At 43.5% G+C, this 288358-nt stretch overlaps 4 protein-coding genes across 15 annotated transcripts; 2 read left to right on the top strand and 2 right to left on the bottom strand.

Moving 5' to 3' along the window:
* Positions 1 to 59600: 59600 nt before the first annotated feature.
* MTSS1 (MTSS I-BAR domain containing 1) lies at positions 59601 to 219920 on the top strand. 9 transcript variants are annotated; one of them, XM_058564914.1, is made up of 17 exons: positions 59687 to 60256; positions 82765 to 82826; positions 86443 to 86516; positions 182340 to 182424; positions 184596 to 184687; positions 185872 to 185946; positions 189958 to 189969; positions 202292 to 202449; positions 203640 to 203747; positions 205289 to 205386; positions 207753 to 207963; positions 212018 to 212137; positions 212962 to 213156; positions 214444 to 214617; positions 215243 to 215405; positions 216999 to 217349; positions 217458 to 219920. In XM_058564914.1, the coding sequence occupies exons 1-17, from the start codon at positions 60185 to 60187 to the stop codon at positions 217694 to 217696; spliced, it is 2289 nt and encodes a 762-aa protein (XP_058420897.1). In that variant the 5' UTR covers positions 59687 to 60184; the 3' UTR covers positions 217697 to 219920. The 9 variants fall into 9 exon arrangements, with proteins under 9 accessions (XP_058420904.1, XP_058420897.1, XP_058420895.1 ...); XM_058564921.1 differs by lacking the exon at positions 212018 to 212137 and having other exon boundaries at positions 59601 to 59763; positions 60023 to 60256; positions 216999 to 219920; XM_058564912.1 differs by having other exon boundaries at positions 216999 to 219920.
* An 817-nt stretch (positions 219921 to 220737) lies between these two features.
* NDUFB9 (NADH:ubiquinone oxidoreductase subunit B9) lies at positions 220738 to 227778 on the bottom strand. The gene is made up of 4 exons (XM_058564911.1): positions 227647 to 227778; positions 224585 to 224777; positions 223841 to 223954; positions 220738 to 220960 (listed from the first exon to the last, which is right to left on the bottom strand). The coding sequence occupies exons 1-4, from the start codon at positions 227745 to 227747 to the stop codon at positions 220829 to 220831; spliced, it is 540 nt and encodes a 179-aa protein (XP_058420894.1). The 5' UTR covers positions 227748 to 227778; the 3' UTR covers positions 220738 to 220828.
* A 79-nt stretch (positions 227779 to 227857) lies between these two features.
* Positions 227858 to 268899, top strand: TATDN1 (TatD DNase domain containing 1). 4 transcript variants are annotated; one of them, XM_058564904.1, is made up of 12 exons: positions 227858 to 227909; positions 240223 to 240288; positions 242257 to 242306; positions 245084 to 245147; positions 246823 to 246966; positions 247067 to 247109; positions 254327 to 254412; positions 254503 to 254543; positions 256838 to 256914; positions 263934 to 264004; positions 265033 to 265159; positions 268713 to 268899. In XM_058564904.1, the coding sequence occupies exons 1-12, from the start codon at positions 227888 to 227890 to the stop codon at positions 268813 to 268815; spliced, it is 894 nt and encodes a 297-aa protein (XP_058420887.1). In that variant the 5' UTR covers positions 227858 to 227887; the 3' UTR covers positions 268816 to 268899. The 4 variants fall into 4 exon arrangements, with proteins under 4 accessions (XP_058420887.1, XP_058420890.1, XP_058420888.1 ...); XM_058564907.1 differs by lacking the exon at positions 227858 to 227909 and adding an exon at positions 234733 to 234802; XM_058564905.1 differs by lacking the exon at positions 227858 to 227909 and adding an exon at positions 238090 to 238162.
* Positions 268900 to 269583: 684 nt separating this feature from the next.
* RNF139 (ring finger protein 139) lies at positions 269584 to 285754 on the bottom strand. Its single transcript, XM_058564901.1, has 2 exons — positions 285400 to 285754; positions 269584 to 271572 (listed from the first exon to the last, which is right to left on the bottom strand). The coding sequence occupies exons 1-2, from the start codon at positions 285578 to 285580 to the stop codon at positions 269756 to 269758; spliced, it is 1998 nt and encodes a 665-aa protein (XP_058420884.1). The 5' UTR covers positions 285581 to 285754; the 3' UTR covers positions 269584 to 269755.
* Between the last annotated feature and the right edge of the window lie 2604 nt (positions 285755 to 288358).

Below are 288358 nucleotides of genomic sequence, written 5' to 3'. Positions count from 1 at the left end.
AAGCCCCAGTAGATAGTTGTATGTCATAGTTGCCCATCCTTCTAGTTGCTATATGTGGGACGCAGCCTCAGCATGGCCGGAGAAGCGGTGCGTCGGTGCGCACCCGGGACCGAAGCAGGGCCGCCAGTAGCGGAGCGCGCGCACTTAATCGCTAAGCCACTGGGCCGGCCCCATCACATATATTTAGAAACTGTTAATCACCATGAAGGAAAAGAACTGGGTTCTAAGAAGATCAGAATACCAGAGGGCACTTATTTTATAATGGGATCATCCTGATCAGGGAGGGCCTTCCTGAGGAGGGGTGATTAAAATGAGACTTGAAGAACAGGAATGAACATCTATGAAAAGAGTTGGGGGAGAAGCATTTCAGGCCCAGAGAACAGAACATGCTAAGTGTATGTATAGATAGAAGGTGAGGAAGAAAGAGGTGTATAGATTTCTTTCTGTTTCTTTAAAAAAAAAAAAAATGGATTCCATAGGGTTTTATGACTTCATTTTACCTCAGTATACCAAAAGCATCTCTTCACATCAGTCATTTCCAGTTTTTGTTTTGTTTTGTTCACTCTTATGAATAATGTTGCATTAAACATTATTTTAAAAGATGCATCCACTAGAACGGTTAAAATTAAAAAGACAATACCAACTGTTGGTGACAATATAGAGCAACCAGAACACTCATACACAGCTGGTGAAAGTGAAAATTGATACAATTACTTTGAAAGACTTTGGCATTACCTACCACAGGTGAACATACACTTACCCTGTGATTCAATAATTCTGCTCCTAGGTGCACACTTCTGTGCACCTAGGTCCACCAAAAGACATGTACAAGAATATTAACAGCAACATTTATAGTAGCAAAAAACAAAAGAGAGACAACCCAAATATCCACTAATAGTAAATTGTGGAACAGTCATATAATGGAATCTATAGAGCAATTAGAATTGAACAAACTACTGCAACACACAACATGGATGAATCTCACGAATATAACGTTAGTGAAAGAAACCAGACACAAAAACGTAGATTCTGCATGATTCATATGTATTAAGTTCAAAGGTAGGCAAACTGCATCTATGGTATTGGAGGTGAGGATCAAGGCAGGGGACACTAGGGAGATTTCTGCAGGAAAGGTCACGTTCTGCTTCCTGGTCTAGGTGCTGATTATATGGGTGTGTCACTTTGTGACAATTCATGGAGCTGAACACATGATTTTTTCACTTCCCTGTGTTATATTATACTTCAATTAGAAGTTTTAGGGCCGGCCCCGTGGCTTAGTGGTTAAGTGAGCGCACTCAGCTGCTGGCGGCCCGGGTTCGGATCCCGGGCGCGCACCGACGCACGGCTTCTCCGGCCATGCTGAGACTGCGTCCCACGTACAGCAACTAGAAGGATGTGCATCTATGACATACAACTATCTACTGGGGCTTTGGGGGAAAACAAATAAATAAATAAAATTTTGAAAAAACAAAAAATAAGTTTTAAAATATTCTCAATTATTTCATCAGGAAAATTCCTAAGTATTAATTTCCTCTGTTAAGGCAAATTATAAGTTTTGGGCCAAGGGTACTATTGTGGGTTGGGTTGAATTGTGTCCCCCAAAAAGACGTGTTGAAGTCCTAATCCTGGGTACCTGTAAATGTGACCTTATTTGGAAATATGATCTTTGCAGATGTAACCAAGTTAAATGAGGTCATACTGGATTAGGGCAAACCTGACGGGTGGCCTTATAAGGAGAGGGAGATTTGGAGACACACAGACACACAGCAAAGAAGGCCGTGTGACAAAGAAGCAGAAAGATTAGAATGATGCAGCAACAAGCCAAGGAATACCAAGGATTGCTAGCCACCACCAGAAGCTGGGAGAAAGGCATGGAACAGCTTCTCCCTCAGAGCCTCCAGAAGGAAACAACTCTGCCAACACCTTGATTTCTGACTTCTTGCCTCCTGAACTGTGAGACAATAAATTTTTATTGTTTTAAGTCTCCTAGTTTGTGGTAATTTGTTATGGGAGCCCTAGGAAGTTAATGTAAGTACCAAATTCCAAGGATTACTTTTTGATCCTCACTCAGCCTCTTGGTAGAAGGTAGAGAATGTTCTCAAGTGGTGGTTATAACTTAATCATTTTGATAGCCCTCTTGTTTTCAGCCAAGCCCAGGTCATCTCCCTGACTTTCCACTGCAAATGACTGAATCAATCAAGTCCCCTGAGCAGGTAAATCGTGTATAGAACCCGGAGGCAGAGGAGGGAGGAGAAGGTGAGCAGAGGGAAGAAATGTGGCAAAAGGTTTAGATATCACCAATCTCAATTCTTCTCAGCTATTAGTGTTGTGCAAAGATATTATCACCCTTCTTACTTAACTCTTTTCTCATTACATAGTGATTCAGGTTTACTTTATGAAAATTAGAAAACACAGGAGAGCAAATAAAATAAATAAAAACTACTCATAATCCACGACCAAAGACAACCACCATTCACATTTTGGTGTATTGCTTGTCAGACATTTTTCTTCACACATATATATTTTTTCTTGTTTACGAGAAAAATATCACCCTTCCTAATTGCCTACATGTCTTCTCTTCCTCTTTCTTGATAAACACAGATTTTTTAAAATACTCCTGAGACTCATTCTACTGCCCACACACACATTTCTGCTTTTGTTTTTCATTACACGGTCCTCGCCCCGGGCCCGGTCCTGTGACCAACCCATACTTTCACACAAGGAGTCAGTTCTCTCTCTAGCTCTGAGCTCACATGGGAAGGCCTGGATTACAACATGAACAGTAAAAGGGGAAAAAGGTGTATTCCAAAGACTTCTTTAGTGTGGTTGCTGTTTTTCCAGCAAATATTGGATTTTCTTTCTCTTTTAGACCTCAGGTACTGAGAATTGAGTTAATTACACATCTTCGCTCAAGACATGTTGATCCTCAACATCGGAGCAAAGAACTTCTTGTTTTAGTATGTTCCTTTACACTCGAAGTCCACATCCTTTTCCGCTTACCCCATCAACATCCATCCTAATATGTTTGATTTATGTCCTAGAATATTGTGCTGGATGGCTTCCACTTGTGCCTCCGGATCCACTCTCCATTTCCCTCAGCCCAGCTCTGGGTCCCTGGAGGCTGATCTGTAGGGCGAACAGCAACAGCTTGCTTGTCCGCTGGCTTCTGAGTGGGTTTGGCCAATGGGAAGCACAGTCATGAGATCCAGAAGGTGATGGAAAGAGGAGCCAGGATATTTATCCCCCCCTTCTCCCTCACTGCCAGGGAGTAAGGTCCTGTGCTGGGGGCAGGCATTGGCGGCATCCCCACAGCTCCTGTGAGGCGGCCCTCCCAGGACAGCTCTCTCAACTGATCTGGCCCCTCAGGTCTAGGGCGCGGTGAGGTCACATGGCTGTTCCTTACTCCAGGGCACTTCACCGTCACCTGTTGCTTTTCCTAACCCTGCTCACACCTTTGTAAATTGTCCTTTTATTAATTCTCCAATTATGCAATGTATGTATGCCCATCTTTTTCCTGCCTAGGGTATGACAGATACAAATATGTACGTATCTTTGTAAAATATGGGACGTTCCCCTGTGCACACACACAGGTGTGCATGTGTGTTTAATGAATAGAACATGACTGTCCTCCAGATCTCATCCTATTTCTTATTTATCTAGTGAAATGTTGTTTCTACAGTCTGCATTACTGTAAATGCGCCAGGTTGTTGCTTCTAACAGCAGCACGGAATTGTTCCCCGTGCCTCCCTCCTCTTCACTCTCCAGGCCCTAGTGAGGAGCTGCCTTCAACTGTCTGCTGCAAATATAATGCCACAATAAAGCCAGATTTGTATAAACTTTTTAACCCAACATTTTTCAGATCTTTTCCTGGTCTCAGTTTTGCATTTATGCCAAGTGCAGTAATTTTATGAGTAAATCACACTGCGTAAACCTCAAGTCTATGTTGCTCAGCTAAACAAAGTGACTCTAATTTCGTAAAAGGTGCTTTTAAAATGTGTTTTTTCCTGATTTTCCCAATATAATCATAAATGGTGTAATAAAATAAATGGCAAGATTCACTTAGGCTTCCATTTATGGAGCACTTCACGTGTGCTGGATCTCTCCTAAGCCTGGCATGAACTTGAGCTCATCAACAGCATGAGGATTCAGCTCAGACTGGCTCTCAAGAGCCGATTGTTAAATTTTCAAGAATTTTGCAAGCCAGTTACGAAACACAACAGTTATTAAAAATTAAATTATGTAAACTCACAATTAAAAAATTACATTAAAAATAAATGTACCAAAAACACAACACTCATCAGTTCCCAATTATTTTACTACCCTTAACTATTATCTAGGCTCAAATTATGTCTACAGTGGAACTGTTATCTGCTGGGGCACATCTCTTTCCAATTCCATATTCAAAGATGTTGCATTGGTATCTTGAAACCAGCTGTGGTGGGCGTATTTGTACCATAGAAATTAGCAAACAAATCAGGAGTTGTCCGTCCCCAGAGCTAGTTGTTAAGCATTTACCAGCACGGTGCTGCACTTGATGCTCACAACAGCCCTATGGGGTTGGTACTTTTTTCACTTTACAAATGAAAAAGTGAGGTTTAAAGGAGATAAATAACTATCCCAAATCCTCAAGCTGGTGAAATGTAGAGCCGGGATTGAAACAATAACTCATATAACTCCAGGCTACGCCCACTCACGGGTATCATAGAACAATAGGGGGCAGAGATGGTAATCAAAAGGTAGGATTCTGTTGTGTAACACCCTAGTGCAGACAGGGAAACTAGGCGCAGAGAGGTTATTTGTCCAAGATTATATAGTTAATAAAGAGAAAGTGGGTGGGTTCAAGCCAGAGTCCTGGACCTAAAGCTCACCCCCTTACCCACCACCCTCAGATCCTCTTAGGCACCAAAAAGGGTGGGGCCAAGGTAGCCATTTTCTCTGTGCCGCCCTCTCTGCCTCTCCCTCTCTCTTGCCACATGATGTCTTCCTTTTGTTTCTTCCTGTGCTTACTTTATTTTCCTCTCTCTGCTTTGTGCACCCATTTCTGCCTCTCAGTCCCCAAGCTCTTGATTTAAGGACGTGCCCAGGCTGACTAGAATGACTGTTCTAGAAAATACCAACTTCCCAGGCAACAGGATCTGATTGGCCCAGCCTGGGTCATAGCGTTGCCCCTGGTTCAGTCTACAAGACCAGCAGGGCTGCTTGGTCTGCACCCCACCCCCAGGGTAAGAGAAGCTGTGCTGGGAGGGGGTGGGCTAGCAGACACTCGGAGTGTGTCTACAGCCTTCTCCCTGGGTACCCGGCCAGTGGGACCACTGGGGCGTTCACTTGGGGAAGCAGAATAATAGTGATAATATTAATCACTCCTAATTCTTAGAATGTGCTTCATATATCACGACTCATTTCATACAACGACCCTGTAAGGTCCATGCTATTATTGTCATCATCACTCACATTTTACAGATGAGATAACCGAGGCACAGAGAGGTTGAGAACTTTCCCCAAGATCCATAGCGAGTGAGGGGCAAGGCCAGGATCCCAGCCCGGGTGTCTGTCTTCGGCGCCAGCCCTCTTACTTCTCCACCACCCTGCCTGCCCCTTTCTGCTCAGGTCGGCCAGACCTGCCTTTCAGTGCTGTGGGGAGGACCGAATTAGATAACAATGCCTTGGAGGGCCTTCTAAGCTTGATGAAAGCGAGAGTCCCTCCTCGGTTTCTGTGTCGTCCTTTATCCTGGAACCAAGGCAGGGACACAAAAGCAGATGTGGGGCACATTACAGGTCAGCCTGCCCTAGCTAGCTCTTCTCCAACATTCCCACCAGGAGAGTCACCCCATGGCCTTAAGCCGTGTCTGCAGAAGGACTCCAGTAAACCTTAAACATGTAACTTAGAAGGGGCAATAAAGCTTTCATTAGACCAATAGTCGTAGCTGTGTTTTCTCCAGTGAGGGCTTCGAGGCAGTGGGGGAGTGGGTGCGTAAATCCTGCGTTGTCTATGAAGGATGGCGGCAGGCAGGATTCAGGTGGAGAGGAAGCAGGACTGAGAGAGGAGCCTGGTGCAAAGGCAGGTGGGCTAGAGAGCAGAGGGAGGGCTCTGCAGTGTGGAGAGGGCACTCAAGGGGAAGTGGCAGCCAGCACCAGCCATGTCTGGTCAGAATCTTAGCCATCAGAATCACCGTGAGCTGGAAGGAGCTCCCCTTGTCCAGATGAGGAAACTGAGGCTCAGATCTGCTCAGGCTGTTGCAGTCTCTTTTCTGGTTCACCAGGTAACCTCTGTTGACCCTTCAATGATCCCCTAAAAGTGTTCTTCCAGGAAGATTTCTCTCCCTGTGACAGACACCAGGGAGTCACCACCAGGGATGCAGGGATGCAAAACAGGACACAGGCAGAGAGACACACAGGACTCCCAACCTGAGCTTCCTCAAGGGCCTTCCCTTGCATCGCTGTTCTTGCTCCGTTGGAAGTTGTGCCAGTGTGGGAAGAACTTTCATCCCCCCACGTCACTTTACAAAACAAACTCCAAGCCCCTCTGCCTGTCAGTCAAGACCTCCTTCCTCCTCTGCTTGTCAGCCTTTCTGTCCTCTCCTTGCCTACAAGAGCAACACCTCCTTCCCCAGCGCCCAGAGCTGCATTTGCTGTGGTTGACGTCCCGTGTTTTATGTCCTGTCTTCACAACTAGCTTGTAAGCCCAAGGAGGGCTCTCAGGTAAGTCTTTTCAGAGCTGCTCAGTGAGGTTTTTATTTATCCACTGTCAAATTCTTCTGCCCTCCTCTTCAAAGTCTCTTCCAAATCTTTTCTATTCCTTTCACCCTGTTGATAACAGGGAGAGCCACCCTATATGGAGCCTCTAGCACACCAGGTAATTTACACACTGTTTCTTATGGAATCCCCAGCAGAAGGGGGCGTTGTCTCCATATTGCAGATGGGGAACCTGAGACGCAAGGCCACCAAGTGGCAGCCAGCAGGGGGTGAGCAGCAGATCAAGGTTTAAGATCATGTCTGCCTGCCTCCAAATCCCTGCTATTTCCCTGTCAGTGCAACCTCCACCCGCTCAGTTTTGGTGGATTTTACCTCCTACTTAGACAAGAAAATTGAGACCACCAGGTACAAACTATCTCAACTTCCTGCCACCCACCCCTAAAAGCATCGATCTCCACATTCATCCTCTCCTCCCTTCCTCTCTCAGATGAACGTCCCAGCGCCTCATTGAGTCCAACCTTTCCGCCTGTGGTCTTGCTCAATCCCATTCCACTTGCTCCAAGATCCTGCTCCATAAATGAGCTCCCCTCTCTTCTGTCCTCAGCCTCTTCCTCTCCAGTGGATTTCCCCCCTCAGCCCATTATCATGCTCACGTCTCTTCTATTATTCTTAAAAACAAACAAAAAACTTGATCCTGGAGGCCAGCCGTGTGGTGTAGTGGTTGGGTTCATGTGCTCCACTTTGGCAGCCCAGGGTTCGTGGGTTTGGATCCCAGGCACAGACCTACATGCCACTCATCAAGCCATGCTGTGGCAGCATCCCACATACAAAAAAATAGAGGAAGATTGGCACAGATGTTAGCTCAAGGACAGTCTTCCTCACCAAAAAAAGAAAAAAAAACTTGATCCTGGTTCCTCAAAAAGTTAAAAATAGAATTGCCATATGACCCAGTGATTCCACTGCTAGGTATATACCTAAAAGAAATGAAAACAGTTAAACAAACACTTGTACACAAATGTTCATAGCAGCACCATTCACAATTGCGAAAAGGTGGAAAAAACTCAAATGTTTTGGAACTAGAAAGAGGTGATGGTTGCACAGCATTGTGAAAGTACTAAATACCAATGAACTGTGTACTTGAAAATAGTTAATTTTAAGTTATGTGAATTTCATCTAGATGAAAAAAAGAGGGAAAAAAATCTTGATCCTGTGTGAGCCCGTCTAGCTATCACCCATCTCTCTCCTTCTGAACCACCAACTGTCTTGAACATCGGTCCATATTCACCATCTGTGCTTCCCTGTTCCTGGTTCACTCCTGAACCTACTTCAGTCTGGCTTCTCTGCCTCCATCACTTTTCTGAGGCTGTCCTGTCAAAAGCTACTAATAACTTCATGATTATCAAATCTAATGACTATTTTTCAACTCTTATCATAATAGTCCCTGACTATCACACTAATACACCCAACCATGCTTTGGGCATTTCCACTTGGGTGTCTGGTGGATAAATCACACTTAATATGTTTACACCTGAACACCACCATCCACTCAAACAACCTGTTTGTGCAGTCACTGCATCTGTCGGCATCAAGAAAAGAACATCTACTAAATGGTTTAACCAGAGGAGTGTATTGTCTCACATATCTGGAAATATAGAGAAAAGCATTTACAGATGCCCGAGTGTCAGGCAGGTAATTTCCATTATTTGATTCTGTCACCTGCAGAATATTGACTTGATCCTTTGGTGTCACCCCCTCCCCTACCTGCTTCATGTTTGCAAGATGACTGCCACAGTTCCGGGCATCACATTGTGGACATGGCAGCAGCCAGCAGAAGGAGAGGCACATTTCCCAGCAGTCTTTCACTCAGGTCCATTGGCCAGGATCACTGATCCAGGACCTAGCTGCAAAGAAGACTGATCAAGCAAGTATTTGACACTTTTTATCTCCACTATGGGGAGGAAATCTGTGCCATTTACAGCAAAAGTTTGGAGACCCTAGTCTAATCTATCACCAAATCCTGCAGATTTTATCTTCTAAGTAATTTTCCAGTCTGACTTCAGTGCCCTAATTGAGGGCTTCTCCATCATCTCTTAGACTAATGAGACAGACTCCTCTTAAATGGTTTCCCCATTTCCAGTCTTGCCCCCCTCAATCCCATCCCCAACACAGCTAGTAGAATGCAAATGTGATCATGGTCACGCTCCTTAAAGTCTCCTTTGTCTTCAAAACCAAGAGCAAGCATTTTGGCAGTGCATACGAAGTTCTTCATGACTTGGTGCCTACCTCCCTATTGATGCCCACACCGTTCTTAAAGCTTTGGAATATCAAGGTGTGCTCTGCTCACCCCATGGCCATCTCACCTCCGGGCATCTGCATGAAATGCCCTCCTCCATCACTCCCCACCCCTCTCATCTGGCAAACTCTGCTCATCTTGTGAGCTTCCATTCAGGTGTCATGTCCTCCAGGAAGTCTTCTCAGAACTCACCACCTTCTGTGCATCTGGATTTTCCTCTGACAAACTTTATCTTTGCACTTCGTGCATTATATGTAAATTACTGCCCCACTCCCACTCTACCCCCTTAGACTAAGCAACAGGAGGGCAAAGATAGTTTCTCATTTGGCTTGGTATCTCCAGCATCTAGAACAAAGTTTGGCGCATAGTAAAAGTTCATTGAACTGAACAGAGATTGTCTTTTAGTCACCTCTGTGTCCTTACAGGTCTCCTAGCTCAAGCTCTGCAACTTACAAATGCAGCAGGTAGTTGTCAACGTTGCCTCATCCCTTTCGGGACAAGGACCATGTTTTCTACACTGTGCATCCTCCACAGCAAATGGTCCAGCACCTTAGACATAGTAGGTACCCCATAAGTATTAGTAAAGGATTTAGGAATATTTTGTAAAATCGTATATATTATTTTTCAGGTGAGTTTTATTTTATTATTATTATTTTTTATTTATGTTTTAATAGTTTATAACATTGTGAAATTTTTGGTTGTACATTTTTGTTTGTCCATCACCATATACATGTCTCCCTTCATCCCTTGTGCCCACCCCCTACCCCCATTGCCCCTGGTAACCACACTACAGTTTTCTCTGTCCATGTGTTGGTTTACATCCCACATATGAGTGAGATCATATGGTGTTTGTCTTTCTTTTTCTGGCTTATTTCACTTAACATAATACCCTCCAGGTCCATCCGAGTTGTTGCAAATGGGACAATTTTGTCTTTTCTATGGCTGAGTAGTATTCCATTGTATATATATACCACATCTTCTTTATCCATTCATCAGTCAAGGGACACTTGGGTTGCTTCCACTTCTTGGCTATAGTGAATAATGCTGCAATGAACATAGGGGTGCATAAGCCTCTTTGGATTGTGGATTTCAGGTTCATTGGATAGATTCCCAGCAGTAGGATAGCTGGATCATAGGGTATTTCCATTTTTAATTTTTCGAGGAATCTCCATACCGTTTTCCATAGAGGCTGCACCAGTTTGCATTCCCACCAGCTGTGTATGAGGGTTCCTGTTTCTCCACATCCTCTCCAACATTTGTTGTTTTTTGTCTTGGTGATTACAGCCATTCTAACGAGCGTGAGGTGATGTCTTAGTGTTGTTTTGATTTGCATTTCCCTGATGATTAGTGATGTTGAACATCTTTTCATGTGCCTATTGGCCATCTGTATGTCTTCTTTGGAGAAGTGTCTGCTCATTTCCTCTGCCCATTTTTTGACCGGGTTGTTTGTTTTTTTTGTTGTTCAGTTGTGTGAGTTCTTTATATATTATGGAGATTAACCCCTTGTCAGATACGTGTTTTGCAAATATTTTCTCCCAGCTGGTGGGTTGTCTGTCAGGTGAGTTTTATTTTTAATCACTTTTGATTTTAAAATTAAAACATGCTCATGGCAGAAAATGTATAAAAAACGGAAGAGTCCTAGGAAAAAGGTAAAAGTCATTTATAATCCCTCAACCTACATTTAACGTGGGAATGGATTTCCTCCCTGTCTTTTTTTATGTATAAGATGTAGGGGAGTGGCGGGAGGGGGAGAGCAGGTGCACACACGTGTGTTTAAATCCCACTGTTCCATGGTTCTCCTGCTGGTTAATTGACCATTAGGATGACTGCTGTGGCTGGATCTCACTTTTTACACAGTGGGCAAACAGCGGACCCCAGCAGTGAACGCCCTTGATTTCTCAAAATTAACCCTTCTATCCCTCCATGTTCTTACATTAGCAGGAAAGCAAACAGATCACCTAATATATGCATCAGAGATCCTCCACTTTAGAACAAGGAGCTGAGGCTCTACCATGAGAAGCCTCCAGCAAAGGGGACGTGTATCTTCCCTCTTGGAAAGGGAAGTTTACTCATCTGGGGCAGGGCTCAAGGAAGCACCCAGCAAGGCGGGGCCCTAGTGGGCTGAGCTCAGGCCATGTCACTAGGAAAAGTCCCGGGGTGAACTGGGGGGTGAGGAAGCTGGCTAGGAGAAGACACAGAAGGGGCAGAGTTGGCACTAGGAGTGTGAGAAGCTCCCGTTTATTGAACACCTGATATGGAACGTGTTGACAGGCTTCTGAATGACACCTACCGCTGCCCTCATCTACTCCCCACCCACCATTCAAAATAATAGAAGGTCTGACAGGCGGAGATCAAAATGACAGCCAGTATTGGAGAGCCCAGCTTAGGCTTACCTGGCCCCAGCAGTGGTGGAAAAGCACTGGCCTTCCCCTGTAGGGAGCCTCCCCCCCAAAATTTAAGGTGTGGAGAAGCAAGGCAGAATGTGCACTTCCCATGGCAGCTGGATCCCAAAGGAAAAGAGGATGGGGGGAGAGGTGCAGATGCCCATTTCCTACTCCTAAATTTGCCAACCAGGTAATTCACTCCTCCTCCTGGAGGACGGCTGAGTAAGGGGCCAGAGAGAAGCCAGAAGTGTTACACCCATTAATGTCCCTCCACACAGAAACATAAAGCAAGGGGGAAAGGTAGTTCCGCAAAAGAGGCACTGTGCTAGGGGCTTTAAGTATTTTAGCCCTACACTGAACAAACCTGTAAGCAGGATGTTAATATCTCCATTTTAAGACGAGGAAACAGAGAGGAGTTAAGTAAGTAAGAGCACCATGTCATACAGCCCGCCGGTGGTAGAGCTGGGATTTGAACGCAGGTTTCTCTGAATCGAGGTCCCATGCTTTTTCCTCCATGGTACACTGCCCATCCACTTTCCCTTATGGACCCCATCCATTTCCGAGCAGCCCTCTCCTATCTGAGAACCTCTGCTAGTCAGGCACGCAGTTCCTCAGGATGGAGGGGCCATTAGCATAGCAAAAATGACAATAAAAAAAAAACTTGGTCAAAGGTTCAGAATCGGGAGAAGATGTTCTGATTATTGTGATCAAGCAGGTAGAGACCACAGTTAAGCTGGACTTTGAAAAATACATAGGATTCCTGTGTGTGGTTTGTTTTTCGCTTCTCATTATTCTGGTTTGTTGGGTCATAAGAAACAGCCCAGATACCCGTTTCATTTTTCTTGCACGTTTTGATTTCTGGGTCTTGGTTTAAGTTTTAGTTCCACCAACAATTATCTGGGGCAGATTTCTTGCCCTTTCTGAATTTAGGTGTCTTCATCTGTAAAATGTGATTGTGGTAGAGGCAAAATTAAATGAAGTCTATGAAAGTGTTCAGGTCACAGCCTCGCTCAACTCCTTTCCCTCCATCTCTCTTGATTTTGAGTCTTTTCATTGCTGCTTTTAGAAAACCCACTGCACGTTCATTTTCAGAGGACTGACTTTGATGCTGCCTGATTTTGATGCTGGCAGCTGTGTCTCCGGTCTTTACACAAACATTATCTCACCTCTTACAAGGGTGGAGACAAGACGTTGTCTTGATCTGATTCTTCCATGGACATCTGCTGCTCTGCACGACAAAGCACATTCTTGTTTGGAAAAGAAGAGCTGGTGACAGTGTGGAACTGAGTCCCAGGAATAGGATGGTCCTGGGTTCCCTGAATTCCCACACAGGACCATTTGGGTCTGCCAGTCTCTGGGTTGTAGGATCAAGTAGACTGGCTGAGGCTTCCTGCCATCAGAGCTAGCGTGTGTGCACGTGTGAAGTTTTGCCTTGGTTTGGGGGTTTTGTGGCAATCCCAGGAGATCTGGACTGGCTCAGATCTACCCAGGTTTCCAAAGTTTCCTCCATCTCCAAAAATGACTTCCAAAATTAATTCCACCTTCTAAGGTTGTTTGCCTCTCAAACATAACGAATAGCTCCTCTCCCCTCTTTTCCTCCCACTTCTAAACCCCCCAAGGTGTACTCACCTTGACGGCAGAGACTGTTTGTTTCATTTTTATACCTCCTGCTTATCACCTGCCCACTACCACCCCCCCACACACACATACACATACACTCTGCAACTAGTATTTTGATTAACACATAAAAGGTGTTCATTCAATAGGTGACAAACAAATGAAACCAGGGTAAGCTTAGACAGTCTGATATCTTGCTGAACTCAAGGAGTCTAGTGACTATAGAAGATAGAATGGGAGTCAGGAGGTCTTTTATCCCAGCCCCAGCTCTGCCAATATGTAATAATAATAATGATGATGGTGATGATGATGATGATGGTGTCATAATAGCTAACACATTGATCGCCTTCTGCATTCCAGGGACATGTAAAGCTCTCCAGCCTTTGTTACCTTACTCAATCCTTACAATAACCCTTAAAATAATGATCATTATCCCCATTTTACAGATGAAGAATCTGATGCTTAGAGAAATTAATGCACTTGCCCAGGCTCCCCCACCCCCCGCCCCACTAGTAACTGGTAAAGCTGAGGTTTGACTCAGCATGGCTATCCTGGCACCCAAGCTTCTTACCAGTGTGCCACCTCTCCTGCATCTCCTTGCCTGCTGGATGACGTTGGCCAAGTCGCTTCCCCTCTCTGGGCTTCAGTGTCCTCATCTATGAAATGGAGGCAGGGGACAGATGATATGATTACCAAGGTCCCTACTAGAACTCTCTTTCCATGAGATTAGTGGCAATACCAAATGGTAATCCCTCCTGTTTTTCAGCCTTTTACGGTTCATAAAGCCCTTACTCACCCTTCTCATTAAGCAGATTGCCTTGGAAACAAGATTTGCCTACATGGTTAGACCAGCTCCTCAGAGTCACTGCTGCAGGGAAATCTTGGCAGGAGGGAGCAGTTCCTGGAACAGGGCTCCCCATGTTTCCCCTGAGGTCCTAGGAGGCTCTGCCTGTCCTTCCAACTCAGGTTGCCTTCTCAGAGGCCTGGCAGGGGTTCCAATTGAGAGTGGTTAGACCGGTGAAGCCACCTCCTTGCAAAATCCTAGCAAGGCGGGGCTGTGAATTGGGCAGCATAGGCCTCCAGGAAGCACCTAGTTCTGGACAGAAATGATGTAAACAGTTGTGGGAGCCCTGTGGGCTGCGCGAAGGGACCTGTCATCCATCACTTCTGCGTAGTTCAATCATTCATTCATTCAACAAACACATACTGAACATCCATGATGGGAGCTCATTGTGCTAGGCAGTTGGATAAAAGATAGTGCCTCTTTCTCTTAAGGAGCTCGTCATGGGGGAGGGGAGTGGAAAGCCAGGTACTTAAACAGATCAATCCAACACAATGCAGCACTCTTCCGCTATGGGACCCTAGAACATTGCATACCCGCTCTGAACCTCAATTTCCTTACCAACCAAATGGGGTTAATAAGATCATATCTTCTGTCTCATCTTCTGCAACTCCCCACATTCTATGGACCACTTTCTGGTTCCCTAATACACCACTTATGGTTCCATCCCTTTGCATCACTGGTCCCACTGTTTTCCCTGCCTGGGATGTCCCCTTCCCACATATGTCTCAAAAATACCTGCTTAACCCCAGCACTTAGCATAGTCTCAGGCATAGTAGAAGATGAATAAGTATTTGCTCAATGAATAAATCCCACAAGATCAAGTTTCTCCCCCTCCCTCTTCCTTCCTTTTCCCTCTCTTCCCCTCCTCTTCTCTCCCTTCCCTTCTCTCCCTCTCCCCCATCTCTTAGCCATACCTGATTTCTCTAGGCAGAATAATTACTTGTCTCCCTATTAAACTGCAAATCCTTATGTGCAGACACTGTGAATGACACAGACCATTAGTGTTTAGTAAACACTAGTAAAAGTGAAAAACAAGTTGGTCAGGAAAGGTACTATTATCTTTATTTTAATAATGAGTCTTAGGTTCTGAAAAGTCAGTCCCCAAGAACTTGGTGAATCATCCTGGAAAGTTAAGCAACTTGCCCAATCACACAGGGCCCCAGGTGGCCTCATTTTCTGACCTGAATCTGAGCTGTCAGACCACAGGTCTCCTAGGTATTTAAGAAAAGCACTTATTTCACAAATTCTAAATGTACATTTTCCAACATCTGAGAAATTGGGATCCATTTTTCTTTTTTTAATGGTACATAAAATAACGGTGATGTATCTTACAAGCAATGTGTCCTTTGATTTGATAAAATACATTATTAGTCATAATTGGGAAAATAGGAAGCAGCCTACACTTGGCAGGTATAGATTAAATAAATGAAGGCACTTTTATGCAATTGAATAATATGGAATAATGATAAATGCTGTAATCATAAATAATTATGATTAATTATAAATTATGTGTACGTACATGTATGGAGAAAAGCTATCATGACACTTTGCTTTACTAACAAACCTTGGGTTAAATCTGATTCCATTTTTGTTTGAGAAACAATTCTGGATTGATAGCCACCACAGTGTATGTGAGGGTCACCTGATGTTAATAAGATTTCAGGTGTTCTTTTTTCATAGCTGAGTTTTAATTACTCTTAAAAATAGCTAGTTCCAATGTTGTTTATTTTTTGTTCTTTTTAAAACTTATTATTTTGAAATAATTTCTAACTTGCAGAAATGTTGCAAGAGTAATACATAGAAGTCTTGTTTCCCCTTCTTGTATGTTTCTCTTTCTCTTTCTTGTTCCTGCTCTTTTTCTGTATTTGTGCTCACATAATTATTTTTTGAAACATTTGAGAGTAGGTTCCATAGCTTGCGACCCTTTACGCTTTACTATTTCAATATGCATTTCTTAAGAACAAAGATATTCTCTTACATAGCCACAGAACCATTAGCAAATTCCAGAACTATAATATTGATACAATACTTTTCTGTAAGTTACTGTTCAGATTCCAACTTAATCAATTGTCCTCATGATGTCCAATATTTGAATTTATTTCCTCCTCGTCCAGAAGCCAGTTCAGGACACTGCACTGCATTTAGTTGTCACATCTCTGTGTCTTCTTTATCGGGAACAGTTCACCAGCCTTTCTTTATCTGGCATGACATGGACAGTTTTTAAGAATACAGGCCTGTTATTTTACAGACTGCCCCTCAATTTAGGTTGTCTGATGTTTCTTCATGGTTTGGTTTGGGTGGTGCATTTTGGACTGGAGTATTACATAAGTGATGTTGTGTCCTTCTCAAGGTGTCACGTCTAGAGACACATGATGTCTGTCTGTCCTTTAGTGGTGATATTAATTATTATCCCTTACTTATCTTTTGTTCCACAGTATGGTTTCTATTTCTCCTTTCATAACTAATACGGAGATCCTCTGAGACTATGTAAGTTTCCTATTCTTTATCAGACTTCTTTCCTGCCTCCCATTTAGAATCAATTGATGAATCCTGCTTGAATCAATTTCTACTATATAGTTGCAAAATGGTGATTTTCTAATGTAATTATTTCTTCTACATTTATTAATTGTAAAAAAGAGCTTCTGCCTTATTAATTTACTTATTATCATAATGGACTATAGAGTCTTATTTTATTCAATGGGTTACAATCCATTACTGTCCATATTTATCTTGTTGCTCAAAATTATCCTATGTTTGGCCAGTAGGAGCCCATTCAAGCTGGCTCTTCTGCCCTTTTGACATCCACCATAATCTTTTCAAGAAAACTTTTTTGAGCACTTCCTGTCTTTTTTTCTGGCACAGCAAGATGTTCCAGGCTTATCTTGTACCTTCTAGGCCCCCGCCTTGGAATCAGCCATTTCTGCAGGGCACTGCTTGTTTTTAGTGGGTAAGGGCATTTAGACACCGAGATCTGAGTGCTAACGGGTGTTTTCACTCTTCTTCTCTTCAGTGATCTGTATCTTCTATTTTAAAACACAAACATACACTTCATCATAATAAGAAAAAAATGAAAGTTATTTTTATATTATTTTTAAAGAGAGGAAAAACAACCAAAAGGGAGTGGGCTGTTACAAGTCCCCTTCAAAACCAAATTCCTCGGACCTACGAGAACAATTTTCATCTGCTGACTTTGTCAAGTGCCAAAGGAAGTAGCTCCAAAACAGAGTCTGGCCGGAGAAATCATTGTGTGGTGCTGTCTTCTATCTACAGAGGGCAGGGAGGCCCACAGCAAAGCCTGTCTGCTGGGGAAGAGCTGGAGGACCAACCTGGAGAGCAGCAGTGGTGTGCCCCGCAGTGAGAGAACAAGACTCCACCCAAACCGACAGGAGAAGGAGCCATGCTCCCCCACCCAAGCCCTGAATTTCCACAGAAACCAGGCCAGTGGGTGGCACATCCACTACCCCCACCTCCCCCCGACACACACACACACTCATTTCCCAGCTCTGGGAACCAAACAGAGCTGGAAGAAGGAAGCACTTGTTGCCAAGAGGCTCTGAATGCTCATATCTTTTTAACTATTTTAATTAATTTTTGATAGGCTGTCAAAATGACCAACGCCTATGTTTTGCCAAGAACAACTGGCGGGGGCCCTTTCTACCTCCTCCTAAAGGAGCCTTGCTTGACCTGCAGCCTCCCCTCAGCCTGAAGCCCAGCCATGGCCCTGAGGGACCCACTTGGGTGGGATCCTTGGCTGAGATCATGAGAGAGTCAAGGGCCACAGCAGCAGCAGCAGCTCCTGGGGCAGCCGTGCTCAGCCTTGGGGAAGTCATGGAGGGTAGGCTGCCCGCTCTCTGGGTCGCTGCACCTCATTCTAGTTCCTTCGAGATGGAGTGCAAAATCCTGGACACTCTCTTTTTTTTCTTAGACTGTGTACTCTTACGCTTCAAGGCCCACATCTCCTACCATGAAAACTTTTGCTGCAGACTTTCTCCCACCCCCCAACTCTCCACCCCCAGACCGCTTAGCCTGGGCCCTTTATAGCACTCATCACATTGCTTTGTCATCAGCTGTCACCTTGCCTTTCCGCGAGCTCAGGAGGGCAGAGGTTGTGTTGTCTCCTTCTTATAGCCTCAGCGCCAAGCATTGTGTCTGACAGCAGACAGACTTTGAGAAATGCTGGAATGAATCAGTGAACGAGAGAAGTTGACACCGTACAATTGAGGCTGACTAAGGCAGACGGAGGCAGAACGGAATATTGGGATTCAGCCATTTGTTCTGAGACAAAGCTGAGTGGCTAACCACCCTCCTGGCTCCCTGCCCCCAGGCACTATTACACTGCCCTGTTTTGTTTTTTCTCCACAGCATTTCTCACCATCTTCTATGTTATTTATTTGTCTGCTTGCTTATTCTCTGTCTCCCCAACCTTGCCCCCTTCCCTACAGTGCTCCATAATAGCACAGAGGAACCGCCTCATTGCTCACAGCTCCACCCCAGCCCTGGCACATCGAGGGGCACGTAGTAGGCCCTCCATAGCTGTTTACTGAGTGATGAATGAATCCTTGCTCCTTTTGAAGGCCTGGGTTCTGCCCTCAAGGCCTTGCTTTTACCCATTTTACAAATGGTATATTAAACTTACGATGCATCCCTTCCTAGGGCCTCTTGGGGACAGTAATGACTTCCAGGTCTTTCTCCCCTTCTCTTCTCTCAGCTTTCCTCATTGTCTTCCTCTTTTCATCTTGTGTAGAGTAGTCCCCCGTTATCCACGGTTTCACTTTCTGTGGTTTCAGTTACTCACAATCAACCATGGTCCAAAAATATTAAATGGAAAATTCCAGAAATAAACAGTTCATAAGTTTTAAATTGTGTGCCGTTATGAGTAGCATGATGAAATCTCACACCATCTTGCTTTGTCCCACCCAGGACGTGAATCATCCCTTTGCCCAGCGTATCCACACTGTATACGCCACCTGCCTGTTAGTCACTTAGTAACCATCTTGATTATCAGATCAATTGTCATGGTATGACAGTGCTTGTGTTCAAGTCACCCTTATTTCACTTAATAGCAACCCCAAAGTGCAAGAGTAGTCATGCTGGCAATTCGGATATGCCAAAGAGAAGTCATGAGTGCTTCCTTTAAATGAAAAGGTGAAAGTTCTTGACTTAAGGAAAAAAAATCGTATGCTGAGGTTGCTAAGATCTACGGTAAGAACAAATCTTCTATCCGTGAAATTGTGAAGAAGGAAAAAGAACTCATGCCAATTTTGCTGTCGCACCTCAAATATGTGCATATAGGAGAAAACATAGTGTATATATGTTTTTTATAGGGTTTGAAACTATCTGTGGTCTCAGGCATCCACTGGGGGTCTTGGGACATATCCTCCACAGATAACAGGGGACTGCTGTACAAACATTCCCTGAGTGCTCACTGTGGGCTGCACATTGTCCCAGACACAAGGACACAAACAGGACTAAGGTACAGGGTCCTGAAGAGATCACTGATGGAGGGATGTCAGAAGAGGGCTGGAGATACGTGGACACGTGCAGACAGGCTTCCTCATAATAGAAGTCCTGTCTGCCTTAACTTGGGTGGGACCAGGCAGCTATGTTTTATGAAACTTCTTAGGAAGCTGGTGAACCAATAAGCACTATTTCTACAGTAGCATCAAGTGGGCTGACTTCTAGTTTGGAAAGTTCTATACACTGTGGAAGAACACGGTTATTTGAAATTCTTACGGCAAAGATGCTACAGCTGTTGTAGATAAAAGGCTGACAAGTCTTGGCCCCTGACTGTGAGACACATGGAGAGAAATGGTGGGAAAGGCAGGGTCCCTCCTCTTCTTGAGAATAAAGTAGAAAAATACTTCTCTGGGAGTGGATGAGAGGGGAAGGCTGGTGTTTCACAGGAAAAGGGATATTTTTGATCCATTGTACATATTTTCATAACTTTATTCTGATTGGAAAATTAATATGTGCTAAATCTGAAAAAGAAGGAAAAGTACGAAGAGGAAAAGAGCAATCTTTCTAAATCCCCTCCCAAAATAATAGACTACCAGTATTTTTGGCATATTCTCTTTTAGTCTCTTCCCTAAGCGTGAGATCGGTTGTAAATATTTGAGGTCATGCTGTTTGTATAATACCATCTCCCTTTTCTCACTTATTATGCCACAAGTATTTTCCCAAATAATTGAAAAACACATTATAAGGGAGGAAGGCAGGTTGCAGAATAACATATATATATATAGTCTGATGCCAGAAAAAACACAATCCAAAATAATAATGTATATTTTCTATGCATACATGGAAAGTATTTTTGGAAAGCTCTGAAAGGACACAATTCAAACTCAAAATAGTGGTTATCTCTGGAGAGATAGAGGGAGAAGAAAGAGAAGGAGACTGATGCAGGAAAATGGGACATTAGCTTTCCTGGCAATGTTCAATTTGAAAAGAGAGAGAGATTTAAGTTTTTAAGTATAACATATATAATCAAAATTATTTTTGAGTTAAACTTTGTTACAGTCACCATTATTGTTTGATATTATATCATATGGCTTATTTTACTTAACATGTCTTCTAAGATCGGACATCAGAGTTGTTTCAAATTTTTAACTATTTTCAATAATTTTGTAGTGCACTTCTCTGGGTATAAATCTTTACCTTGCCCATCGTCCTCTATTTTGTATATGGGACGCTGCCTCAGCATGGCTTGATGAGCGGTGCGTAGGCCCATGCCCAGGATCCGAACCAGCGAACCCCGGGCCACCATAGCAGAGCACAAGAACTTACCCACGATGCCACTGGGCTGGCCCTATAAATCTTTATCTTAATCTTAGATGATTTCTTTCGCATGAATTCCTACAAGTGGAATCCATGGACAACGTTCATTAATTTACACGGCTCTGAGCACTGTGTGGTAGTGTCTGCCTCACCACACCCTCACGAGACTGAGTATTATCAATTTTTAAAATCATTACTAATTTAGGGCTGACTCATTTAATTTTGATTAGTATTTCTCTATTAATAGTGGATCTAAAAAATTTTTATACATTCGTTAGCCATTTTCCCTGGGGAAGGACGTTTCTTCGTCGACTTTAAGGGAAGAAGAAAGGCAGAAACTCATAAGGGAGGGAGCAGTGTGGATGCGTATGAACAGTGTTTGTTTTCATCCTTGGAGGTTTCTTCCTTTCACTGCTTGGGAAAGGAGGAGCTGAGAAAAAGCAGCTTGGGGGCCAGAACGGCAGGAGTGACATCAGCTATGAGTCAGCCTGAAGCTCATATAGTTAATCTTCCTAAAAGCAGCTCTGGTTACATCACTGACCTGCCCACACCTTCATCTCCCCATCACCTGTCAAGAGAAAGGCCTCCTCTGTGGAACCCAACCCACCTTCTCAAGCATGTTCTCCTCATCGTCTGCACATATCAGATCCCCCATGCAATGGACTATGTGCCATTCTTCAAACACACAGACCAAGTCCTCCTCTTTCCTTCGCTCACGTTGTTATTCCCTCCACTCCAATGCCCTCCTACTTGATCCCCTCATCAATCTTCCCTTCCTTCAATTATGATTCCCGAGGCCACCTCTTCTCCAATCGTGCTTGTGTTCGTCCCCTATAATTCAAGTGATTTTTCATTCCTTTGAACTTCTACTTGTTCCTAAGGCAAGAATTGGGGCCCAGGTTCAAATCTTGGTGTGTTGGGTTCCCCTACTTCATACGTATGTGCCTTGGGCAAATAGTTAAGGAAGCTGAGTCTCTGAGTCCTTCTCCATAAAATCAGAAAATCAAATGAGATCATGTAAATAAAGCCTCCACAGTTCCTGGCACATAGTAGAATGTTTAACAATGTTAGCTTCTACCTTGTTTATTTTGCCTGGCATTAGAGTGCTGTATATAATTTTCATACCACCCCAGCCCCTTTCTAGAATATGAAGTCCTTACAGGAAAGACCCCAGTCCTTGTGCTTTTGTATGCCTTCTACAGTATATCATCTAGCACAATGCCTTGCCCTCAGCAGAAATTCAATAAACATGTGTTGAATTTGTGTAAGATTAAAGGCAAATCATTGAGAATTTACTTCTGACCAAAATGTAATAGGTATGTGAAAGAAATGTACACAGTTTCTGTAACAAACAAACCGAGGAAGTAAAGAGAAATGATTGAGCGTGAGCTTGGGTTCCAAGACTGGATCTTCCACTCTCTGGCTGTAAGACTCTGGGAAAGCCATTTACTTCACGTAAAAGCCTCAGTTCCTGTGTCTGTGCAGGGAGGTATTAATAGAATCTAGCTCATAGAGTTCCTGGGGAAGAGAAAATGAGATCACACAGAGAGTGGACGCACCAGGCATATAGTAAGCCCTCAAGCAAAACTAATGATCATCTTATGGATATAAAAGAAGGCAAAGTATTGTGAGAATTAAAGTTATTGAGGAGAGATTAAAATATATATCTTACTAGTTCATTTTTTTTAAGTCCCTAAGAATGCTCTTTAATTTGTTTAAAATTTGTTTGCTAAATGTTTTTTAAAAGAGAAATATTTTATAAATAAGGAATGAAATGTCTTAAATTAATATGAATTACCTGGACTTGATAAGAGTGCCATAATGCCATAATGAGAGCGCCATAATGTAAGTTTTACAGAGTATGTATCTTGCAGTTAGGATGGCAAGACCATGGCACAATTTTGTTGTCATCATTCCTTGAATGAGTATATACTATGTGCCGGGCATTTAATGAAGCATTTTCAAAGTACAAGGGCAATCAAATAAAAGAGTTTCAAATTAGTCCTTTTTGTACTGAAACTGTAAAACAACAGTCATGAGGTTTTCAGATTTATACTGCTTCCAAATTTGAAAGAAATGGAATATTTCTCAATTGTGTCAGTTCCCAGGTACTAAATAAATTCCATAGAGAAATCTGGCTCTGAATTTTTAAGGAAAGAAGAGAGTGCACACAACTTAACCAGCCAATTTGAGAAAAGAAGGAAACAAGGAAGGAAAGTAGGTAGGGAGGGGATAGAGAGAGAGAGAGAAAAGCATTAGGCCTGTCCTTACATGTAAGCATATCAGCTTCCCTTCCACCACCCCATCAATAAGCAGAAACCTGCTCAAAATCCTTCGATGGCTTTCCATTGACATTAGGAGAAATTCCAAACTCTAACATAATGTTTGTGGGCAGTGTTGGTTGTCTACATGATATTCATTCTCCCTTTCCCCTTTCCCGACTACACCTCTATTTGTTCATGTAAATACCACCACCAGTTTCAGAGGGAATTTGAGCTGTCTCACCTTCCAATGCATGGCAATCTCTAGTAATTATCACCAGCCCATTATCAGCAAGGGAGTCTATTGCTCCAGTCACTGCTGGCAGCCACCTTGTGGCCATGAGGAGAACCAGGCTGAGAATGACAGGGCAATGAGCTAAAGATTCTGGTTCCACTGAATCAACCAACCCTGAAGCCACCTACCTTTGAACCTCTTGTAATGTTAGATCAGAAATTTCTTTATGATTTAAGTCAGTTTGAGTCTAGGTTTTTAACTTGTAGCAGCCAAAAGCATTCTAACAGTTTTACATGCTTTAAGGCATGGTGCCTCCTTGTGCTGCCATGTATCTCACTACTTGATTTCAATGCTATCATGCGTATTCTTCTTTTGGTTCTTCATATGTGTCTTGCCATGTCTCTCCTCCAAGTCTTTACCCATACAAGTGTCTCTTTGGCTGACTGATTCCTACTGATCCTCAGGCCTTACCCTAAATGTTACTTTCACTGGGAAGGCTCCCCCGACCCCTATGATCTTGAGTTGAGTTAGATATCATTCTCTGGGAAATAATTACATGTTACTTAGCTAATCTATTAACAGGATTAATTTATTGAGGCAATATTGCATGGTGGGTTAATCAACAAATTCTAGAGTCAGACTGCTTGGGTTCAAATCTAGACTCCACCTCTCACTAGCTGGGTGATATTAGGCAAGTTACTCAACCCCCTGTATGTTAGTTTCCTCATATGTCAAATGGGGATAATAGCACCCTCCTCATACATTTATGGGCAGTATGAAGATTAAATGGGTTAATACACGGAAAGCACATAATGCCTAGTACACAGTAACAGTTGTCATTGTCATTGTTGCTAGAGAGGCAGCCTATGGGGAGGAAAAAGATAGAAAACCCAAGACCAAGACCTGGATCTTCAAACAATTATCCATTCGAACCTCAACATCTGCCATGCTTCTCTGTGCCTCCATTTTCTCTCCTGTGAACGGAGCATTACAAACTCTCTTCTGTCATCTCTATTCATTTATTCAATAAATATTTACTGAGCACCAACCCTTTTATCATTATGAAAGGTCCCTCTTTATTTCTAGAGACATTTTTTATTTTAAAATCTATTTAGTCTGATATTAGTATACCCATTAGAGCCCTTTTTTGATAGTTGTTTGCATGATATATCTTTTTCTACCCTTTTACTTTCAACCTATTTATATCTTTGAAACTAAAGTTTGTCTCCTGTAGACAAGATATAGTTGGATCTTGTTTTATTTTTAGTCCCATTTGACAATCTCTGCCTTTTGATTGGGTTGTTGGGGCTTGTTTTTTTTAAACATTGGTGGTATTGTAGTATATTTGAATGCTTAGAAAAAGGACCCAGCAGAAGGAAAGTTAGGAGATGTAAGAGAAAACAATGAATATTAATGTAGTAGGTCCTTGAGAAGGCAAGCAAGGAGAGAATCCATAGCTCATGTGAAAGAAGTTGCTTTTATAGGTGAAGGGGTCGTTCCTCTATGATAACAGGAGGGGCATAGGGAAGAATTGGTACAGATGCAGGTCCTCTTGTAAGTTTGACGGTAGGAAACTTAGAACATTCACTTCTGGTGGTTTCTCTATTCTCTTTTTGTGAGAATCAAAAAAATAATCTGGATGGAAATACTTCAAAACCCTAGAGAAATACAAAGCAATGTTTTCACTTCAACCCCTCATCGCCTAGCATAGAGTGGAGCTTTGCATAAATGAGGCCCCAGGACAGCTGGGTTTTTAGGGGGCTGGACTCAGGAAGTCAGAGGCAGGCAGAGAAGGTCTGGGGAATTGAGCCTGGCCTGCTCTGTGACTTGGACCAAAGCCAGGACTGAGAAGGAGAAGAGGTTACTATGGATCTGTGCCTAATTCCCTCTTTCATATGGGCCTAGCCCTGTTGGCAGCGTCCATTGGCTCTGAGAAGGGAAGACTCTGGATTTGCCCAATCATTGCACAACGTCTTGTCACGTCCACAACCAGATATTACTGATCTTCCTGGGTAGAGTGACCTATGGTGATGAGCGCTTGGAACAGAGATGCTGATAAGCCAGCCTCGACTGAGCTGCATCATCTCTTCATCCTGCCTGAACTGTGCAAACCTGTGTAATCCTCACAGGCCTGAGGGGCTTCCCGCTCGCTCACAGCCCAGCCCACATTCTGATTCACCCTGTTAGCCAATGGGGAGACAGGAGTCTGTCTGTGCGGAGTAGCAGAGCAGGGAGGAAGTGCTCCGGTTTAACGGGTCTGCATGGCAAATGTTCTTTTTCCTTTGTCTTCTTAAAAAAATTTTGGGGGGTCCAGCCTGGTGCCCTAGTGGTTAAGTTTGTGTGCTCTTCTGTGGTGGCGCGGGGTTCGCAGGTTCAGATCCCAGGTGTGGACCTACGCACCACTTATCAAGCCATGCTGTGGCAGGCGTCCCACACATAAAGTAGAGGAAGATGGGCACGGATGTTAGCCCAGGGCCAATCTTCCTCAGCACAAAGAGGAGGATTGGCAATAGACGTTAGCTCAGGGCTAATCTTTCTCACTGAAAAAAAAAAAAAAGTTTGACAAAGCACATGCTTATTATTGAAAAAGCAAAACATACAGATAAAAAATATATCATCTCTAATTTCCACTCAGAGGTAATAACCTTAATATTTTGGTATACACCCCCTCTGGGTTATATATATATATATATTTGTTTTAATAAAAAATTAAAATTTGTGTACATATATATACAATTTTTTTAATGGAATAATCTGTCAAGAACACACAGGCAGGAGGGGGAAATGGAGTTCCAGTGTTTTAAGGTGCTTGCATTCTCTGGGAAGTGGTAAAGTACTCTGTATGAAAGTGCACTTTATATTAACAGTAATAAGTCAAGGATGCATATTGAGATATCCAGGTTAACCATTAAAAGAATGGTAAAAGAATATATAACTAACAAGCTAATATAGATGGAAACTGAAGTAATAAAAAATAAAGGAGAGGAAAAAACTAAAAAAAATATGACGAATAGAAAACAAATAATAGCATGGTCGATTTAAATGTGAACACATCAGTAACTACATTAAATGAAAATAGATTAAGTAGAATTCCAATTAAAACTCAAAGATTATCAGATTGGATAAAAAGAAAAACAAAATCCAACTTTACGCTGCTACAAGTGGTACAGAAGAACACTGAAAGAATAAAAGGAAATGGATTGGAGAAGATATACCACGTGAACACTAACCAAAGGAAATCTAGTGCTGTATAAAGTAGACTTTAGACCCAAAAGTGTTATTAAAGGTAAAGAGGGAAAGGACTTCCAATAATGGTAGAGTGAAGAGGACAACAATCTCCCTCTACAAAAATAAGCAATTATAAAACCGGACAAAATTACCAAAAACAATCATTTAGGGGAACTGGAAATTGACCCAAAGCAGAAAAATTGAGAAGTATTTATTCTTGAAAAACTACTAGAGCTTCAGGTGAGAACGGCAGAAGTATATGGCCTTCTTGCTTTTGGCTACTCCTATCCAGCTCACTTCCAGCTCAGTAGGAGAGAAATACAGCTTTATCACCTGGAGCTGGCCAAGGAAACCAGCGAATATGATGCCAGAAGAGGGTAGATTTGACTGAGGAGGCAGTGGGGGCAAAAGCCTATGGCTTTCTCAACTCAAAGTGGTGGGATTGGGTGGAATGGACAGGGAAAACCCACAACTTCATGCCCTAGTTCAAGGGCAAGCAACAGAGCAGCTAGAGATTTAGTGAGGAGATCCTGGAAACGAGAGAGCTATAGAAGAGCTGAGACAAGCTCTCCACACATCCCCGACTGAATGGGAAACTACTACTAACTGAAGGTGCCAAGAGACAACCTGGCAAAAAGTGAAAGCCAAGGGAGACGTGAGAACTGGCTGCAGCCCAATGCATTCAGCAACAGAGGTGGAAGCCTTGCAGGTTTGAGGTATTTGAACACAACCTCTGCTCAAATTATTGATGGTTACTAAGCTATGCAGACACAGGGGTGACTCCTAAAGAGCCAGGCTAAAAAACACAACAGAATCCAGAGTTTCTAAAACATATTATTCACAATGATCAGTACACTACAAAATTAATTGATACAAAAAAAACAAGAAAATATGACCCTGTCTAAAGATTGTTTAAAGAGAAAAGACAATAAATAGAAATAGCCCATATGTTGGAATTAGCAAACAAGGATTTTAAGGGAGCTATTGTAACTGTGTTCGAAGACATAAAGGAAAATACAAGGATGTAAAGGAAAACTGTCAACTCAGAATTCTACATCCAGTGAAATATTCTGTAATGAAAGAAAGTGGATTTGTTGCTGGTAGACTTGCACTATAAAGAAAGTTATTCAAGTCAAGGGGAAATTATACCAAATGAAAATTTATCTTTACGAAAGTCAGATGAATATCAGAAAGGATAAATTTGTGAAGAAATATAAAAGATTATTTTTTCCTTTTAACACATATACCTATTCAAACAAAAATTATAACATTGTCTTATAGGTTTACAACTAAAATAGATGTACTACCTATGACAAGTATGGCACAAAGGATGGGGGTTGGATGGATAAAATGGATCTCTATAGCTATGAAGTTCTTATGTTTTACATAAAATAGTACAATATGAATTCTAAGTACACTATGAAAAGTTAAGGATGTATGTTTTAATCCTTAGAGCAACTGCTAAAAAATGGAAAGAGGGATAGTTAGGCCTATATATAAATTTAAATGGAGTTCTAAAAATTATTTGATTAAACCATGCATTCTCAATCAAAGCAATATTGCTCCAAAGTGGTTGAAAATTGGTTCTTGTGGGATAAGATAATCTTAACTTTTTTCATGTACAAAGCACAAATATACATAGTGTACATAAATAGATATATAGTATATTTATGGTATTAAAATTTCAGGGGGGATGTGTTCAGGAGAAAATAGTCTAAATGGCTCATTAAGGGGATTGATAATGAAAAAAAGGTTGAGAAACATGGAGTTAAACCAAAAGAAGGCAGGAAGGAAGAACATAGGAACAAAAAACAGATGAGAGAAACAAAACAAATATTAAAATGTAGAATTAACTCCAAACATATCATTAATTACATTAAATGTTAATGGACTAAACCTCATGCTAAAAGGCTCAACATACCTGCAAGGTAATATGAGGTGGACAGATTTAGAGCTTTGGAATGAGCCAGGTCCGTATTTGGACCCCAGCTCAATCACTTACATTTCCTCAAATGTGAAGTGGGGATAATATTAGTATTTCCTTCATAGGGTTAAATGAGATTTTTTGTGTAATATGTTTACTATAGTGCCTAGTATCTAGTATGTATTCAATAAATATCGATCCCTTCTCTTATAATCTAACATAACAATAGAGGACACTGTGGGCAATTTCTCTAGCTCGTGTTGGCATAGGAAAGCTGGGTTCATCTAGAACAGGGATTGGTAAACTACAGCCATAGGCCAAATCTAGACTGCCACCTGTTCTTGGAAATAAAGTTTTATTGGAACACAGCTACACCCATTTATTTATGGATTGTGTATGGCTACTTTCATGCTATGATAGAGTAGAAAATGTATGGTCCATAAAGCTAAAATATTCACTATCTGGCCTTTTACAGAAAGTTTGCCCATCCCTGATATAGAACATGATGATGGAATTTTACTTCCAAAATCCCAGCCTAGTTTTTATTTCTGAGATATCTTATGCCAACTTTTTGCTACCGATACTTTTAATTCCATTTATTTAGCATTAGATAAATCTACTTATAACAAAAAATAGTGATTATTTAGATGTTCACTTGATGAAAATTACAATCTACACTTGCTATCTGATATCCTGTCTCCAGGCCTTCTGCCTTTCTTTATAGTGTTTTACTTGTGATATCTCTAAAAATCAAAAAAAATTAAGGGTCACTTAAATTCACTATCTTGCTCCACTACTGATAATCATAATTCCTTTTATGTGTATTAGCTTTAGAACTCTTACATGTGTGTTCTTATTTAATTATTACTATTTTCCATCAATTTGGCAGATGAGTAAACAGGTTCAAAGAGGTTTGGTCACTTGCCAAACAGTGGGCAGTGGAAGAACATTCCGATACCCCGTGTAATGCTCCAACCAACATATCACTTCATGCACAATCCATTCCCTGATATTTCTAGTTTTATTGGGGGAGAATCAAAGTATCAAGTATAAAGGCAGTCCAAACTATGACAGTAGTAAGTAAACAAAGAGTATGGAAGTTCTTAGAGATAGAGGTCCCATAGCATCTAAAGGAAGGAGTTGAGACCTCTAGTTAAGTACTTAGGACTATTAGCTTTGGCTTGCAATGCTATAAAAATTTACAAAAGCAAGAAGCATGCAATGCAAATCTATTAACACAGCACAATAAACACCACCTGAACAATTTCCCTCCTCCAGAGAAAATCCTCCATGTGATACTAGTACTCAGCAAATTGAACCAATAATTCAGAAGGTCTGCAAAGTGACAAGCTCTGTGTTAAGCATGGCGAGAGTAGAATCACCTAAAGATGACACGACAGTGAATGTGCCTTCAAAGTACTGCAGTCTAGTAGGGAGATAAATATACACACACACATACATACAAACACCCACCTCAAAGAGAAAACAAGGAAATTGGTAACAAAAAGAGGTACAAGGGACATCTATTCTGGGAGTACAAAATGTTTTATTCTGACTTAAGTAGGATCCAAAAAGGCTTCCCAAAGAAAAGGAAGTTGGAGTTCACCACTTTGCTAGACATGACCCATTTCCCCCTCCAGATCTTCTTTCCGCCACTCTCCTTTCTTCTCCGTGCCCCAGGAGGCTCATCCTTATGAATTGCAACAATAGGTTCCTGTGCCTTCAGATTAAGGTTGAGTTTGGACAATGGGTGGCTTCAGCAAGAGATGGGAGGGGCGTGAGAGGACAGAGAGGTTGGAGTATTCATTCTCCAGCTTCCATCCTGCCAGGCCTTCGGTTGGCATAGTCTAGATTCCTCTACCAATGGGTACAGTCCCTATCACGTGACTCCTTCTCTCCAGTTCAGCAAAGAGCTTCTTCCTTTGGTCCTTGAGACCTAAGGGTGGCAACAGCTCCCTGCTGAGACCCTAGAACTCATCTTCCCAGCATCCTACTCCTTGCTTCCTCGCCAAGAGTCACAGCAGGCAGGCATCCTCATGCCCATCCTAAGAACCCGGTGGAGGGAAGAGCGGGGTGTGTCCAGGCAAAGGGTTGACTTCTCCTCAGGACTTCCAAGGACAAAGGCATCTAGGAGAAAAGGCAAGCCAAGGTTGGGGCCAGAAAGAACAAAGGGCAACACTACCCCTCTTCTGGTAGCTGCAGGGAAACAAAAGGGAGGGGCAGCTACAAGCCCCTGGCTTTAACTTGTCTCTCATCTTCCATTTTCTTTTTTGATCACTGAATCTGACTTTGTTAAAACTCTATAAATTAGTTGCCTACGTTTGTATATCTATTCATTTATTCATCTATTCACTTCTTCATTCACTCTTTCACTCTGTCATTCATCCTTCCAACCATATATTTATTGATCCATTTATTCATTCTCTCATTGGTTCATTCACTTATTCAAGGTCTCATCCATCTATTCATTCATTTAGTCATTCATTCATCCATCAAAATAACATTCATTGAGTGTCTTCTTCCTACCATATATCAGGCACAGTGAGGCTGTGTGTGGACAGGAATGACTTCTTTCTTTTAAATACCGTTGAATCCCCAGTACTTAGAAATATGATTAGGAGGTTGTCAAGACGATGTTCAATGTTTTTTAGGAAGACAACTAACTCTGCCAAGAGAGGAGGCACTAAAGGCCGGGAAACCAACAAGAAGGTTTAGGCTGAGGTCATGGTGATGGAGGCGAAGAGGCAGTATTTAAGGGATGTTTCTGAGAAAGGTTTGACTTGTCAAGTATCTAAATCCCATTTAAAGAAAACCCAATTTGGGGGGGGAAAACACCTTTACCTTGTGTGCTCCTTTCTCAGAGCACGTTAAAGCCATTATCCAATCCAGAACGTTAACAATTGCATGGGCCTTCAAATGCTGGCGAGCAGAGTGACTCCCTTGGGCTACAGCACAGGTTTATCTGCGGCCCTGAGAGTAATGAAGGCTTGAGCTTAAAGAGATCTTTCTCTGCTCATGCCTGATAGAATCTTCAAGATGCCCTCAGTTTATAAATGAGAGATACCAAGAGAGGTCTGTGAAGGTTAAGTACCTTCTCAAGCTCACGCAGCTTGAAAGAGCTGAGTATACAACCTATGGCCACCTACAACAGACTCCGGCCTTCCTACTACATGGGTAAATGTATATTGACAACTGTACATACAATAAGACTACAGCTTAGATAAAAATTATAGATAGGGTATACAGGAAATTATTTCTGTGTAAGAGCCATTTTTCCATATAATTCCTTTTATTGTGTTTTATAATGTATTAAACGGTTACAAACTTGTGTATATATATATATTCAACATATGAGCTATGCTGTCAGAGGAGTCAAGAAGGGGGAATCTATAGTCCTTCCTGGTGGTGGTCTCCTTCTACTCCTGGGAACTAGGAACACAATTCAGAGTAACTCTGGACAATTCTGTGTAAGGCAAGGATCTCTTGTAACTCCCTCCTCCTCGCTGGCTGTCCCTCTTCCAGGACAGTTCCCTTACTTGTCAGTCCTGATTCTGCTTCTTGCTCACCACCTCACAGCACTTCCCAGTTCTGCATATTTTCCTCCTGCTGCCTCTTTACCAGACTCCTCACCAGCCGTGGACCAGAAGTCACAAACTGGCCAACCAAGAATCTGGTATGGCCCACAACATGGTGTTTGGTCTACATCGTATTCTGAATTGGTTCTCAGCATTTAAAAATTAGAAAAATTCACATTAAAAAAAAGATCTAGATTTCTGGTTTTTCTGGAAAAATTGGAAGATCTGGCCAGACAGGGCCTGCATTCCTACGTGGCGATAATTGTCCAGAGCTGAGTAACATGTACTGTTCAGTTCGCCACATTCTTACCCTCTGCCTACTTCACTCATTTATGGAACTTGACTGACCCGGAAGGCATTTGAGTTTGAGATCTCTGAAGTAAACAGCCCTTGGTGTATGTGATTGAGCACCTGCCGCTTCTGGTATTTCTGAAGGCTCCGGGAGGTTCATGACATGTACTATTTTGTGATTTAACTGATACCCGAGTGAACTTGACTCAAGTACAGACAAAAAAACCAAAGATCATGAGTACTTCCAGATAGCATAATTATTTTTAAAAGTAGTTTTTTTAATTTTAATTTTGTACTCTGGATCATTCTGTTAGGTGTCCATGCCATATTTCTTCTACACAGCTGGTGGGAATGCAAATTGGTGCAGCCTCTATGGAAAACGGTATGGAGATTCCTCAAAGAATTAAAAATAGAGATGCCCTATGATCCAGCCATCCCACTACTGGGAATCTATCCAACGAACCTGAAATCAACAATCCAAAGAGGCTTATGCACCCCTATGTTCATTGCAGCATTATTCACCATAGCCAAGAAGTGGAAGCAACCTAAGTGTCCCTCGACTGACGATTGGATTAGGAAAATGTGGTATATATATACAATGGAATACTACTCAGCCATAAAAAAAGACAAAATCGTCCCATTTGCAACAACATGGATGGGCCTGGAGCGTAGTATGTTAAGTGAAATAAGCCAGAAAGAGAAAGACAAACACTGTATGATCTCACTCATATGTGGAATATAAACCAACACATGGACAGAGAAAACTGGACTGTGGTTACCAAGGGCAGTGGGGGTTGGGGGTAGGCACAAGGAGTGAAGGGAGTCATATATATGGTGATGGACAAACAAAAATGTACAACCCAAAATTTCACAATGTTAGAAACTATTAAAATATCAATTAAAAAAATAAATAAAATAAATAATTTCTTATAAAAGTAATATTTATAATAGAAACATACCTGAAAATACAGGTAAGACAAAAAGTTGAAAATAAAAATCAGACAGAATCCCTTCACCCGGAGGTAACCTCTGTTAATTTTGTGTACATCCTTCCAACCTTTGTTCTATGCATTTAGATGCATAGAGAAGTGCGATTGTATCACCCCAAGTGTTTTATAACTTTTTTGAACTTAAAAATATAGCATCAATGGCTTCTCACATTAATAATTATTCCTATCTAGCATGATCTTTAATAACCACATGAAATTCCATCATATGATTATTCTTTGATTTATTTAACCAAGTCCCTATTTGTGGGATATTTAGGCTCTTTGCTATTTGCTGTTATTTTTTTTAACAATGTTTCAAAGAACATGCTAGAAGTAGAATTGGCAAGCTACAAGGTATGCAAAAACCTAAGGCTTTTGATACCCATATTGATGTTGGTGCTATATTTTAGTGTGCAGAGGTGCAGCTTACACAGTGAGATTGTGCTTTCAGGATAGATGCTCTCGGGGACAGGGACCTTATGGGTAACACTTAAGTGAGTAAGAGCCTAAAATTTTACCATACCGTCTACACACTAGAGTGAATTGAATATGGATATGTAGTGGCTCCAGGACTTCAGTTCAAAAAACAAATAGTAGAAATTCAGAATCAAGAGATATGATCTAGCTCTAGCATGTGTGTGTGTGTGTGTGTGTGTGTGTGTGTGTTTTAGTGGACAGTAAGGTCAATGGGTTAACAAGGCTGTGGACAGAAGTCATTCAGGGAATCTCAGTCTGCATTAACAGAAGAGGAGGAAGACGAGAAGCAGCAGGAATTCTGCTGTACTCAATCAGATCACTGTGGAACAGCATGTTCAATTCTGGGCACCCCAATTCTGGAAAGATAGAGCAAACTAGAGTGCATTCAGAGGAAAGGGGCCTGGATGATGAGGGGCCTCTTGATTGTGCCCCATGGGTGATAGCTAAAGGAGCCAAGAATGTCTGGTTCCAGAAGGGGAGTCTTAGGGCATGTGATACAAGAATTGTCAACTACCTGAAAGGTTGTCCATGGAATCTGTTCGGTGGTTCCCAAAACTCAGAACTTGCACAAATAAATGGAAGCCACAGGCTGACAGATTCTAACTCAGTCCAAGGATGAACTATCTAACAGTAGAGCTGTTAATAAATAAAATAGAGGTTTCTGGAGGGAACACAAGAAACTATTAGCAGGGGTTATCTCCAAGGAGTGGGACCAGGGGGACACACCATTTGAAATTACCTTTGTGTACCATTGAAAATGTTTTTAAGCCGTGTGCATGAATTACATTTATGATGAAGAAAAAAATTAATAATGCAACACAACAGAAAAAAAACACAAGTAGATTTTATCAGCTATGGTATTTTGGTTGCAAGCATCAAAATCCAACTCTGGCTAATAAGCAGAACAAGCCAAAAAAGGATTGAATGGAAGGATATGATTGCTCACAGAATTGAAGGGAAGGCTGAGGAAGGTTAGGAGACCCTGAGCTTCTTGGGGCCCTCATGGGCAGTCTCTCCTTGCTGTGACTTGGTTCTATCCCTTTTCTATCCTGTGTCCCTTGGCACCAGACTCAAATTTCCATGAGAGACAATGTGACTGGCCTAACTTGGGGTCACATAACCACTCCCTCACTGACTGACAGCCCCTAGTAGAATCACTTGAAATGGGAGTAGGCAGTTGCCTAAAGGAGACTTGGGATGCCGTTACCAAAAGAAGGAGGGAGAGATGCTGGGCAGACAAAACCAAGACCTGTTACATCCCTTTATAATACATAGAATAAGCCATCTCATAAGGTGCTGAGGTCCCCATCCCTGGAGATATTCCAGACAGACCTGAGGGGCACTTGGTGACAAGGTTGTAAAGGGATTCGGCATCTAATGGGATTCAGATTACACCACATCAACATCCCTCCCAACCCAGAGACTTTATGGTTCCATGATTTTAGAAAATGCTATCTTTTCAACAGGATGGCTAGGACCACTCTTCTACAGCCAGCGTACATTTCAACTTCCCTCAGTCTAGAGCCAGCCAGAGTAAAATTATGTTCTCACCAGGCTCTTGTTTCTCATCTCTCTTTTGTCCTCTCTTTCAGCCCATTTTCCTTGCTCTTCTTATACTTCTCATTTGACGGTTTTGAGGACTCAAACAGAACATTAAAGAGGCTTGTCTCTGGGGCCAGACTTCATATCAGCCCTAGGATTCAGCCTGTATGAACTGTGTGACCTCGAGAAAAGTACTCAACTTCTCTGGACCTATATTTCCTCATCTATAAAATTAAAATAGTAATAGTACCTACCTCCTGGGTTTGTTGAGGGAATTAACACATCTAAAATGATTGTGAGAGTGCCTGCCGTGAAGACAGGGCTCAAAAAACACCATCTCCCCCTTCTCCTCCTCTTAGCATCAGTGTCCTCATAACAACATTATTATTATTAAAAGAAGTAGCTCCACAAGAATTTGTCAAAAGTGAGTTGGAAACACACTTTGCAATCCACGAGGCCAGAGGCCACATCCTATATATTTTCTAAATTCTTGTCCCTAGCACAGTCTCTGGCATATATGGGTGCTTAATAGGTGTCTGTAAATAAGTGAGTGACTGGAAGACTAAATGAGTCAGTTAATACAGGTTGAAAAGTAAGAATATTTCTGATGTGGGGTTCTACTGAGCTTCCAGAAGAAGGAAAGGAAGGCAGAAGAGGAGAAAAAACCCTCACCAAGTGTTAAGGGGACAAGAACAGCTGACAGAGTCAAAAAGTGATTCATGGACAAAATAAACCCCCAAAAGAGATGTCCCCGGGAGCACCCCATGACCTGGTGGTGGAAACTTTGATAATTAGCCATCAGGAGGACCCCAAGGGACCGTCTTGTACTGATTTGGGTTTCAGGGTTGAGAACATGATGGAAGTTTACAGAGTGAGGTGCTTGGGTGATCTAATTTCTCCAGAATTATCTGGAGAAAAGAAAATGAGAACTGCTGGTAACCTTTATGCAATAGCATTAGGCGGGGAAGAGGTGATTCTGGGACGTTCTCATAGCCTGATTTTTCAGGCCCAGTGCACTGTGGGGTCCCATGTGAGTTAACGTTGGAAATTGAACAACGTGACGATGTATAAGGTAGACCTGCAAAGGAAGCCAGGTGCTCATAGTGAGGAAACCATGTCCTATACGGGAGGCGATTTTTTTAAGTAAACTTTTCATTAACATATAATAGACATAGAGAAAAGTGATAAACCAGAAATACACAGCTCCATGAATTTTCAAACATGAACATGCCTATGTTACCAGCACCTAGACATGGAAGTGAGTTTTCAGTGTCATTGTTCATAAGAACCCCTGGGATACTTGACAGAAAAGCAGAGTTCCTGGCCCCACTGTCACAGATTCTGATTCAGGAGTGTGTGGCCCAGGAATCTGCATTTCTACCTGCAGCCCTAGATTCAGATGGGGGTGGTCCATGGACCACACTTGGAGAAATACTGGCCTTTGGGGTTGAGAACAAGCTTTAGAGTCATGTAGGCCCGGAGCTGGAATCCCACCTTCTCCTTGAGTGAGTGACTCGACCTTCTCACAAGGAAAGTGGGGGCAAAGGTGCTTACTCATAGGTTTGCTTTGAGGATGAAAAAAGAAAATGCATGTAAATCCATGAAAGCTGCTTAGCACGGTGTTGGGCACACAATAAGCACTCAATAAATGTAGCAAAACAAACAGACGCACAAAGAAGACAGGGTTGGCCCCCAGTCTTTGTGTTCAGCACCTAGTATGGTGCGCCATCAAATAAGACTAAGGGGAGCGTAGGACAAGAGTTAGCAACACAGGCTTAGAGGCCAGACACCCTGGGGTGTGAGTTTAAGTCCCGGCTTTGCCCCTTACTAGCTGTGTGACCTTGAGCAGGTTACTTAACTCCTCTGACTCTGTTTCATCATCTGTAAAATGGGCATAATGATGCTTACTTCCCAGGGTGACTGTGGGGGTGAACTGAGATGACCCAGTAACACCTTGAGCCCTGAGCCCAGGGCCTGGCCCCTGAGGAGAGCTCAATGAAAGTCGGCTACTTCTACTATTTATGACTGAAGCTGAGAGTGTTCCACCCCTGGGCGATGGAAAGGTTCTCCTCAGACGCAGCCTGAGGGGAAACTGGCCACCTCTCTCTGATCATATTAAGCAGTAATAAAAACGCTAAGAATTGGATGTTTATTACTAGGCCAGAGTGTCATCATCATGATTACGGGCCAGGCAGGGCTGCCCAGGAATCTTCTTCAGATGTTCATACCTTTCAAGGGGGTGGAGGCAGGAACAGAGCCAGGAGGTAGGATTTGCTCTGTGTCTAAAAACTCTTATTTAACTTCTGCCAAACACCGACCACAGAGGAAGGAATTTGAATTCTTGAAGTGGGTAGGGGGTATCAGGCTATTTCCAGCTACACTTCCTGGTCACTGCAAATCCAGCCTTGACTTTGAAAGTTGGTTTTCTGGAGAGCTAAATTATATGGGCCAGTTGCCCAAGAGATGGATATGGACAGCACACCAGGTTAGTTTGCTGTCTCCTGCGTAAGGCAGCCTGAGGCCATGCCTAGAATCAGAGGTTCCAGTTCTACTGCTGATCAACCAGGTAGCCTTGAGCAATTCAGTCACCTTTCTTTAACACTTATAAGCCCAGCTCTGTGCTAGACGGTGTGGAGTACAAACCAAAGTACAGGACAAGTTCCTCATCCTTGAGAGCAGAGCTGCCATGCACAGTTGTGCAGGTTGGAAACTGCTCAAGGCAATTTAACCAAGAGAGAGAGTAGGGGCTGAAGTCCAGCCTGCACTCTGGTCACATGAGACAGGCTCAATGAAAGGGTGCTTTCTACTAATTTGTACAAGGTGCTGTACAGGGTAGTGGAACCCATACTTGGGAAGGTCATGTCTGCTACTGACACAGAAATATAAATAAAAACCACATTTCCTCCTAACAGGAAAGCAAATAATTCTATTTTCTCACGTGGAGAGTGGCTGAGAAAACCAAATGGGAGAATAGAGATGAAAACACTTTATGACTACATAAATCACGTAGTCATCAGAATACAGCTCTAGTGATACCACATTGTGATCATCTTCTGTTGCAAACTAGCTGTGTGACCTTGGGAAAGTCACTTTACTTCTCTGGGCTTCATTTCCCTCATGTGTAAAATGAGTGAGATGGACAAAAGCAGGGGATATCAAATTTTGGTGTGTATAAGAATCACTTGAAGATCCCCCTGCCCTTGCTCCAGAGAACTCGGTTCAGTAGCTCAGGAGTAAGTCCAAGAATCTGTATTTTGAGCCAGTATCCCAGGTAATTCTGATGCTCTTGATCAGCAAGCCCCGTGGATAAACACTGGCCTCTTCCGGATTCAACTGTCTCTGAGCCTGCGTTCTACCATGTGACAGCAGACAGAATTTCTGGGGAGCATGAGGAAGGCCGGGGAATAACTTCATGATCCTTAACCTGAATGTATGACATTACAGAGGGACTCAGCAGCCATGGCTTTGTGCCCCTGTCCCTGAACTGAACTGGCTGGCTCTGGTCGGTCACCAATTACACACGCAAGCTCACAGAGACATGGTCATTCTGTCTGGGCTGACACTATTCATTATCCTAACTGAAAATTAGGACCAGCTGGCCCTAACAGGCTCCCCCTTGGTCTTGCTGTAAATATAAGTCAGTAAATGTCAAAACCAGCCTCTGGCCAGCCTGGAAATCCTCAGTCATCAATAGGCTGTAAACACCATTGGTCAGAATTTGCTGTTTGTGCATTGACCTATTTAATTAGTGACTTCCTCCTCCCTCCCTCATCAAACCTCTACTAAGCCCCAAATCTATGTCAGGCACTGAGCTAGGGGCTTGGGATACAGAAACGAATAATGGGATACGGTATAAACCCCCTCCCACCCCCAGATGCACACTGCTGTCTGGAAACCACAGGGTATTTCAGGCTGCGAATCTTTTCCAGGCCCATAGCTTTCTAACGTGTCAACTGCCGTGTTAAACAGTGGCCTGCGACGTAGGAAAAACAAGGTAACTGGAAGCATCCAAAGGGAAAAAAATAACTTACAAAAATGTGACAGGGTTCCCCCGCTTGGGCTAGCATTGCGTTTCACAGACGCTAAGTCGGAACGTTTCGCAGCTGCCCACGTACATTTCCCTCTCCTGTTCCAACGCAAGTTTCAGCCTTACTGTCTGCAGGTTTGTCTGAAAGCGCAGTGTGGTCAGCAGTGATTGAAACAGGAACCACAGAGGCTGGATTGCTTGGTCTGCGACTATCAGATCTCAACCATAACGTCACTCGGAGCCCGGCAGGATTTCTTAGTTCTAGATTCCTAATTATTCGTAAAACAAACCTTGAGGTTCTCAAATTCCTCTTCCACCAGTGGGAGGGGCTGGGGGGATGAAGGAAACCCTCCCTCCTAGTCCGTGTTGGATGGGCACTGTTGGGAGTGAACGGCGGCTAATATTTAGTCAACACGCCTACTGCGTGCTCCTCACACAGCCTTATAAAGTGGGGACTCTTGTTCTGGCTTCACAAATGAAGAAACTGCTGCCTAGGCAGCTTTGTCTGAATTGCCCAAACTCACACACTTAATGATAAAAAGAGCTGTCACATTAACAGGTAACATTGCTGAGCACTTCCCGTGAGTTAGGCCTTCGCGAAGCACTTTTACAGACATTACAGGCATTTCTTTTATTTTTCCAAATAACTCTATCAGGTGGGTAATACTATTATCCCCATTCTCCAGATGAGGAAACTGAGGTTCAGACAGGCTATGTAACTTGCCCAGGGTCACACAGCCAATAAGTTTAGAGAAGGGACTTGAATTTCAGTCATGGAACTACAATTCAGAGATTCTAGACTCTTTTGGCAAGCCGGGCTTGAAACTCTTTATCCTTGCTCTGTGGAGGAACAAATTTAATTGGATTAAAAAAGTAGAAACAACAACAAAACAAAATACCTCCTGTTGCATGGAAGCAGTCAGTGTGCTTATTTAATACACTTCTCCCTCATTTCAGGTCTAGGCTTTCAATATCTGGACTGAAGTTCAGAGGCAGATTATTGCAGATAGGCTAGTGGTGTGGCTGATCAAACATTTCTTCCTCACAAACAACAGGCTTCCATGACTGGCTCCACTATCGGCCGTGTCTCTGACGCAGAAGAGAGCCCCTTGGTGCCGTGAAGATCACTACTAGCGTATCCTTCATGGGACTCTCAAGTAAAAGGAAGCCCAAGTATACGGGAAAAAAAAAAGAGAGAGAGTGAGCCTCCACTGAGTATGGGGCTGTACTGAGGAAAAGAAGAGATGTTGGACTGGGTTTCTGCCCAAAGTGTTTACTAGGGAAAATAGATGTTAGACAAATATCTCTAACAACAGTGATGTAATTGCTAATATATCAACAAGCAAATCCTGAAAGAGCCCAGAAGAAGGAACGCTGATATCCGATGGAAGGAACTGAAAGGTGTCACTAAAAGGTAATGTTTTAGTTGACATTTAATATTATTTTCTTGTTTTAAAAGTGAGCATGCCTCCCAGCACCCACGTCCCTTCCCCACTGGGCAGCAGCTCTGAACTCTGGATGGCACTGATCCAACCCCCAGGTCTAGCTCCAGGCCCCAGCTGTACATCAGGGAGATCCCCTCCTCATCACCTCTGTTGAAGGCTAAGCATATGATCTGAGGTGGTCTAACCGCAGTGAAGCCCAGGACTTCTGTTTGCTGGTTTCGAGCTGAGAAGACTCTTCTTCCTCTCTCTTTCCTGGTGACACATATCCGTGAGGCCTGGAACCATTGCCACATGTGTGCCACCAGGGAAGCTAGCCTAAAGCCTAAAGCTAGCCTAAAGCTAGCCTAAGCCAACATAGTGTGTACAGCTAGGCCAAGAGAGCACCAGAGAAATGGAGCAGGATCCCACGTCTGAAGCCCACATACCTATGGGCATTTTCGAGAATGAGCCAATGAATTGCCTTTATTGCTTTAGCCATTTAGAGTTGGATTTTCTATTATTTATCACCCAAAGCATTCCCACTGATCCAAAGTCTATTTTTCAAAATGTACAAAGATACTCATGAAGTGTTTTAATATGATTAGGATCAAGTATCAGTTGGGGTGGGGGTGGGGGTCTTCTGATTTCAAGGACAGAAAAACTAGCCCAAACTAACAAGCCAAGATGGAATTTATTAGCTCTGTAACGTGAACAGTTAGTGAATAAATTGGGCTTCAGACATAGCCAAATACAGGAATTCAGATGAAATCACAGAATTCGGTTTCTCTCTATCTCTGCTCAGTTCTGCCCTCCTTCCTGTGTGAGCCTTCTTCACTGATACCACCTCCCTTCCCACTTGTAGTCTAGATCATATGACCTCATATGACCCCATCCTCAGAGTTGTCCAAGCAAACCCCTGGGGTTTTCTGATTGGGCTTGGCTTGAGCCCTGTTCCCGCTCTTGGACTAAGCACTGTGGACAGGAGAATGGACCTCCCCAGGTGACTTGGGCCTTACTCCCATGACTCACCACTGGAACCAATGTAGAAGTTAGCTTCATGCAAAGAACATGGCTGAACATGGGGGTGGGTATTTCCCCCAAAACTAAATCAGGCAATGTAGAAATAGGCAACAAAACAACAGATGTCCCTGACAGCTCACTTGAAAATGCCTCTCAGCCAACATTCCTAACATAATGCGGAGTCATGACAGGTGCGTTTAACAGGAAATTGTGTTACTCATGGCTAAGAAGTCCTTGTCTGCTTTTGCCAACCTAAAACCAGAAATAGTTTCTGTGAGATTTTTGTTCTTCCTCCATGACATGTATTCATTCTTTCAACTATTCTTTTCTTTCTTTTTTCTCACTCGAGACAAATTTTTTTCTCAACTAATATTTTCTGAGCACTAATGACAGTAATGGTAATAGTTATCACATTTACTGCTTACACATATGATATATACATTATCTCATTTAATCCTTACACCAGCTCATCGGTTCTCAAACAGGGATGATTTTGCCTCCTCAGGGGACATTTGGCAAAGTCTGGAGACAGTTTTGGTTGTCACAACTTGAAGAGTGCTACTGGCATCTCGTGTGTAGAGGTCATGGATGCTGCTAAATGCCCTATGATGCACAGGCAGTTCCTCATGGCGAGGAATTATCAAGTCCAAAATGTCAATAGCACTGAGTTGAGAAACCCTGTATGCATTCGTGATGCTATCGCCACTGTTATGGATGAAGAATGGAGGTTAGAAAAGTTAAACAACTTGTCCAGGCTTACGCAAGGTAGGAAGCGGTGGGGCTGGCTTTTAATCCAAAGACTTTGCTTTTATCTAGTGATTGCCAAACTTGGAGTTGGAACTCACTGTCCCTCCACCCCACCCTCACCCACTCTAAATTCTGGTTCAGTGGGCCAGGACCCCCAGAAATCAGTATAACAGGACCACAGATGATGCTAATGTAAGCGGCTAACTGACGAGCATTTGGAGGCTCCTGCAAGATGCATTGTGGTGCAACGCACAATGCTGGGCACTGGGGAGGCAAAGATGAGTGATATCTGGAGGAAACAGACTCCTGGGCAACTAGGACACAGTGGGATGAATGCTTAATAACCAATATGCTTTGCACATGCTTTCTCCTCTGCTTAGAAGTCCTTTCTCTCTCTTTTTTTCAAGCTTCTCATCCTTCAAGTTCATCTAGAAAGCTTGCCTGGCCTCCATCTCCACAGTCCATTTTAGATAATCTGCCTCTGTGGTCCCATAGCACCCTGAACAGAATTCTACTATTCCACTCATCACACCACATTGTAATTAGTAATTTGCTTGGCCGTGTTGTTCGCTATACTGTGAGCTGCCTGAGGGGAACCCACATCTATGTACCCTAGTGCAGACACCACTGCCTGGCTGTAGGCTGTTAGCCCACAAATTACTATTTGCTATTTGTCTATTCCAGGAGTCAGCAAACTTTTTCTATAAAGTGTCAGTAAATATTTTAGGCTTTGCAGACCATATCTCATCACAACTACCTAACTCTGCTGTTGTAGCACAAAAATAGCTATGGAAAATATATAAACAAATAAGCTCGGCTGTGTTCCAATAAAACTTTATTTACAAAACCAGGCCAGATTTGGGCCATATTTGGCTGTGGGCCATAGTTGGCTGACCCTGGGGCTATTTTAATAGCCATTCTTCCATGAGTAAATCCTCACTTTTAGCCTTGCATATTGCTGCTCAACAATCCAAAATACAGCTATACTTCCCAGCCCTCCCAAATGTGGCCAGGTGAATAGATTCTAGCCAACGAGAAGTAGGCGGAAGCATCATTTGGGATTTCTTGGAAGGCTGTTTAAAAGGAGCTGATTCATTTGGTAAGGGCCTCTTTCTGTCCCTCTGCTTTTCTTCCTTATTCCATCCTATGAAGGGCTCCAGCAGCCACCTTGGACCATGAGGTGGCTTTGAGGAAGAAGCCACAAGCTAGGAGGGAAGAGCAGAAAGATAGGAGCCTGAGTCCCCGACGACACCAAGGAGCCGCCATACTTGTCCTGCATGGACAACATGTAGACTTTTCCATGAGAGAAAAATAGACTTCTGTCTCATTTAAGCCACCACGTGTGTTTGTGTTATTATACTCAGCAGAACCTAATCTTAACTATATGCCAGCACATGGAAACACTCAAAAAATATTTGACTAGTGAAAGGGATGCCCAATGCATAAAGGAGCACCCTGGAGGAAATTAGTTCTGCAGGGGTGGATGGGAGTCATGGAAACAAACAAACACCAGGGCCTCCCCAGGCTTTTCTGTGGTTGAGCACCCAGGATGACTCAGGTCTCTGGCCAGTTCTTCCTGCTGCCCTTCTTCCTCCCCACAGGGGACTTTCTTTTTATAGCGCCTGCCGTCAACGACTTTATCTTCTAGGGCATCCTTCCCCACCAAGATTGTCTGTGGTGAAGAATTCAGTTTCCTTCAAGAGAAGACACTGTTCCTTGTTGTTTGGAAGGGGTTTTACTACTAGACACCGAGGGGACACAGCCAAGAGAATCCCCAAAATAAAAGGAACAGCTGAGGAAATGTGACAGGTCCTTATCGTCATGGTCCCTGATTTGTTCGCCTTACGTTGCTGGCACATGAGTGGCATGGAGAGAAAAGCCTGGCTTTGGCGCCAGGCAACCTTGAATTTGGATAGTGACTCAGTCACCCAGCAGTGTGGCATTGGCTGAGTCATGTAATTTCCTAGAGCATCAGTTTCCCCAACTACAAAACAAGTCAATAGTAACTTTCTCATAGCAATCTTGTGAGAATTAAATAGTAAAAAGGTGCCTGGCACAGAGGAGGGGCCCAAATTATAGTTCGGAATCTTCTCTTGGCCAGCTAGCCCGACAATCAGGATTGAAGTGTGGGATTTGGGTGGATCCCCTGCCCCTGCTTTGGAAGGGCAAAATCTTCCAGGCTTCGAATGGAACGCTTGCTTTCCTCTCTTCTTGGCCTGACCCCACACAATTGCACTTCCGTTTTATTCCTTCACCCTACTTTAGCAGAAAAATGCTTAGAATCAGTAAAAATCCATTTTTTTCTGACATTATTTCAGCCACACCGGTGTCCTGCATGAACATCCAGTGCCACAAGGACATTCACAATGCCACACTTACTGGCCACGCATTTCCACTCTCCGATGAACGTGGCCTTGACACGTCTCCAACTGAACAAGTGGTCATAGGACACTTCAAATTTGGAGGCCCTTTCCATAAAGGTGGCTTACAAATGCAAAATAGTCCACGTCCCCGGAGACGTTTGAAAAAGCTATTAGTGCCACGCTGGGGAAATGAACAACCCAAAAAAAAGCTGCCAGCAGCGAACAGGATCCCACGGCATTCAGTGTGTGTGAATTGGGTTCGCAGAGCGGCTGTTCAGGAGGCTGTAAGCTTAGCGCTGCTTCCTGTAAATGGTGTCAAGGAGAAGTGGGCGAGCTCTGGAGAGAGAATAAGTGAAGGGGACCCACGGGTGACGGCTCCTTGGAAGCGTTCATGGCAGAGCCACATAGTGGGGAATACAAACAACACACCCGCAGGGAAAGAGGAGCACATTATGGGTATAGATCTGGGTGGGAAAGAAGCAAATGATCTCTCTTTTTTTCTGGCACCTATTGAAACAAATGGTCCTTTTCATCCAACAGGGTGTCCAAATATAACAAAAGACACACTTAGACATCAGGTAAATACAAACCAAAGTCTGATGGAGGCAAGGTAAACAAATAACTATTTGCGTATAGTAAAGTCTTTCTCTTTGGTTGTTCACAATAATTAGAGAGAAAACTGAATAAATATAATCAGGGACACTGAGTAGTATTAACTTCCAGTGTGCATGGGATGTTATATTAGGCCCTGTACAGATTCAATAGAAGCCACTCGTTCATTCATTTCATAAACACTGTCAGGCATGTACAATGTACTAAGCATTGAGGTAGGTGCTGGGAAATCAGTGGGGAACCGGCAGCCGTGGCCTCTGTCCATATACAGTTGACATGGCAGGAGTAGACTTGTAGCAGTGAGCAGTCCAGGTTCTCCAGTCGAATTGCCTGTGTAGAGTCCTGGTCCCATCACATCAGCTGTGTGATCGTGAAAGAGTTACTTACCCCTGCCAAACCTCAGTTTCCCCATTTGCAAAAAGGGGACGTTGCTAGTATCCACCTGTGGGGTCGGGGTGAAGCTTAAACGAGATAATACCCATGAACTGCTCAGAACAGAGCCTGCCATTCAGTGTGTTTTAGTTGTGGTGGTGGCACTGCTGTTGTTATTATTACTGCAGGCCAGAGGGGCTGAGAAGGCCAGCCTTGAGCAGGTAGTGACAAATGCACTGAGAACTAGGAAGGAGAAGGGCAGAGCTGCATGCGTTGGAAAAACATCACAAGGGGAACTAATCGAAGACCTAGATGTGCAGTTGGTGGCAAGTTCTGGACTAGGACCCAGGTTCCTTGTTCTGATCTAGCTTCCTGCCTCAGCCTGATGGAAACCTACTCAAAACACAGCTACAATGAGACTCTAGTCCTCAAACTAAAATATAAAAGCCAGCACACCATTGTAACACAAACATTTGTATCACCTATCACATGGCCAAGTAGAACAAGGGTTTACAGAGGCAGAAGTCAACCAGATTAAAAGCCAAGCTCTAGAGTCCAATGGACCAGGGCTACACTCTCACTCCACTGCTTACTAGTTTCGTGAACTTGAACAAATGACTTCACTTCTCCTAACCTCAGTTCCTTTCCCTGTGAAGTGACGTTAATTATAAAACTCATATTGTAGGATTATTGTGAGAACTGGATGCTCAAAAAATAGCAGCCTTTGTTGTTTAAGCTCACGCCCAATTTACTGTGGGCATTTATTAATCATTCAATTCTTTATTATTACGTCTACAAATTGGGATCATAATATACATACTGTTCTGCAACTTGCTTTTACACAATATTTTTTCTCAAGCTAGTACTTATAGACACGCATCATTCTTTTTAATGTAACAAAATTTCAGAGACTGCGTATAATAGGCATTGTGCATTCTAAACAAATTTGTGTTTTGCATATCACAACAGCAGCTACAAACATTTGAAAGGAGTGATAGGTATATGAATGAGCCATATTATATCTGATTTATACTGTGGAAATAAACAAAGACCAATCAAATGAGAAAAGCAAAGCTTATTTATTTTGACCTTGCAATAGCAAGGGAATCGGCCATGGTCACTTGCATTTTGGCAGAGACTCAAAGGCAGGCAGAGTGGGAGAGCTTTATAGTGGAAGGAATGGAGGGCTCAAGTGTACCCTGATTGGAGGCTCTTGGCATGGGGAAGCTGAGACAGGCTGACTAGAAGTGGGGAATCCTATTGGTTAGGGGTGCGTATTTGGTGAGGTTGGAAGCAGGGAGAAAAATTAAGGAAGCTATCAGTTATTAATCCAGTATTGGACATTGGGGACCGATTGTTACAGAATCATTGTTTAGCTTCCTGGATTGGCACTAGACATAGCAATCTGTCTTCCTGCAAGTCTGATTACAGCAGGCTGGCTACCTGGGTTGTTATTGTAGACAAAGGGTTGGTTTCCTGGACAGGTTGCAGGTCAAAGTTCTATTTTTTTATATGATCTGGCCATTGTCCATATGCATATTCAGTCTCGATACACAAGGTTTGGTTGTTCATAAGGACGTATGGATGGACCCCTTGCAGTAAATTCCATGAAGGCTCCTCTCTTCACAGCCCACAAAAAGGAATCCATTGCTTTAGGGGCCGGCCCAGTGGCGCAAGCAGTTAAGTGCACCCGCTCCGCTGCAGCGGCCCGGGGTTCGCCGGTTCGGATTCCGGGCATGCACCGATGCACCGCTTGTCAAGCCATGCTGTGGCGGTGTCCCATATAAAGTGGAGGAAGATGGGCATGGATGTTAGCCCAGGGCCAGTCTTCCTCAGCAAAAAAACGAGAAGAATTGGCAAATGTTAGCACAGGGCTGATCTCCTCACACACACAAAAAAAGAATGAAAAAAAAAAAAGGAATCCATTGCTTTAAAACATCAGAAAATAATGCTGCCTTGTATCCTGGTACTTAGATGCTCTTTGTGGATAGCAAGCTTGCATGGACTTCTGTGCCCCTAGACCAGATATTTCGCAGGCAAGGAGCTGAGTACTCAGTCAGCATGCCCTTCTCTCCCGCGTCAGAGGAGTTTACAAGGTGGTTTTAGCTGTGATTCTCCTGGCAGATGGTGCAGTGTGCTGTTAGAAGAGACATCGAATTAGAAGTCCTGCGTTCTGGTACCATTTCTGCCACCTCCTAGCTGCATGCCTTTGGGAAGTCAACAACTCGAAGCCTGCTTCCGCTTCTGGAATGTGAGTCCAGCTTAGTCCTTTCATAGCCATTCCCCTGAGTCGACATGAGCTGCGACAGTATTTGTGAAAATGCTTCATAAGCTGTGCAGAGTTATGCAAATGTAAGTGAATATTATCAGGATTATAGGAACGTTATTGCCTGGAATGATGCTTCCAGCATTCTAAGGAATCCATTCCTGGGATTCTCTTTAAAAAAAAGTTTTTCCCCTGGCATTGTTCTCAGCCAGGCTACGATGTGCAGTCTTGCTTGATCGGCTGTTAGGTCTTTAAAGGGGCACACAATTTTCAAGTGAGTTATTCAATTAATCATTTCTGTCATAACTACAATGTCCCTTTGGATTGTCTGCTTCTGGAAAGCCGTCACAGCTGGAGGAGCGGCCCTAACTCCCTGCTCATCCTGCAAACAGATCAAATGGGCTCTGGGGAAAAGCCCAATTAATGGGCAAATGAATTAGTAGCAAGTTGGAAAAAAAGAGAGAGCCAAATGGTTACCAACACACAGTTTACTTTCCTTTACACAGTGAGGTGGTCCGGTAATGCACTAAATGGGGTTGCCACAGATTGAATCGAAACAGGGGAAATTGCAATTTAAAGACCCCCGGGGAGAATTACTTGATAAAAGATCTTTCCATTTTCATGAATGAGTCCCCTGATAGAACTACTTTTCTAAATTTGAATTTTTATAATCTAGTTTTCAAATTATTGTTATATATTATAATGTACACTAAACTATAAACAGAAATTATATTATAGAATTGAATATATAAATATATATGAATGGAGTATATTCTATATAATATATAATATAATATTACTTCTATAATAATAATAGTTATTGAGACCCAGTTGCTAAAAGGTACATGAATTGTGTGACTATTTATGTTTCTCCTCCTAGAGATAATGTTGAAAGAAAGGTGGTGCTTTGATTATAGGTTCTTAAGAAAATTCACTTCAACAAGGGAAAAACATTGCCACTCCGGAAAAAGAAAATATATCAAATAAATAGCTATGACCAGCAAGGGAATGGGTTGCCACTTGAAGCATTAAGCTTCCTGTCAGAAAAATTTAGATGATCAAGAACAACGTTGTGGAAATTTGTTTTCTTTTGAGGATTGGGCTTGAATTTGTTCTAGGAAATACAAGCCTGTAGGAGGTATGAGATGGGCAGGCCTCTCCTACTTCAACATGTTTAGGTTAAAATAGCCTTAGGGCAAAATAAATATAAGCAACAAGTTGGGGGAAAAGGAAGTACCCCAGTTGCAGTTGGGAAGAGCTGACGGGTAGTGCTTCCCCATTTGTCTAGTGATGGGAGGACGCCAGCTGTCTGTATTTACATGTACACGGAGGTAGCGGGTGGGGGGAGTATTAAGTGTCATCTGAGAAGTCCCTTTCTTTGTCTGGGAATGCCTCCTTGAGTCACTGCCTAGAGCAGACAGCATTCCTTCCCTAAACTCTTTTTCCAGCTATTTGCAAAACATGAACATACCTCTACTGGAAGAGACAGACACATACACGTATATATCTAAAGCAGACAAAGAAAGCAGAGAGAGCCTGAAATCAGGCCTGGAGGTCAGTCATGGTCATATGGAAGGCACCTTTCACATCACCTGGAAGGGACCAACCCCTTCATTTTACAAAGGAAGAAAGTGAGGCCCAGAGAGGATCTGTGAGACCCCCAAGATCACACAGCCAGTTAAGCTCAGGTGGGCAAGTCCTTTCTTCTCCCTCTGTCTCCTAATGGGCATCAGTTGGGGAGATTACTGCGCAGCATCATTCCTACCTTGGGGACGGGGAGCCACGGGGGGTTGTGCTCAATAGTTGGGTAATGCCTGCCACCACCTTTGAAGCTGCTGGATGAAATTGCAGGTGAATATCATTTCCCTCTGCAGATGAAATGTTTCCCTGCACACAATCTGTTTTCACTTGTTGCCTGTGGCCGCTGGCCACTTGCGGCTGCAAAGATTGCTACTGAGCTCCAGCTCACAAGCATCCATTTGCTCACGAACTTCAGAAAATAGGAGGGCTGGGTCTTGCTTCTTATTATTAAAAGCAAACAAACCTGTTATTAAAAGTAAACAAGGCAGAACTGCCTTGAAACAATTGATTAAATGTCTCCTGGCTCAGAGGCCTAAATTCACCCCATTACCCCAAACTTCCCTTTGGAAAATCTAAAGAGGGAATGCCAGCAGTGTCTGGTTAAGAACGCCTCCTTTCTGAGTGCCTGTTACAGGTTAGACTCGGTAACCAGATTGTCTCTAATCCTCAAGATTTAGAAGTGGGCTTCATATTTCCCATTTTGCCAATGATGGCATGAGTAGGTCAAGTAATGTGCTCATAGACACAGCTGAAATATGGAAACATGAGAATTTGAACTTGAATCTCTATGACTCCAAAACCCACAGCCATTCCTCCCTAGAACATTGCCCCCATTAAAGACAGGTCTCCCATGCCCCTGTTTTTGCTCTTGATTTCAAAGAAAAGATCAAGACATAGGAGAGGGAAGCTTGTGTCTGCCCTGGCAAAACCTCCTGAAATTGCAGGTATGCTTGTGGGGTTGCTGGGGAAAGGAAACCCTGAGCCACTCAAGCCACTTAAATGTACAAAGTGAGCAAAGTTATAGATGCTCTAGATGCTATAGCACTGTAGATGAGTCTATTGATGCTAAGACTATAGATGCTAAGTTACTGGTGCTCAGCATCTTGCCCCAGTGCCTGCCTAATTCCTGTGTCGTTCTGTATACTCTGCTACCCGAGCAAACCAGATGCAGCTTTGCAGGTCCAGAATTTTGGCCTTGCCAGTGAATCTAAGGGTTAACTAACTCTCAGTGACAGACTCCTGCTAGTCAAAGTTATAAAAGACAGATGTATAGACAGAATGTTAATTGGCTACAGTAGAATTTTGTTTACATTGGAGTCTTAGTGCTGGAAACAGCTAAATAATTGAATTGGTCTAAAAGGAAATTTGAAATGTCTAAGATCATGCTATTGGAAGATTCAATAAACAATTTGCTGTGGGTGCAATGCTAGGTAATAGAGACATTTACCACACCACCAATGACTAGTTGAGGATGATACAGCAGCCAAATCTCTTGATGCGAATGGATGGTTATCACTGCTATGAATGGATCGACGAAGACTCAATCAGAGCTACTTCATGTTGTGAAAAACCTTATGAATTATGTTGAATAAAAAACATTTACTGGAAAACAGTTTGACAGTTCCTTACAGGGCTATAAATAGATTTTCCCTATGACCCAGCAATTCCACCATAGGTGTACACCCACGAGAATTGAAAATATGTGTCCACACAAAAACTCATACACAAATGCTCATAGCACCATTATTCATAATAGCCAAAAAGTGGAAACAACTCAAATGTCCATCAGTCGATGAGTGGATGAACAAAATGTGGTACATCCATACAATGGAATATTATTCAGCCATAAAAAGGAATGAAGTACTGAAACATGCTACAACATGGATGGATCTTGAAATGATCTAAATGAAAGAAGTCAGACACGAAAGGCCGTACATTGTATGATTCCATCTAGATGAAATGTCCCAATAGGCAAATCCATAGAGACAAAAAGCAGATTTGCAGTTGCCTAGGGCTGGAGATAGGGAGGTTGGGGGGAAAGGGAAAGTGACTGCTAATGGGTAGGGAGAGGACATTGCTCTGAGAGGTGATGAAAATGTTCTAACATTCGTTGTGGTGATGGTTGCACGACTCTGTGAATATACTAAAAATCATGGAATTTTTTACATTAAAAGGGTGCATTTTATGGTAAGTGAATTATATCTCAATAAAACTGTTTTTCTTAAAAAAAAAAAAAATTTACTACTGAGTGGGAGATGCTCATCCTGAATATCTTCCATTGCTCTCCCCAACCCCACTCTACTCTCCATCCTTCTCTGCTCTGTTTTGTTCCCCAGAAAGCTGATCCTATGGATTGTACCAATAGGCCCCCTTGTGTGAGTGATCAAATAATTTATTGTTCAAACTGGGACACTTTTGAGAAAGAACAACGGGGGTGAGTGGACTCTCTTGGGCAAACCAGGGGTCCTAGTTCTGCCGGGGTTGGTCCCTGTAGTTGAGGTTGCTGACCTCCTGATCTCCCGAGGGCTACAGCTCCTGCCAGGCAGCCCTTTGCATGCAGCTGCCTCTCTGGGTTTCAGCCTCCACCCCATTCCTTGCCCTTCAGGCCCAGGGGTGGCGATGGCTTCCCGCCTTGGCCCCTGGAACTGCTCCATCCCTCTGGTTTCCCTAAACCTTGCCCATGTCCCTGTAAATAGTCTTTTTCTTAAACTTCCTCCATTTTCAGTTGCAGTAGGGCATCTGTTTCCTGCCAGTACCCCACTGACAAAAACTCCAGATAAGCAGCTGAAAGAGAAATTTGCCAAGTGTGGTCAGCCCGGTGACACTGCTAGATCTCTTCCAAAGAGCTGTTGTACCAACACTCCCTCAGTTTCTGCAGGTGTCTGTTCATCCTGATAATAAGTCCTGATAATAAGTGATTTTACTGCTCCCACAGCAACAAAGACGTGCCAGTAAACACAATTTTAATTTTTGTGTGTGTGTGAGGAAGATCAGCCCTGAGCTAACATCCAATGCCAATCCTCCTCTTTTTTGCTAAGGAAGATTGGCCTTGGGCTAACATCCATGCCCATCTTCCTCTACTTTATGTGGGACACCACCACAGCATGGCTTGACAAGTCGGTGCGCTCCCGGGATCCAAACCTAGGAACCTGGGGCGGCCGAAGCAGAGCACGTGCACTTAACTGCAGCGGCCACCGGGTCGGCCCCATACAATTTTAATTTTTTTATTATTGTGAGGCTTCTTTTTTTGTGCCACTTGGAAGGAAATGATTGTACAGTGCAAATTACAATTTTCAGTATGAGAATTCAGTATGAAAAATATATTCATTGGGTTTATCTTGTCCAGAAGGTGCTGTGCTACCTAAATCTGAGGATTTATATATTTCATCAACTCTGGAAAATTCTCAGCCATTATCTCTTGGAATATCTGCCCCTGCCCCCATTCTCTAACAATATGCTTTATTCTCATTACGTCCTTCTTGTCTCCTAACCTCTTTTTTTCTATTTTATTCTTCTTTATTTCTGTGTGCTTTCTTTTGATCTTTCTGATCAAAAATTCTCCTTTCAGCTCTGTATCTATTCAGCTCCCTAAGCTGTCCATATATAGTTCAAATATATATGGTAATTTTGTTGACTATATTTTTCATTGCTAGGAGGTCTATTTAATTCTTTTTTCGGTGCTTATCCTCTTTTCATAGTGTCTTATGTTTTTGTTTCCTTCTTTTATATTTTAATCATTTTAAATATACTTATCTCTATCAGACTGTTGGATTACCTTCAGCTCTTATGGGTTAAATCCTGTCGTTAGTTTTGTTTGCTGACCCTTGAGCGTGATGGGTAGACTGTTTCCTTGTATAATTTATAATTTTGAATTGTGAACTCATTTCAGGGGCCTTTATCTGTGGGAATCCTATGAGGACTTGATTGAGGGTGGCTCCCCTCAGAGCCATTTTTCATCTGCTTCTGCCAAGTTACCCAGGATTATTTTAGATCAGTAACAAGTTTTCACATTAATTGCCATCTTGGGCAATTTGGATCCATTCAAGGGAAGTCAATTCAGACTCCAAACACAGCTGTGGTGCAGGCCTCTGGTTACAGATTCTCAGTGTGTGCTTTTAGCCCCAATCCAGAGCCCAGCCCAAGACTATCACACTTCTGTGTCAGCTATCTGTCCTGGAGGGCACACTTCTTCCTGGTCCACCAGTCCTTGAAGCTGTGTATTGATGGGGTCCGGACTCTGCAAGGGCTCTCAGTTACACTTCCTTCCTTACATGGGCCTAGGGCCTCTTTTTCTGGTCCCACTTTGGGGGTGAACACCCAGACCCTGGATTACTGAAACTAAGGACTCCTCCCAGGGCAACGGAGGCATCGGCTTTCGTGCATTCTCTTATGGTTATCAGCTTCCTCTGTTTCTGGTCCCTGAGGATTTCCCTTCTTTCTTGCTAGCTCTGCCATGAATTTAGAAGGATTCTGATTATACCTTACCTAGCATGTCTACGTGACTGTAGCAGTAGGGGGTTTCAGGTTATAGAATCTGCCTCTCTACGAAAACTGAAAGTCCCCTTTTCATTGTGTTTACATCACAAAATGTTGGGTGTGTGATGTGTAATATTTTCCATTTTTAGATAAACTCAGACGCCTCTGATTTATTAGAGGTAACTAGATGGTTTTCAATTGCTTCACATAGTATGTTAAAGGCAAGGTGTTCTAAAATAATATGCTTTTCATGATTTTATTGCTACTCTAAGCAGAACTCATACCTTACTTATAAAATATTCCTTTTTCTCATTGTGCTTGCACGGAACAGAAGGAGCTAAGCTCCAGAAGAGGAAGAGATCAGATCCCGGACAACCTTGCTCTGTAATTTGCAATGGGGATATCTGCACCCAAATTAGTAGTCAGCAGGCAGCCTGGGAGAATATAAACAAAGAGAAGGAAATCGGATGCTCCTGGGAGAACAGTATGGCTTGGCACAGAGTAGGTGCTCAAGAAACATCCCAGGAACTGAATCCAACCATCCCTACCCTGCTACAGAGCAGACACACCGTCCTGGTGATCTAGAACCATCAGATAAGGTCTCTCTTCCTTGAGTAGTCCCAGAGAAACATAAATTCTTACGTCTTCTTTCCTCCTTTCGTATCTTCCCCGTGAACCAAGCCCCATTCTCAATTCCCAAGATCAGAAGCTGCAAACCAGCCTGCAGAGGAGTTTCTAAAAATTGGGAAATTTTAAAATATTTCAATTTTGAGAAACTTCACATCAAGATCCCAAGTTTCAGCCTCTCGGGAAGAATTAGAACATGTGGCATTTAAGGGCCCACATTCCCACTCGGCCTTGGACTGGGGAGCAGCTGGCCCTTGCAGGAGAACTTACTCTCAAGTCTCTACAGTCCCCCCACCTCCTATGAACGTACACCTGGCCTGCCTCACACAGGTACGCCGCCTGGCCCACATAGGCATGAGCTTGTGACTCTGCTGTTCCAGCATTGTTTCAGCCTGGCTACCAGTCAGTTCACCAGGGGGTACCTTCTTTCATCAGTTTCCTGCCCCCACATTCTGGGGTGACACATTCTGCACACTCAGGTTATATTTGGGTGTTTGCCAAGCCACCGTCCATAAATACACACAGACATCTCTTAGGGTGAGTCATTGTGACAGATGTTTGTTGATTCTTGCTAGTTTCATTTTCAAAAGGGGCTTCTGTTTCTAAATTTGGGACACTTATATATACTGACAACTGCCCAATTTTTCTAATTCTGCTTGGGGCTGGCCTGGTGGTGTAGTGGTTAAGTTCTCATGCTCTGCTTTGGAGGCCCAGGGTTCTCGGGTTCAGATCCTGGGTGCAGACCTATGAGCCATTCATCAAGCCATGCTGTGGCGGCATCCCACATACAAAATAGAGGAAGATTGGCAACAGATGTTAGCTCAAGGCCAATCTTCCTCATGAGAAAAAAAAAAGAATTCTGCTTATAGGTCATGAGGGCAAGCTTAAATAAATTTTATTTCATAGATGAGCCATAGTAATGATCAATACATATCAATAGCTAACCTTTATTTAATATTTACTGTGTGCCAAGTACTACACTAAGTACTAGACTAAGTAATCCCATTCAGGTCTCACAGAGCTTTAGGACTTAGCACTTATCCATTTTACAGATGAAGAAACTGAGGCACAGAAAGCTAGGAAGCAAAGGATCCAGAATTCAAACCCAGGCAGGCTTACTCTGAGCTTACCCTCTTAACCACTTCACACAGAGGCCTCTAATGCAAAGACCCCTCACAGGGGTCACGAACTTGGCTGCACATTAAAATTACCTGCGGAGCTTTGAAAGCATCCTGAGCATGAAGCAAATACCACAATGGGTTAACATTTGGGGAAATCCAATGAAGGGTAAATGAGAAATCTCTGCACTATTCTTGCAATGTTTCTGTACATCTGATATTACATCAAAATAAAAAAATTAAAAGAAAAAAAGAACGTATTAGAATAGCATTAGTTGACCAGAAGGGATTTCTACAGGAATTACTGATAGCAAGAAGTGTTAATAGCAAGAGCCACAAAAGCATATGTAAAGTGATCCTATTTTTGTAGAACAAATAATGACAAAATACACACACACACACACACACACACACACACTTGTATATCCTTATATGAGGATGGAATAAAATATGTATGATACATTAAAAAAATTTCGGAGCCCAGTCTGGAGAGATTCTACTTTAATTGTTTAGGGGTGGGACCTGGGCACCCACATCTTCTTTTAAAGTGTCTTAGATCAGGGTTTTAAATTCACAGCACACTGGAATCATTTGGGAAGCTTTAAAAAGTCTTGATGCCCAGGCCACAGCCCAAACCAATTTAAATCAGCCTCCCTGGGAGTGGAGCCCAGGCATGGGTGTTTTAAAATTCCCCCAGGGGATTGCAATTGCTGCCAAGTTTGAGGACCAGGCAGGGCCCTCAGTGCAGCCAGGGCTGAGCATCACTTCTGGGAGGGAAGGGAGCTCATGTGTGCTGCGCCACTATGTGACAGGCATTTGATATCCATTTCAATCCTGGCAACAGCCCATGAGTCAGGAACCCCCGAGGAAACAGAGGTTGGGTCCAGAGATCAAATGGCCTGCCAGAGGTCTCAGAGCTGGGAGATGGTGGTGGGCATCCTGACCCACCATCCACCAGGTGAAACAGGGTGGTGGCAGCTGCTTCAGGAAGGCTTCCTTGCCTCCCAATCGCTCCTTCCCAAGATTGCAGGAGTTGAAATTCCTCTAGTAGCGATTCATTCCTTTGAGTTCCTCCTCCTAAGAGCTATTAAAAACAAAAAAAATCAAATACTCCTGGGAGGAACTGCATGTTAATGTGATCTTGATGTCTGCCCAGTGAGTGCTGGGTGTTTTGAAGGGAGGAGAAAGCCAGAGGGATGCTCAAACATGGGGAAAGATTGTAACATAGTGGGTGTTAATCTGAGCTTGTCATTTTCCTGCTCAAAATGCCTCCAATCACCAGACTCACCCCAGGCCTTATTAAAAATGCCAAGTGTCATCCCACCTCTGGGCCTTTCCGGCCTCATGGAGCACTTTCCCAGGCTCCCTCTCAAGGTGGTTGTGGCTTCTGCACTTTCTCATGGAAGAGAAGGGCCTGCTTCTCAGTCCCGAGTCCAGTTTAGGCCCAGAGGATAAGGAGACAAGATAGGTGCGCTTTGCAAACACTGCCATGGTTGGGGGTTCAGGGCATTTAAATTCAGGCACGTGGCAGGAAAGCTGAATGCAGTGTCCTTTGGGCTAAGGCATGGGGCTCTTACCCCAGGAGGGCTGGAGGCTGGGTAGAAGGGAGACCTCAGGCATGGGACTCAGAAAACCAGAGTTGGGGTCCTGCCTGCAACTTTCCAACATAAAATGAGGGCTATTATGACAACCTCCTTCCCAAGGCCGTAATGAGGATCAGATATAATACATGTAAAATGCCTAGATGGTACACAGTAGGCCCTCAGCAGTGTCCGTGGGATAGCATGCCAACATGGTAGGCTTGCAACATGCACTCTGGGACCAGGGCTAGAAAGAGCCTTGACCTGGTCTCAACAACTTCTTTTTTAAATTTTATTTCATTGTTGTAAGAACATTTAACATGTGATCTACTCTATTAAATTTCAAAGCATACAATACAGTATTGTTAATTATAAGCACAATGTACAGCAGATCTCTAGAACTTACTTATCTTGCATAATTGAGACTTCATGACCATCGATTAGCAATTCCCCATTTCCCCCTTCCCCCAGCCCCTCACAATCTCCATTCTACTCTGATTCTGTGAGTTTGACTATTTTAGATACTTCATGTAAGTGGAATCATGTAGTATTTGTCCTGTGACTGGCTTGTTTCACTTAGCACAATGTCCTCAAGTTTCATCCATGTTGTCACATATTGCAGGATTTCCTTCTTTTGTAAGGCTGAGTAATATCCCATTCTATTTATACACCACATTTTCTTTATCCATTCATCTCTCATGGACTTTTGGGTTGTTCCCACATCTTGGCTGTTGTGAATAGTGCTGCCATCAATCTATTTCTGTTGATAGGATTTATTGAGTGCTTATTTACTATATGCCAGGAACTGCCTTAAGGGCTTTACATATATAAGTGCAGGTGAAAAGCAGAATAACCCTATGAGGTAGATGCTATCTTTGTCCCCATTTATGGTAGGTTGTAAACTGGAGTTTGAACCCAGGCAGTCTGGTTCTATAAACAGTGGTCTTGATCACTATAATACTGATAGTATTAAAATCCTAATAATGATAATGATTCAGAGCAAACTGTACTTCAAGCACTGTTATTGGCAAGGTGAGGATAAGACCTGTGCATCCAAATGACCTTGGGGACAGGATCCAGCAGGTTGCCCAAGGGATCAGTTAATTCCAGAAGTAACCCTCCTCCTTATAATTTTGGGGGAAGAGGGGTGGAGAAGGGAGGTTGGGGTTGAGTTGGGCAGAATGGCCCAGGGGAAAATTATCTTCTGCAGCTGTGGTATGCAGCTCCATGTGTCTCTGATTCATGCACTTTTCAAAGCCAGACTTTTTCTTATTGCTGAGCGAATCCAATACAAGTGCACATGTACTCCCCCCCCCCTCCCGCCAGTATTTTCCTTTTGCCGTGTTTTGTGCTTCAAATGGTCAGCTCAAGGGTCAAGGGAACAGCTCAGAGTTAGGTGCTTACGTTTTTTTTGGAAGGTGCTTATGTTTTAAGGTCATTTAAAAGCTGCTCATTTGATTCCCCTCCTCTTGCCTATTTGATGTTAATATAAACGAAGGCTCCTGGCTGTGCAATTAGGCGGTGGAGCTAGGGAAATGAACCACCAGCCCCAAATCAACCTGGGCACATTTGTGCTGTTTCCAGAAGGTTAAACCTCCCAACAGGGCTGTCTGCAGTTATACCAACACCCGACGCCCTCAGTGCGCCTGAAAAACAACCGTTCAAGTCACGGACAGTCAGCAATCTCCCCATAGTGATGAACAGTATACAGAAGATCTAATGCCATTTATTTTGCAATGGCAAATCAATCCACTTTCCCAGCTTCCTGCAACTTTATTGAACTCGGCCTCCCGCTGCAGGATACGCCCCCGGACTCTCCTTAATTACATATTTGGCTGTTTGCAATCGTGACTTGGCGTTGCAGTCCTGGTATCACAGAACGGGCCTCTTAGGAGGCTGCAGCAGCAGCAGCAGTTTTCCCGCCCTACTGAGCGCTCACTATAGCCGGGCACTGCGCTAAGCGTGCCACCGTGCAAGCCTCCGGAGAGCGGCGGGTGCACCCTCCGTTCCAGGCGCTCGCAGCCATTGTGCGGTGGGCGCTCGCCTAGCCGCGTGCTGACACGCCCTCTCCGTGCTGCGACGGGCGGCCAGGAGGGGAGGGGGTGCTCGGTGCGTGCTCGGAGGAGGCTCCCGCGGAGGTGAACGCTCCTGCACCGCCCGCCAGCCTGCTGCTCTCCACGGCCGGCGTCCCACGCGCTTCCCGGGCACGCGCTCCCAGCCCCGCCCGCGTGCGGCGGACGCCCGGCCGCGAGCGCGCGCCCCCGCTGCGGACGCACGGTCGCGAGCGCGCGTGCGCCCCTTGGAACGTCCCCGGGAGCCGAGCCAGAGCGAGCGCCGGGGCCGGGCGCGCAGGAGTGAAAAGGAGGCGGCGGCCGCGGCTGCGAGCAACAGATCCCGGCGCTGCGAGCAGACCCGCTTTGCTGGTGGGCGATTTTTTTTTTAATTTCAAAAAAATTTATTAAATTAGAAAATCTTGCATTTTTAAATGGCGCTGGCCCCGGGTCAGCGGGCGGTTTTCTCTGCCTCAAGATGGGCTTTGCTGTTCCTGTCGTGGGCACCAGTGGTGGCCTGATTGTCAGTCTTCTCCGGGCATTTTTAAGGCCAGGAGCCCAGCGCTGCATGTAGGCGAATCACCCTGCAGAGCAGTTAGGCTTTTAAAATAATTATTATTATTTTGGGCAGAGAATAGTCGATCTCGGGCACTTCGTCCTCTCTGCAGAAGACGCTGCGAGTTGGAGGTGGGTCGCTCGGAGCGTGAAATTCCTCCCGAGGTGAGCGATCCCCGGCCCCGCGCACAGTCCAGCGGCCCCGAGTGTGTGTCCTCTGCCTGCCGGCCCCGGGAAAATGGAGGCTGTGATTGAGAAGGAATGCAGCGCGCTCGGAGGCCTCTTCCAGACCATCATCAGCGACATGAAGGTAGGACGCCCGGGGCGCGGCTGCGGCGGCGGCCGCCGTGCACTGACCTCTCCGCGGAGCTTCGCCTCCGCCCCGGGCCAGCCGCCCGGCCCTTGCCTGCGCCGTGGCCGCCGGCCACCTGCGGGAGCGCTCCGGCCCGGGTGTCACCTGCTCACCCGGGGCGTCGCTCCGGGCTTTGCTGGGTCACCGGGCGGGCGGCTTCTCTGGGGGCGTCTTGTGCCCCCTGCCCTCACCCCGCTTATTGTCCTGGGGGGCGGCACCATCTCGTTTCCCTGGGGACTCAGGGCGCCGGCTCCAAGTTTTCCATTGTCTGTCGCCGGACCCGCGGAGGCTGGCTGCCTGGACGGACACCTGATTCCCCGGGGTCCGGGGTGGGGACGCCTGGCGCGGTGGTGAGGAGGGAGTGGGGGCTCTGCCTGGCCGCGGGAAGGAACCCCCCGACCATGAGAGACTGGGAGGGAGGCCGCCTCCTTCCTCTTCGGCTTTCAGGCCCACCTGAGGGGGCATCTGAGCAAATTAGCTATTAATGTTGCAAAGCTGGTGAAGGTGTGCGTGCCTTCCCTCAGCCCTCCCCGGGGGCGCGGAGCAGAAGTTCCCAGAGCAGCCTTGCAGGGGCTCTTCCTTCCCCTGGCTGAGGCTCCCAGCCTGAAGGCAAGATCGGGGCCCCTAAACAACTGTATCCCTCATCCACCCAACACACACCCAACACACACCGACTCCAGGTTTTCTCTTCGAAGGATTCTGTGTGTGTGCGCGCGCGCGCGCGCCTGTGCCTGTGTTGGGGGCGGGGAACAACACCCTGCCTTTTTCCTGCAAAGGGTGGGACTGAGGATAACCTGATCCTTGGATGTGGATTTTCTGGTGCATAGAGATAGACCAGGGCCCTGTGTTACTCATCCTAAGGAAATATAACCAGCCGCGCGAGCTGGCTGGAGGTGGGAATTGGGGGCGGTGGGGGGTTTTTTTTCGTGTGTATTTAGGGAGCTTCTCTTTGGCTCCAGCCCAGCCCCAGTTTGCCTCAACAGATCCGGGGAGGTGGTGTTTAATTAAAAGCTGGGCTTCCAAAACGAGTGGGCAGGTTTGGAAAGCTGTGCAGTGAGTGGGTGTGGACAGCCCCTCTTCAGCCGCTGCCTGGGCGCCTGGAGGAGCTTTTGTCTGATGAAGTGTGAGGTTTGGAGAGGGTTCCGCCTCCGAGATGGACTTGGGGAAGGAATGCCCAGCTGTCACGGCCTGCTTCCCCCTTTTAGAACCAACTGCCACCTCTCCCAGGGTGAACTTTTCCAAGGTGCCTCTGACTGGGTCTTGTCCATTTTGAAATCCTTCTGCAGAGCCTGTGCCTTTTGTCAGAAATCGACTTTGCATAGCATTATCTTCAGCGAGACCCTGCTTGCCCAGGAATGCCTCTGATCCAGCCACTTGGAATTAGATGGATTATTCCTTGTTCAAAGACGGCCCCTTTCATCCCTTTGCCCTCAGTCCGCATTGAATTGTTGAAGTGCTCTTTTGAGACAAAGATTGGTGTCCCCTCCTTGGACTGTGGAGTATTTCTTGTTAACCTAAATTCTACAAGCCTTATAGTCAAAACAAGATTTGGATGGAGGCACACGTGTATTCTGATCACCAGGGGAAGAATTTGAGATGCGTTGGTAAAGCTGGTTGTGTTTTGTGGAGGAGAGAAATGGATGTTTCCCGTCCCTTAGTAGTGACAAGGACCCAGTGACCTAACAGATCTGCCCACTGCAGTCCCAGAGTGTTCACCTCTTGAGTGTTTTCTCTCTCTTTGTTTTTTAATCCAGAATCCAGGCTCAGTTCTTCCCGTTTACCGGTTTGAACCCAAAGCCCTTCAGAAGGTAACCCACCACAGGCTGGGCCCTCCTGCTTTCCACCTGCCATGCCATGGCTGCCCTACAGTACTGTCTGGCCGGGGATTTGTGGGTGCTAAGGTGGCATGCTCTTCCCTCCACAAGATTCCAGTTAAGAATAAAGACTTATTTAATGCTCTTTCAGTGCTAGATCTATAGTTTGTGGTTCCTGAGTTCTTTCCCTTTGAATTTAGTAGGGTTTGTTCAACATCCTGTGGGAAGGCATTTATTTTAAAGGTTGTTTGTTTGGTTTTGGCAGTCAGAGATTTTAAAAGCAAAGTGGAGTGGAAGATTAAAATATGCCTTGGGGTCTGCAGAATTTCAGACTTTTGGGGAGTAGATAAGAAGGAAAAAGAGGGGGTGTCTAATTTCTGAGATTGTTTATGCGTAGGACAGTTGCTGAATGTTTCCGTGGAGTTTTCTTCTGAAAAGACTTTTTCGTAGATTAGATGGGAGTGGTATTTTAAAAGGGAATTTTAAAATTTGGGCATATAGGATAAGCAGTGTATGGTATGAATGTGCATGAAGTTGTCAGCAATAAAAGTCAGTTTTTAATATCTGGAATCAGCTGACTTCCAATGACCTGCTTATCCTCTTTTTCTCTTCTTTGAACTCCCATGATGGGTTTATAATGCCTCTGGATCCCTTTCTGTTTGCTTTGAAGGACAAGTGTAAATGTTGGAAACCCATTTGGAATGCTACCTTGAGAAAATTTGTAGGTTATTTTCTCAGAAGTGGTATTGGACTGGAGTGAGGAAAGAGTAAGGAAAAAGGTTTTTTTCGTAGCATTTGATTCTCTAAAATGCACAGTGGCACAGGAAGGGAGTCAATTTCCTCTTTGGAGGAAAAAAAAAGAAAACAACAAAAAATGGAGTAATTTCAAGGCCTAGCACCATCCATCTTCCAAAACCAAAGAACGTCAAGACAGAGAAAAGCTAGAGAGGATTCATTCTGCATTCTTCTAATGATCCTTCATCTGGCTGAGTCCTGGGCTGTCAGGGCATCCGTTTTATCCTTTTCAGGGGGAAGGGTGCAGAAGAAACCCTCGCTTTTCTTCCACTGGGATCCAACAGCAGCTGTTAAATAACTTATTGATTCCTTGACGAAAGGAAACCTTGTGTCTTTTCCCTTTCTTCCACCCTACTGTGGTGGCGGTCACTAATGAATGGTGGTGTGCAAAATCGCTTACTGGCTGCCTTTCCGCCCATCCACATAAATCAAGTCGTCTGGTGTGAGCAGGTCCCAAAGGAAGGGGTAGATGAGAGATTCATGTGGCTGGAGGCAAGGGCCCACTGCCTGTTTGTCTGGGCGAACAGTAGCTTGAAAGTGACTGTGTGGAAGGCCAGTTGACTGACCTCTGATGTTTAGACAATGTTGACTGCATTAAGGAGGTCCTGGAGTCTTTTTGGAATTTCTACCCCAGTCCCAGGAAAGACAGGCTAACTGTTGCAAACAGCAGATTTGTGCCATTACTTTTTTTTAAAATGAAGATATAATTGACATATAACATCATATTGGTTTCAGGTGTACTACATAATACTTCAATATTTGTATGAAAAAAAATTTTTTTTTTAAGTGGTTGAACCACCATAAAATTTGGTGATGTTTGAGGAGCTTTTAAGAGCAGGAGTCTGTGGCCAAACTTGAGGGCAGCTCACCCTGTGGATGTCTTTCTTTTAATAAGTAACTTAGTTAAAAAAAAAAAAAATTGGATGCTAAACTCAAATATTTTCCTCAGCGTTGTTGCTCACGAATCAGCATGTCAGGAGCTGAGTTGAACCCAATGCAGGGAGAACTTTGTACTAGGTGGGGGAGTGTATTTGGGGTTATATAATGTGACCTGGGATAAAAAAACACCCAACCACACCTTGAATTCCCCACCCCATTGCTCACTTTAGACAAGGTGTCCAGTTACCAGCACCTGTGCCGAGCAGAATAGGGGCCTTGTTCAGTGCCTCTTTGCCACCCCCCATCTCTGTTTGCTGCCAGTACTCTCTAGAGCTCCTAAGTTCTGCCTAAATTAGAACTGCTAAAGGGAATTCTTGAATACCATGGAAATCTTTTGTGGTTCGAAGGCACGTCGTGATATTTTCCCTTACTTATCATAAGATCAAGAATGTGGGTAGTGGGCCCATTGCTGGATAATGATTTCAGGGTTTTTCCCTCTACTGCTTTGACTTTGGGGTTCCTGTCAGATGAGAGGTTCACTTCCTCTGTGTTTATCGAGGGGCTGCCATGTGGAAGGCCTTTTGCTGGGCCACAAGGAGCCACAGATCCACAGGGCCTTTCCTTGGAGAGCTACTTGTCCTGTGGGCCGTGAGCAGATAATGTTAAATACAACATGGTGGCCACGAAGGAAGGGCGGCATTTGGTCCCTGCAGGACTTCCCTTTGACTCTTCCAAAAAATTGTTTGCTCTAGGAAGATATTGAAAACCCAGCCAAGGCCTCTGCCAGTGGCCAGGTGCTCTGAGGGAGGCCGGCTGCTCTGTAAATGATGACACACAAAGGCAGGACAAGCAAAGGCCTTGTAAAGTCCAGAGGGGCCCCATGTTGGCTTTTCTCTTAGCAAATGGCTGTGTTTGCCTAGGGTTTTACAGCTTCCTCAGTTTGGGCCTGTGGGAGAAGAAGGTGAAGTGAAGATGTCATAAAATTGGCAGCAGGGAATTGCCCGTAATGGGTGCTTGTTCAGAGATTTAGGGCCTATTCTATGTAGATCAGTCTTTTTGGTTTTTTAGGTGCAAATCAGGTTTGGAAAGGTCTTGGCTTGAGTGTTTCTGTGGGAAAATCCCTTATACATCATATTTAACCAAATTGTTTAGAACTTGTGGCTTGATGCTGTGAACTTTTGTGTTCTGAAATTCCATGGTTAGTAATGCCCCAAATGGAGAGGGAAGGTCATTCCCAGGTCACGGTTTGCATGGAAGGTAAGCTGAGTTTGAATTTTGCCTGGTTCAGCTATCACTCAGTTCTTACAAGAGTAACATGTCCTCATTCTATAGTATTTATTGAGCATTAGCTACGTTGCAAGCACCAAGCTCTTGGATTTCAGCAAGTAAAGATACAGAATTTGCAGTTTAATTTGAATTTCAGATAAACAGTGAACAATTTTTTAGTGTAAGTATATCCGTTTATATGCTCTGTCTTCTCAGCTGCTGACCTTTGACCTTTGAACTCTTGTTTTGCATCTTAGGGGCAGGGAAAAGGAAAAAGCTAAATTATGTCAATTTGGCTAGTTCATTTGAGGTTGTGAAAATGCTTGGAGGGTGAAAAGGTTGAAACTATTGATCCATTAGACGCTTTATCTATGATTTTCATCTAGGCTTTTTCCATCTTCCCTGGGATGGGTGAGAGCTGGCAAGATTCCTTCTGTAGCGAGACCATGTTCAAATTGGGTATGGAAAAATGAGATCATTTCCAGTCCGCCATTACTTCTCGGAACTGCCTTCAGGACACTTTCCCTTTAAACCCACACCTCTGCAAGAACAAATACCTCTCCTGAACCAAACAAAAGCCACAGAACAGTTTTAGCTGCCTAGGACATCAGACAAGAAGTATTTGGGGCTCCTTAAAGGGAACTGGCTGCTGCCTTAAGCAGTTTAACTCGGATTTGCAGATTGCACTGCTGATATGGCCTTATTGAGTAGCAAACCAGAGAGATAAATGGAGTAAATTAATTGGCTGAGCATCATGGAAGCCCAGTGTATTTGATTGCCGAGGTTCTCCCTTGAATTAGCTGGAGGCTGCCGAAGGTTTCTTCTGAGTGTGTGCCATACACACACACAGAAAAACCCAAAAAGCAAAACCAAAACCCACCCAGTATAGATTCCAGAGCAACCCACCCATTATCAATGTTTCCCACCTCTTAGCCCAGGGAAGGCCTTGGCGTGGAGCTGTGTCATCTCTGCTGCTTCCCAATTTAGGATGCTCTGGCCTGCCAGCTGGTACACAGTAGGTGCTCAGTATTCATTGCATGTGATGAACAGAGGGCAGGAAGGGACTTGATGAGAACCTACTATGTGCCAGGCATTGTGCTCAGTGGTTGGTGTGCATGGTTTCATGTCATCCTCACATCAACCCCACTTTACAGATGAGAAAACTGAGGCTGGGAGAGAGTCAGTAACTTGTCTAAGACCATGGTGAGGTGCACTGGTGTTCAGACCTTGGCCTATTTGATCCTAAAGCTGGAGGTTTTTAGAGCATGCCTAAGGTAGAGAGGGGGTGTGGATTTATTTCTAGAAGATGGTATTTCACTTGCCTGAGTCCTATAGAGGCTCCAGGAAGGAATCAGGGTCCTATCTCTGTGCCTGTAGCCCAGAGCCCGCCTGGAAGCGTGAGCTGAGAAGCTGTGAGGACTGTAATGGGTGGGTGGCTCCCATCTGGCTGTCACTTTTGTGGAAATCGTTTAATTGATGATATATCGACATATTGTGGTTTTCTTCCTTCTCCCACTTGCCAATCTTCTCTAACAGACAACCTGGCGTTCTCCTTTCCTCTTCTTCCCCCGGGTGTGCAGAGGCGAAAGAAGCCTTTGGGCCAGACTCTGGCTGGTCACCCTTGGCTCCTGCCCTTGTCCCCATACAAAGCACCTGCGGTCTTCTCCATGACTGCCCAGAGGGCCGCGTCTATACATCTGGGGATCCCGTCGGTCCCTAAGGTTGGTGACTATACAAGCCTGGCAGCCCCCCTAATTATGTGAATTTAATAATTTCTCCCAAAGTCCCAACGACTGCTCAAAGAGAACTCCTTACCTTGAACTCTTTTTGTGTCGAGCCCTGGACTCTCTTGCAAAAGAGCTTTCTGTGTTTAATTATGTCCCCCGTAGCCCTCTGGTTTGGGTTGAGTCTGGGTTTGCAGAAGTTGATGGGATCGCCAAAAAAAACTCCTTCCTGTGCTGATTCTTGGCATGTACGGCCTTGGTCATAGTTTCTAAGTGGTTTTGCTTTTCCTGTCTAGTTTAAGTGGGTGAAAAAAAATCAATTGAGTGCCTTTTGAGCTGTGTGTCTTTTTATTTGCTTTCTTTCCCTCGAAGAATTTGGACAGCAGTAAAAGGATTGGCTTGCTCAGCGTCAGTGGCCTCCTGAGTCCTGGAGGTAGATGGCAGGTTTGGCAAGGGACTGCCTTCCCTGCCACCTCCCTCTGTGACAGGGGTCTCCAGTGACCCGGAGGAGAAGGTTCTGGGCAGGTAGAATGGGCATCGTTACAGACCAGCCCACTGGAGTCCCTGGACCCATAAGACACTGATGCCTGGGCCCACTTCCCCAGAAGTTCTGATTCAGTGCTTCTATTGTACATCCTGGGCATTAGGGTTTTTGAAAGCCCCCCAGGTAATTGTAGCCAGGCTTGAGAACCACTGAGCTATACACAATTTCAGCACCCTCAAAGTGTTTCTCAACCTTGCTAAGTCCGAGTTAAAGCATCTTTAGATGATTGCACAGCAATGTGAATATAGTTAACACTACTGAACCGTACGCCTAAAAATGGTCAAGATGGTAAATTTGATGTTATGTGTATTTTACCACAACTAAAAATAAATTTATAGTGCAATGACATTAAAGTAAATAAATTGAAATATAAAAATAACAACAGAAAAAGCATCTTTAGAATGAATACTTGGCTGTTTTTAATTGATCTATAATAGTCCTGTCCAATATGGTTTTCCACAGTAATGGAAATTGTCAAATACATTAGCCAGTAGCATGTGTGACTGTTGAGCACTTGAAGTGTGGTTAGTGTGACCAAAGAACTGATTTTTAAATTTTATTCACTTTTAGTTTGTTTAAATTTAAATAGCCGTGTGTGGCTAGTGGCTACCAGATTGGACAGTGCAGACGTATAACATACTGTCTAAGTAAAAACAGTGTGCTTGCTTTGCAGCACTGCTTGCCACCTACCTTCTACTTCCTTCTGGCTGCATCTTTGTCCCTAAACTCCTCCTGTCGAAATTCTGGAGCTACTGTTGACATTGCAGTCAGAGAGAGCTCGTTTTAAATCCTGTGGGCAAGTTACTTCATCTCTCCGAGCCTCATTTTCCTCTTCTGTAAAATGGGTCTGATAAAGTACCCACCCTAGAGGGTTATCGTGAGGATTCTGAAATGAGATAATACTTGTGAAAGGCTTCACAGAGTTCCTGGTGGACGTGCACTCAAATACTCGCTGCCGTTATTATTCTGTCTTGTAGATTTGGGAATGAAGTATTCCAAAGCCTTCAAATCAGTGTCATAATTCTCACTGCCACTTCTTAGTGCAGACATGACCCCACCCTTTGCCCAGCTGTCTTGAGAACTGCAGTGAAGTTGCCGGAAATGGAGAAGGGGAGTTCTTTTCTTGCTAGGTAAATGACTCCTGAGTGCATTATAACCTCATCTGGCTCGACTGGGCCTATTTGCATTTCTCTATTTGCAAACTCACTCTCTGTATGAAGGGAGGGGAGGGCTGGGTGCCTGGCTGAGATCCTTAGGGCTTTTAATTTAATGCTTTTCTTAAGAAAAAAAAAAAAATGTCTTTTAGAGTTGTTTACTCCAGGGTAAGGGGAGAGGAGTTGCTTTGTAAGGGCCATGTTTTTCTGTCTACGTTGAGTCTCCCTTGTTTTTCTGGAGTGACGGCTGTGAGGCTGTGAAAGTGGCCTTATTTGCCTCTAGCTTGCCCTGTAGCAGCAGCATACTGAGCTGCTGTCCCTTCCCAAGACTTGGCCATATCTGTGTTCTTTCCACCTCTCTACCTGCTGAATGTGGCCCACCTGCCTTGGCCTGACATTCAGGGACCCCTGTAGTTTGGCCCTCGCTGAGTGGCCTGCTCTGTGCCCAGTGCTCCCCACCCTGGAGTCCCCTGCCTCTTTGAACACACCCTGTGCTCCTCCTTCCTGCTGTTTGTCCCACCTGGGGGACCCTCTCTGCCATTGTTGCTTATTGAAATCTTTCTTGTTCTTGTTCTTATTGAAAACTTTCTTGCTCCACCAGAAAGTTCCTTCATTTCTGGTCCCTCCTCTTTCAAAGCCAGATACCCTTAGGCATTTTTCACGTTGTGTGTTGATTCCACCTAGTATTTATTACATTCTACCTTTTAAGCCCACTACCCATGGCTTTGAAGCCTGTCTCTGCCACTTCTTAGCTCTGTTACTGTGGGCAAGTTACTCAACCTCTCTGAGCCTTGATTTTTCTTAACTGTAAAATGAGGGGAGTAAAACTCCCTCGTAAAGTTGTTGAGGATTGAACAAGAAAGTATATGTAAAGGGCTTAGCATGAAATAAGTGCTAAGTAAAATGCTCTTGTGTATCTGTCTGAGCCACCCTGGTAATTTCTAGCAGAGTATCATGCTGATAGCGGCACTCGGATGTTTCAGAAAATACGAGAGACCCATATCTTCACTTTGATAATGCAGTAGAGACAAGAGTGAAATGCTTTTCAGCTTTCAGCATGTACATAATTTGAGAGAACACAGTACACATATTTAACATATATGATGGTGTGCTCTGTACCAGGCACTGCTGGATGCTGGAGATACACCTGGGAACAAGACAGACAGTCCTTGCCCTAAAGTTGTTTAGTCTAGAAGAGGAACGGACAAGTAATTAGAAATCACTGTGATCAGCTGGGTTTTGTCGGGGTCCCGGGGAGGGGGCCTCTGATTCTCATTTGGAATGGGAGGACAGAGTCAGGGGAGGCTTTTGGTACAGGTGACACCCAAGCTGAGGAAGAGTTTTATTATTTAACAAGCATTTATATGGCACAACCAAGCACTATTCTAGTGCTTTACAAATAAAGACTCTTCATCTCCCCAACAACCCAGTGAGATAGTTAGTGCTATAATTCCCATTTTATAGGTGGGGAAACTGAGGTACAAAGGTTAAGGCATTTGCCCACATCATAGAGCTAGTGAGAGGTACAGCTGGGATTTGCACCCAGGCCCTCTGGCTCCAATCTGTGCTCTTATCCACCGTGCTGGGCTCTCTCTCACAGCATGGCGTTTTAAGATTTCCTTTTCAGATTCTATAAGGGGTGTATTTCGCTGATCTCTTTGATGATTGTTCTGTCAATACCTTTAGGACTCAGAGATAAACCAGATAAAGCATAAAAATCTAGGCTCTTCCCTGAGTTGCTTCAGGGAGCTCAAGGGCCCTCGCTCTATTTAAAGAGCAGTTTGACCCAGCCAACACACATGCAGTCATTGGGCAGTTGACGCACCCGGCTGGTGCCTCTAACTTGTCACCAGAGGGAAGTATGTGGGGAGTGGGTGGGGTGGGAGGTGACCTAAGGGTCTGACATGGTTGTCCAAGGTGACAACTGCAAGACATGTTTGTTTTGCTGGAGACGCCTCCTCTGTCAGGGTCGCCCCAGTAACAGCTCTGCACCCTACATAACTGAGTGCAAAACAGGAAGGGGGGATATTTGCAGTAGGAGGCGGGAAATGCTTCGAGATTAGTTCCCAGGGAGACCTCAATTTCACTTCTGAGGCCTGGCCTGCTTGCGCCTGCCTCACTCCTGCAGCTGAGCGTGCAGCCATTAAGGAAGTCTTTGAGTTTGGTCTAATGGTCCCTCTTTGTTTTGAAGTGATTGTTTACTGAACCTTCAAAGCCAGCTCTCCAGCAGGATGTGATCTCGGGCCTGAATAATTGGATGAGGCACCCCAATAGGAAGCAAGGAGCGGGGAGCAGAGCCAGGAGTAGCTTGCTGATGGCCAAGCCTTTGGCCTCTGAGTGCTTGGAGGCTCTGCAAGCCATTGCTGGAAGATCTGAGGTCATCTTGGAACCAGAAGTAGCAAGGGTCCTCTGGAACCTGGCCTCTTTGATGTTATACTGGCCTTAATTAGGGACACCCTAATTAAGTCACTGGGGAGGAAACTTTTTCCTAAAAGAAGAAAGATTAGCAAATGTTTTGAGAGCATTTCATGAGAGATTACTTCTCAAAGATTATGCAAATGATATAAAGTTAATGGAAGAAAAACTAGAAACCTCAGTTATGTAAAAAAAAAAGTCACCCATAACCACTTGATTACAAAGTGGGTTATGTATACACATTTTAGACAAAGGTTCATGTGGCCTATGCTGTGCCATAAATTTCTTTTATCCCTTAGCTGTTCACTTATGCTGCCTTTCTGTGCGTATAATTGTAAGCTGTGTCAGTTTTTTTTTTTGTGAGGAAGATTAGCCCTGAGCTAACGTCCGTTGCCAATCCTGCTCTTTTTGCTGAGGAAGACTGGCCCTGGGCTAACATCCATGCCCATCTTCCTCTTCTTTATATGGGACGCTGCCACAGCATGGCCTGACAAGCCGTGGGTCGGTCCGCGCCTGGGATCCGAACCGGCAAACCCCTGGGCCGCTGAAGCGGGGCGTGTGAACTTAACCGCTGCGCCACCGGGTTGGCCCCTGAGCCGTGTCAGTTTTAATGGCTGTGTGGTGTCCATTGTTTCGTATGTCTGTAAGTTAATTCATTTAGTCGACACAGATCTGAGGACCTATTGTGTGCCAGGTTCTGTGTGAAGTGCAGGGGATACTTCATACTTACATTCTAGTGGAGTGGGGCCAGACAAACTGAATAAGTCGATTCTCTTGTATATTAGCAGGATTATGTGCAATGGGGAAAAAAAAGCAGGGGCAGTGTTGCTGTTTTTAAATAGGATGATTAGAGAAGGCCCCACAGAGAAGGTGACATTTGAGCAACAGCTTATGAAATATGTGGGTATCAGAGGAAGAATGTTCCAGGCAAGCGAAGAGCATGTGCAGAGGCCCTGAGGTGGGAGCCAGTTCCATATGGTTCCGGCCAGTTCGTCTTTAGGCCGTGTCCAGTTTTTCATCAATCATAAACAACAATGCAATGAATATAACCTTGTAGCTAGATATTGATTTACATTGATGGTTTCCCCTGAAGGATTTATCCTGGATCAAAAGGTATGTACTTTTCAAGGCTTTTGAAACCCATTGCAAAATGCCTTCCAGAAAGCGTGTATCAGTTCACATTCCCATGTGTGAGTGCTCATCACCAGCGGTTACTTCTGGAGCTGGACTTGAACATTAGGATTGAGAAATTGCTGAGGCCACAGCTTCTAAGACCTCAGAGGGACGTGGCATCTTATCTAGTGCAGTGATTCTCGAATCTCGCTGTATGTGATTTTAGCAAGCATGAGTGTCCCCGGGCAAGTGTGTTAAAATGCAGATTCCTGGCCCCCCTCCCCGGAGATTTTGTGTAGATCTGGGGTGGGGCTCAGGCATCTGGAGTTTTAGCAAATGTTAGTGGTAGGTCGAGCTGGGGTTATACCGGGAGTAGGTGGAGGTGGGAGTGAGCCACCAAGAGCTTCCTCTGCAGCTCATGCAGTGAGTGGGAAGGATCTCCATGCTTCCCCACCCTCCATACATAATCCACCACAAATGCACCCACCTGGAATGTGTTCCAGGTGAGCAAAATGACCCCCGTACCTGAATGTAGCATGATCTTCTCTACTTCCTTTCCTTTGCTAATTCTGTTTCCTTTGCAGGGAATGTTTCCTCCCTTCCTTCTTCCTTTCCTTCCTCTTTGCCAGGAAAGTTCCCTTTTATCCTTTAAGACCTAGGTGAGGCATTACCCGCCTCTGGAATCTTGCACCAACCCCTGCTTCCAGTACTTACTATTTGGAGTATGGCGCCCTCCGAAGCCTTTGGGGTTGGTGGTTACGCATTTACTCCTCTACACTTTTACTCCTTATCTCTGTATGGCCGACACCCCACTCGGTGCCTGTGCATAGTAGGTGCTCATTAAATGTCACAGGGTGGCTGGCATTGTTTAATGAGTCATTAAAACAGCAGTTGCATTTATTGAGTTCTAAGTGCTGGTCACCCTTCTAAGCACTTGCGTTATTTCACTTCCTCTTTTTACTATCCTTGGAGGTGGGGACTACCATGGGCATCGTTTATGGATGAAGACTAGGTGGTACCTGGTGACTAAGTAACTTAGGTCACCCCGTGGGTAGATCTGAAATTGGGCAGTGGGACTCTAGAGCCATGCTCTTAACCGCTAGACCACACTGGTCCTTTCAAACTCTAGAATAGGGTTGCCCATCAGGGCCCTCTGTGCAGCCAAGGAGAACGACATTCAGTGGAAAGATGCTAAAAAAAAAAAGGGCAGTGACTATAGATGCAACAAACAGTTTTTGGTGACACTCACCTGGATGTCATTCCTAGCAGCCCAGGGTGGGATCTGGGGGTTGTGGAGGAGGCACTGTTCAGTGTAAGGGGAAAGCTGTTTAGTGGAAGGTGGGGGAGCACATGAAGTGTGCACAGTGCGGTAAAGGCCATTGTTCCCCGGGGTGGATTTGACAAGCTGATCACGCTGCCTCTTCCTTGGGAGAGTGTACAGTTTAAAAGGGAGGATAGGATGAACACAGAGGTGCTCCTGTAGGAGAGCAAAGCCCCCAGCACACACGTGATCCACTCTAGGGGCGTGGGTGCTTGTGTATCTGTTCAGGGTGTTGGAGAGATGGCCCCCAAGAGGAGCAAATCCCTAAAATGCGGAAGCACTTTTGGAGCTGGGTGGAGGCAAGTCAGAGAGGGCAGTTCCAGGGAGGAGGAGTGGGTGAGTCCAGGCGTGCAAACATGGAATAATGGTAATAATACTTAACGTTTTTTATAGGGTGTGTAGGTCACCGAGTGTTTTTCTTTGCTTCCTTATCTCATGTGGACGTTTATGTACAGGAATAAGCAAATGGAGCAGAAGCTTTGGACTCTGTATAGTGGGACAAAGGTTAGAGCGGGCAGATACATGTTTATTATCCTGGGGAGGTTTAAATGTACACAAAGGTTTCTTATCAGCGCTTGGGTAAGGGCAGCCAGCCGCTGAATGAGGTGGGTAGACCTTGAGGTCTCAAGTTTCTGGTTGTGGAGAAGTGCTAAATTTTAGGTGAACCCAGGAACAATTTCGTTTTAAAAAGAACTGGGCAAATTGAGGAGAGTTGGTGAAATAAGCTGAGTATGAGGGCAAACCCTTCCCTGACCCTAGGTAAATTACTTAAGCTTTCCGTGTCTTATTTTCCAGTGGAAAAAGGGAAGTGTTAAATGCCTGTTCTGCTAACTGCCCTCCCAGGGTTGTTATGACAGCCCTTTATACTCTCTCAAGTACTGTGTAAATGTGAGGTGGTGTTCTTAGTGATGATGGTGAAATAAATGTGGACACCTAGTTGGCTCCAGGTGACCATCTGAAATAATAAAGGAAATATCATAGCAGAGAAAAGTGGTGGAGGGCAAGATAAATTTGGGGAATGCGAAAGGAGAGGAGAGGGATTCCATTTTCAAAGAAATGTAGAGCATGGTACACACCAATTTTGCAAAAGTTCAAAAACAGAACCAGAAACCTAGTTGCAGCTGTAGAACACCCCAAGGACGCCCAAGAGTGATTCCATCACCTTATGGCTGGTGCTGTCTCATAGACCTTTCTTCAATGATGGAGATGTTCTGTATCTACCCTGTCCGGTACTGTAGCCACTAGCCACATGTGCGTGTTGAGCACTTGAGTGAGGAACTGAATTTTTAATTTTATGTCATTGTAATTAATTTAAATTTATATAAGTCCGTGTGGCTAGTGGCTCTTCTATTGGAAGGTTCAGGATAGACAAAGGAATGCTTCTTGGTAGAAAACTTAAAAAAACAATACTACTTTGAAGATACAGTTGACATATGTGTTTGTTTCTTTTTTTAAAGTGGGGACCTACCCATATGTCAGAAAACAGACATGCTGGGCATGGAACCTTGTAACACAGGAGGAAGAAAAAGCTTGATGTCCTTGATTTAATTAGGGTGTTATAGTTACAAATGGAGCAGTGTGAGGGGAGGATGGATGGAGGGGGCACCTTTTGTGGTTAAATCTTCCTTTTTATAGGCATATTTATTGCTGGTGAGCTTAGGCAAGTGGATGAGGGTGGGTGTGCAAGGAAGCAACCATTGATTATCCCCAAGGCTGTCATCCACTTGATGGACAGGGATAATTAGTAGATTAGGCAAGCCCCAATCAGAGAATAAAAGCCCAGGAATGGTTTTCATGATGGATGGGCTTACACAGTGCCTTTCATCTGAGAATCTTGGGAGCCCTTCGTCTTGCAGGGTGGGGTGGGAAGGGTGGTTTTGGAGACAGAGCTGTGACAGGCATTCAGGGGCCCTGTCCTTCATCCTGCACACCCACTTCTGGAAGCTGCAGATTTCTGCCTTGCGCTTGAAGAAGCGAGGAATCCAGAGGCGCTCCCGTGTCCGTCAGAAGGTGCCAGGCTCCTCTTGAAGCTTTGCTTTTCGTTTCCCTGAAGGTCTGAGCTCAGCAAGGTGTGGACCTAGAAGAAGCAGCGGAGGGATGCTGTGGGCTCATGCTTGCCCTGATGAGGTTCCTGCAGACCTGGGGAGGGACCTGGTGGCAGGCGTGGCGGCAGCAGCAGCAGCCTATAGAGATGCTCCAGACAGGCTCTCCGATCTCCTGGTAGAAGCAGATCGGTTCCGGTGTCCACAGACGACCTGAAGATGAGATAAAATCACCCATAATCATTCCGCTAGTGACAGCACCTGTGAACATTGCCAGCACCTGTGAACATTTCTATAGAGCCTTGTCTACACGAAGGCTTTTGTTTTATGTTTCATGTTTTCTTTCTCACGTGGTTGAGGATCCTGACTATTTCTAGGGTGACATTACAGCTCTCCCAGGGCATTTGAAGTTGTAATCGGGGGTTGTGTGTTTGGGGAGCCCTTGCTCCCCCGCTCTGCTTTGTCTGGGCTCCTGCAGGACCCAGTCTGCATGCTGAGCTGCTTTCTGCTACCCTGGGGCTGGGCTGGAGGCTGTGTCTGCTTGCACTTCCCAGAATCAGGGTACTGCTTGGGCCTCAAAGTCAGGCAGATCCTGGATCAAATTTGAGCCTAGACCGCTAGGTACAATATCTCTGGTCCTCAGTTTCCTCAGCTGTGAAATATAGCAGCACCTGCCTCATTGGGTTGTTGTGAGCATGTAATAAGAGTATGTGTAAAGCTGTGCTCCTCAGGGTGTGGTCTGTGGACCAGCAGCATCACTCAGATTAAACATCTAGGCCCCACCTCAGACCAAGGGAATCAGAACCTGCACTTTTGCAAGATCCCCAGGTGATGGATATGTAAGATAGTTTGAGAAATGCTGATCTGTGTACCAGGCACCTAGCAACTGACTAGAAAATTGTGATGCTTAACAGTGATGATGGTGACAGTGATGCTTGTCAAGGTGAAAAGAGGGAGGTTACCTGTCCAGTTTTATACCCAAGACTTGAGTTCTCATCAGCTGTAACCATGGGTGAGGCAGCCTCTGTCTGGCGTCTTTGGGCAGGACAGAGACCTTTGAGTTGGAACCCGACTCCTTGTAGCCTGCCCTCCACTGGTCCCTGTTTTATTCCCAGCTAAGCCGAATTCGTTCTCCTTGTGAGTCTTCTCCAGCTCTCTGGCACCTCTGAAACTGCCCCTCTTCCGACCACGGCTCCTCCCTGTTGCCTGTGTGGCAGCACGGGTGTCACATTCCCTCAGCTGTCCCCCAAGGTCCCAGCGTCACAGCGGCCGGGCTGGGAGAGGCGGTTGCTGCATTATTTATGGGGCACCGTGAACCAGCCGAGCAGATGAGTTACACACAGTTTACTCTTCTGCTCCGTGTGTGGGATGCCATCCTGGGCTTCTGTTTAACACAAAACAAAACAAAGCACAACAGAGCCCCAAGGCATGATGGCCACTGGCTGAGTCCTGCACTGGGTGTCAGGCAAGCGGCCTGCCCGGCCTTCTGGCTCTGGGAAAAGTGGAGGAAGGGGAGGGGAAGAGGAGAGGGACTCAGGGGTGTTCCCAGAGCTCAACTGTGTGGGTAGGAGTGGGGAAGCTAACTCGCGTATTTGTTTAGGTGGCCCCCAAACTCTTGGGGAGTTGACGGAGGTTGGCTGGGCCTTTTTCCTCAGAAATAAGAAAATGACTTCCTCCTCCCTATGCTCCAGGGGACCAGGCTACCGTCAGGTATATGACCCGTTACCCAGGTTCTCTTGTCTCCTAGCTGGTTTGGGATTTATGTCACTTGCCATCTGAAAGAAGGCCACTCCAGTCTTCCTCTGCTGCCCCATTTGTGGCTAAACTCTGGACCTTGCCTTTGAAGGCTGCTCGTGGTCGCCTTGTCCAGCCTGCCTGTCTCCTGCTTGTCCCCAGCATAAGTGTGCCACTCCAGTGTCCCTCGGAGAGAGCTTGTTTGTGTCCTCTTTGCCCCCCTGTTTCTGCACCAGCCATCTCTCTTACTGGAAATGCTTTGCCTGCCTCCCTCCATTTCTGTCCTTGAGCCCACAGTTTAGTGGAGGTACTCAGGCTCACAGATGGTGAATTGCATGATGTGAGGGAAGTGGGTGTGTCTGAGAATGCTCTGGAAGAGGTGACATTTGAGCTGGGTGGTGACAGTTGAGTAGGAGTTTTCAAGATTGTTGAATCCCCCTGGAGGTTAGAAGAGACAACAGCCATCAGGGTGGCGTGTGTGGTGTGGGGGGCGTGGTCAGCGCCCTACTTGGTGGCTGCAGAGGCGTGAGTTCAAGCCTGTCTTCAGGGAATCCCCATGTGCCTGTGTCTCCTGCTGTAAGAAGTGGGGACGGTCTTGTAACTTAAGGGAGTCCCCTACATGCTTGTAAACAAACCTGCTTTTTCTTCCCATTTCTGTAATAGGGGACTTTCCCTTTCTTTCAGAACCTGTTGTGATCTGAGTTCTATTTTCTTGCTTTTTTTTTTTCTTGTGAGGAAGATTGGCCCTGAGCTAACATCTGTGCCAATCTTCCTCTACTTTGTACGTGGGACACCACCACAGCATGGCTTGATGAGCAGTGTGTGGGTCCGTGCCCATGAACCCTGGGCTGCCGAAGTGGAGCGTGCAAACTTAACCACTATGCCACCGGCCTGGCCCCTGAGTTCTATTTTCAACAAACTGCCAAGGGTTCAAAACCTGCCTTACCCTCCTCTCCATAGAAATTCAAGTGGTTCCTGGGGGACGAGAGTCTTTTTTCCCCTGCTTATGACTTTGGCCTCGACAGAACCTGGTGCTCTGTGGGAGTCTTATTTTCTTTGACTTTGGTCTGTCTGGAAAGTTGTGAAACCTTTTTGTGTTCTCTGGTGAACTTCACAGTGGGGTCTGTGTTGGGATTTTTTCATGGCTTTGGGAATGCATTCCTAGGAATTTCCTCAAACGTGAATAGAGCCCAGTGAGAAACATGGCCTCAGGAGAGAGGTTTCTGGAACTTCCTGGTCGGTGGTGCAGATTAGAAAATATAAGGACCATATTGGAATATGGAATTCTAAAAGGGTTTCAGTGCGTACAATGTCTTGATTGGCAAATTTCTTTCTTTTCTTTGTTTTTTGCTGAGGAAGATTTGCCCTGAGCTAACATCCATTGCCAATCTTCCTCTTTTTTTTTCCTTGAGGAAGATTGTCCCTGAGCTAACGTCCCTGCCAATCTTCCTCTACTTTGTATGTGGGTCACCACACAGCATGGCTGGTGAATGGTGTAGGTCTGCGCCTGGGATCCGAACCCTAGAACCCGGGCCGCCAAAGCGGAGCGTACGAACTTAACCAATAGGCCACAGGCTGGCCCCTTGATTGGCGAATTTCTTTTGAAACTTGAGTGTGCTCTCCTTTACTAAGTCTTGTGGTCTAGAGTGACCCAGGGCTTTTTCTCTCAGTTACCTTATAATCTTTCAACAAGTCCCTTCTCCCTCCCTTCTCACTTCCTCCAAGCTTTTGAATTTTTGTAGTAAAACTACTTTCAGGTGGGTAGAAACTTTTTTTTCCTTGAAAGAAACTTAAAAAAAAAATCTGGAACAACCCAACATCACCTTGCCTTTAAATTTTAATAACATTTACACACTTAAAAAAAAATTCCTCAACAAGGAGGTTTTTGTCTTCTGTTCTTAGAAGTTCATTTTCTTTTTTTTAAAGAATCTATTAAATTATATATTGCCTCAAACAGGTGGGCCTGACACTCTTTCATAGACTGTCAAATATCATTAAATCAGGAGAGAGCTGCATGTGGCAGCCTTCTGGCTGAGTGGGTGTTCGTAGGCAGAGAGCTGTGTGCTGTACCCCTTGATAGAGAGGGGGCCCTCCTTTTGTTGCTAATTTGGTGAGGACTGAAATGAAGCTCCAAGTGGAGGCAGATAAGTGGTTTTTTAAGTGGTTTGAGCTGTCGTCGTTTTCAGGCACATTCATCTTGGGTTTTGAGTACTCTACCGCCATTTACTTAGGAGCAGGAGAGACATCCTGGGATGCTGTGCATCCAGCTGCCTCGTCTGTTTCTGCATTAACTATGGTTAACTGAGAGTGAGATGCACAGAGCATCTGTATACAGTTTGTTCTGTACTTAGGACTAAGAATGAGGGATTCCAGCCTGGGTGGACGGTCTGGCTTAGAGAGTTTCTGCCATCTCTCCCTACATCCTGAGTGAGATTACTGGGAGCCTGCAAAAGCCTGGATCGATCCCATCCGGTGAGCACTTACTGTGTGCCCCACACGGCACTGAGCACTTTTTATGTCTGACCTCATTTATCCCTCACACCACCCCTGTGAGGTAGTGACTTATCCCCGTGCAGAAGTCGAATGACTTGCCCAATGTCACATGGTAAACGGGAGAGCTACGATTCAATCCAGGAGGTGGGATTCTCAAATTTGTGCTCCGTATTCCTTCCCTACATTCTTTTAGTGTTTAGTGATGTCAGTGTTCAACAGTGGTGATGGAATGATTTGTTTTTATTTTTTATCATTGTAAGGAACAGGCCTTGAGAGGTAAAGGGACTTCCTCCAGTAATTTACTGGCAGGGCCATGGCTAGAACTCAAGACTCAGTACTCCCTGCACAGGCCTCCTGCCATTTTGGCATATTCTCAATGAATGTGCCTCACTTTTTTCTTAAGAAATATTACGGATCATCTCAGTGCCCTTCTCCAGGGGCTCTCTGGATGGAGTGGTTGGTGCTGGGGAGGGGAGGACCTAGCTCCCTTGTCCTTCTCCTGTATATATGTGAGAGATGATGGTACCTTTAGCTAGAAGTTGGTGACCATTGTGTCTGAACATCCTCAGGCTTTTCAAAAAGCTCCTCCTACTGTCATGTGGATCAGAAAGAGAAGGAGTGGCCAGATGAGGCTGTAATTGGTTGGTTGAACTCTTATGCTCTTAAGGATGCTAACTGGTGTTGGTCTGGACAGAGATCTCTAGTGGCTAGCCAGGGGACTCTGATCTCCACCCTTACCTCTTTAATTACTTGGAGGTAGATGTGTAAGGGGTGTTCATACCTGGGCTTGATAAGAAAATGGTAAATATTCTAGATGTTATCATTGGAATTCCCCACGATGTCTGGATGAGCCCGAAATGGTAGCCAGAGCTCTTGCAAGGTTTCATTCAACATATATTAATATCCAGTTCTGCTCTTGGGTTGAAGAAACTCCCAGGGCTCAAAGACGGGATGAAGGCTCTGTGGCTTAGCAACATGAGACCTGTGCGTGGGTATTAGTGTCAGTAGCTCAGGTGTAGCTGCCAAAAGGCCTCTGCCAGGAGCCCGTCAGACTGGATCTCTGACCTGGTGCAGCTTAGCATCCCATGGGAGCAAACTGCCATTTGGAGGAATAAATCTAGAGACCTGCGATTGGGCTAAGCAGGTCTCAGGTGCACAAATGCTGAACTGATGGGTATGATCTGGCGGCATGTGCGAAACAGGCTTTAGAGTTTGGGTGGATTGTAAATTCATGGTGCTGCTGTTGCCAGAACCTCTAATTTGATCTTAAATTTTTTTTATGTAATGACGTTATTGTTTTTATAAAAATGATACATGATCCTTATTTAAAAAAAAACAACTGTGGCCATAGAGGAAAGTACAAACAAGAAAGCAACACATCGGTCCAAATCTTAGCTCCTAGAAATGGCCCATTTTTGTATTTGGTAGACAGTTTTCCAGATATCTCTATGCACATTTTCAGATAGACTTGATAGCTAGAAAAATGTATACATAGGCACTTTTATAACAAGGCGTTCCTGCTATGCATGATATTTTCGAAATAAAAACATATTTACCTTTACTTTCATTTAGCAGAAGAATTGAAACTGAAGTGAAGTAATACTGAAGAAATTGCTGAACTTCGGATAATTGTTTCTTCACCAAAAGAAATTGGTTTCAGACTAATTTCCTCTAAAGCAGTGGTTCTTAACCAGGGATAATTTTGCCCCCTAGGGAACATTTGGCAATGTCTAGAGACATTTTTGGTGGTCACCACCATAGGTTGGGGGTTACTGACATCTAGTGAATAGAGGTCAAGGATGCTGCTAAATATCCTATAATGCACAGGACAGCTCCCCACAAAAAAAATATCTGGCATATAATGTCAGTAGTGGCAAGATTGAGAAACTGCACTAAGGGTAAGAAAAAAAGATTATTATAACTAGTAGGAAGGTGAAATCATATATTTTAGCTCAGTTGAAGTTTTAGACTATTTTGATTGGGCTTCTGTATTGAAAGATGAGATGATTAACCTCATTATAGTTTCTCCTTCCTCTCCTTAACACAAAATCAAGAGGTGGCCTATGTTTTGTCAAGGTTCATAACATTTCATTCTATCCTGCAACAATAACCCCCCAGGTGTTTAGTCTTAGTTCTATATTTAAATAATTCAGTGCCAAACACCTTCTCAAACCATGGTCTCGCCTTGTCTGGGTTTATTTTGTGTTGCCTCTTGGTTGGTTGGCTACTTGATCTTAATATAAATTGAATGTGTATGTGCAGGGAGGTGTCAGATCCCACTTTGGTTTGCCCCAAGCAGAATTGCACCTGCAGCTTTGAGTTCATGTCTGAGCACCGTACTTAGAAGAAGAGTAGAGATACACGGTGGAGTGTCCCCAGGATGCCGTGGGGATGTGAAACAGGGTCCTGTATAGAAATGGCACTTGGGGAGCTGAAAGAAGGAAAGCTGTGGATGAATGTGCTGGTTATCCTCAGTTCTGGAAAAGACTTCCATGTGGAAGCAGGGTTGGTCTTTAACTCGGAGGGTCCCCAGAAGGTTAGAACTAAGCCTGCGTGGACAGAAAGGACAGGGTGGCAGATACAGGTGGGCTGCCATGGGAGGGTGACGATTCCCTGTGAGCTGAAGTGTGCTGGGGAGCCACATGTCGTATTGTACGTAGATGCTGGGTTCAAGCCATCTGCCTAGCGGCTATATTTAGGTAACTTCCCAACCTTGAGATTCTGATAGTCTAGTAATGCTTCCCAATGGCCACCTGTCCTGGGGAGGAGCCCCAGTCATGCTGGTTTCTCCTCCATTTGGAATGAGGGTGAGAAGAGCCAGGGCCATGATCGAGTGGTTCAGAGTAGAGCCTTGAACGTTCTGCGCATCTTGAATTTGGACCCACCATCTATCGACTCAAAAAGCAATGCATCAATGTGTGTGTTAGATTCTGCCAAACTTGTTCCAGTTGGTGTCTGTAGTATTTACAAGATTATAGGGACTGAGCACATTCTAAACCCTTTCCTGAGCCAATAGATTTCTATATAGTCTGGGCAACATATCGTAGACTGGAAAGGAAGAGAGCACGCACAGATTGTTCCCCGTATAATTGGAATTGAGTGTTCTGTTATTGTCTTAATCAGATGTCTATCACAGCAGGACTTACTGATTGATGGCTTTGTTTTGTTGTAGGGGAGCTATCCAGTTTGGGAAGATTTCATAAACAAAGCAGGAAAGCTACAGTCTCAGCTTCGGTAAGTAGAAGCATGTTGTCTCCAGAAAAATGGCAACATCCTCAGACAAAGAATGGAATAGGATGGACAGAAGATGCAGATTGGGGTTAGTTTTGGAACCATTACAGACAGAGAAGCATGTAGTGGGTTCTGATTTGAGCGTTGCCACTTAGCCGTATGTCCTGATTCCCATATGTAAAATTGAACTTATATCTGCTCTGCCTCCTTCCACAGGAATTTTGAGAGTCAAATCAGGTGTTATATGTTAGGTAATAAGGGGCAATATTTATGTAGCGCTCACTATGTGCTAGGAATATGTTAACTTAATTAAATCTCAACCCCAAGAGGTAGGTACAGTTACTGTCTCCATTTTACTGATGAGGAAAGTGAGACGCAGAAAAACTAAATAACTTGTCCAAAGTCACACAGCTAGTAGTAAATGGCAGAGCAGGGATTTAAACTTAGGCAGTCTGGCTGCACAGTCCATTCTGCTTATTGCCTATCCTTGTAAAGAGTTTAAAACTTAGTGTCGACTGTTGTATAATTCCATTTACATGAAATGTCTAGAAATCTCAAATCTCTAGAGACAGATGTAGATTAGTGGTTGCCTGCGGCTGGGGGTGGAAAAGGAGATTGACTATCGTTGAGCACGTGGGGTTTTTCTGGGGTGATGGAAATGTTCTGAAATTGGATTATGGTGGTGGTTCATAACTCTAAATTTGCTAAAAATCATTGAATAATACACCGAAAAAGGGTGAATTTTAGGTTATTACAAATTATGCCTCAATAAAGCTGCTTAAAAACAACGAGATCTAGTGCTGATCTGCTCTAAGGGACTATTATTGTAGCCTCATCTTGTGCTTGTTCATATATCATTTGATATGAAATAGAAAATATGTCAACATCTTCTTGTTAAATCAGTGGGGAGAAGGGGTACTGTTGCACTTAGGGGGTGCTCCGTGAGGGATGAGACATTTAAAAAAGCAGTTATTTTCATGGCTCCTGTTTATGGCGTGTGGAGGATGACATTGGTTGGTTTGGATGTATGAGGATGTTTTCCAAGAAATGAAGCAGGTAGGTATTTTCTAGGATAAAAAGCCATGTGGATGACAGAGAGAGGAGGGAGGGATGACATGACACTCTTGGCCTTTGCCTGTGGACACCAGGGGTGACTGCCTAGAGCTTTAACCTTAAGACTGGACGTTGCATGGCTCCCCTGTAGATTATGAGAGAGAACTCGGGAGAGGTGGATCTTTTCCCTTCCGTTCCTTCAGCTTCGTGAGGCCTGGCATTTCCGTCCATGAACCTGGGATTTCCAGAGCCGCGAGTAGGCATCCAGATGGATGGTGAGCTCTGGAATACGGCCCCTTCTCCACCTGTCAAGTCCTTTACCATTTCTTTGCTTAAAAACTTGCAATTGCTTTCTGCTGGATCAGATCCAACCTCCTCTGGTCAGAATGCAAGGCCCTTCATCTAGGCCTTCACCAGCCTCACTGATAAAGTGAGGTACATCTACCCACCCCCCGTCTCTGCCACTATTATCATTTATTCCAAGTAGGTTAGTCTCCATCCTGTAGGAGGTCTCCTCCTGGAGTAAATAAGTAAAATATTTAAGTACACCCCCCCCCCCACACACACACATTTTTTCTTATCCAGCCTCATTTATTTGTCTGGCAGGCTTTCAGAGTTGACCAAGGAAAACACTCTTTCCCTTTTACCGATGAGGAAGGCAAAACTTAAAATAATTAACTGATTAGCTGTCTTAAGCATAATCAAGTAAGACTTAAAGCAATCTTATCTTATCCCCACTGGTACAAAGTACATTTTATATTTTTTAGCAACCTTTAGGCCTCTTGAGGGCAGGGACCATTTCTTTATTTTGTCGAACTACTGGTACCTGGCTGAGAGCACTAGAGGGGCCTCATGCACGTGGTTTAGTTTTCTGTATTAGAGAAAGGATAAAGATCAGACTGTAGAAGAGGCAAATAAGTCTTGGAGTATTTAAGCTGAATCACTCCTTCCCATTCCCGGTGGTTACATGTTTGCTGTGCCCCATTGGGGAGGGCTGAGATGTCTTGTGACAATAGCAGTTGGTGAAATGACTCATTGGAAGGCAGTGTTTAAGAGCTCTTACTTAATTCCTCACACTTGACCACTGTCCTCATTTTCAGTGGAGCCCTGGTGACTGTGTAATATGCAAGGCACCTGTACAGCAGGCTCACTAAATTTGGATGGTTGGCTTTGACTTGAATGAGAATAAATCCACCCATTGTGTCAGATATTAATTGTAAATCAGAGTGAGCTACTTATAAGTCCCAGGATGTTTGATAAAGCTAACTTTTCCAGGGTTTGCATTTGATGTTCAACTCTTTAAAAAATATGCTTCAAAGTGGTTTTTTTTGGTTTTATGTGTACGTCTTTTTCTTTTTAATTTGAATGGAATGTTTTCTTGCTCTACTGGAAAACATCAGGCCTTAGTTTGAAGTCTGGTTCTAAGGGACTGTTGCCTAGGTTTTCCCAGGGACCACTCCCAGCATCTTCCAGGATCCTTTTGTTCTATAACCATGGTTGCTTATGTTTAAAGGCCTTTCCTTTTCTTTTTCTCCATTTTGAACTCCTTCCTTTCTAGTCCTTATTCTCATCTTCTTCCTTCAGCAACTTGCCTGCTTAGGAATGCTCAGTAAAGACTGGATTCATCTGTGAAGTACTTAGAAATTAGCATGAGGCTATAAGCTCGATTGTAAAGTCCTTGCATGTGAGTCCTGGGCTTGCTTGCTTGTTCTGGGTATCCCCGGCCCTGGCGTATAGTGGTACTTACTCTTCATTGAATGACATCTTGGATCACAACTCTAGGAACCTGTAGACCCCAGAGTGTGCATCTTCTAGTCCTCAAGAGGATGTGAAGAATTCAAAATAATTTCTAGGACAGCAGATGAGTGTAGTAACTTCTCCCCATTCTCAGCTTTTAGGAATTTGGAAGATACAGTTGAGATAAGCATTCTAAGGTTGAAAAAATAGTATCTCAGTTTCATCATAATAATGATTTAGGGAGAAAAGTCACATAGCCAGGATCTTGTCTCATGGTGGGAAGAGCCTGGGACTGTGAGTCATACTGGGCTGCTGGTCCCAGCTCAGGTATGAACTAGTGATCTTGAAAGTCACTTTGTAGTTGTGGTCTCCATTTTCCCATCTCTAAAATGAATTGCATGAACAAGATGATCTCTCTCCAAGATTCCTTCTCCAATCCAGGTATATATATTGTTTTCTCTAAAATTAATTTCACCTGTACCATTTATATTTTTAATGATGTTTTTCTTTTTGGTAGAAACACTTGTCTTTTCCTCCTTACTGAAATTGACTAGTCATAATTTTATATTGTCAGGTGAAGTAAGATGGGAAGAACTGCTAGCATTCACTGACTAGCACCAAATGAGCTGGACATTAGAGTGCTAATATTAAAAGGAGAAATGCTTCCTAAGAAAAAAGTGGGTCTACAAAGCCAGTGGTCATCCATGTTCAGCTGAGTTGTTTCTCCTGGAAGGTTACATTCAGTCCTGAGAGGTTTTAGCCCTTTAGCTGTAATGGATTTGCTAGTGTGAGACATTCCTCATGCTTTTGTTATCTGTTTGCATTTTAGGACAACAGTAGTAGCAGCAGCTGCCTTTTTGGATGCCTTTCAGAAAGTGGCTGACATGGCTACCAACACACGTGGTAAGCAGATGGAGGGATGGCTTCCAGCCTTAGCTGAATTCAGCATGTGGGCTCTTACCCTTGGGTGGCTTTATGAGAAGACATGGTTATCAGAGCTCAGCTGACTGATATCCTTAATTTTTTTTTTTTTTAACTCTGTGGGATACCACATATTAGAAGTTGCTAATGATTCTCCAGATAATAAAGCACATGAGAAGAAGAGTGAAAAATAAAGAAAAGGAACCACTATTTCTGCATGAGGTGGCATGATGGGTTTTTTGATCACTTTTAATGACGTGCTGGTTGTAGAGCCTTGAGCTGTGCATTTGGTTGCAATGTGTTTTTCCCTCCTCACATGAATTGTCTTAACGTTTTCCTTGTTCCCTTGTGGAATGAAAGCAGTGAAAATAGTTGGATAGACCATTTTTCTGGGTTCCCATAAAATGAGGAACGTTTTTATAAGTAGCGTCCTATTGTGTTGTATCTGTGTGTCTCCCACATTTGACTGCAAATCCCATGAGCTGGAGACTATGACTTATTCATGTCTGAACCCCCTAGTAGTGCCTAGAACATACTAGGTGTTTAAAATATGTTTATTAAGTCAATGAACAAAGGGAAATCTTTTGAAAAACTTGAATGGTTTCAGTGATTACTGAATCATAGAAAAAATAACAATAACGTGAAAGTTATAAAGAAGAAAATGAATACCCCTCTACCACCACCATTGTTAGAAGAAATACAACATGACCCATAATGTAGAGACTCCTATTCAAAGGGGGGTGCTTTCCTTCCGTTCCCAGACAGATCATCTCTCCTGCCTCTTTTTTTTGCCTTGTCTTTCTGAGTCTGCTCGTGCGCTGACACCGGCATGCCTGTTCTCATCATTGTCATGGTGATATTGGAAAATATGAGTCTTGGGGGCAAGTGTTGGGGGTTGCTCCCAGTCACACGAGAGTTGAGTCTCTGTGAAGCACATGGTAGATACCTCCAGTGGGTTTCAGTAGGTACCCATTTACCATAGGTGTTTAATTAAATATTCAAATGAATTTGCAGTGAAGACACTTCTCATTCATTCAAGAAACTCGGAAACTGCTAATATTTCAGGCACTATCGTGGGACCAGAAAAATCAATACATTACTCTCCTTGTCCTGGAGGAGCTTGCAACTGAGTGGGGGAAAATGAGATGTGCACATAAAGAATTTCAGTGTAGAAATAATATGTTTGTGATGGTAATAGTGCTAGAACAGAGTGCTGGGGGAATATAGAAAAGTAAGCAATTAGCTCAGGGAGTCGAGGAAATTTTCTCAGGGGAGGTAGTATTTCTCCTCATTTCCAAGATGCCAACGGTGTCTCAAAAGTTTCCCTAGGAGAACGTGATGGGGACATCAGAGCAGTGGTTTCTTCATCTGGTTTGTCAGGTTGATGTGAGTCTTAACCAGTATCTTTTTTAAGCCCTTTAAAAAAATTATTGCGTAGTTTGTGTCCATTATAGAATCTTTAGAATATACAAGTATGAAGAAGAATATAACATTCAAGCAGTGTTCACCACTGTTAGTGTTATTGGGTCTGTTTTCTTAAATGTTTTTCTGCTTCAGCAGTATCTGGAACTGGACTTAGTCATATGGATGTCTTTCTAGCCATCAGAATGTGTCTTTCTAAAAAGAGTTGCTCTACTATTTTAAAGAATTTAGATATTTGGGATTGCATTTTTGTGTGGTTCATAATAAGTTTTTATACTTTAATGTTTAATTATTAGATGGATCCTAAAGGATGGAAGAGAGAGGCATCCCCTGATTTTCTGTAATTTCCTGCTGGGTTTTTGCAGAGGCCGCTCCCCAGAGTGGTTCTCAGTGGGTACCTGGGGGGCCTGTAAATTCTCATGGTTAAAGGGAGGAAAAACAGCAATTATCTGTGGGAAGAGAAACCAGAATAGCCTCTCTGTGGTGGTGATGGAGGTAGAGTGGGAGCTTGGAGGTGATGTTTTGACAACGGACAAATACTGTCACAGGGAACAGACCACTGCTTTGATATATTTTTAAACCACTTAATTTCAGGTAATTTTTAGCAATGCCAGAATACTTTACATCTCGGGATGTCTGTTATCGATATGTACTGGGGCGAAATTCTATTGAGTGTGAGTATGAGAACTCTCACGTGACCTAAAATGTGTATGATTGATACAAAGAAGGTGTATTTTGTGGAGACAAGAGAGGAACTTGAATGTACTTCTTGTATGTCCAATAAACTATTCAGAAGTGATTTTTATTAAGTTAATTTTTACTTAAAAATTGAAAAAAAGAACATGCTAATTAATTTAAAAAATTCATGTAACAAAGTATATAAAGTAAAATCCACCTTCCCAGTACCCCCGAAGGGATTGGATTTAGTGTCATTTATAGACTTTTTACATGTATAAACAAACACATGTGGGAGGAAAAAAGCTAATTGCAGAACACTATGTAGAGTGATATATGGAATAAAGTAGGATATCTGTATGATCATTTTCAAAAGGTAGCCCATAAGAAGCCTTGTTCCTGTGCTTTTACTCTGCAGTGTATTATAGTTATCTGTCTATATTGAATTCCATTTTCACTGTCTGGGTATAGCACAATTTAATCATTCTTTTGAGGGATATTTAGATTACATCTGTTTATTTGCCATTACAAGCTATGCTGCAGTTAATGCCGATGCATACATCCTTTTGGAGATCTATGCATCATCTATTTTTAATGGTGTGTGCATCACCAAGGAAATGATGAATTTGTAGAAAATGCTTCAAGCTGTTTCGGCTGCAGCCGACATATTTGGGCTTAAGGTCGTTACAGGCTGTAACTCTACTAGAGTTTGCAGTTTGATATCTACTCTCTACAGAAAGCCCAGTCTCTTGCTTAGAGCCCTTTGATGTGTTTTTCGAGTCTTTCTTGCTGGAAGTGATAGAAGGGAATAGCAGTTATTCTTAACTATATCTCTTTTGGGCAAGCCTCCACAAATGCAAGCTAACAGGTCTCTGGTTTCCAAAATATTAGCATTTCATATTATTCCCCAAAGGAAACAGCTCTGAAAAGTCTTTGTCTATTTTAACAAATATTTTGAACTAGCTGTTAATACAATTCATTTAGGAAAAACTTTTAAAGCTAGTCACTGCAAGAGCAAAATCAATTTAGTTGTCATATAACTATTGTTAAATCGAATGTAGAAATGTTAGAACTCTATTTTGTTCATTTGTTTTAAATGAAAGTATAAGTATAAATTGCTATTAAATGTATACATTTAGGTTAATAATTAAACTGTAATGGAATTTAAGAGTTTATTAGCACCATAATACATAGTACAATTCCATATTTTGTTGATTTTTGTACTCTGGAATGAATATACACTTGTGTTTAATATGAAAGTGCACTTTTTTCTGTATTATTGGCCACAAAGAATTAATGTCTAGGCATTTGATATACGTAGAATGCCAGACTTTGTGGACCAGCACATGACCTGTCATAGGAGTTGAGAAGTGTTTGAACTGACTGGTATGCAGTTGTCTGGGTTGCTTAAAAAAATGAAAAAGAAAAGGAAAAGAACTAGGTGGCTGTTGGTGAGGAGGCTTCTCACCTCAGCAGAGGTGGCCCTTGTTGGGGAATAGTGTTCCTACACCTGTGAGCACGAGCCTTTCCACACAGGGCTTTGCTCTCCCTTTCTCTGGGAGGCAGAAGTATTGAGCTGATGAAATGCTCTGTCTTAGTCAGCACTGGCCCTTCATTGCCACTGCATCGTTTGCTTGTGTCAGCAAGAGCATAATGCTGTGTGACTTTTATTTTTGGCTGCCACTGTGTGCCACTGTAATTACTTTATAGCTTTGAAAAACCATCTCAGGGATGATTTGATGATGATACGGCCAAACCCAGAGTGAGGAGTTTAAGATTCTAAGAAGGAAGGACATGGATCCCCAGCCAACAGATCGTCTTTAATATCAAAAAACCTTTATACATCACTTTTAAAAATGGGCATGGTTTTAATATTAAAAATCACGATAGAGCCAGCCCTGGTGGTATAGAGGTTAAGATTCGGTGCTCTCACCACCGTGGCCCTGGTTCGTTTCCGGGTTGTGGAATCACACTACCCGACTGTCAGTTGTCATACTGTGGCGACGGCTCACAGAGAGAACTAAACTAACAACTAGGATACGCAACCGTACACTGAAACTTTAAAAAAAAAAAAAATAATCATGATAGCTAACCTCTGTTGAATAAGTAACACAGGCCCGGCTCTGTTGTAAGTGCATTACATATATTGAGTCTTTTTATGCCCACACCAGCCCTACGAGGTAGGTGCTCATGATCTCCATTTTAGGTGATGAAATCGGGATGAAGACAGCTTACCTAACCAAGGTCACACGGCTAGTCAGTGGTAAAACTGGAGTCTGGCCCAGAGCCTAGACTTTAAACATTAAATTATGATTCCTTATGTCAGGAGCTCCTGGATTTAGTAGAAGCTTATATTTGCTTTTAAAGTTACTTGATCTTGCATGTATTAAAAAAACAATCCATGTAGCACGGTGGAGTAATGACTAGATTGGGAACTGGGATGTGTGGGTTTGTCTTGTGTCTGTGCAGCTGTGTGACCCTGCGGAAATTAAATCTCACCTCTCCGGGCGTTACTTTTCCCAACTGGGAAAGGGGTTTTCCCAGGACACAGAGTCCTAGATGATCACAAGTAACCTTTTTTGGCTCTAATAGTCTAGGATTTTAAATCTCGTTTTGTCCCTATTATATTCATAACATATGAATGACGTTGAGCAGTCTAAATTTTCTCTTCTGTGTTATCTTTAGCATTTCCAATTTTTGCTCTGGAGACAACGGGAGTGAAAGAAGCAAAGTTAAGCATGGGATAATGGAGGGAGAGGGTTAGAGGAGAAAAATCGAAACTACAGTTGGACATTTCGGTTGATTTGAGTTATAAAAAAGGTCCCCTCTTGGACCTGTAGTGTATGCATGAGGAGGGCAGGTGGAGGCTAGAACTTTTAAGACAGCCATGGAAGTCCAGACGTCTACTTTAAAGAGTGAGCCTGGATTGCCGAGCTTCTGTGCATTGGTGAAGAAAATCGTGGTGGTTTATACTGGATAAGGCCGTCTTGGTTTTTAAAAATATGTTACACGTTTTAAGTATAGATTTCTTTAAATGCTGTGGTTTCCAAATCTGGCTGCATGGCTCATAATTACTCAGGAAGTTTGCTTTAAAGTACAGATTTCAGAGCCCTGCCTTATCCCCATAGAATTAGAATAACTGAGTGGGACCTGGGAATCTCAGATTTTTAAAAGCTTCCCAGGAGATTTTGCTGCCCAGTGAGGTCTGTGCTTCACGAGGCCTCTTGCCATTTTGCCATAATCAAATGACATCTCCGCCCGTGGCTGGCAGTTCCACCCACAAAGAAATGCTCACGGCTCCCTGAGACCCTTAAAACCTTTGATCCCTTTCTGCCTGCAAATGTGCATTCCAGACGTGGAATGCCCTTTCCCGACCACCCCCTCTCCGCCCCTTTTAGATGCTCGAGGATCTGCTGCTTGTTTTCCAAGAGCCAGTTTGAGTCACATCACCTGTGAAATTTTTGCCCCCTCCCTCCCTCAAGGTAAAGCAGGTCTCAGGCCTCAGGGCCTCTGTAGCATGTGCTTCTGCTAGAGCACTCACCTCACTGTGTTGTCACCATCTTCCCCACTAGACTGCGAACACCTCCAGGACACGGCCTGCGTCCTGCTGCTCTCTGAGGAGCCCAGATACCCAAGTACTAAGTATCTGTCATTTAGCAGAGCACAGACAGTGTTTGATGAATGGATGAATGAACGTATACAGCAGCTCCCACACCTGCACAGCCCTGGTGAATCTGGGTGAGAGAGGCTGCCGTCACTGGGGGCAGGAGGTGAGTGGAGTGGGGTCTTGGCCAGATTCCACTTGGGAGTTCAGAATTCAAATCTTGGCGACCCCTTCCTGAGGTCGAGTCTCTGGTGGAACGTGTGACTTTGTATTTCGTTATAGCTGAAGAAGGCCCAGCAATTCCATGATGAGGTCACGGGAAAGGGACAGGTGGGTAAAAGGCAGCTCTGCTGCTTTGGCTGGGGTCGGGGAGGCGGGGAGGGGAAGAGAGGGAATCTTCTCTTCTAGCTGAGGAGGTGCCGGGAAGTGGTTTCTGAGAGGCAGCCAGACTGGTTTTGTTTGCCCTGGAGTTTTATTTTAACCAGGCTGTTGAACTGCGACTCCACTGGCCCTTAACTTTTGGGTTGACTTTGGTGTTCAAGTCCTGAGCTCTTTCGTGTAATTAGGGCCTTATGATTTCTACCTAGAAGCTACTTAGCTGCAAACTGGGGAAAAAATTATTTTTAAAAAGTCATAAAAAAGGCCCTTCTCACAGACCTGAAACTAAATATTCTTTGAATATGACCTTAAAGGAATGTGGACAAATTCATTCATTTGATTAAAAATAAAAAGGCATAAACCTGCAATCTGCTAATCTGTGGATGTGGCTGTAGATTGTAAACTGGTTTTGTACTCTTATAGGCCAATTTGGTTTCCTTAGTTATTTTTGGTTATTGTCTTTAGGATACTTACAGGAAACGAGAGAACTTATGAGCATTTGAGAAACAAGGTCAGTTGTGATTTTTCTTTAAGAGCCGAGCTTATTGTTTCGAAAAATTTAAGGATAGTGTATTAATTTTTCTGGTTATCTTATCCCGACCCGGGCTTTATAGGTAATAGAAGAAAAAGGAATCTAGCGTAAAGCATCTTCTGGAACCCAGAGAAGAAGTTTTAGGGAAAACTGGCTGGGATTAATTTTACTTGGAGCCTGTGTATGGCTGTCATGTGACCACCTCAGCTCTGGATCGTGGCCCTTCTTAGATGCCCAGGAAACAGTTGCGAATTTGTTAAGAAATTTATCAAGTGAAGCACTTCACAGCTTGCTCTCAGAGTTGATGGACCAGCAGCTGTGTTCTCTAATATTTTTAAACATGAATCTAGGCATGCTCTATAGAAGATGCCCTAGAAACTCGCTATTGCCTTTCATTTTCGGGGTCTTGAACTTGACCTCTTGATTTTGATTCACATGAATATTGCTGAGGAAGTCCTAAGCACATTTCACCCTGCTGGTAGTTACCTTTGGAAAAGTCTCATTGCTGTATTGTAGCGGGGTGTGGGGTATGGGGCATGGGGAGCAAGAACAAGCTATGAAAAATAAGAACACTTGTAGTTGGTTAAAGTGGAAAATTGGCTGGGCAAAGACAAAGTCACCTTTTCTCCCATATTTCTTTTTTGTTTTGTTTTCTTAATTGCATGCCTTATGCCAGGACTTGACAGGTCCGGCGTGTGCCGTGGTGAATGATGCTGATTCAGTGCTGGCCTCGTGGGGCTTTTAGTCTGGGCCAGGGCCATTCTGTGTGATAGAATTTTCTCTGATGATGGAAATGTGCTACATTTTTGCTGTCCAATATGGTAGCCACATGTGGTTACTAAGCACTTGAAATGTGGCTAGTGTAACTGAGGACCTGAATTTCTAATTCTTAAAATTTTAAGTAATCTTAATAGTATATATATTAATATCAGAGAGACTGAATCTTCTCTTCCAGGATGACTGGTTTCTATGTGGAGGTCATCTTTGATATGCTTACAACTTGGCTGAGGGCTGTGATGGTACCAAAACCTGGGATAGCTTTTTTTTTTTTCCTGTGAGGGAGATCAGCCCTGAGGTAACATCCATGCTAATCCTCCTCTTTTTGCTGAGGAAGACTGGCTCTGAGCTAACATCCGTTGCCAATCCTCCTCCTTTTTCTTTCTTCCCCAAAGCCCCCCAGTAGATAGTTGCATGTCATAGTTGCACATCCTTCCAGTTGCTGTATGTGGGACGCGGCCTCAGCATGGCTGGAGAAGTGGTGGGTCGGTGCGCGCTGGGGATCTGAACCCGGGCTGCCAGTAGCGAAGCGCGCGCACTTAACCACTAAGCCATGGGGCCGGCCCCTGGGATAGCTTTAATGTAGCCTTATTAATTTCCATTAGCTTCTCAAGCCAGTCCATACTTAAATATGTGTATGTGCATGAGTGTGTATATCTATTTTTATCTTGAATACCTATGATAGTCTCAATCTTATATGAAATAAAAATACTTTTATAAGTTGCTATTTATAATATGTAACTTAGCTAAAAAACTGTGTGCCTATTATGTAAACACAGCTTCACAATTTACATTCTGCATCTCCTCTACAGAGATTTTGAGCTATCAATGACCTGATAAGGGGTGACATAAGAAATATAATGCCTTTTTAGATGTATTCATAAATGTCCATTCTGCTCTTGGGTTTCATTATTTTCATTCTTTTCTACTCTGACAGACCTCGAGTCATTTTAACTCATTAGCACAATAAACTTAACCCTATACATTCTGTTTAGGATAAAACAACTTTATAAAAATGGCCCTATGAATGTGAAGTTTGTCTTAGCATTTTCCATTTTTTAAAAGCTGTTATTTTTTGGTTTGCATTATATGAAACTCGGACTTGGTGTGGAGTCCAGGACAGTAGGCTGGCATGTCTAGTTTAAATGTTTTTTACAAATCACATTATAGGTAAGGGCTAGAAATAACAAAGGAATTCACACGTTTATTGAATTTTTTTTTTGGTGAGGAAGATTGTCCCTGAGCTAACATCTGTGTCCATCTTCCTCTATTTTGTATGTGGGATGCTGCCACAGCATGGCTTGATGAGCGGTGTGTAGGTCGGTGCCCAGGATTCGAACCAGCGAACCCCGGATCGCCGAAGTGGAGTGCACGAACTTAACCACTAAGCCACCCGGCTGGCGCCTGAACATTTTTATTTTATAAATTTTTTAAAATCTTATTTTCCTTTTTTCCCCGTTTTTGGTGGATGGAGTTAGGAGGTGGGTGCATATATGTTTGATTATTTTGATGGGCAAATTTGTATATTCTAGGAGATTTGGAATCATGAACCAAGTGTTACCGGTGGTGAAATGAAATCCCTCCTTTCCGATCCCATTGATCTTTTCTTGATGTTAAAGCTGATGCCTGACAACAGCACTGTTCCCGCTCGACAAGTGGCCTTTTCTTGTTGACCTTTGTTTGGGTAGCAGCAGTTGCCAGAGACAGGCTGTTCCGTTGTGGTCAGCCCGTGACCTGCCTGTGCGGGATTTGGCTTTTCGCTATCTTCCCGAAAAGACACTTGAAAGAGCGGTTATTGTGCGTCAGCCTGAAAGGCACTAACCTGAGTCCCACTTTTCCGTAAGCATATCCTGAGTGTCCAGAGCAGGATGTCACCAGAATCCTAAAATCCTATACCAAGGAGAGCTATGGCCATCCGAATTCCACATCCAAGCCCATGTGCCCTTTTAAGCCTTGCCCACCTGCTAACCGAGAGAAGCATTTGCTCCCAATCAGTTCAATGGGGTTACCCTGTTTTGCCCTAGTGTATTTTCCCCGACGAGTCGTGAATTAGGATGTGTGCTGTTTTCTATCTAACCTCAGCAGCCTTAACAAATGTTGGTGCATTACGCGGTGGTGGTGGTAGCAGTGCCAGAGGGGAGGAAGGTCCAGGCATGGAGAGGATGTGTGTTTTATGGGTGACTGGGTCGATCTCTGTGCAGCGTGGTTATTTGTGTATTATGTTCACATAATGAAGTGGTTTGCTCAGCAGTTCCTTCCTTCCAGCTTGCAGGGCCGTCATGCATTCTGTACACAAGCCATGGGGATTCTCTTCCTATCTCCCTCTCTCTTCTCCATCCTAGTTCTCTCCCTTTGCTTTTTGTTTTGGCTTAATAACTAATACTCCTCCACCCCATCCCGCTGCCCCACACACAAGTGCGTCCTAGTCACTTCTGGTAAAATACTGATGAGCATTCGTGAAAGAATGCAATTATTTTAGTTCATACAGATAATGATTTCTTGTGAAAGATCATGTGCCATAGAGCTGTGAACTTGGTTGGGTCTGCCTACCTCAGATAAGAATAACCATTTGGAATGTAAAAGTGAACTTGATGACACTCGTAGTTGTCAAACTAGTATTTTTCTAGGATGAATCTATTCTGCCTGATAGCATAGCTGCCTCCTTTCTGCTCCCTCTGATAAAGCCCCAGCCTGAAAACATGCACGAAATGGGAAAACTACTTTGAACTAAGATTTTTGCTTTAACTGGGCACGTGTGCTCTGCTGTAGGAAAGGTGTGATATTGGGAAATAACTCAGAGAATAAAGAATATTCAAAAGGTCTTCCATCACCGAGAATCTGGCAGTGAAGTCTCCTGAGACATTTTAAAGAAATCTGATCTTTGTACACTACTTTTAGGAACATGTCTGTGGCCCAAAGTGAGAATTACCTGGAGGATTTTTGCTTTGTTTTGTTTTTTCTTTTCACTTTTTTTTTGTGTGTGTGTGAGGAAGATTGGCCCTGTGGTAACATCTGTTGCCAATCTTGCTCTTTTTCTTTTTTCTCTCCAAAGCCCCAGTATGTAGTTGTGTATCATAGTTGTAGAGTTGTAGCTCTTCAATATGGGATGCCGCCTCAGCATGGCTTGATGAGCGGTGAGTAGGTCCATGCTCAGGATCTGAACCAGTGAACCCTGGGCTGCCGAAGCAGAACACGCGAACTTAACTGCTACACCACTGGGCCAGCCCCTGTTTGTCTTGTTTTTGAACATAATTCTCTGAAGGTAAGAAGGTACAGGGTTTTCCTTATGGACCATCTAGTATCTAGTGTAACCTTTTCATTTTTACAGGGCAGACTGCGTCTCAGCGAGGTGAAGTCTCTTTCCCAAGGCCGCTCAGCTAGTAAGAGGACAGTGGGGATTCTCATTGTAGCCCAGGGCTTCCTGTCTCATGGTTTCCCCTAAAGGCACATGGCTAACTGGTTGTTCACTTTGCTGTGGCTTTAATGGTGAGGATATTCAAGTAGGAAAGAACGTGAGCTATGAAAAAAAAATCTCTGTTCTACGCTCTCAGTTCATCATTGTTAGTCAAGATTTTTGTTTGCTTGCTTGTTTATATGGAATCCTTGGTCATCTGGTTTTCCAAAGCAGTTTTCCACTTCATCCCAGTCCTTCCTTTTTCTATGGAAGATGTTTTTGTTTTCTTTTAGTTTTGTGGTGGTGGGGGGGGGGAGAGGCCGTTTTGCTTATATTTTAATCATTTGTTACATTTGACATAAGCATATTGATCTGGAAGAATAACTAGGCTTCTTTCGTCTACAATGCCTTAGCTCTGCGAATATATCTCTATTTGTGCGTGCCTGCACGCACGTGTGCAACACACACGTGTACACGCGCACACACTATGTTTTTTGATTCCCAAATGTTTAAAATTGCCTTGGGACTCTTATTTCAAGTAAAAAATACTGCTATGGAAATCTGCAGCATTTCCTGCTGTGTGCTCCAGGGCTCAGGGACCCTGGTTACCATGGAAACTAATATCCAGCCGCTGGGTGGTTCTTTCCTTTAGAGCCGCATTTAAGCGCATTTCACAGTTCAATACAATGCTGCTGCTTCCCTCCTTTATAATCAGGAGAAGGGGAAAAGTGGAGTGATTACAAATTAAAAAAAAAAATACTGTTTCTGCTAAGGCAGAAAGAGATCTTTAAAATGCACCCTTTTAATGTAATTATCAGTAGAAGGGCAATATGATTTCCGAGAGATGGGCAAAGGTGTCTGATAAAATACAAAAGAATTGTGGAGGAGATAGTGAAAATGGAGGCTTCTTCCTCCGCTGCTACTGTAGGCTTCTCTTTGGAATGATGGGCTTGCAAGGCTGACATGGGCTTTATCCTATTGACTCCAGTTGAGTCCATTTGGTTTGTCAGAAGGGCTTCACGGCAGACAAAAGACCTTTCAGCTCTCTGCGTGTGCCCGCCGTCCTCGGTTTCCTGACCCCACTCTCTCAGAACCCACCCAGACAACCAGATCTGAGAGCTTGCCTGAATTTGAGCCCTCGAGTTGCCGTTTAAGCACGTGATTGCCATCTGTGCTTGTTGAAAGGCGGATGCTGATTGTGAGAGTGATACTTCATTTGGATAATACGATTTAAAGCCAAGTGCAAGATATGTTGCCTGTACTGGAACTGGAGGAAATGATGAGCCATGTAAACGTACCCCCTCGCCTCCCAGTGGTGTTGGTGGTCCTGTGGATCCCTGGCCACAGGTGGGCTTATGGCATGTCTGTGTGGGAGGTGGCAGCGATACCGAGGCCCAGGTTCCCACATACAAACACTTGTTTCACGAGATCCAAGGATAGTAAAATTGCCTCCAACCTTGTTTAGATGGATGCCTAGCGCTCTGGCAATTGTTTTTCCAAATGTGTTTGTATAAAGCCAATGCTGGGAACGCGTGTTAGTTGGAAACAGTGAGGTACCCAGAGCTTTTGCCTGTCACAGTGGTGGGCTCTTAGTCTAGCCTTGGCCTTGAGGATTTACTGAGGGCCCTCGACCTGTTGAGGTACGGCAGCGAGCCCCTCAGCTGCTTTATCTCATTGAGGAAGGTTAGGTGGGAACCCCATTTCACAAACAAGGGAAACTAGCATTGTGACTTGGTTAAAATGTCACACAAGTTCGAAGCAGCAGATCCTGGAGTGTGTGACAGCTCTGTGTGACCCTTCAATCCCGCATTCTGTCCACCTCAGAGATCAGTTGTATGTATAGAACCATCTAGGAATTTAGACCAGGCTTGCTCAGTCTCAGCACTATTAACGTTTGGGGCTGCGTAGTTCTTTGTTGTGTGGGGGCTGTCCTGTGCATTGTAGGATGTTGAGCATCCCTGGTCTCTACCCCTGCCCTGTTGTGAAAACCCAGAATGTCTCTAGATGTTGCCAGATGTACCCTGGGGGACAAAATGGCCCGAGTTGAGAACCACTGAGTTAGACCTTTTAGGTGTTTTTATATGGCAGTTTAATGGAATGTGGCTGTGCCTTTTTTGAGGCAGTTGTGGACAGCTTGGTTCATTTAAACTAGGTTTTAAATTATTTATAACTAAGTTATGATTTTAGAAATTTCACAGTCCATGTGTTGTTTCATCTGAGAAACAACCGCTATGCTAAGTTGTACATGAGTCCACATCTTACCAAAAGGACTACGTCCTTTTTACTAGAAGGTCGTTTCCCCGTGTGAAAATATGCACCGTTTTTTTCCAAAAGATCCAGCTGAATAAGAACAGTGATGGAGTTGAACAGAGTGTTGGAGTTTTCATTCCTACTGAGCTGGCCTCCTTCGTGGAGAGGCAGCTCAGCGGAAGCTGAGCCTGGGTCAGTAGGCTGGCTCCAGGCCCGTGCTGCCCGGTCACAGCTGTGTGGCCTTGGTGGATCAGGCTGATCGGACACACATTGGTTTTGTTGTCTACAAGATGACAATCGGGTCTGCCATACCTGCTTGTCAGGGTGACCATGGAGCTCAGATGAGGTGAGCTGTGAAAGTCCCAAGAGCTGAGACACAAGAGGACATGCTGCTGTGTCATGTGACTTCTGGAGTCCCTACTCATGTCAGACCTGGTGGCTCCTGTGATGCCAGTGCTTGCTTCTGATTCCACCTTTCCTTGCCTTGTCTCCTCCCACCTGTCTCAACTTCTGCCTTGCTCTAGATCTATTTATGTCATCGTTTTTCCCCCGAAAGAATTTTGACATTTTACAATTCCCCTTGATTCTGTGGGCTTTATTATTATTATTTTATTACTAATAGTTTATCATTTTGTTTATAAACATTTATATGTTACAAATATTACATATAATTAAAATAATTATTATATTGCTTATTAGATTTGGGGTATTGTAATGGTAACTTGAATGAATTTTTATTTTTATTTATTTTATTATTTATTATTTATTTTTTTCAGCTTTATTGAAGTATGGTTGACAGATAAAAATTGTATATATTTAGGTTGTGCAATGTGATTTTTTTTAAAGGTGTACAATGTGATGATTTAATATGTTTACATGTTGTGAAATGATGATCACAATCAAGTTAATTAACAAACCCATCACCTGACATAGTTACCATTTTTTTAAATGAATTTTGAGTGTTTTAGTTGTCTCCTCCATGCCCAGGTATATAGTATCTATCACCTTCCTCTGCCATGGCATGGACTTGGAATGTTCCTCCCGTTTCGCTCACCTGCAGACCCTGCTCATCCTCTAGAAGGTTTCTCTCAGGAGTCCCTCCTTGGGGAACCCTTTTCTCAGTCCTCAAGGGGGTGAGGAGCTGCCCTGCTTTGCTCCATACCCAGAACCTAGGCTCTTCCTGTCCCGTCACTGTTCCCAACCCATGAGCTTCTTGAGGACTCATTCATTTAACAACAAACATTGAGCTCTCTGGTGTGCCCAGCATTGTTTTCTTTTACTTTCTTCTTCCTATTTTTTTTTTTTTAGGTGAAATTCACATAACATAAAATTAACTGTTTTAAAGTGAACATTTCAATGGTATCTAGTACACTGACAGTGTTGTGCAACCACTGCCCTTATCTAGTGCCAAAGCATTTTCATCCCCCCAAAGTAAACCCTGGGCCTAGGATGACGAAAAAGTTCTGGAGATGGATAGTGGTGATGGTTGTATAACAGTGTGAATGTACTTTAATGCCACTGAATGGTACACTTAAAAATGGTTATAATGCACAGAGGAATTTTAGGGCAATGGAAATACTCTTGTGTGATACCATAATGATGGATACGTGTCAGTATACATTTGTCCAAATTTGTAGAATGTACAACACCAAGAGTGAACCCTAGTGTAAACAGTGGACTTTGTGTGATAATGATGTGTCAGTGTAAATTCATCAATTATAACAAATGTACCACTCCTGTGGGGGATGTTGATAATGAGGGAGGCTATGCATGTGTGGGGGCAGCAGGTGTATGGGAAATCTCTGTACCTTCCCCTCAATTTTGCTGTGAACCTTAAACTGCTCTAAAAAAAAAAATCTTAATTTAAAAAAATGGTTATAATGGTACATGTTAAGTATATTTTACCACAAAAAAACAAAAACCCATATCCATTAAGCAGTTACTCGCCTCCCCCCCCCCCCCACCCGCCACATCCCCCAGCCTCTGACAACCACCCTGGCAGTGTTTTGTGTTTTATTCATCAATATACCCTTATCCCCTAACATAGTAGTTGCTAAATAGAACTTTGTTGAGTGAAAATGAGCTTTAAAGCTCTGCTTGAACACTGATTTATCTTTATCTCCTGAACAGCTGTGTAATGAGAAGAGTTATCTTTAAGGAAATTTCTTTGAAATGTTTCACTAGTATTTATTGAAGGGTTTTCTACTTTCTCTACCAATATCTCCATAGAAATGCCTCTCAAACCAAAGCTAATTTTGTCGTCTGTCTGCCCATCTTGGTTAGTTTTAGTGGACGTTTTGGGCCAATAATGGGGGTTCCAGTTCTGTTTCTGGTGGTGTCTGGCACACTCAGGAACAAAGAGTTACTAAATCTTTCAAATACATGTAGTGATGGTCAAATTATACCTTTTCTTAGGATGTTAAAATTTTTGATAACTGTTTCTTTTATGGAGGAGAAAGAAAATGTAACCATCCTTTCAGAAATTAACGTTTTTAACCCGATTTTTTCCTTGAAATATGGCTGCCTTGTTAGTCCTTTTCTTTATGCACACAAGCCACAAAATCTTGTTCTTCCCTGTTGCTCTATGATTTATAAAATCGTGTTGCAGTTGGCTTGGGTAGAATTTACTTAAGCATAGTTGAGCCTTTAGATTTTCTTTCTGGCGGGGACAAAAGCATCATTAATTATGAATATGAATTCGTTTTGCAAAATGACAAGATTGAACATTTCCTCATGCCAGTATCCCAGCTGTCTCATTCTGATGCTCAACAAAGACTTTTTAGAGGTTGTTTTTAATGGCCTTGGTGTCAGATACTGAAAAAAAAATTAGAAGCTAAGAAGAATGCAAAAGAGCTTACAGTTCATTTGTCTAGGAAAAAAAATAATGAAAGGTTTTTGTTTTTCTGTGGCCATTTCGACTCTTGTGAGGCATTACGTGGTCTCAAGGTTTTAGCCGTGGCTGGAAACCAAAGGATTGTTTCTTCTCTCTAAAGTGTTCTGGTTGACAGATACAAAATTCCATTTGTTCAGATGATCAGTGCTTGAGGTCACCTATTTGCCCTCCTAGGAACTGATGCCCACTCTTGGTTTGGTGATGGGGGTGGGAGTGGTGTCACGAGCCGCCCAGTGCTGAGCCCTCATTGTGTGCTGTCAATGATTCATTATGGCCTCACTGCATCCACAGGGTAATTTCTGTTACTACCACTGGAGGAGGTGAACTGGGATGATTCCAGAGCCTTGAGGTGTTTAATCACCACATTCTGTTGCCTCGGTCCAGGGTGTGTCTGCTCAGTCATTGGTTGACCATCTCAGTGAGATACTTTCTGATGTTCTCACTTGTCCTGTATCCTGGGGTATTTGCTGCCATAGAAGTTGACCCAGATATGCCAGTTGGTTCCTTCCAGTTGGAATCCTGGGAAGAGGTTGTCTCGCCTCTGCCCTCCAGCTGGGGTTTTCTAGTCTGGAGAGAGAGCTGAGTTGTTGCATTCCTTTCCAGGCTGTCAAAGAAGAGCCAGCTCTCTTGAGAATTCCTTACTAAGTTTAGAGCCCGAGGCCCCGGGTGTGTGTGTGTGTGTGCTGGTATTTGATAATGTGTCACAGGCTATTGAAAGACTTTGTTTCTGCTCACAGTTCCTTGAGTGAGGATGTTTAGTGTCACTATTCCCAATCCACTTTTTAATTTAATTCAATTTTTTTGAATTTTGGACCACTTCCCCTTTAACCAAAGGCCTTTGTGTGTAAGAAACTTTATCTTTTTGCTTACTTTAAGTGGAAGTGCTGTAACATTAAACACGAACACATCGGGCTGAGATGACCATTTGTCAGTGTTAAAAAGGCAAGGCAAAACAGTTATCCATATTTCAAAGCCCATCCATTTTTGTTTTCGTCAAGAAGATGGTTGGGGATGTGATTTGGCTTCAGAAACCCCCTTGTTTTCTTTGATTGTGTTCAGTATCAATTCGACTGGAATGCTATTTCACATTATCTAGTCATGTGCTGTGTGTGTGTGTGTGCGCGCACGCGTGCGAGCCATAAGGAAGATGTCTGTACTGTGTCCTTGCCCCTCCCCACTCTGTTCTTCTTGGAAGTAGGAGCTGCTGTTGCAGTCACCTGCCCTGAGCTGGGCTTGCAGTAGCCACTGGCCCAGGCAGCTGGTTTTCATCTTTTGCACTGGCCTCCCCGCCGCCCCACTCGAGGCTTCCTTCTGCCTCACAAGGGACCAGGCTGCTCCAGCCTCCTCTCGGCCGCATTCTACCCTGCAGGAACTGAAGCTATGGCCAGCGCCTTCCTGTTCTCTAAGCTCCCACACCAAACACTTCTCCTGGAATGGGGCCTCTTTCCCCTGTCTCTGTGCTGCAACTCTTCCCGCACCCTTGCGTACTGAGGGATTATTTGTCCTGAGTGAAGGGGCAGCATTGAAGGGTAGCCATGTTAGTTCTGGATTCCAGCTGCTTTGCCACTGATGGCTGTGTCACCCTCAGGGAGCCTCCAGTCAGCAAATAGGGCTGAACCCAACATGAGGGAGGCTGCTGGAGATGGTGGTGGGCACACATGTTGAGAAACATCTTCTGCACCCTGCTCTTAGTCCACATAAAAACAACCACAAAAATCACTCCAGCGTGAAATGTAAAAGAGGGTAAACTATTCTGGTGCGAATGCTGCCCTGTTGTTCAAGTTAAGAAATTGCATAGCCTGCTGCTTATGAACCTTTGATTTGGATTGAATCCCAGCCTGAGCTTTTTTTGCGTTGTGGCCTTTGGCAAGTTGCTTTAACCTCTGTGTACCTCAATTTTCCCATCTGTAAATTGGATGTGAGAATAGCACCTCTGTAGACTTGCAGAGAAGAGTCGTCAAGAATGAGTGTAATGGGCATAGTTCAGTGCCTGGTCCACAGTAGCCTTCAAATGTTAGCTATTATAAATAAGGTAAGCTGTTACTTACCAGTACGTCTGAATGTGCCAGGCACGATGCTATGTGCTTGGTATAGATTACATTAATTAATCTCTATAGAAAATAGTTCTGAGAGAGGTGCTATTGATTTAAACTAAACAGTGGTCAGGTTGCCTCTGTCACTGAAACAATATGAAATGTATTTAGGACTGGTACATTTTCATTGTGGACGTTTTAAAAACTTAACACACAAACAACAGCAGCAGCTGGGAATGGCTTAAAAGCAGTACCTTTCATGCTTGAAATAGCTCCTCTGACATAAACCACATGCAGGAGTCCTGGGGTTGGCATTTCTTTCTGCTGGGAGATGACTGGTGATGCTGAGTGGAAGATTAATTACTTGAGTTTATCATTTGCTTTTTTTTTTTTTTTTAAAAGAGTGCTACAACTTCCCTGTGTTGTTTTGGACTCGATAGACACGTTTGTGTAGGTTTCTAAAGTCCAGCTTTTCACTTGGGAGGAACCTGAGCGCAGTAATCCTCCTTTTTGTTTCTAATGCTAAACGTTGGAGTCTCCTCCATGCAAGGGAAACCTTTCTACTCTGCGCTCTGCCACTTAATCCCCAGGTGGCTTTGAATAGATTATTAACTTGCTTAAATGTGATTACGGAGCTCCTTTTCTGTGGTCTAAAGAAACCACCACTCTGGCCATGAGAGTCTTTGTGGCCTGGCTTAGCCTTCCTCCTCTAGGAATGAAGACTGGGGTTAAGAATAAACGCAGAGTAATGATGGCCTACGGGCAGCATGGGGTGTGCAAACTCCTGACCCCCTCACCTGTTGTCCCAGAGTCCTTCATTTATACTGTAGAAACACTGTGCCTGGCACCAGTGAATGTTCTCCAACACATGTAATGGGTTGTTGAGTTTCTCCATGTGTAATGTATAAGAATACATTGGTGGTCAGGTCCTGAGTGTTCTTTCAAAGAGATGAATATAATAGAAGTATTGTAATAATATACTATTAGTGTAATAGATATGTACTGTTAATTCAATAGAAATGTTGTATTGGGTTCTGGAAGCTAAGTGCCTAGCTGTGGCATATAAATAACCTTCGTTTTTTCTTTTAATCATCCTCCCCACCTTCACCTTGAAGCAGTGCCCCCCTCCCAGTGTGCTCTCCCTGTGGCTCAGCTTCGTTCTCGACTACTTCTAGCTGAGAGTGGAGGGAGCGGCTGGCTGGCAGCGGCCCCCAGAGGCTTGATGTCTGGAGGAATGAGGGCCTTCTTCAGGTGACTCACCCGCTCCCTGCCTGGGCGGCCTGACGCTCGGCCTTGCCTGGTCCTGTGTCTCAGTGCCCCATTCCCGAGCCAGCGATTGAGTTGTTCTGCTTGGAAGAAGCCCTGTGGGCTGGCCCCGTGGCTTAGCGGTTAAGTGCGTGCGCTCTGCTGCTGGCGGCCCGGGTTCGGATCCCGGACACGCACCGACGCACTGCTTCTCTGGCCATGCTGAGGCCACGTCCCACATACAGCAACTAGAAGGATGGGCAACTATGACATACAACTATCTACTGGGGCTTTGGGGGAAAAAAGGAGGAGGATTGGCAATAGATGTTAGCTCAGAGCCAGTCTTCCTCAGCAAAAAGAGGAGGATTAGCACGATGTTAGCTCAGGGCTGATCTCCCTCACAAAAAAATAAAAAAATAAATAAAAATAATAAAAAAAGAAGCCCTGTGTTCCAGATGTGGTGGTCTGATCCAGTGGTAAAGAAGTAGCCACTTAAAAATCTCTTCCTAGGGGGCCATTCTGTCTTTTGCACCTTATGTACTGAAAACTAAAACTCCGATATGACTCTCAGTTTTCCCTTTGTGTTTCCCAGGGCTTAATACAGAAATAGCAATCAGGAGAACTTGACTTAGTGTTTTGCTAACCCTAGATACTAAAAAACAAAAGTTCTAAGGAGGATAAGGAAGACTAAGTTTAAAGAATGTCTTAGCAGTTGTTAGAGGAGATTTTAATTAAATCCCAAACTAGTGGGTACATGAGATTAATTCCCTTTTTGAGGGTGACTATTGGGTTTAGTTCTGGTTAAATCCTGTACAAAATGTTGTATGAATTTTCTCTCCTTGAGGAGTTAGGCAGCTTTCCAAGCTCTTTCTCCTAGACCTTGCTGCAAATGTGAGAAATTTTGAGATTCTCAAAATCTATAAATCTTCTATTGGCATTCTCTGAAGTTTATTTTGAGCCTGGAGATGGAGGAGTTATGAGTCGACTGAAATAGTGGATTTCTACACTGCATTCAGGTTTTCCTGAATTTGCAGTGAGAAAATGGCAGTTGGTTCCTTGGTTCTGAGCATGTTCCACAATTAGAGGACCAGGCCAGCTTCTAGAAAGAGCTTCCGAAGCAGTTCAGGCTAGGATTTTGGCCCAGTGGGGCTGACTGTCCAGAATGGGAGAGAATGCATGTACCTTAATACCTATCACTCCAAGGAGAACGTGACTGTTTCTAGGGAAATTGAAGTATTCTTGAATCTTCTTTGGTGGGTAAGGGTTGAACCTGATCTTTCAAAGCATGGGGAACCATGTAGGACAAGTACACATTCATCATACAGAGATTGACTCCAAAAGCCAGTAGGTCATTTGTCACGTAGAATCTATTGTCATACTGGTTAACTCTCTCACTGTAGCAAAAACAGAGAGGGGATAGATGGAGGGAGAGAGGGAGAGAGAGAACACACAACCCATGCAATTAGGCTTTAGAAGTGAAGAATTTGAATCTGGTTAATCAGGTCCCTGGACAAGTTTTATTTAACATGTGTAATGGCTAGTCAGGGTTTGGATATGGCATCTGAGGGACTGGGCAGGTCATGTAAATGAATGAAATGAGTTGGGCTGCCAATGGAAAACCCTGTGCCCTGTTTAAAGCAGGGCTCTCCTAGAATGCTCCATAATGATGGAAACGCTCCATGATTGCATCATTCAGTAAGGCAGCCACATGTGGCTACTGAGCACTTGAAGTGTGACTAGTATGACTGAGGAACCAAATTTCTAATTTAATTTCAATTGAATTAATTTAAATTTAAATAGCCACCTGTGGCTCATGGCTGCCATGTTGAGCAGCACAGCTGTAGACGCAGCCAGAATCTGGGCGTTATGTGAAATCTGATTTTTAAGAGTTTGCTGGTTAAATTTGGCCCGTGGGCTGTCACTTTATAACCTCTACCCAGGCAGATTCTGAGGAGCCTTGAAAAAGTCGGGATCCTTGGGCCTCGCTCCCAGATGGTCTGATTTAACTCATCTGAAGTGGGGCTTGGGCTTCAGCGTTTTCTAAAGCTCCCAGGTTGATTCTGCGTGCAGCCAGGTCAGGAACCTCTTGCTGCTTAGACCCTGAACACCGGAGGGTGACAGCTCAAGATCCTTGTGGCTTTTCAGATGGCGAGAAGTCACTACAGTGTGCAATAACTTTCAGATTCTACACGTTTTCAATGAGGATGGTCATACCTACTCTTAGAGTAGTTGTCAGGATTAAATAAAACCTTTGTTAAGTGAAAAGAACAAACCTGAGTTGAGAAGCAGGTGCTGGGTCTGGCTGACTCTTTAGCTAAAGGTCTTGCCTTCACAAACCAACCTTGCCTCTGTAGGGGAGGAAAAACTTCTTTTTCCTACTACCCTCCTAGGTTCTCCAGCTGGGGCCCTGTAAATTGGACTGACAAAAGACAGACTAATAAGAGAAAAACAGATTTACTTAATATAAATTTTATGTGACAGGGGAGCCTTCATAAGGAAATGAAGACTCTGAGAAATGGTTAGGCCTGAGCATTTTCTTTCTTTCTTTCTTTCTTTTTTTTTTTTTTTTTTACTGAGAAAGATTCACCCTGAGCTAACATCCGCTGCCAGTCTTCCTCTTTTTGTATATGAGCCGCCACCACAGCATGGCCACTAACAGTGGGTGGTGTAAGTCCGCGCCTGGGAACTGAACCCCGGGCCGCTGAAGCGCAGTGCGCCAAACTTAACCACTAGGCCGCCAGGGCTGGCCCAAGCCTGAGCATTTTTATACAAGGTTTGATGAAGAGTGGAAAGTGGTAGAAAAGTGTGATAGGACAGAAGGGTACGAGCTAAGCATCGTTACTGGGGAAATGGAGCAAGACCTGTTCATTCGGATTCTTGGAGCCCCTCCATTCTTGGAGAGAAGGATGCTCCTTTCCTCCTGATGCAGGGAGGGCACCTCTCCCATGAGGGTCTAATGACCTGCTTCAGGGAAAAGGGGGAGGTCAGAGACTCCTTCCTGCACCTGCTGTTTCTCAGATTCCTTCAGTTTAAAATATTTCTTATGTCAGAGTGGCATATTTTGGTATAATATATCTTGATTCCTTTCACTGTGTATGAGATTCAGACCGTGCCTTGGCAAAACCAAAAATTAGCACTTGCCATGGACTATAGAACTTCTTAAGAATAATCTCAATCAAGTGTATTTAAATCTTCAAATGCCAAGGGTCTCCTAATGTCATGCTCTAGAACAGAAATGGCAGATACGTGACAGACAATGTGTGTCGATATGGGTCTGTAAGATTCCAAAGCCCGATGTCACTCCCAGATTTACAAGTTGAAGTGGAATTAAAAGTAGAGAAAGCCAAGGCATTTTAAAGTTTAAGGAGTGTGTTAGGCATGTGTGTTTTTAATGACAAAAGCCAACAAGTTGCCATTGGTCTGTAAGTTTTATGATGTCGAAGACTGGGTCTGCTTTGCTCATTGTGTTCCTGGGGCTCTGTACGTTGTAGGAGCTCCTTAAGTCTTTATTGAATGAGAAGATGAGTTAGTGCCTACCAGGCCCTGTACTCAGTGGTGGAATTATTTGAGAAAGATGTTTTTATGTCTGTTCTTATAGGATAGAGGATTTGGAGAGGTTCATTAGTTTTCCTGGGGTTGCAGAACTAAGGGGCAGAATCAGTATTTTAAATCTTGAATTGTTCCTACGATACCACGCCAACTTCATTGACATAAATATGTATACTAACCCCCTAGCTAAAACCATCTCTAAAATGCATGCAGTGGATCAAAGGGGGATCAACTGTGATCATGGTTTGAGAGGAATCAGCCCCAATATGTCTGTCACATGCATACTGAGGATATACCCCTGAAACCTCTTGGGGAATCAGAGACCTTTAGGGGAAAACATGTATTTTGACGTGCTTTATATGTAGCACAAATAGTGAGTACCTACGGATCTGATTCAGAAAATATAACTATTCTTATATTTTTCTTTCGAAGAAAATGGAGTGGAACATTTAACTTTTAGAGGTAAGCAGGCACATTTTAAAATTTGCAGTCTTCTGCCAAAAAGTGATTAAAGGAGTTTTCAAACTTTCTTGGGGATTCATGTCACAGAGGTAGGTGCTTTTTTTCTGCAATACGCTGTTGTAACATTGCTCTTGCCTGCTTCTCATCTGGTTTATGCAAACCTCTAAACCTCCTTCCCCACTGAAAAAAAAAAGAAAAGGAAAGAAAAAAACACATACACTGCATCCCTAAAAAGTTAGCATCAATAATGTAAAGCAGAGTTGACAGACTGTAGCCTGTGTGCCATATCCAGCCTGCTGCTGGCCCATGAGCCAAGCATCATTTTTTAAATAGTTGAAAAAAGTGTACTATTTTGTTGACATGTAAGAGTTAACATGAAATTCAAACTTAAGTCCATCCATAAAGTGTTATTGGAACACAGCCTTTAACACTGTTAAGGTTCAGTCTATGGCTAGTTTTGTGCTGCAGTGGCAGGGTTGACTAGTTGTAACAGGGACCGAATGGCCCACAAAGCCTAGAATATTTACTAAATGACCCTTTACAGAAAAAGTTTGCCCACCAACCCCTCATTTAAGCAAATTATCTCGGGAGGGGGGATGGAAGTAGAGGGGGAAAATATGTTTTTCCCTGCCTTTAGTGGTAAAATTTAAATGTTTAAAATGAATCTTTCTTTTATAAAGTTTTTTTCCACCTCCTGGTTTGTACATCCCTGAATTGAGAGTCTTGATTGGGGAAGACAAAAGAAAAAAATGAACAGTTGGTGATAATGGAGCCAGCCAGCGAGAAGGAAGGCTTTGATGTTATTCAGAAAGAGAATTCTTCTGGTTCTCCTTCCCTTCCCTTCTGTGTTCCACCCTGAATACCTTTAAAATGTTGAAGAGTCAATTTTTTTCTTTCCATCACATTGGGAACACAGTATGAGAATGTTCATCTGGCCGACTTTATTATGTATACAATGAAGCATACTTGACATGATACAGTGAGCGGTGCCAAGTTCTTTTAATCAGCATGTGCTGTTTGCCTGTGGTTTGCTGATTTACAGGGATGGCACTGGCAGGCCTCTTTCCTAAGGTGAGATTGCGTTTTGCCCTTTCAAGGAGCCTATTATGATTGGGTTCACTTTATACCTCATCTGAAGCCCCAAACCTTATATTAAAAAAGAATTCAAGGGAACTGAGACTTTTTCTTGATATCTTAAGACTTAATACCTAAAGGGAGTTGGATCTCTTTGTTGTGATGAGGTGTGGTCTTAGAAGCCAAACAATGACAACATTAACCATGACAATACTAGCCTTTCCATTGCCTAAGTTTAAATGTGAGCATGTTGTTGTTCCATTCAGCCAGAGCTGAACAAGAGCGGTGAAGGCCTGTGAGTTTGCCTCATGTCCACGGTTGCCCACTGGTTGCCTGCCTTGCCTGAGGTTCTGAGCCAAAAGTTTCTGGACAGTAGTGAAAGTGTCAGCTTGATGAAGATGGTTCTGTCCAATGGAAGGTCGGGTGTTCTGAAGTCGCTGAGTTAGATGGCGAGAAACGACTAAACCAGAGATGAGAAGCTTTCCTTTTCTTTCCTCTGTCTCATTTCTTTTTCCACATGCCTGCAGTATCTTTCCTTTTTAAAGAATTTAATCTTTATTATAGCCTTTACATTTCTACTCATGTTAGAAATGTCCAATTTTGTGAAAGTCCTGTTACACATTCTCAGTTAAGATTAATTTGAAAAAATCAAATCATTAATAAATACCTTTTCATTCCTTCACAAAGTCTTCATGTGTCTGACTTGGCCTTGGCAGTTCTTTGCCATTTTTCTTGATTTAAAAAAAAGGGGGAGATTTGAGTGTGTTGAATTAATGAAGAAAGCAGCACACCTCAAAAATCATTCCTATGACCAGAGTCTACCTCACATACTTGTTAGAATCAAATGTAGGAGTCCTTTGAGTGATATAACCTGCTACACAAATGTTCATAGCATTCACAATAGCCAAAAGGTAGAAACAACCCAGTTTGTTTATCCATGAGATGAATGGATAAACAAATTGAGGTGTATGTACACACACTGTGACTATCATTCAACTATAACAAGGAATGAAGTACTGTTCTATGCTACAGCTGGGATGAACCTTGAAAACTTTATGCTACATGCAAGTCAGACAGGAAAGGTCTTATATTGTATGATTCCATTTACGTGAAACATTCAGAATAGGTAAATCCACAGAGACAAAAAGCAGATTCGTGGTTGCTAGGGGCTGGTGGGAGGAGGGATGGGAAGTGATTACTTAATGGGCATGAGACTTTATTTGGGGGCAATGAAAATATTTTGGAACTAGATAGAGGTGGTCATTGCATAGCATTGTGAATGTACTAAATGCCACTGAATTGTTCATGTTAAAATTTATGTCGATTTTACTTCGATTAAAAAGATATATACACACACGCACCCTGGCATAATGCCGCCATGTGTGGTATGCCTGCCAAATTGCCAGGAGTTGTCAGTCTTTGATGTGCTTGGCCTCTAACCTGTAACAGAGGGAGAACAAAACACACCTTTACACATGGGGAGCCTGAGGCTCAGGGGCAATGGAACTTGCTTAAGGTCAAGTCATTGGGAAGTGGCAGTTGTAGGATTGGCTCCTGGGTTTTCCTGTACGTCTTCATTATTTCCATATGATGTTTGCTGGGAGGGTGACAGGAGAAGCTGACAAATTGGATAGACCAGTGAAGGATCAGTATTCCTCTAGAAACTTCAAGTCTGCCTCTCTCAGTAAAAGACCGAGTTTCTTGACAGTACCTGCCATAGGGCAGAAGAGTTAATCTTCGCTCTGATTCTTAGTAGCTGTGTATTTCTGGCCTGGTTGTTTCCCGCCCCCCCTTTGAGCTGGTTTTTGCTCTTTTAAGATAGAAATAATAAGAATTTTAAGAGGATTGTTAGGAGTTTTTAATAAGATGTGCAGTGCCTGGGAGAGGTTTAATAGACGTAATTTATTATATGCCTGCCCTGTAAACAATCCAGTTCATTAAGTTTCTTGGAAAGGTTCAAGGAAAAGCCTGTGCCCTCAGAGGTATATTTGTGTAATGAGATGTCATGTGGGAGCCCCAGTCTACCTTAAGCCACGTTCCAGCTTGAATTATTGGCAATTTCTGTTCTTCTGCTCTCTGATGGGGATGAGCTTTCCTGTGTTTAGAATGGCTGGAACTGCTCTCCCAGTTGGGTAGCTGACAAAACCGAAAGGCTTAATTGCTTTATGAGAAGTTTACCTTGTGCCATTTTTCAGGTGGATCTGGTGCCATGGAACACGGCAATGTTTGTGAAATGCTCTTAGGCTTTAAAAAAAAAAAAAAAAAAAACAAGAAAACAACAGTGCTTTCAGCTGCTTAACACGTCACAGTTCCAGCTTCATGATGCCCTAACAGGAGGCAAGAGAAATATGCTGCTTCGGATCTGGGTCTCCTTATCTTCCTGTAGTAACATAAATTGATGCAGCCCATCTGTGCTGCTTCAGAACAAACAAGAATGAAGTCATGGTGCTTAAAATAGCACAGGGTGGAATGGCTGAGAGCAGCCCTTTTTCTCTCATCTGCCTTGGGGACTTTCGCACAGGATTCCAGGATCTCAGCGTTGCGTTGGGTTCACTTGGCGTGCCCGCATCGGGGTCACGCATGTGCTGTGACCAACTTTACTTCACGTGTGGTACTCTTGGGAGTGATGTTCTTCGAGAGGAATATACGCTGTAAGAATGTGTGTGGTCTCCTCTTTGGCTTAGTATTCCATTTTATGTGGCTTTCCCTCCTTCATCCCTGCTGTGCTGTCATTATGTATTTCAGTGCCACTTTAAAACACAGCTCGCCTTACTAACACAGCAGTCCAGTGCAGAATGTATAGTACCTTCGTTTTCTAGCATGAGGAGACCCTGAAGGAAACGCTGACTTGAGGTTTAATTCAAGAGGAAATGAAGTAAAAGTCAGCTTAATTCTCTTTCCTGGACAATAAATGAAAGGCCACATTTCTCCATGATGCCCTTCTTCCTTCTCCATAGTTGTAAGCGGATGAAAATAATGTTAATGGGTTACTACTATCTTTGTGCATGTTAGAGTCTGCGTGCATCCATCCCAGACTCTGCACTCTACTGTTTCATGTTACATATTGAAAGAACTACATTCTTAATTAGCATTCCTTGAGATAATTATGAAGCATATATTCCAGTTGACATCCCTAAAGATACAGTATGGATATGGCTGCCTGATTTCCTTAAAACTTCTACAGGATAGTACTTACTGTGTGGAGACATGTACCCTTAGTGTGTGTTGCAGTGGTTAGGAATTTTCCTGTAATGTCACCGAATATGGCAAAAATTGAGCTTTTCTTTGTCTTATTGTTGTCCTATACTAATGGCATTGATCATGATTTCTTATGAATGGAGGACCACAATCTCTTCTTCCTAAGTTATGTTTACAAAGGAAACAAATGTTAATCATGGCAGGTATTTCTTGAGGCAGGATGCTGTGTTCTTAAATAAGGTGGTGGTTATATAAGAGATGTCTGGTCTTTGTCCTCTAGGAGCTGCTATCTAGATGAAGCCAGGTGTCTACAGCCACAAAATCTCAAACTTGTACCTGGGACATTTTGAACTAATTTGCTGCTGCCATGAATTCTTCTCCAAAGTTTGAGCCACCCACTGGGAAGGGGAATGTCTCAGAATACTCTGTCTCTACTTTGGTCATCTTCTGAAAAGTTATCTTTCCTGTATGGAAACTCTGGGTGTCTCTGTAAGTTGTGCTGTGGAGTTTTAGAGGAGAAGTCAGCCAGCGAGGGCTAGAATATCTTCCTGAAAGAAATGTGACTTTTCTGATCCTGGAGGACAGTGAGTTTGGATAGAAAGGAAGATAGTCTGGCAAGAACAACAGTGACATCTGAAGAGTAGTATCCAGCTTGGCACTAACGAGGGATGTGTGGAGTCTCATCTCTGGAGGGGAGAATGGGAAGGTTAGACGCAATGAGAGAAAAGAGGTTGGTGCAGGTCAGAGGTAAGGTGAGGATTTGAATCCAGAGGAGGGCCCTGTGGAGGGTTTTTGAGTTCAGAAGTGCTGTGGGAAGAGAAGTATCTAAAGAGGACCAGCCTGCCATGATGGACCTGGGAGGGAGACCAGTTTAGAAAGACAGTGATTGGAGCAATCCAGACCTGATAAGCTTATCAGCTGTAGGGATGCAGAGGCGCTTCAGAATACAGACAGACAAACAAACAACACTGAAAAGGCAAGTGTTCCAGAAGGTCTCATCTGAACTGATCACAATGGAAAATTAAGGATGCCTGTGTCTTGTATTTAATATGGCACCTGTGTGTTTTCTTTTCATGACGAGGCCTCTTGGCTCTTATGGGTCCATATCCCATGCCATGTTAAAGAGATGGTTTGAAGTCTTCAGAGGGAGTAGAGCCCTAAAGCCACCTTTTTTTGTATAGTCCCTGGAGTTTTCTTCTTTAGCCGCTTTAGAGAAGGGAAGAATTGGTTTCTTAGTCATTAAGAGCTAGCTTCTTTTTACTGCTTGTCCCTAACCTCTGATGCTCCCTGCTCTGGTATAGCGGTCCACATGAGAAGATGTGATGAGTACTCTTGGTAGACCCTAGGGTGCTATACAAATGGTATTTAGCATAAGCCCACTTCCTTATTGTATCCTTTCAAACCATCAGTTCTAAGTGTGTTATGTTTGCTAAGCTCATCATACATTTGTATTTCAAGTAGTAGCTCCTTGTTGATTTCTGAGACTCCTTTGCAGGTGGAACAACACTCAAAAGTTCCTAATCACGGGCCTGCGTGGCTGCATAGGGTGCCCTCTCCTGATCTCTCACCCCCTCCACCACCTCTTATCCCCTGCTTTGTTGTGCTCAGTCGTACTGGCCAAAGTCCTTTCCATCCCAGGATCACTATACTTATAGTTCCCTCTCCCTGGAATGTTCTTCCCTGACTTTTGTATGGTTTCAGCTCAAATGTAACCTCAGGAAGGCCTTCTCTGACCACCTGCCTGCCCCAGGTAAAATACCCCCATCCTCCTCCCTCTGCATCCCTCATTCACTCTCTCTTCCACTGCTCTGTTTTCTGGCCCTGGGAATTATATGAAATTCTTGTTCGTTGCATGGTTCTTTTATCCATTTCCTTCCCACTAGCATAAGCTCCGTGAGGGCAGAACTTTATGTACCTCTGTATCCACAGTACCTGGCACTCAGTAAAGATTTATTGAATGAATGGATGAATGAATACGAATTTTAGACAATTCATTTATTCATTCATTCATTAATTCATTTATTTTTCCCCCCAAAGCCCCAGTAGATAGTTGTATGTCACAGCTGCACATCCTTCTAGTTGCTGTATATGGGACACGGCCTCAGCATGGCTGGAGAAGCGGTACGTCGGTGCGCGCCTGGGATCCGAACCTGGGCCGCCAGCAGCGGAGCGCGCGCACTTAACCGCTAAGCCACGGGGCCGGCCCTGAATACAAATTTTAAATGAATGAATTTAAAAATAGCCTGTGCTTACAGACACATCCTTCTGTGGAGATAATATTTGGATACTATTAGTAGAGCAGGAGCAAGACGTTCAAACCATCTGCCTTTACGTAGTGTAGGGAGACTCGACTGTTATGAATATCCATTTTCTTAAACCAAGAAGACCAAATATTAACACTGCTTAGTCAAGTGGAACCAGCAGACCTTAGCACATGAGCTGTCAAGGCCATCACTTTGCCTTGTGTCCCTGAGTACATGTGGAAAGAGACACTGAACATTGGTAAAAACCAACCAGTAATATGTGGCTCATTGCCTTGGACTCCTTTCTAACTGGGACCTTTTGCAGTCCTGTAGCATCCTATAAAACAAACAAAAAATAAAACTGCCTTGACTGTATTCCCTACCAGCTCTTTTTTTTCTCCCCAGTCCAAGAAATCAGGGCTTTAGATAAAGGAACCGTTTTTCCGTTTAGGATCTCTGTCATTAAAAGGGTGCATTTCAAGTTTGGAGCGAGCTGTATTATAGAAGCCGGGCTGCGTGGTCATCTCAGCTTGTGCAAACGTTAGGAGCCAAACACGTTTTATTCGCCCCTTGGTTAGCGTCATTTGTCACAGTATCTCAGTGTAGTAAGAGGGTGACACCTACGCAGTTTCTCAGGCTGTGCTTTCTACTAATTGTTTGTTTAATTAGAAAATGAGTGAGTATTTATAGAGAAAGTACAATCTAAAACTGTGGGGATGAAATCTTCTCTGACTGTACTGTGTTATCACAGTCTCCTAAGGATTGCACTTGTGGAGTGCGTAGGTGGTGGGAGGTCGTGTTTTGCTGCTGGTGTTTACTGAGAGAGGCATTTTTTGCTCAGCATTTCAAGTGGAGCAAAATGAAATCCGTTGGCAGTAAACCCACCTTGAAACAAGGGTTTAAAAGCCAGATACGGTGAAAATATCTGTCTAAACCATGAGGCTTGTGTTCATTCAGCAGCTTTGATTGGAAACCTGATACGTTCAAGACATCATTGACGGTGATAGTTGTATGAGAAAGGGCCCATCTGGACCAAAAGGTGTTTCTTTTACGTCACAGGAACAAAGTGAGTCAAACCTTGATAAGCTTTGTAGAATTTGCTGGATGAAAGCTTATGGCTGATGAGATCCTGTGGATGTAGCTAAGAGTGGAGTTTGGGTTCTGGGTATAAGAGTTATTTTCAAACTGGTGGTCAGTTTTGACTGGTTGACCAGATACACTGAGATCTGGATTTCAACCTAACTGCTTTAGGCATCGTTACATTTTTGTTTCCTGGTCACCTTCAGAGGTGTTGGCTTTTTTTTTTTTTTCATTTCCTCATAACCGAATCTGGCGTGCTATTGAAGAATGTCAAGATCTACGTTAAGTTCACCTCGTAAATCTGTTGGCCATCCGGAAACAAAATGGCTGATGGGAAGTTTTCAGCTGGCCGTGATCACATGTGGTGAGGAAACCATTTGCAGGCCCACGAGAGGTAAAGAGAAAGGGGGGTTTGAGAATGGAGAAGAGATGGGATGAATTCCTACTGTGGTTGTGAACTGAGGTGTGGCAACCCAGCTTTGTGTCTTTTGGATCAAGCAGATCTGGTGACACCTCCTGTCTACAGCATCATTCTCCATGAAGACTTCTCTAGGTTTAGGGCCAGAAGAAAACATGCCTGACAAGATGTGGCGTGTAGAACTGATGGTGCCTGTAAGAAAACAAAAATGGAGAGAGAAGAAATACCATCTTCCTCTAGCCCACTCAGTGGCTTTGTGGGAACACATGGCAGATTGCTCTGCACTGCCTCCAATGCTGTCCTGTCCTGTGGCCATCTTGGTTTTAGAGTCAGCCAGTGGAGGTGATAAGCCTTAGAGCCTTTGAATCTTAGTTCTGCAGCTTAGCAGAACCTTGAAGTAATTGTGAAGTCTTTTAAAGCCTCAGTTTCCTCACTTGTCTGAAACAATAATAATACCTCTTGCAGGGTAATTATTATTTTTTATTGTGGTAAAATATACATGACATAAAATTTACCATTTTTAAGTGTCTAGTTCGGTGGCATTAAGCACATTCACACTGTTGCACAAACATCACCACCATTCCTCTCTTCAACTTTTCATCTTCAAAAGCTGAAACTCTGTACTCATTAAACAATAACTCCCCAGTCCCCCCTAAGACAGCTGATATTTGAACCCAAGATTTTAGGCTCCCTGTGTCTAGTGTTCTTTCTATCACATCACAACTCAAGAGGGTTTAATGTCTTAAATGCTTAAGACATCTCCTGAGAATCCGTTATGTTAATTGTTACTATGTACAAAAATGCATTTTCTGGATAAACTCAGACCCTATCCCTGATCTATCACTGAGAGCGAATTAAGAGTTTGAACTAATGAGGCTTGCCGTTTCGTTCTGCTGGAGTTCTTGCTGGTGATGACTAAGCTTCAGATCCTCCAGGGAGAGCTCCCCATGGATGTCCTGCCCACCCCTCAAACTCGTGAGCTAAAATCAAGTTCTAAGAGAGGAAGAAATGGAGGCATTGCTCTCCCCTCCACCTGAATCCCAGCGTGCTCCCCAATTGGTTCTTCTTTTGTCTTTATAGAGCTAGCAAGGCTAGACTTCTGTCTAGGGTTCATTTCAACTTTTCCTTCTTAAATGGGAACCTTGATTTCTGTGCTTATTCCCACCCTCTGTTGCATCTCTCCCTCCTGCACCCACCAGCGGCCTCCAACTGGTCTTCCGCTTCCTCCTCTCCTGGTCGGCCTCCATGCTGCCAATGGGTTTTCTTTCCTGCAGTTGAAATCTGATCCCCCCACTTCCCTATTGGAAAACTCCCCCTGACTCCCCATTGCTACATAATAAGGCTCAAACTCTGTCGACTGGCATTCTACCTTCTACCAGCTGGCCTCAGTCTGAAATGTATGACCCCTCCCTGCCCTTCATTCTCCTCTGCTCTCCCTACCCTCTAACCAGACACACTGTCACAGGGGCCCTTCATCTCCCCTTCGAGGAAGTAATGAGAGCTATGGACCTCCTTCTGGAAAGGTGTGTATCCACCCAGCTTTCCACTCAATTTCAAGCGTCCGTGGATCTGGTTATGAACTCCACCTGATGCCCGCGCTAGACTGTTCCTGGGAATGCCATGCACTTCAAGTCTCTTTGCCTTGCTCGTGCCATTTCCTTATAGCAATGACTTTGTTCTTTCCGCTTCTATCAGTATTTTTCTTCAGTGCACCTTCCTGCCAGAATTAATTTTTCCCTCTATCGTACTTGCACAGCACATTACTAGAACATCTATTTAGCATTTGTATTAGAGTTGATAGTTTGCATGGCTGCCTTGCCTTTGTGCTCCAGAGCATAATGCCTTACATGTGTTATACACACAGGAATGTGTTCGTTTATGCATTCAACACATGTTTTTTGAGCTCTTGTGAGCTGGCCACAGTGCTGGGCCTTGGGGATATGCTAAGGAATATGATCCAGTGTCTGGCCCAGTGAGATCAGTTTAATGGAGAATGTATAGAGATAATCAGGTTGTTACAATGCAGTGGGATTATAATAATAGCTATTGTTTATTGAGCATTTACTGTGTGCTGGGTGCTAATGAGCACCTTGGATGTGCCATCTCTGAATTCTCACAACAGCTCTGTGAGGTAGGTACTAATATTCTACAGATGAACTAACTGAGACACAGATAGGGTAAGTAACTTGCCCCAACTCACGAAGCTCAAAAGTGGTAAGAGCAGGACTTCAACTCTGCAATCTGTCTTCAGGGCCAGGTTTTTTATTGCTAGGCTTTCTAAGATCCTCCTGGCTAAGTTGGGACTCTACAGGAAGCTGGATGAAAGGAGAGGAGAGAGTAGCCAGCAGGAAATCACTGAAGGCTTCCTGGAGGAGGGTGCAGAATGGGGATGGAGACAAAGTAAGCAAAGGCCCAAAGATGAGATTGAGATTGAGTGAATGAACTTTGGATGGAATTTTAGGAACTGAGGTCTGTAGAGATAGGAAAAGGGAGGAAGGCAATTTTCATTGAATAGATTGAGAAGAAAAATAAAATTAGCCACTGAACAAGTTCTTGAATTGAATGAAGGAATCTTTAAGGAATCTCAGCGAGAAATGTCCTAGACACTGCAGGACTAATTTTTGTTTTCAATGTTGGAAGGCAGCACTGCCTCTTGGATATACACACATTCAAATAATTTAAGTGCTGAAAGGTGCCCAACAGATTACCTGGTACAAACATTTGCATTAGGGCGTGCTGTTTACTCTCTTCATGCTCAGTGTCCATATCAGTGAGAAGGGGATAAAAATAGATACTTCCTCAAACCCAAGATACTGTCAGTTAAGCTGCACCTTTATTTTTTGTACTATTAAGAAAAAACCCCTGCCAGTTAAAACTATGACATGATTTCTGGAGATGTTAAAATATGGGGAGGAAAAGGATTAACCATAGAATTGAGCCTAGGATTGGTCCTAGAATCAATGAAATATGGTTGTCTACTTCCTAGGGTTGTTGTGGACGGTGCTGGACACACAGTGATTACTCAGTGTGTGTGATGAAGGTGGTGATGGAGGTGTTTTTATGGAGAAGGAAATAGGCCTGGAGGCTGAAGTGACTAATGACCTGACGTAAGCAGAAACTATCAGGAAAGTGCTCTCTGCAGATTTTGCAATTTCAGACTGGCTGGGTCTCCTGACAAGCAAGAGCCCTCGTTCCCTGTGATTCCATGTCACTACGGGTTGTGAGCATGTATCCTTTTAGGTACGAGGCAACCCAGTGGTCATCCGCCTTTTCCAAACCCCAGGGGTGACAAAGGGCTCAATTTTGGAGCCTGGCCTCTAATCTTGCGTACCCCTGAACTCTGATCTGCACACTCCCAACCATTAGAGAGACGTTCTGTAACCATAAATGGTTGGGTTTGGACTAGAATGCCTGGGTGTTACCAAATTAAAGGCCAGTGGAAGCGGCTTGGAGAACCCGGCCTCTGGTGTGTGGTAGAGGAGCCTTTATCTGCAGACGGGCCTTCTCGGAAGGAGATGGCCACGCCTGTGGCTCAGGAGACTTTAATTAGGGCCATTGACTTGGTTGTCCCATGATGACAGGTTGAAATAAGGCCTGTAGTTCTAAGTCATGAAACCACTCATGGGAAAAGCCCAGCAAAACTGTGGGTGGCACCCTGAGGTCTCCAGAGGGAGTGGCCCTGTAGGCACTGGCCTCTGCGCGCCAGCTCCCCACCTGCGCTTCACCTGCTCGCCACACTCAGGTGTCTGTAGTTTCTTCCCCCTGACCCGGGCACGAGAGTACTTCTGTGCTTTGCTCGTGGTCTCCCCATCGCTCACTCATCCTTGGTTTTTATACTCAACCTGGGCGCTGCCTCTGAGAAGGCCTCCTGTGATCCTTGCTTATCCCCTATGCTCCCATGATACCCTGGCTTATCTCTTTCGTTGTGTTTTCTATCATAATTTTCTTTTCTGTGTCTTTGTCCTTGAAGAACGGGACTGCGTTTTCTTTATCTATTGTACTTGCACATAGTAGGCCATTTACAAAAGGGCGCTGGAATGGATGAAGGCAAAATAGCAAAAGGTGATACTCTGAGGGTCCTTTGAAGAGGGGGAAGAGGACTTAGGCAGCTTTTGTATGTAGATGAATAATGGGCCACATAGGCAGGGGAGCCAAGAAAGGGAAAAGAATTCACAAAATCCGCTGTATTAAGGAGTGTGGGGAAAAGGGGAGGTGGAGACAGTCCTACTCTCGACCTTGACCTGGGTGTGGATTGGGCAGGTGTGTGATTCAGGGCTCACCACGCACATGTGAGCCTAGGTTTCCTTTTGGCCTCCCGAGTCCCCGCCCTGCTCTCCGTGGCTTCGGGGAGGAGGGGGCTGTGGACGGGCCAGTGAACACTGGAAGGTGGGGCTTGTCCTCCCTTCCAGGGGATGAGTGTCCTTGGCTTCACTTAGAGCCCTTTGCCAAGGCCTCTGCAGGAAGCCTCTTCCAGCAAAGGGCACCTGAGGCTACAGCTTTCTCAACAAACCTGTATTGTTCACTTAGTGTGAAGTTTTAGCAGGTGGCCTAAGGCAAAATTTAGCACACAATGTGCCAATTCCCACAAGGGAGTTTCTGGCTGTGCTGTGTGTGTCCCTTCTGTTCTGAGACCACGGCCCTGAGTAGGGGTGTGGGGTCAGGGCCCTGACATCCAGTGGCGTCACCTGGCTGAAGGAGAGCAGCTGCCCCTTGGATCAGAAACGGCTCAGGGCCATGTCTCTCAGTCGCTTGGACCCTTCAGGAGTTGCTCTAATCTTTACCTGCTTTGTCTTTTTGCAAAGTGCTGTCAGGTTTAGGAAAGCTGAGCGCGAGGAGGGAAATACCCTCCTCGCGCTCAGAAGTGAAAAAACGCTACCTGCTTTGCTGCCCTCCTCCCAGTATTTATAAATATAACAATTGCTTTATTTTACTCTCTGGAGCAGAGCTTCTCAGCTGTGTGTCAGAATCACTTGGGGAGCTCTTTGAAAGTAGATGTGCCAGACCCTGTCTTCAGAGGTGATTCAGGAGGTCTGGCAGAGCTGGCCTCCTGGGTATTTTGGAAAGGCTCCCCAGGGAATTGTGATGGGTACCCTACATCGAGAACCACTGGATTAGATGGAAAACTTCTTGGTGGCAGAGACTGAGTCCTATGTATCTTGGTGTCCTCTGCTGTACCTGGCATACAGTACCATTTATCAGTCATTCAGAAACACTTATTGAACGTCTGCAATGGACCAGGTTGGGGGATACGGTGATGAGCATCACTGTTGTTGGTGTTCCTGGAGCCCCCATGGAGGGTCCCTGTGTTAGATGCCAAGAAAATGTGGAGACAGACTTCTCTTCCCAGTCATCGTTGGATTCTGGTCTTCCCAAGCGCCATTGGGGGGGTACCCAGTATCAACAGCATTGACGTTACCCCCTTTCCCACAGTGAACCTGGCTCACCAAGAATGGACCCCTGGCGTATTGTCAGTGTTAGCAAATGGGATAAAGAGGTCTAAGACGCCACCCACTCCTGCCTTTCTGGTTGACTTGGAGACTGAAGAGCAGAGCCTGCAGACAAGACTGGGATGGATCCTTTCCCTTTCTCTTTAATATAAAAAGAAACTGCAGCTGGCCACCTCTCATTTTAAAGGCTTGCTGCTTCCATTCACTCCTCTTGTTCATAGGTTAGTCCATAGGTTAGTCCATCCCCTCAGCAAACATTTCTTGAGCACCTGCTATGTGCTGGACATAGAGGACACACAGATGAATGAAGCAGAGCCCCAAACCTTAAGGATTGCATAGTCTAAGGGGAGAGACAGATATACAAGGAGATGCACGCAGAAGAGTGTAACAGGTTCTGGATATGCGTTAAGCAAACTGTGAACAGGCCCATCGCTAAGGCGGCTTTGGTGGTTTTGGTGAATAGGGAAAACCTTTATGGGGCCATGCTGATTCCCAGTTTCCTCCCCAGTCCCATCTTTGAAGTGTGGTGCTCGTAGGGAGATGCTGGTCCAGGAAGGAAGCCTTGAGAACCTTCTCCTGGGCCTTCTCTCCCAGCAGTGTCTGCACCTGTGGCTTTGCTTGGGTCCCACTACCTGGCCACTTGGCCTGTCTGGTTTTTGTGCGTGGTGGTCACGTGTATTCCCAGCTGCAGGGGTCATTTTGAATTCAGCGGAGACAATCGCAGCTTCTGTTTCTAAGATTGAGTACTTCGGTGGGAACTGTGGATCATGAAGCTTGCTCTTTGTCTAGATACTGTAATAATCGGCTTGGGCAGGCATGAATTGTTTACAAAAACCCATCTGTTTACAGGAAAAAAAAAAACCTGGAAGGAAAAACTGACACACATAATTTTGGTGGTGTTCCTGGGTGCTGGGTTTTATGGATAATGTGTTCCCAGGCTTTTTACTTTTCAGTATTACTTTTCATTTTGGAAAAGGCCAATCGACTTTACTTTTTAAAACATAAATGTGTAAGTGAGTTCTTCTTACTGAAACTCTTTCCTCAAAGGATGAAGGTTCTGAGTGATAAACCTAATGACTAAACGTCCTCTCTCCCTCTGGCGTCATGCTGCGTGGCTGGGTCTGGTTTTTACTATTCACTGAATGTTGTCTCCCTGTGTCCGTTTGTCTCTGTAGATTGAAAATGGCCTCAGGGCCGAGAGGTGACAACTTTCAGAGGATGGAGTGTGATCCAAATTAATTATGCATGTGCGTGCATCTGTGTGCGTGAGTTCAACCTCGTAGTCAGGGCATCAGTCCCTCACCCTTCTGCCATGGTTGGGGGGATGCTGAAACAAGCCCCTACATAGGGGGAAAACCAGAATATCACTCGGTGGGGGAGGGTGGGAGGGGAAGGGGAGAACCCAGGAGGAAGAGAGGACTGGGAGCATTCAGGGGCTTCCCATACTGAACGAGCACGAAGCTGCACCACCTTCAGAGTTTCAGAACCATTCACATCATCTGCACTTGGGACATGCTTCATAGGAATATTGTGACTGCTTGGATTCCCTCACTAAGCCGGAGCCTCATTTGTGGTGTGCGGTGGGAGGCATCTCATCCCAGGCACGTAAGTGGGAGGGGGGCTTAAGCTGTAACCGGGAAGTTCCTTTTCTGTTGGAGGAGTGGATTAGCCATCTGTGATCTGTGTTGTTGTGGGGGAGGCCTTCTGACTTATTGCCTTGATCTTGCCCCACCCCCCACTCCCCCACCGCGCCCCTGTTCGAGGATGTGTGTGTGTGTACTTTTTTCTGAGTACCAAAATATAGCTTCTAATTATAAACTTGTGTGGTTGCTTCCTTGCTCCTGCCTCCCTTGTTTACTTTGTTTTGGTGAAAATGCTGCTCCGTTCTAGGGCTCCTGTTTCTGTGGCACAACCTGTTCCAAATGGCTCAGATGATTGTTTTTGCTTTTTTGAAACCTAACTCTAGGCTGCCGGATGCTTTTTCATCTCCCACGATTGAGCCCAGAGCCAGAGAAGGGTTTTTCAAAGTTCTTTTCTGACCTGTATGTGTGTGGACTCTCTTGAAGTCCAGTCATGGGGACAGTCGTGTGATGTGGAGATCTACCTGGTTAGAATGGCCATCTCACCTGTCACATTTTTAGGGGATGGTACCTTAGAGTATGTGAAAATAAAGACTGTTTCTAATGCTCTGTAGCTTTTGCTATTCACGTTCCGCAGGAAATGGATCACAAGGTCTGGTTTTAACAGTAAGTGACAGAGTCCAGAGGAGGGATTATTCCTTACAGTGGTGCTTGCGTGTGTTTGTTTCTATTTAGTTGTTTTATCTGGACTCTCGTTTAATTCCAGGACAGCTCTCGCTGCCTGAAGTTGGTTTAATTGTTCATCATATAAATATCCATTCCTTTCTTTAATGTCTTCACGGTACTTTAGTACATTCTGTTTCTTCTGTATATTTCATTAATTCCTCAGGATGGTGGGTTCTCTGGCTCATCCATCCATCCACCTTCCCTTCACTCAGCAGGCGTTTGAGAGCCAGCCGTGTGCCAGGCACTGTGCTCGATGCTGCTGATTTGAAGATGTGAGTCACAGTCCTGTCCTTCAGGGACTCAGTCTAGATGGACATATCGCTGGGAAACCAGTCCCAGGGAAAATGTGATCCAGGGGCTGGGAGGGCCCCCGGATGGGAATGGAGTGGCCCAGGTGTTGTCACATCAGTTGCTTAGGGAGAGGATCCGGATAATGACCAGGTACTTTTACATGCTCCCCTTTGGTGCTGTGACATTTGTACCTGTTTCCTTCCAAGAATTTCTATGGACTTTATCATTTCACCATTGGGAACAATGTGGTTTAAATATATTGGCTCCTGGAGCCAAATCATAATTCTCAGCCTTTAATCTCCTGAAAAATGAGCTGAGCAGCTCCATGTGATTTTAAGGTAGCTTTTCTGGAATAAGCCTAGAGTGGTGATTCACATGTTACAATCCAAGTGTTTTGCTTTATTTAAAGGGCAACTTTCATGATATTATCAGATAAAGGCATGCCACGTATATGCTCATTCCTGAGATTTGAGTCACTGAAATGGATTGCGAGTCATGGGGAAAACTTAATAAATTACAGCTCTCAGGTACACAGAATTTGAGCTCTTAAATCAGTGTGTAGTTGATACCATTCAGCTATTATTTATTTAACATTACCCTTAATATCAGAAATAACTGCTCTGAACAGGGCAGAAAGGTAATTTTCATAGAAAATTGTCTTTTTCATCTCTGATCATCCATGATTCTAATTACATCTCAGGCTCTCAACTAGTGTTAAGTTCTCGTAAAGGAATTATTTGTTAGGGTTAAATTGATAGATTATTAGCATCATGTATAACAAAGTTCAAAATCTCTGGGGTTTGTTTATGTTCGTTTGAAATAATGCAAAGGTGGTGTCTTAGTTTGGGCTGCTGTGACAAAAATACCATAGACTGGGTGGGTTAAACAACTGAAGTTTGTTTCTCACAAAAAGAAGCTGGGACGGTCTTCTGGGATGGCAGAAAGAGGTCGTCTTTCTTGTGTCTGTTCTTATAAGGGCACTAATCCCACTTGTGAGGGCTCGACCCTCACGACCTAACTACCTCGCAAAGGTCCCACCACCAAATACCATCACACTGGGGATTAGGGCTTCAATATGTGAATTTGGGGAGGACACAAACCTTCACCCCATAGCAGGTGAAGAGGGACTTCATTTCGTTATGCTTGTTGTAATTTAACAGCTTGAAATGGGTCAATAGTGAGATTACCAGGTGGGTTCCAACCTACCTGCTGGGTGAGTATGTCATAATTTGCATATGGATATGGGTACCTGGGGGTCCTGTGTGTCGTCAGAATGCCCTTGTCTCCTGGCTAAATTTGGACTAGGGGAATGGCCGTGTTTACCTGCCTTATCTACGAGGTATGTGCACTGGGCTCAGGGCTGACCCTGGGTTACTGCTGAGGCTTCATGCCCTCGCACTCTGTTTTTGCTCAGTGTAGAGGGAACTAGCTTTTGTTCACACCCAGTCCATCTGTGACTAAGTCATGAGTGTCGTTTTTCTTTTTTTAGCTGACTCTGCCTTTAATGACACGCGTCCAGAAGAAGGAAAAACATCTTTCTGTTTCTAATTTTTGTGGCTTTATTTTTTAAACTTTTTAGTATGGAAAAAGTTTTAAACACACACGCAAGGAGACAGAATACTATGATGAACTCCCCTCTACCCATTTCCCAGCTCAACAACCATCAACTTTCTGCTGTTCTTATTTTCAGACATGTATGCCCCTCCCCTTTGTATGCACTGCAGTGTCTTAAAGCAAAATGCAGGCATTGTATTATGCACCCATCTACATTTATGCATGTACACCAAGAGATTAGGCCTTAAAAAGGCAACAACCCATAACCATAATACTGTTATCCCTTCTAATAAAATTAATAATCATTTTTAACATTATTAGTCCATATTCAGTTTTCCCCAATTGACTCAAATATCTTTTACTTGAGTTTGTTTGAATCAGAATACAAAATCCTATCGTTGCATTTGGTTGCTTTGCGCCTAAATCTCTTTTAATCTAATCTAATCCAGAACAGCCTCTCCCCCCCTTTTTCAGTTGCTGTTTACTTGTTGAAGAAGCTGGGTTGTTTGTCCTGTAGACTTTCCTGCATTCTGGATTTGGCTGCTTGTATCCTCATGGTGTCCTTTAACCGATCCCCCTATCCCCGTGTTGCCTGCAGTTAGAATACTTCAGGTGTGGTTCTGAATGAGCAGTTCCATTCTCATAAAAAAGGCCCTGGGCTCATTGTTCTTTGACTCTGGGTAGCAATTCAGAGAGACTCAGGGCTGTTTCTTTCTGATTCACACTTTTTACTCAAATGCCTGACACTTCCATATACTTCTTTTCTTCCTATGAATGAATGAAAACTCATTTAGATCACTTAAGAACTTTATTCTGGAAGCCAGTCTCCCTAGCTTTGAGCCTATCCTTCTTGCTAGTCCAGCCCTTAACCCATAGCTGATTTTTCTCTTCCTAAAGGAAAGAGTTAGTTGGTTTGGGGTTCAAATTCCAGCTCTTAAGTTGTGTAACTTTGGGCAAGTTAGTTAGCCTCTCTTTGTCCTAGTTTTTCTCTTCTGGAAAGTGAGGATCTCTCTCTTAAGGTAATTGAGATGAGAAAATTAGATATTGTCTGAAAAGGGCTTAACAACAGTCATATCCAGTGCTCAAGAATGTTAATTTTTTCTTCATTTGACCACACGTTCCAAGTTCAAAGATTTGATTCTCTTCTGCTTACACAATGACGTTCAACTTCCTAAACAACAGTTTTTTTGAGCATTTCACCATTTGTCACAAACACTCCTTTCCAGCTTCTGACCATGCACCTAAACTCTGGGCACGTTGTCCCACAAACTCACTACTTACTTCGCTGTTGCCTTTGCCCACATTTTCCCTCTTTGCTGTTCCCTCTGATTTCTTTCTCATGCTTTAAGGCCCAGCTGAGATGCTAACCTTTCTCCAAGGTCCTCCTGTTCCTCCCTCCTTCCCCAATCAGTAGTCTATTGCTTGGCTTTCATTGGTCCCATAGTGCTTTATTTGTATTATTGGTGGTTGTAGAAATCTCTCTCTCTCACAATTCAGTGGTAAATTTTTTGCAGGCAGAAAGCTTTAGTCCTCATCTTTGACTTTTGCGAAGCAAGCCCGTGCTCTGGCCTGTGGTGTAAGATGAATATTTGTGGAGTTTCATGGACTCGGATTGCTCTCACCTGTGTTGAAGCCAATGCGAAGACCCCTCTCTGCTCTGCTGAGATGAGGAAGGGGCTATCTGACTTGGTACTCTTGGGAATCTCATGGACTTCTGGGCCCAGCTATGGGAAGTCAAAAGCCCGAGACACCCAGAAATGCCATTCTTTTTGTCCAGTTGGCTGTTGCGGTGGGGTTGGCCTCTAACGTGTTGCCTTTTAGAACCATTTGCAGTGACTTCGGGAACAAAAGCTTCCTTAGAATGGGTCAGTGGACTTGGTTTGTACGCCAGGCTGGGCTCCCGACGCCCTCAGCAGGTACCCAAGCCGGTGCTGAGCCCTGTCAGCAGGTGGAGCCCTAGGGTGGCTGCAGGTGTCTCACCTCTTTCATAATCACATCATTTTCCAGTCCACACTCTGCTCTGCTCTTGATGGGGCTGCAGAGCAGAAAGGGAGAATAGAGCCGTGCTTCACTTGGGAAGTGGTTTTACAATTAAGAATAGGGTGCCTAACTGATCTTTAAGCGTTATTATTAGACTGTTAGAAGTTCTGGCATCGGAAAACTAGAGCCCAACACCTGTTATTTTCTGACTTTGTGGCCTTGAGCAAGTTATTAAAGTTATTTGAGCCTCAGGTTGTTCTTGTCTAAAATGGGCAGAAGGTACTTCATAGGGTTGATGAGAAGTGTAAGTAAACTTACATTGGTTATCATGTTTGCTGATAGATACGTCACATTGTGCTTGTCATGGAAGAGTCATATGACTTCTGCCCTCTCTTTAGTTAGTTAATAAGGCAGCAGAGACCTAGAAAGGTATCCAGCTGGCTAAGGTCACCTTGCTAGTAGTGATTGAGCTGGGTTAGGGTCAGGGGTCTTGACTCCCAGTGTACTTGGCATAAGAATATACTTCATGTGGTTTAGTATGACCCTTTGAATGTTTATACTTTATGAAAGTCATATTTTTCTTAAAATTCTCCAAAATTTTGATTTGTCATTTCTTTTGATATATGGGAATGGAAGAAGAACTTTTCTGCTGTATGATTAATATTATAACTTTAATGTGCCTTACACTTACAGGCGCTATTATCATCATAAAAAGTGGCAGAGACTGTGAGAGAGTAGACAGGAATGTTTGCTTGCTGTGCTTCTCAAAACAGTGAATTTTTTCTTTGCTAATGACGTGTTTCTTTAAAAGGAAAACTGGGTGGGAAAAGAGGGTCAAACCTTTAAAAGTAGGTTAATAATTCATTTGGCAAAGATTCTCATCCTCAGGATTTTATTGGCAACTGTCCGCAGGAATGCTTGAGGCCTGTCCTTCCTTCCTTTGGAGGTGAGGCTTCTCTGTTAGCTGGCAGGTTAGTGATGATGATGCACCTCATTACCCTCATGTGGGGTGGCATTAAGATATTTCTGGAAGCAGCCACACAGCAGCAGGAGCTCTGGAATGTAAATAACCGGAGAATTGCTGCTCTGCCTCAGAGTCTGTGAGAGGAAAGAGGCCTTTTCCTGCAGCCAAGTCATCCAGCTGCCTCCTCGTGGGTGCTGGGGATCAGTGAGTTAAGATTTTCTAAGTTTTCAGCATTCTTGAGTGCAAGTTACTTCTAGTGGTTCTGTGGACTGTAGATCCTCCCCCAACATCGTTACAGAAAGTCATGCATGTTGTATCTCCTATGAGGAAAAGGGATATTTCATGCAAAGTAAATGTTATGAAGCCCTGTTCTGTATTTTTTTTTAAGACAGCACATATATCCTTTGCCTTGATATTCTACCAACGTAGTTGTAATGAATAAAAACTCACAAAAGACATAGCACATGGAAAGTTATTAGCCAGCCATTTTGCTTCAAGATGGCGGACTAAGCCACACATTGCACTTGGGAATAACTTTGAGCTGATGCCTTTCTATACCATCCCTGACCAACTGTCACCACCAGAGGACTGCTGGGCTACCGTCTTGTTGGCACAGGAATTGATCTGGGCTTTCCTATCAGATCCACCTTTCTGAATTCCTACCCCAACTCCTCTCCCATCTGCCTAGTGCCTGTGCCCCATCCAGGCATTCCAGATGTAGGCCAGCCCCATGTGTCAGGGCACAAACCTGAACACGTTCAGTCAATTCCTTTTGGAAGTTATTCCGAAATGTTCAGGTAACTTGGAATACAGGTGGTCAAGGTAAAGCAGAGAATTTGCTGCAGTCAAGTCACAATGAATGAGATTGCAGAGATGATAGTTAACCTACCACAGGTATTGGGGGGTACAAATTTCAGAGTGTTTAGGTGGGTATTCGTTATAACAGACTTGATGGACTCGCTCTTAGAAGCATTTTTGATGGCAATTATTATAGATTACTATCCATTTTTATAAGATACGAAGATTCACTGTCCTAAAATATATCCATTGGAGATGGAAAGAGGAGGTGGATGTGTCTTAAAGGACTCTAGAGTAGAGAAATACTGTGGGTTTTGTACTTTGCTCTTAATTAAGAGGCCTGCTTTGGTGTGCCTATGATTATCTTCCTTCTTTGTTTTTTTGTGCTGTTCCTCACATCTAAGTTAAGGATGGGAAGGGGAACATTGGACTGAATTGGTGAGACGCTGATGAGTTTCCTAGATCTCAGAAATTTGGGGCCTTTTTGGAGGAAGCAGAGTTGTGCTGCCTTGTAAACAGTCTTGCTCTTCAATTATGTATTGACTACAGACAGTGGTGACCAAATAGATATATGGTTGTGTGTGTTTGTGTGATATTTAATATTTGAAGAACCTTTGACTGGACTTCTAGATTTTAGGCCTGCATCTGCTACTACTTATCTGTGTGACTTCAGATAATTTGCATAAGTTTTCTGAGTCTCAGTCTCCTCATCTGTCAAGCTGGGCCGTGAAATCTTTGAAGTCCCTTCCTGTTCTAGTGAATTAACGGGGAAATGCTGGATCTCCAGCATACACCCTGTGTTTCTCAGCCATGGTAGCCTTTGCTAACTGATATACCAATGTGCTATCTTTGTAGGAAGGAAGTGTGTTTTTCCTGTATATTGTTTGAAGAGACGCACTCCCTACACTGTAGGAATTCCAACAGACAATGGTATAGAACCGCCCTGTTCCATGCTGTAGCTTCTGGCCATGTATGGCTGATGAGTGCTTGAAATGTGAATGGCCTGGATTGAGATATATTTTCCAGTGGAAAATACACACTGGGTTCTAAAGAGTTAGAAAAAAGAATTAAAATATCCCTTTAGTAATTTGTATGTTGGCTTCACATCGAAATGAAAATGTTGTAGATATATGAGGTTAAATAAAATATACTATCAAAGTTAATTTCTTCTGTTTCTTTTTATGTTGATGTGGTCACTAAAAATTTAAAAATTGCTCTTGTGGTTTACATTGTGGGTTGCATTCTGTTTCTCTTGGACATTTCTAATGTGTAGAAGAAATTCCTGTACTGGGTAGGAAGTTGGAATAGATGTTTTTTGGGTCCTGTCCAATTGTTAAAGAGTTGGTGATGTTGAGTGGACAGGGAGGGAGGATGAGGAAAGGGGTCCCCCTGGGCTGGTTGAAATGGGTGGAACTAGTCAGGAAAGGGCTCCAGGGGGTGGTGGAGCCCTTCGAACTGAGTTTTGAAATTGGGGAGTGAAAATCCTTTAAGGAAAATAAAGTGGACAGAATCGGGCTCTCTGACAGACAAGGAGTGGCCCACCCCTGCCACCTCCTGTTCCGAGGAGGAACGGGGATCTGGGAGAGAACCATAAAAGAAGCTCTCCCTCTAGGACAGAGTGTGCAGCAGCTCTGAGATAGGAAAGGGTGAAACCCAGCAACAGGGAGTCACTGGGTCCCCTAATCTGGGGATCAGGGTGACCCAGGCTTGGTGCATTGTCCTGTCACTGAGCCCCTTGGGTGATTTAGCAAGTTCTTCCTGAGTGAGGGTTTTTCTCTGCTGGGTGTCGGCTGGGACTGTGTCACTCGGTGGAGACTCATGTCCCAGAACAGCTGAAATAACTGCTTTTCTTGGGAAGGTGTTCACATTGTTCTTTATCTGGTCTGTGGTTTCAGGGAAGGGCCCTTCTGCAGTCAGAAATCGTCAGCAGCCTTTATTTAGAGGGCAGAACTCTAAAGAAATGGCTTTAATATCACATGTTCCCAACTGTAGTCGTCTATGGCAAAAAATGGCCATGAGGACCGTGTTTGGTAGCTAGAGGCAGGTAAAGCAGTTTGGTATAATTTATGTGAGTGTGCTAAGTGTGTTAAAGAAATGCTCTTTGAGTGGGCGTGTCATGTTCAAGTTCTCATTTTAGATTTCTGCACGTGACCGACTGCTGCTCTCAGCTTACTTTGTGGCATATTATCAGCTGAAGCCAGATGTCCTTTTGAAAAAAGCACTTGTTGCCTGGTGCTTCAATACTGACGTCCTAGGAGGTGGCCTTTCTTAGGTCATAATTTTAAAAATTGCTGTGTGTGCATGTTTGGGGGAATGACTGCTAATGAGAAGGCAAAAAGTGGTCCAAAGACTTGGGTTGAAGTCGCATAGATTCCATTCGGCAAATAACGGTAGCCACCATTTAATGAAGCCTTTGTGCCAAGTACTGTCCTGAGTACTTTCTGTGTATTAACTCATTTAGGCCTCACATTCTTTGCATTTCACAGATGAATGAACTTGGGCAGAGAGAGGTAAGGTGACGTCCCCAGGGTCAACAGCTAGCAGATGGAAGAGTTGGAATTTGAATCTAGGCCCTTAACTGGGCACCTGTGTTGACCATCAGGGACTTGCTGGGCCCTGGGGATGGATATGGAGTGGTGGATAAATCAGAAAGGTGTGACTTTGCCGCCAGGCCATGCCTTCTTTCTGAGTCTCAGTTTCCCCAACTTTAAAACTGACACCTAAACCCTGCCCTGCCTCCCTCATGAGATTTGTTTTGTAGGAGCAGTTGACCTGATGCAGGGAAATGTAGTGTTAACACACAGGGGAAGTCTGGGGTGGTTGAAGGCTGTGCATGGCTTCGGTTTGCAAATGTCAAAGAAGATAGGATAGAAATGGGAGGACAGGAGAGAGAGGTGAGGAGACATGGCTGCCCCTGGCCTAGGACATTGTCATGATTTGGTCGTGTTGGGCACCTGCCCTGTACCATATTCTGATGATCTGGTTCACTTGTCATTGCTGTGTGCTCTGGCTGGAATCACACCTTCTATCAGCATGAAGCAACAGGAGCGTGATTTCACAGCCCTTGAAAACATAATCTCTTCTCGGCGCTGGCTGGTCTGTGGCGTTGGTTTGGTCACTGTCTGGGGATATCCCATTCTACTTGCTACTTTGAACACACAGTGTTCAAAGATAGACTCTGGGTGGCCAAGCTCTGGGTCTTTTCCATATCTAAGAGGCAGCCTTAAATTCAATATTGAAAGATTCCATCCTGAAATAGTTGACCATATTTTTCTCCAAGCACAAGAACATAAAGTCCTGAGTCTTTAACTTTCTATGGCTCAACAGAGAGCATTGCATTCTTTCATTGGATTATCGTGCTCTGAGTCGGTGATCCTTTCTAGATCATGGCGATAGGGGCCTTAATGACTGAAGGTGAGCATCTCAGTGATTCACACTTAGTACTCAGTTCTTACTCAGGTAATGATGGTTGGTGAAGGGTGAGTGGTGGGTCATTAGTGTTAATGGAGCACCTTGAAGAATACCAGGGCTGGTTCTAGGGGCTTTTTATGTATGTTTTCTTGCCTGATCCTCATAACAGCCTGGTAAAGTAGGTATCGATGCCCTAATTGAGTGGCCAGAGGGGTTGAGGGCTGACAGGGCCATGTGACTGGCATGAAAGCTGGTAGGAAGCACAGCCCCTGTCTCAGAACCTCTGCCTCCTCTGACAACTGCCCCACATGAGGCCATTGTTTAGGTAAGGGCTGCTTCCTGCTGATAGCGTTATGTGCCTCCTAGAGTTTTAAATGCTTTGTACCATTTAGGGCAAACTTTTTCTATAAAGGCCGCAGAGTAAATTGTTTAGACTTTAAGAGCCATGGCATCACTGTTGCAGCTACTCAACTCTGCGGTTGTAGAGGGAAAGCATCTGTAGAAAATAGGTAAATGGATGGGCCTGGCTGTGTTGCATTAAAACTTTATTTACAAAAACAGGCAGTGGGCCAGATTTGGCCTGCTGGCTGTAGTTTGCCAACTTCTGATTTAGGGTTTAGCCTGAATGGAAATGGCTATTAATATTATTACTATCATTTTCTAAAACTTTTTGAAGAATGATGGCAGGTAGCTCACAAAAGATAGGGTAACTTTTTTGGAGAAGGTTAGGTTGTGACCCATGATTTAGGGTTTAGCCTGAATGGAAATGGCTATTAATATTATTACTATCATTTTCTAAAACTTTTTGAAGAATGATGGCAGGTAGCTCACAAAAGATAGGGTAACTTTTTTGGAGAAGGTTAGGTTGTGACCCATTCTTGCTTGGGGGGCTTCTCATAGAGGCTGGATATGAGGGCAGGCTTGTGTGCACCCCACAGTACTTGATGAATGCAGACGTGGACCCCACGAGTGTAGCGTAAATATGGCGCTTTTCATTATGGCGAACTCACAGCCTGGTGATGTCTGCTTCACCGCAGCCCCTACAGCCTTGGATTCTCACTTTATCTCACTTACGTTGTGTTGAAACATCCCCTGGTCAGGAACTGGGAGTGGCTGATGTTGGAGGTGAGGGTAGTTTTGCTTTCTGCCTCCTAAGTGAGATGAAGGCGTGAGTGGCTGTTAAACTTCCTTGGGAAATACCGCTGAGTTTCCCGCTGGCTTTGGTGCGGAGAGCCCAAGCTTTTCTTAGGTAATGCATCTCTGGGAAATGGGGCTCGCTCCTACAGATGCTGGTCTTGTCACCCTGCTAAGGAGCTCTGATGAGCGTCTTTGTGGGCCTGAGGAATTAGGGGAGGAGGGCAGAGGGGGCTTCCAGTGAGATAATTCATTCATTGTTGGTCTAGGGTTACTTGGAGTGTATGAGGTTTTCTTAAGCAATTCCTCATTGTGTAGTCCACCAGAAACTCTTACAGTGGCAAAAAGCGACAGTCAAAATTGACTTAAAGAGCCCATTGTTGGTGCTTTGAAATACTTAAAAACAACAACCCCCAAGAAACAGACAACAGAACCAGCCCTGATGGTGTAGCGGTTCAAGTTAGGCGTGCTCTGCTTTAGCGGCTGGTTCAGTTCCCGGGTGTGGAACCACACCACCCGTCTGTCAGTAGCCATGCTGTGGTGGCGGCTCACACAGAAGAACTAGAAGAACTTACACCTAGAATATACAACTATGTCCTGGGGCTTTGGAGGGGAAAAGGAAGAAAAAAGGAGGAAGATTGGTGACAGATGTTAGCTTAGGGTGAATCGTCCCCTGCAAAAAAGAAAGAAAGAAACAAGCAAAAAAACCCGAGAACAGCAACAACAAAACCCTTCCACCTGGACCACTCCTCTGCCTCCAAAGATCAACACATCGTCTTTCAAGCAGCTCCGGTGGCTCCTCAGTATTCTTTTGCCCTCACTTCTTTCCTGTGTTTATAAAAGACTTTGAAATGCTGGGATGGAGTGAGTCTTGCCACCTCCTGATTTCAGACATTAATTATGAGCCTGATGGTCCCTGCCTACCTTAAATAGGATTCTAACCCTGAAAGGGGGAAATCTGCAGCCTACCTTCCTGTTCCTGAAACACGAGGTTGGTTGGAGACATTTATTTCCAAGATTGAGGTCTCTCAAGTCATGACCCATCATTTGGGATGGATTGGCTCATACCAGAGACCCGTAAGTGACTCCAGAAGCTCTCATTTATCCTAATTTTAGGGAGAGGAGTTCTAGATTTCAATGTACATGACCTTAAGCCTTGATCCTGTGTTCCGTTATCAAAGATATGTCTATATAGTCATATTTCAAAAAACTCATGGAGTTGCCTTATTTTTAAAGCTGACCAGCTATAACAATATGAAGAAGAAATTACTTATCTCTTAGTATTTTGAAATAAGCTAAAACATGATAGTGGTGATAGAAAGAACGGTAACTTTTCAATACATACACACACACCTTCCTTTGTATATTAGAACCTGCTTTATTGAGGATAAAAACTGGTAAACACAGAAACTTGGATATCTAATACAGGCCAAAAAAAAAAAATCCTGTTCCTCAAAAGGCCCTAAATCTAGATGTATCCAAACATGAATTAAGAACACATACATAAAACATAAATAGTATGAAAATGTAGTTTGAGGTAGTTCTTGAAAATGTAGATAAGTTCCTTCTATTTAAAGAAGGCGTGTGTAATGGTGCAGGTTTTTTTAACCATATGGAAAATAGCTATTAGCTATAGTCCAGCAGGTTATACAACATGTTTGTTTAGTGAAAATAGGTGATATAAGTTTTCCTTCAAGGTACTGGGTGGCTCTGTTCAGTGTGGAAGGCTTAAAACTTAGGGGCATTTAGTCTTTTTAAGCACTTGAGAAGCCTGATTTTCAGAAATATTGCATACTGTTTTCTCGGTAGTAGGTTAAGTTTTGAGGGATCTTGCTATTGGATTTCTTGCAGGTTGTCTAAATTATGGAAGTATGGATTTAATTTGCTTTTAAAAGTCAGTGGAAGCATAAGAGATGCCTGATCTAAAGATAATTTGAGAAACTCGAGGACTTGGTTATTCTTTGTGATCCAGGAAAATATTTTTAGATTTTTTTTTTTCAATTTCCTAGTATCTGACCATTTATTCTATTTCTTTGCAAAGAAATGCTGATGAGATGTCAGCTCTATTCATTATTACACATTTTCCAGATCATAAACTTTTCAATATGTAATTGACTAAAGTTGAGACGGCCCAGCCATTGAGTTAAAGGACTGAAGCTCGTGAGCTCAGCCTTGACAATGTTACCTTGGGAAGAAGGGAAGAAAATATAAAGGAAATAGATTCCTGGTTTCCTGACGGCGCTTAAACAAGTTGAAGTTTCAACATGGCCCAGGACTGCTTTTAAAACATGAGTTAGATACAGTTTTTTAAAACCCTCACTGTCTCTTAAGAGTATTTTAAATACTTTATCTTTTTTTTCTAAAGAGACATATTTATGGTGGAAAGAAGGGGAGAAATGTAGCAGGAGTAATTGGAATTGGTTTTCATTAGCAATTCCTGATGATACCACATTCTCTTTGAAGTGGGGTGAGGATCAGTGACCTTTCTGCCCTGGAAGAACAAAGGTCCTTGTGTTACCACCTGGGCTGAGGGGGTGGAAGCTGGGTTTGAGGGTTTTGTCTGTTTGTGAACATGGACAACTGTTTTCAGTGAAAGCTTAAGAGTGTTCAGAACAGTAAGATGCACGTGGTCATTTTTGCTTTCTGAGCACTCATGATAAAGAGTTTAAGTTTGGGGCTCAAAATTGAAAATCATGCTGAGCTTTAATGGAGAAAATGAGATTTGGGGAAAATAGTTTAAAAACAAACACAAAAACTTGGTAAACTGGTGTGCTTTAAGCTTGTGATACCACAGTGGGTGCTCGTTTTTGTAGCTGCTCTCAGATCAGTGTCTTTTGGGTTCTGGTGGGGAAGAACAATTTCACTAGCCACCCTGCATGCGTGGGAGTCCCCGTTTTGTTCTGTACACTGGAAGATGTATTTTGACTCACTAACCTGAGAAGGTCTCTGGGTCAAGTGACCTCTTTTTACCTTTAGGTTCCTGAGACCTATCACAATGTGAGGTTAACAGTAGGCCCGCAATAAATGTTGATGGCTGAATGAGTCTGTGCATGACACACCTAACTTTATCCAGTTTATCTAGTCAGGCATTTTCTTAGGAAAATGACTTAAGGGGTGGACACATTTCCATAAATTTTTTTTAACTCCTCTTATAGTTTTTGAATGAATCATAAATGGATGACTTAAGTTTCCCCATCCCTCTTTGAAATTATCTGCTAGTTTCTTCATAATATTCTGCCTGTGGTGTTCAGATGTCAAAGCCTTGCTCACAGCAACATTTACCAGTTTGACATTCACCTGTTAAAATTAGGTCTGGAAAACCCCCCACTTACTGCTCAAGGGACCCCAAGTGGAAACAGCGGGTAAATGTTTAGACATTGGTACTCTTCAGCAAAGTTGGAGACTTAAATATAATTTCCTTTTTCCTTCCCCTTAGTGAAAAAGATTAATTATGTTTATATGGTGCTAAAAATAAATTTTGATAATATAAAATCAGTTCAGAACTCAAATGGCGAATGTAGCAATGTTCTTAAAATCCGTTGTGTTGTGTAGTTGGTGTGAACAAATTGATTCATTAGAACTTCTTTCTTAGTGAATGAGCATTCTGCCATGGTCAGCTACTCTGTAACTGGCAGTTGATCTCAGGGACTTTGGAAGGCCAAGATTATTTCATCTGTAGCTGAGATCAAAGAAGACAGAGATAAGGTTGCTGAGGAAATCAAAATGCTACAGAATAAGTCGTGCTGCTCATGCATTGAAATGTGGTTTGAGGTTTGGGAGGTCCCCCCACACGTACACACACAAATGATAATACAGTAGTCCCCCTTTATCTGTGGGGGATATGTTCCAAGGCCCCCAGTGGATGCCTGAAACCTCGAACGGTACCAAACCCTATATACACTATGTTTTTTCCTATATGTACATACCTGTGATAAAGTTTAATTTATAAATTAGGCATACTAAAACGTTAACAACAATAACTAAAAATAAAATAGAACAATTATAACAACATACTGCAATAAAAGTTATGTGAATGTGGTCTCCCTCTTAAAATATCTTACTGTACTGTATTTTCGGACTGTGGTTGACTGTGGGTAAGTGAAACCACAGACAGCGAAACCGTGGATGCGGGGGAGACTACTGTACATGAAGGTAAGCAATGGCCATGTGCCCAGGTCTTAAAGAAAATGACCCCAGCCTTACAGTAGCTCAAACTGTGGGCCGAAGGGGATCGTATTCTGTCCTTTCTTTCTGTGTGTTGAGGCATCAGCCATTAATGGGGCACTTCCGCTTGGTTTTCATGACAATGGGCTCTGGGCCATCTCTTTAATGTACTTTCTCTTTCTCCATCACACACACACTTCATAAACTTTTTAATAACTTTTACCTGATTTTTAAAATAAAAAAATCCTTTGTACAGAATTTTGAAAACAAAAAAATAATTATCCTCTTACAGTGTATAAAAATTACCTGTAGTTTTACCATCTGGAAATACCTAATACAATATTTTGTACTTCTAATATTTCTCCATATATATGTATATACATATGTATACACACATACACATATGTATCTAATTTAACTGTGAATGTATAATATTTTAAATATATTTATATATGACGTATAAAATCTCCAAGTTTGGGGTATAGAATCTTAATTTTTAAATTATCATATTGTAATCATTTTTTCATGGCTGCAGAAACATTAACTCATATGAACATCCAAGTATTTGTTTAGCCATTTCCCCACTACTGGTTATACCTTGTTTCTAGTGTTCCTGGATTATAAATGATGCCGCAGCAAGCATTTCTGTGTGTCTTTTTGCGTATCTTATTTCCCTGGGTTAGAGTCCTGAGGTGGAATGACCAAGTCAGGGGCACAAGCATTTTTAAGGTTTTTGTTGTGGATGGCCAAATGCTTCTTTTGGAAGGATTTGCCTAGTTGATCTCCCACCAGGTGGTGAGGTGTCTCATTAACCTCAGCGTTACCAATTTTTTTTCACTTTGCCAATTTTACTGATCAAAGATCTTTACCTTTTTTTGCTGTTTTTTTTTTTTTTGAGGAAGATTAGCCCTGAGCTAACATCCATTGCCAATCCTCCTCTTTTTTGCTGAGGAAGACTGGCCCTGGGCTAACATCCGTGCCCATCTTTCTCTACTTTATATCGGACGCCTGCCACAGCATGGCTAGATGAGCGGTATGTAGCTCCACGCCCGGGATCCAAACCCGTGAACTCTGGACCACCAAAGCGGAGTGCGTGAACTTAACCACTTTGCAGCCGTGCTGGCCCTGCTGTTTTTGTTAATTATACAGAACAGAAAATGATAGCAGCTCCCTTGTGTTGAGGAGTATTGTCCAGGATGCACTAACTCTGTTGTAGCTTTAGTTCTCACAGCAGCTGTCTGAAATAAGTTCCACTATCCCCATTTCACAGATGAGGAAACTGAGGCTTAGAGAAACAGAGGCCACTGACTATTTTCATATTTTCTTTAAAAAACACAGAAGAAAAGTGAGGCTATCTTAAGAGACTTGTATTTCCAAATCGAGTGAGTTAGTGATTAGGTTACTAGCTGAGGAGATGCCTAGAGACCTAATAGTTTTCAAGCTTACTAGGGCCCGCTGAAGATGGATTGTTGGAAGGAAGATGGGAATTAGCTGAGACTGTTGGAGAAGGGTAAGTTGACTTTGGGCTCCTGTTTAAAATTGAGATGTTTTTCTCCCCAGAGTACGGTGTCTCCTTCTGAGGAGGTTTTGGGTGTGTCGTCTTAGCACTTTGAGCTTTTGTAAAGAAAGGAATCTAGTGAGTGAGTGAAAGCTTTATCTGCTGTGATTGATTCATTAAAAACAGAAATCTTAAGATGTGCTGACCTTAAGGCTTTCCGTTTCTGCCAGCTTCCCATTCATATCCCTGCCACCAGTGACAGCATGTGTTCTGCACGTGCTTCATTTCACAGTTTCAGCATCTTTCCAGTTAACTGTGCGTTTTATGAAATGCTAACTTGAAACCAAACCACGTGGTTGTCCTTCTGGAACTATTTTCCTTTTAACTTTTTGAGACTTGCTGTTGTTTATTGGAAACTAAAGGTGAATAATTTACCTTTTTGTTCGATTTCGCTGTCTATTCATTTCTCTGTGCCTTGAAAAAAAATCGCACTCATGCTAGTGTATCCTCGTTCTCAGTAACTACAATTGGAAGGAAGAGGGGAAAAAAAGATTTATCCACCAGTGAGTCAGTTCTTTTGTTTACCATCTGGGACTGATGCTGTCTTAATTCTCTCCTGCTTGTCTCTCTTCCTTTTATCCCTACTCTGTTCTCTCCCTGCTCGTTGGTAAAGTTAGAATTCATTCATCTTCAGGTGGGGAAAACTATGATTCAGGATATAGTTTCTTGATTCATTTATTTGGGCTGTTTGAGCCAAGCAAGTTACTAAACTAAAGTGTTTTTAAAGTTCTGCCACCACACCAGTTGTCTGTCTGTCTGTCCATACATTCATCCATCCATCTTCAGAGCTTTCTACTTGGAAGCATGTTGCTAGGTGCTGTGGGAGAAAGGTACGTAAGGCAGAGAAGGAACCCATGCATCCTGAGCAGTTTCTATGTTCCAAGGCTGGGGCTGAGTGCTGTCTGTGTATTCTTATTTAGTTTTTGCAGCTGCTGCATGAGTAACAGTGTTTTAACCATACATTAGGAATTGAGGCTCAGACAGATCTGAGGACTTGCCAAGGTCATGGTTATTCGAACCCAGGTTTTTGGGGTCTCATCTTTTCTCCTGCTCTAGCATTGCTCTGCTTTTTGATGGAGAAGCCGAGTGTTTTCCCCAAGGTGCTTACAGGTGTGTGTGATAGAAGCTCTCTTAATTGGCCTCCAGTGGGCCTGCTGGCCAGAATGATGCTGCTCTCCCTCCCTGTGGTCCACGGTGGGGGGCTGTGATTGCTCTCTGCGTATCTCCTACCACATCTGCTCCCTCCAGATAAGTCCTGTGCTTACTGGTTAGTTGTGTTGTTTCCTCCACTTATTTTTGCCACTTGCACTTACTTTTTGTAATTATGTAATTGAATGAAATATTATGTCAAGTGATGAAATTTGGGTGTGAAGAGAGAAGTTGTTTTTCTGAAAACTGTGTTTTGGAAAGACTTGAAAAACATCTTATTAAAAACATTCCTGTCATTTTAGGTGTGCTTGAGACTCATCAGTATAAATAAAGAGGAAGGAATGGTGGTGGTTAAAATCTAGAAGGATTCTGCTCTTTGCAAGTAGTGAAACTCTCCTGAAGGAACTTGAAATTGGACATTGTGGGTGTGGTTTTTGCTAGAGAGACCACGGAACTCCAATCAGCAGATCCATACTCAAAAGAAAAGGACTTGGCCCTTCATTACAAGCTTGAGGAATGAATGTTTTAAGTTAAAGTAGATTGTTTAAGGTGTGTGTGTTTCATTTCTGAGTCCTTTCCTGCTCTGACTTCTTAAAATAATCAAACAACCATCACATCAGACAGGATGGTCTTTCTACTGAACCAGAGTGACTGCATTTCTTAGCATCCCCTCCTGTTGCTTGATGGGAATAGGCAGGAAAGAACAAGGCGTGGGCTGGGAGTCCAGAGAGCTGGGTTCTTATCCCAGCTTGACCCACCTACCAGTTGTGAGACTCAAGGTGAACTGCTCAGTTTCCGTAAATCTGTAAAATGGGATGAACAGCTTCTGTCCGGCACTGGAATTGGAGAGGCTCCAGCTAGTAAAGAGTAAATGTGAAAGTGCCTTTCACATAATAGGTGCTCATTAAATATCAGCTGAATGTGATAGGCTTATTATATAGGTCCTTCTTTATAATGTTTGTCTAATTCGCTGTTATGATTATTGGTTATTGGGGCAAGAAGTCGAGCAAACATCTTGATTAGGCTTCCCAGATCCCAAATTTATGAACATTTAGACAATAATGGTATTAGTACTCCATGAAAAGAAATCTAAGCAAGTAAGTACTATCAGAAAGATTGTCCATTTAATAGCACTTGCTCTTACGGAACTTTCAAGGAGCTCGTTTACACACTTTTGCTGTGAGAATTTTACATCGTCATTAAAACAGATGTTTTAGGGCTTCTGCTTGTCAGCACCTTTTAAACCTAGCTCATTACTATATATGCATTTGAAAAACAAGTCCTTTTTTTGTTATTAAAATATGTAGTTAATACTTGCCAGCTCAGCCTTTTGATGAATTCAGACTGACCTTCCCAGTTAATTAAAATTCTTTACCTCGTGGGGGCTGTTTCTGTAATTTTTCCAAATGATATTTATCATTTGTTTGCTTGTAACATTATAGCAGTAATTACTAGTGATTAAGAAGAGCATCCTGCTCTGCTACCCGTTCTTTTGTGGACCTCAGGGTCCTTGTCATCCTCCTGTGTCCTGACCGAAGTGGTAGGAAATATGCCTGGGGTGGGTGTTAATAACCGAGGAGTTTTTAGATTAAAAGGGAAGCATTTTGGGGATATTTCAGCTTCATGCTTGAATGGTGGTAATTAGCTCCGAGGCCCTTTCTATTCTCTCGGAGCTCCAGGGAGAACAGAACTGCCCTAAGAATGCAAGGAGATCAGGTGTCTGTTTATCCCATCATGGTCCCTCCAGTTTCCTGACAATATTCCAAAGGGCACGGATCTCCGCTTGGGAAGGAACGTTGGAAATGGAATGTCCGAATGTGATCCTTTTTCCTGTTTCGTATGCGACTCTTCTCATTCCAGGCTAATTTGGGATGATTTGGGCTGCCTTTGAAGCTCCGTTCAGCAGTATTACTAAATTCTAAGGTGGGGCCAGTGTTGGGTAGAGGATTTGATCACAAACACTTGTGTGTACCTTCTTAACCATGCCTTCTCCATTGATGGAAGAGAAAGACCCTTAAAACTGGGCAGCAGTGTTCAAGCTGTAAACCTTTTGTAGTCATGAAATTTGAAATTTCCTTGCATCTCTCTGATCAGGTAAAAGCATTATGATTAACATCTTCATTAGATTTATTGTCAAAGGCTACATTCTCTGACTTAAAGGATAATAATACCCTAAAGGAAGTCGGTGTCTTCTGCCTTGAAAAGGTTGAGGAATCAGAATTTTATGAGAAGGAAGAGACTCCATAGGGAAAGTTTCTCAGGTGATTTTTATTACGTACAGTAAAGTTTGGGGAAGCACTATCCTACGCCCAACTGGAATGAATCCACCTCCTCTAAACTCCCAAATGTGTTTCACCTCCTTAATTTATCTAACTTGTGTATAAGTCTTCTATGAGAGCGGACTTTCTTTGAGGGCAAGTTCAGACTGATTTGGTTTCGTGTTCCCATAGCAGCTTTCACACCTAGGTTCAGTAATTGTTTGTATAAACGAACGAATGAACAAGTGCATCCATCCAAAATGTAGCCCTGAAAACCAGCCCTGTAACTTAGGCGCAGATTGCCCCTTCGCTTAAATCCCCATCAGAAGAATGCTGCTTTGGGTGAAGAATCTGAGGCCCAAATGTGACACAGAAATTCCATTCCTGCCAGGATGTGAATGGAGATGACCACCTGTTTCCTGCAGGGCGCCCCCCCCCCCCCGGGGGCATGAAACAGCAGCTGGGCCGAGGCCAAGGGTTTGCAAATGATCTGACCCCCTCCCTCCTGCATTCTGCTTGGTTACAGCTCATCTTCCTGTACCAAGTCCCCACCAGCCCATCCACAGCGGAGCCCTGTGCTCTGCTTCCCCCTTCCTGTGGGAGAAGGGCCTCCTCGGGGTTGCATCCCCCACCCCAGGCTACTCAGGCATCTCACCCGTACATTTCTCGCTCGGGATTGGCCGTGAGTGTCTTTAATGTCACCATCCAAGATCTCCCTTGATTCTATTTCCTTCTCTAGTTACCACGCCATTTCCCTGTTCTCTTTCACAGAGTATATCTTTGGGAGGGATTGGGTTAATAAATAAGTTTGTTTTAAAATCGAGCCATCTTAATCCGAACGAACTCTGTTTTGAGGGAGCAGGACAGCTCTTGAGAAAAGCATGAACACACACACTTATTTCTCAGTGTGATAGTCCTGGAGCCTGGTGCTTACTTCTGTGGCCTTAGCAGGGCCATGGTTTCCTGATCTTTCTGGGTAAATGTCTTACTCGCTGGGCTGTTGTAATATTAAAGTGGAAGACCACATAAGGTACAGGACAAACAGCAGAAGATTAAAAAATAATTCCTTCCTTAACCATTTCCATGGACGCCAGAGAAAAGTTGCATGTTAGTTCAGAGTTTCATACTGCTGAATTTTAAATGATGTAAGCAAGTCCCAAAAGGTGATACGTCAGTAGAGTCAGTTGCTGTTGGCTCCCTGCCCATAGCAAATGGGCCGTTGGTTCTTCTAAAGAGGCCCTAAGGCCAGTGCACGGTCATGACAGGGCAAAGAGGCCCGTGTGCCAAGATGTGAAGCAGCCCCCCTTCGAGGGAGCCCTCTCCAGTGGTGATGGTGCTCAGAGAGGTGCTCAGGGGCTCTCTGTTACACAGGAGACTCTTGCTCTGCAAGATCTGAGGCTCTGAGTGGACAGCTGGGTGCAGATCCTTGCTCTGCGAGGATCATGAGGCCTCAGCTAAAGGAACAGGGAGGGCTCTGGGGCAAATAGAGCTTAATTTGTCATAGCTGTCGGAATGATCGTGTCACATTGGCTGCCCTTTGGAAAACTTTTTGGAGGTAAGCTCCCTGAGTTCATAACCTTTGTTACATTTTCCTGGTGTTTTAATAAAAAAGAAAGGAGAAAAGGAATCTGGCAATAGCTGCAATTAAATCCGGGAACTGTATCTGAGGCCACTTTGTACTTTGTGCTCAGAGCCCGAGGAGCCTGGCAAGCAGACTGTCTAACCTTTGTGTCTTTTAACCGTAGGGAGCTGGGTGTTCAAGACCTTCCTCAGAGACTCATTCAGAAAACTTGGTGTATGTAACAGGGCGTTTTATTTGGCCTGGCTGAGAATATTGAGACGAGATAGCCTTATTTTGTTTAGCAACCAGATGGAAAGCATGATAGCGGTCTAATAAGATAGAAATCAGGGAGCCATAAACTAAGTTGAGCCCACCTAGAAATAGGGCAGTTGCGTCAGAGACAGTAACAGCTCAGGACATCCGTGCAACAGCAGTGATTGAGCACCTACTGTCTACTAGATCTTGCTGGGCCATGGTAGGTGTGAAGATGAATAAGCCACTCTCCTTAGCCTCAAGCAACTTAGCATGGCAGAAAGGAGATAACCTGAAAGCTGCTAATTAGAGTAGACAGACTGTGTGATAAGGATTTTCTTGTGCTGTGGATGGCGTTGCATGGGGGAGTTTATAGGAACTGGGGTATTTGGGCATTTCCTGGGATATGGCAAGCGTTACAAATTTTTCTTAAATTACAAATATAAATTTACAGCTGAGCTTTGTAGCCAAGAAGTCCCAAGTTTTCTATAACCTCGAGGACCACAGCCACGCTCCTAGGCCTGAATGTAGTCGCCCTAAAGGAAGACCACAACTAGCAGCTTCTCTGCGCATCCTCTCACCTCACGAGTTTATTTTCCGAGGTGAACTAGAGTCGCTCTGTCTTGTGACTTGTTCTCTGCATTTGTCTCTTTCCTCCTTTTCTTAGTCTTCTCTCAACCTTTCTATCCCCAAAGTGAGGTTTACTGAAAGTGATGTTTGGAGGGTAAAAGTAGAGGTTTGAGTGCCTTTTGTGTTCTAGGCTCCGAGCTAGGCAGTCAGCATTAACTTACAAAAACGCTGGGAGAATGTAAGGTGTTCCCTTGTAGTAGACAAGGAAACAAGAGTCAGGAGAGTTCATTATTTTGTAAAAACGAAAGTTCATTACGACTTTAAAAAAATCACTTGCTATCTTTCCAGGTTATCATCGCATAGAACAGTGCTTCTCAAACTCTCATGTGCCTAGGAATCACCTGAGATCTTGTAAAATTCAGGTTCTCATTCAGCAGGTCTGGAGTGGGGCCCAGGATGCTGCATTTCTGTCAAGCTCCTGGGTGATGCTGATGCTGCTGACCCAGGGACCACACTTTGGATACCAAGGGCATGGACTGTACATCTACAGTTGTTGTGGTGGTTGTTTTTAGCAACAGGGGAGAAAAAGGTTTTAGATCAAGGAAATTTGAAGGTTTGCTGTTCTAGTCAGCTGATCACAAAAATCAGGCTGGTGACTTTTATTTTCATAATTGTTGTCGTAACGCCTTTGGTGAGACGTGTGTCCTTGGTGACAAGATTGAGATCTCCTCGTATTTGTAAATATTTATACAGTGTGGTTTGAGAGGATGAAGAAGAAAAGTGTGAAGAAACATAGGGGGAATTGGGGCTTTTTATATCTCTCATTTTAAATAAGGACTTATTTATATATTATCGTGGACTGGTTTATATATTATCCTTCTTACTGGTCTCAAAGGAAGCTACCTGGAGAAAGTCATTGCTATTTTATCATTTTGACTAATTTATATTTTCATACATATATTTAGATATGGATCACACCTTGAAGGATGAGAGAAGTAATTAATTACCTTTGGAAGCTACTTCCACTTGCTCCATCAGTGTGGCCATTGCTCAGATCTTTTGGGGAACTTCTTCTAGAACCACCATCAGAACTTTACACAATATCAAATTGGAGTCAACAAACATTATTTTAAAAATCATTTATTATGGTAAATTTTTCCCCACTGAGAATGGACCTAATTTTTCTTTTTAGAAATAGGAGTCAGAGCCAAGTATTAGGACCAGGGTGGGTGACAAAGCTGTTCAGTACTATTTATGATCAGAAAGAGCGTTTGTGAAAGAGAAAGACTGCTTGTTGGCAGTTACTTATAAACCTAATTCTGAATGCCATTCTTAAATATTACTTCCCAAAAGGTTTTGACCAACAATAGTTTTATTAAAGCATTGGCTCCTAAGACAACAACCACCATTTGGTTGGAGAATTTCCAGTTTGTAGCAAGACCCATCTTATTTTACTAACTTTTGTTTGTGGTATGTGTGTGCTGATAAAAGGCAGTGTGCAGAGTTGTGCTCCTTACCCTTTCTGCCAGTTCTGTTTGCTTTCTGTTAAAACCAAACCAGACAGACAACAACTACCACCGGCAAACTTTAGATCTCTGTTATCCCAGGGAGTGGGTGGACGGGCCATGATGGGAGCCTTAGCTTTGCTGCCCCCGCTTTTGGAGGACAGTGGGTTTTATTCTGTAAGTGGCAGAGTCACCCGAGGGCACGATGGCCTCGGATCTCTTGTAGGAGGTTGACTAAGGGAGTGGTGCTGAAAATAGTTTGAGCTGCAGAGAGACAGAAGCCAGCAGACCCTAGGGCTTTGGTGATAAGAACCTGAGAGGTGGCTTTAGGGGCCAAGTGGACAGTATGGGGCCAGAGACATCTTAGGCCAGAGATGGTGAGCCTTGAGTAAGGGACAGGGAAGACTTGACCAGGACTCGAGGCCAGCTGCCTGGTGAGGCTCAGAGGAAAAGCACGGTTATGAGAAGGGTAATGCCCAGCTGGCCAGGACAGGATCCAATCTGCACAGAGGTGTGGGGACCCTGTTGTGTAGACGCTGCCTTTACTTTGTAGGTGTATGTGTCCTTCAGTATCTGAAAGGGCTCACCTGTTGTGAAATCGGTGTGTTGTGTTTGTTGACTCTGGAAGTAAAGAACATTTTGTGGAAGTAAGAACATTTTGTATCATTGGGGAAATTCTTGGGTCAAGGTAGTGACCTTTGCTCTGTGCTGTCCTAAGGGCCCCCAGCTGTGGCAGCTTGCCTGGAATTAGAGTCCAGAAGAGCTGGCCTGTCCCTGTGCCCCATCTTCCTTACCTTTGACTCAGCTCCTGATGTGTGCGAGGTGCTTTAGTCTCAAGGGCGAAGCCTTGGGGTGCTGGCTGATGAAATGTTTAAGCACCACCATTAGTCACCATTTTCCTTTTCTTACACAAGTGTCTTTGGCTCCCAGGGTGGTTGGCAGCTTTATCTCCGTGATGATGCTGTGTTAAAATGTGTATTTAAGAACACATTGGTGGGTGGCAGAACATTGCAACATACACAGCAGGTTCTGGAGTGCCATGGCCAAAAGTTTCCAGAATGATGAAAGGAATGAGAAGCAGGATCTGGTGACTTGGGTTCTAGCTTTAAATGTTGATGATAGCAGAGCCAACTGCTAATTTTCTTTTTTTGATACCAGATTTTGTGCAAAGTGCTTTAATGTGCATTATTGTGTTTACTTCTTACAACTATCTTGTAAGTGAGGACTGCTTGACAGATGAGAGTTCAGGTCAGATGGGGCTACATAGCTTGCTCCAGGTCATAGAGCTAGTGAGTAGTGTTGCTGGAATGGAAATGCAAGAGGTGTGGAGGGGGGCTCCCAGGACTTGCTGCTGGTCCGTGGACCCCACTGTGTAGCAAGTGTCCACACCATCTGGTAAATGTCTTAATTTCTTTAGTCTCACTTCTAATATTTGCAAACCAAGGAGATCAATTATTATTTGCCCCTTAGAATTGCTGTGAGAACTGAGATCACAGCAATTCCTTAGAATTGCTGTGAGAACTGAGATCATGAGTTTGAAATCTTTGTAAATCAAAATAATGAGAAATATCAGTGGCCTTGCACATCCTCTTTTTCCTCCCAGTCCTTTCTCCTCCTCTCCTTCCAGTTCGTTCCTTTGCTCCTGCTCCGACCACACATCGTCTTTGTCCCCATATGGTTGACAGCCATCTGTGTAACATGGACCCGCTTGTCTGTTGATGCCTTTGTTGATGGATGGCTTGTTAAGAGGAGTGGAGGCCTCCCATGTAACCCAACAGCATCAGATGGGGTTAGAGTGGGGCCTTCAGGGTCCATGGCCTCTTTGGGCCCCGGGAGTAAATAGCTCACTTCTGAAGGTGATCTTTTGCAGGGAAGGTGGAGAAAGGTTTCCTTTCCCTGGTCATAATTCCTGAGATGTTTATTAAATGTCTTTGATCTAGGCATTTTAAGCAATTAAAAGAGGAATCCAATTCATGGAGCAGATGAGGTATTTCCAGGAAGCCTCAAACAAGACTCAGAAAGCAGGGGCCCATGCATTTAGCTTGCCCTCCCATATCTGTCCTCACCCAATCAGTTCTTGGAAGGGTGAATCAACAGCCCCTGGGTGCTAGGCTCTGTTTGAGAAGGCATCATGTGTGTAATATGTTTAAAAAGATTACAGTTAAAACAATGAAGATGAACACTTGTGGCTGCTCAGAAAGGGAGAGTCTTAGGTGTTTGGATGTAGTTGTAGGGAGACCCCTCGTTCTTCCGGGGTGTGGAGGGAGGCCTTGCTGTGTGGTGTCTGGGAGAAAGGACCCTCTAGTCAGGCAGGCTGAGGAGAGGGCTGTCTCTGTGTGTTGGGATGGAAACTATACCCACCCAACCTCTGCCAGGACGGGAGGTCACTTATGTTGGAGGCACTCGACTGTTTCAGCGACCGGGAATGTGGGAACTTGTGCTTGGGGTCTGTTTTAGGGAGGGGCTTACACAAAATCCAGCTAGAGTGAAGTTCAGTAGTCAGATTTTGGGTTTCAGAGTCAGGTACGCTTAGAGCTAAGTACCAGCTCTAGCATTTCTTAGCTGTGTAACTTAATCTCTAGTCTCTTATTCACTAATTAAATGACTTAATCTCCCTGGGCCTCAGTTTGCTCATCTGTAAAATGGGGATGATAATGGTACCAACTCACCGGGTTGTTGGAAGAATTAAAATGAATTAATGTGTGTACAGAGCTTAGGCCTAGGCCTGGCTCATGAGTGCTTCCATATGTGTGAGCTCTCATTACTAGTTCATTGCCCCCCTTGCCCCATGGACCCTCTTGGCACATAAAACTTTCCTGTAGATAGTCTAGGATTACATAAGATCTATGCCTGGTGTAATGGGACTTGAAGTGCAGACTTGGAGCTCGACACCACATGGGTTCAAATCCTAGGTTTACCCACATACTGTAAATTTCTCTTTGCCTCAGTCTCCCCCTCTTTAAAATGGGGGATGGGTAACATAAGACTTGCCTCAGAGGGTTGCCGTGAGGATTAAATGAAATGACATCAAGTGCTTCTCACAGTCTCTGGCCCATCGTAGGCACTCAATCAATGGCAGGTATTAGTCTATAATGCCTGTAACTTGGATGCTCTGGAAATTGCTCTCGTCAATGGGGAAAGAACCCCCTTTGGGGTTAGGGCTGTTGACTTTGGTGTCCCGAAAGCCTCTTCGTACAGGACAGTGGACTTGAAGGTGAGCCAGAGCGAGCCCTGGCTTCTCGGGGTTCTGCCGTCAGTGGCTCCCTGCCGTTTTCCGGAGCCCCTGCCACGGGGACCTGTGGGGGACAGAGGCGGAGGGTCCTGCTGGGCTCACCCGCAGTTCCAGGTTCTTCAGACGGGGTGAGCTGTGGGGAGCAGGAGACGGAGCTTTCCTGCTAATCAGGGTCACAAATGCCAGCCTGGGGCTGGGTGAGCATCCTGTTGCTGGTTTGTGTCTCTGGAGTTAGCATCCTGTGGCGGCGGTTTAATTGGAAGAGATGATTGGTGCCGTGTTCTAGGGAACATGATCCGAGAGTGAGAAGACCAGGAGCGGCTAGGCTGATGTCTTGGAGTTCAGACTTCAGACTGTGGCAGGAAGCACCCTTCTTCCTCCTGCCACACTTTTAGGTTCTGCTCCTTTTTTAGTGACCTGTGCTGTACCTTGCATCATAGATAGTGTTCTGTCCATAGGAAAGTTCTTATAGGAAATAGACGTCACAGTTTTCTGCTCAAGTGCAGCTCACGTTGCTTCCCTGCGCTCCTTTCTGTGGCTCCTTGTTTGTTGCCTCTGGACGTTCGGACACCTCAGGGTGGCACCTGAGGCCTTTCACCCCCCTACCTTACCTGCCTCTCCTTGTATCACACCCCACATGACGGTCCCTGAGGGACCCACGGCACTGCTCAGGCTCTGATCCCAGCCTGCCCTCTCCCTGAATTCTTCCTGCCTCCTCCTCTGCTTTCCTGGTCCTGTGTCACCTCTGCTCCTTGGCTGTGGCTCGGTGTCGTGGAGGAGGAGTTGAGAATGGGGATTTGGAATCTAATAGTCCTAGTTTGAGTTCTGGCCCCAACACAGTCTCATTTTGTGACCTTGGATAAGTGACTTAACCTCTGTGAGCCTCAGTCTCCTCCTTTATAAAGTCGAGGTGCCTGCTTGGTGGAGTTATAGAGAAGGGGAAGTGTCAAGGGCCTGATGCATGCAGTGGTGCTCGGTAAGTGTAGCTGATGTAATGATTATGCTCTGATTTCTCCCTGATAGCCAACCCTCATCTTTCAGAAGCCAACTAACTTAATTGAACCAGTTTTAAATAGTTGAAGGTGATTCGAAGTCTCCAGACAGCTCAGAGGCACCATGAAGACACCAAGGTCAGAGGTCAGAGGTGCCAGGGAGTGGGAGAAGACAGCACAGCCTCATTTGTTCTTTTGAGAACTGGGTGGCAGCCTCTTGAGGCCCTGGAAGGTTTTCTCTGTGCAGTCTTTGGCGTGGGCCCTGCAGCTGCTTCCCGGTAAATGGGAATGTGCGAAGGACTCCAGGAGTGAAGCAGTGTCCGTGACAGGCTCACTTCTGACCTTGGGGTACGGGCTGGGAGCAAGCTGCTGCCTCCTCAGCTGCAGTGACCAGGAGATGCCTTGGGAGACCTTTCTTGGCACCAGGGCAACGTACATCAGACCCTGTGACAGTCACCATGGAGATGCGATCCTTGCTTCCTCCTCACCTGTCTACTGGAGCAGAGGCTGGGGTCATGGCCAGAGGAAGAAACCTGTGACCAGATATCCCAGACAGAACTTGCAGGGACACTCGGATCTGTCCTCGCTGAGCTCTGGTCATTTCTAACCACCCCATCCCAGGACCAGGTATATTACATCTCTTTTCCAAGGCAGGTGGAGTAGCTCCCAGCAAACTGCCTTATAGAATGGAAGCTCACTAGATCCTCCCCCCATCCCGCCCCCCTGCTTTGTGGCTGAGATTGCTAATTTCTGGACTTAATGCTTCTCGAGGTCCTTTTGACCGGGGCTACCTTGACTACAGGATCGTTTTTTAGCTCAAGCATCCTGCCAGAAAAGGCAGCTGAAAAGCTGTCATTGGGCAGGACCAGCTCAGCACTGTGCATGTGGAATGTTCCCAAGAAAAGAACTAGTGAAACATTAGAATGGCTCTGTGTAGTGAGAAATAATTCTACTCCTGGAAGACCATGACCCACAACTTCCTCTCCCATACCCTTCAGATTGGCTGTGGTCTTGCTCTTGTCGGGTCCCTTCATTCATTCTCATCATCATTCTTGTCAGCGTGGTGCCGTGCTTGAAAGACCTGGCCTTGGGGTCACCCTTAAGTTTGAATGTCAGTTTCTCCCTTCCTGTCACCGTCAGGCTCTGCACAGTACTCTGTTGCACACAGTGGGTGCCCATGAAGCTTAAGCCGAAGTCACAGACTACGGAAAATTGGCCTGATAAGCCGACTGGGAGGTGCAGGGAGGCAGTGGGGACATTGGACGGTATAATCCTGTTGTCTGGATTGCTTGGTTGGAAACATTGCTGTGTATGAGGGTTCGCTCATGAAAATGGATGTGTAGCTTTCCTGTTCTGCAGCAGTGCCTGGGAGTCTGTTCATCAAGAAATAAAAGGAACTCGGTGTGTTTAGAGAATTCAGTGTAGCCACACTCGCAGCTGGAGCATTTAAGCCCCTTTCACACGATTCTCAAAGCTGCAGTTTTTGAATATGAGGTGCCTTAACTGGGCTTCTCTCTCAGAGCCAGGGCTGGGCTGCCTGTGGGGGTAGAGTTGCCTCGCAAGCAGATGGTCTGTACCAGCTGAACTTCGCCATGAAAGCCGCCTGTGTTGGAGAACTGAAAGTCTGTGTCCGAAAGTGCTGGTCTGTCCTAAAGTTTCAGCTTTTGTTATCCTTAAGTTCTCAACCATGTACTTATTTCTCAGGACCAGAATTCTGCCTGTAAGAATGAGTCAGAATTATCGTGATAGGTTCAATGCAAAGATTAAAAGGATTCTGCTACTTGCCAGGAAACGCTTACTCTTGTGGAGGGCTTTACATTTTGTAGTGCATTCTCCTGTGATTTAACTCATATGTTCCTTAACTAGAATCTTAGGAGGCCGGGAGAGAGTCCCACTTTATAGATGAGCACACTGAGGCTCAGAAAAATGCTTTCCACGGTCACGTAACAACCAGAAGGAGGCAGAGCCAGAACACGAGTTGATACAGCCCAACAAAGATGACAACGTAGTGCCTTCTCATTCACCCTCCTTTCTGGCTCCCAAGCCCAGAGTCCTGCCCAGAAAACCATTTCCCTGAAAAGGGATGATTTGCATATTTGGATCTAAAATCCACACACCTGACAGATTTGGGGCCATGTGCCACTGAGATCTGTAGCTGGGGAAATTTGGGCATGTTGTTGATAGCGTTTATCTATGAAACAAGTAAAGTGAGCTGAGCATCAGGAAATTTCCAGGCATTTGCCAGACATCTGCCATTTGTAATGTGGAGGGTAGGAAACAGCTTTGTGTGTAGGCCTCATTCATTCCTGTGCCCACACCTCCCTGCTCTGGGCCAATCCACCTCGTTGGGTCAGCTTCCAGTCTTCTCCAGCTGTCTGCTGGTTGGTCTCCATTCATCTGAACAGACGTTTATTTCGCACCATCGGTGTACCTGGCACAGTACAGGGATATTCGGCCCTCCCAGTGGCACCTGAAACTCAGCCAGACCAAACTCCCTCCTCTTGATTTCCATGTCTGTTCATGGAACTTCCAGTTGAGGTCACCTGGGCCTCAGATGTCAGACTTACCTTCAATTCCTAGTCCTGCCTCTTTCATCGCTCTTGTGCTATCAAGAATAGATTCTGCTCTCTGTAGTTCTCCTTCGCCCATCTCTTCCTTCTCTTTTCTTTATCACATCACCACCTGAGTCTACACCACTTTTGGTCACCTCCTCTCTGAACTTGGGCCCATGCCTCTCACTATTTCTCCTTTTGCAGCCTGGGCAGAGAATCTTCCAGTAACGGCCCTGCCCTGCTCAAAAAGATGGTGCTCTCTTGGATCTGAACACAGAGCCCTTTGGGTTTGGAGCTCTTTTATAGCTCATATTAAATAGTATGTGCATGCTCCTGTCTCTCCCCCTCTGTGGTCCAGTCCTTGAGAGCAGGGGCTATCTTGTTCTTCTTTTGTCACTATAGGTCTTTGCACAGTGACAAGCCTTGGAATCGATGCATGAGTGCTGACTAGCATGTTTAAATGGAGATTTCAAGTAAAGCTCTCCCCTTTGTTTTAAGCTGGTTTAACCAGCACTTATTAATTTACCCACAGGAAGCAACGGTTGATAGCTTTGATGAACTGACAAGAAGAAAGGAGGCAATTTTCCTGTCTTCCCAGGAAAGGGCAAGACGGCAACGTATTTTAAAAGGCTCTTCCGTGTCTTAGGTGCTCTGTTTTTGTTTTTTTAAACTAAATGCTTAAACTGGATGGTTAATTTTATAAGTTTCATTCTTTTGAGGCAATTTGTTAATTCAACAAAGTTCATTGTGCAGATTAGTTGTTTTCGGAGAGGGTCAGGGCACCAAACTATTTTGGGAGCTGGATTTATTTATGTTTGGTAAAAAGAAAATGTGTTGTTCACAGAATTGAGCCTAACTATGCTTTCCAGTAATCAACCCTTAATGGGGAAATATCTGGAGAAATGTGACAAATTTAGTATACACATATGAACACAAATACAATGCAGTTTTGTCCCCTGCGGTCTTTGTAAGAAGGATAAACATTTGTGTGAGTTCAGATGACAACCGTGAAGGTGAAGTTAAACACTTTCAATAGGGTAACCATAGCCTATAACAGCTGAATTGAGTAGTTTGGGGAATGTTTTATTGTCAGAATCCTTCAGATGAAACAGTTGTCAGGATTGGATATCACTCAAATTCTCCCTCTAGTCTCCATGAGTTCAGCTCTTGGAAGGACTGATAAAGGCAAGTAGGTAGAATTGTCCTTATCTTGTACAGGGATGGGGTTGTCTGTGCTCTGACCTTGCCTGAGGCCCCCTTCCCTTATTTTCTTGCCATGCTCATTGGGGAGGGTCTTCTTAACTGAGAGAGTAAAGGCAGCTCCTGGTTAGCACATCACCCGAGAGAAACAAAACCCAACGAAAACCTGAAACCTGCAGTTCAGTGCCAAGAACCCCCTTGAGCATCTTTGTGACTCTCCAAGGGTTAATGAGGATTTCTCTGGGAGAAGGGATAGGAATCTGAGAGGTCACAGCTCTGCTTCTATGTGATCAGAAAGACAGTGCCGCAGTGCTGTGATGGCAGACACCCCTTCCCTCTTCCTGCCCCTGGGCCTGGCTTTCCAGCTCCAATTTAGGGCTGCCTACCCTCCCCTAAGCTCATCTCCCTCCCAGGAGGCTGACCCCTTCTACTTCAGTCATGAGACCATGCCAGGGCTAACAAGCCCCGGTCATAAACAGTGCCCCAAACAAAACCTAAGGCCATTAAATATTTAATTGAATTATTTCACTGTGGGGATATTGTGACTCATGTTGAAAACTAATCACCTGCCTTTTTATCTGGCCCTTAAAAAACAGATCCCTGGTTAAACATTTAAAGGTCAGAGTCACGGTGGTTACAGCGGCGTCATTGTTTTCTTTCCTTGTGGGTTTGGGTGGGGAATGGGAAGAAAGGGGCGTGCGGGAAGGAAGACAGTTCGTTAGAAGTTGCCTTTATAGGTGGAGGGATTCCAGGTGATCAGGGTAGCTATATTTTTTTTCCTGGCCTTCGCTTGTCTTGATTCTCCAGAGGGATGCCGGGAAGGGGCTGGAATGTGGGCGAGGACAGCCTTTGAACTAGACAATCGTGCTCAATAGGAGAAATGGTATTCCCTGTCCAGTCATTCAAGATAGTGTTTCACTTGCACTATCAGAGCTTGGAGAGGCGTTGAAATCCCATTGTTCTGCTTTTTAATTTAATTTTTCATGCAGGAAGAAGAAAAGATGTTTTAAAATTCTCGTGGCTTTTTCCTTCCTCAGAGTGTTATTGCTGTGTGCGCAGGGTGGCTGTTCTTGCCGCTGTAACATCTGTCCTCACAGAATGGTTGGAGCCTCGCTTTTATTACTCTAGTAATAAAATTGGTTGACTTGATTAGCTTTCTGGTGACTCCTAAAAAGCGCTTCGCCCTATTCCGTCTGACGGGATTTCAGGGGGAAGGAATTGAGGACCGCAAAAGTGGAGTATGGCTGACATTGGGTTTATGTTGGTACAAGACCAACTATGAAATATTTTGAGCATCCACTGTGTGCCAAGGCCTTGCTAGGCACCCTTGGGAGTGACAGAGTTAGTCCAGTGCCCTCCATGACTTCCTTATCTAGAAGGGAGGAGCAAAAGCTATCCCCTTGAGAAGATGGCTACGTTCCAGTTTCCCAAGGACAGAAATGCCCAACTTTGGGTATGAAGCCCTGACTCCCGAGTTTCTTTGCATCTCTTGGAGGTGGTGAGTGGGAGCAAGTTGAAGCAGTGGAAAGAAAAAAATTCTGCTGTAATTTGTGTACTGTTATTCTCCGGCAACAACACAGGCCTGCCGCTTATGGCTCTTTGGGGAGAAACGTCTGCCAGGATAACAGCGCGTCAGCGATGTGTTTGACTCGGCGCGAGGCAGACACATGTTTCCTGCATTACGTGGACGTTGGGCCACGTGACCCAGGATCCCCTCCAGTTCCATCCTGTGATACTTATATCCAGCCAGCTAGAGATTTCAAAAAACCTTTTTTAAAAAACAAGTCTGAAAGGATAAACCAAATTTATTTTGCACAAATTTGTTTGCATTCCCGTTGGCTTTAGACCACCCCCCCACACACACACACACATTTCCCAGTGATTTCTTCCTTCCTCTTCATCATTCGGGAAATATTTTTTGAGGGCTGCCCATGCCAGGCACTGTGCCACAGCCAGGAGTCCCCCCACTGCAAGAAGCTTAGTCTTGGTGGAGGAGACAAAAAGTCAAGAAGCAATGGCGGGACAGTGTGCTGGGCTGTGAGGGGCGCAGGGATCAAGCAGAGAGGAAGTCCCTTGGAGGCGGAGCTCCGGAAATGCTGCTCCGTCTGGGTGACACCCAGGCAGGGTCATGAGGGTGCATGGAAGCCAGCAAGAAGGGCAGCGTCCCCGTGGAGGGAACAGTGTGTACAGAAGCCAGAGACAAGTGGCAGGGAGGACAGAGCATTGAGCGCTGCCAGGCCGCCTGTCATCTGGAGCACATGTGTTGGCAGTTGGTGCCGATTTTGTTTTCCGCGAAGACTCTCAGGTGCCAGTTTAAAGGGACATTCACAGCTCTGCCTTTTTGTCTGTTAACTTTAATAGACATCAACTATATGAAATTCAGGTGAAATCCTCTTCCCGCGAATACTAATTACCTCCCGTCAACCGTGCACGAGGAAATTTGAGATAGATAAACTTAGCAAACATCTGTCCGAATCATTTGGAGCAAAGCACTTCATCCTTACGTTTTCCAGCCATCATACCCCAAAATGTTGTAAATCTGTTCTCGTCAAATAGTTCGAGGGTGTGCAAAAGTCATTGTTCAGCTTGAGACCGTATCACATCTGTTCTCCTTTACTTTGTTTCTTAGACCTGTATTGCAGCCTGCTTAATAAGTTGCTGCTTTTTGAGTTGGTTTATCTTCTTTCTTTCTCCCTGTGTCTGGGGAAGGTTCCTCTTCTCGTCCTCTGCTTGTGGCGCTGTGGCCCAGTGGGCACCTTCGCTGTGGAGAGCCGCTGGGTACCAGAATCATCAAAGGGCTGGTTTGGGGAAAGCATGTGCAGCAACCCCGTCCTTGGTGTCCTGTTGGAATGAAAGGAATGGCTGCGGGCTCCTGTGCTCTGTGCCGTCCTTCCCCCTGGTCATCATGCGTCAAGAACAAATGTGGTTTTGGTAGCAGGGTCACCCCGTTGGCTCTGCCAGCTGTCCAAGCATTAGTTTTGTCAACTGTGAATCAGATACAGAAGAATTGGCACGCAGACTGCCCTAGTGACCTCATCTTTGGAAATCTGTCTTGTGATAATGTGGAACGATGCAACGGCTGTGTACTCTTTACATGAATGAAGGCTGGAAATGTTGTGAGACAGAAGAGTGTGTTTTGGGTACTTGTCCATTTGCTGGTGAAAAATTGGTACATGGAGGGTGGTGGCCAGGTCTTCTCTGCTTCCCCTTGGGCCTAGGAGGCAGCCTGAGGGATTTAGGTTAGAGAAGCAGTGGGGTCTGGTGGAAAGAGCATGGGCTCTGGAGGCACACAATCTGGTCTAAAGCCCAGCTCCCTTGCATGTGAGCTGTGTGACCTATGGTAGATTATTTACCATCTCTGTTCACAGGCAGCTTGAGAATATTGTTATAAGGAGTGTTTAGGTAGTAGTCTGGAAGGAGTACTTTTACATAGTACTTCACACAAGACTGAGAAAACATGCATAGCCCACAGAGAGAATCTCCATTCCAAAAATGGAGTTGGGATGGGGTGAGGGCTCAAGTGCCAGGCCGCCTCTTGGAATTACTACAGTCTCTGTGCCTCGTTTTCCTCGTCCACAATGGGAGTATTCATGCCCACCACGTAGAGCTGTCGTGAATATTAGAAATAAAGTATACACATTACCTAGCACATGGTTGCTGCCCTGAATGAGGAGTGTAAAATGTGGCGGTAAATTTTACCAACTGACTTTTTTTGGATCTCTGAGGTCCCTAAAATTAGGCTACACTCTTAATTTTGAGCGGCATTGTCAGATGGGTGAGCCCCCGGGTGGTGCCCAGGGACTTGGGGTGGAGAATATTCTGTGAAGAACCCCTGGACTCCCCTGCTCTCCCCTGGCCAGAGCTGGACCTTTTCTCTGTGAAACACGTCAAGTCAAAATAGGGTTTTGCGGCTCAAAAAACTCTTTTGCAAATCTCTGGTCTGGGTGAGGTCCCTTATGAAGCACCAGATGATTTTTTTCAAGGACCCTCCCAGCTCCCCTTATTTGTGAGAAGTGGAAGCACTGAATTTTAGGTCTTTTTTAATTGATTGGCCAGGAAAATTAAGGTACATGGCTTAAAGGAGCTAATAGCCTCGGGAGCCTAAAAGTATGCTCCCAACCCAAATGGGAACTCTCTGTGACCCCGCTGGCCCCGTGGTGGGTACTTGTTTTCCTGGAAATGGAAGAGAGAGGCGTGGGGCCCTGTCTCGTCCAGGCAGCTGCTGGTTTCCTGGTGACCCTGGGCTGCCTGGTGGCCACACCACCACCTCCTGCTGCAGGGAGGAAGTGCCCAGTCTGCCTGAAAATCATCTTCTTGCCACCAGTGTTCTGGGAATAAATCCCGGGAAGAACATTAGGTACAGGCTTGAAGTCTGACCCGCTCTGTGTGCTAGAGGGGGGCACCCTGCCCTCACTCTCTGAGCAGAGAGCATTGCCAGCTGTGGGTTCCTACCTACCTAATCCTGATTGGAAAAACATCAGGATTTGTTGCAGGCTGGAGGGCAGATGAAATGCCAGACCTTAGGTGTGGATTTCTGCTAGTTAATCTGATAGTTTATTCATCAATCCCTGTTGTTCTAAAGGAGCTCAACATTTGAAATGAAAAAGCAATCAAGATTTTAGCAGCGAAGTGCCTCTCGTTGCTCGAGGGGTGAATTGAGAAGGGCTTCTCTCCTGGATGCTATAAGTCAAGGGGCGGTGTGGTAGCAGCAGAAAGCACTTCAGACTCAGAAAAGGAGTTTGTTAGAGGATTTGGGGGGCTCACAGGATCCTGTTCTTCCTCCTCCTTCCTTTTTATTCCTGACACAAGCACACTTGCTGCAGCAGCAACGCAAACATAACGAAGAGCCCGAGCCCGCGCTCTTACCTCCACCGGCTTCCCAGTCACCCCAAGTGCAAATGGACACAGGATCTGTTCTGCAGGTCATTGCCCTGGTATCTTATCTGTTGCATACGCAGGCCTGGGAGAGTGTAGAGCCTTCCGCCCTCACGCAGGGCGTTTGCATGTTCGTGTGGAGTGTCTGTATGTGGTCTGGTTTATCTGTGTCCTGCATCTGGAAGCGTGAAATTGCTCTTCTGGTTGGGTCCGAGGCAGATGTGGCCCAGAGCCCTGAGGCCCTGTGGTGCTGTCCCCTCTGACAGTGGCAAAGGGGAAAGTGATGCTGAGGAGGGACTGGAGGACCCTGAAGGTCAAAGGCCCTGGGGCCTGATCTGCCATAGCATCTAGGAAACTGACGGAGAGGGGTGCGAAGCCCAGCAGTTTGTCTTGTGATTCTGAATGAGTTCTCTAGGGCCACCAGGCTGATCCGGTCGGGGACGGAGATGCCTTCTTATTCTTGTTTCTCCTCCAAAACCATCCCCAGAGCAGAAACTGAAGCTGAGATGAGATCATTGAGATCCTTTGAAATTTTTTTATTTTAATTTTTAATTGTGATAAAATTCACATAATATAAAATTTGCCATCTTGACCATTTTAAAGTGTACAGTGCAGTAGTATTAAGTATATTTACATTGTTGTGTAACCAATCTCCAGAACTTTCTCATCTTGCAAAACTGAAACTGTACCCACCCATTAGACAGCAGCTCCCCATTTTCCTCTTCCCCCAGCTCCTGGCAATCACCATTCTACCTTCTGTTTCTGTGAATTGGACTATTCCAGATACCTCCTATACGTAGAATCATACAGTATTTGTCTTTTTGTGACTGACTTATTTCACTTAGCATGTCAAGGTTCATCCAGGCTGTAGCACGTGTCAGGATTTCCTTCCTTCTTAAGGTTTGATGATGTTCCATTGTAGAGATCCTTTGGGTATTTATTTGTGCTGCCTGGGAGTGACTGAGGGAGTTTGGTGCTCTTTAGCTGGTCCAGATGCTATTTCCCATTTTTCCTAAGGTCCCATGGGCCACTTCCTGTGCCTTTAAGAAGTATTATGATTCATATGAACCAAATACAACTGTTGTGTTTGTTGAGAGGATTTACTTGTGCTTCACTTTGGCCTGGAAGTCACAGCTGCTATTCGGCTGAATAGTTTGAATGGACATTACTGTTAAAAATATTTGTTACTTGCACAAGGTACGACGTGAGAGACTCTACAGATGACAGCCGCCATGTTAGTGCTTGCTGCTTCCTGTGTGCCAGTCCTGTGTTTTATAGGCACCATCTCACTGAATCCTCTCAACAACCTGATATTACCACCCCCCATTTTAGAGATGCAGACACTGAGGCTTAGGAAGATGAGGACTTTGACCAACTCACATAGGGAGGCACTGGGGGAGCTGGGATTTGAACCCAGGTGTGACTCTGGTGATTGAATGCCCCTGAACCACTATGTTCTTCAGAGGCACTGGCCAAGGCCTGGGCTTTCCTTTAGGAACACAGGCAAGAGGCGAGACAAACGACTAACTCAGCGCACAGAGGGATTGTGGTGTATTTATGTCAGAAACAACCCGGGGGTAAGAGGTTTCAGATGTTACAGGCAGTCATGAAAGCAGGCTTTCTGTAGGAGCACTGCATTCGCTCGTCTTCCACCTGCCAACGCCACTGTGCTCCTCTTCCTCGAGAAACGGTCCCTGCTGTCAAATGGACTTGAGTGACGGTTAACGTTTTTTGAAAAAAAGAAAACCCATAGCCAGGGACTGGCCATTACATCTGGGACCTCTGCCACTCACCTCCTTTTTTTTTTTGTGAGGAGATCAGCCCTGTGCTAACATCTGCCGATCCTCCTCTTTTTTTGCTGAGGAAGACTGGCCCTGGGCTAACATCCGTGCCCATCTTCCTCCACTTTATATGGGACGCCGCCACAGCATGGCTTGCCAAGCAGTGCGTTGGTGCACGCCCAGGATCCGAACCGGCAAACCCCAGGCTGCTGCAGCGGGGTGCGCGCACTTAACCACCTGTGCCACCAGGCCGGCCCCTCACCTCCTACTTTTTAATTAATTAATTAATTGCTATCTTGACCTTTTAAAGTATACAGTTCAGTCAGTTCAGTCGTGTTACGTATATTTACATTGTTGTGCGATGGATCTCCAGAATTTTTTTCTCTTGCAAAACTGAAACTCTGTACCCATCAATCAACAATTCTGCATTTCTCCCTCCCCTCAGCCCCTGACAACCACCATTCTACTTTCTTCTCTGTGAGTTTGTCTATATTAGATACCTCGTATAAGTGGAGTTGCACAGTATTTGTGACTTTTTGTGTCTGGCTTATTTCACTTGATGTAATGTCCTCAAGGTTCACACATGTTGTAGCATGTGACAAGATTTTCTTCCTTTTTAAGGCTGCATTATATTCCACTGTGTGTGTATACCACATTTTGTTTATGCATTCATCCATTGATGGACATAGGTCCTTCTGCCTCTTGGCCATGCCTCCTTTCTGTGGCTCACCGTTTGCCTTGGGGTGAAGTTCCCCCCTGCCCACCAAGGTTGACCTTGTTTCCAAGGCCATTTCAAGGCCTGGCCTCTTCCTGCCTCTCTCTCCAGCCTCGTCCTCTGACTGCCACCCCTGTGTCTGTGACACTGTAACCACTTTGGACTCCTTAGAGGCCCCCAGACATGCTCTGTTCCCTCTAGCTACCAGGCCTTTGCACATGCTCTTCTCTCCATCTGGAGTGCTGTATCTTCCCCGCCTTCCAGACCCTCCACTACACTGTCTTAGCTGGCTGGACCCCTTCCATCTCAGCTTAGACAAGCTCTTCTTGACCTCCCCAAATCTGGAACCTCATCACGTTGTATTGTCCATTGCCGTTTACCTATCATTTTGTACCATGGGCCTGTGAGCTTTTTTTAGAGCAAGACTGTTTTATTGACTAATCCTAGCACCTGTGCCTGGTAGGTCTGGAATATTTATTAAACACGTTAAGAGTGTCGTCCTTTCAAATACAGGAGGCTCTTCCTCTTCTCCTGTCATTTTCTCTTTGCCACTAAAATCCGTGTCCCAAGTCGGAACTGAGTCCTTTTTTCCTGTAGAAACACTGATAGGACGTGGTCAGGTTCAGTGGTACCTCATGGGCTATAGAATGGGTTAAGTTTGTGGGCTAGCCTGAGAACTTAACTACCATTCATAACATTGTTTCTTTGGGAGTGAGGGGGGACCCACATCCGTTTCTAAAACAGCTGAAGTATGAACGGCCTTCTGGAACATGCACCTCTTTGGTAAGTTGGGGTCTGCTGCTGACTCTGCCATTGATTTGGAAATCAGGGATAATTTTCCAGCCCAACAATGAGGACAAAAGTGAGTGGTCCTCTCTACACCAGGAAAAGAAATCGACCTCTCCACCCAGAAAGCAGAGGGAAGTGCAGTCGCAACCTCATTCTCAGATGAGTAAAACCACCTGAGAATTTAATGTATGACTTTTAAAATAAATGTGGTGGGCCATCAGTATTAGCACCTGGCTTCCATTTAAACAAGATTTCGGTAGCAGATAATCACCCTGTTCTTTCCTCCAGCTGTCTGGGGTGGGAATTGTCTCTTTGCTCAGAGTGAATTAGTCTATGTTAAAGTTTGCCAACAGACAAAACGAAAGGAAAGAAGAGGGTAGGGGCAGCAGAGCTGGCAGTGCTTTGACTCAGATTCCACTGAAGTCTCCTTCTGGATTTGGCTAGGGTAGAAACCAGACTTGAGGATGCCCATGACTCGTTGTCAGTGGGAATGATGGCCTCTGGAGTTGTGCAGTACACAACCTGTGCAGCTGTACACAGCAGCCCCAAATGGCTTGAAGGGCCTTTCTGTGGCTGTCTTTGAAGGCAGTGACCCCCTCCTCCTAATGGGTCATTACACACATTTCTGCTGGCAGTTGAGGTGTTAAACAAAAAACTCAAATGCAGTTGGGAATGAGGTGGATGTAGATCCAAGACCAGATTTGGGTGAGTCTTGTTGCATGAAGCTGTGTGCACAAAGACAGTGCAGAGGTCTGGGATCAGACAGCTGGGGGTTTGAATGTTTGGAGCGTGATAATAGCAAGTATTGAGTCCTTACTCTGTCTGCATAGGGCCTGGGGCTCAGCTGCTACTTGGGTTATCGCACCTGCTCCTTGATGGCTCCGTGGAGCAGGTGCTGTGGGATGAGGGAACTGCGGTTCAGACTGGAGACTGCCCAGGGCTGTACCATTGGTGGGGGGAGAGCTGGAACAGTGACTAGGGATGTCCCACTCCAGAACCCAGACCTGAGCCCCTGTGGAACACTGCTGCTCAGCTGGGTGGCCCCGAGCTGACTGAGATGGTGTAGCCGGGGGCCTGGGTGTAGACGCATAACCAGCTGGGCCTGTTGCTGTCCCGCTCAGGCATTCAGGAATAGGCCGGCCTTCCAGGGCCGGAGAAATGCCCCCTCAGGCTCCGTTCTCATACAGCACCAAGCCCTGCTTTCTGAGGCGCAGAACAGAACTGGGGGAGTAGCCGGTGTACGGGATTTATCCAGTGGGGCATTCATGGCTGGATGGTGGCTGTCATGGATTTCCTTACTCTACTTGATGGGTCTCAGTCTTTTGAACTTAAAAAATAAGAAAATTGGGTTTATTTAGTCTCATTTTCCAACAGTTATTAATCTGCTTTTGGATGCTTGTTTGTGGGCCGAATACAATTCAGTGTTAGTTTAGTGGCCTAGTATTGCCGGGCGATCTCTCCCTGCCCATGGGTTCACTCGTGTCTGTCTGTCTCTCTCATACACACACACGCACACACGTATATGCACTCTTTAAACTTGAAGTCATCCAAATGTCATTGCTTGTCCTGTTGTCCTGCCTGGGATGAGGAGATCCCTGCTGCCAAGATTTCTACCTGAAAGGTCAGTTTCAGCTATGTAAACACTGGGTGATTGTCTCCTAAAATAAACCAGCATCTCAAGGGCTCTAAGCTTGTCTTTTCAGCTCTCGGGATGCAGAGCCCTTCTCTCCCGATGGCTGCTTGCCTGTGCCATTTCCTGTGGCCACGCGTAGTCGTCTGGAACCGCAGCTAACTGTCCCATGGTAGGGGAGGCTGGCTTCTTTTTCTGTAATGGGAACATTCCTACTCCTCCCAGCCTCTCCACCCTTTGTCCTCTACCTTCTGGTTGGGAGCCGCTCTCTGTGCTTCTGTCTTCCCCGCTTTGTCACCCCTGGTTTGGAGTGGTATGATGTCACCTCTGTAGGACGCTCACCAAATCCACACTAATTCTTGCAGGAGCTAATTTCCTGCCTCAAACTTTAGTAAGTTTGCTGATTAACCACTGTTAAGATGGTTTCCTGGGTTCTTCCCAGGAGTGCTGCGTTCCTGACTGGGAACGTTGGTGGCAAACCTGGGGGCTGTATTCTGGGGAGGCGCCTGCTCAGAGGTGTCATCTTCATATCATATCTGTTTCTGTGAAAATAGGCCTGGTTGGGTGTCTGATCAAGAGAGCACCATAGGTCATGCAAATCCTTTTCATCTTTTCAAATTCTTCTTTTGGGATGGTAGAAATTATTTATAAGGCACTAAATAAACTGGAGTCTTAAAAACAGATTATTTCCTTTAAATTTTTCTGATTCTTTCTCATTTGAAATGAGATATTTCTCATATTAAGCTCGCTTCTGGATGGCTGTCCCCAGAAGTGCTGCATTGGCCCCTAGTTACTATTGAAAGATGCAGCTGGTGTCCAAAGGCCTTCTGGGACGTGGTGAGCTGCAGGGCATACAGGGCATAGTAAATTGAAGGAAGCCGAGGGCTCTGGGTCATTCTGTCATGGACAGGATGAAAGTCGGCACCCAGGAAAGCATCCTGTTGTCTTAGAACCTCACCACAATGGGATGGTATCAGGAGACAGTTGGAGGTCGCCTGTTGAGGTCAGCTGGATCTGGAAGGTTCCTCTGCAGGCTGTGCCACTCCTCACAGCAACACACGTGGGCAAGGCGTGGGGTTCCCCTTCAGCAAGGCTTGCACCCACATTTCTGACGCAAATTGCTTACCCAGCAACGCCCCCAGCTTACCCCTGTGCCCTTCTCCCAATCCTGGTCTACACACATGTCTGCTCCTGGGAGTTACCTAAGAATACATGTGCATTTATCTCAAGACATTTGATGACCAGGGCCCTGGGAGAAGCCGTCCTTGGTGAAGCTCCATGGAGGTAAATCAAGAGTCACGTCCTGGTGGGTTTCTCTCTTGTGGGTTTGTGTGTATGTGTAGGCACATGTGTGATGTTTACACAGCATGTGGACGCAAGGCATGTGGTTATGTTTTGCCGTACGCAGCCCCCCAGGCGGCTCACGGAATACCAGCAGGGTCCTTGGTGCTGTTTCTATTTAGGGTGACAGTCATGAATTTCCAGGTGGCGTTAAAGGCTGGAATTAGAAATCAGCTCTGGAAGACCCGGGAGGAGCTACCTTTCATGGCCGTTTTCGTTTTGTTCAGCCTCATTGAGCTAATGGCAGGCGTTGCCGGGGAGGCCAGCACACTTGACCCAAACCTCTGCTTGGAAAGGGCACCCCCACCTTCCTAAACCGATGCTCACTTCCCTCCAAGGATTACAGAGGAAAGCACCCTGCCCTCTCCTCCCAGTGTGGAGCAGAGTAAGTTCCCTGGCCCTGGAGATGTTTCAGCTGAGTCTAGGTGGCATTTTGGCAGTAATGAGAAAGAAGAAATTCTGGTGACCTGCTAAAACTAGGTTACCTGGGTCTCACTCAGCTTGTAGACTCGCTAACTCCTAGATGCTGAAGGTTCTTCAGAAAGTGGCTTTAAGAAATCGCAGGGCTTACTGCTGAGTACCACTTGGTACGTCCCTCGTCCTTCTATATACTCAGCTGAGTGATTGTTGTCATAGCAACAGAGCTGTTCCTGCAAAGGCTTTTCTAATAGCATATAAGGGGATCTGAAGCTTCCTGAGATTGTTAGTAATTATCTTCTAAAAAAATACGTTCTGAATATTGTGAACATTTTAATGGGCCTCTTCCATCCTCATGGGGACTTTGGAGGTCTGCATCAGCCCCATATCCTAAAATAGAAAGACTTTCTTCTTTGTTTTGCCTTCATTTTTTTTTTCTCTTGTACATATTCCTACGTGGAAGAAGCGTTGCTATCCTATTGTTACATAATGGCTTGCACATAGTAGGTGCTCAAATAATTTTATTTGAAAGACTAGCAGAATAGCCAAGCATTGATCTAAATATTCATTATTAGATTAGCATTTAGATATGGTTTTTCCCTAGATAATCTTGAACATCAAAGCAGGCAGGCTTCCCAGAGCTCACAGCTGTAGGGTCCAGAACTCCTGTTCCTTTCCTTTTCACACCACGGGGCAGAGTGGATCCATGGGTGGGTCTAACACTGATAAAGCACCTCTCATCCCCCTCTTCTGGGAGATCAGATTTAGCTCAGCTGCCAAAACATTAAGAGTATCTTGCTCTTCGGAGTACGATATTGTGCGATTTTTAAATTTTTTTTTTCTGTTTTGTTTTCCTTTATCTGCAAATATCTATGAAGTGTTTTTTCTGGGTCATGCATCTTGCCAGGCACTGGGAATTCAGGGGTGGCTTGGACATGGTTGCTGTCCACAGGAGGTCAAGTCAGTGGAGGACACGGGCCCGGGAAGTAGTAAGCCCGGGAATATCATTACAAGTGCAGCTGTGCATGTATGTGCATGGGAAAGGGGGAGGTGAGCTAGCGGCCATCTGGTCCCCCCAGTCTCTCCTTCCTTCCCTTCCTCCATCATCCCAGCCTTAGGTCAAGTTCTGGAGGCTTTTGAGCTGCTAATCCACAAGGCAGAAGAGAGAGCCTACTCCATGCCCACCCTTTTATACTGAGTCACTGTGAAGGTACTTAACATCCTGGGAGTGGGGAGAGACAGAGGCCGGTGGGAACCAAGGGCCTCTTTGTGACCCCTGAGCTTCCTTCGAGCCACTCTGCCTTCTGTTATTGGTGCTCCCGAGCTTCCTTTCTTCTCTAGACCCAGGGTTGCAGCTTCAGTGGTTGGCACAAGGCTACCTGGCAAAGGGTGGGGATGCTTCACCAGCAGGAGCTTGTCCCGACAGCAGACCCCAGTGTCCTGTGGGGGCGCAGCATGGTGAACAGTCACCTTCTCATGTCCCTCCTCCAAGTCCAGCACATCTGGCCCCCTGGGTTTCATCTGGCAGGCTGTCTGTATGGTGGTGGAGTTCTCTGGGAACTGGGGAAGGGTGAACTGGCTGATGAAATAGTCTAGCCCTTTCGCCTCAAAGTACGGTTGGTGGTCTAGCAGCAAGTTGGCACCACTTGGGAACTTGTTAGAAATGCGGAGTCTCGGGCCCATTCCAGACCTTCTGAATCAGAATCTGCATTTTAACACAATCCCTTGGTGATCCTTATGCACATTCAAGTTTGGGAAGTTGCTGCTCTAGTTATCTTTTGAGACCTTAGGGCCAAGATAGCGGATACAAAGCATGCATCCCTCCACTAGTTCTGCATTCATGGCAGGCGTTACTAGCTGATCTAGGCACTCTATTTTCCATTAAGTCCAGATCCAGCCTCAGAATCCTTCTCAACACAATGCTCCAGGTATTCCTTACCATCAGAATTAGCCAAAGAGATAAAACCCATTTGCCATCCCTGCCTTTGTCTGTGAAGAATTCAGCAAAGCAGGGATGACCATTCCTGGGAAACTAATGTAGTGGCCCCTCCTGGGATGATGGGTCAGTAGCTGAAAGGGTGATTTGGGGAAAGATTCTCCTAGCAAGTAGGGAAGGGTCCTCTGCATGAATAAACAGCACCCTGTGCCGAAGGAAGCTGCCAGGAGGTGACACATGCAAAGACAGTGCATGTCCACCCTGATCCTAGGGCCCTGCATGCAGACCAGCCAGTCCATACACAGTCCAGCAAGGAGGTGGCAACAGAGTGGTTTGAGTCTGGCAGATAAAACAGATGTTTGCCTGGAGGGGTTTTTATTTTCCTTCAATGATAGGATGGGAGTGGGGGACGAAAACCTAACTTCTCATCCACCAAATATTTTGGTACATGTTGGCGACAGTGAGATGTCCTCAAGAATGGTTAAAAGTTCTGATTATGGACCCAGCCCTGGATGCAAATCCTAAATTCTACTTTGTGACCTGGGGCAAGGTACTTAATTACTCTGAGCCCCCTTGTCCTCATCTGTAAAATGAGGATAATAATACCTACCTCATAATGATACCTATATGAGGAATATAATGAGATTTTAAAAATTGAATACAGTGTGCTTGCAAATGCCTGTTAGATTGCAACCACTCAGTAAATGGTAGCTACTCTTAATAATTTGGAAAGCAGCAAGACTGCTTCCTGAGAGATGATAAAGTCAACACCTTCTGGCATAGTTTAGGGACGTACAGAAGTCCCTTAAAGGAATACAGTAGATCCTAGGCCAGCAACCTACGAGGGTAACCTGATTCCAGATACTAGTGGATAGTTTTAAGGATAAACTGTTTGTCACAGGAGGTCTAGTCACCAGCAGTAGCAGAGCCAGAGGACAGCTAAAGAGGCAGCATCAAGGGCCCGCTCTCTGGGCTCTCATCCCGTTGGGGGAGATGGATGCCTGAGTCTCTTATTCTGATCCCTGAAACACTAACTGCCTCTGTTTGGCTTCCATACTCATCAGGCCATCTTCTAAATTATCTAAATCTGACCTCCCCCAAAGGCTGCCTGGGAGATAATGCCCAGATCAGCGGCTGTGAGTGTCTTATCTGCCCAACAGTTCAGTTTCACAGCTAGGAAAATGACATGTGGTTTTGCACATCAGCCCGCATCTTCTTGGCTGGCACAAGTTGGCATCCTTGAGTCGCTCAAGCCTGGCTCCAGCGGAAACATCTTTCCACGCCCGTGTGGCAGAGGCAGACCCTGGCGGTAGGAGTTCACGGTGGCAGATGTTGGGAGCCAGCGGCATTTCCCGGGTGATGCCCCCGCCGTGCTTTTCAACCAGGCACCGTTCCATCAGGAACGAGGGCGGGATGCGTTTGTTGCTGCTGTGGTTTTCCCCGAGTGTGAACGTGTCCGTGTTTTTGTGTTTCCATATTACCATTCTCGCTTTGCTTTTAAAACAGCAACAAAGAAAGAGGAATATTGGTCTTTGTGGCTGCCAGTACCGTGCATGCCAAAATCTCCTGCTTGCTGGTCTGAAGCTGCCAGATGGTGGTAGGACTGTTGTGTGGTTTTGTTTCCTCTGCTTTTTGAAAAGTCGTGAAGTGGGAGAGGCTGGGAAGTGGGAGATTGGCTGAAAGATTGTCAGCTGATAACAGTTTGCACTATCTTCCACCCAGCGTGTGGGCACAAGGGTGTCTTCCCCAAATGTGTTGTTGACCCTCTCCAGCATTTGCTGAGTGCACAGTATTAGCTGTCCTGTAAACACCAGCTGGACTGTCCATTACATCCCAGCCACATACAGTAGCTGAATAATGCAGTTTTTTGAACAGGAAACTCCGCGTGTTTTTCTCTTCCTTGAAGATGGAAGTGGGTTGTTAGGATTGTCATTGTGGCAAAAGGGAAGTTATGCTTCCTTTGTTGGGAGTTTTCAGGGTTTATTTTTGAAAGTCTTTTAAGTTTTTCATCCTAAGGATCCCCCCATGAGGACAAAGGAACAGATCTTTCCACTGTTTAAAATACTACTCATGTTTCTCATTGGTTAGTTTCCTTGAAATCAAATTGTGTATTTGTTGCAAGAACACTTAGGTGATCTAAATAGCATATACAAAAATGTTTGGGTAGTTTTGAAACCATTTTCAGGGCTTAACATAAGGTATTGGGACGCTGTGTGATTTAAGTGTGACCAGTGTCTCTACGGGGTGGAGCGAGGTTACTTGGTTGAAATAACTGGTCTGTATTGTAACTCGGAAAACCAGGAACTGTTGTCTCTCTCTCTCCGCCCCATCTTCTCTCCCTCCCCTCCCTGTAGTTAAACAAATGTAGGGCATCAATGATGCCACCTTCTCGCAGTTGTCCATCTCTTGTGCCCGAGGATAAAAATAAAATGCTGATGAAGCCAGAAGAAACATAGTTTGTTAATTTTATGTTCTTAATATCCTGAGTGCCTGCTTTGACCTTTAATGAAAATGACGATGCCCCTGACAGGAACCAGCTGCCTCAGAAATGCGCGGCGAAGGACACGGATGCATTTCGCGGAACAACAGGAACAGCAGGAGTGAGAGGGCGTCAGGGGCTTCTCTGCTTATTAAAGGCAGGAGTGTGCTTCTGAGCAGCGAGGAACTGCCCGTTTGTTGCTTCTTGAGTTTTCTAAGGCACCCTCCAGCTCTGAGGTCACCCTAAAAATCCATTGCTGCCGATTTTCGATGATGTTACGTTCCATGAGGGCAGGGGCTGACTCCTCAGTTCCTAGCACAGTAGTTAGATCACAGTAGCACTTCCTCAGTATTTGTTGAGTATAACAATGCAGCCCCATCTCTTCTCCAGCATCCTGGCTGCCAGAAGATCATTTCTCTTAGAGGGGGAAGGGGGTCATCTAATCCAGCTTGGAGGTCGTCTGGAAGATCCACTTTGTAGAGCCTCAAGCAGGTGTGTCCACCTCCAGCTGAGGTCCAGCTGGTCCCCTTGCCTGGCGTGCCCAGGTCGTCCTTACTGACCCATTATTTTGTTGGTCTGGCTATAGTTGTCCACCTAATGGCCTTTTGGACTTGGCCCCTTGGACTGAATATTTGGGTAAAGGGTGGTCTTTGTTAACTAGGGCGTCAGGGTTGAGCATTTCTGGGCACGAGAGTTGAACTCCCTCCTTTCTTCTTATTAGAATTCAGGCTCACACTCAGGTGCCATTTTGAGACACTTCTATTCTCCACGTACCATCACTTAAGGTTGTGAAATAAAAGCATGAAACATGTCAGTGAGATTGCAGAAATTGGGCGCTGGCTTCCTCATGAACTGTGATGCCCACGTGTGTGCGGAGCTGCGTTAGCCACGGCGAGTGCCAGCCCCCGGCTGGCCCCCAGGGCGCCAGATGGTGGCCCCAGCTGTGCCCTGCTCAGGCGGCTGGAGCGGCAGCTGATGCACGCCGAGGAGCTTCTGCGATGCAATGCCGGGGTAGTCCTCCAGCTGGCCGCCAAGGTGAAAACACACCCGACGTTTTCAAGACTTTGGGGCTCTCGGGGAGCACAGGAGCTTGAGAGGAAGGAGAGAGACACTCTTTCTTCGTATACTGAACCTCCGCTATTACCACCTGCCACAGGCCATTGCACAAGTGGTCCCAGTGTCCCATGACAATACCGAGCACTGGATTCCATAGGAGCTATCCTTTCCATTCTTTCCTGGAAAGAGGCTGGTGAACAACTGTCCTGAACGTTGTAATATAAAAATAAACAACAGAGATCTAGAGCTGGGGACACCTTTAAAAGCAGTTAGCCAGCGGCAGCTGCCTGCCCGTTTGGAAGGGGCTTGGAGAGATTGAGGCTCACTGCAGCGGGTTGACCGTGAACTTCTCATGCTACAGCTTTGAGTTCCATCAAATGGCCACTTTGTTGATGCATAATTGTTAATAAGTACAAGCAGATCCTTCCCGGGCAGGCCCTCAGGACTGCTCTTTCTTGGCCTTTGGTCTTCTGAGGTGTTTGGGAAGAAGGAACAATTCCGGCTTTTGCAGAAGCTGCCCTCTGCACTGTTAACTTGCCTTCTGCGTACTCATTAGCCAGCTCCTCGGAGGAGAACGATATTAGATGTGGGAGAAGTGAGGGCTGTTATATGGTGGCTAGTGCATCCGAGTGGACAGGGGCTCCAGCCAGGCCTGAGTTAATTACTCTGGCCTCTGCCTTCCTGTAGGACTTGGTTGATTATTGCTAAAGCCCTACTTAATTGGCCCGTTGGTGTAACCAGTGCTCCCTACTTTATAAAATATACCAAGCCTGCCTTCATAAGCTCACAGATAGTGGGCTTCTCTCTGCATGCCCACACACTTCTTCCACCTGAGTTGTGGGCTTAACCAACAGTCAGTTGTGTGTCCTCCACACCTGTATATGCCAGTTGTACAAACTGTCATTAAGTTATTATATGGTATGTAAATCTTTGGCATATGAGTGTGAAAATGAAGATTGGTTATTTCTACAAAATAAGTGGAATGTTTAGAAAGATAAGATAGAAGCAAATTGCTTTTAAAAAAATATTGCCATCAAATTAGGTATGAATGAAGCCATTGTAAAAGATAGGGGACAGCAACAACAAAAAATACTCAGATTGTTTCACAAGAAGCCCAAACTGGAAATCAGAGGTGATGCACTTTGGGTTTGATGTATACCCACAAAGGCGACATGAAACACTGTTGGTTATATTCATTTTTGTAGTACAGTCATCAACACTTGAGTCTAAGCAAGTTAGGCCCTTGCCGAGGTCACAGAGCTGGCGAATAGAGGAGCTGGGCTTTGAATCCACGTTGTCTGACTTCAGAGCTGAGCTCTTAACCGTTCAGCTCTACTGCTTTTCCTTTTGATCCTCATGCTAATTTGGGAGATGGCAAGGAGCTTGTGCCAGGACTCCAGATTAGCCGTGATGAGAATGCTCTGCTGCCGAAACTCTGTGGCTTGCAGGCTGCTTAGGGTCTGCGTATCACCCAAGTACATGTCAAGGAGGAGAGAGTATGGGATGCAGCTGCTAAGGAGCCCCCAGGACTCTTTTGGGTGTCAATCGGGGAGGGGAGAGGGTCGCTTACCTCAACAGGTAAGATTTGGTGTGGATGAAACAGGTGCATTTTGGAAAAAGATTCCTGATAAAATATGTCACGGGGTGGAGGGGGGACCTACAGTCGTATGTGATACGTCTGTATGTTTGGCAGTTATGTACCTGGCCTGGTGGCAGTGCCACCACTGCCACCTCTCTTAGATCTTGTAAATTTATAACCAAGTGGGTGCAATAAGCGATTTCACGGGTTCGCGTGCAGCAGGAGAGAGGGCCTATGGGATTAGGTTTGTGTGGCGCCTGTTCAGTGTGCGGTGTCACAGATCTTCAGAAACACTTTGGGGCTGACAGTGTATCTCTGGCTGGTGTCCAGATAGAAGACGCGAGCTGTTGAGTGATTTGAAGTCACTTTCTTACTCGACTGCCCCTTCCTCCTCCAAGCTCTTATTAGTCTCACGAAGGAGCTCTTCCTACCACACGGACGGTGTGCGTCTTCTGCGCCTAAAATCCTGCCTAACGAGGGCCTCTTGGGCTCCCTTTCATAGTTGTTTGGATATTTCTGATATTTTAGACTTGAGCATAAGCTGCCTCTGGTTGAATGAATGTGTCCCTAAGGCTGGCGGGGAGGGAGTTTGTGCTTGTTACTTTGTGGAGAGGGTCAGTTGTGTTTTGAAATTAATGTTTTTTTAACGGCCAGTGGAATGTTTTCTTCATTAGACAAACAGGAGTCGCCTATTACTCTGTGCTTATGAAGCTTGGATAGGCAGCAAGCTTAATAGCTTTTCATAGCTGCTGCGACGTGTGTTCGCGAGGCTGCTGCTGTCAGTTGTGGCTTCGCGATGCCTGGTGCCAGAATCAGCGACCCCTCCCTATGGGAGAAGGACGCGTGTTCCCCTAGGCCAGTGGTTCTCAACAGGGGCGATTTTGCTCCCAGGAGACGTTTGGCAGTGTCTGGAGACATTTCTGGTCCTCATGACTTGAGATGTGGTACTGGCATCTAGAGGGTAAAGGCCAGGGATGCTGTGGAACCTCCTACAGTGCACAGGACAGCCTACAACAGAGTGATCTGGTCCAGACTGTCAGCAGTGCTGAGGTTGAGAGACCCTGCAGCAGGTGACTGTGCTGTCCCTCTGAACCCCTCTCCTGCCAAGGTTTCAGAGAGCCTTCTCCTGTCCAGCAGTTCTGACCCCTAATTAGCGTTCCAATAACATTAGCCCCCAGAGGGGCCGCCGTGATGCACAGTGACTTGCTGTAGCCGTGCGCTTCCACCCAGGCGCTTCTTAAATCTTGCTTCCTCCAGCCCTTCCCCCTCCTGCCTCAGAAGCCGGGCTTCGCAGAATGGCTTTTCAGCCCTTGCTCGCCACCTGTGCACTGAGACCCCCATGACAGCCTGTCCATTAGTCCCCCACTGTGTGGGGAGATGGAAGCCGCCTGCAAATGAGGCATGGAGGGATGGGACAATGCCGCTTGACGGATGCCGCTGTCTCTCCCCTCTGCAAAGCCACCGTGGCAAGTGGCAGTCTGAAGGATGTAGCCATGTTGGACTTTTGGGGTGGGGGAACGACAGTGGCTCAGTGGCTCCTTATTTTCCCCCCAACCTCCCCAAAATAAGCGTTAAACAGTGTGTATCTGTTTGTGACTTTAATGTGTCTCTTTGTGCTGGGTTGGGAATGTCTCCAGCTTGTCGTACTGGGAAAGAGCTTTTTGGTATCAGTTAAAGCAGGGCTGGGGTTGCAGCTCTATCACTTTCCAGCCCTGTGGCCCTCAGCAAGTTCGTTGACCCTCCTGAACTCCAGTTTTTCCATTTTTAAAATGGGGACAATAATCCCTACCTCATAGGGTTGCTACAAAGATTGCGTTCCCTGCACCATTTGATAGGTATCCCCTAACTGTCTGCTGGCCCCTCAAGGGCCAGGCCCTTGTCCTCCCCATCTCTGGAATCACTTTAATCCTTGCTGCACGGAGGATATTTAGTACGGGGTGCATTGCCTCCCCCCAAAAGATACGTTGAACTCCTAACCCCGGTACCTGTGAATGTGACCTTATTTGGACATAAGGTCTTTGCAGATGTAATCAAGTTAAGATGAGGTCATTAGGGTGGGCCCTAATCCAATATGACTGGTGTCTTTCTAAGAGGAGAGAAATTTAGACACGGACCCACGCAGAGAGGAGAAGGCCTTCGTGTGTCTCACGTGAAGACAGACACGCACAGGGACGCGGCCGTGGGAAGACAGAGGCAGAGGCTGGAGTGGTGCAGCTACGAGCCAAGGATTGCCGCAACCACCCGAAGCTGGGAGAGGCCGGGGAGGAGTCTCCCCTGCAGGTTTCAGAGGGAGCGTGGCCCTGTCGGTTTCAGACTTCTAGCCTCCCGATCTGTGAGACAATAAATTTTGGTTGTTTTAAACCAACCGGTTTGGGGCAGTGTGTTATGCTGCCCTAGGAAACTAATATAATACTCAGTAAACATTTGTGGAATTTGTAAGTGTCATTTGCAAAACACATAGTATTCTACCCCAGCATTTATGCCTGTTGGTCGAGCCTCTGGACTTGATATTTCTTTCTTTCCACTGATTGTCTCCTTTGCAGATCATCCAGTTTAGATCACTGACTGATGCTTGTTATGGGAGCAAGTTCTTACATGTATCACATTGAAAAGAATTAAGATTTTTGCCATGAAGTATATTTGCATCCCTCAGCAGTGAGTGACAGACTGGCATTTCTTTTAGCAACGGAGTGATTCCTGGTTCTAGGAGGAAGCACGAGAGGCCGTTGTACCCTTCCTCTTCCTTTCAGCTGGCAAGAAACAAAACCAAATTAAAGTGGCTTTAAAAATAAGGAAATGTATACTCTTGCAGAACAGGAGCCCAAGGACCAGAGGGAGAGCAGGCTCTGGGTGTGTTAATTTGGCAGCTCAGTGAGGTCACTGGGTACTCAGGCTCCTTCTGTCTGAAGGATGGGCTTCATCCTAAGGCAGGTGTCCCCATGGCCATAGATGGCCGACTGCAGCAGGAGGGCAGCCTGCTTCTTGTTCGTGTCCTGTGGGGGCTCTCTGGTGTGTTGATCTTAAGATCAGGGAAATTTTCCCCAGAGGCCTTTCTACAACCTTCTCTCCATCTTTGTCCCATCCCCAAACCAGCCACTGCCGAAGGGGATGGAATTAAATCATTGGCCCAGACTAACCATCTGAGGATGAATGGATGCTGGAGAGTTGACCACAGTGCCCCTCTACACTCTCCAAATTAGCAACTCGTACACATCTCTGGTGGGCAGAATAATGACCTCCCAAAGATGTCCTCGTCTCAGGAACCTGTGAATATGTTACCATAGTACATGGCAAAAGAGACTTGGCAAATGTGAGTCAGTTAAGGATCTTGAGATGGGGAGGTTATCCTGGATTACCAAGGTGGGTCCGGTACAATCACAAGGGTTTTTAGAAGAAGAAGGAAGGAGGATCCGAGTCAGAGAAGATGTGAGGACAGAAGCAGAGGTCAGAGAAGAGACAAGATGCTACATCACTGGCTTTGAAGATGGAGGAAGGGGCCCTAAGCAAAGGAATGCAGGCCGTCTCTAGAAGCTGGAAAAGGCAAGGGAACAGATTCTCACCTAGAGCCTCCAGAAAGAACGGAGCCTTCCTGACACCTTGATTTTAGCCTGATGAAACTGATTTTTGACTTCTGACTTCCAGAACTGTAAGATAATAAATGTGTGTTGCTTTAAGCCACTAAGTTTGTGGTAATTTATTACAGCAGCAATAGGAAACAAATACACCATTGTTTTTCTAGGCTGACCTTGAATCAGTATAGACCTTTTCTAAGATAATAAGAATCTCATATTTATTTTGGATCTTCTATAGTAGATATAGTAATCTTCTATAGAAGATACACAAATATTTATGGGTTAAAAAAAAAGACAAACCCAGCCCCTGGTCTCGCCTCCAGGTATAGCCAGACTGGGTATGCTCTCAAAATGATAAATGTTGCTTCCTTCGTTCAGCACCAGTGCTGGGTACAGGGAATATAGAAACAAGTAGATCTTGTCCTCACTCACAAGCGCTGAGTGTGTCTCAGCCAGCCATTTGATTCCATAAATATTCTCACTGTCAAGTTGGAGCTTTTCCAGATGTCTGCTCTGCTCTGTCTGTAGCTAAAGCCAGTTTCCTCTGAAGCTTTTTCAAACCTGCTGATTTTTTTTTTTTTTTTTTTTAAGTTTTAGCAAGGGTCAGGAAGAGCATAAGACATTGTTAAGCACAACCACAGATAGAGCTATTTTTAGGGTGCTCCATGTTGCCGAGATCAGCAGTCATACTAACGGATGGGCCCCATGAGACACTGCTGTTGGGAAGTTTTCTCTGCAGTTCTTTCTTTCCTCCCCTCTCAGGGCTTCCTGTGCTGTGTGGAGCACATGCGGCAAGTTTAGAAACTGCTTGTTATCCTACTGTAGCTCAGCTGTTTCTGGAAAGCCTTGGGCTTTCCTGAGGATGATAAATGACCAGTGGCAATCTATGGAAAATATCTGGTAAGGTAACAAATAATGGAGCAGGGAAATGGGGCGAGGGAACTGAGCTTTGAGGTGACCTTTCCAACCGTAGAATTCTGTCTTGAGGAAACGGAGGCAGGGGTATCAAAGAAGCAACTCGCTGTCACTTAGCCCTCTGTAGTAGCTTAGCAAGGATCGGAGCTCTGTCCCCTGGTAGCTGTTCAACAGTGGTAGGCTCAAGAAGCAAAATTTGAGAGCTGGGCTGTAAAACCCTAACACCCATAATAGTGTGTAGATAAGTAAGTTTAGCAGAATGTTCTAGGCTCTGGGCTCTGCCCCTTCCCATCTCCCTTTGTCTGTAATAGGTGCCATATGCCAAGTGGTTAAATGCATAGACTCTGGAGGTTCATTCTGGGTTGGAATCTCACTTAATAGCAGTGTGACCGTGGAGAAATGATGTAAGGCAGTTGCCCTGTCTATAAAATGGGGATGATAATAGTACCAGCACAGCTGGGAGTGTTGTGAGGATTAAATGAGTTTGTGTGTGCAAAGCATTTACCCAGGGCCCAGCACATCCTAAGCTGTCTGCAAATGACTCACCTTCCTGTGACCTTCAACATCCCTCACCAGCATTTCAGATGACTGCATGCTGTTCCACTGCATGGCTCTGTTCTATGGTTTATTTAACCTGCTCCCTTTAATGGAATTTTGTTTCTAGTTTTTACTGTTGTAAACAACATTTCCATGACTATTCTCATAGCTAAGGATTTGCTCTCCTCCTTAATTGTTTCCTCCAGTTAAATTTCTAGGAGTGGAATTGCTGGGTCAAAGGGAGGGATTGTTTTTAATTGATTGTTGTTAGATGCTACCAAATTTTCCACCAGAAAAGTACTAGTTGACACTCCTACCAGCAGCGAATGAGTGTGCCCGTTTCATTGCGTGGCCAGGTTGTTAACTTTTAATCAAATGAAGGCCCAGGAAAAATTGGAGATATTTCCCTGGGGATAAAGTGTTCCTCATCTTTGCTTATAAGCAATAAAAGCTTAACAGAACCTGAAGAGAGAACGTCCAGAGGTGAGCTGCTTGTGTGAAAACAGCGCCCTCTACTGGTTTTCTGTGGTGGAGAGGTGTGAGCTGCGGTGGACGGCAATGCTGAGGTGGTCATTCCTGAGAGCGGCTGCAGGTGCCAGCAGCTGAGGAGCAGCATTTTACAAACACTTCCAGCCGTTTAAACAATCAGCCTCGGGTGACCTTTAGTTCTTGCTTATGTTCTTTTACAGCAGTGCTTCTCAGCTGGGGTGCTTTGCTCCCCAGGGAACACTTGGTACTGTCTGGAGACATTTTTGGATGTCACAAATTGGGGGGCTGCTACTGACTTTTAGGTAGAGCCCAGGGATGCTGCCAAACATCCTACAATGCACGGGACAGGCCCCCAACAAAGAGTCATCCGGCCGATGTGTCAATAGTGTTAAGGCTGGGAAACCCTGTTGTAGACGAATGGAAGAATCGCTCTAGAAGGCTTCTCTTTTCAGACTAAAATATAGAAATATTAATATATAATATATGTCACTATTATGACTATTCTTCGTGGTTCTAGAAATCTGTTTTTCAGAATAAAACGGAAAATAGGTAGAACTGAAGCACCAGATTGGCATTTCTAGAAGAGAAGGCAGAGGGGAAAATACAGCCCTTACTAATATCACAAGTACTAATAAGGGAGGAAATTTTTTTCCTGTTAACTGGACTTGGCTGAACCTGCCATATGTTCCTGTGGCTTTCCCTTGAAGGCCTTCTCCGTTCAAAATAGTGCTTTATTTGACACTTTCCCCCTGATTTCACAAGCCCCAGTGCTTTACGAACATTTATAATTGTGTTTCCCCATGCTCGGTACAGAATTACCATCTGTAGTTACAGTTTGCTCCCCCTCCCCCATGCCCGAGTAAGTGCTGACTCAAGCATTGCTACTAAGAGGAGGAAGGAAGGGAGCTTCAAAAATAATCTTAGAAAAGGGTGTGCCTGAGGGGAAAAGTATAACAAGAATTTCAAGAAAATCACACTGTGTTGCAGCTTACCTCGACCTTTGCTGAGTCTGAGGACCTCTTTCAGTGGCTTACCCAAAACCATTAAAAATATATCTTATTTCATTTTGCTTTAGCCTTGTTATTCTCTGAATTACTTGTATTCTAGAATGTGTCTTGAAACAATTAGCTGGGGTGGCCTTATTAGCTGTTCTAAATAATACTAAGAGGATTTGGGAGAAGTGGGGGCAGGGATCAAAACTACAGCTTTTCCCTAAATATCGGATGGTATTTTGATCATCTTCCTTGAAACATATTTTTCAGACTATAGGTCATGACCCAGTAGTGGGTTGTAAAATCAATTTCTGGGTCACAATCAGCATTTAAAAAAAAACAGATGGAATAGAAAATATTAGAGGGTATTGTATATAGTAAAGGTAACTTTCATTCTGGTGCTTATATAAAAATATGTCACTATACATATGTATTTATGTGTGTGTGTGTGCATGATGAGAAGTTGGAAAGGCGGTGGCTTAGGTTTGACAACATAGTGAAATCTGGCTTGTTTTTAAACTCTTCCATTCTCCTTTAAAGATCTCAGTGATTCCCACTTGTCTCCTGGCCTCACCTTTGCCTCTGTTGCTTTTTCAGGTGCCACCAGGGAGATTGGCTCTGCCCTCACCAGGATGTGCATGAGACACAGAAGCATAGAAGCCAAACTGAGGCAGTTTTCGAGGTGAGGAGCGTATTTCACCCAGATCTCAGACACCCTTGCTGATTTCAGATTAAGGAAGAAGTGAGATGTACCATAACTCGCCTTCAGCAGCACTGGTTTCTCCATAGCATTTAAATCCCCACAACCCATCTCTCAGCCCATCACTCTGCTCACTCATTGGACTAGTATTTGCTGGGCATCTGCTACATGCCAGGCATTGGTCTGGGCACTGGGGATACAGTGGACATCGAGATGACCTGGGTCCCTGCCCTCGTGGAGCCTGCACTCCCTTCGGGATCTTCTCTGTGCTCCTGTGTATGACTCCTCACCTCCTTCAGTGTAAGGAGGGGTACATCCTGCTGAGGCCTCCCCCGCCCCCGGCAGGAGCATCTTAAAGAGGAGCCGTGGTACTGGAGAGTGAGAGGGGCAATGCTGTCCTGTCACCCGGGACCCGTGTGCTCCTTCTAGACCCACTGTGGAGGACAGTGGTAGCTCAGAGAGCCCTCCTCAGTGCCAGCCTCTTGTCTGTTTCACAGCGTCCAGAATGGGTAGAACGGCAATGGCTGGCATGGGGATATGGAGTCTTCAGCTTTCAGATGTGGATGGACGTTCCTCCAGGCAGATCAGCATAATTCAGCAGTTTCGCACTGTTCTGCTTTATGAATTGCAAGTTGTATAAGTGGCCGCCAAAGTGAAATCTCTCTGACCCTCTTGGCAGGGCCACCGAGGGAGGTGGCAGAGCATAGTGGGAAGTGCCTAGTCTGGGAGGCAGCCAGGCCTGGGTTTGAATCCTGGGCTGGCCGCTCATGTGCTGTAATCTTGGGCTAAGATCTCAGCCCCTGTAAAATGGGCATGGGAATCTCTAAAGGTTCTTGTGAAAATTAATGTCCACGCAGCAGACGGCGCCTGCTGTGGTGGGTGATGAAATCTAGCTTCCTTCTCTCCCCTCACCCCAGATGGTGCTCCCCAGCTCACACAGGGTCCCCTCTCACACACGTCATCTTGTTTTATTCTTGGGCCAGACCTGTGGCATCTCACCATTTTAGTGGTAAAGAGACACCAATTCAACAGCCACTGCCTATTGTGTACCAACTGTGTGCCAGGCCCTGTCTTAGGAATATAGTGGGAATAGGACCACTTCCTACTGAATAAACCATTGAATAAACCTGCTAGAATGTCAGGCGGCGATAAATGTCCTGAGTAGAAATACACAGGACAGGGAATGGGTGGCGGCTGTTTGACATGGGGCAGTTAGGCAATGTCTCTGTTCAAAAGAAAGCTTTGAACAGAGACCTGGAAAAAATGAGGGAGTGAGCTGTGTTGATGGCTGGAGGAAGCATATGCGAGGGCAGGGAACTGCAAATATACCCTGATAAGAAAAGGGGGAAGTTGTACCAAGAACTTGAAGATGAAAAAGCAGTCTGAGAACACCTTCTTAGTAGTTCTTGCTGATGGGATTCAAGCAATTCACGAGCATTTTCTAATTTTTCTACAATATCTCTATAATGTAGGAAAAGGCCAATTTTTCTTCCATTGCACAGTCAAAAAACCTTGGGTTCCATGACTTGTGTGATTCCTCTGTGTGGGGATCCACCTTTCCACACGTCTAAATGTGGTCTGTTTGGGAGACTGCACAAAATGAAGGGATGTACCTGCAGATTTCTTCACCCCTCTGATCCAGAAGCTGGCAATCCAGCGTCTCTTTCTCTAGGCTGTCCACAGTGAGTCTACATTCATGACTTATAATCCTGAATGCACATCCGAATCATGTGGGTCTTTTAAAAAAAATAGTAATCTTGGGGACCCAACCTCGAAGTTCCTATCAGATGTGGGGTGAGGCCTAGATGTCTTCACCTTTTTAAGCTCTCCCGGTGCTTCTGTTGTGCAGCCAGATGGATGACCCCACTGGTCTGCCACCTTGATTGTTCATACGAGCACGGGAATATAAACGGGGCAAATGAGAAGAGAGGTCGCTCCAACCAGTCACGGTGACAGCTTCTTAACAGTCGTTGGAAAGCGTCCTGAGAACAAGGTTGTTACAAAATTGGGGGATTGGGATGTGAGCTTGGGCTTGGTATGCTGCGTTGTCTTGCTTCAGGTAACTGTGATTGAGGTATGTTCTGACAGCCAAATGTAAATCTTAATAGAATACACCTGCTTAATTTCTCCTTTTCTTTCTCTTTTGGTACAAGCGCTTTGATTGACTGTCTGATAAACCCGCTTCAGGAACAGATGGAAGAGTGGAAGAAAGTGGCCAACCAGCTGGATAAAGACCACGCGAAAGGTAGGGGCCAAGTCGCCTGACGCATAATAGCATCAGGTGGGATGTTGCCGCTGCTGCCTGGCGCTTCTGCCGGGTTTATTGGTGTCACCCTAAGACCCCGCTCAGGCCCCACTTCTCCTGTGGACGCTTCGGTGTTGGAGGATAAGGAGTCAGAAGCAAGCCCATCACAGGACTCAGTGCTGGTTTTTTGGCATGAAACATCACTCAGCAGCTGAGAGCCTGATTGCTTGGTGGCGTTAACTGTGATCAGCTGAGTTAAAAGTGAATTCTAATGGCAGGCTTAAATGCCAAAGATTCATACTTTAGGCGTTTCAGCATATTTTGAAAACTAAACCTTTAATGATATGAGCTAACCCTGGGTCTCTTGCCCAAAACTGGCCATTCTCTTTGTATACGCCTTCCACTAATGGTCTCAGTACCTCGTGTGCCAGGCTCTGGGGACAGAGTGGTTCAGACAGACGCCACCCCTGTCTGTCATCCTGGAGCCAAAGGGTGGGGGTGCTGGCGATGTGGAAGTGTCAGAGATGATTGTCGTTTCAGATGTCCACATCTGAGTGATGGAGATGCCAGCAACAGAAATGGGCAGTCCTGGAGGGGGTGTGCACTGGAGGGGAGAGGAAGTGGTTGTCGGGGGGATGTGGTGCGTGTGGGCTGCCCCTCCTCGGTGTCCACAGCGTCCAGCCTCAGTATTAATGTGAAAGAAGGGCAGCAGGGCCTTTCCCAGTTTTTTCCCACGTGGTCTGGTTTCTCCTGCTGTCGTCTGAGGTGCTCTTTTCTGAATTGTAACATCTGGCCAGCTTCTTGCCACATGGGTTCTTCTTTGAGTGAAGCACTGTGGATTTGGGCCTTGGGAAAGGAGATCATATTGAAAGTATTTCCTGATGCTTGAGCTGAGAAATTGTGAATTTTTCCTTTTTAGTAAAATATTCCCAAATGATGTCTTTCCTCAAAGCCGGTAGAGGTGAACACTTTAGAAAAGACCATAGTGCATTTTGTTGTTTTTCATGTTAATTAACCCCTTTGCTATAAAATGTCGTCATGAGATTTTTATCATATCGTATTCTGATAAAGCTATTTATTTCATGTCATAGTTGATGCTTTCTGTGATGGAAGTAATGGCTCTTCCTGAAATATTTTCTGTGGAGCAAAGTGGTAAAATTATTCAATATTCTGCTTTCTCTTAGAATATAAGAAAGCTCGCCAAGAGATAAAAAAGAAGTCCTCAGATACACTGAAACTGCAGAAGAAAGCAAAAAAAGGTAACTCGACAAATTCTGTCGTTAATAGTGTTACTTTGGGAAAATGAACATGTGTTTGACTGGTCTTTGAAGCAGAAAGTGTTCAATCAGACTTCCTTACATATGACGGCCCTGGAGAACAGATAGGAGCGAATAGAGTCTATCTGAATTAAACTTCTCAAGTGCAGGATATCTATTAATTTGAGGCCTTTGCAAAGTTGTACTTGACTTGTTCCCTCCCCCCACCTTTGTCTCCAAAATTTGACAGTTTCCATGCCTATTGTGCGTTGTAATGAAACCCATAAATTTCTTGGAAGCCTTGGAATAATGCATAAAAGACTTTATGCAAATGTTCTATAGTAATTATTACAGAAATTATGTCATTTTCTCCTCCATGTTCCACAGCCTATAATCTCTGAAAGCCTTTATTAAGTCTTGTGTGAATGTTAGAAATGGCTCAGTGGGGGCCGGGAGTCACTGCTGTGTAGGGAGATTTTTCATGGTGTTCATGAGGGTGGGAGCTCGATAAGGAAGACCAGATGGGTGCAAGATGTCCCTCCTCCCCGCTTATTGTCGTGCACAAACCAATTCGCTGTCAGGTTTGTGACCCAGCTCTGCTCTTCTAGCGTGGACTGGGAGTTTGAAGAGAAAAATCTAGTCACATCTACTTTGCAAGCATTCGTAACATTTTACTAAGAACTAAAATGCAGGGACTTGAACTTGAGAAGATGACATTCCTTCCAGACTATTCTTCTTGATGCCAAGATTTTGAATTTGCTGTATTGCAACTGAAAATGGGGTTTTTTTCCCCCATCAGGCTGCTCTATGTTTAGTGTTTGTTTGGGACCACGTTTTTAGGTAGAAATCCCCAAAACAAAATTTTCTCTTTCCTAAATAAGCAGTTCTCATTTGGAATTAAAAGAAAATACCTTTGGAGGGATGGAATGGTTTAGTGGAAAGGGAGAGAAACAGGACAAAATTTTTAAGCTTTGACATTTCTAAAAAATATTCCCCCAGTTCTTATAAAAACCAGAAGACCATTTCAAGATAAAGGCAGCAGAATTTTCACCCGTGATCAGATCTTCTGTTAGTATTGGCCTCAGTTGTTTGTTCTGGATGTGTTTTTCTGGTCTTGATGCTTCTCAAATTTATATTCTAACTAGGGCACCCTGGGAGCTAGCATTTGACACATAACAGGGTTTACAGCCAGTAACACTTTAGTGAGTCTAGAGGTAAATGTTTATAAATAAAACTGCCACCGTGTTCCATCAAATCTGAGGTCCCATGGAAGAACAGGCTGGTAAAAATTTGAAGCTGAACTCCACCTAATTGACAGCTTGGCATCTTTGAGATAGGAAAGATTAATGGGTTTGGGGGCAGGGTCCAGGGAAGACGCTTATGGCTTGGGAAAGGTTTGGGAGTTTGGTGAAAAGGTCGAGGTGAGAAAACGTAGCTATTTTCCTTTCGCTCTTCCAGAGTTCTCCTTTTAGAGGCCTTAAGTTCTTGGCTGCAGTGATAATCCTTTTATCTGAATTCTGCATGGAGGCTGAAACAGTCCTCGTCTGTCACTCAAAGTCACTGGCATTGTCCAGTTAGCAGAATTTGTACCTACAGGGGAAGCCTGATAGGTTGATTGCAGTGCAACACAAAAGGAAGTTTCTGGCAATTAGACTTGCCCAGCACTGGCTCAGGCTGCCTAGAGAGGATAACGAGCTTCCTATCAAGGCGCCAGATAGAAAGATTCAGGATGCTTGGTGGGCTGGACTATGCAACATGAAGAGATGCTTCTGGTCCTGGGACTCGGGAATAATTGGCATTTAGTTGTGAGATGTCTTGGGGTACTTGGCTCTAAAGGCTGGGGGAATGGAGGCTGTGATCAGGGGTTTCTGAAGCACTCATCTTTTCAGCCCCAACCACAGTCTGTGGCACCATATCCTTTCCAGCAGGGTGGCTGTGATGGTGTGCTTACGTCTGCAAGCCATGTCAGATCGGTAGCTTGGAATGTTACGGATGATTTTCTCGTTACTCCAGGGTACAACCAGAAAACGTTTTTTATTTCTTTCCTTTATAGAAAAGTTTTTTCTAAAATATGTAAGTGCATTTTCTTTTGACCAAGTGCTCACATGTGTATATTTCCGGGGTGAATGGAGCCTTCTAGAAGGTACCAGAGTCATCATTCTGAGTGAATGTTTGTTATGGAGTGCTCTTCCGGAAGATGTATGGCCTGAGAATGGACTAGAAACGCTACAAGTTAAGGGTGGGAAGAAGTCTGGTTATTTGAGGCTTCCAGTTATTTTGGGGTCTGGTTAGCTGAAGTTTCCCTTTTTGCTAGGACACTTCTCCATCTGTTTTATCTCCTTCAAGTGGTAGCTTCCTGGATTCTTGGCTTATAAAGTCTTAGTGATTCCTTCTGAGATTTACATCATGTATTAGAATGGACAAATGCTTTGGATACATTTTTTTTTTTTGGTCCTGATAGAGCTGAATCTGATTTATACAGCCAAATAATCACTTCCTTTTAAATATGTTTTCAGGAAATTAGCAAGCAGCTTTCTGCCACGCCTTTTTCAAAAATTGTGATCTTTGGTCTAAAACTTCTCCTGACTCTCCTTTTCAAAATTTCAAATGCCTTTGTCCATTTCAGCATGGCTTTAGCACTGCCCTTGACATAGGCAGACACACGGGATGTAATTTTTGTGTGTAACTCATTTACCTTAATTCTCTGCGGATATCACCTTTTGTCACATGCTGTATCTGACTCTTCTTACTATGCTGTAGAGAGTGGTAATTTGTCATCTAGAGGTATTTAAATATTACCATCAAAAAAACTTCTAATGGTTTTTTGGTTTTGATTAGATTTTATCTCAAAACCATTTTAAAACAAGTTGGCATATGTGCCAGCTGTGAGTGTATGTACCTATTTTTGTGGAAGGCAGGCTGACTGAACACTAGGAGTAAACGCTAGGCAGAGAGTTGGGGGCTGGAGAGATGGTCCTCCCCCTCTGAGAAGTTCCAGGCTAGTGCGTAGGGTCAGGGGCATGGGGCAGAGCCAGCCGTTGACAGGTGACGGGGACGGGACAAAGGCAGCAGCGGGAAGATGAGGAAGTGACGTGGAGGTGACCCCATAGCCACAAGCTCTGCATGGCGTCTCTTGAGCCCTCTCCCTGCTATATGATGTCAGCTCCTGGCCTTCGGGGTAAGGGGTCCTGGATTCAGCCATAACCTGACTGGGGGAAGTAAGAGAGGGTTGGATGTGGGAAACATTTTATGTTGTTTGCCGACTTTTGCCACTTTACAGTACAAAGTCAGCAGCCTTATTTCTCATTTAATTAACTTCCATATTATTATTAATTTAAAAAATTAATAACGATAAAACTTTCTGTTTCAATCTTTAACTACTAAAAGTCTATCAGGCACTTTCTTTGAGAGAGAGAACTGAAGCGTTTTAATATGTTAACCCTTGAGCCTGACATTTATGTAGTCAAATCTATCATTTTTTACCAGAGGCTGCAAAGCTAGTATTATAAACCTAATAAACGACTCACAGAGTTCCAGACTAGCATATTATTTACTAATATACTAAAATGTTAAGTCCTCTAATTTTTTTTTCCATTTTCACCCCACCGTGAACTTTGTATCCTAGGTTTTCCTAGTTACTTTCTAGTTACGATAAATTATACTTGAAAGGTTTTTTTGTTAAAGCGTTTTACTTGGCTTCTTGTGGGAATATATTCCTCATCTCTCTTTTTAAAAACCTTGCTTATTCTCTAGGGATGATGATTCCTAACTAGGAAGGTTTCTGTTTAGATGAGAAGAAAAGAATATTAGCAAGTCAGGAAGCAAAGGTGGATGTGCAGCTCTCAGTGGATGTGGGTTTAATTGCCCTAATATAAAATTCCGGGGCAAGCCATGGACTGTTTAACACATGAAAGAAAGGTAGGACTGCTGCTCGAATACCAGTTTGACTTTATTATTTTCCTTTTTGTGTCAATTGTGTATCCTGCACTTTCTCACCGTGCGCCCCCCTGCCAGTGGACGCTCTCGGTAAGTCTACCATCCCGAAATCTCTGGTGGCTGGTCACGGTGTGGTCCTTGCTATGGGCTTTCCGTGGGTGTCCAGACCTATGCTAGTTGCCCAAGTTTTCCTGCCAGCTCAGAACAATCAATTGTGCCTACTTAAATTTCCATAACTTTAAGAAAATTGTGTGTGTGTGTGTGTGTGTGTGTGTGTGCGCGCGTGTGTTTCGATCATTTTCTTTCTTTGATGTTTGGCCCTTTAAAGGGTTGGTGCAACATTCTAAGTGCCTTTGCATCCTCGTAATTCAGTATTAGACTCATGGAAAGAAGAAATACAGAGTGACTCAAACCCTCCTTTCCAGAGGAAATAAATATGTTTATACATATATATGGCTAAGTATATATGTATGTGTGTATTTATATCACAAACAGAACATGTGGAGCTACACTAAATAACTCCTCAAAATAATCCCCAAATTGGATTTGGTTGTATTAAGCTTGCAAAATATCTTTGTCTCCCCAGGACCATAAAGTTCTTTCCAAAACCAATAATTCATTAAAAAAAAAAAAAGAACTAAAGTATTTCTTATTTCAGCAGAGTTTGTGAAATGTTTCATTTCAAAGATATCAAATCTTCAAATTCAATAATCAAAATGATTCTTCTTGACTAAATGTTGAACCTCATTCTGTGGGTGATTTTGCTACTAAACCTTCCAGTCGCTTTTGGAGTCTTGTGGCTGTCCCTCTGTCTCGGAGAGGTCTGTCTGTGAGGTGTCCGTGTGGTTTATCTCGCCTGAGTGTGCCCCGTGTTCTCTGAGCATTTTCACTGAACAGCTCCAGAGAGGTTTCTGAATTGGATTTTGTTATCTACAACAAACACAAACCGCACAGGTCTCCCCTGACAGGTGGGGCCAGGATAGCCCACGGTCGTGGGGGACACAGCTGTACCTCTGCTTCCCCTCATGGTGACATTGGGCTAGTTGTCCCCGAACTTTAAAAATGACGATCCTTTCCAGTCCTCAGTGTTGTGGTTATGAAACAGCTTGAACAGTTGTTAGTTTACCTTTGGAAGGAAGGTAAGACAGCCACTTTTTTTACTTATTGTAATAAAATTCATGTAATGTAAACTTCGCCATTTTAACCATTTTAAAGTGTACATTTCAGTGGCTTTTAGTCCATTCACAATGTTGTGCACCCATCACCACTATCTAATTTCAGAACATTTTCATCACCCCCAAAAGATACTCCCTGCCTTTGACTCCATTCTCCCTGCCCCCAGCCCCTGACAGCCATTCCTCTGCTTTCTGTCTCTATGGATTTGCCTATTCTAGACATTTCATATGAAGGGAAGTGGACAATCTGTGGCCTTTGTAGGACACAGAGTTCTACTAGAGCCTTTGCTGAGAGCCTGGAGTGAGTCAGTCTATGGAGTAAACGGGACATTTTACTTGTTTTAAATGATGTACAGGAGGGTTAGGATGAATGAAGAAGCCACACAGCTTTTTGCTCTGTAACTTAGATTCTGCTCGTCTTAGTCAGGAAAAATCTCCACAGGCCCCTCTAGTTCTCTCTTGCCAGGGCTCATTCACAGGGCTAAGCCACAATGACATATAATAAATAGCAGTGAACTTGGGCATAAAGACATAGGGAAGTTCTATGGTTTGAAGCCCTCATAAATTTTTTTTTTACAAGTTTTAAATCATTTTTGAGCCTGGACTTCTATGTTTTAACAAAGTTTCATTGGTAGTTAAAATGTTCTGGTTTAACAAGAGAAAAAATATATATATATATAACCATGGAACTCTCCTTTGGTCTAGTTAGAAGGCTTTACCTTGAACCCCAGGTCCCTGTGTAAGCAATGGCTGGGGCCTCCACAGGGAAGGGATTTATAGCTCAATAAAATGGGTCGAGCCAGGGTACAATGCTCCCTCAAGGATTTGGGACTCTGGTGGAAGCAAACCAACTAGTTTAATCTGGTGTGCTCAGCTGGGGTGGGTGTGTAGAGGGTGTAGCAATGGGACTGAGAGGAAGTAACCCAGCCAAGCTTGGGGTGGGAGGTGATAATGAGGAAGATGGAAAGGGGTCAGCAGGTAGAACATGGGGAGAGAGATGTTCACGGTAGAGGGGACAGCGTGTGCCTGGACATGGCTGTCACCATTTAGATGGGGGCTCCAAGGATGGCCATGCACAGAGGGGCGCCCTGAGGGCAAGTGTGTGTGATGCCCTAAGTCAGCTTTCGGGGGGCTGTTAGTCCTACTACAGGCGGACTGTACACATATGAGAACCACAGTGACCCCCACTGCTCAGCCTCAGCTACCTGCCTCTAGAAGGTTCTATCACTGGGCCTATTTCTGCTTGACTACCCCAAACTCGAGTAAACTTCTTCTCCCGTAATCCATCCTTTCTTACGTGCCAAGAAAGGAAAAAGCCTGTGCACTGCTGAATCCTTTTCATAGTGCACAGTGGTTCATGCGTCCCTGGCCACGTCAGGCGTATGCACACGTCCCCCTATGTGTTTCTTCTGTGCTTACAGAACTGGCAGAAACCACTCTCAGAATGTCCCTGAAACCTGCAGTCAATGAGTGGATCGTTCTTCCTGCCTCAGTGGTAAAAACCAAGTGTGTCTGGGTCCCTCCAACCACCTCCTTTGGTTTTTGAAAGGAATAGTATAGGAGCCCCCTTCCCCAGAGGGAATTCCACCTAAAAATCTAAAATCTGAGCTATGTGTTAGTGGGTCGCCTGGCTGTCTTGCCCAGCACAAGGCAGAGGCTCCTTTGCCCTTTTCCTACTGCCAAGTAGAAGAGGCCAGGAAGAAACAGATGGACTGCTCAGAAGGTGGTGTGGCTGGTACAAGGAGACCTGTGGGACAGTGGACCATGTCTGTCGTGGGTGTGCCTCCAGAAGTTGTCAGGAGTTGCTGGGCCACTGGGCCGCTGGAGTCAGGATGGAGCTGAGACTGGCCCACTCTGTATTGTTTCTGGCGATCCAGGTTTCCAGACCCTGCCCTGGAAGGGAGGTGGCAACACCTAGAAATCTCCTCTGAATATTTTCCACAGTCACTTCCCCAACTAGTGCTTGTTAGCTGTCTGCAAAGTGACAACTAAAATAATGATCTTTCCTAAATACTGTGGTAAGGTGGCAGGAGGGCTGGCCCGGAGTTCCAGGCTGTCTTTCTCACCCACATTTGCACTCGCTCCTGTGGGGATCCCTGCGGGATGCCCCACTGGTGTTGATGGCCACACCAGTGCAAATGGTGAAAGTGTACTTCGGGCCTAGACGGATGATTGTTCTCTGTGGGAACTCAAGCTGGAAAAGTTCCTCTGAAGTCAGGAGTGGCTCTAAATGCAGACAGGTGATGGCTTCGGCCTTGAGAGGTTGTCCACTCGCAGCCCTGTGATCTTTCTGGGCATTTCGATACAACAGTAACACAGCGGGCAAGATTGTTGAGTCACTACCTCATTGCAGGCTTGGGAAAGGCATTATAGGAGCGTGCATGTTTAATTATGCAGGAAATAATTGAATGGGTACAAGTCTTAATGGGAAACCTGAGTGAGGTGGACAGGGAAGGACTCTTTAATAATGAGTCTGCATTAGAGAGTCACAGTGTGACATATGTTTTGGCCCTGGGAAACCCCAGACAGAGCAGTCAGATGAGTGAGGAGGGAGAAGGGAGCAGCCAGCCCTGCAAGGCTGCTCCCAGTGCTGGCGGGCTGATGGGGAAAAGCATGCCAAAGGGGCAGCCCAATTCCTTCCATCTTAGTGGAAGCAGGAGTGGTAGAATTTTACTTTTTAAAACTCATGTGACATTCAGGAAACTGTTCCTGACTGTGATCAGTAGAGACGCTGGAATTTAACCCTGGAAGCTTCTGCAAAGTGCTATTGCATTTGAGATGAAAGCATGTCGTCCTCGGAAGCTGGGCGATTCATTAGCCATATGTCATAACTGAGAATTCTAGGTAAAAACAGGCCAAAGAGATCCACCGGAGGCCCAGAGCTGCGAACTCCCTTCCTCTGCAGAACTGGTCTCTGGGAAAGCCTCACCCGAAACAGTTCATCGAGTGCCTGCCTGGGACTCGGGTTGCAATGGCTGAATCCAGAAGCTGAACCAAACACCTTGAAATGTCCCTGTTCACAATGAGACTGGTGTCAAGGTGTGGGGCACCTGGCTTCCCTGTGGCTGCATTCAGAAGCCAAGGAGGAGATATTTACAGTGGGGGAAGGAAGGGGAGGGCACAGCAGGAGTCCAGTGCTTTTCTCAGCATTAATTTTGACCAAATACGAAAAGGCAGAATATTTAAAGGACAACTTGCTTGCAGTATTGATTCCTGGCACAATATGGTTTTTATGTACCCAGAGAACACTAAATGGATGGTGCGGCGCATGACAGAATGTTTTCAGGGCAAATTGATTCACATCTGGTGCCTCTCTTTCATTCATGAACATTCTCCATGACTACTGCAGATGAGCTCTGTGAAGCAAGCACGTCTTCATTCATTCAGGAAATAGGTATGAAGAACCTCCTCTGTGCCTCCCTGTTGGTGGCTGAGGAGGCAAAAGTAGTCTCCACCCTCAGGTTGTCCCCAGGGTGGCAAAGGCGTTTATGTCCTTCCATCCATTCTCTGACACCAACTGGGTGACTACAGTTAAATTCAGTTCTGACACTAACTACCCAGAGTTAGTGTAGACCCCACAGGCTAAGGGCTCAGTCCCACAAGACTTCCTCCATTTCAGTCGCCAGCCACAAGTAGCCCCAGGCTACTCACACTTCTGCCTGGCCAACCTCAAATTCAAGGTTTCCTTTGAAGTCCCCTCAAGTTTGATAATTCTTTAGAATGACTCACAGAACTCAGGAAAAGCACCATACGGTCACGTACCACATGATGACGTTTTGGTCAACAACGGACCGCATATGTGATGGTGGTCCCATAAGATTAGTACCATACAGCCTAGGTGTGTAATAGGCTACACCATCTGGGTTTGTGTAAGTACATTCTTGATGTTTGCACAGCAACAAAATCACCTAACGATGCATTTCTCAGAATGTATCTCCATCGTTGAGCGATGCATGACTGTACTTAGGACAATTACCAGTTTATTGTAAAGGATACAAATGAACACCCAGGTGAAGAGATACAGTGGGTGTCAAGGTGGCGTGGTGATGGGTGCAGAGCTTCCATGCCCTCCCCAGGCGCACTACCCTCCCAACACATCGATATATTCACCAACCAGGAAGCTTGCTGTTCAGGAGTTTTTATCCAGGCTTCATTGTGTAGGCGTGATTGGTGAAATCATTGGCCATTGGTGATTGAATTCAAACCCCAGCCCCTCTCCCTCTCTAGAGGTTAGGGATTGGGGCCAAAAGTTCCAACCCTCTAATCACGTGGTTGGGGCAACCATCCCCCATCCTATATCTCTCCAGCTTCTTCTCCCCTCCACTGAGTCGCCTCGTTGGCATAACAAAGACGCATCTACAGGTCAGGAAGTTTTAAGGGTTTTGGAAGTTCTGTGCCGGGCAGGAACTGTGGCAAAGACCAAATGTGTGTGTGTATATATATTTTATCATACCGCAGCATTCTAACATCGTACAGACAACTATGACCTGGCAGTGTAAACGATCCAGTTCTTTGTGAAGAGAATACTGTGGATGTACAGAGGCTGGATTTTCCTTGGGGGAGCTGAAGGTTTCTAGGAGGAGGTGATGCTTAAGCAGACTCTTAAAAGTTGAATTGAGAGCTTCTGTAGAGAAAGGGTGGAGTGGGAAAAGAAGTGAGTGCGTTCCAGGAGGAGGCAGAGTGTGTGTGAAGGTACACAGAAAATCAGTGTGGCTGGGAGCTGGTGGTGGGTTTCGTTCGTTTAATATTGATGGGTGCCTGCTGCGGATCATAGCATGTGCTCGATTCTGGGGATATGGTGATGAACAGTATATAGTCATGCCCCCCTGGAGCTGCCCCATGAGGATGGCTACAGACAGTTAGGAAGTTATTCTCAGAGTTGGATAATCTCGTTAATATTGGAGTGACGGGATTGGGTGTTAATGGGGAGGATGCCAGTCCCGAGCAGGAGCAGGGCTTTGTTGGGGAAGAACGTGTGTTTCCCCATGCCGAGGGAAGATGGAAGAGTGTGCTGTATTTCGAGACCTTACGCAGATGGGAGTGGCTCTGCCATCTTCCCTCAGGGACAGGATGAGGCGGAAGGAGCAGGGACCTGATCGTGGCTTTTTTACCACATTCAAGACGACTTTCAGGACTGTGGTGAAGCCCTTGAAGACTTCTTGGCTTCCGGAAAATTCCATCATTACTGTGTGTATTTGGATTAGATAGTAGCCCAGCTGGAGACCCAGTTACCAAGTGGCTGTTGTTGTCCAGGCAAGAGATAACAGTGGCCAGGGCTCTGGAGAGAGGTGGATGACTCAAGAGCTATTCAGGAGAAATGAGTGCGAGAAGTGAGGAGCTGAAGGGGCTGGCAGGTTTCTGGATCAGGCAACCGGGTGACGGATGGCAGAGCGTTTCTTTAACCACAGAGGAGGCATCGTCTCGGTGACCTGAGGATTCTGTCTTCGAGACACCCCGGGTGGTGAGCCGCAGGTCGGCACGGGACGTTTTCTGGTTGTTCTCTGAGCTGTCTTGTATTCTTTGCTTTGGTAAACGGCTGATTGGATTGCTCAGGGACCAGCGAATCTTGATGACGAGACTCGCGCCTTTGGTGAAAGGATTATGAGATCTTTTGCATTTCTGTACGTCAAAGAGGACCTCGAGCTGAAAGCTCATTTTTAAGAAACCTGCTGTGCCCTGCATACTGTCCCCTGCTGAGGTGCCCAGTGTTAGAAGGACAACTTCAGAGCTGCTTCTGTGGCCGCTGATGGCGCCTGACGCTGACCAAGTGCTCACCCCGTGCTGGGTGCTGTGCTGAATACTTCGTATGGATGAATTCATTTGGTCTCACAACAGCCATGTGAGCTAGGTACTATTATTATTCACAGCTCCCAGACGAGTGGAAACTGAGGCACAGCGTGTTGAAAGAATAACAGAAATTGAGTGTGTTTGAAAAATTTTAAGTCAAAAAGCCTCCAGTCTTATCAAATCTATCTTTCTTTTGATTTTTTGTTGTTTTCACTTGTGGGAATCAATTAAAAACTGCTGCAGGGTGTTAGAGTAGAAGATTTACATTGGGATAATAAGGACATTTTCTTTTGGTCGGAAAAGAGAATTTTTCATTCCAAATTCTAATCTCCAGCGTCAGCTTGAATGTCCATTTCTGCATTTATATCCCGTATTTCAGTATTTCTATCCTGTATTTCATTGAGTCTAGGACCCCATCAGTTGTAATATACAGCATTATTTTCTGGACCACAAAAAAGGAAAAAAAACCCTGCTAATTAAACTATGACATACCACTGATTATAAGACACATCCTGATTTGTGAGGTGTAAAAATGTGAAAAAGTGGGCACCTTAGAGTGAAATACAGTATTTGTGTGTGTGTCAGAGGCAGATGGAAGTCATTTTGTGGGATGCTAATGGCTTCCCCGTACGTCTGTCTCAGGAAAAAGAGATGACTTTGGATGTTTTCCTGACAATGGTCTTGGCCTGGTGTTCCTGGGTTGGTTCTTCCCTACTGGAAAGCCCTCTGCCTGAGACAGGTGTCTGACTTGGTTCAGCCGTGAGGCTCAGGTGTGGGCTGCAATGTGTTTATGAAGAGGCTGGGAGGTTCCAGATAACACGAAGTGCACTTGACTGGCTTTTTAATCAGGCTGCTACCACGTAGAACATTTAGCTCCTTGCTGCTTGTTCCCAGGGTTTATGTTTGCTGGGAGCATGAAGCTACAAAGAATGCGGGCTTCTAAACGAGAAAGACCTAGAGTTGGGGTCTGGTTGTGCCCATTCCTAGCTCAGTGGCCCTGTGCAAGCCACTTTGCCTCCCTCTGTCTCAGTCTCCCCCTGTGTCAAAAGGGAGTATTAATTCCTGCCTTGAACATTTATGTAAAGATTAAGGAAAATAAAATATAAATGTTCGGAAGATATGGGATCTTCATTTCATTCCAGAAAGGTTTGTAAAGTCTCTCTACTTAATTAAAAAAAAAAATCAAATCCTTTCTCCTTCAGGGGTGCAGCTTTGGCTCGTGACATGGTGCCCATTAATAGCGCTTTGCCCCAGGAGTGTTTTCTGTAAGGAGACTAATCATATGATTTCCCCTGGGGGAGGAAAGGGCTCCTGACGGTTGTTTATTAGAATTCTCCAGCATGAATACAACCAAGACCTGGAAACTGGCAGTGGAAAAAAATTCTCAAGACTGAGATGACTTAGATTTTACAGAAAAGGTCGCAAGCAATTCTTTGCTCAGGAATTTTGTTTGGAAAGCCCATTTAAGGCACCCCCCTCCCTTCTTTTGGCTGCTTGGCCGTCGTGGAATTTGCTAGTTTTATAGTGTTAGGCCATTTAAGGGCACCATGGTTGAGGCCAATGAGCGAACTCAGGTCAAGTTATTCTGTCAGTACCTCATTCATTCACAAATATTTGAGTACCTGTCTTCCAGGTAAGTGTGCTGGGTGAGAAGATACAGTACTGAGCAGAAACATGCATGGTGTCTGCCCTTGTGGGGCTTCTCGATCACTAGGGGAGATTGACGTCAAAGAACTAGAGAAATAAAGATGAAATTAGTACTGGGAGGAATGTCGCAAAGGATGTGTATAAGGAACTTCTGAGATCAAGTAAGAGAATCCTAATCTGATGAGAGTTCGAGGAGGGCTTTCCTGAAGGACCCAGACCTGCAGGATGAACAGGCACCACGAAGATGGGGAGGAGTGAGGGTATATAGGAAGGTGGGATGGAGAAGGGACCCTGGAGACGGGCCTGTGAAGTGGAGGGAGGAGAGAAGGGGAGAGAGGAGAGAGTAGTCTAAGAATCGTGAGGCTGGGAGTAGATGGGCTGACCCATGCGTGCTTTGCAGGGCAGGTCATGTTAAGGACGTTGGACTTTTCTTGAAAGCGATGGGAGCTATTGACAAGACGTGATGATTTTGCGGGCTGCTCTGAGCAAGCTGGTCCAAATGCAATCAGGGTGACATATTAGGGGACATTGCGGCTGTCCAGGTGAGAGATCAAGATGGCCCAGTGAGGCGGCGATAGCAGAGGTGAAACAGGAGGCTGGAGTTTGGTGCCTGTGGGAGCTGGAATGGCCAGGAGCTGGCTGGAGGAGTCAGCGAGGGCTCATGACAGTGCTGACGGGAGGGAAATGAACGGGCTTTTGTACATTAAATCAGCACCAATAAAACTCTGAATTTGTGGTCCTAAACAGATGACTGCATCTTAAAGCCAGTGTATCCAACTGGGACAGGGAATAATTTCTTCCACAGTCGTTTTTTTTAATAAATATAATTATATGTTGTGTTAGTGAATTTAAGAAATAAACATTGTGTTTTTAGGTTATGATATATTCTGAATGTAAATGTACTCACTATGACTATAATTACAGCAATTTTTACAGATTATACTTATTTTAGAATACTACAAGTTGAAAGTCCTTTAATTATAACATAATACGTATTTAAAATAACTACTGTAATTATAGAATAATTTAAATTTATATTTACCAGATTAGCTAACACTTGGTTCTAGTCTCTTTGCTTTCCAATGTAGGTATATTTTTAAACGTCAGTGTTATTAATTACAGATAGACATGTGCCTTATAACTTGTGAAAGGAAGTAAAGATACACACTTTTGCAATTTCTTATAATTATAGGCTGATATTAAAAGAAATTGCTACCATAATCAAAGCACATCCAAGTGGGTTTGGTGAGGCATTATGCGTTTTTATTATCTCCCCCAACTCCCCTCCACCCTCCTCCACTGAGGTTAAGAACATTCTAACTTGGTGTGCAGCCCTTTGTATTTCATTAGTTAGAACATCCTAGAAGAGATTGAGAGGCTTAAAGAAGGCCTCTAGACCAGCCCTAAACCACACGGCCTCACCCAGCAGGGCCTGAGATTGGCCTCACTGTTTGGCAGGATCCAGAAGAACAGGGAGTGTTGACAGCATTCCATAACTTCACAACCAGAGAGCTTGTATCACGTACACATTCGGTGTATGTGGAGTCAACGGCACAAGCCAGCATTTTACAATAGAGGAAGAGAAAACCCACAATTTTTGTAGGGCTGGTGTCGCCCCAGCCTTCCCTCCCGGAGCTTGTGTCTGAGGGCGGTGGGTGTCCTCAAGATGGGGCTCTTGTCCCCTGGCAAATCCCTGGAGACAATGGGAGAAGGCTTTTACAGGTTTCCTGTGCACTAAAATACTTGTGAAACCTGTGGTCCGGTGGCCAGGTTAATGTGTGGGGTGACTCCCCCTGCGTCCTGGTGGAAGAAATTGAAGCAATGGTGGAGAAACTACAGGAACTGATAGAGTTATCCTGAGGTACGATGGTAACTCAATAGAGGAGTGGGTGATGGGTCACCTTGAAAATACGCTGAAACTTCTTAAGCAGCAATTTCTTTTATAGTGTAATTGTTGGAGAATCTCCCTCCGTTAAATTCAGTACTGCATGTTGTTGTAGCCATCAGGTATGTGTGCTCACTTGACTGGTGAGTTATACAGGCAGAGTGTTCACTGTGCTTTACTGGCCATCTAAGGCATTTTCAAGGGTGACCTTTGACTACATGTGCTTTTCCCTGGATGTGCTAACTTAGAACTTTATCCCTGCCTAAGAAGCGCCTTTTCCTTACTAAAATCCAGCGACCTTTTCTCTTGGCGTGTTCCTGAAGCTTGACCACCTCTTGATCCAAATTAAGCTCTCTCATCCCTTTATGAGAGAAAATATGGAATGTACTCCTACATTCAAGTCAATTTTTCCCCTGTTCTTTTTCAAACCAGATGACACCCTGCATTTAAACTTCTTAAGAGGGGTAGACACTACCTGGCCAGGCCCCTTCTAGAAGGTGAATGGAATTCATTCATTTGGCTTGAGGCGGTGGGGCAGAGGAGAATGAGTCCAACATTAGAGGGATCAGGCCGTGTGAGCTCTGTCCTGGCTCTCTGATTTTCCCTGAATGACCCTGAACAAGTCGCTTGCCTTCTCTAGACCTTGACCTCCACTGACACATGAGCAGGTTGCCTTGGATAACCCCTCAGGCCACCTCCATTTCTAACATTCTGTGTTTAAAACTATTAAACATTTATTGAGCACTTGCTGTATACACACTTGGCATTGTACTGAGGGCTGGGGTGGGAGAGTCCACACCCCTGTCTTGAAGGAGTTTAGAAATTCTTTCTCTGGTTTGAGTAATAGGTGAAGCCCCTGCATAGGGAGCCCAGGGTGGAAGCTTGAGAGCTGGTCTCCCGGTGGGTCACGTTGTCCCTGCCTACAGATCAGACTTGCAATGGTCACTCCCTCTGACACAGTGACTGCCCATGTTTATCTTCTAATGCAGCAAACTTATTCTATAAAGGGCCAGACTGTAAATATTTTGAGTCTCAGGGCCATGTGGTCTGGGGCACAACAACTTCACTCCACAGTTGTAGTGGGATTGGGTATAGGTAATATGTAAACAAGTGGGCGTGGCTGTGTTCTAATAAAACTTTATTTATGAAGACAGTTTGCTGACCAAGTTCTAGAGTTGTTTTAAAAGGTTAATGCTCTGTCTTAAACTCTAGAAATGGTTGCCTCCACGTAACTGGGGTCTGTGGACATGGCCAGACAATGACCGAGCATGGGCCAGGCCCAGCGCTGACTCGACCTTCAGTTTTTCACCAGCAGAGACCTTGCTGGGCTTGTTTTGCAGGAAGGGCATTCAGGACTCTCCACTAGGGAGTTAAACGAACTGCCAAGGATTCCCAGGGGCCGCCCAGAGCAGGAGAGCTGATGTTTGCCTCCTTTGTCTTCAGGGACAGGAACTTCTGTCCAAACAGAGGCCCTTTGACTGAAGTCGACCCACAAAGCCAGCCTGTGCCCATTTTTGGAAAGGTCTATAGGCCATCACCTTGTTCATCCCCTTAGCCTCTTCAGAATGTTCTAAAAGGAAAGAATACTGTCTGGCTGCCATGTCCTGGGGTTTTGTTGGCAGAAGGCTCTGCGAGGTTGCACAAGGCAAGAAGGCGAGTCACGAGGAGTCACCCTGGAAAATGTTCCTTGTCATGAATAAACCAGGATAAATATGCCCTTTTGGCATTGGAAATTGGAAATAGCTAGTCCTAGAAAAACAGATACCTTAAATCCTTTCTGGGTATAAATAAATAATTTTTTTAAGTCCTGGAAAATTGTGGTTTCCACTCCAGCAAGGACCCGAGGGAAGAGGGGCATTTGTTCCAGAAGCCGGTGTTTCCGCAAAGCCACACTTGGGGCTCTTTGTTTTGTTTCCAGGGAGAGGTGATATCCAGCCTCAGCTGGACAGTGCGCTCCAAGATGTCAACGATAAATATCTCTTGTTGGAAGAAACAGAAAAACAGGCAGTCCGGAAGGCTTTGATTGAGGAACGTGGCCGATTCTGCACTTTTATCTCCATGCTGCGGCCAGTGATTGTAAGTTAATGGAAAGCTCCAGAAGGCTTAAACTGCTAGTTTGGAGGAGATTCTCTTTCTTTATCCATCCGTCGTTGAGTCGTTGGGAATCGGCTGTGTGTCAGGAATCATGATGCTGGAATCAGTTCTGTAGACCAGTGATTCTCTGCAAGTTGCTGATAGCCGCACGGCCCACTCCTTGTTCACGGTTCTTAGCACCAGTTGTTCCCCTAGCAGAGTGGTTCTCAGAATGTGGTCCCCAGGCCAGCAGCATCACCTGGGAACTATTAGAAATGCAAATTCTCGAGCCCAATCCAGACCTGCTGAATCCAGAACTTTGGGGGTGGGGACCCAGTCATCTGTGTTTTAAACAAGCCCTTCAGGTGATTTTGAGACCCACTGGCCAGGCTGAATAGCAAGTGACCATGTTGTTAATATGGGAAGGGCCTCAATGAGTCAATTCAGACTTATTTTTTAAGTAAATCGTTTGCATACCATAATTGAGAACTTCTGCTGTAGCCATTCTTGAAGCCGATAAGGAAACACCAGCTCTTTTCCCTCGGTCCTAGCAAAATACCCAAATAAGGGTTGTTCCCTGAGCATAGAACTTTTCCATGGATCATTCTTGCCTAGGCCCACAGCCCCAGCTTGGCACTTTGGTAAAGTGAATGACTGTTTCTTCCATAGTCCTCTGTTCCTGCCTCACTTGCCGTTGATTAAGTTGGTGGAAAAAACAAGAAAGAAGGAGGCAGTTAACCTCTATTGAATACACATGTGCTGTCACAAGGATCTTTCAGATCTGGACCAAAACACTTCCTAATCGTGTCATCCACTAAAGTCAAGGGACTTCAGAGGAGGGTCTCAGCCTGTTGGGAGGCTGTGCTGCAGGTTTCTGTGAGAATACACAGGCAGACCATCCAAGCAGGCCTGCTAGCCCCCAGACACTTGGAGGGAGGCCCATGTGTTTGCTTTGGTTTGTTCACAGTTGTCCAGGGCACACAAGTCACTCCGTGATTATGACAGATTTCTTTTTCCTTTCCATTTCCCAAAAGAAAGGGCCAGTAGTGCCTTCAGCAAAGATGTACAAGTCCCTGGGTACCTTTTCTGAAAAGTTAAAAGGGTTAGAGAGTGACCCTAATATAAACAGTTGGACCAAGACAATGAAGTGAATCACTCATGATGATAACACGTTGTGAATTACTTTCCTTCAGGAAGAAGAAATCTCAATGCTAGGGGAAATCACTCACCTTCAGACCATATCAGAAGATCTGAAAAGCCTGACCATGGACCCTCATAAACTGCCCTCCTCAAGTGAACAGGTAGGAGTTGTGGGTTAAGCACTAGGAGAGCAAACCAAAGAAAGAAAGATTCAAGGTCCTGAGGATTCCCTGTGGCATTATCCCATTTAAAATCATATCAGTGTTTCACATTGTGATACATAGTGATCATCATCACTAGTTGTTATAGAGCACCTACTGTGTGCCAGGCACTGTCTAAGTTCTTTACATAGACTTACTCAGCTAATCCTCACTGTTATCCCCACTTTATAGAGGAAGACCTTGAGGCACTGAGAGATGAAGTGGCTTAACCAGGTTCACCTAGCTACTTACCGGTAGAACTGGGATTTAAACCATGCTGTCAGTTTCCAGAGCCCATGCTCTTAACCAGTATGTTCATCTACCTTCTAGAAATAAACTCTCCTGGGAATATGACAGTGGTGTGTCTTGGTCATCATTGTGAACCATTCTCACTGAATTTTTCTCATTCTAATTAAGTAATGCATGAGGATCTCTCTTATGAAAAAGATGACATTTTTTAACGCTTATTCATTTGGTTCTTGTGACATTAACGCTATATCAAGTGGGAAGAGACATATTTGGGGGAACAGCTGATGAATCACATGCTGGCTTTTGCCCTTTGTATAAAATTTTTATCACCTGCTCGGAGAGCCAACTCAGAAGACGAATTTGAGAGCTTATATTTTCATCCTGTGAAATTGCTTTTATGAGAATGCATGCGTGCATTCATTCAATAAATAGACATTTACTGAGCACCTACTATATGAATGAAAGGGAGACCTTACACCCAAGTAGCTCTTTGTCAAGTAAAGGAGATAAGACCTGGAAGTAATTGTGAAAGAATTGGTCTGCTCTTGATTCTGTCAAGTTTTAAAATATCTAGGCCTGGTCAAGTAGGGCACAAGTGATCATTGAATATCAAGTGGCTAAAATGCAAGATCAACAAATCCTGAAAGCATTATTGTCTTTGTGGGCCTATAAGACGAAAATCCTGTAAATTCTAGCCTTGGGTGTAAGTGGCTCTGTAAATTGTTAATCTGTAACTGTAAATCTTTCTCTTTTGACTGATATTTCATAGTTTCTTCCCCCGCCCCCCATTAATTATATTTTTGCTTGTCACAGAAAAAAGATTATGACATTGATGGCTTAATAGTGTGGTTCTTTAATTAAAAAAAAAAATCCTGGGTCCGGCCCGGTGGCGCAGTGATTAAGTGCGCGCGCTCTGCTTTGGCGGCCCGGCGTTCACCAGTTCAGATCCCGGGTGCACACCAACCCACCGCTTGTTAAGCCATGCTGTGGCAGTGTCCCGTATAAAGTAGAAGAAGATGGGCATGGATGTTAGCCCAGGGCCAGTCTTCCTCAGCGAAAAAAAAGGAGGATTGGCAGTGGATGTTAGCTCAGGGCTGATCTTCCTCACAAAAAAAAAAATCCTTAACATTTTTTTCTTTAATCCTTACCCCTTGATGATGGCAGAATTTTGATGTTATGATGGGTTTTAAGATTCGATAGGTAACGTTTCCCTTCTTAGCACCTTGCTTACCCACCTGGCTCTGTCCCTTTAGGTGATTTTGGACTTGAAAGGCTCTGATTACAGTTGGTCATACCAGACACCACCCTCTTCCCCCAGCACCACCATGTCCCGCAAGTCAAGTGTCTGCAGGTAAGTGAAGCTGGGCTCTGCTCCTGCCTTCAGGACAAGGCATTTTCCTTTATGGTAATGTGAGCAATAGAGCCAGTCTTTACTTCTTAGAATGGCTCCTTTTGAACAGAAAGTGGTGATATGGTCAGTTGAAAGAATTCCATAATGATTTTGGTCTCACTGCTTAGTCTTTGGATTAGTTGTGGATCAGAAGGAAAACCCCATCGGCCCTTAGACTGGTGGATGGAGCTTGTTCTCTCTCCGTTGCGCGTTGTAGGGATTTTCCCATTTTATGAATTCGCATTTGATTTTCCTGTTTAGCAGAGTGAAAACCATAAGGACTAAAAGAGGATGAACAGAGGTCGATTCTTGTACAGACTAATCTCGCTGTTGCCAGAACAAATGAAAGAAGTAACAGTGGCTTAATGCCCTCATTTTCCCCCAAATTTTTGTCTCAAAGTTTCATAAAGTCAATGGAATTCTTGGTCTTGTTCACCACCACCACCACCACCACCACCACCACCACCACCACCACCACCACCACCACCACGACCGCTCTGTTAACTACTGCTGTTACCTGTTAACACACAGTGAGAATCAATTGGGATAGTTCTGCCTTCTGCAAAGCTATTCTAGCAGTTTTTGGATAGAAGGCCACACTTGGCTCCCAGACTGCAAAGTTGATTACCTTCTTCTCGAAAGATGGAAACGTCATCGTGCATCACTTACCTTTCTTGGAACACTCAACCTGCTAATCTTTTTCTTTGACTTTTCCACGCCAAATGAATTTCCACTTGCTGTGAATTAGCATTGAGAGTAAACAGCAGGATGGATCTGCCCGATCTGTGTATGGTAATGTCTCTGTGCACGCTCGTGTGTGTTTCGCTTCATACTTGAGCTTGCACAGCATGTGCTGAGCAGGAAGTTCAGACTTCAGATGCTACATCCTGACGTTCTGCAACCTGAAAATGTTGGTTTCTTGTGTTTTTGGTAGCCAGAAAAACATTATCTCATTGGTATAAAACAAAACTGCATGAGTGTCTTTTCTTATAGTTTTAGCTTTGGTAGAAAACCATGTTGCACTGACAACATCAGCTGTCAGCTTGCTGGAGTGGAGTTACAGTAAGCTTCGCTATTGGTCCCTCTTTTGGCTGATGAGAAGGGAAAGCAAAAATCATGATAATTATCCCCAGCAGCAGTGATTTCCCCCAGCACCCTCCCCTATATCTGTCAGAACATTCACACCACATAATTCTAGTGTACAACAGTCATGAGGCCCCTGATTACCTTATTGGCTATCAGAGTTTGTAAAATTTGACAAGAATCTCTTGCAGGGTTGGGAGCAGAAACCACAAACTCTCTAATCCCGGGCTGGGTTGTTTATTTCATCCCTTCAGCTGCTTCTACAAGCAGCTTCATTTATGTCAGCTTTGCTTGTTTGGACCATGGGACTTGGTTCAGTGTTCTGGTTTCCATTATCTGAGTTATTATACAGAGTGGAGAGCATATTTCTTGTGACTGGAAGAGGAATGTGGACAGAACACCCAGAGGGGGTGTGTCATTTTTCAACATCCTGTTTACTGTTTATTCTCTGAAGTAAACAGCTTAGCACTGACTGCCTTTAGCTGCTGAAAGCTGCCTGCCTCTTGCCAGATGTGCTGTTCACGCCAGGCTCTTAGATATTTTAACAGAGAACCACCTGTGATCAGGGTAAAGCCATTCATTAAAGCATCAACTTTGTTAATAAAAGATAAAACACATCGACACAAACGCTGAGATGATTTGCTGATGTTCTCTACAGTGGTCTTGAACCAGGCTCGCCGAGAATGAAGTCACCTTGAGAAGTCCCTTGGTGCCTGCAGCCCCTAGGCAGTGGTTGGCTGGGTTGACCTTGGTCTCCTTGACTCAGATGGTCCGTCTAAGGAGACGCTTGCATATTCCATTCCGGTCATGCTGAAGCCTTCGTGGTTTTTGCTACAGGGTCGTGGTTTCTGCAAGCAGATGGGCAGAGAAGAGCCCCATCTCTTTTCGTGCCGCAGACATCAGGTCCCCTAGCTTTGGTGGTAGATCAATATGGCAGAATTGAGTAGCACTTGACTCCTTAGAATCACAGGCCTCCATCCTAAGGACGCCTCATTGCCGCATCCGAAAACTGAGTCCTGGCGGCTGGATTTTTACCCCTTGCTCACGTGAAAAAACCTGGTGTTTATTATCTTAATGGTTTGGTGTTTTGAAAACGTTTCTGATTGTTTGCATGGCTTCTTGGGGGCACAGAGCTGATTACATCTGTTCTCCTTCCTCTGCCCCCTTGTTCTCTGTCCCCCTCCTTCCTCGTACCCCTCCTCTTGACTCTCCCTGCCTGCCTCCCCTCTGCTTGCCCCCCGCAGCAGCCTGAACAGCGTCAACAGCAGCGACTCCCGGTCCAGCGGCTCCCACTCGCATTCTCCCAGCTCCCACTACCGCTACCGCAGCTCCAACCTGGCCCAGCAGGCGCCCGTGCGGCTGTCCAGCGTGTCCTCCCACGACTCAGGGTTCATATCCCAGGACGCCTTCCAGTCCAAGTCGCCGTCCCCCATGCCGCCAGAGGCCCCCAACCAGGTAAGGGTGCACTTGGCTCCAGGAGCCACCGTCACACCTGGTGCCCAGGCCACCATCAATGGCTGGAACCAAAGAAGGACCTTGGCTTGGACAGACTCCTGTCTTCTGACATGAGAAAGCTCTGGTTTAATTTCTCGTCTTTAGATGTGTTATTCCCCAAAAGGGAGAGATACTGTAAGTTGGGTTTGGAGCCAGTCTCTAGGCTGGTGATGGCTGAGTCACCACATTGATTTGGGGAGTTCTCACACATAAGTAGACAATGGCCACTCTCTGGCATCCCTGTAAGTCCCCAGCTTAGCATGACAGTATAATGGCATCGCACAGCGGTGACACTTCCTCCCCGCCAACCTCTGGTTCTCTTTGAATGGAGGAGATCCTATCGTTGAACAGTGCCTCAGACCCTTGCTTGGCACTCTCAGGTTCCTTTTCTCACTTTGTGTTGAGAATGAGAATGAATCATCAGAGCCCTTGCAGGTAATTCTGTTGGCATTTTGCTTCTTGGGAGAAGGGGAGGTGTTGAGTCTCTTCAAACAGTTGGGTTAGGTGGACTAGACCCAGCCCTGCCCAGTGGTTCCAGCTGGAGCAGAAGGCAGGAGCTGGGCAGGGCGTGGGAACACCCTTCACCTTCTGTCCTCTCTTAGTGCCAGTGGGTTGGCCTCTCACTTAGTAAGCAGCACACCATAGAGACACCAAGAAACGTGAACATCCAGGATGCCCCACAGCGCCATCTGCTGGGGAACATGGTGACTTCAAGCCCATGTGTGCATTTTGAGGCTGACCGCAGCCTTTGGTCCAAGATCCTTTGGACTGAGGTCATGTGCTTGTCTTGTTTATCCAGGTATCCAATTTGCCTAACGGTCACTGAATGTGTACTGTGTGCCAGGTACCATACCAGGGCCTCCTACATGTGTTATCTGTGTGGTCCTTCCAACAACCATGTCGAGTACCATTATCCCATTTTGTTGCAGAAATGGAGGCTCAGAGATGTAAGTGACTTGCCCAAGTTGCACAGTCATGTCACCTGCAGGTCAAGGACCTGGAACGAGGGTGTGTGGCAGCTGGTCCAGAGCCCTTTCTGCTCCACCTCTGCCGTGAGGCGCCCCTGGGAGAGTCTTTTGGGGAGCACTTCACATAGAGGATGCAGCTGAGGCGTTTTGGGAACCTAAGCCGGAAGGTTACTTGCCTGATGTGTCTGACATTGGTGAACCCAGAGCTTCTTGGCCCAGTGCCCCCTTTGGCATTTTTCAGCCCTCCCAGAAGACTATGGCCTTTCTCTGTCTTCCTGGGACAGAGACTCAATTTCAAACACAAAAGCACTGGCCAAGAGCTGCGGCTTTAAGTTCTAACATGCTTGTCCCAGCTGGGGTACTTTGGTGTGGTCTCTAAGGTGTCACCCCTCTGTCCCCCATCTGTCCCCTGCCATGTGCTGCACTAAACCACACCTGTGTGTCGCGCAAGCAGAGAGTGTGAATGGTTGGAAGGAAAACAGGAATTTGCGATTCCTCAAAGGCTATTCTTATGTGCAGCCTAATTCTGTGTGTGTTTTTAATCAACTGACAAACTAACATCGGATTGCGCACTGACACTCCTTTCTGAAAAAGAGAGGCCGTGTACGTCAGCCTTCCTGTCCGAGACGGAGTGTGGGTCAGGCTGAGGCAAGGGTTTCTGCCCCCAGTAACACTGAGGGACGCAGAAGGTGGCTTGTTGGGATTTATTTAAATCTGAAAGCCAGTGCCCAAGAGATGCTTGGCTAGCAACTCTAGCGTAGTTTTAATAAGTTCAGGGATGCTGCAGATTTAATAGAGAAGTCTATTTTTAGATAAGGCATTATGGCTGCTTATAATTATAAGGTAGAGGGGAAATTTAAGGAAACTGTACAAATCACATAGGCCAGAGGATACAGTCTCTTGCAGGTAGCAATATTACCTTTATTTAGGGTGGGAGGGGAAGGGAACACACACCTACAAGGGGGCAAAAGCCCTTCATTTCTCCACTCGAGTACATGAGGATAAATGAATGCCAAGTGACAGAACATATTAAGCATTCTCCCATTTTCCTCCGTCTGCTCTTTTCAAATTGTGGCTTCACCCACGTGTGCCCGGAAGCAGGACCCTGTGTGCCTAAGGGTCTTGTCCTAGAGCTGTTCATTCTGTTGAGGCAAGAAGTTCTTTAGAAAAAAATGAGCAGAAGTCAAAAGAAATACGCACCTGCAGTCGTGAGCTGGTTTGCTGGTTCTGTTTTTCAAGTTAAATGTACTTACAGCGATAAGTTTTATGTACACTTGATTCAACACTACATAAACAGACACATTTACATATAAAATCTCATTTTATCTTCATCTGTTAGATATTATTGATCCCTAGTCTAAAGATGAAAAAAAAATGAAGTTTAGAGAGATGAAGCCCATGATTCCTCAACTGAGAAGTGGCAGAAATGTAACTTAAATCCAGACCTTCAGACTTCGGATCCTGGGCTGCTCACCAGAGGCTGAGCTTGAAGAGCAGCGGGGGCGTCCTCTGTGTGGCCTGTCCTTACTCTGGCTCCAAGGAGCCCGTGCACAGGGAGTGTCTTCTTGGTTCCTTGCCTGCAGGATGGGAAAGCTACAGCTCTGTCCCTTTGCAGGAACCTTTCTTTCTTTGGCGTGTGAGAGAGATGGACAGAACCACGTGGCCTCCTTGACAGTGAATACAGGAAGACTTCTGGGGAAATCATAGTAGACCCCTATAGGGCTGGACTTAAACGGGATCTGGGGCTGGCTCAGTGGCGTAGTGGTTAAGTTCGTGTGCTCCGCTTCGGTGGCCCGGGGTTTGCAGGTTTGGATCCCAGGCATGGACCTACGCACTGCTCATGAAGCCATGCTGTGGCGGCGTCCCACATACAAAATAGAGGAAGATGGGCACAGATGTTAGCTCAGAGCTAATCTTCCTCAGCAAAAAGAGGAGGATTGGCAATGGATGTTAGCTCAGAGGATGTTAGCTTCCACACACACACACACACACACACACACACACACACACACACACAATAAATAAAATAAAATAAAAAAACGGGATGAGTCAGAGATTGCAGTTAACAGTGAAAAAAACATAAAGCGAATACCTGGGTGGGCCCAAAGCACTACCCTGGGGAACCCAGTTTATATGGAAGAGATGGTCATTGTCACTCATCTATTCAGTAATTTTGAGCACCTGCCATGTGCCAGTATGGGACTAGAAAGTCGAGATGAAGTGGTGAACTACCCGGCACGGTCCCTGCCTCAGCCACTGGTTGGGAGACTGAGCCGAGAGCACGTGCGATGGCCGACACGGGGAGACTGGTGGGGACTGGAGGTTTAATAAAGAGATGTTTTCCCGTCAGACCTCCTTTCTGTAATGTCCCAGATCTCTCCAGATGCTTCATCCCTCCCTACGATGGCCACTGGAAACATCACACTGACCGCAGGGCTTCACAGCCCCAAACCTCAAAATCACTCCCTAGGCAGAGACACCTAAAAACGTGTCTCGTGAAGATGCAGCTTCATAGCTGGAAACCCTCCCTCAGGGATGCAGAGGCTGCACGTGATGGAAGGAGAGTCCAGATGGGGAGCAAAAAGCCCAGGCTGGGGGTCCATACTCATGTAATAAATAATGCCCATGGGTCTGAGAGGTGTAAAAGGCGGGGCCTCCCTCAGCACCTGGGCTTGTGGCCGGGAAGAAATGCCCAGGAAGACACACGGAGTTCCAGCCTTGACCAGCTCTCCCATACTGGGCACACAGCCGTGTGCTCGACACACACAAACCAGGGTCCTGGGGGCTTACAGTCTGGTGGGAGCTTGCTGGGTCTCACGCTTCTTTTCAAGGTCTTGGAAGCCTCTGTGTGGGTGCAGCTTTGGGGAAAAATAACCCTAACCCTCTGCTTCTCTCATCCTTCCCTCTTCTGTGTGTGTGTCTGTCTCTGTCTGTGCGTGCCCTTCCCCATCCCACCCCCATCTTCTGTTTGTTCTTTACTGTTATTTTTTGGTGGCGTGTGGTCTGGATTCTGTCGGTCCCCTCGTGTGGTCCCTCCTCTGCTGCAGAACTCGTCCAGCTCGGCCTCCTCTGAAGCCTCCGAAACCTGCCAGTCAGTGAGCGAGTGCAGCTCGCCCACCTCGGTCAGCTCAGGCTCCACCATGGGCGCCTGGGCGTCCACAGAGAAGGTGACCGCGGGGGTCCCAGCCACGGCGGCCCTGGCCCTCCCGCCCCTCCCCTGCCTGCTGCTCACCAGCATAGCTGCAGGAACCTGGAAACTCAAAATTTACATCAAGAGCGGCCTCTCTGGGAGACAGGGAGGGACAAGGCTGAGGGCTGTTTCTTGAATGGGTGCCTGGCTCCTGTGCAATGACCCTGTGGTCCTCCCGAGGGAGAGGAATGGGTATGGGGAACTCAGAGGTGTGAAGGCTCCTTCCCAGAACAGTGTCGTGTGCTCATCCATCTCCCCACTCCCCGCCAAGCACCCCACCTACCTCGGCCTCCTTGTCACCACACCGTCGGACATGACATTTCACTGCGTCAGAGGCTGTGTACTCTGCCTTTTAATTTGCAACCCCCACTTCACCCCGATTTGGAATCTGCTTCTGAACCGTGTGATGATTTTGGAAACTTAGAATGAACAGATTCAGTTGAAGACGCTTTAGAATTTTTCAATTTGCATAGTGAGATGAACAAATGAAATGATGCTTCGTTAGTTAAATAATTGAACGCCAGAAATTAAGGACACTGATCAATTTCCAAACTATTCTAAAATGTAGATGAGATAGTTCCTCAACTGAATACTTATTTGGTGTCAAATACATGTGCATTCTTGGCACCCTGGCTCTCTTCTCTCGTATCAGGGATTGTCCACGAGCAGCAGAGCCCCGATGTTGGTTTTATTTATAAATATTCAGGTCTGCCCCCTCCCTTGAATGTCAATGCCATCTTGTATCTCCACACTCATCCTGTTATATTAATTTTTTTTCCCCCTTTTTTGTTTTGTTTCTAGTTGTCTAACGGGTTTCCTCACTATAGTTTATCAAGCGAGTCCCATGTGGGGCCCGTGGGGGCAAGCCTTTTCCCTCATTGCCTGCCTGCCTCCCGCCTGCTCCCTCGGGTCACCTCTGTCCACCTTCCAGACTACGCTCATTATTACACCATTGGGCCCGGCATGTTCCCGTCATCTCAGATCCCTAGCTGGAAGGTTTGTGTCTCTCCTCCCTCCTCTCACTCACCCTCTCTCCCCCCACCATTGCCTCTGTGCTCACCCCTCTTCTGTCCCACGATCCTCACCCCAAATCCCTCCTCACCCCCTTCCTTTCACACTCTGCCTTCTTCCCCATAACACCTCTCCCTAAGTTAATTCCCACTGGGAAGAACCACACAGCAGTAGGCAGCTCTGAGATAGAGATTTCCACGTGGAGCTGAGCTTGGAGAGGAAACATTAGTTCACCCCTATTAGACAGTAGACCAGAGGTGGCATTGCCGGGACATCAGTTCCAAGTTGAAAGTCCCAGTTCTGCCCTCCTGGGGGCCACCTGAGGGTGTCGCTGTTATCAGGGACTGGGAGGCACTGTCCTCCTCGACCGTGTTCTCCAGACTTTTCCTGATGAGTGCCTTATTGGGCCGTGGTAACAGAACCATAACCCAAAACATGTTTTGTCTTATCATGTTTTATCTTAAAAGTACAGGCAGACTTTTAGTCTTGATTGTTTTATATTAAAACAGGTTTACTTTAATATAAAACCAAAGTTTTAAAATTATTTCCTAGCAAGTCCAATTGATGCCAGCAGGATATTCTGCTCCATTTTGAGAGGAGGCCCCTAATTTGAATAGTAGGTCCCTAGGCTGCCAACATTTTGAGCAAGTCTTGACTTCATCCCTCAGAGGTGCCTTGGACCCCTCAGGATCCTCAAAATCTTTCTAATGACCCCAGGGGCCTTCCCTTCCTACCTGCGAACCTCAGAGGGCACATCCTGAAGTCCCCTTTGGGGGCCTAGTTTCCCAGAAGTGGAGGTTCAGCTTCAGGGAGAGTGGCTGAGGTTCCTTTAGTGCCCCCTGGTGGCCACTCTGCTCAAGTGACGTCATTTTGGCTGCTAGAGGAGAGGGTTCCTCCCGTCGTCAGGAGGGAGGGCCTGGTCCCTGGGGACGAGCTCTTCCCTGGCTGGTGCCTTCACACACCTTAGACAGTTGGCCCGCTGTTAGGAGGCTGTTAACTAAGTCTAAGACCCACAGGCTGTCTGCCTGGTTGTTGAGGGCTTTAATCTTTGGGCAGATAGGAGGAATGGGGAGGTACCTAGGGGGCCCCAAGGGGTCTTCCACTCCCTTCTTTCAGAGCGGGGTGAGGCCATAGAAGGGGCCTGCTGGCCTGTCCCAGCCCGAGCTTCCCCTAAGGGGCCCAGCCGCCCTCTGTGGGCAGCCATCTGGAGGGTTGCTGCAGCCCTCCAGATAGAGACAGGCCCTGGTGCCTGACCACACTTGTTCTCCTTAGGACTGGGCTAAGCCAGGGCCTTACGATCAGCCTCTGGTGAACACCCTACAGCGCCGCAAAGAGAAGCGGGAGCCCGACCCCAACGGAGGAGGACCCGCTGCTGCGGGCGGTGCGCCTGCCGCTGCTGAGGAGGCTCAGAGACCACGGAGCATGACCGTGTCGGCTGCTAGCAGGGTGACGCTCTTGTTCTTAACAGCGGGTTGGGCCCCTTGGGACCTGGCTGGTGGCCATATGCTGGCCAGCAACTGGGGGCTGAGTTCAGCTGAGCCTTGTAGCTGGAGGGACCTGAGCCCCTTTCCCCTACTAGCTGCTCTACAGCATTGAGAAACCCCCTGGGGAAAAGCGTTGTGTAGGACTCAGACACGTAGAACCTGCTAGAGCGTGGGTAGGACCCAAGCAAGTTGATAGACCCCTGGGCCCACAGACATTTGGTGTTCTCTGGGGCAGAATAGAAGTAATATTGAGACTCCACCTCGGTGGCCCCGTGGCGTAGCAGTTAAGTGCACGTGCTCCGCTGCTGGCGGCCCAGGTTCGGATCCCGGGTGCACACCAAGGCACCGCTTGTCAGGCCATGCTGTGGCGGCGTCCCATATAAAGTGGAGGAAGATGGGCATAGATGTTAGCCCAGGGCCAGTCTTCCTCAGCAAAAAGAGGAGGATGGGCATGGACGTTAGCTCAGGGCTGATCTTCCTCACAAAAAAAAAAAAAAAAGAGACTCCACCCCAAAAGGCTCTGGGGACATCAGGGGGACTCATGGCCCTGGTGGCTTGTCTATGTCTCTCTCTCCTCCAACCTGCAGCCTGGTGAGGAGATGGAGGCTTGTGAGGAACTAGCGCTGGCTCTGTCTCGGGGCCTGCAGCTGGACACCCAGAGGAGCAGCCGGGACTCACTTCAGTGCTCCAGTGGCTACAGCACCCAGACGACCACCCCGTGCTGCTCTGAGGACACCATCCCCTCCCAAGGTACAGGCAGCTGGGGGTTTCCCGTTGGGCTTCCTGAGCAGTGCCAGGTGAGGAAAAGGGGTGGTCCTCCCTGCGGGGAGGAGGCGGAAGAGCAGGGAGCCCATTAAACCACATCACGAGCCCTGGCTAGCAGATGGCCTTCAGAGTCGATCTCGTCGTCTCGGATGCTTCAGAGAGCTGATCTGTAGCTGTCAGGTAGCTGCCATCTAAGGAAGTGACTGGACCTTCACAACTTCTCTCGTTTTTCACCCTCAAGGTACCTCGAGGTACAGGGTAGTCCCTAATTTGAACTCAGATGCTTTTAATGATGATGACGTCATTTGTGTTTTAGCACTTCATATTTATTTTTCCATTTATTTACTCTTTTTTTTTTTTTTTAATTTTTATTTATTTTTCCCCCAAAGCCCCAGCAGATAGTTGTATGTCATAGCTGCACATCCTTCCAGCCGCTGCATGTGGGACGCGGCCCCAGCATGGCCGGAGAAGTGGTGCGTCGGTGCGCGCCCGGGATGCGAACCCGGGCCGCTAGTAGCGGAGCACGCGCACTTAACCGCTAAGTCACGGGGCCGGCCCCTCCACTGACTCTTCATAACCACTTATATAATCAGTATTTTTATCCCAATTTTACATACGGGGAGACTGAGGCTCAGTAACTTGCCCCAGTGCACACAACGAATAAGAAGCAGAGCTGGAGTTTGAACCTAAGGTCTGTTAGAGTCTGAAGCCCTAGCTCTGAACCTATTCCAGCCAAATCCTCGGTCAGCCCTGCCTCCCTCACCCCCATCCCACTACACACACAAGCCAGCCAGACGGCTGCCTAGCAGCTAGAATAGTCTGTGATAGCTCACCAAGCCTATTTGCAGTCCGTCAGTCAAAGCCTCTAAGACAGTGGATCTCAATGGAGGTGATTTTGCTCCCCAGGGGCCATTTGGCAAGGTCTGGGGAACTTTTTGGTTGTCACAACTAGAGGGGGTGCTACCAGCATCTTGTGGGTAGAAGCCAGGGATGCTGCTAAACATCCTATAATACACAGCAAGGCCCCCCGGCCCCCGACGACAAAGAATTTATCTGGCATCAAATGTCAGTCCTGCTGCTGTTCAGACACCTGCTCTAAGATGTTTAATCTGTTAAGCTTCTCCCTCCCACGTGACCCCATTTTTTGAGAGGAAGTGACCACACATCACTGATGGAACCTATCTTTGTACCTGTTTTCAGGGGCTCATTGCCAGTGTCTCATTCTTTTACTAGCCCTCGCCTGATGAGTTAATTACGAGGGAGATAATAAGGTCTGTGATACTCCGTTTGAGGTTTGCTTCTCATGTTGCATTCTGGACGGGAGGGTTTGTAAAATATATTTTCTCTTTCCATCCCCGTTATTCCTCCTAGAGATGCTCCGAGGTAGCTTTGCTGCAGCCTGGCAGTTTTACACCCTTCACCTCTCAATGGTATTTGAGTGCGTGCCTACTCTGCGGGGATAGGCTTGGGGTGAGATTGTGGGTGAAGTGCTCTGCCCCTTGTGCTTTTGTTCTTCTAACACAAAATCAAAAAGCAGAGCTGCTGCCTTGGATATTTCTAATCAAATACTATAATCAGTTTCAGATTACGATTATTTCTCTGTAAGTGGTGACCAGGAGGCAGATCAGCAGGAGTTTGACAAATCCTCCACCATTCCGAGAAACAGTGACATCAGCCAGTCCTACCGACGGATGTTCCAAGCCAAGCGCCCGGCCTCAACTGCTGGCCTCCCCACCACCCTCGGACCTGCTGTGGTCACCCCAGGGGTTGCAACCATCCGACGGACCCCTTCCACCAAACCTTCTGTCCGCCGGGGGACCATTGGAGCTGGTCCCATCCCCATCAAGACACCTGTGATCCCTGTCAAGACCCCAACCGTCCCAGACCTCCCTGGGGTGTTGCCAACCCCAGATGGGCCAGAGGAGCGGGGTGAGCACAGCCCCGAGTCACCGTCTGTGGGTGAGGGCCCCCAGGGTGTCACCAGCATGCCCTCCTCCATGTGGAGTGGCCAAGCCTCCGTCAACCCTCCTCTTCCAGGCCCGAAGCCAAGTATCCCCGAGGAGCACAGACAGGCGATTCCAGAAAGCGAGGCCGAAGACCAGGAAAAGGATCCCTCAAGTGCCACTGCCTCCCCAGGCCTGATTCCAGAGAGTGATCCTGCAGACCTGAGCCCGAGAGAGAGCCCGCAAGGAGAAGACATGCTGAACGCCATCCGCAGGGGCGTGAGGCTGAAGAAGACCACGACAAACGACCGCTCAGCCCCTCGCCTCTCTTAGGCTCTCTTAGGCTCACAAGAAATGCTGCCAGTGAGGAATGAACTGTTCAATTAATAAAACCTAATTTGTCTTGATCCATTCCAATCCTTAATCAAACAAAAGATTTTGTAGGCAACTCAGAATACAGCTCTTTTGAAAGTACTCAACACCTTTAGATGAGAATTAAAAGCAACACATGTAACTGACATAATCTTGACCTTTTAATTTGTAAATATTGAGAATTTTCTTTCTGCACATTTTAATCTTAGTTTCCCTTTTGATTTTTCTGAAGGTGCCAAATTCCATTTAACTTTTTTACAAGTCTTTGTAAAATTTTAAATGCATAAGGGGGGGGGTCAGGGCAGGGGAACCATGAAGTAGTTAACTTCAGAAAAAAGGATAACTATAGATTTTTCTTTTCTTTTTCCTGCAAGCTTTTGTAGATGCATTGTAGTCGTCTGGCTTAGAAACAAATTCAAGTTATTTTAATGTACAAACAAAATGGATAAGGGGTAAAAATCTTCATTTAAATATACTGTGTTCTGAATGAGAAAAGCAGGAGTAACAATTGATGAGCAATACTCAGAGTGAAGAAAATCTGGAAATGGTAGACTGTGTTGGGATTGGGGGGAGGGCCGTGGGAGGGGCACACTGTCAACATAGCCGATCCTGTTACATTTAAGAGTAGCCTCGTAGGTTGAATTTCTAGTAGCTTCATGGTAAATGCATCCAAATAAGCCATACTGGATTACAGTGTTTGTTTCTGTAGGGTGTTTAAGGACTTTTCTCCCACGATTCCTTTTGACTGCACACAGCACCCACCTCCAATCCCGTGCATGCCGCTGCCACTGGGTAGACATAGGATCCTCCACTTTAGTTACTTGTCTGTTATACCCACTTGCATTGAATCCAAATACATCCAAAAGAGTAAGGCAGTTTTAAAAATGTGAAAACATTTTAAAATGATAGCAGGGAATTCTTAGATATAGCAAATGCCTTTACTAACTGTGCCCAGCAGGCTGGGCGCATTGAAAAGCCCAAATATTTTGAAAAAACTCGAGCGGATTTAACAAGGGTAACCAGCTTGAAGTCTAGCAACTTGCCAATGTGTTTACCAATCTGGGGGCTTGTTTTTCTTATCTTCTTTTAAATAAATGGCAGTTAATTGGCTTCATACTAAATATTGAAGAGAGGAGGATTTATTTATTGTCACTGGGAATCTGACCACTATATTGTCCCTCATTTTGTATTCCAGGTAATGTTTTTTGGAATGGATTTATGTCTTTTCTTCTTTAAGTGAAAGTTAAATTTGTTCTAATGCCCATCCCCTGATGCCAACCGAGATTTATAGATTTAGAGGGACCACGTTTGGAGAATACAGTGATGTTTAAAAAAGCAAGCAAGCCCATTAGCAGTTGGTCGGTTGAAAGCGCTCTTTGTGACTGAACTTCTCAAGGATGAGGAGCTTGGTGGGTCCCTTAGACCTTGGAGATTTCTGTTGGCTCTGATCTTCAATTACATAATCTTATGCTTTAACACATAACTGCATTGGATGTGAGAGTAACGTACCTGTATAGTCACTGTTCTATATATTAACATTTAACACTGCTGTGATTGCTCAAGGACATTTTGTTATGGCTTTAAAGCAAAGGCATGATTATTAGAAACTATTAGCATTTTTTCTTTGAAAAACAAGCTCCTTTTACAGAATATAAGCAACAGTAGTGCCTGTGGTTTAGCCCACCAATCTTGATGACTAAAAGTAGCTGATGCATTGTGCATATGATGCTTGAGATGGTTTTTGCAAAAGCAGAAATCACAGTAAGGTAATCACAATAGATAAAAGTGGTATTTTAAACCTTTGAAATAAATGGATGTAACTGTACCTTGGTACAGCTGTTCACTTGTTTAGTTTTTAAACGTTAGTATAATCTGAATAAATTTAATATAAAATGTTGCCAAATTCGCTGTAGAAAGAATGTGACAAAACACCTTGGGTAGTTCCGTTTGTGTTTTTGCATATTGTAAAAGCAGCGTCACAGCTAAAAATAAAGAAATCGTTTCTAAAGGTAAATTATTGTGGTTTAGTTGCTAGTTTGTACTGAGAGTTGACCTCTCCCTGTGCAGTTTTTTGTTCTCAACTTGTATAAATAACAACTGTGTAATGTGTCTCCCTTCTACCTTGTAACAATTGCTTCAGCCTACATTATAAATAAAGAACCACTAGGAAAAAAAAGTCCTGTATTTCAAGTCTTCTTAAAATTCAGTTGGAAGTCTTAGTCAAATGTTAGAAGATGGACTGAGACTCAGATTGAGCTTACTTAGAAAACGGACAAAACGTTACTTTTGTGATGGTTATAAGCCCTAAGAACACTACTTGCCGGAACTAAGTATTTGAATACAGTTCTAATGCGTTATTAAGATCTAAAAGTAGCTGGTTTTGGCTGACAGTTTTAAAAATAGCTTTACCTTTTATGGAAACTTCTTCCAACATTTTAGAGTTCTGCTATACCCTTACGTTTGAGTCTGCAGACAATCCAAGCTACAGGAGAGGAAGCAAAGCTGGAAAATTGCGTCCAAAATAAGTGCCACCAAGTTTCATCCCAGATTGGGCCCTTTAACCCCCACCATCAAACCTCCATTCCTGAGCAAATCCCATCAACTCCATGCTTATCTGCTGAATGTGTGCTTCTTAGGGAGAGTTTTCCTTTTAATCAAAACTAAAATTCCCTTAGTGGAACCTTTAGAAAACCAAAAAGGTATCATAAGTCCTCAGTATTAGCATACCTTCTCTTGGCTTCGTATTCCTTCCAGTCAGTCACTATAGCTAATTAAGCCTTCAATTAGGCTCAATCTTCAGAGTAAATCTTGTATCTGGTTCTGCTGCATCATTTTCCCTTATTGATAACATGTGCTATCAACATGACTTGGGGAAGAAAAGAACACATTTGATGACTACATTTCACATACTTTATGTGCACAACGGGTAAGAAAACACCAGTGGCTCAGTCACTTGGCATCACGTTAATCCTCAGACAGAAGAACACGTCAGTCACATCAGACCACGTCGAGTTATTTTTATTAGGGCAAGTGTGTGTATGCTCTGTAACTTATATTACTTGCAAGCACGACTGGTGAGATGTCTTCCTCTCTCTACATGGGCCTCTCCCGGGGCCTGGTCACAATATGCCACCACAGTGGGGGCAAATCACCTTCCTTTCGGGCTGGGGGCAAAGCTTCAGTGTTGGGACCACCAGGCGGGGTTTCCTCCTGCAGCTGCTTAACCTAGAAAGGGGTACGGAAGGAACGATTAGAAAAGCAGCCAAACTGGCTGTAAAACGTGCCTGCTGTGGTGCGCCACATTACACACCCTGTGATTCTCACTGCTGACAAGTGCTTTTTACACATACCTGCCTTATTTTTATACCTGCACTCTAACTCAGAAAAGCTGTTCCCCTTAAAGGTTTTCCCATTCTTAAAACAGCAAAGCTGAGAACATACCCTCTTACTCCACGTCGTATTAATTAGGCAAAACCGTAACAATTACCGTTCTAATTCTCCTTGTTAGGATCTTCCCACTTGTTCCCTCCAAAAAAAACATTTATTTTTGTGTCTCAGCTAAGTGCTCTCCAAAAGCACCACTAAGAAACCTCAATTCATATACGTTAGGGATGTAAATTTTAAAGCCCCCCAAATAGCAAACAGGGCAAGAAATAACATGAAATCAGACGTAAAAATGTGCTCAGTTCTGCCTGATATTGCCCAGCTACCCTAGTTCCAGCGACCCCCAAGACTATCACTGTCCTAACAGAGGAGGAGACCTAAGAGACCCACTTTCCAGATCAACGATTTTCTGAAGCTTCCTCCAGAACAGTCAATTCTGGATTGTGGCTAACCTGAGCCTCAAGCACATGTGCTGCTTAATAATGTCAAAGAGACAGAATAGGGAAAGGAGGAACTTGTTTTTGGGGAGAAAAGGAGATTATCGTGCTGATCTGCCGTTGCAGAATGAACCGGCTGCTCTTCACAAGTAAACACACCTCACATTTCCAGATGCTGAGACATTTCTCAGAAAACATTGCCCTCCTTGGTCACACTGCCTTTCCTTCCACTCCACCTTGGCCAAGGATTTCCAACAGTCAACATCCTGGACCTTATCACCAGAAGCAGCACAACTTTCAAGATCATGAATTCAAATATCCCAACATCCAACCATAGTGTCCCCTTCCAGCTCATTTGCTTAAATGCTCCCTTGAAAATAATACTTGAAACTAGCAGAGACTGCCAGTCCACAGATCCTCCCACCCAAATTGCCCTTCTCTCTGCGTCAGCCTCCTGTCTTTACTTCCCTTCTTTATCCAGCCTAGATTCCATCATGATAATCACTCTCTTCTGAATAACCTCAAGTCCCTGTCACCCGTGATAGTGGACAAACCGCACCATCCACCTTCAAGCTGACACCCATACAGTTTAGTATTACTCAAGAGAAAAAAAAAAAACTAGAACAAATTGGTGTCACAATACATTATTTCTGACTTCAAATGGGCCTTCACCACTACGTGGCAATCTTATTACTATTCTCCAGCAAGCTCATCCTCCTCATCCTCTCCCCGTGATTATCACACCTTTTCCACATTCTCCAAACGTGCTGTACCCACTTCTCGGCCTTTCCTCTTATTTCACTAAAAAAAGAAGCCATTACATAGAAGTCTGTCATTTTCCCATCATCAACACTTCTAATCCAAATGTATTTATATACATCTTTTGTCCACTTATAATGAAGGAAGAACCCCTTCTTTCAAAGGCCTCCATACATGCTCAGGATCCCATCCCTCTTCTCAGAAACTTTCCTCCTTTACCTATTTCATCTCTCTTCAACATTATCAATTTCTCCCTTGCCCCAAATCTTCTCATCAGCATACACACATCATCTTTTCTTTTCTTAAAATAATCCTTTGGCCTCCAGTTCCTGCCCAGTTACTGTTCTCAGCAAAACTTTTCAAGAATTCTCTCCTCCTCCTGTCTTCTCTTCCTCACTTTCTGCTCACTATTATCAGTGGGATTAAACCCTCCAGAAAAGGCTCTAGTCAAGGCCACTAATGCCCTTCCTACAGCCAAAGTCTTTGGACGTTATTTCCAGTGCTCCCTCTATTCCACCTTTTAGCAACTTGCAGCAAAGGTGACTTCGCCCCCCCCCCCCCAATTCCTGAAACACTTTCTCTTGGACTCCGCTGTCACAGCCCCTCATTTCCCCTCTCCCTGCTGCAGGCTCCTCGGTCTCCTTTTCCTGGCCTCTACAAGTGGGAGCTCCTGCGACTTTTCTTCTCTCTCTACTCTCTCTTAAGAGTCTCATACATTTCCGTGGCTTTTAAAACAACTGATAACTCAAAAATTTCTATTTCGAGCTCAAATCTCTCCTTTGAGTCCCAGATTCCTACATCCAAAGTCACCTACTGACATCTGCACATGACGTCTCACAGGATTCTCAAATTTAATGAATTTAAAACTGAACACTTGATTTTCCCTGACACCTGTTTCCTCCCCATCTCAATAAACACCATCACCAAACTCCAGAGGTTAAAGCTTAAAATCTGGAACTCATTCTTCATTCCTCCAATCAGTCTTCATGTCCCTCCAAATGATATCCTGAATCTGTCTCCTTCCATATCTACTGCATCCACCCTAGTGCTGGTTGCCATAATCTTCTGATTAAACTGCAATAATCCCAAATTGGTCTCTCCACTTCTCCCCTTGCCCTCTCCAATATATTCTTCACACAACAGCAGGAGTGAGCTTTTAAAAATGTAAATCAGACACCATAAGATGAGTGAAAAACGTCCAAAGCACTGGTGGAGAGGAAGGTTAAGGGATTGTAGGGTATATAGCAAGAAGGTCAGGCAAAGGACTGAGGAGGAGACGGAAGGGAAAAACAAAATTAGAGAACAGAAAAGGTTCTCTAGAGGGAACACTCTAACCTATTTGTGAGATGGTTGTAAATGTCACACTTAATACACTTTGACATGAACGTATATCTGAGAGGCAAGGGGCCCGAGTAACGGTCATAGGTAGAATCTGGACATCTGCACGTGGGGAACAAAACCTGAGCTCGTTCCAGGTGTTGACCACGTGGGCCTAACTCTGTGGTAAAACGCAGGTCAGACTCACCTCCCGCTCCCAGCTTTCCCTCCGCAGTTTCTTCCACTGCTCTCTCTTGGCAAAGTAATCAGGATACATTGCCTTCTCAGAAGGATGCCAATCATCTAAGCACCACTCAGGAACCTGTCGGAAGAGGAAATCATGGTGTCATTCCACAGGATACATTTACATGCCACTGACGGGGCCTGCTCAGGAGACAGAAGACAAAAATCAACATGCATTTTTATAACCATTGCAAGTATCAGACTGTTTCCGACATTAAGCAACGAACAGCAGAAGACAAGGGGGGACAACATAAGGGAGAATGCCTTAGAGTGAAACAGCCAAGGGCTGAAAAAGAGCAAGGTCAGGCCAAGGGGCACTGGGATCATTCCTCCCCTACCTGCGTTCTCTAAACATCCATAGTGGGTTTATCTTTTTTGGAAGTATAGCTAGAATTTCTCAGAAATACTAAGCACCAATCGAAATTGGTTAACTGTAAGGTCCAAAAATGACTTATTTACCAAGTAATTTAGCACTCTGCTTTGCCAAAAAGATATCGCAAGACCTTGGAGCTGAATTTAGAAAGAAAAGTTTTAATGTCATCTGGGAGAAAGAAAACTGGCACCTGAAGAAAAGTACGTATCTATAACTGTCAGGAAAGAAATCTCCTAGCTGCCCCTAAAAGGGCCAGTGGTTTCTGAGGCTGAGCATCGGAACTTGAAAAAACAGGTTCTCCTCTGGAAGGCGGTCACCACTGTAGTCTTCACCTACCTTGTAACACTCGTATCTCTCGTAGGAGGTGCCCCCAGGAGAGTCGGGGAAGATGTATGGCTGAGGATGCTGATTGTACCAGAATTCTTCCTCTGCCTCCCTCAGCAGCTGGGTGGCCTTCACCATATCCTTTTCATTCTTATGTTCTTCAAACCGGGCTCTCATCAAACAGGCAAAGTACCGATATTTGTCTCTTAAACCAAAACGATTTTGGAGATTAGAAATGTTATCTACTCAATTGGGCAGGATTACTGTCTGACAAGAAGCTATACTTCCACTAATGCCTTCTGGATGACTAGTGTAACTTCCTGGCACCTCCCCAGACCCTGCCAAGGGAGCAGCCACATCATTATGACTGCTTCCTTGGCAGTTCCCCAAACACCAGCAGCAAAAAAATACTATATTAAATACAACCTAACCACTCTTCCCCTCTCTCCTCCAAAAAATGAATGATGATTTAAATGAAAAAGGAAAAAATTAGCAAAAGAGAACGGCTACAGCCTCTTTAGGATCATTTAACATGCATTCAACCTCTTTAGGATCATTTAACATGCATTCAACGACAACTTTCTGAATTTCCTCCTACCTTGCTCTAGGCACTAAATTCTGGAATAACAAAGATGAATGAGAAGGGAGGTATTACACGGTGGAAACACTACTGCTCAAATCAGACAGACCTGGGTTTGAATCCTGACTCTGACACTAGCTGCACGACCTTAGGCAAGTTACGGTCAGGTTCTAAAAGAAACCGTGGGCAGAGATCATTTAGGAGGCTTTGACAATAACCCAGGCCACAGAGGACAAGGGCCTGAAGCCGGCAACGGTGATAGACGGTGACAGGAGAGAAATATTTAGACTAGAAAGTTATGGGAGTGGGCTCAAGTCAGATCGCTTGGGACCGAATCTTAGCCACTTACTAGCTGTGCAATCTGGGGCAAGTTACTTAATGGATTCCTCCTCTATAAAAGTGTTAATAACAGTATCTATATCTTAAGGTTGTCCTAAAGATTAGATGAGCAAAAACACATAAACACACTTAAGACAGTGCCTGGTACCTCCTCGGTGCTCAATAATGTCAGCTACTAATATCATTATGCAGGGGAGAGAATTTACAAAAATCAGTGTCCACTTATACACGGTGTACAAGTACGTGTATCACTGGCAGAGGGGTAAGTAGGGAGTACCTGAAAACAATTCTAAGACTTAAAGCTGAGTGACTATTACTAGCAATGCCATTAGTGATGCAGGGAATTATGGAAAAGAATCAGAATGGGGTAATGAAAAGAAAATGAGTTTGCTTTTAAAGACTTGAGACAAGCTGAGTTTCAGAGAACTGTAGGTGATCTTATAAACAGCTCTACAGACAAATCAGTATAGGTGGTAACTCAAGTCCCAGTGTTAGATGAGGTTGCCCAAAGTATATACAGCAATAACAGAGGTCCTAGGATGGAACCATGGAGAACAACTAGCACTATGGGGGCAAATGGAGGAAGAAAAATCAGGCAAGTACTGAGAAAGGATGTCAGCCAGATTTAAAAAAACACCGAGTCAGTGTTATCATAGTAGCTACTTTTATTCTTTCCTCCATAACTAACGGACCTGAACATTCCCAGATGTAGTTCAGCACTACCTGAATTCTTGATAGTTTGACTTCCTTCATCTTTATAAGATTGGTAATTCTCTGTTATCTATTTGTTTACATGCCCATCTTCCCCATTAGTCCACAAGTTCCACAGCTGAGAGAGAGGGCTTATTTTATTTATTTGGCATCCAGCATAGAACCTGAATTGCAAATTCTGTCAGATGAATGAATAAGGAAAAATCAGCGAAGAAACTAACAATCCTACAACACTGAACGCTCTTCCCACCTAGCAAAGAGAAGTAGGTTGATGACTTTCTAACAATCACAAGTATGCAATCTGGGCTTCAAAGATACCCTCCACAGGGGCTGGCCAGGCGGTGTAGTTCGTGCCCTCCGCTTTGGTGGCCGGGGTCTGCAGGTTCGGATCCCGGGTGTGGACCTGTGCAGTGCTCATCAAGCCATGTTGTGGCAGTGTCCCATATAAAGTAGAGGAAGATGGGCATGGATGTTAGCCCAGGGCCAATCTTCCTCGGCAAAAAGAGGAGGATTGGCAACATATGTTAGCTCAGGGCCGATCTTCCTTACCAGAAAAAAAAAAAAAAAGATATTCTCCACAGTTCTTCCAGGCCTACTCAGTTTTCCATCATTTAGAGGTTTTTCTCAAAAGCCCTTCTCCTGGGATAGGTTTTAGGATTCTGACAAGGGAGTGGAGGCCTGGTATTCACACATTTGGGTTGTCGCCCCACCATGCATTACATTTAGGCCATGAAAAAAATCTACAAGTTTTATGACTATGTTCTAAGCCTAGTCTCAGATGGATAGAGTGAGGACAGAAGAGAACTGTGTGGGAGCTGAAGAATTACATGGGATGTGAAGACAGTGAAAAGGACTGGATGAGGCTAAAAAGAGGAAAGCTGATGGGAGGGGTGGGAGAACGATGATGCTTTCGAGGTGGACACCTGACTTTTAATCCTGGCTCAGCCACTTAGCAGCTGTAGGGCCTTCAGCAAGTTACTCTCTGTGCTCTATTTCCTCATCTGTAAAATAAGGCTAAATAGTCCCTAACTCCTAGAGTTGTGAGGACTAAAGAAAACAATGCACATATATTACTGCTAATATTAAGTACGAGAAAGTCATCAAGAAAACTATTATTTAGTGATCGCTGGAGGCATGACAATTACAGTTTTAGGCATTTTCCTTTATTTCACTGAATGTCATGCAACCCTCTGTGCCGGGTCCCGCGTGTGTGTTTTCCTGAACGGAACACTGAGGCCCCGACCAGATAAATCCTCAAGGTCTCGCAGCTGCGGCGACGAAGCCTGGATTCGAACCCGGGTCTACAGGGGCGGGCTCCGTGGGGCGACGGGCCCCCTTCCCACTCGGTCCCCGAAGTCCTTGAGCCACCCGGTACCCCGGGGCCTCTCAGCCTCCGTGGGGACCCCCGGGTCACCTCCCCGCGCCCTGGGTCCCTCTCTCGCACCTGTGGATGCACCACGACTCCAGGTGGCGCAGCGCCCGCTTATAGAGCCGCAACACCTTCTGCTGGTGGGTCAGGTAGGCCCCGGACGCCGTCAACGCCATGACAGCCGGCTCACCTTCACGGCCGCGGGGACTCTCGGGAAACCGCGGGCGGGGCTTCCGGAAGGGGGCGGGGGCTTCCGGAAGGGCGGGGCAACTGCGGCCACTTCCGCTTCCGCCGTGGAGGAGCCGGGATCGCAGGCATGAGTCGCTTTAAGTTCGTTGGTAAGCGTTGCTCCCCGGTTCGTGGGCCTGTCTGGTTGTCCCCAGGCGTCGCTCGCCGCGGCCCAAGGGCCCAGGACTCGAGCTCTCTGCCTTTTTGAAGGTCGAAAGGGCACTCAGTGGAAGAGGGCGCGGGGAGGCTGCTGCGTGCTGGTGATGTTCTGGTTCTCCGCCTAGGTACTGGCTTCACGGGTGTGCTTATTTGTGAAAATTCACGAGCTGTACGGTTATGATTTATGCTCTTTTCGGCATATGTGTTCTATTCAATAAAGGGGAAAAGGAAGCAAAACTACCAAAAAAAAACAAAAACAAAAACAGGCCAGTCACTGTATTCCCCTTCATCCCGCATGCCGCTCCCGCCCCTTCCCCTCTCCCTGGCCGAGAGGATGACGGCTTCGAGGGACCCGTTCACTCACTCATTCGTGCGGTCATATCACAGTTACTGAGCCTGTGGTGGGCCAGGCACTGGCCTGGGAACACAGGGCACAAAGACCCGGTCCCTGCCCTGCTGGCATCACCATCTGGTGGAGAAACTGGAGGACACAAATAGCGAGGAGAAAAACAAGTTCTATTACTTGACAAGTACAGTAATCCATTCAGTATCGTAGAATGAGAGGGAAAATGCGACAGGAGCCAAAGCAGTAAGAATACTTACTACCAGGCACTTAGGAAAATCTGGGGGACATTGTAAGAGCTAGGACTGGAAGAGTAACTTGGGACTCGAATGTCTTGCTGAGCTTAGTTTTCCTGTGTATAGAGTGGAGCTGAAGGCTTTTGACAAGGAGCATTCATTAAGTAAATCATTGGATGCCAGTTAGGTACCGGGGACTTTGGGCTGTGGGATACAGCAGTGGGTAAAGCTGGGCATGATCCTTGTCTTTGTGGAGTTTCCAGCGACTTGAAGGTGGGAAATGACAGTGATCCTATCTCTGCTTTAGTAAGGTACTCCTGATAGCTATTATGTAGATTTGGTGGGGGATAGGGAGAGGCAGGGAAGCATTTCGGAGTTTGAACTAGGGCAGTGGAAAAGGGAGAGAGAAATGGAAGAGATGTGCATATGCGGCATGTAGCAGCTGAGTGTTTATGGCACGTAAGGGAGAGTGAACAAAGATGACTCAGGGTTGGGATAAAACCTAAATATGGAACGGAAGCATGATTAGTTTGGCAGTGGGTGGGAGATACAGTGGGATCCGTTTGGATTCGGTTGAGTCTTAGAGGACATCCAGGTGGAAACGTTTACAGGGCAATTGGAGATGTAGTCTGGCACTCAGGAGACAGGTTAGGATTATAAATTTAGATCTGAGAGGTTTCTTAAGTAGTATTTTTCCAAAGACATTGTGCTAAGTGTGAGGAACTATAAAAAAAAAAAAAAAAAGTCTAGTGGTGCAGTTAGTTTTCAGACTGGAGAGGGATGCACAGTCAGACTTATGTACAGTCAAAGCAAATGCAGGGGAGAATGTGTTAAGTGCCACAAAAGAGGTTTAAAAAATGCTGTGGGAGAGCCTGGGTGTGGGGCTGGGGGTAGGCCTTCAAAGGTCGTAGACACTTTCCAGGTGTGGTATTTCTCAGCCTCTCCACTCCAATCTGTGATATAATTGATGGGGGAGATGAGATTAGAGCCATGCAACACCCCACAAAGAAAAGACACTGATTTTTTGAAAAGGTATGTGTTTGTGTTATAAAACTAAATCCCTACCTCAAGTCATGTCTCCCTGAGTCCATCCTCTGCATAGCCTCCAGAGTGATCTCTACAAAAATCGAATCAACTACTTTTTCTTCTGCTTCACATCTTTCAGTTACTGTCCTCAGGATAGCTGAAGTGCCTTAACATAGCATACAAAGCCTTTCTGTGGTCTGGTCCTGTTCAGTTTTCCAGCCTCATCCCTTTTATGCTCTGTAAACACTTGGATGTGCTGTTTCTTCCTTCTGACAAGGTTTTTAGAGTGGCAGTTTGGGGCCATAATGTCCCCTCTGCCTCTAATGTCCTACCGACCACCCTCTTACCTGGTTGATTTTTACTTGTTAACTCTACCTTTACCACAGTATTTTATAATTAAACATTTATGTATCTGCCTTTCCCACTAGACCACACTATTTTAAGGCAGATACTCAATGGTATTTATCTTTGTTTTCCAGGGTCCTAGTACAGTGACTATGCAATGGAAATGTGAATTAGTGGGTAAAAGAATATTTATAGTTTTAGTACGAAGGTGGTAAGAAAATTGATGAAGGAATCTGAACCAGATAAGCTAGAAAAAACTTCTTAAAGGAGGTGGGTTTAATAGGAATAAATTTTTTACTGTATGATCTCCTTCATTTCCACTCTCTTGAGGTAAAAGTTTAAAGTATACCCTTCCCTATTGTATTTTTATGTGTGTGTGTGTGAGGAAGATTAGCCCTGAGCTAACATCCATTGCCCATCCTCCTCTTTTGCTGAGGAAGATTGGCCCTGGACTAACATCTGTACCCATCTTCTTCTACTTTATATGTGGGACACCGCCATAGCATGGCTTGACAAGTGGTGCATCGGTCCATGCCTGGGATCCAAACCTGCGAATCCCGGGCCGCCAAAGCAGAGCACGCAAACTTAACTGCTGTGCTACCGGGCCGGCCCCAGTCCTTCCATAATTTTTTAATAGATTTATACGGAATCATAAAAACACACAAACATACCAGATTTTTTTCTTTCTTCTGACAAAAATGGAATCATACTATACATTCCATCTTTGTTATGTGACTTACTCTGATAGTTAATGTTTTATTCTATATCATTTAAAAATTTCTGCCTGTAATGAATTAGGAACAGTACTTTGGAAAACACCATATTAGACCCATGAAAGATTGGAATAAGCTTTATATGGAACAATTGCATGAAAAATGAAACCACTGCTATAAGAGCAGCCTTAGATTTTGATTTAGGACAGCTGACTATCCCGGGGTTGTAATCCTTCTACATTTCCCCCTTCTATTGTTGCATAACAAACGGCTGCGCCTTAGAAACTACACCCAATTTTTCTAATATGGGGAAGGGGGGGAAGCAGAACTATTTGTGCTTAATGGGAAACATTGCACCCTCTTAGAGGACACTTCAACATTGTGTCCTGCGTTATTCCTTGAGACTAGTTTCTGTGACTTTATCTGAGTATCATACCAAGGTGATTCTATCCTCAATCTGAATAGCAATAAGAATCTATACTTAACCATTGCAAAGTAATGGGATTTGGGATGCAGTAGAACCTTCCTTTTCAAAGCTGGCCCATCAGTGCTCTAAAACTCACCAGCCAAAGTTCTCTTAAGGACATGGAGTGAAGTATATACCTCAGGAGTGGTAGGGGTGGCAGCAGTGGTGTGTAAATCTTGATGCATTTACAGAACTTCTTTGGATGTCTTGTATTTATCTGTGAAATAATATAATGTCTTTTTAAATTAAAAAGATATTTTATCCCCTAAATCTTCTGAAGTAAAATGGAAATCTCAAGGTGTTACATACTCTCTGGAACACCCCTAGTTTGAGAAGCACAGCTGTAGATGATTCCTATCCTAGCAGTCTCTGTGCCTCACCCCCCCCCCCTCCCAGCCCCCGCTGAATGAGCCAGTGAGAGAGCAGCCAGCAGTAATTAGAAACATAACTACCTCTTGGGGCCATCCAGCTCGGGGGGCTTAGGTACCTAAGATTTATCTATAGCTGTGTTCTTTTCACAGGATTCTGATCCTGCCCTGTGTCCCCACAAGCAGGCTGGTTGGGGCTTCTGGCCATCTCTTCTGTACAAATTCCATTTCCCTAGGGACTGGACCTTATTTCCTATTCTTTGTCTTGGATTCCCTTGGGCAACCTAGTTATTCATTCATTCTGCCAATATATACTGAATCTGTACCGTGTGCCACCCAGTGTGCTAAATGCTAGGAATCCGATGGGCAGAAACTAAGTCACAGTCTAGTGGTGGAGAAAGACAGCCTCATGAGTGCACCAAAGACTGTTTACGACAGTTACAGAGAAGAGGGCACTGAGGAAAAGGAACATGGTTCTCTGGGCGTTTGGTGAGGAACAGAACTTAGATTGGGAGGTCTGAAAAGGTTTCCTTGAGGAAGTGACACTTGGGCTGAGCTCTGAAAGAAGATTAAGAATTAAGTAGGCAAAGAAAGGCAGGGAGAAGGTTCTGGACAGAACAGCCTGTGCAAACATCCTGTGGCAAGAGGGTGCGTGGTACTTTTTAGGAACTGAAGGAAGACCGGTGGGTTTGGAGCAGAGAGGAATGGGAAAGGGTCTGAGGGAGGAGGGGGAATAGTACAGAATGAGCTAGAGAGATCAGCAGAGCCAAGATCATACCACGTTAAGGACTTTGGCTTTTGTCCTAAGAGTAGCAGGGGTCCAGTTAAAGAGTATCATGATCTGATTTACGAATGAAAAGAAACCTTGGGTCAGGAGGAGAACAGAATTGAAGGGGCCAGAGTGGCGTTCAGGCAGGAGTCGGTTGCTTAGAGTGTTATGGTATTGGTGGAGATGGAAAAGAGTGCACAGGTTTGAGAGATTAGGAGATAAAATCCACCTGCTTGGTCGTGGTGCCAGAGATTTTCTGTATCTATATATTTGGGCTGCTATAACAAAATACCTCAGACTGGCTAGTTTATAAATAACAGAAATTTATGTCTCACAGTTCTGAGAAATCCCAGATCAAGGCGCCAGCATGGTTGCGTTCTGGTGAGGACCTGCTTCCTGTCACAGCTGGCGCCTTCTCGCGGTGTCCTCACGTGTGGAAGAGGTGAGGGATCTCTTTGGAGCCTCTTTTATAAGGTGGTCATGTCCAAACCAGTATCCACTCCAGAGGCATGCATTTGGGTGTCCCTTAAGTTTTTTAATCTAGCGCAGAGGTTGGCCAACTTCTTCCTTAAAGACCCATATAGTACATATTTTTTATTTTGCAGGACATATAATGTCTATTGCAACTACTCAACTCTGACCTTGTCACTCAAAAGCAGCCGTAGACACTATGTAGACAAATGGGTGTGGCCATGTTCCAATAAAACTTTGGATACTGAAACTTAAATTTCTTATAATTTTTACATGTCATGAAATACTGTTCTTCTTTTGATTTTTTTCAACTGTTTAAAAATATAAAACCATTCTTAGCTCAGGGACAAACAAAAATGAGTGATGGCCTGTGGGCCATAGCTTGCCAACCCCTTGATCTAGCACATTTCTTTTTCATGGCACTCTCTTGCAGAAGCAACTTGGCTGATTGTCCCACAGAAGTCCTGTCTTCTGGACTTGTCTGTTTGCTATGTGGTGGTGTCTAGCTTGTTCCCTAGTCTGTATTTCCTGTAAACTTGAAGTTATATCTAAAGGCTAAGCAAATCTAAAACAATTTTAAATGCCCTATTTACTGTCCCTTAGTATCCCTACATCATAGGTGACAGTGAGATGACATGATTCCCTGAGCCCAAACAGGGAGGCATCAGTTTGGAGATGTGGTTTTCTTTTGGTAGCAAACAGTTTTCCACTCTTGTTTTGAAAAATAAAACTCATTAATACTGGAAGGAATTTTTGGCAGTAAAGCCAGATACTGCTTTTAAAGCCAGCTAGTTAAGGAAAAAAATTAATGGAAGAGAAACATTACTGATCCTTATAAAGTGACATGCCACTAAATGTGTGAATCTCTCAATGTTCCCCCCAATCAGAAGTGGTAATTTTCTTTGTTTTTCTGTTGTTTTTTTTTTTTTTGGTGAAGGAGGTTGGCCATGAGCTAACATCTGTTGCCAGTCTTCTTCTTTTTGCTGAGGAAGATTGGCCCTGGGCTAACATTTGTGCCCATCTTCCTCTATTTTATGTATGGGACGCTGCCACAGCATGACCTGGTGAGTGGTGCGTAGGTCCCTGCCTGGGATCTGAACCTGCGAACCCTGGGCCTCGGAAGCAGAGTGCACAAACTTAACCTCTACACCACCAGGCTGGCCCCAGGAGTGGCAATTTTCCATTTTGCCTTTTTTTCTTCTTGTCATGCTCTCTCACCCTTATCTCTCACTTTCTTAGTTTTTCAAGCTGTTTCAAGCTAGAAATTGATTTTCGTACAGTATTTGTGTACTTGTATTGAGTTTGTTGCCAACAGACATACTTCTGATAGGAACTTTTTAATTTTAAAGATACTATGCCTTATTATAGATTAGGACCTTTTGAACAAGTTAAATAGGATTTTGACTTTATTTTCCTTTTTTTTGTAATTGCATTGTGAGTCTTAAATATAAACAGATTGACTTACATTTGGTTATTTAATCAGTCTTGGATTGGGACTGTTAACCACTTAAGGTGGTATATGACAGTATAGCTAATGTTGACTAAAATTTCTTTTGTTGTTGGCATGTCACAGAATTTATACTGTGCTTACTATAATAACAATAATTACATTTAATAAGGCTTTTAATTTGCAAAATGCGTTCACATTCATTTTCCAGTTTGAGCCACATTTCATCCCTGGAAGGAGAAATTTTATGCCCACCCTACTAGTGAGGAAACTGAGGCTCAGAACGCCTACTGATTTGCCTAAGATCGTTCAGCTAATTAGTCATAATGCCAGGAATTCTTACTCCAAAGCCCATTCTCTTTCCATAACTACAGTTCCCCCATTTTATTGTATGTCTTGGAACTTGCTCACAGATTGAATATTTTTTTTTTTTTTAATAATTTTATTTATTTATTTATTTTCCCCCAAAGCCCCAGTAGATAGTTGTATGTCATAGCTGCACATCCTTCTAGTTGCTGTATGTGGGACGCGGCCTCAGCATGGCCGGAGAAGCGGTGCGTCGGTGTGCGCCAGGAATCCAAACCAGGGCCGCCAGCAGCAGAGCGCGTGCACTTAACCACTAAACCACGGGGCCGGCCCTAGATTGAATATTTTTTGATGGTCAGTTTGAACTTTTCTTTGACCCTTCTTTATTGACTTGCTGATTATCTTAATCACCCTGCAGGTGTTTGCTGGTGAATGGGTGGGTGGGGAGCAGAAGGCCCAGAGACCATCCAGTATAGGAGAGAGGAGAACTTCTTACAGGAAATGGAAGTGAATTACAGAGTCCAGAGAAAGAATATATTTGCCTCTGTAGGGGAGGACCAACTTCCTCCTCCTACCGTCTTAGGTTCTGTGGCTGGGCGTAAGAGTTAAACTGACGTGGGGCAGAGTAACAGGAGAAAAGCATACAATTTTTTTGTGTGTGTCCGTGGGAGTCTTCAAAAGGAAAATGAAGCTGTTAGGCACAAAAGCGTAACAAAAGCTTCAGTGGGAATGCGATAAGACAAAGGGGCTTAAATTGTGTAACTTGTGGGACAGTGACTAGGAAATGTATGGGGAAACTAATGGAAGATAAGGGTTATTTTGGGTTTGTTTGTACAGACCTATTTTGACTTTGACTCCCAGTCTCTGGTGATAAGAATGTTGTTCTCTTCCTGGTATAGGGAGGGTCCTTTTCTTGTGGGAGATTTTATGACCTGCTTTTAGGTAGAAAGGGGGAGATCAGAGAGCTTTTCCTGCGTCTGCTGTTTCTCAAGTACCTTCTGCTCAAAATAACCAGTATGCCAAAGCACTGTATTTTGGGGTGGCATGTTCTGAACTCATTCACCAAACCTAAGGTGAAGCAGCCTATTCATCAAACGATAGAAAGCAGCTCTAAGAAGTGGGTGAGGAATACACTTCAGGCAAACCGTAAAAGAACAGGGCTATAAGTCACAAGAGATTCTTGCAGAAAAGGGCAGAAATTGGTGGCTGAGCCAATGCAGGATATTTTTTTTTGTTTGTTTAAATTTCAGATGTACATCATTGTACTTCTATTTCTGCATAGATTACATCATGTTCACCACCAAAATACTAATTACAACCCATCACCACACACATGTACCGAATTATCCCTTTCACCCTCCTCCCTCTTCCCCTCTGGTAACCACCAATCCAATCTCTGTCCCTATGTGTTTGTTTATTGTTGTTATTGTCTACTACTTAATGAAGGAAATCATACGGTATTTGACCTTCTCCCTCTGACTTATTTCACTTTGCATTATACCCTCAGTGTCCATCCATGTTGTCACAAATGGCTGGATTTCATCGTTTCTTATGGCTGAGTAGTATTCCATTGTGTATATATACCACATCTTCTTTATCCATTCGTCCCTTGATGGGCACTTAGGTTGCTTCCAAGTCTTGGCTATTGTGAATAACGCTGCAATGAACACAGGGGTGCATGTACCTTTACAAATTGGTGTTTTCAAGTTCTTTGGATAAGTACCCAGCAGTGGAATAGCTGGATCATATGGTAGTTCTATCCTTGATTTTTTGAGGAATCTCCATACTGTTTTCCATAGTGGCTGCACCAGTTTGCACTCCCACCAGCAGTGTATGAGAGTTCCCTTCTCTCCACATCCTCTCCAACACATGTTGTTTCCTGTCTTGTTAATTATAGCCATTCTGACGGGCGTGAGGTGATATCTCATTGTAGTTTTGATTTGCATTTCCCTGATAGTTAGTGATTTTGAACATCTTTTCATGTGTCTGTTGGCCATCTGTATATCTTCTTTGGAGAAATGTCTGTTCAGGTCTTTTGCCCATTTTTTAATTGGGTTGGTAGTTTTTTTGTTGTTGAGATGCATGACTTCTTTATATATTTTGGAGATTAAGCCCTTATCAGATGTATGGTTTGCAAATATCTTCTCCCAATTGTTAGGTTGTCTTTTCGTTTTGTTGATGGTTTCCTTTGCTGTGCAGAAGCTTTTTAGTTTGATGTAGTCCCATTTGTTTATTTTTTCTATTGTTTCTCTTGCCCGGTCGGACGTGGTGTTTGAAAAGATGTTGCTAAGACCGATGTCGAAGAGCATACTGCCTATGTTTTCTTCTAGAAGTTTCACAGTTCCAGGTCTTACATTCAAGTCTTTAATCCATTTGGAGTTAATTTTTGTGTATGGTGTAAGGTAAGGGTCTACTTTCATTTTTTTGCATATGGCTATCCAGTTTTCCCAACACCATTTGTTGAAGAGACTTTCTTTTCCCCATTGTATGTTCTTGGCTCCTTTGTCAAAGATTAGCTGTCCATAGATGTGTGGGTTTATTTCTGGGCTTTCGATTCTATTCCATTGATCTGTGTGTCTGTTTTTGTGCCAGTACCATGCTGTTTTGGTTACTATAGCTTTGTAGTATATTTTGAAATCAGGGAGTGTGATACCTCCAGCTTTGTTCTTTTTTCTCAGGATTCCTTTAGCTATTCAGGGTGTTTTGTTGTTCCATATAAATTTTAGGATTCTTTGTTCTATTTTTGTGAAAAATGTTGTTGGAACTTTGATAGGGATTGCATTGAATCTATAGATGGCTTTAGGAAGTATGGACATCTTAACTATGTTAATTCTTCCAGTCCAAGAGCACAGAATATCTTTCCATTTCTTTGTGTCGTCTTCAATTTCTTTCAGAAATGTTTTATAGTTTTCGATGTACAGATCTTTCACCTCTTTGGTTAAGTTTGTTCCTAGGTATTTTATTCTTTTTGTTGCAATTGTAAATGGGATGGTATTCTTAATTTCTCTTTCTCCTACTTCGTTGTTAGTGTACAGAAATGCAACTGATTTTTGTATGTTGATTTTGTATCAATGCAGGATATCTTAAAGCCCAAGGCTCACCTGGGTCCAAAGCTGACGATACAGTCACTTGTTACTTAACGGTGGGGGTACGTTCTGAGAAATGCATTGTTAGGCAATTTTGTCATGTGAACAAACATCATAGAGTGTACTTACACAAACCCACATAATATAGCCTTTTACACACCTAGACTATATGGTACTGATGGGACCACTGTCGTGTCCATTGTTGACCGAAATGTTGTTATGCGGCACCTGACTGTAAATCTTTGAAGTACGCTGTGACTTAGGGCCTGAAGGACCGATCCACATTGGGAAGAGGTAGGTTCCAACAGGAAGTGGGGTCACCTGGAATTGGCCTCAGCCACTGTCTGCCTTGAAGAACGATTTAGCATCCATTCTGGTTAGGGTTGAGACAGGGACATGGAAAGCCTTCATAAACTGAACCTCCAAACTAATCTTCAAGTCGCTTTTAAAATTAGTGTCATAAAGTTTACTTGTTAAATTGCTTGCTTTTCATTTTCATTTGTTTTTCACTTCGTTTTCTAGTAAAAGATTGCTTTGGAAAAATTCTAATCTCTTTGCTGCACAAAGGGGAAATGAAGTGGGCTAGAAGAGATGTAGCCCATTTCTGTGCTCCTAATGATCATCAGTGGTGGGTGAATGTAGACTGCCCCTGTGAAGGATTATTCTAGGCAGAAAGGCCTCTCCTCTCTCCCCTGGGTTTCCTTTCTCACTCTGCCCCCTTCCCTATCTAATTTCCTATCCTTACTTGAAAAGAAAGTAGATGCTGTTTTCTTGTGATCTGGGCCATTCCACAGAAGCCCTATATTGTATTTATAATATTCGATGGTGTTTTTGTGTTAGTAGCCCTTTAAAAAGGGTACTAGTTGTGAATTCATCTCTTACCTTCTATTGACATATATGCCGTTGCCCAAATATCTTTAAAGTTTTCTGCTTTGTGCCTTTCTCTTGCTGTTTCAAATGCCTGGAATACTCTCCCCACCATCTCTTGGATTATCCAAACTCCCATTCATCTTTCAAGGCCTATCTTAATGTTGAAGCAGCACAGCTCACTGAGGGCCAGCTTGGCAGAAATCAGAGTGCAAATATGCCAAGAAGAAGCTGAAACTCAGCAGAAATAATATGGGGGTCTCTTGGCAGGCAACTGTCCCCCACCACGAACTTGGAGATTCTCTTAGTGCTGAAGGCTAAAGGGTGTGTATTTTAAGTCAAGAAGGCATTTTTATTGCCCATAGCCATCACAATCTGACTTCACATGTTGTCCTTCCCCTGTTCCCTTATGTTCTACAGCAGGATTTATCCAGAACAGCATTTGATTTTTTGGGGATCAGATAATTCTTTGTTGTGAGAGGCTATCCTGTGTATTGTAGGATATTTAGCAGCATCCATGGCCTCATGCCTAGATGCCAGTAGCACTCCTCTCAGTTGTGACAACTAGAAATGAATACAGACATTGCTAAGTGTGGTGTGTGTGGGGAGGGGGGAGGTTAGAAGAGAGGGCTGCAAAATTGCTCTCCAGTGAGAACCACGTTGTGCTCTACAGGCACAGTGAATTTCTTCTGGTCTCCTAGGTATAGTGTGTACCTACACACATCTGTATGGAGAATGTCCTTTCCGTTTATCAGCTTGTAAGCTTTAGCTTTCTTCTGTGAAGCTTTTCTCGTCATCCTTGTAGGGCTCCTACTGTGTGCCAACCATTATGCTGGGTTCTAGGGATACAGCAATGAAGAAGATAAACATTTCTTGCCTTGTGTTGCTTACAGTCTAGTTTATTATATCACAAATTATATTTGTAGTTCCCATATAAACTATAAATTCCTGACGGGCAGGAGCCAAATATTCATTTCTGTATCTTCTAATTCCTTACCTAGTATTTGGCACAGAATTGGTCTTCATAAGTATTTGGTGAATAAAGGAAATAAATAATTTATTCCCCTCTCTGCGTCTCACTTGCATTACCCTAATTCAGGTTCTCTTCATTGCAAATGTGAACTCTTGTCTGTTTCCAAATGAGATATCCTAACTCCGTTTGCCCCCTTCATATCCCACCTTCTGCAAAGACACCAGGTTGAGATGTCCAGAATACAAACCTTACTCCTCTGCTTAAAAGCCATCGGTGCTGCTTGTTGCATCTGGTATTTTGTAGACAAGTGTCTGTAACATAGCTGAGTCTGGCGTTTTCTGGCCACTTCCTTCCCTACACTTCTCTCCAGCAGCCAGAATGGCCTGTAGCTCTCCACAATCTCTGTGATATTTCACACCCTGAATGCTTTGCTTCTGCTGCTTCCTCTGTCTGCAATTTCCCCTCTTCTATTGGGTAACTCTAACTCATCTTGTAAGATTGAGTTTAGGGATCCCTTCTTTCTGGAAGCCTTTTCTGGGCCAGCTACCAGACTAGGTTGAGTGTTCCTCTTCTATGTCCCACAGTGCCAGGTCTACTTGTAATGTTTCTTAATTGTCTGTCAGTGGGTCTGCCTTCCCAATTCTGCAGTGAGTTTCTTGAGAGCAGGAATTGTGTCTTACTCTGTGTATCCCAGGTGTCTAGCACAGTAATTGTCAAGCAGTAGGCCACTTAGATTTTGTGTGAATGAAGGTGTGAATGAAAAGTTTAGTAACAGGAGCTTTTATTTAAAGTAGGAGTTTCAAATAGAGGCTCTTAATGATTAATCATTTTGGTTTTGCTTTCCACAGATATTGGTATCAACTTGACAGATCCTATGTTCAGAGGAATTTATAGGGGGGTTCAAAAGCATCAAGGTAAATGTTCCTTTTATTAAGGTAAACAGTTTCTCTCTGAAGACAAATTTCCTGCTTCAAGGAGATGATCGTGAAAAGCATAATCCACACTTAGATTTGAAATGTTAAAGGATTTATTAATCATCTTGGATAAAACTGTGAACAAAGTGAAACATGTAGAAGCTATGTTAGTAAACCATGATCATGAACATTTATAAAGCACCTATTATATCAAAGTGTTTTCAAGCCCTTGTTTTCCCTAGAAGTTTATGATCTTGAACATGGAACTTTAAATAACCATATACATAAAAGCCAATAATAGTTGACTGTTTAATTAATCTTTTAAGCAGTTGAACTGTATGGCATGTAAGTCAAAAATCACATACAGTTGAACATCAGTATAATATCTGTTCTTTTGAAAACATTCTCAGCTGGGTGGCAGAGTGGTAATGTGATTAAGGAGGAGGTGCAGTGCTGTCCACCTTCCCTGTCTTGCCTGTTCCCCTTTCCATCCGAGTCCTGTAAGAGCCCAGATATGTACAGTGTAGGTGGGAATAGATGGGAGTACCTCAAAGACTGATGGAAAGCTTAGCCAGAAGCACAATGGCTTATATTTATCACATCAAGTTCATTTAAAAGGCATATTTTGTCAGCTGAGGTGACTAAGCAGGAAATGATGGTGACAAGTTTTTGAAAGCACAATTCCTCCAATAAACTAGTCTGAATATTGCCTCGGAAAATTACTATACTTGTTATTCTGTAAATGCCAACAGGAAAATTTGGTTTTGTGGTTCTGGATGATGTAGAATTGCACATTTCAACAAGCTAAGTCAGAAGCTAATCTTATTTGCTTCTAGGTGATACTAAGTGAAAGCTTCTCTAAATATGGGGAATGTTGAAAGAAGAAAAGTAAATGTTAGCCTTCATAAGTTTTACCTCAAAACTTAGCTTTTCTACTTGCTTTAGAAGTTGAGATGATGTTTTATGTTTTATAAGATGTTACTTATATACTACAGGCTATTGAATAAATTACATTCTGCTTTTCTTGCCTTTGTAGCGTTTAATAGATTTTATGCTTTGTGACTCTGTATGTATGTTTGTATACTTGTGTCCATGAAATAAGTTTTATTGTGATCAATGTCAGTATTACTCTAGTTTATAATATCTGGCAAAACTGGTTGCCCTACTTAGTGTAAGTTCACTAAGTTGATATTTTTTGTCTAAAAGAAATTTTGTAGCTACTCTAGAAGTAATAGTAATTGAATTCTAATCACATTTACTGTGACACTTAAATATGAAATTAATAAATGGATTTATTTGTATGATATAATTGTTTGATTTTGCTATCCATTTACCTCAGGCCTCTCAGAGCTTAGTAATCACTCTTGATCTCCACAGAAAAGTTTATTGTTACTTAACAGAGAATTTTGGGAAAAAGCAAAAAACAACTGTCAGAGAAAATAAAATTTATCCTTTCTCAATGGGAATAGTAATTTTAGAAATACAGCATTAACTGAAATCTACAAAGAGATGTTATATCATGTTTTGGGAGGCATTGCAGATGTACTCTGAAAAGCCCTAGTAGAAATAAACAATCTTAATGATTGTTTGTTTTTTATTTAAAAAAATATAATACTAATAAGTTTCAAATTCAGGGCAAGTAACTTAAATTGTAGTGAGCAAATTCATCTTTGGTTTGAACTTCCTTTTTTTTGTCACTTTCCACCTTTTGGTCAAGAGAATGAAAATACAATTAAATGGATAACTATTCATCAAGTTGGCTTATATGGGTTTCTTTTTTTTTTTTTTAAGGTTATCGCTAGCTCTGTTCTTATTTTATGATAAGTACTCATCAAATAGTATCGATGTGACTTTGATTTAGTAAATGTGATTGTTTCTATGTATTTTTCTTTCAAGAAGGGATAATTAAATTAGATAAGTAAATTTTTGTTTACCAGGTTTTCTTAATGCGGGGTTTATTTTTTACAGATGACTTACAGGATGTAATAGAGAGAGCTGTCCAGATTGGTGTTAAAAAGGTAGGTTAAAATTTTGTTTTTGTTACTCTTGAAATTTTTTTTAAAAACTAAATTTTGGTTAAAATACTGCAGAACAGAAGAAAAAGAGCTAATGCCACACTTGGCATTTTGGGATATGTGTTGTCAACATGTAATATTAGCAAGTTAAGGAGCTAAAATATCAAAATATTCTGTCCAGGGCAGTTTAAGTGACACAAACCTCATGGGGTAGTTCTGTGGGATCAGAAATGTCATAAATGGCAAAGTCTCTTTGAAAAAAATTTTTAAAACCTATTTGAATTACCAGGCTTCTTAAGAGGCAACTTTTAATAAATTTTATAACATAATTTAGCATTTGTTAGAATTAAGCAATCATCAAAAAGACATGTGTCTGTCACTAAGTTTAGCTTTTATAGTTGGGTATGCCATGTCAAATAACTGAGAGGACACTTTAATTTTTACAGAAATAATTTGATTATCAGGAAAATTCCTAGTACTTTTTAGAGAGTTCTCAGCAAATGAATAGCGAGCTCAGTGTCAAACTCTTTGAATAGATATTTCCTTTTAATTAGTACTTTTTAAAAGTAGCAAGCCAGCCCACACATGCACACAGGAAATAAGGTTAAATTCCATAGTGTGGTGTCAGGACATTTGGTAGCTACTGCTTCTAGGTTGAATAACCCTAGTTTTAAAAAGTGACACTGCTGACCACATGAGTTCTGCAGTCTCCAACTCTAAAATTGTATTAGTTATTCATAAGTAATGAGAAAGAATAAATGTTACAACATTAGTTTCTCATTATGTGGTCATTCTCTGCTTGGTAAATCACTTTATAAAATGCTCTTTTGCAAACTTTGAAATACTAAGCTCCTAAATTTTCGTGTGTCAGCCGTGAATAGTTTAATCTTAACATTTGTAGTCTCACACACACACACACACACACACACACGGATTTAGGAATGACAGAACTGAAATGAAATTTACTTGGATGTGGTTCCAAATTGAAATTTAATTCAGTACCTTGCAGATATATTTTAGTGATTAAAAGCACAGTTATGGCATCACAAACCTGGGTTCCAGCCCCAGCTTCCTTCTTCAAAGCTTTATAACCTGGGGTCCTTCATCTCTCTAGACTTCAGTTTTCTCATCCATAAATCGAGAATGATAATAGGACCCAATTAATAGAGTCCTTGTGAGGGTGAAATAAAATATGGAACGCAAGGCACTGGGTATTGTACCTGGCATAAAGTACACAACCTTTGTTGTGTTTATGGTGGAAGCTGCCATCATCCCATCATCATCATCATCGCTGTGAACTGGGAGAGGAAATTATGTCCTTATTTTTTCATCTACATGGAAAAGTTAAAATAAAAGGTAGACTTGATTAGAAACTATTTTACATAATTGAAATACTGGATGTAGGCACTTGGTCTTACATTAAAGAATTAGGTATTGTTTGTAAACAATAAAGTTTTCCCAATATTTTTGTTAATATCTTATAATCCTATGTTTTACAGGCAGTTGAGGATTTAATTATGGCTATCAGTTCCCTGAATAGATATTCAGTGTCTGTCATATTAGAAGTTTAAGTTGCTATATGAAAATGTCTGTTTATCATTTGCACTTCCTCCTGTGTTTTATGTGTTTTCTCTTTAGCTGTGTACCTAGAATGGATTCTTCATTTTAGCTCAGTGAGACTCTTGAAGTATGCTTTAAAAAATATACATCAGTGTGCTTAAATTGCTTCTTTAGAAGAATGTGCACTTAAGCAGCACTGCCTCAGTAGTCACTGTCAGCACATAGCCCTTTGGTGACATTTTCCTTTTATCCAGTTAGCAAAGATGGTGTTCTGATTGCAGGTGGACTCTGATGGCTGTTTCTGTGGACGTATGCTGCTTTGCCAAGAGCCATAAATTTCCCTACAAAGAATGCACCAATATACATTAAATAATCCAGTGATTCTCAAACTTTTGGTCTCAGAATCCCATCACATTCTTTAATATTATTGAGGACCTCAAAGAGCTTCTGTTTATGTGGGTTTTAGCTATCAATATATACTGTATTATAAATTAAAACAGAGAAAAATTTAAAGTATCTATTTATTAATTCATTCTAAAATAACAGTAAACCATTATATAACATAAATAGCATATTTTTATGAAAAATAAGTGTTTTCCAAACCAGAAAGATTTAGTGACATGAGTGGAATTGTTTGACTTTTTTTTACATCTCTCTAATGTCTGGCTTAATAGAAGTCTGCTGACCTTTCATATCTGTTTCTGCAGTCAATCTGTTGTAGCCTCTGAAATACCTCATTGAACACTTGAGACAGAATGAGAATGAAAAAGGCAAATAACATCTTAGTATTATTAGGAAAATAGTTTTGACCTCACATATCCCCTGGGGGCTCCAGGACCACACTTGGAAAACTGTTGAATTAATCAGCACTACTGAATCTCTAATTTAGATTAACAGAATTCTAAATTCAGAGGTCTTTAGTTATTCAGGCTTTTATAACATGATCTCTGTCCTTAAGGAACTCAGGGTCTAGTAGGAAAGCCAGATGTGTGAATACATTTTAATAGGAAGGAGTGTAGTGTGGGGGAGGTAGAAAGAGGGGGAGTAGTCAGGGACCACTCTACATAGGAGGTGATCTTTCAGCTGAATTTTAAAGGAAGGGTACATGTGTGACAGTCAAAGAGAGAAAAGCGTTCTGGAAAAAAGTAGCAGGAAAGCATATTTGGGAAACTTGTTGATACCCTGTTAAAATGGGCTTATTTTATTTCTTTCTGTTTCAGTTTATGATTACAGGTGGAAATCTACAAGACAGTAAAGATGCACTGCATTTGGCACAAACAAATGGTATCCTCATATTACTTGTACCAAAAAAAAAAATATGAATTAAGTTATTTTGAAGAAGTCTGAGAACTGCCTCAGGTACAATACAATGGATCATGACTGTAGTAACAACAGGAAAATAGACTGATTTCAATGGGACATGATTAAGATGAAAAAATTCAAAGTGCCCATTTGTATATCAGATACTTGATAAAACCCTCTCATTGTACTTTGTAAGGATTATTTTAAAATTTCAGTTAATGAGAATTAAGTTCACCGGGTATATTATTTAACCTCAAATATTCCTGATGCTATGAAAATGCTGTGAATAGCAGTGGAGCATTGTCTGATAATAGCACTGGAAGGGGAGAGGATGGCGCTAAAAGACGGGGCAGCGTTTCGCTCTGCTGTACACAGGGTCACTAGGAGTTGGAGTTGACTCGACGGCACTAAGAAAAATTCATGATGTAGAATTTTTGTGTGTATATTGTAATGTGTTTAAGATATGAGTTGCTTTTTATTTGCTCTTTTTTAACTTAAGCTGTGAAAGATCATTTATTAAATATTTATCATGCAGACCAGACACTGTGCAAGGCCCCAGGAATGCAAGTACTGATATGGTTTATAATTCCTTATATGCTCACTTTATGTTCATACATTTTTGCATTTATTTAAAATCTACAAAGTTTTGGAGTTAGTTCCCAAAAGAATCCTAGTTACATAAAATACCCCCTTTATCTGGCATTCATTTACTTACCCTCTTTTTTTCTTTTTGGCATGCTTCATGTGCTAGACACTGAAGAATTAGGTATTCCACGTTAGCTTTCAAAATATTGATTTATTTATTAAAAGCTATTTTTTATGGAAATCTTCCTAAAATACATATTTCAGGAACCACTGACACTTTAGTGATTAAGGCCATAAAGATAACTATCTTTCCAGAAGCAGTTGAGGTATATAAGAATATTGTCTTCCATACTTGATATCCCCAAACAGATGCTTTTAAAAGGTCTCAAATCTCCATTGTCAGCCATCTCCCACTCCTCTCCATGTACCCGTGTCCTCACTGCTTTAAAAGCTGCCTCCTTTTGAATGTAAACATCTGCATGAGAGCCTGAGGAGGGCGCCACACCTCTCCAAAGGGTTCAGGGGCAAGCACCTTAAGCCACTCAGAAGCCCTTTTTAACTTGATATTTGTGTTCCATACAATTAAAGCTATCAAAGTATGGCCTCCATAGAAGTCAGCTTTATTTTTTATTAGAAAAACAAATCCCCCTTCCACCTCTTTAAGTCACCCTTTTTAAAGGGAAGGAATACATTTTAACTGTTATATTAAATATGTGAAATAAGACAGTCACATGAACAGTGAATATAAAAGATAAAATTAGGTTATGACATTTCATTCTACAACAGATTGTTTCATTTTCCATTCTACAAGGCTCAGTAAAGACCAAGCTTTAGAAAGAACTGAATTAATTATTTTTACCAGTATGTTAAGACAGTTTTCATATTCATGTCCTTTGTTAAGGTATTCCAAAGATTCTTATGTGCTTAACTTAATGCAGTTCTTGTAGTTTGAAGTTTATGGCTATTGTTAAAAATTAACCAGTTGAAATTATTTGATATTCTATCATTTTTGCATATTAAAAATAAGTATGGAAAAGTATTTTGAAAATAATCCTAAGACATTTTGTGCTAGATATGTTTTTCAGTACAGTTGGATGTCATCCTACAAGATGTGATGAATTTGAAAAGAATAACCCTGATCTTTACCTAAGGGAGTTGCTAAATCTTGCCGAAAACAACAAAGGGAAAGTTGTAGCAATAGGGGAATGTGGACTCGGTAAGTGGCAACCTAGCCCCATTTGAGTAACTGTTTGAAAATGATTGATTTGTTCTGTACAAGTCATGAGTAATTATTGATTCTTTTTTATCTTTTAAAGATTTTGACCGACTGCAGTTTTGTCCTAAAGATACTCAGCTCAAGTAAGGAAATCGGTTGACTTGAGGAATTATTGTAAAATCTTGAGTGATTTTTTAATTGCTTTTATCAGTTTAGAATGTAGTTGGATTAAGCGTCGGGATTTTTTGCTTTCCCCTTCGATATATCAAATGTTAAGTGAAACAAATTCTGTGCATACTCGCATGTAATTCATAAGGGATGGAAGCATATAGTTCCCGAGTTCACTAACCATCTAATTTGATTTTAACGTTAGAAATAAGGGTGAGTTTTACATGAAGGAGACTTTTTTGTTGTTTTTTTGTTTAATAAATGCATTCATACATGAACCATTCCAGTGAAATGAATTAAATTCAATGTGGGGAGTATGATTTAAGAGCAAGGGTTATTAAAAAGAGACTATAGGATCAATCACCAAAGCTAGAAAAGCATAGTTCACTCTTGCTGGGCATTGGATCTGGTCAGTTTGGAACGTGAGAATGTTTTCATAGGAGCCATGTTGAGAGTGATGGCTTCTGAGAAAATTCCGAAGCCCACAAGCCTCGGGACTTCCTTCAACCCGTTACCTGCAGCTTTTAGCTGGAGCTCCTGTCGTCACACTGGGGGGCAGTGTTACAGGCTGAAAAGAAAAATTAGGTCATAGCCTTAATTTAAGACATGAGCATTTTGTTGAATTTAGAAACAGTGTATTAATTATCAAGATGATAAAGCATTAGAAGGAGCTTCCAAAGGAAGTTAATTAATTATTCGTCCATTCAACAAATATTTATAGAGTAATATGTGCCGGAAACTGCTGGGAACGCAGTATACAAAAATATGAGTAAGGTATAATATCTGTCCCTAAAGCCATTTAAGAAGAAACAACCCTCCATCCTGCTTAGTTTTTCTTATGCACAAAGGAGGAGTCTGGACCAAATTCTCTCAAGATACCATCTACCTCTATTATAATATTTAATAATTAACCATTTTTTGTCATCTGATCTTGATTAAGCCAGTGACTTGATCGCCTGAAAGGATTTTTTCAAATTATACATGCCAAAGTGTACTTCCTCCCCCACTCCCCTGCCCCGACACAGACACAATCCCAGTATGTCCAGCCCAGTTGAAAATGCTTTTATGAGGAGTAGGTTGACTAGTGAGTTTGTCACACCCTAGACTTCAAGCTCCAGAATTCCTGGAGTGTGAAGGACCATAGCCAAGTGACATAGGATGGGTTAGAGTAATCTTCTATGAACTCTTTGCTTCAGGCCTCTCATGTATATAACCTTTCCAGAGCTGTTTAGTTACTGGCATATTATTTGCTGTGTTTTTCAGAGATGTTCACATGTTTCCCTGTAGGATTACTGAATCCCTGTACCTCTCTTGAATATCATGTAGGTCAGCTCACTTAACCGTAAAAGTTCACGTATTCACGTTTAAATAGGAAAACAGTTGTCTGTCACAGTTTCTTAGGCTAAGCCCACAGATCGTAATTCCTCCACTTTAGGGTCTGTTTTAGGCCAAGATGAGCCTCGTGAGGCAAACAGACTGTGTGGTGTGACAATCAAGGGCAGTGGCATAGTCCCCCAAGATTTCTTGCCCATATGACTTTTCATCCAGATGAGTTAAAACTGATTCTAAAATGCAACCTAAATACTTTAAACTCAGTTTTGTTGTGTTAAATGAAAACATTGATAATATAAGTTCTATTTTTCTGCTGTGAGGATATTTCACCATCATCTTAATCAGAACATAAAACAATATGTATAGCAGGATATAGTTTATGCTTTAACACACATGCCAATTGTCCAGGTGTTAATCTGTCATTTAGCGAGTTCAAACTCCATTCATTCAGTAAATGATTACCAAGTGCTTCCTCAGTGTGAAGCAAAGAAGAATAACACTAAGTTCTCATGTCTTTATAGACAAGAGAGGATATAAATAATTAAAACAGGTGGGAAAGTGCTATTGAAAAGGTATGTGAACAGCAGAGGGAAGGACTAACTTTCTGGGGGAGTCAGGTAGGGGTGTGAGCTTGGCCTCTTGCAGAGCAGGTAAAGCTAACAACGAACTAAAGTATGGTAGAAATTTTGAAAAGATGAGCAGTTCAGTTTGAGATTTTTTTTTAATTGTAAAACATGAAATGACATAGTAAAAAAAATGACACACCAGTAGTAATCACAGTTGGATTGTCGTTAAGGAAACAAGTACCTGTGTCTTCTGCCTTTTCTCCCTCCCTGTCCCCAGCAGGTACTGAGAGCACACAGCCCCTGTTCTCTGCACACACAGCACTTATTTCAGCTCTTCTCACATGGTACTGACAGTATGTGTGTGTTACCCCTTCCCCTCCCACAACAAACCATGTCTCTGAGTTTTTCAAAGGCACATACCAAGTCTACTCGTATTGTAGTTCCCATAGCACCTAGCACAGAACTAGCACGTTCGGTACCCAATAAGTGTTCCTTGAATTTTTAATAAGGAGGGAAGGGTCTTTTTGATTTCTGTAGAGCAGCATGGATAAAAAGCCTATAATTCAGCTTTTACTTTTGGGCCTATTCTTGGAAGAATTTAGATTTTGGTCTGCCCTTTTATACCATCTGAAACAACCAGTGTTTGATTTGTTTTAGTTTTGTTGTGTTTTTTAAGTAAAAACATAGTCAGAAAAAAGGAGATGTGTGAGAAGAGAAGATAAGTGTAATGGATTAGGAGGGAAAACAAAAAAAACTAATTTGCAGTAGACATAGTGTCTGAAAAATAATGGTGAGTAAAGGCTTTATATAACACTGAGTTAAAAGTAAGATCTTTGGAATCACCAGAGCTTTGAGTTGAATCATAACTGGCATTTGATGACTATATCCCTTTGTGAGATTTCCTCATCTTTAAAATCTAAAAATACCACTTACCTTTCTTAATATCTGGTATGTAAAGCTCATAGTCCTATGCCTGGCACAGAGAAAGTGCTCAATAAATTGTGGGTATTATTCTTAGAAATATTGCCATCCTAAAGAAAAATATTGGCTATAGTTTTTGTTTGGGGTTTTTGAAAAGTATTTTTTAAAGAGCAAAAAGCAAAGCAAAGTATGAAAACAAGGAAAAGTCCTGATTTATGGAAAGGATATGGATTTATGGAAAGATGATCCTTTCTGCATACCCTTGTTGATGTAAATAATCCATAATCAATCTATAAATCAAAATTGGGGTGAGTTTATTATTTTGAGGACCATAGCCCAGGGCCTTCCTTCCCTAAGGAAGGAAGGGCACCAAAGAAGTGAGGTGTACAGAGTGGTTATATACTGTCAAAGAGCATGTATCTCATATGATTGCAATGTCCCTTTTACAATAGCCACAAGATCACCCTGCCAGATTGCCCTGCCAGAATAGCTATTGATGGACACAGCTGGTAGCAGGTCTGCTGTCTCGATGGGCGTGGCTGGTGTCAGGTCTGTTGTCTCCGGCTGGGTGGTCACAGGATGAGTGCAGCAATCAAATCCTAGCCTAGGGAGAAACGCTTATCCTTAAGGAAATGCCAGTGTGTGGGAAGTTGCATCCTTATCTTAGGGGCATTTACTCTTCTCTTTGGGACATGGTAAAGCAGATACACAATGCATGTTTAAAGGCGACAGGCCCTTTTGGAAAAACAAACTCAGGCTGAATTAGTTTTACCCCAAATGTCTTCGTCATATGCTCCAGTATATCCTATTGCTTGCCATTTATTTATCACCCTGAGTTTTCGGTTTCTCGGCCTGGTGCTACACTCCTTTCCTTGTTGCAAGGTAGAGCTCTGTTCACTTGAGTGGGAGGAATTTGCTTTGGGCATTTTTCTTGGGGGTCTAAAATGTTAAAACCATGCAAGTCTTAAAAAAAAAATCAGACAAGATTTCAAAATAATCGTTTGGGGATTTAGGGGACCTCACAGATGAGTGGTTGAGGCATCAGCCAGCTTAGAGGAGGGACTGGCACCGAGGGTGAAGGTGTCATGGGGTAATGCTTTGGGTCCTCTGGATTCGCCTCCATCCTAATGAATAACAGCTGCTGCTCTGAAGCTGAACTTGTCAAGCCCTTGTCCTTGGTTATTGTTGACCCGAAAGTGTAAGAAGCAATCATCCAATCAGAAGCAGATTACAGCTTTGCTAAAATGAACAAATCTAACTCAAGTAAAGAATGATTCTCATTTATGAACTAAAAACAATCACAAATAAGTAAAAGCAGCAGAGAATTCTCTTAATAGGCGCCAGTTCCTGCCTTTTAACTCACATTGTTATTTCTAGTTACTATTGTGGGGTTTTCTTTCTTTAAAGACAGTAATCATTTGATGTTAAGTACCAATTATCCTCAATTTGTATCATTAGGAATAATTTTTTACTGTATGGCTTATGATACCTAGCTAGCTTGAACGCGTGGACCTTTTGCTCAAATTATGCAAAATTCTGTAGACACCTTGCTTGGGCATCATAAATTGTACTTTTGCCTGCTCTGTGATTGGAAGGCTTATTTCCATGCTGATCATTAGAATCTGTAAATCTGTGGCTTGGCTCTGTGGCTTTGTACATAGAATTATGTATGAAAAAATTGTCAGTGTAGAGCGGGGAACACAGAGTGGAGAGTACGGTCTGCTCTGTGTAGCCAGGAGCCAGATGCGTAGTCAAGTCTACGGAATGACCGGAGCATACTTGATGCTGACATCTGAATTACTTCTGAGATTATGGAAAGGGTGCCTAGTAGTAATTATTAAAATCGTTTTTCTTCCAAGTTTTCATTTATATTTCCTACACTGTGAAATTTCAGCACTTTGTTAACTAAAAGTTTTTTTATTTATTCTAGCCCAGCAGAATCTGGAAAGGTGATTCAAAAACCTAAACATTGGGTGATAAAGACATAAACCACCAACTTTCAGAAGAATATTTCTTTAAGAAGTACATTTCTATTTTTAAATTCAAAATTTAGCATTTTCAAGAGTGCAAAGGGGTACTCCAGGAAAATAGTTGTCCTGCACTACAAGGAGACAAGATATAGGAAAATAGAGCAAAAGAGATTTAAGTTAAACACAGAGAAATTGTTTCCCCAAATCAGGGGGCCTAGAAGAGATAAACCCCTTTAAGAAAATAAGACACCTATTGTGCAAGTCCCGGTTTCACTTAAACTGCATGACCATTAATGAGAAGGAGAGGGAACAGTGTGCTGAAATGAAACCACATACAGAACACCGCACCCTGTTATATCCTCTGGGTATTGTCATTATACTCTGGGACCAGGAGGAGGCTTCTCTGAAATGCCACAGCTTTTGGTCATTTTGGCTGGGACTTGGAGTAAGAGCACTGGAGTTCTGGTTCCAAGGTTGTCATGTTGTGTGTTGTTATCTCGGACAAGGTCCTGCACCCCTCTGATACAAGCTCTTGTTCTGTCCTAGGGCTTTTTTGAGGAACAGATGAGATAATGGCATATGGCACTTGAAAAGCACCTTTTTTTTTTTTTTTTTTGGTGAGGAAGATTGGTCCCTGAGCTAACATCTGTGCCTGTCTTTCTGTACTTTGTATATGGGATGCTGCCACAGCATGGCTTGACGAGTGGTGTGTAGGTCCATGCCCGGGATCTGAACCCACAAACCCTGGGACACCAAAGTGGAGCATTCAAACTTAACCACTATACCACTGGGCTGGTCCCTGAAAAGCACTTTTTATAAAGTACTCTAAAATATTGAAGGTTGTCATTTTATCATGTAATTTTCATTTTTCTGAAAAATAGAGTACTTTAGTTTTTGTGCTATTTATTTAACAAATCCTTGCATTTAGTTTTTAAGGGAATCTTTCTTTTTGCTCAGTGGCAGTAATAATAGCACATAGGAGACATTGAGTATATGTGAAGCTTTGCTTGGCTTCTCACTGGAGTGAAGCGACTCCCACTGATGGGGCTCAGCGAGATCTGGCGGCAAGGGGCCAGTGGTGTATTTTCCATCACCAACACATACTGCAGGGAAAGGATCCCTCAGGTGGTGGGACGGTGTCCGCTTCACCTCCTGGGATTTGGGCAGAAAGCTAGTAAAAGTAATTATTTGGGGAAATAGCCCCTATTGCTGTAAACTTAAACCTTATAGCTCTTTACTTCCAGTGATCAATAGTAAAGTGCTACCTGCTTTACCCAGCAGTTATAATGGAAAAACTAACAAACATTTCTGAAATAATTTTGTAATCCCAGAAAATGAAGTACAGTAGTCCTCCTTTACATGGTTTCACTTTCCATGGTTTTCAGTTGCCTGTGGTCAACCTCGATCTGAAAATATTAAATGGAAAATTCCAGAAATAAACAATTCATAAGTTTTATAATTTTATTTATTTCCCCCAAAGCCCCAGTAGATAGTTGTGTGTCATAGCTGCACATCCTTCTAGTTGCTGTATGTGGGATGCAGCCTCAGCGTGGCCGGAGAAGCGGTGCCTTGGTGCGCGCCCAGGATCCGAACCCGGGCCTCCAGCAGTGGAGCGCACGCACTTCACCACTAAGCCACGGGGCCGGCCCCAATTCATAAGTTTTAAATTGTGCGCCATTCTGAGTAGCGTGATGAAATCTCCCACCATCCCGCTTGGGATGTGAATCATCCCTTTGTCCAATGTATCCACACTGTGTACACGACCCACTCATTAGTCACTTAGTAGCTGTCTAGGTCATCAGATCGATTGTTGTGGTGTCACAGTGCTTGTGTTCAGGTAATTCTTATTTTACTTAATGGCTGCAAAGTGCAAGAGTAGGGATGCTGGCAATTCCCACGTGCCAAAGAAGCCGTAAAGTGCTTCTTTTAAGTGAAAAGATGAAAGTTCTCTACTTAATAAGAAAAGAAAGAAAATTGTATGCTGAGGTTGCTAAAATTTATAGTAACTTTTATTACAGTATATTGTTATAATTTTTTTTGCTTTATTATTAGTTATTGTTGTTAATCTCTTACTGTGCTTAATTTATAAAATAAACTTTATCATAGGTATGTAGTATATAGGAAAAAACATAGTACATGTAGTGTTCGGTACTATCCGAGGTTTCAGGCATCCACGAGGGGTCTTGGAACATATCCTCTTCGGATAAGGGAGGACTATCTCTTTCAGGAAGTTGTGTGTTATAAAAGCCTTCAGCTAAGCCTGATATGTTTTAAATGTGAATTCACTATTTCTGTTCTATAATTTCTAGAGAATAAAAGTCCTTTAACTAAAAAAAATCATTTGACAGTTATTTTTCTCATGCTAAAAAAAATTTTTAACGAAATTTTTTTTGCACTGTGCAGATATTTTGAAAAACAGTTTGAACTGTCGGAACAAACAAAATTACCAATGTTTCTTCACTGTCGGAACTCACATGCTGAATTTTTGGGTGAGTTATAGCTAAAATCTCATTTAGAATTTAAGAATTTTGCAGAAGTCAAGCCATTTGCTAAAAGTTGTTTCTGTTTTTAATTCACAGACATAATGAAAAGAAATAGAGATCGGTGTGTAGGTGGAGTGGTAAGTGTGAAAGAGTTGTTTTTCATGTATGATGCACAAAAGCGTCTTGGTTAAGGTTGGCCTCTAAAGTAATTCAGGTGTCAGCAATAAAGTTATTAAGGTTCTCCCTCTTATTTGAAGGGCATATAAATTTACTGTTGAATCTATGGGCCAGATATAGTACAAACAGAAATCATACTGTTTTAATTACAGTTAGTTTGTTGAAAGTACAAGAATGAGTACAGAATTCTGTTCACAAGAAAACCCGTGAATTTACTCCCACACATTTTAATGGTGTGCCTGATATTCTTTTTCTCAGCCTCTTCTATCAGCCATTCTTTAATGTTCTTCAATTTAAATTTGGAGCAAAATATAAACTAATTTTAATATTTTTAAATATTCTAACATTGATTTCAGGTTTGCCGTCTTAATTTCTTGTCAACTGTATTCATTTACTATTATCACTCTGATTAGAGACTCAATTCTCCTTTCTGTAATTTGCTTCTGCTCTAAACATTTCTATATGATCATTTCCATCATTAGTCTTGAGACAGTTCCCATAAATATTATCTGCCTACTATTTAGCTCAGGTACCCATATTAATCTTTTTTGGATCATGGACTCCTTTGAAAATCTGCCTCAGAAAAATGCTCAAAAGGACAAATTTTCACATATAATTTTAGGAGAGACTCACTGGTCTCACATATAATTTTAGGAGAGACTCACTGGTCTCACACAGCAAAAGAGCTGTTATCCAGGTATATAAAATCACATAGTTATACTATGCCAACTGGGGAAAGAGGAAATGGCACTGAGCACTTAGTGTATACCCACATTGCATTGCTTTGATGGTTTCATATGTATTCTGTCAAGTTTTTAAAAGCCTCTGCTTCATGCTTCATACTACTAGTGATTGGCATGTTTTCTGCATTGCTGTGGTGTTCATATTACTGTGCACATTTCTATCTGTAGTTTACTGACCCTCTAATTTATTCCTTAGGAACTGTACTTGGGAATTGAGAGAGGCTTTCGTTAATGCCACTGGGATTACTGGTGGCGCTTACAACCTTCAGGCTCTCCCTCTCAGCCCATTTACTTTATTTCTAAATAAGAATTTACTTGGATGATTTTATAATAATTTAAAAAAATTAACAGCAGTAATAACAAGTGTTTGATTTTTATCAAAAAAAGAGATTGCCAAATAAAGAATTAACTAATTTTCTGAAATGGTTTATGAAGTCATATTTAAAATTATTTTGATATTAATAGAGGCTCTGTTTTCTAGTCAGCTGGAAATAATGAGGGGAAGAATAAAACTTGGGGCAGCTATGTAACACAGTTTTCTTTATTTTTGAGAAACATGTTATCCATACTATTCATACTCTCTGGATGCTGTAGTAATGTGACATCACTTGTGAGGTGTGTTCAAAGGAGTGTTGTTACTTATTGTTTTGATTACATAAATACATTCAAAGTGTGAGGAACTATGTTCTAACCCCTGTATCCTTGAAGGACAGAAACACCATCTCAGTCCTTTTTGCCTGCTGAGCTGATATTATTGACTGTGTAACAATTTACATTTTTGTATGTGTGAGGAAGATCGGCCCTGAGCTAACATCTGCCAGCCCTCCTCTTTTTTTTTTGCTGAGGAAGACTGGCCCTGGGCTAAGCTCCATGCCCATCTTCCCCCCCTTTATATGGGACGCCGCCACAGCATGGCCTGACAAGCGGTGCATCAGTGCGCGCCCGGGATCCGAACCGGCGAACCCCGGGCCGCTGCAGTGGAGCGTGCGCACTCAACCGCTTGTGCCACTGGGCCGGCCCCAACAATTTACATTTTTTTAAAAGTGACCTTCTCTCAGTCTCTTTATGGATCTTCTTAGAACCTGCCTCTTAAAAGTCATTTCTCTTTTAGAAAAAAGGATACTTGAACAGAAAGTGGAACAACACTTTAAAATACATTTTAAATAATTTTCTAACATTTCTAATTTTTCATCATGCTTTCCTCTGGCTCCCTACTCCAGTCCGTCTTCTTGGAGGTCCTGCAGAAACACTGGTGCAGAGATACCAGCACAGCCACCAAGAGAACTGCTAGGCAGCCATGTCCTTGTCATGTCAGTGGAGATGATGACAGGTTATAATTGTGAAATTCGATTTGAAAATAAAAATGGTAGGGGCCACCACATTTGAAACACTGTGGTCCAAAAATCCCTAATGCATCTATATTTTTGCTTAGAAAGTCATATTAATAATATTTAGAATTTTAAAGAAACAGTAATTATTATAATAATACAATTATACCTGTGTGTCCTCAGGTGCATTCGTTTGATGGTACCAAGGAAGCAGCAGCTGCTTTGATTGACTTGGATCTCTATATAGGATTGAATGGTTGGTAGGTCTTTAAGTTGTTTTTTGTTTGTGTTTTTAGCTTTTATAGTAAACAGATTCCTTAAATTGTTTTACAGTGAATTGCTGATAAAGATTTAAATTTATTTTTATTACAGTTTGTGTGTGTTTTGCATTGTTCTTGGCCTGTGAATTTCAGTAATTATGTAAGAAATTAAACAGTATATTACTATTACAAGTTAAAGCTCCAAAGTTATAAACTACTACCCTGTGTTCCAATAGCGGAAAGTAATTTTGTTTTGAGATCAGCAGCTAGCTTTCTTTAGCAATGCAATTTATTCTCAGGTCATTTTATCCCTTTAAAACATACGTGTTCACAGCATTGTCTATACATCTACACAAGTGACGTCTGACCATCAGGGAAAGGTCACGCTGGGACATGATCTTCTTAATGTATCTCTGTAGGCCGAGAAACTGGGGCTCAGAGACATTAAGAAGCAGGTCTAAAGTAACTCAAGGTGTGAGAACCTGTGTCCTCTGGATCCCCACTCGGTGACCTTTCTGCTCTTATAGCACACCAGACCTCACACCCAGCACAGCCAGCCAGCACAGCTGGGTCCCTGGGCTCTTTTTCTTTCAGATAATTTGGTGAGCTTCCACCAGTGTCTTTTCTCAGGATGTCAATGTAGCTCACTAAATAAACTGCAAAATAGTAAGACTTGCTTTCCCTCTTTAGTGTTTCATTCCCTTAATATTACTACTTTTCTGATTACATTATTTTTTACTAAAATCTCCTTAAGAAAATAGAATCATGAAATTATTTGCTATAGAGTTCAGATTTATTTAAATGTCGTAGACGCTTCTTCCATATTTTAGATTGATGATTTAATTAATTTATAAATTAATATGGAAAGGAGTACATGCATAATGGATTAAAAAGTCAAGTAGTACTAAAAGAGGTATAAACGCTGTCAACACTATCTCCCCAACATGCCCTGTACCCTTAAGTCAACTTTTCCAAAGACAGCCACTTTTTTCTTACTGCCATATATCTAAATATTATGCATATGCTATTATCTCTTAATAATTTTATTTTATTTATTTTTCCCCCAAAGCCCCAGTAGATAGTTGTATGTCATAGCTGCACATCTGTCTAGTTGCTGTATGTGGGACGCAGCCTCAGCGTGGCCAGAGAAGTGGTGCGTCGGTGCGCCCGGGATCTGGACCCGGGCCGCCAGTAGCGGAGCGCGTGCACTTAACCGCTAAGCCACGGGGCCGGCCCGCTATTATCTCTTAACTCATCTCTTTAATTGTCTGTTTTCATTAAGTTATATGAGCATTTTAGTTCTTATATCCAATAAGGCCCTCCCACCTCCATTATTTCCCCCACAGTCCTCTCTATGTAGTTATTTCAGAATTTTTGGTTATATGCATATTCAGCAGTGTTTTAATTATTATGTCTATGTAAATATTGTTGATTGCTGAACCATGTGGTGTACTACTTTTTTATTTTCCTGGAGTAACTTTCCTCATATTTTTATTTACTTGACTTTCTTCACAACTTGAACCTTCTCACACTTGCTAACAGCTCTGTAAAATGCCCTTATCTATTCTTCCACACGAGGAAGCCTGTCTGGATAGTCTGATAGTTCCATTAGTCCCTGACTCTTCCATCTTTCTGTTTCAGTTTGGACTAGTGTCTCTTCTGTGATAGAACTCCTATTTTTAGATCCCATGTATTCCATTTTGTTTTGATGGAACAGTGTTTGAAAATAAATTTATTCTTCTCTTCCTCTTGAAAGTTTACCTGGATAGTTAATGAAAGAGAAAAATAACACACTTCCACTTGATATTTTTTCTAGGCATAAAATTCTAGGTTAGAAATCATTTTCACTGAAAATTTACATTGTTCCATTTCTAGGTTCTGATGTTGAGGATAAGTCAATTGCTGTTATAATTCCCAGTCCTTTCCCTGTGACCTACTTTTTTATCCCTGTAGAATATTTTAGTTCTTTATCTCTGGTATTACCAAACTTCACAAAGGTGTTTTGATGGTTTTTCTGTTGTTCAGAATTTGTGCATTCTCTACTGGCCCCTTCCAGCTAGAGGCTCATCTTTGTCAATCCTGGGAAATTTTCTCGATTTTTTTCTATTTCTTTGGACCTCCCAGCCTGATACTCTGATCTCATTTTTTTATTCTACAATTTCTATTTTTTTCTATTTTCAAAAAGTGCTTTATTTTTCAACCTTTTTAATGAAAATTTCTTGAGTTTTTGTTTTCAGTCTCTGAAAGCTCTCTTCTATTTTTTTCTACCATTATCTTGTTTGGCAGATGTGGCATCATCTCTCTAAAGATATGCATTAGTAGTTTTTTAAAGTTATTTTCTATTTGCTATGTAATGCTTTTATTTCCTCTGAATTCCTTTTTCCTCTTTGTTTTGGTCTCTATGTGATAGAAGCTTTCTTCAAATGTCAGGCAATTTTTCGCTTTACATTTAAAAAGTTGAGAAGAAAAGCTCTTTGGAAGCTCTGTGGGGAGATAGCCCATCAACCGGCAGCCCACACACGACCGACTGACTGGGGATTCCTAAATGTCAGCTTGCTGAGATCTTCCTCTGGGTTGGTTCAGTTTCTCCAGAGAGGGATCCTATCCTCTGGTCCCTGCTGGAAAAATGTGCTGGGGATTCATAAATGTACCTGTGTCCTGGAGCAGGGTAGGCTTGGAGAGAGGATCTCACCATTCAGTAAGCTCGCTCACTGGGGATGGGGGCAGAAGTAGTCATCTCCGCACTAATTCACTGGAAAGTAATCCGCGAGTCCCATCTTCTCTTACTCCGCCTTCCAAACAGTCCCTGTTTCAGTCCCCTGCCTTCTCTCAGCTGTGAACAGGTCTGCTTGTCTTCAGTATCTCTCTCTGTAGGCACATAGCACTTAAGTCACTTAGCACATAAACATAGATCATTTATCATTTCTCCATCCACTTTCTGCTTTATATTTTGGATTAGGGGTTAGAAATGTCTCCTAGTTTCATCAAAAAATGCTATTTCTTTTTTTCCTTCTTATATTGGGATGATTTTCAAGAGAAGGGAGTAGAAGGCCTTTGTTTCACCAACTTGAACCATAAGTCTATCTTAGAGATGATCTTGAGTTTATAAAGACTTGGATTTAAGCTAATCACATGCGTTTTTTTCCTCCTACATTAACTTGGAAGTATTTAATCAAAGTCAATATTTCTATCCTTATTTTGAAATTCGATTTACTGTCATCTTGACCTGAGTCTGAGGTATGGTAATTTAATCTATTCATACTTTCCATGATATAAAGTCTTTGGTTTCCAAAGATTAAATTAGAACTTTTTCCCCCAAGAAAATGGGAAAGTTTCAAATTTGACTATAGCATCATATAGTTGCTCTTCCTTAAATGGGAAACCTTATTAAATAGAGATACTGGCTTTGATTAAAAATATTTCTTTTGGTAGTATATATTTCTGTATATAGATCAGTTTTTACAAGCATGGAATACATGTAGGAAAAGGCTAAGTCAATCAGACATGATTTCATGAGATTAAAAATATGCAAATAATTTGATAATTTGGTGAAGTTTTAAATTTAGTATCCATATCAAGCATATCAGTGTATTTTAGAAAATATTCATATTGACCAATTATTAAGCTGGCTGACAATAAGAATTTTGGTTTTTTTAGAGACCACTAATAAAAAGGCTGGTACTTATGGCAAACTAGACATATATTTCCCTCTTATCTCTCTTAAAATCCTACTAAAATAAAATCATAGATATTTAAAAAAGAAAACCTATAAAAGCAAAGAAAAAAGGCCAGAGTTTTACTAATGGAGAAATGTTCTATAGATTTCTGGAAGACGGGTGAACTGGAAGAGAAAGCTTAGACTATTCCATGAAAGTGCCTCAGAGGAGATGGGAGCAGATTTAGCAGACAGAATCCCAGAGAGGCTTTGTGCTTATATTTAGTGAGAAATAGGACCAAAACAGGGTGATTGGAAGGCCTATACAGGCATGCGCTACATAATATTGCGATCAACGACGGGCTGTGTATAAGACGGTGGTCCTGTGATTAGTAGCGTATCGCCTAGGTGTGTAGTAGGCTACGCCATCTAGGTTTGTGTAAGCACACCCTATGATGTTCCTACAACAATGAGATTGCCTAATGACGCATTTCTCAGAATGTATCCCTGTCATTAGCCATATAGAGATATCATTCCCCATTCCACTGCCATGCAGATTACAGAAGCAACAAGCATTTATACTCAAGGGGAAAATATTTTTTTCTCAAGAAAACTGAACAAACTGTATAGTGAGGGCCAAGACTTGGAATGCTTATGTTGATTCCAGGGGAAAGCATTTAGAGAACCAGCAGCCCAACAATTAGCTCTCTACCCTCTCACCCTTAAAGGAAGTTGCAGGTGCGGTCCTGGCCTGTCCCACAAGGAGCTCCCAGGAAGAATCCCCACTCAGAGAACTGGCAGTAAAATAGTTCTGTTTACACAAAAGCAGAGGGAACCCAACACTGGCAACCCAAGCCTCCTTAAATATAAATTGATAACCAAGGACCACCAGATAAATGAGGTGAACCAGCAGAAAGAAAAAGACCAAGATAAACAGAAAAATTAACACCAGAAGAAACACTTAATTTAGGGAAAAGATCTTTAAAAGACCTGATATAGTGAGGTTTGAGATGTTACATCCACAAAATATGAACAGAATGATGTAAGAAAAAGAACATAAACAAGTAAGAGATCCTTAAGGATTAAAAATGAATGTTGGTGTTAATAGCACAATTGGAGGAAGCTAGGAAATCAACACATTCAACAGAAAGATACGTTTTACCTCTACAAGCTACCACTATTAGGAAATAGTAGACATAGGGATTTTCTCTTTGTACAAGTATTCTAGCTAATAAATAAAGGGCTAATAGAATTGTAAGAATTATAATATCAACATTTTGCAATTCCTGGTGAACTAACAGATCTAGGCATTGGGCAGCCACTGGCTGCCTTACACCACAAAAATACAACCTGATATTATGTGCCTCTAGATAGAGCAGACCACACTACCTGTGAAAGTCTTGCCAAAAAAGAAAGAATTCAACCTGAATCTGATCAAGACTCAAGATGGTACGCTAGATGTCCTATAAGAAACACTGAGGACAGAGGAGCCTGTTCAACTGCAACACAGAGATGAAATCAAGAGGGGGAAACTCTTCAGAGCAAACTACTGGGTTTCTTCAACAACTAAATTTTAGGCGGCAAACAACTGGGTTTCTTCAACAAATTTTAAGGGGGAAAAAGAGATGCAGGAGAACTTAGTAGGTTAAGAGATTTAGAATACTGACCGGTTGCAATGTGTGGCCCTCATTTGGATCCTAAGTCAAACAAACTTAATAAGACAATTTGAATACGGGATATATTATGATAAAAGACTTGGGTTTTTCTCAGACGTGATAATAGTATTGTGGTTACATTTTTTTAAAAGATATTTATGCTCAGAGAGATACATACTGAAATATTTTCTGAAATAAATGCTGAAATGTTGACACTATACAACATTTGAATTTCCTTCAAGCTAATACAGGAGAGGGTGGGAATACGTGGATGGGGCAGGATCTTCCAGGAATTAATAACTGATGGGGCTGGATAATGAATACATGGGGGTTCTGTATTATTCTAGTTTTACATCTATTTGAACCTCTCCATAATAAAAAGTTGTAACATGCTGAAATTAAAAATGCAATATAAGGACAGTATTTGTCATAATCACATTATATAGCAAACTATCCCAAAACTCAGTGGCATATTACAGTAAGTGTTTTTTTCATACTCATGGGTCTCTGGGTCAGCGGGGGTCTGATAGAAGCTGAGCCATCTGCCACAGGCTACATGTTGGGTTCAGATCTGCGCCATGTGTTTCAATCCTGGGTACCCAGGCTGAAGAGGTGACAGCTACTTAATGCATGCTACTGAGAAGATCACAGGAGTGCCATCCAAATCACAAAGTGCATTTCAAGCCTCTGGCCATATTATCCCATTTGTTAAAGCAAGTCTTGAGGCCATGGCCAGAGTCAAGTTCCTTCCTACTAAGAAACCATGGCAAGGGTGCAGATACATAATTCTGTGAAGGAGACTGAAGAATTGGGATGAATAATCCAGTGTCTCAGGGTCTGAAAATGAAAGTTAAGGAAATGAAAGTTAATCTCCCAGAAAATGATGTATGAAAGAAACAGCCAAGCAGACAGTTCAGGAGTCCTAAAATTGACTAATAAAAATCCCAGAGAGGAGAGAGCAAATGAAAGAAGAAAATTGCTTTTTTTCCATAATGTTTTCCCAGAGTTGGGGGGGGGGGGGGTTTAAATCGGAAGGTTCCAGCTACCTAAATGGATGAAAAAAGTCTTATGCCCAGACAGACAGATCATCAAGTTTCAGAATGTCACGAGTAATGGAAGATCCTAAGTTTCCAGATGCGGGTGAAAGAGCGCCTAAAAAGAAATGAGAATCAAACTGGCGTCTCCTAACCAGCTTTTCAGTTTTATTCCCTGTTAAATACACATAGTTCTAACAGTGATCAGGACTGTCATCCTTTGTGAAGATGCTATTTCTGATTAGTGAAACATGAACTTTGATTCCTTCAAACCAGTGAATCCCTGTGTATTTGGCCCATAAAGGAATTGGTCATACCTTCAAACTCAGCCTTAGGAGCCCCTCTAAGTTATGCAAATTACCCAGAGAAGCAAATAAATTCGTTAAAAAAGTTCTTTTACTTAGACTGATACAGTAAGTTACTGGACAGTCATCTGGTAAGCACAAAAAAATGCATCCCCCTAAAGGCAGGATCTGGTTGGAATAGATCTTAATCTGGATTCTATAAGGATAGGAATGTACAAATACTTCCTAAAGTATACTGCCATTGTAGCCAACCAAAGTTTTGTTTGGGGATTTTAGTTTTGTAATCTGTTTTACACAAGTTTATAATATGAAAAAGAAGTTATTCTTCATTAAATGCACCTTTTTATTTCATATATATCTTTTTTTTAAGCTCACTGAAAACTGAGGCTAATTTGGAAGTTTTGAAGTCAATACCTAGTGAAAAATTAATGATTGAGACTGGTAAGTTCATGTTTTTAGAACTTTAATTTCCATATTAAATCATACTAAAAAGGAGCTAGAGCTAGAACAATATTTTATTTTAAAACAGCACACTCAACCTCAACAGTTAAACTTTTCAGAAAACCTTTGGGAGTTGTTATCAATTGAGGGAAAAATATTTATACAAGCAATTTTTTCCATTTTAGAAGCTTGACTAAGCCTAAGCACTTAAAAATGGAATGTCAGAATATGTGGTAACTAAGGAGGTTGTTGTTATGGATATTTTATTAAACAAGGAGTCTTAACCAAGTATTTTACCTCAGAGTTTCAAAAACTATTCAGAATTTTTTTATACAATGTCTTCTTTGTAGTGGCTTAATTCTACAATACTTTTTAAATAAAGTGTAAAAATTCAAATTGTTTTAGTATAAGAATTTTAGAAATTAATCTCTTGCCTCTTAAAGTTAGAAACTAAAAATTGTACGTAAACCTTGAACTCAAGGTTCTCCTTATTCACACGGACTTTTTTAGTAAAGTCAAGATCGAGCCATTCTGAAGAAGTCAGGTTTATTTCCTTGGGGAGTCATGAAAACTAAATGATCTTATTAGAAGTACAATGCTTGTAAAATGTGTAAGCTCTTATAATTATTAAATAGGTAAGTGAATAATACCAGTATTCAAAACCACTGTTTCACATTCAGTAGGGGCAAACAGAAGTTTGTTTAACTTAAATGTTTTCATGTTACAATTGTATTTCTTTTAGCTTTAGGCCTTTTTTTTTTTCAAGCATGACATACACCAACAATAATGTTAGTGGGAAATAAAAGGAATACAAGTGAGTCTTATAAAGCACTGAATAATTTGTACAATTCAAGATTTTATCTTGTGCTTTTCTTAGAACTGTTTTCTATTGCTTTTTAGCATTTTTTAAGCTGAATCATGGCTTATATTTTAGAGGTTATATATTAGTTTGACAATGTTCATGAAAAAACTATAATTTAAAAAGGTAAACCTCTTAAGAGACTTCTCTTTTCTTTGCTTAACTCGAGATGCACCTTGGTGTGGAGTCAAAAGTACACATGCTGGTTCAAAATACATAAAAACTTCATTTCCTACCAAAAAGAAGTGGGAAAATGGGCACTGTTTGAAAGACAGAAATGAACCCTGCCATATAATGTGAGTATTTTGTTTTCATGGTCTTCAAAACATTAAAGTCAACCACCAAATACCATTTACAAAATGAAGTCAATGGACAGAATTCAAGTTGGGTGAAATCCAAATGAAGTTCAGATCAAAGACCACCATTTTAATGCAGTGATGTGGAGGAATTTGCACCTGAATTGCTCTGTCTCAGCTCCTCTTTTCATATTCTCTCAACCCAAAGATTTATTACAGCAGAGAGAACTTCATGTAACTTTGGTCTTTTGTCATTTTGTAGGAGAGGGAAAAGATCTTAAAGCTATCCATACATAGAATCACCTGACCTGGTTTAAGTTTTGTTCCCATGCAGCTTTCCTACTGATGGTTTTTATAGAAATGCAGTCTTAGCAGGAGACCTTCTTAGTGGTATCTGTGTTTTAAATGATTTGACAACCTTAATAAACCTAAGAAATAACGTTTCTTTAAGCCTCTGAACAAAAGGACAAGTTATAGAGAGAATTTCCTTTTTGAACCAGGAAAAAAAAGAAAGGCAGAACTTTATAGAATTTTATTTCCTTAAAAAACAGTAATTCATAATCATTTTTTGATTATAATATATAGTACATGGGAAAAGAGGGGCCATTACCCATTTAACTGTCAAGGAGCTGTAGAGCATATTACAACTTAAAGAAAAAGTCTGTTACATCATTTTAATGGGCACATCTTCCAACTTCTTTTGTTTGCAGATAATTTAAATCTAGACTGTATCGACCTAGTATGGTTTACCAGTTCAGGCAATTAGACATATTTATAACACATTCATAAAATTTAATATTGGATTGTTATTTTAGATTGTAATATAATTCCTTCCATATGTACCATCTTTTTTTTTTTTTATTTTTTTTTTGTAGTTTTTAACTGGTAAGAGTATTAGGTAAGCCAGATATAAAATTCAGCAGGCAGGAAAGTGAAGAATTATTTCATAAAAATATATTGGAAAGATTTTCCTTTATTAACATGCTAGTGTTGGCAAAGACTTTAAAACCTGTAGGGTGAGGAATATATTTAAATTTTGGTTAGTAAAGAATCATTTGTAATTTTTATGAAATGTAGGTACTTGCAAATTTATTTAGGAGACAATATTTCTGAATAATTCTTTGGAGATTTAAGAGGATACTAGACAATGAACTGGTATTTTTCCAGCAGCCAGCTTAGAGGAAGTAGATGCCAACAGTGTATTGGACTCAGTTTTTCATACTGCCTTAATGTTAAGTACAAGGATAGCTATTGACTTGAGCTACACATTTGCAAGACAAAATTGTAAGGCATTTCTAAATGCAGACTATTAAGAACCAACAAGGCTTGAGTATCAACTGCAGTCATGAAAACCAGTTCTGAATGGGCAGAGCTTGGGAAAATCAACATTTGCAAACTGAAAATTTTTAAACCACATTTCAAAAATACACATGCCTCTAGTCTAATGCTAATTAGTAATCAGCAAGTTAATTCCTAGTCATTTTTATCAAATTCCATCTATTAACAGTTTTATGTTTTAATTATCTTATAGAGATCTTTCCTCCCTTTATTTTTTTTAAGTGTTAACCCAATCTTTTTTTTTTTTTTTAATAATTTATTTATTTTTTTCCCCCAAAGCCCCAGTAGGTAGTTGTATGTCATAGCTGCACATCCTTCTAGTTGCTGTATGTGGGACGCGGCCTCAGCATGGCTGGAGAAGCGGTGCGTCGGTGCGCGCCTGGGATCTGAACCTGGGCCGCCAGCAGTGGAGCACGTGCACCCAACCACTAAGCCACAGGGCCGGCCCCTTTCCTCCCTTTTAGATTATAAATTTCTTGAAACACGTTTTGGAGCTCCTGCCATATGTCAGGAAAGGTTCAAGTTACTGAAGTTACACAAAAGAATCAAGACAGTCCCCGCGCTCATCCATCCACTAGATGAGTAGGTGCCTTGTGCCAGGCACTTTGGATAAATTAAACGAGTCAGACAAGGATCTCTGTCCTCCTGGAGCAAACTAGCAGATAAAAAGTGTAATCCAAGATGGTAGTGCTGTTATAGAGGTATGAATATCTGACCAGGACCATAGGACATAGCAACTGCCTGCCTTGAGCGGAAATAGAGAGCTTAACTTAGGTGACATTTCAACTGTTGATACAAAGTACAACTGTTATGCCAGACCAAGACGAACACCTTGAGCAAGGGCAGACTGCAGAAGGGCTTGGCTGCTCTGGGGGAACAATGAGTTTATTGTGGCAGCAAGTAAGATACATGGGTGCTAAGTCTGGGAAGGTACAGTGAGGCCAGGTTGTAGGGGCTCTTGTATGCCAACCTTAGTAGTTTAGATTTTATCAGGACTGAAGATTTTAAATAGGAAAGTGGCAGTTTTTTTTTTAAAGCTGTATGGTTATCAATGTGGAGACAGGACTGAAGGGAGATGGGTGGTGGCAGGAATCATACTGATTTTGCATAGTATTATGCTTGTAAATTCCAATTCCAAGTAGTTAATAGAGGAAAACTCTGTAGTTTATTAAGAAAATTGGGTCTTCATTGTCAACCTACTAGATTTGCTTGTAGCCTATTTTGACTGTCAGATAAAATTTTGGATAGTCATTTCATGTAGTATATATATTAAGCAAGGCTTTTGTGTTACTGTTATAGAACAATAAAAAAATTCCAGTTAATCTCTAACCTCCGTCCCTGATTCCTTTAGGTGTTCATATTTAAGAAACCCATAAAGGGAACAAAAAGCTTAAGACAGAATATTTCAATGTTTAATTTTGACTTTAGAACTTTCTAATTCATGTATAAAAAATATTCTATCTATATAGCTAGAAAACACTGCTAATTATCATCATTCTAGGCAGAGAAACTGAAAGATTGACACCTGGACTATTCTCTCTCTTGCAGGGAAAAAAGTACAGGAAGAGAAAGCCCCCCCCCACCGTAACCATACATTGTTCCAAGTAAATAACTTCTAACTTCCTCTGCTGTCACTGTGCTAATGATCAGGCAGCAGTTTCTTGCTGTCTTTTAGGACTAGTTTTGAAATCAGTGGCTTTCAAACTTAAGACTGCTATCCCCACAATACGACCTACATTGTGACTCAGTACATTAGTACTTACATAAACCTCAAACAAAAATGAAACAGTACTTCCCTTACTTAAGTGCAGTGTACTTTTCCTTTTCTTCTGACTTTTAAAAAGCTCATCATGACCCACTAATGACCGTGTGATGACCCACGGTTTAAAAGGACTCTTCGTTTCCACTGGGTTAATTCTGTAATTGTGGTACACATACATAATGTGGACTGGTTTTATAGTTTATTTGAACCTGGTTCTTGGCTCTAGTTATATGCAAGAGTGCCCCAGAAATTTGTCTCTACTCTATTTTAAATATCGTAGGAGTAAAACCTTTCTGTTGATGTTGCTGAAAACTTTAATACCTGTTAAGCTTATTATGTTAAAGGTGCTAGTACAGTATCTTCCTTTAAGTAGAAAAGATAATTAAATATCTTTAAAACAGAATATGTACTTGGAAATTTCACCATCCATTTTTGTTTTCTGTTTTGTTTTAGTCAAATACTGGAGATAATGTCAGCAGTAAGAGATGAGGATCCACTGGAATTAGCCAATACGCTATATAACAACACCATTAAAATATTTTTTCCTGACATGTAATTGGTATGTCTTCCATTTTCCATCATGTATGTAAAATTTCATGGTAAAACTTACTGAAAGTCTCAATAAAGGAATTCTTTGGAAGTTGTCTAAAGAGGCATATCATCACTGCACACCAACCCCCTCATTATTATCCATAAAGTCAGATTAGGATTTTTTAATGTCACTTAACATCTTAGTTTAAAACAATGAAAACCCCCAAGTATTTCATTTTGTAATCTCTTCAAAAGTCCGAAAGGACAATTTTATATCAACACTGCAAACACAAAATGGCTAACCAATATACTGATTTTTACATCAAAATTAAACAATTAGCACATTCTGTTTTATACCAAAGTTTAGTTGCTATAAGCCTATTTCTCAACTCTCACACAATCTCTGAATCATGACTTTCCAACCCAGCTCAACGGCAGTGCTAATGTCAAAATTCAAGTGTCTCAATCACTTCTGGCAGCCTATTTTTCCTTAGTTTTAAAACACTCTACATATAGCCTTTATCCTCGTCAAAATTATTTTATTTCCTTGATTTAACGTGATTTCCTCTGATTTGCATTTTCGTTCTCCCACCCATTTTAAAGGAAAACTAGGGTCCAGAATTAGATACATTATATACTTTCATTGAGGAATCTTTGGCACAGTTGACGCACCATATTATCATTACATCTATTAAAAAGCTGTTTGTTCAAATTTTGTCATAAAAATGTGAAAACATTTTATTCTATGTACAATAATGTACACAAATTTAAATAGGTCACCAAAGAGACCAGAAGTAATTAAAGAGGTATATTTACAGTAGCACATCACAGTAAACGGAAAACCATTCACAGATTCAACATTGATACTGTTTTTGTGCTTGGTTACACACTGAAGTGAAGCATATTACTCCATTTTGGATGAACTGAATTTTAAACAAATACTTCAATGATTAGTAAATGCTATTTTAATCAGTATCATCATTAATAAATTCTTCAGCTGCTGTGCCTGTGTGCTGAATCACTCCATTTCTCTCTCTTTGAACATCATCATCACAATCTGTACTGTCATCTTCGTTCAAGTCCCTGTCAGATTCAGCAGCAGCTTCTCTCATAACTTCCTCTGGATTTTCATTGGGTGCAATAAATCCATTGTTGTTAGATATATTGGAATTATCCTTGATATCATCTTCAATGTATACTTTTTGATGGCACATTGGACAAGTATCTTGAATGTACAACCATTTCCGAAGGCAAAGTGCATGGAAATAATGATTACACGGTGTGATACGAGCAGATGTTGTAAACTCATGATAGCAGATTGCACATACATCATCTATTTCTTGTAAGCGGCTCCCTTTTATTTCAGGAAGTGAATTAATTTTCTTCACAGCAGTCCTACGATTCATGAATGTCTTCCAGCCATTTTTTGCTTGTAAGTAGATGTTAAAATATGCATGTAGACACATCATACAAGCCCGAATTTTACTTCCTGACTCGAACATCATCGTATAAGCCCCATTTCCAAACATTACTACTCCAAATATAAATTCAATAATATTGCCTGTTGAACGAACATAGTAGACATAATCATCAAGCTTTTCCCAGAGGACATTATAGTAGCCATCAATCATGAACAACGTATAAACAGTGAGAGAAACAATTACTTTTAAGCAGAGTTCCACACAAAAGGCTGTAACAGCAAACAACCAGGTATTTAGTGCATAGTGATGCCAAAGAACGTAACTGAGTAAAACAGGAAGAATAAACAGACAAGCAGAGACAAAGAGCACAGGAAAATGTCTACGAAAAGATGACACGTGAGAGGCACTGAGAGACATTAATACAGGGTCTGTCATTCCATGGATGAAATGCAGGACTGCAGTTAATAAAAGGCACATGTTCCTACTTAAGCGAATAAGTCTCTCTTCTGGTCTTAGCCCACTTAAACCAGTCTGAAGAGCCAAAATAAAAAATAAAACAGGTGCTACAAAGCCAAGCCGCCTGTCATCTTCTTCAGTTGATCCAATAAAGGCCAATATTCCGAGGCCCAAATAATGGGCTATTGAGGAAATTATAGCACTCATGCCCAGTACAGTTAGTGTGGAATCACATCCACTAATTATAAGATTGCAAATGAGGTCCCAGAAATCATCCCAAGAAATAAAGAAGGAATCAGTTTCATTTGCCATCCTTAAAATGTACATTAACACTGTGGCCTGAGCTGTCATTCTCGTTAGCCAGAAGACTCGCAGTATATCTGGGAAACGAATCCTCTTCCATGTGTCCTCCATTAATAACTGTAATCCGTAAATTCGATACATGTGCCTCACTAAAAGATAAACGTATCGTGTGGAATAATAAAACCACTTAAGTTTCACTGCCAAGACAAGCACTGTATTTAATGTGAGAATCAAGGAAGAAGTAAAAACTAAAGTCTCTCGGATGTGTAATGGCAGCTCTGTGATTAAGCCTATTACAGGAACCAAAAGATCCAAAATAATTAATTGTGAATAGATGGAATGAATTTGGAATAGTGTAATATATCCAATTCCAAATGTTAGCTGTAGAACGATGAGTGCCATCCATAGTGAGGGCCCTTTTCGAGGAAGCAGCTCAATTCCAAAAGCTGATGTGTTGTGGGCACCATTGAAGTCAATGTGCAAAGAGGCATAATAATTTACCAACACTGAAGTTGCAGCTAACAGAAAGGCTAAGCTGTACATGTAAAACTTGAAAAGTGATCGCTGTGACAAGATCAGAACAATACTGGATACAAATATACCTAAAAAAAAAAAAAAGAAAAGAAAAGTCATTTGAATGAAACATTTTTAACAATGTTTTTCCACTAATAGCTTTGATATTCTTACTCTAATTAGGAAATACGAATATTTTCAAAGTTAGGAACATTAAGCTTCAAGACAATTTACGCTTAAAGGCCAATAAAGGTTTGGTAAAGATCAGAGTTCAACAGGACAGACCAAACATTTTAAAAAATCTTATCCCTTATTTTCTAATTTCCAAAGTAACTGAAGCAGTACTATATGTCCACACACCAAATTACTAAATTATCTTCAAGATGAGTTTGTAGTGATACAAACATTTTAACAAGTTTAAAAATCTTGATAGTCCAAAACAAATGGGACAAGAAACAAAGGAAATGCAAAAGAACCAGAAAATAAGTGACAAAACAGCAACATTCAACCCTCATATTTCAATAATTACCCTAAATGTAAATGGATTGAACTCTCCAATCAAAAGATACAGAGTGGCAGGATGGATTAAAAAGCAAGACCCAACAATATGCTGCCTTCAGGAAACACATCTTAGCACTAAAGACAAGCACAGGCTCAGAGTGAAAGGATGGAAGACAATACTCCAAGCTAATGGCAAACAAAAGAAAGCAGGTGTTGCCATACTCATATCAGACAAAGTAGACTTCAAGATAAAACAGGTTAAGAAAGACAAAGAAGGGAAATATATAATGATAAAAGGGACACTCCATCAAGAAGACATATCACTTATAAATATATATGCACCCAACATAGGAGCACCAATGTACATAAAACAACTATTAACAAACCTAAAAGGAGAAATCAACAACAACACAATAATAGTAGGGGATCTTAACACCCCACTTACAGCAATGGATAGATCATCCAGACAAAAAGTTAATAAAGAAATATTAGACTTAAATGAAAAACTGGACGAGATGGACCTAGTAGACATATACAGAGCACTCCACCCAAAAACAGCTGACTACACATTCTTCTCAAGCGCGCATGGAACATTCTCTAGGATAGACCATATGTTGGGAAACAAAGCAAGCCTCAATAAATTTAAGAGGATTGAAATCATAACAAGCATCTTTTCAGACCATAAGGCTATGAAACTGGAAATGAACCAGGAAAAAAAAACTGGGAAAGTGACAAAAATGTGGAGATTAAACAACATGCTACTGAACAACCAATGGATCATTGATGAAATTAAAGGAGAAATCAAAAACTATCTGGAAACAAACGAAAATGATAACATGCCATATCAAACCATATGGGATGCAGCAAAAGCGGTCCTGAGAGGGAAACTCATAGCGATACAAGCCCACCTTAACAAACAAGAAAAAGCCCTAATAGGCAACCTTAAATTACACCTAACAGAACTAGAAAAAGAAGAACAAACAAAACCCAAAGCCAGCAGAAGGAGAGAAATAATAAAAATCAGAGCAGAAATAAATGATATTGAGACCAAAAAAACAGTAGAAAGGATTAATGAAACAAAGAGTTGGTTCTTCGAGAAGATAAACAAAATAGACAAACCCTTAGCCAGGCTAACTAAGAAAAAAAGAGAAAAGGCTCAAGTAAATAAAATTAGAAATGAAAGAGGAGAAATTACAACGGATACCATGGAAATACAGAGGATTATAAGAGAATACTATGAGAAATTATATGCCAACAAATCGGACAATCTAGAAGAAATGGATAAATTCTTAGACTTATACAACCTCCCAAAATTGAACCAAGAAGAAATGGAGAATCTGAATAGACCAATCACAAGTAAAGAGATTGAAATAGTAATCAAAAACCTCCCAAAAAATAAAAGTCCAGGACCAGATGGCTTCTCCAGTGAATTTTACCAAACATTCAAAGAAGATTTAATACCCATCCTCCTCAAACTATTCCAAAAAATAGAGGAAGATGGAACACTTCCTGAATCATTCTACGAGGCCAACATCACCCTGATACCGAAACCAGACAAAGACAATACAAAGAAAGAAAATTACAGGCCAATATCGCTGATGAACATTGATGCAAAAATCCTCAACAAAATATTGGCAAACCGAATACAACAATATATTAAAAAGATCATACACCATGATCAAGTGGGATTTATACCAGAGACGCAGGGATGGTTCAACATCCGCAAATCAATCAACGTGATACATCACATCAACAAAACAAAGAATAAAAACCACATGATCATCTCAATAGACGCAGAGAAGGCATTTGACAAGATACAACATCCATTTATGATAAAAACTCTCAATAAATTGGGAATAGAAGGAAAGTACCTCAACATAATAAAGGCCATATATGACAAACCCACAGCTAACATCATACTCAACGGGGAAAGACTGAAAGCCATTCCTCTGAGAACAGGAACGAGGCAGGGCTGCCCACTCTCACCACTCCTGTTCAACATAGTACTGGAGGTTTTGGCCAGAGCAATTAGGCAAGAAAAAGGAATAAAAGGAATCCAAATAGGTAACGAAGAAGTGAAACTCTCACTATTTGCAGATGACATGATTGTATATATAGAAAACCCTAAAGAATCTGTTGGAAAACTGTTAGAAACAATCAACAACTACAGCAAAGTTGCAGGGTACAAAATCAATCTACAAAAATCAGTTGCATTTCTATATGCTAATAATGAACTAACAGAAAGAGAGCTCAAAAAGATAATACCATTTACAATTGCATCAAAAAGAATAAAATACCTAGGAATAAATCTTACCAAGGAGGTGAAGGACCTATACAATGAGAACTACAAGACATTATTGAGGGAAATCAACGATGACATAAAGAAATGGAAAGATATCCCATGCACGTGGATTGGAAGAATAAACATAGTTAAAATGTCTATATTACCTAAAGCAATCTACAGATTCAATGCAATCCCAATCAGAATCCCAATGACATTCTTCACAGAAATAGAAAAAAGAATACTAAAATTTATATGGGGCAACAAAAGACCCCGAATAGCTAAAGAAATCCTAAAGAAAAAGAACAAAGCAGGAGGCATCACAATTCCTGACTTCAAAACATACTACAAAGCAATAGTAATCAAAACAGCATGGTACTGGTACAAAAACAGACACACAGATCAATGGAACAGAATTGAAAGCCCAGAAATAAAACCACACATATACGGACAGCTAATTTTCGACAAAGGTGCTAAGGACATGCAATGGAGAAAGGAAAGTCTCTTCAATAAATGGTGTTGGGAAAACTGGACAGCCACATGCAAAAGAATGAAAGTGGACCATGTGCTATCGCCATACACAAAAATTAACTCAAAATGGATCAAAGACCTGAAGGTGAGACCTGAAACTATAAAACTCATAGAAGAAAATATAGGCAACACACTATTTGACATTGGTTTTAAAGGAATCTTTTCGGATGACATGCCTACCCAGACTAGGGAAACTAAAGAAAAAATAAACAAGTGGGACTTTATCAGACTAAAGAGCTTTTATAAGACAAATGAAATCAGAATCAAGATGAACAAACAACCAACCAGCTGGGAGAGAATATTTGCAAAACATACATCTGACAAGGGGTTGATCTCCATAATATATAAAGAACTCACACAATTGAACAACAAAAAAACAAACAACCCGATCAAAAAATGGGCAGAGGAAATGAACAGACACTTCTCCAAGGAAGATATACAGATGGCCAATAGGCACATGAAAAGATGCTCAACATCACTAATCATCAGGGAAATGCAAATCAAAACAACACTAAGATACCACCTCACGCCCGTTAGAATGGCTATAATCACCAAGACAAAAAACAACAAATGTTGGAGAGGATGTGGAGAAACAGGAACCCTCATACACAGCTGGTGGGAATGCAAATTGGTGCAGCCTCTATGGAAAACGGTATGGAGATTCCTCAAAGAATTAAAAATAGAGATGCCCTATGATCCAGCCATCCCACTACTGGGAATCTATCCAACGCACCTGAAATCAACAATCCAAAGAGGCTTATGCACCCCTATGTTCATTGCAGCATTATTCACCATAGCCAAGAAGTGGAAGCAACCTAAGTGTCCCTCGACTGACGATTGGATTAAGAAAATGTGGTATATATATACAATGGAATACTACTCAGCCATAAAAAAAGACAAAATCGTCCCATTTGCAACAACATGGATGGGCCTGGAGCGTATTATGTTAAGTGAAATAAGCCAGAAAGAGAAAGACAAACACTGTATGATCTCACTCATATGTGGAATATAAACAAACACATGGACAGAGAAAACTGGACTGTGGTTACCCGGGAAGTGGGGGTGGGGGGTGGGGGGTGGGCACAAGGGGTGAAGGGAGTCATATATGGGGTGAAGGACAAACAAAAATGTACAACCCAAAATCTCACAATGTTAGAAACCATTAAAATATCAATAAAAATGTAAAAAAAAAAAAAAAAAAAAAAAAAAAAAATCTTGATAGATGTCCTTTATAATTTCATAATCATTAAAAATATTTAAAATAATTCCATTACAAAAACATCAACAATTAAAAATAACCAAAATGGAAAACATTTGTTCCTATTAAATCTTAAATTTTTTTTTCTTAAAGTGTTCTTTAGGAAACTGAGTTTATGTTTTATACTTAGACCTAATTCCCCCTTTTCCTCAAATTGTAAATTCCTACTGGCTCTTATTTTTCCTGCACCTTAAATTTGAGCATTCTCTCATGGGTCCAAATTCATTTTTTTTTCTCTCTATATACCTTCCTGCAGATTTCAAAAGGTCCTCCAAGTTCCCTTTTTCCTGTTCATTACTGAATCTTTTTCTTCAAATAGTCAATCCTTTTATTGTTCTTCAAATTACAAAAGTAACATTCAGAAAACCAAAACGTGTTAAAAAAAAATGGTAATCTTCCCCCTCCCCCACTCCATATATAACCAGTGGAGTCAGGTGCATCCAGCACCATCTTTTTTTGTACTCTGACAAATTTTTTTAAGTGAGATTACAATAAACATTATTATCCAAAGTTTCAAATATGGAAACAACATCCAAATATTCACCTCGTTTCACTTCTACATTACAACTGCATCGCTCAAAATTTCTAAAATCTAACTTGCCTCAAACAGCTCTTCCTTTTGATTTCCAATTTCAGTTAAAGGTACTATTATTCTCTTAACAGTACCTCTAAGCCCCCCACCCTCCAACTTTGACAATTAGTTGCCTAATTCTACTAACCTACATCTTCCTTTTCTCAGTGACACCAACCTATTAGTCTATCTCTAAAAACTCCTCTTGGCCAAATTCACCTACAAGCCATCACCAAATTGCCTTTCTTCATTTCTCTGCTCAAAATACTGCAGCGGCTCTGAAATTACTATCAACTAAAATCTACATTCCTTGTCCTAACATTCAAGGATCCAATTTGCTTTAGAGTAGTATTCCTCCCAACACACAAATCAATGCTCCAGACTTCTTTCCCAAACATAATCCCTTTCTCTGCCATAATTCCAGCTGTGTTTACATTCTTTGCTTGGCATGATGGCCCCACCAACTTGCCAAATCCCTAACTGTTCAAATCCTACCCATCCTATAGACCCACTTTCTCTGATAGTGCCTCTTCCTTCAGCATACCTACAGAAGTGGGTGAAATGCCTAACACTCATATACTACTTGATATTGTAGTTTGTAGTTACCTGAGTAGGTATCATCTACCCTATTATATAATATGTCCTTGAGAGCAAGCAAGGATCCTACCTTCTATATCTATGGATCCCAAAATATTTTGTAGAAAACAAATACAATTAGTATTCATTGAGGAAATAAATGTTTCTGTCAAATTCTGGATTATATTTTTAAAGGCAACCACAAAATACAGCCCACTTGGAAACTGAAACCTATGAAAATGTAAGACAAAGCTGAGACACCGGAGCTTGAAGTATAGAAAAAGTGACCGACTCCAAGTTAACACCCATCTATCCACCTTATTTCAGCATGTAAATCAAGACAGACACTGCATATTATGATGGGGGCATTTTACAATCTACTGCACGTAAAAGCAAGGGCTAGAACCTCTACACAGTGACTTTGCCCATGAACTTAAAATTTATCCTGTGCCAATGTGTTAGGTCATTTGTGAAAAGGAGAACCAAAGGACACAATCACTTTCGAGATACATAAACCTCTGCATAAGAACCACCTGATTCCCCAAGCAAGTGCACCACTGATCATCTCCCACAGAGCTGACAGCTGGGAACAGGCCCTTTTAATATAAAATAGACTTTTTTTGAGCAGGATTTTCCATGGAAAGTAACAGGAAATGGAATTAACGCAGCCACTATACACCACATGTAATCTTACTTTCTCTACATAGAAAAACAAAAGTCAGTATTTCTCCTGAGACAAAACATAAACTAATCTCCTAAAATGAGTCAAAACAAAACCAAAATAATTTCAGTTCTCTTTTATACCACTTAAAAGAGAGAAAGTCAAGCAGGGACTGTAAATTATTTTTGTCAACTTGCTATTCACAAAGTGGTCAATTAATCTTTACCTATGAATATTCATGAACTTTGCTGTAATTTATAACCAGTCCTTTTTATTCTAATAGCTTTTTTCCCTGAAGCTTATTTTTATAGACAAATGAAGGAATGATTTGGGTTTTAGAAATACTGCTGGAGAAAAAGTGCCCATTTTGCTTTATGCAGCTGCACCAAAGGAAAAAAAAAGGGGAGGAGGATATGATAGACAAGTAATGTAGTGAGACCACAACCTCAAAGTCTGTATGTGTCCTAGCAAGTAATCTGGAACAACTGTTTCTTGATTAAAATTATACCCCAAGATGCAATAATGACCAAACATTTCAAGAATAGTATAAAATTGTTTTAATTCCTGCCCAAAGTTTGCATGTACCTGGGGTTCTTAAATTTTTCTTTTATACTCATGTTCCTATGTATGGAATATAGGAAGAATCAGCTCTCATTTCACAGAAAAAAAAAGTCAACTTCTCAAGTAACAAGTCTCTCAAGTAACATTCCCCTCTAGTGGCCTTTAGGTAGCGCTGTCAATAATATGGAAGTTTTGCTGCATTTTCTCGACATCAGACATTAAACTCTTGGTACTTACCCTGTAGGTCTAAGAAAATTAAGCCCAGGGATAGTTTCTCATTAGGATTTAAGAGTGACCTGCATAAGTAATCAAGGCAATTTATACATACTGCTTTATAAAGAAAAATCAACTTGGGACATTGGAGAATAGAATTAACTGAAATCACAATTTAGGGATCCAATTCTCCAGTGATTAGAGAACTACACTGAAGTTCTCAAGGTAGGAAAAGAGGTAGGTGTCAAAATCAATTCAGGAGCTTTGAAGCTATATATGAACTCAATTCATGAAAGAGTTCAGGGCCTTTTCAATTTAGATTACCAAAAATAAGCAAACAAAAACAAAGAAGCAAAGAAAACCCCATCATGCATGTTACACAACAAAGTGTTTAACTCTTTTATGTGTAAAGTCTATTCATACCATTAACCTTTTCTGGAAATTTAGGACTAAAAATTAGAAGAAAATAAGACATAACATTTACAACTCTCCAGGTACCTCAAACTCCTTTAAAACAGAATAATCTAAAGCAAGCTGCGGAAAAAACATTTCAATGCCCGACAGAGATGGAACAGCACAAAAATAAATGTTATGACCACCTTACTCCCAAGGGAGCCCTAAGCAATAAAATGTAGGACCAAAGGAAATAAAATATCTTGAAATGTTAATTTGTAGGTATACTTGATGAATCAACTATAGCATAAGGAAAATTTTTCTATCAAGCTCTCATTTTAGGTTAAAAAAGGGTATTTTAAGTTTTAATTAGTAAGATAAAACTAAAATTTTGCTTTTAAACTAAGATTGTTAACAAGTATGTTTTTATTAAAAAATATGTGAGAGGCCAGCCCAGTGGCACAGCGGTTAAGTTCACGTGCTCTGCTTTGGCGGCTTGAGATTCCCTGGTTTAGATCCTGGGCGCAGACCCGCGCACCACTCATCAAGCCATGCTGAGGTGGCGTCCCACATAGAACAACTAGAAGGATGTACAACTATGACATACAACTATCTACTGAGGCTTTGGGGAGAAAAAAAGTAAGAAAGGAGGAAGAATGGCAACAGATGTTAGCTTAGGGCCAATATTCCTAAAAATAAAAGGATTCTGTAAAAATGTAGATTTAAAAAAAAAATATGTGAACATGAGTTTTTTAAAAAAGTCAAACCCTATAGGTATTAAATGAAGACTAAACCAAGTTTTGCATAAACAAACACATTCATACATAAATATATATGCTGTTTTTTGCCTTTTATCAAAAGATCTCACTATATAATCGTGGGGTTTTTTTAACCTTTAAAAAAAATTTGCATTTCTAATTATCAAAGAAGGCATCTTCTGATTTATTGACCATTCATGTTTCTTCTTCTGTGAATTGCCAGATTATCTTTTGTCCATTTATATATGGAGTTCTTTTTCTTTATTGAACTGCAGACATTAAAAATATTCTGACTACAAATTTTTTTTTTTTGAGGAAGATTGGCCCTGAGCTAACAGCTGTTGCCAATCTTCCTCCTTTTTCCCTTTTTTTCCTCCCCAAAGCCCCAGTACATAGTTGTACATCCTAGTTGTAGGTCGTTCTAGTTCCTCTGTGTGGGATGCCGCCTCAGCATGGCTTGATGAGCATGGAGTATGTCTGCACCCAGGATCCGAACCTGCAAACCCTGGGCCACCGAAGTGGAGCCCTTGAACTTAACCACTATGCCACTGGGCCGGCCCCCTGACTACAAATTCTTTGTCAGTTATCTGTAAGGCAAATATCTTCTCCAGGTGTGGCTGGTCTTTTCACATTTTTTTGATGCTACCTTTTGGTTGACAGAGACTGATTTTAACATTGTTAAATTTATCAATCTTTATTTTATACATTTGCTTTTACATATTTTTAAAGAATTTTTTTTTTACTCTAAGATTCAAAAGACATGTTCTCCTATATTTTCTTCTAAAAATTTTAAAGTTGGGCCAGCACTGGTGGCCTAGTGGTTAAGTTTGGCATGGTCCACTTCGGCAGCCTGGGTTTAGTTCCTGCGCGGACCTATGCCACTCATCTGTCAGTGGCCATGCTGTGGCAGCAGCTCACATACAAAAAGAGGAAGATTGGCGGCAGATGTTAGCTCAGGGCAAAGCTTCCTCAGCAAAAAAAAAAAAAAAAAAATTTAAGTTCTGCTTTTCACATTTAGATATTAATTCACTTAGAAGTAACTGTTAATATATCGATGTGAGGTAGAGATCCAGTATAATTATTTTCATATGAATAACCAAATGACCGCTAATTGAATAGTTTATATTTACCTCAATGTACTTCAATTCTACCTCTGAAACACATCAAGTTTCTACATATACGAGTGGTCTGTTTCTGGCCTTTCTATTCTGTGCTATTGGTCTATCTGTCTATCTCAGTGGTTCTCAACGAGGACTGGATTTGGACCCCCGCCCCCAACTGGCATCTGGCAGTCACAACTGGGGGGAAGGAGGGCGCTACTGGTATCTAATGGGTAGAGAACAAGGATGCTGCTAAAAATCCTACAATTCACAGAACACCCGCAACCTGCCTGATAAAGAAGTATCCTGTCCAAAATGTCAATATCGTGGCTGTTGAGAATGCCTAGTCTATCCCTACGCAGCTGTAATTACCACCACTTCACTTTGTTTTTTCACTTCATAGGTTTTCTGAGTTCTTTCTACAGCACCAAAAATAATTATCTCATCCTTTTCAACAACTATTGTATGGCTAAACCCAATACAATGAACAGATTCCCTTTAATATATTTAGATGAACAATTTGTTGTTGTTTTGTTACTACCAATAATGCTGCAATGAACATCCTTGCCCACAGTCTTTGTACAAGTACAACTATATCTTTAGGTCAAATTCTTAGAACTAGTATTGTGAGTCAAAAGGTACATGATAAATTTCAGTTGATATCACCAAATGGCTTTATGTAGAAGTGACAGCTTACGAAAATAGTATAACTTTACCTATTTCCCCATACCTTTGCCAAACTAGTTCCTATTCAAACTTTGAACTCTTCACCAATCTGATGACTATTTCTTTAATTATATAAATGAGGCTGAATAATTTTGCTTTTAATTATTGACTATCTGCATTTCATTTATTGTGAACAGCTTATTCTAGGCCCATTTTTCTCTGGGAGTATAAGTTTTTTTATTGACAGAATAAAACTTTTACTAGGACTTCAATCTCATATGATGCAGATCTTTTCCTCTCAGTTTAAAACTTTTTTTAAAAAAATCCTTAAAAATGTCATCATGAAGTTTTTCTTTTTATGTACTCAAATTTATCATATTTTCCCTTGTAATTTATGGATTTTATGTTTAGAAAGGCCTTTCCACTTCAATGAATTATCATTATATGAGTAATACTATTAAAACAAACTCCTATGCTTGCATTTTCTGCCTTGGATTTAGATTTGCTAATTCAGCACTACGCTGCTGCACTGGGTTGCATTTCATTTAGTATTTAATACCTCCTAAGAATAGCTTAATATTCTTAAATATTTTATATATTGTGATATGATTTTATTTGGATCTCCAAAATGAGATGCTTTATATTGGGACCTGCTGAAATTCTCATATTAGTTTGATACCAAATGAAAGTACAGTTGTAGTACTTTTCTGTAGGGGGAGGCAAGTAAATTCTTCAGCAACTACATATAAAATTGGTAATGCTTTTTACTTAGAGAATAGAATTCCTTTTTTTACAATTCCATTTTAAAGAAAAAGGTGAGATTCACAAGTTTTGAAATTTATATACGGTAGTACTGAGAGGTCTACAATTATAAAAATACTAACCAGGTAGAACAATTAATTTCAACTATCCTTTGGTATTTTTTACACACAAACCTGTCACTTTCAGTAACATACGATGCCTCATTGAATGGGCCTCAAATATTTAAAACATTTGTTTTTATTCGGGGTGAGATTTTTAGCACCAAATTCAGTTTTTAAGAATTTTAGCATTCTTACAAATATGAAAAATTAGCATAATTACACAGGAATAATGTAAGGAGCAGTCAGGTGATAGATTTAGAAAATATTTTGTATTTTGCATAAAGTCTGACTCAGAGAATATTCTAGAATCAAAATTCTCAAATAAACAGCACCAGCACTTTGCTGATGCCTTCAAAAGACCAAAATATCTGTAACACAGTATGGTCTTAATTGAAGTATTAAAATATTTTTTAAAAAGCTATCAAGCTTATTAATAGCTAACATTTAAACAGCCCTTACTAAGTCCCAGTACTGTTCTAAGAGCTTACATCTTAACTCACGTATTGTTCTTCACACCCCATGAGAGAGAGATCATTATTGTCCGTCTTTAAAAAGGTAAAGAAAAGGGAGACGCAGAGCAGTTAAGTAATTTGCCTGAGCTCACATTCTTCTTTAATTTGTCAAATACAAACTTCCATGATTTACTACAAAAATAAGAAGCATGGATAGAGTACAAGGAAAATACCAGAGTACTTTGTTCAATGTTCTTAAACTACAAAGGATTTAATTAAGGAAAATACTCCTTTTCCTTAAAGCTCCCTAGCCTGAAGATCAGCTCTGAGCATTAAAGGACCCGGTCCCAGAGGGGTTCTCAGAGGATCTGTAGTTCCATGCCTTAAGAACATTCAAGGCAGTGGCTACACTATTTGCAGAGCGAGTATGTGAATCCTCTCAAACACAGCTCCATTTTTTTTTGCTCCTATACTGTGGCCTCCTCTCAAAGCAGAAGTGGGGAAAGCTCCCCCCTTCACACCCCCAAGTCCCTGTTATTTTGGGTTATTTGGTCCCCAAAGCAGCACCTGGTTACTCCAAATTTGATCAAGTTCCCTAGAAGTCTATTAGCTTCTACTCCCTCTCTAGCAAGCTCTCTCTCGTCCTGTGGGGGTAAGGAACAGAAACGATCAGTTTTCTCCATTTCTCAGTCTCTCCATCCCAGGAATCAGCATAGGTCTTGCCTGCATGCATATCATCAACTAATATGGGTAGGTAAGGGCGGGTAGGAAGTTGGCAGTCTGTCAGGCTCAGCTGGGACCTCGTTTCTATACTGAGATAAGTAACTGCCTGTTAATTTATGACCACGATGAGTGACTTCTAACTGGCAGGAATAAAATGTCTTCCCAACAGGTCCCCATTCTTATTAGTTTCATTTTAACATTATTTAACTAACCTCGCTTTTACCCATGACTATCAGAATTAAATAAAATATGTTAAGTACGAAACATTAAAGATAGCTAATGCTTTTTTAAATTGAGGTATAACTGACATATAACACTGTATTAGTTTCAGGCGTACAACCTAATGATTCTATATTTGTATACACTGCAAAATCACACAGTTCCATTTTTGCCACAAACAACGAAGGCATTACACTTCTGCAATGGTAAGTGGGAATGGTTGGGATTAAGTAGCTGGTGGGTTACTGAGAAGTCTTGTGCTAAAGAGCATCATGTTCACATCTGTTAGTTTTAAGACTTAGCATAAGATCATTACTATACCATGCTGTATCTGGATTGCAGCTGTACTGAGGAAAGTGAACCACCCTTGATGTCACAAGATTTTTAAACCTAGGCTCTCACAACCTCTCGCTGTCAAAAGAAAAACACTTAACTTCTATGACACTCGGTTTCCTCATTTGTAAAATGAGACTACCACCACCCAACTCTGAGAGATATCTGAAGGTTAGGTTAAATACCAGTGAAAATGATTTGCAAAAGTAAAGTACTAAACAGACATAAAATGTTGTTATTTATTACTAAGAACAAAACTCAACATTACCACTCTTTTTTTTGTAGGAATAAAGAAGCAACAGATGGCTCCTAATTCAGAAAGGCTTGGTAAGGATCTCACCAACAGCCCGCCCTCAGCAACACGTCAAAAACACTAGCCTACTAAAAACTGATCACAAGAATTACCTCATCAACAAAATTTGCCAAGTTTCAATCACTTAGAAACATTCTTTCACGCATAAATGCTTCTCACTCCGGTGACACAAGTGAAGATGGGGAGTAAAATATAAGATGCTTTTAACACTCCATTCATATACAACAAAGACAGTGATTTTCAGAAGTCTCTTTTGAAAAAGTCTCATCATTTTCTACCTACATTTTTATAACCATTTTCAATACCTTCTTTATTCATGGAAATTTTTAGGACTCGTTATAAGTATCGCCTTCTTCATGAGGATTTTTGGTAATGATTTCATGGTCTGACATTCGAAATACTGTCTCTTTAGTTCGGATGTCATTTACCGCAGACACTTCACGATCACGGGGACCCCGTGGCCACAGAAGCGACAAGAGACGAGTACTCTGCATTTTGGAAAGGGGGAAACTGAGGTCCAGGCCTTGGCACGACAAGTCCAAGGTCACACACGGCTAGACTGAGGCAAGCAGAGTTGCTGTTTTTCCAAGGCTGTCGCATAGGACGCGGTAAGTCAGCACTCATTCCCCAAGAGAGACAGCCAAGAGCCGCATGCTCTCACATCCACGCTTTCTCCCCGCCCTCACTCAGGCGCAAAAATGCACAGGGGGCTGACTTGCTGGGAGGACCGCTCCGCTGTCAACTCGGAGACAAGTGTCATCTCCTCGCCGCTCCCGGCCCGCAAAGACGCCCCTGGAGAGGATGAAACTGGTTCCCAAACACACACACACCCACGACCCACGGCCTCCGCGCGGCTGCCCGCTCCCTGCAGCACGTCCTGGCCCGCACAGCCGTCCCCGGGACGCAGGCTACCCCGTCCCCCAGGCTACCCCGCCCCCCTTACCAAGGAGCCGGAGGAAGATCTGGAGCCCGATGCAGAACCGGCTTTGGCTGGAATCGTAGTAGGAGTTGAAGATGGCGTCGATGATGTAGAGGCAGGGCACCCGGAGCGCCACTTCGAGCGCCGCCCAGACCTGCTGGTGGGCCATCCGCACCTGCTGCTGCGGGGGCCCCACCGCCGCCATGAGCCGCTGCCACACCGGGGCTGGGCGGGCCGGGCAGGGCCGCGCGGGGCAGGGCCCGGGACCGCGGCCCGGGGCGGGGGCTACGGCGGCGACTCCGCCCCCGCCCTCCCTCCCTCCTCTCCTGTCTGTCTCGTGACCCGCCCCGCCGCCCGCTCGCGTCCCTCGAGCTGGAGCAGGCGGCGGAGGCGGCGGCGTCGGCCGAGGCAGCAGAGGCGGCTCCCGGGAGGCCTCTGGGCGTCGGTGTTTCCGGCTAACGTCTGGCTCCTCCTCCCTCCACCGCCTCCCCCGCCCGCGGAGCCACCATCTTGACCTCGCCCGCCTGCCTCAGCCGTTGCCGCTGTTACGAGGCGGGGAAGCTACGCCCGCGGTCACGCGAGACCGCGGAGCCCGCGCCGCTGTCTCGTCATAATGCGGCGCTAGGGGCGCTCCCCATGCCGTCATCACGCACGGCGTAGCAAACGTCTCAAAGAGTTGTCATGGTTTCCGCCCATTTCCGCGGCTTTGGCGCCACCCCATAGCGCAGGCGCTCTTCGCCAGCCGCGCCCTCTGGCCTCCAGCTGGTCGCCTGTCTCGCCTGGGCCTTGGCTGTGTGAGTGACTCGCTGCTTCCGCGGGCGGTAGCTGTTTTATTAGAGCCCATTAAACGTCCCTTAAGCGTGGTTCGGAGCTGTTTGGGAGGGGGAAAGCCAAAGGGCGCCGCCCGCCAGACCTACCCAGCCCCCGGAGGCGGGGTACGAGAGAGGGCAGACGTTCCGGGGGAAAGACCCGCGAGGCGCCGGGGGTCTGCGGGAGGCACGCTGCGCGCGGGTCGTGGAGCGGCCGCCGTACGTGGCGTTGGGCTGGGGGCGGTAGGCGCTGCCAAGGAAGACGTCCCTCTCGTCCCCTTGCACATCAGCGTGCCTCCTTCCTACCCGATTGGACAGACCGAGGACACTCTTCGGTCACATTTTACTCATGTCCGGGGCCACTATGACTTAAGGTCAAGAACCCAGAGGCCTCTGTCTTTGATTTCTAGTCTTTGAGGTGAGCACACCCAGGCGGTCCCTTCTTTCCTCCTGAGCGGAAGAGGCCATACTTTTTTATATTTTTGTAGGGGATCAGAATATGCCACTTCGATTTAAGGATTATTTTGAACTGAAGGCAATTGAGAAACAGAAGCAGCCAAAAAAAAAAAAAAAAAGACTGTCTACCTACCCTCCATTTGCCTAAAAAGCAGGACATATATTTCCGTTTGTAAAGTTGTCGTCTTCTCCCTTACCAAGAAGAGGAGGTAAGATTCTCAATCACCCACAAACCTTACTAAACTAACCCTTATCTTCCATTAGTTTCCCTCATATATTGACTTTCCCACAGTTTGCCACCCCCAGAAGCCGAAGCCCCCTTTCCTTTGTCTTGTCACTCTTCTACAAATTTATCGTTCTTTGTTAAGACGCCAGAAGCCACGAGTTGTAGCCACCCCTTTGAGTTATTCATCACTGAGTTTCTCCCACGTGTATGTGCACCTGCCAGTTAATAAACTCTGTTTTTCTCTTGTTAATCTCTCTTTTGTCAGTTTAATTTCCAGTGCCCCAGCCAGAGAACCTAGGACGGTAAAGGGAAGCGTTTTTTCCCTTCCCCTACACTTTCTTGCCTATCCGTGTAATTAATATAATCTGGCCATCCTTATCTTTTTGTTCCTTCACCAGCAAATGAGAGTGTAAGTCAGGTCGGAGTCTGTACTATAGACCCAGCCAGCTTAGATTAAGGGGGTTAAAATAAGAAGCAAGAACCTGGCTTACTTGGGCTCCTGGCCCAAACAGCTCTCTGCAATCCAGTTTATATCAGGGCTTTATATGGGTGATTATCTTCTATCAGTTAAGAACCCCCCAGAGGGGAGGAGGATTATAAAACTCCTCCAAGACCCCTTTCTTTGGGTGGAGGTGTGTGTGGTAGAATGATTGAACCCAAACTCCTGACTCCAGTTTCCTGTTTTTAACCTATTATTATCCCCCACTGCCGTGGAGGGGAATAATAACTGCCATGTATCTAGTGCTTACTGTGTACTAGGCACTGGGCTAAGAGTTTTATATTTTACTTAAATCTTTGCATCAGCCTTATTTTGATAGGTATTATTATCTCTGTTTTAGAGAGGAGGAAACTGAGGCTTAGATAAGTTATCAAGATCACAAAGTTAGTAAGTAGTGGGTGGCTCCTATGCCCATAGCTAGTAAGAGTCAAACCCAAGATTTGAACCCAGGGCTACCTGAAGCTTAGAACTTCAGGCATCTTTGATTCCTTCCTCTTTTCAACCAGAGCCAGTCTGCAACCAAATCTTGTGCATTCTTTCTTGACAGCCTCTTGTCCCCATCTTCTGTTGTCACTGTCACTATCCTAACCCAAGATCCTACTGTAGCTTGGCTGATTTATTGCAATATCCTCATTATGATCACCACTTTTTCTAGTCCAGTCTGTTAACTTCTGCCAGGTTAATTTGCCTAAACTGCACATCTGGGGAATAACCTTGTGGTTTTGACAAAATTCCCAAAGGAAAGCAAACTTGCTAAGATGAGAGGACTATGAAGACTTATACAGAGAACCTCAGAGATGTACATTAGCCACTCAACCCACCTGTTATTCTGCCCTGATGGCAATTTAGAGCAAAAAGAGACGTTATTATGGAGAAAAGAATCCACAAGGACTGATCTAAAACAGGAGTGTAGTAGAGGAGATGGAGGTGAGTACCACTATATTATGATCATGCAAAATGGAGAATAAAATAGTTCGTGGGCTTTCCTCTAAT

Source organism: Diceros bicornis, chromosome 21 (genome assembly GCF_020826845.1).
Source record: "Diceros bicornis minor isolate mBicDic1 chromosome 21, mDicBic1.mat.cur, whole genome shotgun sequence".
Classification (NCBI taxonomy): domain Eukaryota; kingdom Metazoa; phylum Chordata; class Mammalia; order Perissodactyla; family Rhinocerotidae; genus Diceros; species Diceros bicornis.
This window is presented reverse-complemented; position numbering and strand designations above follow the sequence as displayed.

Bases quoted from the DNA above. Each gene is read 5' to 3' on its own strand.
- MTSS1 (XM_058564912.1), top strand. From the start codon at position 60,185: ATGGAGGCTGTGATTGAGAAGGAATGCAGCGCGCTCGGAGGCCTCTTC. The intron at 86,517-182,339 runs GTAAGCAGATGG...TTGCTTTTTCAG, and splicing joins CATGGCTACCAACACACGTG to GTGCCACCAGGGAGATTGGC. The intron at 182,425-184,595 runs GTGAGGAGCGTA...TTTTGGTACAAG, and splicing joins AAACTGAGGCAGTTTTCGAG to CGCTTTGATTGACTGTCTGA.
- NDUFB9 (XM_058564911.1), bottom strand. From the start codon at position 227,747: ATGGCGTTGACGGCGTCCGGGGCCTACCTGACCCACCAGCAGAAGGTG. The intron at 224,778-227,646 runs GTGCGAGAGAGG...TTTTGGTTTAAG, and splicing joins GAGTCGTGGTGCATCCACAG to AGACAAATATCGGTACTTTG. The intron at 220,961-223,840 runs GTGAGTCTGACC...ACCCCTTTCTAG, and splicing joins GGGAAAGCTGGGAGCGGGAG to GTTAAGCAGCTGCAGGAGGA.
- TATDN1 (XM_058564904.1), top strand. From the start codon at position 227,888: ATGAGTCGCTTTAAGTTCGTTG. The intron at 247,110-254,326 runs GTAAGGAAATCG...TGCACTGTGCAG, and splicing joins CCTAAAGATACTCAGCTCAA to ATATTTTGAAAAACAGTTTG. The intron at 254,413-254,502 runs GTGAGTTATAGC...TTTAATTCACAG, and splicing joins CTCACATGCTGAATTTTTGG to ACATAATGAAAAGAAATAGA.
- RNF139 (XM_058564901.1), bottom strand. From the start codon at position 285,580: ATGGCGGCGGTGGGGCCCCCGCAGCAGCAGGTGCGGATGGCCCACCAG. The intron at 271,573-285,399 runs GTAAGGGGGGCG...TTTTTTTTTTAG, and splicing joins GATCTTCCTCCGGCTCCTTG to GTATATTTGTATCCAGTATT.